The sequence below is a fragment of the Vulpes vulpes genome, chromosome 2, assembly GCF_048418805.1.
Source record: "Vulpes vulpes isolate BD-2025 chromosome 2, VulVul3, whole genome shotgun sequence".
In the NCBI taxonomy this organism is placed as follows: Eukaryota; Metazoa; Chordata; class Mammalia; order Carnivora; family Canidae; genus Vulpes; species Vulpes vulpes.
This window is the reverse complement of record NC_132781.1, coordinates 127,422,659-127,711,016: the sequence shown is the minus strand read 5'-3', so window position 1 is coordinate 127,711,016 and position 288,358 is coordinate 127,422,659. Positions and strand designations below refer to the sequence as shown.

Sequence of the window (288,358 nt, the reverse complement as noted above, 5' to 3'; positions counted from 1 at the left end):
CAGCAAGTGTTTCCCAGGTTATCAAGTTAGTGGAGGGCATTACAGCCAGAAAGAACCAACCTCATGTGCAATATAGAACATGGAGTGTTTGAGACCTCTAAATAGGTCAGTATTCTTAGGGGACTAGAGTTTGGCATGGGGGACATGATGGCAAGAAGTGATGCAAGATTAGGCTGGAGGTGGATGGGAGAGATGATGGAGGACTTTGTATGGGCTATGGAGGAGTATGATTTATCCTTTAGACAATAGGGAGGCAGTGGAGCTATCACTCTGGCAGTAGGATTAACAAGTGTTTATAAGGGAGTGAGACTGGAGGCAAGTGCAGGAATCCAGCAAACAAGCAGTACAGCCGGAGCCAAGGTAGGGTTGGCATAGAAAGGAAGGAATGCAGAGCTGGTAGTTTGTATGGGGTAAAAGATAAGGAGACAATCCAGAATGACCAACATACTGCACGTACCTCTGCATTAATAGCTAGGTAATATTTTTGGCATAGAGATTACACCAAGAGACAGTAACTGGTCTTTTTATGGACTATATTACAGTATGACTGGTTTTGATATAAGCCTTGGAGATTATGTCTGCTTAGCAGGTGATTCCACGTCGCTAGCTTTGTGGAAACCAGAGGGTAGCCCTAATATCTAATCCAGGCTGTGCTTGCCTCCTTCCATGTGGCTTTGTGTTCAGTACACCATTTGAATGTCTTTTATATTCTCAACATCACTGCATAGGTAATAATACTAACAATGGCCGTAGTTGGGAATTAGCATATGACAAACATATTACATATACTCTTTTAAATTTTGTAATAGCACTGCAAATAAAGTATAACTAACTTGAGGCCCAGAGAGGTCAAATGACTACCCTAAGGCTACATAGCCAGTGAGGCTGAGCCAATTTACATCCTGGACCACCTGACAAAGCCTATATGCTGTTTTTGACGTGTTGCAAGGTAATCCACTTCATTATAACCCATTGTCCAGTCATATTCCAGGGTTCTGCATTTTGTCCACAGTCATAGAGCAGAAAAAAGTATGACATTTATAAAATACTTTCATATACACTAAAGACAAATTCTTCCAACCATGTTTTACCTGATTTCCATGAAGGAAATTGAGTCCCTTAGGATTCCAAAGTTTCCAAAGGACTAAAAAGTATATATTGACAAAACAAATTTAAGGATCATATTACTTATTTTTTTTAAGATTTTATTTATTTATTCATGAGAGACAGAGAGAGAAAGAGAGAGGCAGAGACACAGGGAGAGGGAGAAGCAGGCTCCATGCAGGGAGCCTGACCTGGGACTCCATCCCAGATCTCCAGAATCACACCTTGGGATGAAGGCTGCGCTAAACCACTGAGCCACCAGGGCTGCCCAGGAGCATATTACTTATCTCATGAAAAAATACTTTACAATATAAATAATCCAGTTGATTAATAAAAACCACATAGTTCCTTCACAGAGAATGGAATCAGGAAGGGGTATGTCAGTTCCTTAACCATAAGAAGTACTGAGCTTCTTAGGACATGAACATTCAAGAAGTTAAATGTGATCAAGGCATAAAAATGATTATTTCACATCTGTCATGAGCACTTCATTCAATGGTAGTGCCCTATTACTCTGTAATTAATTTAGTAAGTATCTACTGTATTTGGAGTGCTGCTTTTGTTGCTGGGAGGATGAGAAGGATGGAGACACGAGAAAAAAACAGTCATGGGTCTCATTTCTCTAGGTCTTTCAAATAGTTTTTGTCTAAAAGGTTAAAGCAACATAAGATATCTCAATGACACTACTCAGGACTATAGAGTTTAATAGCCGCGCCTAAGAGATCACATTGTTTAACCCTTGAAGTTCACAAATAATGAAATTAATCCCAAAAGAGTTTGTCGCTTGCTGGAGGTCACCAAGATAGCTGATGTGAAAGCTACCTCTCCCATGAATCTGTTTATATGGCTGTAACTTTATTCAAAAATTGATTTTAGAGTAAATAGTACATTCACTTGAAAGGGGAAAAATCCTCTTCTATTTAATTTAGGAAAACAACAACAATAAAGCAAAGAAATGCCAGTTTGTCATTTGGAAGGGACCTGATCATGAAGGACTGTTTCCCATCTTCCAGGATCTGCACTGTGGCTTTTAAAAAATAACAGAAAAATTTAGGAAACAACCTCAATTTCTGTCATTAGAGAACTATATATATTAGAGTCCATCCATACAGTGGAATATAATACAGCCATTAACAAAATGAAACAGATTTATGTGTAATTGATATAGGTGTATTTTAAGTGAGAAAATCAAGATTTAGATCAATGTTATATATTCCTTTAACCAGTTTTTTTACAGTCTCAGCTCCATGTGAATTAATATAAAAGCATTTTTTCCAATAATAGCTATAGTGGTAGATACTCTCATTTGCATTGCTCTATATCTATTAAAATTTTTTTTACATTTTAATATTTTCCCACAATTTAAATGTTTTCCATGTAGAATAATAAACAGTACTGTATTGCAATTTCCATATCCCAAGTGAGAGGTCATATAATATAGTGTCCATAAGTATTTTGATTTTGATTTAGATTTTGATTTAGAACTGTTATTTAAAAAGGCGAGACATAGAGCATCCATTTGTCCCCTCTCAGCAGAAGTAGAACTCTAATTTCTTTCATTTTCTTTCCTCACCAGCTGTTTTGTATAGACTGGGAAGAGCGGAGCTAGGATGATGGTTGCAGCAGAAGATCCAGTATTTTAGCCTCTTGAAAAATCCCAAGAGAGGTATCTAGAAATCTTCCTTAAATGCAGAGGACCCTTTGTTCTCAAGTCTGGATTTTTTTGACCAGAGGTATGGTATCAGGAAAAGCTTAGCTCATTTTCCTAATGATTTCCAGATCCAAATTTTTTATGGGAGAAATAGCCTACTTTTTTTTTATCATAGAAACTGAACACTTAAGCCAGTTACTGTCCCAATTACTTTTGCAGCTAGGATAGAGATATATGGTCCTGCCAATCAGATTCATAAGCCATGTACTTTGAGAAGGGAGTTAGTGATACTAGAAAGTAAGAAAAAAGATTAAGAAACAAACAAACAAACAAACAAAAAAGATTAAGAAACATTCTTTGTTATGGGTGGCAGCAGCTGGAATGATAAGAACCAATTTCCAGAGCCATTAGACACTTTTGGGCAGCCTGGGATGTGGCCTTCAGCTGATGCAGTGGCACTCTTGAAGGACAAGAGGGAGATGTGACATTGGCTCTGAGCCTAGTTACAAGCTTCATCCTTTGTTTTTGCATGTCATGATTCTGTTTCTTCAGTCTTCCTTTCTATTTCTGGGTTTCCCAACCTCCCAAGACACAAGAGTCCAGGGCCAGATGGCTTCCCAGGGGAATTCTATCAAACGTTCAAAGAAGAAATCATACCTATTCTACTAAAGCTGTTTGGAAAGATAGAAAGAGATGGAGTACTTCCAAATTCGTTCTATGAGGCCTTTCTAATATAAGCATTTAATGCTATACATTTCCCCCTAAGCACTGCTTTAGCTATATTTATGAATTTTGGTCTATTGTTTTTTTCATTTTCTTTCCATTCAAGATACTTTCCAATTTTCTCTGTAACTCCCTCTTTGACTCATGAGTTATTTAAAAAATATTGCTTAATTGTCAAATATTTGAGGATCTTAAAGATATTTTATTATTGACTTCTTCTTTAATATTATTATGAACAGAAATCTTAACATTTTTGAGATACTGTTGTTGGGCCAAGTGTTCTATAAATGTCAATTAGGTTAAGTTGGTTGATAGTGCTGTTTAGGTCACCTACATCCTTACTAATTCTCTATTTGTTCAGTGACCAATGTCACTGAGAAAAAATTCTAAAGACTCTAACTGTAATTGTGAATTTGCCTCTTTGTCCTTTCAGTTGTCAATTTTTGCTTCATGTATTTTGAAGCTGTCTTGTTAATTGCATATACATCTGGGATTATTATGTCTTTTTTATGAATCTACCTCTTTATCATAATGTAATGTCCATTCATCGTTGGTAATAATTCTTTGTTCTTAAGTTTATTTTGATATTAATATAGGCACTTTGGCTTTCTTTTTATTGTTTGATTGGTGTTTATTTCTCTCTACTTTTAATTTACCTGTCTCTTTAAACTTAAAGTGGATTTCTTCTAGGTAGCATATAGTTGAATCTTGCTTTGTTCTTTTAATCCAAACTGACACTGTTTTTTAATTGGTATGTTTAGAGCATTCATCTACAATGTGATTATTGATATGATCAAATTAAAAATCCATCATATTTTTTTTCGTGCCTGCTTTTGGATTTATGATGCCACTTTATCCTGGCTTTGATTTTCTTTTTTAACCATAGGCCTTATTACCTATTTAGATAGATAGATATAGGTAGGTAGGTAGATTGATAGATAATAGAATGGATACTTGTGCCCTGCCCATTCATATGTTGAAGATTTAACCCCCAATATTTTGGTATTTGGAGGTGGCATCTTTGGGGAGGTAATTAGGTTAGATGAGTCATGAGAGTAGAGCCTCCATGGTGGAATTAATGTCCTTGTAAAAAGAGGAGGAGAGTCCAGAGCTTACTCTCTCTCTATTATGTAAGGACACAGTGAGAAGGTGACAATCAGCAAGCCAGAAAGAGGACTCTCAGCAGGAACTGAATCTTATCAGCACCTTGATTTTGGAGTTTCCAGCCCCCAGAACTGTGAGAAATAAATGTCTGCTGTTTAAAACACTCAGTATAGTATTTGTTATGGTAGATAGATGGATAGATAGATAGATAGATAGATAGATAGATAGATAGATAGATTTGATTATTGCTTTAAAGGAGCAACTATTACCCTTAAGCCTCCAAATTTCACTTCACAGACCTATGCTGGACAAAACATTAGCACAGATGGTCAAAAAAGTATTACAAAGAGGATTCATCATAGCATTATTTGTAATGCTGAAAAAAATTTAAATAATCTACATTTCCATTTTTTAGAAATAATCAAGTAAACTCTACTATATATCAGTTCTGTAGAAGACTATGCTTCCATTAAAAAGAATGAGACCAACAAATGTGTACTAATATAAAAATATGTCCAACTTAAGAAAAACTAGTTGTAGTATACTGTACAGAATATGGCACAATTTAAGCATTAAACAGAAATTCTTACCAAACTGTATGCTTTTTCATCTTTTAATATATATGTGAATGTGGTTAGAAAAATTCTAAAAGGATACACAGTGAATGGATGATAAGTATACACAATTGAGGAACAATGTAGGTGAGTAGGCACAGAGAAGTTTTGTTTTGCCTGTATTGTTTTAATTTTATCAATGAGAATCTACTATGTAATTAAAAATTCATTATTATGATGAGTGGTGACTAAGATTGTGTAGCTTGGAAAAGAGAGAAAAAAGAGATACACATGAATCAGGGAATTTTTTCCCTTTAAGTCTGATGTTTTATTCATTTCATTGGAGTAGGAGATTTGGAAGTGGGGAAGCAAAAATTGTCTGCTGCCTTTTGTCATACAACAGCAACACCAAAAAAGCACAGTGAGTGTTCCGGGAGTGCATACTGTGTCTGGGGTGTGTCCCAGTGTATTTAGTTATGCTCATTCATGCTGAGACATTACTTTTGCCCTTAAAAGGAGGAATTACAACATCAAACCTGGATTATTCTCATTTCCAAACAGCCCCAAAATGTCAACGCAAGGCTGTCAATCTTTTGTTCTGTTCCTCTTACATAAACACTTCCTGGAACCCATGCCAGTAGTAGAAAACAGAAGTAGGCAGGCACTGTTTTGACAACACTGAAAACGCCTGTGATTAGGAGTCAGGAGAGAGTAAAAGTGATTAATATGCTCCTAAAAGAACAGGGAGTACATCTCTAGAAGAGATTGTTAGATGGGTGTCCCTACTTGTAGACATTCTTATACCTAAACAAGGGGACGTGTTCTCACACAGGTTTCTCCTAAGCAACCTCTTGCTAAGTGTTTCCCGTAGCAGTTGCATAATGGTAAGGTTAGGTGTGTGGAAGGTTCTTGGAGGATGGCAAAGGGAGTGAAAAAGACTCTCTTGGACCATAACATATTCTTCAAGAATAAAGTGAGTTTTGGTATCTTTTTTAAACCAACAGACAAGGATCTTCTGAATTTAGCAGCAAGCCATGGGATATGGCACTTGACAATACAATTACTGGTTTTTAATTTATGAGACAGAAAATCTTTGTTTAGCTCATTGCTCATAAAGTAAGGTTGCCCTTGAGTAACTTTAATTACATACCCATCTTTTTACCAAGTGGTTGTCTTTCTCCTGTAAATATCCTCAGTGGTGTATAGTTTGAACTCCAAAGGGCTTGTGAAAAAATGAACCAGGAAAAAAAAAAAAATCACACTGACCAGCACAGGGAAGCTTCTCTGTGTCTGCCAGAGGTATATGTGGAAACAAAAGTTTTCCTGAAAATTTATATTCACAAACCTCCACCTTTTGAGGTTAACTATTTTTATATCCTATAGTCTTAGAAACTCTAAGTGAAAGATTATGTTAAATATTGGTCTTAGGCCTATGGTACACCGATGTTACCTTACAGAGGTACAGGCATACTTTGGAGATATTGAGAGTTTGGTTCAGACCACTACAATAAAGCACGATAAAGCAAGTCAAATGAATTTTTTGGTTTCCCAGTGCAAGTAAAAGTTATGTTTACTGTACTGTAGTTGATTAAGTGTGCAATAGCATTGTCTTTAAAAAACAATATACAAAAAAAAAACAAAAAAAATACAAAAACAAAACAAAACAAAACAAAAACAATATACATATCCTAATTTAAAAATACTTTATTGCTAAAAAAAAAAAGGCTAACCATCACCTCAGTTTTCAGCAAGTCATAATCTTTTTTTGCTGTGCAAGGTCTTTGCTGGTGGAAGGACTGATCAGGGTGGTGGCTGCTGAAGGTAGGGTGGCTGAGGTAATTTCTTAAAATAAGAGAACAATAAAGTTTGTTGCATCAGGTGACTCTTTTCATGATTGATTTCTCTAGCATAAAATGCTGCTTGTTAGCATTTTACCCACAGTAGGACTTCTTTCGAAATTGGAGTCAGTCCTCTCAAACACTGCCACTGCTTTATCAACTAAGTTTATATAAGATTCTAAATCCTTTGTAACCATTTCAACAATCTTCACTAGGAGTAAATTCTATCTCAAGAAACCACTTTCTCTTGTTTATCCATAAGAAACAACTCCTCATCCATTCAAGTTTTATCATAACATTGCAGCAATTCAATCACATTTTCAAGCTCTGCTTCTAATTCTCGTTCTCTGGGGGTTTCTTATTACATCTGCAATTACTTCCTCAACTAAAGTCCTAAACCCCTCGAAGTCATCCATGAAAGCTGGAATCACCTTCTTCCAAAGTCTGTTAAAGTTATTTTCACCTCTTCCCATGAATTGGAAATGTTCCTTAATGGTATCTAGAATGATGAATCCTTTCCAGAGGTGTTTAATTTACTTTGCACAGATAATCAAATGTACTTGTGGAAAATATACTTGTGGAATGTATTTATATAATAATAATTCTTGAAAGCAGAAATTACTCCTTGATCTGCAAGCTTCAGAATAAATCTTATGTTAGCACACATGGAAACAATATTCATCTCATTGCACATCTTCATCAGATGTCTTAGGTAACAAGGCATATTATCAATGAGCAATAATATTTTAAAGGGATTTTTTTTTCTGAGCAGTAGGTCTTCACAATGGCCTTAAAATATTCTGTAAGCTGTTTTAAACAGATGTAGTGCCATCCAGGTTTTGTTGTCCCAGTTATAGAATGCAGAGTAGGCTTAACATAGTTGGTTAATGGCCTTCGAATTTTCAGAATGATAGATGAGCACTGGTTTTAACTTAAAAGTTATCAGCCACATTAGCCCCGAAGAGAGTCAGCCTGTTCTTTCAAGCTTTGAAGCCAGGCATTGACCTTTCTTCTCTAGGTATGGAAGTTCTAGATGGCATCTTCTTCCAATAGAAAGCTGTTTCATTTACACTGAAAATCTGCCGTTTAATGTAATCACTTTCATGGATTATCTTAGCCAGATCTTCTAGATAACTTGCTGCAGTTTCTACATGAGTACTTACTGCTTCACCTTGTACTTTTTTTTGTTGTAGAGATGGCTTCTTTCTTTAAACTTCATGAACCAATCTCTGCTAGCTTCAAAGTTTTCTTCTGTAGCGTCCTCACTTCTCTTAGCCTTCATAGAATTATAAAGAGTCAGATCCTTCTCTGGATTAGACTTTGGTTTAAGGGAAAGTTGTGCCTGCCTTGATTTTCTATCCAGACCACTAAAACTTTATTCATCTCAGCAATAGGGCTGTTTTGGTTTCTTATCATTTATGTATGTACTGGAGTAGCACTTTTAATTATCTTCAAGAACTTTTTGCATTCACACTTTGGCTAACTGGAGCAAGAGGTCTAGCTTTCAGCTTTTCTGGGCTTTTGTCATGCCTTCCTCACTAAGCATAATCATTTCTAGCTTTTGACTTAGAGTGAGAAACATGCAACTTTTCCTTTCACTCAAACACTTAGAGGCCATTGTAGGGTTATTAATTGGCCTGATTTCGATATTGTGGTGTCTCAGGGGAGGAATTGTTGGTCAGTGGAGATATCAGAACATACACAGTATTTATTAAGTTTGGCACTGCAAAAAAAAAAAGTTACAATAGTAACCTCAAAGGTCAGTGATCACAGATCACCATAATAAATGTAATACTAATGAAAAAGTTTGAAATATTAGAATTACCAAAATGTGACACAGAGACACAAAGTGAGCAAATACTATTGAAAAAAATTGGTGCCAATAAGATTTGTTCAACATAGGATAACTGTAAGCCTTCAATTTATAAGGAAACACACTTTATCTGTAAAGTATAGTAAAATGAAGCACAATAAAACAAGATACACCTTCAAAGTCCTTCTGAAGATGAGTTCACATTCTAAAATTACAAGTTGTCAGGCGACAGTCCTCCAAGGGATAGAATTAGGCACAAAACATACAGTAGGATTAGAAAATAAAAACTTTATATAACCTAATAATTTGATTAATAACTGGATTAACCTGAATCATTTTGTGATTAAGGACTGACAAAGAAAAAACCCCAAACTATTAGAAAAGAAATGACACTTACAAAAAGAAAGAGTGAACAGAATGGAAAAGACAAAATTAGATCCCTACCTCACTCTGTATACAAAATAAATTCCAGATATATTGGGATTTAAGTGTGAAAAGCAAACTTTAAAACTTTTAGAAGAAAACATAGGGGAATTTTCACCATGGGGGTAGATTTTCAAGTAAAGGACACAAAAATAAAAAACCATAGAAGAAAGATGGATAAATTCAAGCTTTATTAAAATGAAAAAAATTCTGTGGAAAAAAAATACCACAAACAACAAAGGAAGAAAAAAATAGTCTGAGGAGGATACTTGCACCCTATATAAAAAGGAATCTCATAATTTAATAAGAAAATGATAGTCAATACAATTAGAAAGGATATTAACAGTTCACATAGGAGGCAATATAAGTGGTTGATAAACATGTGCAAAGATGGTCCACTTCACAAGTAATCGTGAAGTTGCAAATAACAAAAATTGGCAAAGATGTCAGGAAACAGAAAGACTTATGCATGTGGGTGGGGCATACATTGGAGAGAAATCCATTGTGGAGAGAAATCTGGTAGTATCTAATAAAGCTGAAGATGTACATACCATCTCTTTCACCTATCTGCAGAAGGGAGGTAGTTGGTGAATACCAACTGACCAACTGACTTAATCTGAGAAATTTTTGGTTTTATTTTTTTTAAGATATTTACACTGAGACAAGTGGAGAGGATTGCTTTTCTGAATAACTTTTTAAGTACCTGCTATGCCTGTCAACAAGAAGAGAAAGGCAACTAATTAAAATGATGTGTTTCAGAATAAATGGGCATGAGAAAAACTTCTTTGGAAGTGAAGGCACTGCTATGTAGTCCTTTGCATTTAACAACTAAAGATGACAAAATTTAGAGGTAAAAGAAAGGAACTAAGTAACTTATGAACTCACTCTGAAAGGCAAGATAAATCCACTCCAAATGGTCTTACTCAGCATAAAATTTATTCAAAAGTACATTGAAGTCAGATTCTGCAGTGCAGACTAATCATATGGTTCTTGAGCTTTTAGCTATAAGATGAAACTCTAAAATGCTTAAGTACATTTGCAGCTATTGAATTTCCCTGATTAAAAAAAACCACAACTTTCATTCCTATTATAGGTTTTTAAAGTAATTAACTCCTAAGCATCTTATTTTTCTTGAATTGGCCCTTGTACAAAAATTTGTTCATTGCTGCCCTGAGTGTAACCATGTGTAATAGGAACAAAAATTTAAAAGGAGGAGATTCACCTAACTGAGCAGTGTTGGAGACAGTGGGAAATATTTTTAAAAGCAGTGGCCTTTTCCCCACTGGAAGGCATCCACCCATTACTATCCTGCAGGCTGCAATTGATTTGCCCCTTTATAAGACCAATCATAATAGGCGCGTAGAAAATAACTTCCCCCAGTGATTTTGAGAAATGACCAAACGGAAACTACTTATTCCACCATTCCCAAACTTGTGCATATGTATACCTTTGAATGAATATATCTTTGGCCTATGTGGCTTGCTGGAGATTTTTCAGGAGGTTTCACATTCAGGGAACAAACACACAGTCCCAGGAGTAAGGCAAACACCTTCTGTACCCCAAACATTGAGACTTGGCCCTAAGCTAAGCAGATTTAATAATTGAATAAGGAAATAATGAGTGAGGTGGGTTTATAATGAAGGTTAACCAGGATTTATGATTTAATTTATCTACTTGTACTGCTTCTTTAGCAACTGGTTTGGGGTGTGGTGAGACTCAGCCTGGTGACTGATGAAAATGATTGCCCTATTCCAGTCTAAATTAAACTGGGTTGAGATTTTGGAGTGACAGCTACCCTTTCAGACCTAGGCTTTCAGTGTTTCCTTGGTTTTCAGAGAGGACAAGAGGAGATAATTAGGAAAAGAGAGGCTTGTTATTAGAATAATGTCAGACTTGGGCAGAGAGGTAGATGTTCATGGGCTTTTGAAAAGAAAGCATTTGTCAAGTCAGGCTCTTCAGGCTGATAGAAAACAGCGGCACGTTTTCAAGATACTAAAGGAGCCCCAGTGTTATGTACAGCACCTTTGATGATCACTTCATCAAGGGTAGCTGCTTTGGACACTGGTGGGCCTTAGTGCAAAAGAACACCTGGTGGGCATTCTAAGGGAGGAGAGTAATGTGCCTCTTAAGCCTTCCCCATCTGGTAATACTTTACAAATCCTTCATCGCCTTATCAGCTCTTGCTGCCTCCAAGTGCCTTTCCATCATAAATGCCACATGCTCTGAGCCCTGTGAACACACTCTAGGTGGAAGGATATTGACTGTTCCTTTGTACCAGTAGCTCTAGAATTTGCCTCCAAGTCATGATATCAGAGTATGTTAGAGCTGCATTCTTTGGTCAGAGGAATAATTTTGCAAATGAGAAAGTAAGGCCCAGATAGGAAAAATGACTTGCTAAACTAGTCACTGGAAGAGCCAGCTTCCAAACTAGCTGCAGACTCAGTCTTGTGCTGGATGCCTTGTCCTTGTGTCCAGAGAGAGAGTATCTGGGAACTGGGAGAAATCCTTCAGGAGAATGGCATATTCCTGTCCTCCCTGTCAGATCCTCATATCCTCCCACTGTCCTCACCCCCTTGCAGTGGCCCAAGCCACTTCCATCTCATTAGAGAATACCACTGACTTTAAACCCCAATACCAAGAGGTCTAGAAAATCCCTGGTCCACAAAGAAGTCATGGGCAGGGACAAAACCAAGTGCCAGCCAACCTAGTACTCCAGGTGGTGAACTTACATCTCTGTGTAATTTAATCATAAAATTCTCTTTGCGACTAGAACATTGGGAGAGGGTATTCCTTTTTTTAAAGAGCCAGATTTCCCCTCTTGCTTGGTACCTCTCAGGCATGTCAACTCATGAACAGCTGCAGGTGAAATGGACCTGAAGTGTATGGCAGGAAAATGCACATGGACTTCACAAACTTTTCCACTGGCAAAGCTAGGAATTCTTAGAAAGGCAGCCTAGCACTGGGTTTGAGCAGATTTTCTTACAGGAAGTTCTGGTTCTCATCATGTTTTTCTCAGTTTTTGTAAAATTTGCAGATTTTATATGTTTTCAGCTCTTTAAAAATGCATTAACGCTTCAGTAGCGTTTTCTTGTGTTCCTTTAAGAGGCATATCCCTGAAAGATGGTTTTGCTAATTAAAGACAGGTTTTTGCTAATTAAAGCCAGAGAGTAGGCTGGAGGGAGTGGCTGCAGGACTCCATGCAAGAGGTGAGGAATTGGTCTTTTATTCCTGGGATCCTCCATCTCCCTTTCCCTCTACTGTCCAGATGAGTAAGGAGAGGTGGGAGATTATTTACCTATTCACCTAGTGAAGAGGTACACATGGCATATGGGGATGAAATCATCCATAGGTACCTGTAGTCATCATAAGTAAAAAGCTAATGCTCCTATATCCGACATTTGAGACATTGTGGTTAGAAGAAAGATAGACTTTTTATAGGTAATTGAATTAGAAACACTTTTTTACAGGTTGTACTTGCCCACGCCACTTTCTTTCCCACTGCTCCCTCTTGTTGGCCCCGGGGTTCTCTTGGGCAGGCCCGGTTGCTATCCATTGCTGCAATGTGCTTGTTCTTCTCTCTGCCTTCCTTCAGGCCTCTCTCTCCTGCCTGGAATGAGCACCCCATCTCTTCTTTGCCTCTGGCCCAGCCAAGCCTTGCCTTGGCTCCAACCTGCTTCCCAGCTCATTTCCCCCACTGGATGCTCTCTTAGCTAAGTCAGTCCATGCATATATCTGAGCCCCTGATTAAGGTAAACAGCTACTGGCTGCTGTTTTATTTGTCTGATGTCTCTTTCCCTCCTCTCCTGATGACATCACCTGCTGCTCCTTTGAGAAAACTATGCATCTCCATTCTGTATGGTTTCCCTGATATACATTCCAAGAATCCTAATTTCTAACACTTATTACACTTTTCTCAGGGGCTTCTCTGGAGAGTGAAAACTTCTCAAGAGAGGAGACTGCCTACAGAGCTTACCTGCATGCCTACCTTGCTCCCTAACTCATAGTAGGAGCCCAAAAAATGCTTAGAGAAGGAAATGAATAGTGAAGAATCAGTGCATCTTGACTAACAGAAGAAGGAAAATGCCTTATTTAGATAATTCAGGGAAAACTTGCATTTAACCTAGACAAGTCAGTACTATTCGTATCTGCACAGGACATTTTTTCTACTCTATGCTTCAGTTTGACTGCAATGATTAGATCAGAAGCTGAATCCCTTTACAGACCTGACCATCTAGGAGGAAACCACCATACAGACACTGGGCAGAGATTCATTGGGAAACATAGGGAAATGCAAGGATGTTAGGGTTGCAGACAAGGGGAGAAAGGTCAGGGTGAGGAAGTGTAGATAGGGGGATAGTATTGTAATGCTCTGCAAGTGAAGTCTTGAGACAGTTAGAAATGTCTAACCTGAACCTTCAAGCCACAGTAAAACCACTCTCTGGCCTCCCTCTCAGTTGAGTAATTTTTTGTTTACGTTTATTGCATAATTTTGTATTTCCAGTTAAGGTGCTGGAATGCCAAGGGCTTCTCTTCTCCTATTGTTTCCCTGGGGGTTTATTTGGAAGAGCTATGAATAGCAGGATAGGCTTCTCTCCCCTGACCTTCCTCTACTTGATTTCCACACCAGAGTGGCCAATTCAATCTTAATCTGAAAACATCTATATTCTTTGGGATGAAGTCTTAATTTAGCAAAAACCCAAGAAAAGCCAAGCCACAAAAGGAATAGTCAGAAAAATTACAGATCACGTGCCCTTTTAGGGACTACTGACCCTAAGCTAAAATGTGAATCACCTCAGTATCCCCCCAAACTCCTATGGGTCCCCAGTTCTTCTTCCATTTCTACCCACCTTTATTCAGGTCCTCAGAACCTTCATGATAGCACTAATTTTCCTCTTAACTGATGGGGGAAAAATAATGTATTGCTTTTCAGCGGTACTTGGAATTTAGCAAGGGACAAATCCATAAGCCATAGGAATGATTCTCAAGAAGTAGGGTTTACGTATCAGGGGGGATTTTTCTGGTGTAAAAAAATTTTTAGAGCTTCCAAAGTAATGCCATTTAGGTGCCTGCCAGTCAGCTTATTTTACGGCCAATCCTTCCTTATAGGTATTGTTATGGGATCTTTATTTTTTATGGCTTCTCAAGCATCCTTCCCAACCCTAGCACATTAAATCTAGCAGTTTGGGGCAGAGCAATCCTATTTCTCCAACAAAATACAATAACTTCTGAAGTTTCAGGCCTTGAATGGAAGTGACTCTAGACATCCCCTTCAGGGGCTCCCAACATTCTCAATGTTTTTGGCCCAGGGGAGCCAAAAACATTGAGAATGTTGGGAGCCCCTGAAGAGCTCTTCCCTGACCACTTTGACCCCAGTACCTGAGCCCAGTGGACAGAGGGGGAATGCTTTCCTGGTTAAACAACCAAAAGTGTCAGCCCAGACTCAATCATAGCAATATTCCTCTCAGGCTTTTTTCTGCTGATAGAAATCCGAATTGGCTACCTCTCAAGGTAGATAGCCAGTTAATAGAGAAGAAGGAGACTTTAAGAGACCCAAGACTGTATTATTATTTTTAATCAATACCTTTATAGAATTTACAGGAAGACTTGAACTATCTTGCCACAAACCAATTTTAAGGGAAATTGTATAAAATGTTTTCATAAGGTTAAATATCCCACTCAAATTTACTTTTCCTCTTAAAAGAGAAGCATCACAAACTTTACCAGGAAGTATACTTAATCCATTTGCATGGGAATCCTTGACATTTTGACTGATAACAGACCTTTAATATTTGAGCTTATTGTTTTTTACAGTGTAATTTTTTTATCCCATTCTAAATTTGATAGGTGGGTATGAATGGGAAAAACATTCACTATTTTGGTTTGCTTGGGTTGGGAGGGGGAAGCAAAGGAATCCAAGTTTCAAAGCCTGATTTAGAATTTAACTTGAGGCATGCTTGGTGGCTCAGTAGTTGAGTCTCTGCCTTTGGCTCAGGGCATGATCCCAGAGTTCTGGGATTGAGTCCCACATGGGCTCCCCATGGGGAGTCTGCTTCTCCCTCTGCCTATGTCTCTGCATCTCTCATGAATACATAAATAAAATCTTTAGAATTTAACTAGAGACCTATGAGGCCATTGAGAAAACCATAGTCTCTATTACCTCTATGTGTTGCTAAAGTTGTGGAAGGAAAGGAACATGGTTCTGTGCATGTGTGTAACAATGGAATCTGACCTAGACACTGAGGACCGGAAGGCTTCCTTCAGAAGTGATACCTGAGGTGAGATCTAAAGAAGTAAGGAAGTTGAACAAGCAATGGGTAGAGTGGGGAGGAAAGAGGCATTGCTGACAGAATGAACAGCATGTGTGAAAGTCCTGTGGTAGGAGAGGGCAGAGTGCTTCTTCAGGGATTACCTAAAGCCTGGGTATCTGTAGTGTTGGACTGAGAAGAGAGAAGTAGGGGATGAGGCTGCAGGGATCAGATCATGTGGAGTACTTTCTGGTGTCTCTTAAGGACACTAATCCTATCAGATCAGGACTCCACCCATATGATCTCATTTAAATTTAATTACCTCCTTATATGCCCTATCTCCAAATATAGTCATATTTGGGGTTAGGGCTTCAACATGTGAATTTGAGGTGGTGGTATACAAGTCAGTCCATAATAGCCAATAAAGAAATCCATATTAAAATATTTGGTCAGTGGATTCTCAGGGTGGTTCTAGGCCTAAAATCCAATTTTGAATTGTTTCCTATGTGCTGGGCATGAATTTCCCTTGGGATGTCCAAGTGAGTAAGGCTGTGTTATTAACTACAACATATAAGGTTACCTTGAGTAAGGCCAGAGTTGAATGGGACAACAAGTTATGAAATGGCTGGGATGACCCAAGTATCCAGACAAGGAGCTGCAGAAATGTCAGGTAATTATCAGAATCTCTTTCCCAGTGGATCTCAGATATAAATGGGAGGTGACTGAATTCCACCAGTCAGTGTAGAATGGGGGCCAGAATTGGTTCATTCGGTTATTGAAAAAAAGAGGTAATAAAAGAAGGCCAGAAGACCAAAAGAGAGTTGAATGACAATAGTTTAGTTTCTTTGATTCTGTGACTGACTGTTTTTGGTATTTGCTGAAATATACAGTTTATAGGAGTTATTTCCTCTTGGCAGGGCAGTGGTGTACATTTGGCCTTCCTTCTCTTTTAAGCATAAGATATATATCTGGAGGCCTGGGTGGCCCAGTTGTTGAGCACCTGCCTTTGGCTCAGGGCATGATCCTGGGATTCCAGGATCGAGTCCCACATGGAGCTCCTCACAGGGAGCCTGCTTCTCTCTCTGCCTATGTCTTTGCCTCTCTCTCTATGTCTCTCAGGAATAAATAAATAAAATATTTTTTTTAAGGTATGTTCATGGAAAGGAGCTCCTGGTGTAAGAAAATGATTTGAATGTTGTGGAGTAATTATTCTGAGCCAGAAGAGGAGGCTAAATAACCTTCTAAGAGTGACCTCTCTTAGTTACAAGAGTAATAGCTATTAGTTGTAAAATGTGTTCAGGGACAGCCACAGATTGATGTCCCCAGAGGTAAAAGCTGCCATGCAGAATCAGAGCTGGTCCTGGATGGAACCTTGAGACCATGGAGGGCAGCCTTCTCCTCTGGCAGCTGAGGACTATAAACTTAAGAAGGATTTGTGTTTGAGCTGAAGTCACAGTCAGTCACTGGCAGAACAGAGACAAGAGCCCTGGTCCCCTAGATCAGAGTCTCTGCTCTTTATTTCATACTCTTTTTACCCATATCAGGTAACTGTACAGGGTCTAGGAAATCCCCGTGTACATAGACTTCTTTCTTCCAGGACCCTTTTAAAATGTGGAGCTTTGGAGGTTTTCATTCCCTCTTCCAAATAACATAATGATAAAACCAAAAGATTGAACAGCGTTGTGAAACCTAGAAAGAGAGAAACTACAAATGGATAAAAGATCAGGGTGAGCTGACATTGCTATAAACTAGCTTGGGCTTCAAATGAAATCAGTCACAATTTTTGTTTTTCTCTTGGCTTCTTTTTCTTACCTCTTTTAGTAATATTATATTTTGCTTGGTTAATTGCATTTATATAAGACATTCCCAATGTTTTGTTGAGATTGAATGAAATAGGAGAAAAGAAAATACATTTGTGGACAAGGAGTAAGAAGAAATCTAGAGCAGAGAAGGAAGCCCCTTTCTGAATGCAAGCTGGATATAGACACCATAGACATCACCCTTGGGGTCAAAGATAGATATAGGAATCCTGGTTTATTTTTGGTTTCCCATTTTCTTGCCATTTATGTGGCATACAGAGTTGCTTCTCAAATCCCACACTTTCCAGCTTGGTCCAGTTAAATCAGCCTTTAGGATAATGCTTCATTATAAATATACAGTGGAGAGAGAGAGAGAGAGAGAGTAGACATACTTTATATACTGTTAAAAATATGGAACTGATTCAAGATTCTAAGGTAAATAGACAAATGGAATGGAATGGAGACGTCAGAGAGATTACAGACCCTATATTGGGGAACTTGACCTATGAAAATCATGCTAATCCAAATCAATAAAAAGGACAGATTGTTTAGTGATGGTGTTAGGAAATCTAGTCACTACATTAAAAAATAAAACAGGATCAATACTTCATGCCAATATCAAAGAAGACTTCAGCTGTATCAAATATCTAAATATGGACTCAAAACTATACAGCTAGTAAAATAAACCATAGAATATTTTTGTGGCTCAGAATGAAGGGGTTCTAAAAAGACCCAAAACCTTCAACCACAGTGGGTAGATATGGATAGCAGATCGGGGGAAGGATTATCATCATCAACAAAATATTTATAATGACTTAATCAACAATGGGTTTATATGGAGAGTATACAAAGGTTCCTGCAAGTCAATAAGAAGACAAAAAATTCAATAGAAAAATAGGCAAGGTATAAAAAGGTATGTCATATAAGAAGAAACTCAAAAGGCTAGCACATATGTGAAGACATGATTAAATGAATAGTAATCAGGGTAATGCATATTAAAGCAGCCGTGATATACTACTGTATTTCCATCAAATCATAAATCATAAATTAGAAATTTGATTGTAGGGGAAAGTAGAATATGGTGACACGAACTTTTGTATAATGCTGGTGGGAATATAGCCCAGTTCAGACATTCTGGAGAAGAATGTGGCTTTGCTTAGTCAGTTAATGTGTAGTATGTATCTTACTCTTTGCTCTTGAAAAATTCTCACACAAGTCCTTAAGCATATAGATAACATGTGTTGGGGCACGGGGAGTTGAGGGGCAAATTAGGAGTCTGTAACATAACAGGGAAATGATAAAAGAGTAGTGAATTATGGAATACATTATGTATTTAGAAGCAACAAACTAGAGACACAAATAAATGATGAAAACATGATGAAGGTTGCAAAATTTAAAAAAAAAGAAAGTTTTATTTATATAATTTAACTAAAACAAAAATACACACATGCAAAAAATACTGGACAGTTTACATGGAAAAAATTTCAAAGTTAGGTGTCAAACCCATTGAAGATATAGGTTAATGTAGGAATGGGGATTGAGGTAGTTAAGGACTACCTAGAATGCATTTTAAAATGAAAGAAGAGTGGAACGTGGCATGAGTAATGGGATTAATATGTCATGAAATGAGGCTGATTCAACCAGCCCTCCATATCTAAGATCAAATACAAGTGTGTAAAATTAAAAAATATAATAAAAATAACCAATGAAAGATCTCAAATATTCACTTTAAGGAGTATAGAAAAGGTAAATATTTGATGACAGATTTATTAAATGCTCCCTCTCCTTAGTTATTTGCTTATTAGTAATAATTTGAAAAAAATTCTAACATGGGAGACAGCACTTTAGCTCTCTTCTAGTATGATTTATTTCTTCTTCTATAGTAAAAGTGCCCTTTATTATAGCATTATTATAGAACATGTGGCTACCTGAAATAAAGATGACATTCAAAAGCCCCCTTGCAGTTAAGTGGCCATGGGATTCAGTTCTGGTCTGTGAGATGTGAGTAGAAAAATATCTCTCTCATCAGCTATTCATGAGGATTTTTTTTAAAGTCTCCATAACCCATTCACTATATCCAGCATTACCCATCTGTCTGGTTTTTTCAAGTCCTGAAATGTACAGATCCTGACACAGACCAGTTCCTTAGTTTTAATCACCAATAAACCTTTGTCAGCATCATAAATAGCACATATAAGCTTCACAACATCAAAAATACCATATATATGACAAAACCAAAATTCACAGATTAGAATGAGCCCTTAGTGTAGGTTACCTCCACAGAGATAGGGCAAGGGGAGAAAATAGGCGTAACAGACTTGTCCTAGGTAGTCAATGCATGGGATTGGTCTAAAGGCACCAAAGTTGTAATTCCAGTTTAGATGTTAATTCCCACTGGACCCGAAGCAGGTCAGTTCACTCCAGTCAGCAAAGCAAAGAGACTAATAATGGCCTCTCCTTGGGGCAATGGGAAGTAAAGTCTGTGAAGCATGTGGAAAGGAACACTGCTGTTACAGTTCGTAGAGAGGGAAGCAATCAGAAACAGAGGCCTTAGGCTTAGCAGGGACAGAAAAGGTCAGCATATCCAGCCTATGCACTGATCTAATTAATCACTGGGCAACTCTCCCACCGGCCAAATTCAGATATCTGTCTCTCTGCATAATGTCTAGAAAGTACAAGTGAATATGAAAGAGTCTAAATTTCTACTGAGAGATTAAGTGGCTGCTTTGAGTGTGTGTGTGTATGTGTGTGTGTGCACATGTGTATGTATACATGTGCATGTATGAACACTGTAATAAAGTTGTAATATAGATCAGTATGCACCTCATTAAGGAAATCTGGATTTTTGCCTACCCTTGAAACATGCTCAGGGCAGCAGGTAGCATTGTGTTAGGCCACAATAACAATAAGCACTAATAAAACAACGATTTTAACTTATGCATAATCTCCTGCCAGAGGCATCAGTCTCTTCAAACTTATGTGGGAGTCCAGTGCTTTCTGAAAAATGTACATTCCTTTTTTTCTTACTGTAGAGTTCCACAGCCTTGCCTTATTATTTTGTTTTGTCTGGTCCAGAAATATTTAATGGACTACTGGAAACTTCCTCTTTTCATTTTCACTTAAAAAAATCGTAACTGTTAAATTCTGGGTTTCCTGCAATTCTAGTTGTCTGTTCTTTGCAGGACAGACTTCCAGGGTTTTCTTCTCCAGGTGAAAAGCCTATCTTCCTTTCACCTTTGCACATAGAGAGATTTGCCAAAGCTGTTCTCTGGACAGAAGGAATTTAAGTCATGTGCAATCTGTTCCAAGGGGCATATTCTATATCACGCTAGTAGAATGACTTGTCTTTTTTTCTACAGGAAAAACAAACTAAGACATTCTGGCTTTATTCAAAGAATTTGCAAAAGGGAGACATTTATTATAGTTGCTATAGTTCTGCACTATTGAGCAAAGTGCTTTAGTGTTCATATGCTTGTGGGTGTAGTCCCATGAGCTTCCAAAGGAAACTAAATATGAAAGTGCATTATAACATTAGCTGTCCCTAAAGTAAGGTTAAATTTGCAAAGTATGCCAGTGAGTATGGCTATCACCTGGTTATGGAAGACAGCTAATTTGTGATAAAATGAGTGTTCTAAATATGATTTTTCCCTATATTTTAAAAATTCTTTTACTTTTTTAAGATTTTCTTTATTTATTCATGAAAGATACAAAAAGAGAGAGAGGCAGAGACACAGGCAGAGGGAGAAGCAAGCTCCATGCAGGGAGCCCAATGCAGGACTTGATCCTGGGACTCCAGGATCATGCCCTGAGCCAAAGGCAGACACTCAACCAGTAAGCCACCCAGGCATCCCAAAAATACTTTTATTTTTTTTAAAGATTTACTTATTTATTTATTTATTTATTTATTTATTTATTTATTTATTTATGATAGACACACAGAGAGAGAGAGAGAGAGAGAGAGAGAGGCAGAGACACAGGCAGAGGGGAAAGCAGGCTCCGTGCCGGGAGCCCGATGTGGGACTCAGTCCTGGGACTCAAGGATCGTGCCCTGGGCCAAAGGCAGGCGCCAAACCACTGAGCCACCCAGGGATCCCCAAATACTTTTCTTATTGACAGAGTGAACAAAACTAGTTCATTCACATAGCAAACATTTTTTAGAAAACTACTTTTTGTGAGATGGGGAACTTTGGCATAGAAATAAAAACTCTATGAAAGAATCAAGTAGAAATTATAGAGCTGTAAACTACAATATCAGAAATGAAGAAGGAGTTCAATGTGTTTAACTATATGCCTGGACACAGATGAAGAAAGACTCCATGAATTTGAAGACAGGCCAATTGAATGATCCAAACTGAACCACAAAGAAAAAGAATGAAAAAAATAATACCACCACTGACTAGAATGTTCTAGATATGTGAGACACTAACAAATTGTGTCACAGAAGGATTGGAAAGAGATAAGGGGCAGAAGAAACACTTATAGATATAATGGCTAAAAGTTGTCTGAAGTTGCTGAAAGACATTGACCCACAAATAAAAGAGTATTTCAAAATCCACTAAGTGTTTTCTTATTACCCCGGGGAATAAACCCTGAGTTCAGAGAGTAAAAAACTACATATGATCTGGTTCCTGCTACTTCATTATATTATTTCTTACACTAGAATGTAAGCATTCTGAAAGCAGTAAATATTTATGCTGAGTATTTCTCATCCAACAGCATAATCTCATTGTTTTGAGAGTTATCTGGAACATCGTGGGTGTTCAACATATATATACACATTGTATTTAAAATGTGCATGTGTGTGCATGTATGTAAAAGAAATACTGAAGTTTCAAGAATTACTGGCCTCTGCCAAGACTGAAAAACTCAGTTCACATTTACTGAAGCAATTCATTCTTTACATATTTTCACAATATTATTACCAAGGAAGACACATAAATTTACCCCATCCACAAAGATACTCATCAAAATCAAACAGAAAAGGGAATAGGAAGCTGAGGTTATGTGGTTAATTTGTTTTAAACTTACTGCCTGACTGATGACAGATTCAGACTTCTCTTAGATTTGGAGCTAACTTTTCTAGATTTGACTCGTTCAGTCTTGTCTTTTTTCTTTCCTTTTCTTCTTTTTACTTTACCTTTTTTTTAAAAAAATATTTTATTCATTTATTCATAACAGACACAGAGAGAGGCAGAGACTTAGGCAGAGGGAGAAGCAGGATTCCTGTCTGGAGCCTAATGTGAGACTTGATCCCTGGACACCAGGATCATGACCTGAGCCAAAGGCAGATCCTCAACTGCTAAGCCACGCAGGTGCCCCTCGGTCTTTTCTTAATGGCCACTTTTTCTACTTAGAGCTGACTTTGGACCAAAAAAGGAAAAATAAACCATTTAAATAAAATGGTAGACATTTGAATAGGTCTCTTAATTTTTGCAAGTATTTTATCTACATTAGCTCTATTCCTATAACGTTCATATAACAATTTTAAAATATTTCTATCAAAGTTTGAAAACTTAGGTTTAGAGAGGTTAGGTGACTTTTCCAAGATCAGTAGGAAAATATATAAGTTTTAGGTATTTAAAATTATCTCAACATTTTTTTTTTGCCAATATTCATCTTATTGACAAAATATACTTTTTTTTTTTTAAGAGAGAGAAAGTAAGCACATGGTAAGCATAGGGAGGAGAAGGGCAGAGAGAGAGAATCCCAGTCAGGCTTTATGTTCACCAGGGAGCCAACTCAGGGCTCAGTCTCACACCCTGAGATCATTACCTGAGCTGAAATCATGAGTCAAACTCTCCACCAACCAACTGAGCCACCCAAGTACTGCTACATTTTCAACCTCTTAGTCTTGGGTTATCTCCTATTAATGTTTTGTTTTCATATATAGGGCCTTTAAAAATCAGGCTATTTAAGATGTCTGATGGGGAAAGATGGAAATAGCAAGAAATTATCTTACTACAAGGTCAGAACTAAGACCTTAACACTCTTGAAATTCATATCTGTCCTTTGCTTCTAATATGGGTAACTTACAGCCTTGTTATCTTGCTTTCTTCCAGAAACCAAAATGCTAGATAGTTATTCCTGTTGTATCTTACGTTATGCTCATTAGATGGATTAGTGTTTTTAACCAGCAGCCATGCATTTGGCATGTAGATGAGAAAATAATTCCTAAGTCCCCTACGAAAGGGCACAGTCCAAGAAGTCATGTTGACTAAGTGCTTGCTGTAGGTGCCATCTTAGGGTTTCTGTTTAAATATGTTTTAATATTTCTGAAACCCTCATCATAGTCATTATGAAACTGCCACCCCCAACATGAAACTTAGTTCTCCAATTTGCCCCACCTAGCAGGAAGCCTCCTGGGTTATGGCTTCAAGGAATAATGATGTGGCTACATAACATGGCATTGTCCCAGTTCATGCTTTAATCCATCCTGACTTTTTTTCCTTGGTGAGATTCAGCCAAGTGCCTTGTCTAATGAGAACAGTGCTGGGCACATGAAAAGGGAATAGTAGAAACAGCCTCCAATTACAGACCAGTAGGGGAAATAATTTAATATATGCAATGTGAAGACATTCATTAAAAAATCACTTACTGATTGCCAATGCCATACCTAGCCCTGAGCCAGATTCTAGAGATATAAATATTAATAAAACTGTCTCCCCCCCCCCCCCAAAAAAAAAAACTGTCTCCACTCAAGGAGTTCATTATGAGGAAGACCTTCTCATAGTGAGGAAGACCTTTATAAACTTACCCAAACTCTGTAAGTAGATCTTTAACTATAGAGTGCTTAATGAAAGTCCTTTCAAGCCTATAAAAATGCTAGGCACATATTAAGGCATTTTAAATTCCAGAATGAATGGAAAATAACCATGAAACACTTTTAAAAATCTCTTTATTAATCAAAAGGTTATTTTGTGGTCTTTTATCCTTAATCCCTTTCCCCCTTAATCCTTTTTAAAGAGGTTTCAGATTCCTAAGATCCTGTGTGATTCTACCCAGTGGAAGGATGGCCATCTTGCATTATTAGAGTAATACCACAGACTAGCATATAGTTTCTGGATCATAATACACATGTATTTTTTGTTGAATGACTAAAAGAAGGCATGATTGAGTAAGAAACAGATGGGATGGATTAAAGGAAGGCAGAAATGGCCATGGAGTTTTGTTGAGTGTAAATATGCATGGCAGAGCTTTTCCTGCTCTCTTGGGCCCATAATCTGATGAGAAGAAGTGAAGCTCCATTATGATTACTCCAAATGTTTTATGTATCAAGCAGAGACTTTATGGTAGGTATGGTAAATTACCTTCAGAACTGATAAAAGAAGAAAAAAAAAAAGAACTGATAAAAGACAACTTTTTCATCTGATCTTTTTGGGGAAATACTTCTGATATTTTATTTCTTCTTGTTGTTTTTGTGTCTTAGGTATCTAATTCAATGTGTTTTCCATTCACTGTGCATAGAGATATTTGATTAGTTCAATAAATAAATCTAGAGGAATATCATCTTATTTTGGCAAAAGAAGAAAGATGAGAATGACAGTGATACTTAGGGATGATGATATGAAGAAAAGCCTCAAGAAAGGTTGGATTTGCCAAGTGATAGCCATATATGAGGAAGTTAGATATGAAGACAGAGATCCCTTTTTGGACACAGTTGCTGGAATCTCCACTAGAATAGTTATAGTCATTACTGGGTATCAGTCCCCCAAATTGTAGAGATATATAGAAAGATTAGGTGATTTCAGAAAATTACCACTAAAGCAATGAAGTCCTAGGAAGGATAAGGATTGGGGCTGGGAAAACATTTCTAGTTGTACAAGTTTAGATGATCAAGGACAAAGAAAGAACAAAACTATTTTAAAGGTCTGAAAAAATTAAATGCTCTGGAAAAAGGGTTAAGATATATCTTAAGATTTTAAAGTCCCCCAAAGCTAGTAGATTATAAAGAAAATAGTGAATTGACAGTGACAATCAGGCAAAGTTCAGCCTTGATTTGTGGTCTCTAGGTCCCAGGAGTAGGCATCACAGAAACTCCATTGCTTTCTCGTTGTGAAATGTTGAAAGCAGTGGTATAGAAAGACATTCCTGAGAAGTAGATGATAACTGGCTGTCAGATAAGAAGTAGGACCAAAGGCCCAGGCCAGTGTTCTAGTTGCACAATCTACTTCTCTGTAGAAGTGAATTGGAGGTGGGAAGGTTAGAGATAGCAGTTGGAAGATCTCTCTGTTTACAGAGAGGTAGTTTGCCCAGATTTTCCCATCAGAATGCCATGGCCTAATTGCTGCTTCCTTCTGTAAGACTATGGGCACATTTCATCAGTCTTAGAGCCTTGCTTTTGTCCTTGATAAATGTGGATAATGGTTATAGTCTTGTCTCTGTCTTGTTGGGTGATTATGCCCTGTCAGCAACCTAGGATACAGTGAGTGCTTAGTAAACAGTAGTTATTTAATATTGATGTAGCTGGGGATCCCTGGGTGGTGCAGTGGTTTGGCGCTTGCCTTTGGCCCAGGGCGCGATCCTGGAGACCCGGGATCGAATCCCACATCGGGCTCCCGGTGCGTGGAGCCTGCTTCTCCCTCTGCCTGTGTCTCTGCCTCTCTCTCTCTCTGTGACTATCATAAATAAATAAAAAAAATTAAAAAAAATATTGATGTAGCTGCTGCCACAATTCAATAATATATAGGTAATCAACATATAATTACTATCAGGTTGAGGAGATTCAGCCTTAAAAGCAGGAGAATATATCAGAGTGGCGCAGTGACTGAAGAGCATCAGAGGTTCTCCAATAGCACTGCAGACAAAGGTCCACAGTGACCAACCATGAGCAAAAGGCAATTCACCTTCATTACTGAAGAACCACTTCTGATCAGGGAGCCTAGTAAAGACTTACACTAGAAGTGAAGTCTCTCATCTGCTAGAGACATTGAATGATGATTGACACCCATATCTTTTATAGTCAAAACATTAGCAGCAATTTTCTTGGAAGAGTGAATGGTAGATCCCTTGTGAGCAGAGTAGGCTAAAGCTGGAACTCCTTAGGGCCAAAGGTGATTCTAAGGGAACACAGAAACCACAGGATTCTAAACAAGATTTTTCCCAAAAAACCTAATACAACCAACATACTGAGATTTCTTATAGGGATGCTTAAAGAAACTCAATATACAATACAAACTTTTTCTCTGTTAGAAATAGAAAACTATTACATAGAGATAGAAAATGATCTTGAGTAATGTTTCTTTGTCTTCAGTTCTGGGTTCAAACTCTTTGTATGGTATTAGGAGCTATCAATATTTGAACTTGCTATACATTTTCAAGCTTTTTTTTTTTCCATTCTTTTAATACCCAAAGTGAGCTTCCCTATTCAAGTTCCACATTGTTTTACCTCTGAGCCTCGGCTCATGTTCTTCTTCTACCTACAGAGTCCCTCCCTTCGTCACTGTATATCAACATCCAACCCCTCCTTCCGTGTCCAACTCACATATCTCTTTGTCCCCAAAGTGTAGCCTGATGTACCAACTAGAAGCAACATTGGTTCTCCCAGTATCCACCAAGTTCTCTATCTGTATCTCTTTCATGGAATCCACTTTCTTCTTTGTATTACAATTATTTGACTAAATGCAGCCTCTCTCATAGATTATAAACTCTCTGAAGGCAAGGCTTATTTTTGGATGAAACTCAAAAAATGAATCTTTAACTCAATTTAGTGAATGTTTATTGAATACCTGTTATGTACTAGGCACTTAGTTGGTGCTCTGCCTCTTTTATAAGACCCATCAGTTTGTGGAATATGGTTACTAAATGAATGAACAAGTGAGATATGTGACCAATCTCAGCCTATTCCCTTTGGCCATTTTTCAGTCTGTCTTTCAAATGGTCCCTATGAAAAATCAATCCTAGCGTAGGAATCCTAACCTCACGCCCCCAAACACTCAGAAGCTATGCCTTATCCTAGGTAAGAGAAGCCATACCATATTTTATCTGGCTATAGCCCAAAGATGACCAAGATCTGCTAAAACAGAAACTATATTCTAAACACACCAAAAATGTACCCTTATGTCCTTTATACAGGGATTTTATTTGGTTATTTCCTCTCCAACTAAATTGTTAATTCCTTTTGGGTAGTCTTTTTATCAGGACTCTTGTATATGGTGGGAACTCAATAATCTTTTTTTGTAGGTGTGACAAATTCAAAATTGCTTTATGTAGTGATTTCAAACCATAAAACATGTTTTCAAACCATAAAACATGCACCATAAAGAAAGACTAATTGGATATAGGAAAAGTTTGGAAGACTTAATTCAATATTGTCAAAGATCTTTTAAAGTAATCAGTTCATTGGCTAACTTCAGGTAATTTTAAGAAAAAAATTAATTCAGATGTTTCAAGATTCCCACAAAATATTGGTGACTAATAAAATCTTGTTTATCTTACACTGAAGGTTCATTAGACCTCACCAAAGGAAAGTTACTTTTGCCTCTACAGTTGATGCCTTTCCCTAAGATCTCAGTTTTTCTTTACTTTTTTATTTGATGATGCCATGAAAATACAGAGCAGCTGAAATGAATTATGTGTCCTTTCGGAGCAGGGGGAGGGAAAAAAACTTTCCCCAGGGATACATTTTTTTTAAGTTCCTCTTTCTATTTGAAATGCTTCCTGACTTGACGGCTTGCAAGAATTTCACAATCCCATGGGTAAAGAAAGACTAGTTCTGCAGAATAGTGGAACAACATTTCTTGCAAATTAGAAAATTATTTGTTTCTGTTGCTAACCCTATTCAAAATTCAACGGTTTACAAATGTCACTTCTTTCTGGTTATCTTTTCCAAGGTTACTGTGTATCAAGATAGATAAAATACCCTATGTAAAATTATTGATGATAATTACAAGATTCAGGAGTTCTTAATATTACCAGAGATAAATCACTACCCACGTGTTTGTTAATGAGTACATTAAACCTGTAATACCAAGTCAGACTTCTAAGAGTTGTCAATCAGTTTCAAAAAGTTGAAAACATACCTTGGCTCATCTTTGTTTTTATAAGCCTGTGCTAAAGAACATGCATTCAAGTCGCCGACATAGAGACTGTTTAAGCCCAGGAGGTACTCACAGAACTACAAGTAATCAACAACCACTGGGGCGGGCTTTCCTGGGGTGGGTAGCTTTTCACATTCATCCAGACTGTCTCTGCTCTCTTTTATAACCACCTGAGTCTTGGTCTCAAGACTTAAATCTCAGTTCCTTAAAAAAACTTCCAGTGGTTTTTCATCCCACAAACTCCTGTAGCTTTCATTGCATGGGTCAGCCAACTGGTACTATGCACTGTGCACTGTGATATGTTGTCTAAATTCCCTCCATGAATCATAGCTCCTGGTCGCATCTTATACTTCTTCTTATACACTAGACATCACATAAGTTTCTGAATAGAAAGAAACACAATTCAAGCATTTGAAAAATACATTGGAGAAGATTAGTTTGAAAGTAGGATGTGCATGAGTGAATGGATATATGTATCTCTTGTTGGATGACTGTAAGCCTTGCTGTAAAAATATCTAAGAAGCAAAGTTTATTGTAATCAAATTCTCCATTAAAGGCCAGTATATTATTAGAAATACATTATTGTATAAAAATAAATGAAACCAACACTAAACAAATTAAAAAACAAACCTATCATTTTATTTCCAAAACCAACACTCCAGAGATTGTACTTTGTTTCTGATATTCTGTCTTACATTTGGGGAGGGAACACTCTTCCTGCAAGGAAACCAGTGAACTTCATGTGGGTTACCACATATAAACTAGAGGGAGCTCTGCATTCCTCAAGATTCCTACTCTTAGGTATAAGATTAGGAGCTCAATACAAATTATTTATTTGAGGCTAGGGCTGGGAAAAGAAGTGTGAAGTCTGGAAAAATGAACTGAAAATAATGAAGCAAAGGCAGAGAGGTAGAGTACGTAGAGGAGGTTAGGAGCAACTGAGTGGAGTGTTGAGAAAAGGACCGCATCCAAGGAGAGAGAGAGTCAGCTGTAGTGGAAGGGATGGAAGGGTAGCTTGAAAGGGATCACATGAGATTAGGAGAAATATTAAGCTTAACTTGAGCATACACTGGTACTGTGTTAATGAGGCCTTAGTGGTGTTTAGTGAAGAAGCAAATGAGTGAGTGAATGAATGAATGAATGAATGAGTAAAAAATATTTTAATCTAGTCTTCCCCCAAGCTCACTAGATTTCCACCCTGAGATTAAACATTATGTCTATCGCCTCTCTTTCTCCTTTCTCCCCTGCTCCTCCCACCCGTTGGCTTTAATTCATTTCAGTCTTGCTTTAGATGATGTTATAATCTATTTCTAAAATGTCATGAAAGTTTTAGTTTAGCATAATAAACAAACAAATTTCACCATATAAAATTGCATTAGCATATGGTTTTAACTCATAGATTGATTGCTTGTCTTTTGGTCTAATATGTAATGTGTGTACAGAGTTCTTAGAAAATACTCTCTGGATCCCTCAAACTATAAAGCTGGCTGCCCAGAGTTGGCTGACCTAAAATGGCAATCTGATTAATTACGTTGCCTTAGAGAAAAGACGCGGCCAAAACATTGTTTAGTTCTCTTTATTCCAAAGCTTAATTTAAAATAAAAAAATAAGTTAGAAAATGTTCTGAATATTATGAGGAAAAGATGTCTAAGAAAATCTGTAAGTTTTTATTTTTAATATAAGAATGTGATAAACTTTTTCTTTTTTTTTTCTAGTTTTACTCTAAGACTCATATATCTAAACTTCTTGGACAAGATCTGTACTTTCAGGAAAGGTCCCCAAATCTCTTAAAGTGGGAGTTAAACTACATAAAAATGGGCAAGTGTGAAAATGCTCATGTGATTGTCTGAAAATACAATTCAAAATTTGTGATTCATGGCGTGGTGATTTTTTAAAATGGCACAGATGAAGCACATTATTCAGTCAATTAAGGATGTAAAGAGGCCTGCTCCAGATCCTTTGAGCTCCTTTCTATAAAGTTTACGTTTTAATTGGTCAGAGTCAGCCTTGTGCACACTTCCAGGCAGCCTAACTGATGAATTGTCTTTGACGAAACGTATCCCTAGACACCTGGAACAATGCAGACAAGGTAGGACACCCTCGATAAACATCTTGGGAAAACTGAATACTTATGATTCAAACATGGAGAAGTAGTAGAAAGAAGATTCCCAAACACTGCATGTGGAGTTGTATGCCAATTCTATGCCTTTGCTATGCTGGTGCCTTCTATGTATATGCATTCATACTCTGCCATGAATAGCAGCATTTCACATGTGCAAACCATTTCCTGTCTCCTCAGTCTTCACCGCCACCCCCTTTTGCAGGATCTTTGAAGTGGGGCTCCTCTCATTTCTGGCCATGCCCAGCATGCCTGGACCAGAACTGGTAAACCTGGCATATCAAGTTTGGTTCTGCCCCCTGCCAAGCCATTGGCCACCCATCCCCAAAGTCTCTCCATGGTTGTGTGATGGAGGCTAAAAGGAGGAAAGAGTCCAGGAAATTTTTTAAAAAGGGGAAGTAGTAAAGGCAGGGTGTGGTATAAATTGAGAGAAAGCAAACAGGTTAGGAGAGGTGGTCTCAGGAGGAAAAAGTTACCTGGACCATTAAGACATAGCAAAATGAAAGTCTTTATTTTTTTCAATAGTTAAGAAAACATATTTTGGGAACAACTGTTCTTCTTCCAGAGGTGAGAAGGGAAAGTCACACCAGAGGAATCTTTCTTAGGATGAAATTGTGTGTCCTTTTTAAACAAATTGGGCCAACATGTGTTGGCATGTGTAACCATGCAGCTAGAAAACAACGGACAGCCACAATAACACCCCTCCACCCCCCCAAAAATGAAACCTAGCAATGTTGATACATTTCCATCCACTCATCCTTTTAGCCAGCCCCCTTGCATGACAGAGTATGGGCTGCCTGGGAGAGAACACTTGAGGGAGTGGTTAAGGTTTCTCCTTTATCGCTGAGGACATCAAATGGGATGGGGCAGGAGGTGAAGGCGCTTGCTTTATTTTCAAGCTCTGCACTCCTCATCTGGGTCCAGCTTTTTGGCAAAGGGAAGGACACCAGCCGGGACCTTGCAGTCCCTCCACTCAGCACAAAGCTTCCTTAGATTAGTGCCCAAACTAATTTTTATGACATGTCATTCCAGTAAGGGCACTGCTGCATTTCACAGATGGGCTTCCCCCAGATAGCGACTGTTGATTGGCCGAGTTGGGATCTGGCTGGATTAGGGAAATTTAAACTGACAGCTGGTCTTTTTGCATGGAGCATAAAGCGCTTGTTGTTGAAGGAAGCCGATGGGGGCTGGTCAGATCCCCTGGCCAAACAGGAGGGTTGCTCTTAGCTGTCGCCAACACTTCCCAAGCTAAGATGACTTCTTAAAAAACAAGAGTTGTGCAAATACAGTTGCACTGTACATGCCCAAATGATCTCAGGCCCTGCCTAAAAGATCAGAGCAGACAAGAAAGCAGCCCAGTGGAAAGTGATGTGGGAACACAGAAACAACTTTTTAAAGAAGCCCACTTCTAGATGGAAATCCCAGAAGTCCTAATCACTGGGAACCTGGCTTCCTTGGAGCAAAGAGTCATATCTAAGTCTCTACTGGAAGTTAGTTTAGTTTACATTATCAGTATGGAGCAGGGATTTAAAAAGTTTACTTGCCTGAAGAAAGACCTGAAAGTATTAGAAATAAAACCACTAATAAAAGCATGTGTGTAAACATGTGCCAGGCATTGTGCTAAGCTCTTAATGTGCATTAACTCATCCAATCCTCACAGCTACCCCATGAGAGGGTACCATTATTATCCTCGTTTTATAGAGGAGGAAACCGAAGCATAGAGAAATTAGGTAGCCTCTGGGCTAGTCTGAGACCCTAACCTACATTAATAACAGTGTTTTCTAAACTACAAGTGACAGTCCATTAAAGATTATAAAATCCATTGAGTGGGTAGCAACTAGGTTTTCGAAAAAAAAATCAGCGTATACTACATAAAGTAGGAATAGGAATTCTTTATCCTTTCAATTCATTTATATATGTTACTTGTTGATTGCAGTATTGTAGCCTGATATGTGACAGAGTAGTTGCCTCTTTTGAACTTTGTGTAAATGAAATGATGTCATATGTGTTCTGTTGTGTCTTTGGTGTCTACCTTCTTTTGCTCAGCACTATTTTTGAGATATATAACCATATAATATATAACATAGCTGTGATTTGTTCATCCTCAGTAGTGAATTGTATACAATATACATATTGCATAGTGTATGACCACACATAATTGTTCAAACCAGTTTCTTGTGGGTGATCTTTGGGTCGTGTCCACTTTTTTTTTTTTTTTTTTTTTTTTTTACTATTACAGAGTACTACTATGAACTTACTACGATGTGTCTTTTGGTAGACATATGTCCATGTCTCTGTTGGCCAGGGGATCTAGTGAGGAATGAAATTGCTGGGTCATTGGGTTTGTGAAGCTTCAGCATTAGTAGACACTGTCTAACAGTTTCTTCAAAATTGTTGTACCAATTTAAATGTTGCTTACAGTGAATTATAATCAAAGAAGTTTGAAAATACTTTTCCAGATACAAATACGGAAATAATACATTTACCTACCCCGATCATCTTTTCCTTCCTGTTGTATCCTCCATGTACAGCTGTGAGCAGGGCTGAGAAGGTCAGGGTAGGGGCAGAAACCACAGTTTCTGAAACAGCTTCAGAGCATAACAGAACGAGTGTGCATCTGTTAGGTGTAAAAGAGCTGGCGATCCAGTAACAGGTTCTGCTCTCTCTGACTGGAAGGAACACTCTTGACACTTCTTTGACCCTCCCCTACTAGTTAACCATCAGCCACCTAGGACACTTCGGGAGACTACCCTGATCCCCTGACCACTGCCTAGTGTCCTATCCTCAAAAGCCCACCTGGTCCATCAGAGCACTCACTTCCCTGCAGCCCTCTCCTTCCAGGAGTAAGACATCCAGTTATAGAGACTACCACCTGAAGGCAAACCAATGAGTCCCAGAGAAGACTATCTTCAGAAAAAGAGGAGAAACAGAGAGAAAAATATAACTCATACCACCCAGGGAACTAAGGACTAGAGACTGCCTCTCTGCCTTTTTTATGCTAGCAGTGATGAGCACATGGAACATCATTCTCTGTCCAGAACAGTCTCCGGCTGGCACAGGACCACCCAGGACACACCTCCTGAAGGTCCTGTTCTCACTTCCCTTCTGACAGAAACACCAGGCTGAGCCCACCTGACCTTGCCAAGTGCACACAACCAAGAACTGCGTGTAGGGGCAGTCTCTCCTGTGTGCCCTATGTTCCCAGGGAGCCCACAGAGAGTTTGAGAAGGAAATGCAGGGCCATCATGTGTGGGTATGGAATTTGTGGCCTGAGGGGTGAGTGGAAACTGCTTCTATCAACCAGAGGGGCTTTGTCATCCTAGAGCCAGGCCTTCTTCTAACATCCATAGAGACTCCAAATAGATAGAAGGGGTCTGATTCTTCCAGTTCTCCCAGAAACCACACATTTAGAAGCTGCCTCCAACTAAAGAGAAGAGTAATACTGCAGGGCAACATACATTACTTGCAGTAAAATGAGGATATTTAGAAAGTTGATTCAAGATCCATGGACGCTAGCCACATGTGGCATCAAGCACTTGAAACATGGCTAGTTTAAACTGAGATGTGCTGTAAGTGTAAAATACACAAGGAATTAGTTTAAAAATATAAAATATCTCATTAATAATTTTTCTGTTGTTACATGTTGAAATGATAATATTTGGGATACCCGGAACTAAAGAAAACATATTATTAAAATTAATTTCATCGATGTCAGTTTACTTTTTTTTTTAATGTGCCCAAGATCATTTAAAATGACATATGTGCCTCACATGTACCTTTTGAATAATGCTGCTCTAAAGTCAGACCACCTGGGCTCTCGCTAATCTCTTGCTTTTGGGAAGTAGTCTAACTTCTTTGTGTCTCCATTCCCTTGTCCATAAAATAGGAATATTCATGTGCCTCCTAACACATTGGTAGGAATAAGTGTGTTCATATCCATAAAGTGTTGAAAGCAGTGCCTGCCATGAAATAAATTTTCCCTAAATGTTAGATATTATTATTTTTAACATCATCCCTGGTCCTCTGTGAGAACAAAACTTGACAGCTTCAGTAGTTCTACCCTTGTCTCCAGGGAGGCCCAGGGTAGCCACTTCAATCAACACAGATGGAATCAATCATTTGCACTCCTGAGATGCCTACAAGATTAATGATTGTATGTCTGGGAATGCCTGTCCTTTGATATAGAGGCCATACACACACAGAATTCATGCTGTAGTCTATGATAAGCTAGATCCTGATCCTTTGATGAAAGCAGATTAAGTCCTGTTCTCCCCAACCCAGAGAATGCTGGGAAGAATGTTCCCTATGGTGCCAGTTGGGCCACAAACGAATAGCTGTTGTGGATGTATGCCCTTATTTCTCCTTAAATGATTACTACCAATGTTTTTAATTTATCAGAATACCAACGTCTTAAAAAAAAAAAAAAAGTCATGATTAAATTTGGAAATAGATATACCCTGAAGAAAGAAATTGGAGTCTATCTGGAACCTAAGAATATTTAATCTAAATCTTGAAGCTTACACATAATAGTTTGTTATGGATTTCCCCCCCCTGAATTGAATATGGGACCCTTGCTTTGGGCTACAATGGTGCCTGTTGTTCCCAACTCATTGAAAAACAAGTTCTGATCTTTTCCTTTTAAAGTATTCTGTTTCCAAATGCTTGTCTTCTTAAAAAAAAAAGCTGGGAGGGGGGTGTGGAAGAAAGAGAAGGAAAAAAAGCATATCCTGGTGCCTTGAATTGGAGGCCACATTTTTTCCCCCAGTTAATGGCACATTATTTATTTTCTAGATGTGTAAATGAGTAATGAGTCCCTCAAGGGAAAGATAGTATTGAAGAGCAAATAAATTCCATGGATGAGGTCCACAGAATTTTAAAAAATGATTATAAACTCATGCTTTCAGCTAATAATAGTCAGGGTTTTGTTGAAGGATAAGGACACTAAATTGAATTACACAACTGGGGAAAGAGAAATACATTTCCATAATTCATTCTGAATTACAGAGGTTTGATTTCTGTATTCTGCTGTTCTGGTTTTTAAAAAATTCTAAATTTTAAGAAGAATGATTCTGTAGAGAAGGCAAAGTTCTTTTCTATGAGATTCATAAAGCCAGGATATTTCTCCCTCCCACTCGGGGCATCATAAATTGCTTCTGTGATCCTGTAAAATATCCCCAGACACTTATTAGCAACAGGCATGGCTAATTAACACAGCCAGGGAATGTGGCGCCTTCCCTGGATTCCTGAGCCCTTTAATCCAGAGCAGGACCCACACTTCTTTGCATGTCCCCAAAGCCATTAAGTATTTATCAGAGATCCAGTTACTTTAGATCCAGGTCAAAAGGCAAAGCCAGACAAGGAGTATTGAATTGGACACTATTCTTAAAACTTTAAAAATTAGGATGTCTGTGACCACTCTGAAAATGTGTCATTTACACAGAATTTGGAAGGAGATAGAAAAATAAATACCTAAGGGAGATGAAGACAGACTTGGGGTTTGACTTAATCAGGGGCACAGGGATGATGAAATGACCTGTTTAAGTCCCATCCAGCTCTACACCATGAGTGGTGTAGTGCCATTATCTATACTGATCCATTCTTTGGCATCACATAAATTTTAATTCATCATCCTAGACTCAGACATCTTGTCTCTATAAAGAAATGTAATAATGAGTCAGTACCTATGAGTTCTGGATCATGTAATGTTAAAATTATGTGATGTAGAACACTAACTGCAGATCAAAACTACAGAAGCAATATTCCTGCTTGGATAGTTTTTGAAAGTCAGAATGTTGTTATTTCAGTCAAGCATTAAAGAAATAATTTTTGGTATCTCCATTGCCAAAATAGAGAATTTTATCATTGTTCAATTTTGTAGCTGACAGTACAAGCTAACCACAGGGACTGACATAATTTTTGGGTGATCCCTAAGGTATAGTCCCTTATTCTATACTCAATCATCTCTGTCTTCTCCAGCACAGAAGGCAAGTTTACCAGATTTAAGCTGGCACAAAGTTGAGAGGGAGAATAACTATGCCAGATAACAAAATCAAGGTTTGTTTTTTTGAGGGGAGGGGGAATTAGCAAGCATAAATGCAAAAACCTTTAGAAAGCCACCTTCACAAATACCTGTTGAGGATAATCTGCCTGGCACCACTGATGTGAAAAGGACCTGGGAGCTGTTGTGTTTCAGTTGTGGACAAACCCAGTATTCATGCAAAACACCCTGTGGCTGAATTAATATAAGAATAAAACTTGAGTGAGGTGGCAAGACTCCCACATACTTTGTACTTGTTTTTACCACATCTGGAGTGTGGTGCCCTACAAGCTGGGGTATGATCAAGAGGAAGTAACCAGAATGATATTATATAAGGAACAGAAAGAAGGAAAAAGAAAGGCCTTTTGGGTTGGCATGACAGTTGTCTTCAAATATTCCAAAGGATATCACGTTGTACAGACAATACTAGGACCTCAAGTAGAATACATCTTTTGTATTTCCCTTTACTAGTGCACTAGCCATGTCTGTCCACCTGGGATTAAAAACGTCTGAGTGGCAGAGGCCTCCTATTTTGACACCCCTGAAGCTCGCCTGGGCTCTCACTGGGCTTCTTTAAAGCCTTTAGCAACTTTTACCAAATTGAGCATTTTGATACCTATACATCTCACAGTAACTATAATTTAAACAATTTTTTGGAAATAGTTTTAAAAATAAAATAAATATGCTTATAAAATTATTCGGCCATGAAAAATTAATTTTCTTTACAAGTAGAATATTTGGGAATCTTTGAAGAGTGAGAAAAATCTAGGAGTGCCTGGGTGGCTCAGTCAGTTAAGTGTACAACTCTTGATTGTGGCTCAGTTCCTGATCTCAGGGTCATAAAATCAAATCCCAACATAGGGCTCTGAGCTCAGTGCAGAGTCTGCTTGTCCCTCTCCCTCTGTTCCTCCCCCTGCTCGAACTCCCTCCTTGCCTCCCTCTCTTTCTCTCTCTCTCAAATAAATAAAATCTTAAAAAAAAGAAAAGTGAGAAAAAATATCTATAAACTGAAATCTACCTATAAACTGCTTTTGAATGTAATGGGATTTTTTAATGTTTTAGGTTGATGTTACACCATTAAGTAAATGGTGGACATTTACTTAAATGTTTTATTAATTTTGTCATATATATGTATATAAGTAATTGCTATATACATTATAATATAAATATACTAGGTTTAGTATTTTCATAATCTTTTGCAAAGCTCAGAAGTCCCAGGCACAGTACCCCTGAGGACAAGTGAATAAAAGATCACTGCCTGCCACAGTGTTACATAGTAAGCACTCAGTAGGTATTTGCCAAATCAGTTAAAATACACTGATTTATCAAATAGAATACAAAAATTTCTGGTTCACTTCTCTGCTAAGAGCTTGAGAGAGGGCACTAAAAGGAGAGTAGGAATGGGAGGGAGAGCAGCTGCTGTCCTCAAATTTCTGGTGGATCCCTTTGCCAAGAAAAGATACATCCTAATTTGGTTGTTAATTGCAGGTGTGATGGTCCCCAGTGCTGCACCAGAGCCATTTCATGTTAATAGCAGGAAGTGTACTGTGATCAGAGAAGCAAACTCTTATTTGGTTCAGGAGTTGAGTCACTGCTCTTCTAAAAAGGGAGGATTCTAAATATACTGAAAGAGGGAGCTAGTCACTGGATATCAGAAAGGGTGTCTTTTTGCAGGTCTTTTTGAAAAAAAGGCAACAGATTAAGCAGTGGATCAAAATATAAGTGAAAGACTTGCCCACCAAGTTAAAAAGCAGAAAAGAACCGAAGTAAAATAAAAATAGCTCCAACCCAGAGATCAAGAGGACTATTTTGTCCAAAGAAAGAATAGAAGTAGTCCGCTTACACTCTGCCAAGCCACTAGCTTCAAGTGCATCTTTGTGCGGATAGTCGAGGGTCTGAAAGGCTTTATTATTAAGAAGTTAATGCTTGACAGCAGCCGACTCCACCACAGCAAAATTGCCCGCCTTCGAAAGACGGCCTCCTATGAGTCTTGGGTTAATTACTCAAACCTCCAAATTATCCTTCAGGGAACAAAATGAAGCATGCAAAATCAAAAGCAGATCTGTAGCTGAGATTATGAAAAGGGAGTGGGTTCCTTTCCATTTTAAAAAATGATTATTTCTATTGTAGGAACCACAAGAAGGGAAAGGGAAAGAAAAAAAAAACCTGCCCATGGACCAGGAGGCAATAATAAATGGCTGGCAGCTGTACAGCCCAAGGGGATAACAAAATCTGCTCATGTAAATACTTACAAGGCAGTTTTCTCTAAATTTCCAAAACAAGTCGCCACAAATCAAATTTTTTGAGAAGAATGGAGGTGCTGAGATGGAGACACCCCAAGTTTTGTTGCTAAAGAATATTTTCAGTGGTACCATTTTTGTAAAATAGCTGAATGTGCTAAATCAAGCCACCTACTATCTACTGAAAATAAAATAACCACTTAAAAATTATTTCACCCTCTATATATACACATATCTATTTCCTCACCCTACTTCCCATTTCAGGACATAAATTCATTTTAAAAATAATGTGTTTTGGTTGAGAATCATCATCACTACCAAAACCTTTAATTCTTTTCTCTGCTTTTTTCCCCCCATCAATCATGGCTGTCAGATACTCCCAAAACTTTTTAAAAGTATCTCTTAAACAGTGGTAGGTCCCTAAACATGTTCTTGAGCAGAGTTGGAGTGGGTTGTCCATGAATTATAAATTTTTTTGAATTAAATTTTGTATTTTCATTACAATGGTAATTTAAAATTTTATCTTTATCAGATGAAACGTCCTTTCTGCAGTGGTAATTTGCAATTGCACAGCAGTTTCATGAAAGAAGGATTCAGTTGTTTAAATTAGTGTTCATCAAACTAGGGTCTATGGATTTATTCTCAGGGGTAGGAGAAAAATTTTATTCTTTTAAAAAAATCCTTACACTTCAAAATTTGAGAAAGTGACCTACACTTTTAATTACCTTTTTCACAACCAGCTGACCCAAAATCTCACCAACACATATCTGCTACTCCTGAAGCATGTTAATCAAGTTGATTGCAAGGGTTTCAGGTATTACATGTGAATTCTTCTTAAAATCAGACTAGTAGGTATCTGCATAAATAAAATGGTAGTATGAGGCCTGGCACAGAATATTAATACTAATTTCATATTTAGTTTTACTGATCTTTTGATCTCCCAATCTTCCCTTCTCCCCCCTCAAACAGATATAGATCCTTTATATTTATAGTGGCTGAGAGAATCTGGGTGATGCCCTAGGGAAGTGTATGAGGTTTACCAGATGCTACAACCAATATTGACCTATAAATTTCTCCAAACAAATTTGGGCCAACAGCTAATAAACTCACTCATCATGGTTTTTTTATTTTCATTTTAAAAAAATTATAGTAAAACCTACATAATATAAAGTTTACCTTTTTAACTATTTTGAAGCATACAGTTCAGTGGCATTAGGTATATTTGCATTGGTGTACATCTACCACCCTCATCCATCTCCAGAACTTTTCTCATCTTCCCAAACTAAAAGTTCATCCCCATTAAATAATTGCTCCTCATTTCCTTTTCTCTGAGGCCTTGGCACCCACGATTCTACTTCCTGTCTCTATGAATTTGGCTATTCTACCATAGTTCTTTTTGAATGCTGCTCTGATTCTTAAATCAAGGTGAACCAGGAACTCTCTGTGTTCCTTTCCTATTATCTTGTATGGACATAGGAATCACTTGAACCCCAGTTCTTAGATGCAGTTCATTAACACATTTGAAATATCCCTGCCACTAAACTCCTCATGCCTTCTAAATTCTTCTATCAGCCCAGCTGGAAGGACTGATCTGTCTGCCAGGCTGCCCTGCCTGTAAATGACCCACAAAGAAGGTGCACTCTATGCTAAGACAAAAATGGAGCTGCTTTCCCTCAAATTTCTGGAGGAGCTATTTACAGTTTTTCTGCCCTGGAAGCCCTCCTTATGTCAAAGGTGCAATTTGATATGGGTGGATTAGAGATCAGAATAGGCTCTTCTTGCAGCCTAGGTTTCAAAGGATTCCTCTTGGCTCATGCAGAGCTGAGAACTAGTAAGGATGGCTCTGCCATGTTCTTTGCTTTGGAAATGGGCTATCAGCTGGAGTGCTTTTTGCTAATGGACAGGCAGAGAGCATCTGGAATAGCAGCAAGGATGGAATAAATGTCACTATTATTCATACTTTGCCATTGAATGTATTTTTGGATACATGAAACCTGATATAACTTGTCACAGTATACCTGCACTATAATATATATATATATAGAGAGAGAGAGCTTGCTCTCATCATCTTAAAATGATATATTCCTGGATATAAAATGCTAGGTTGACAGGTTTTGTTTTATTTTTTCTTTTTTCTTTTCTTTTTTCTTTTCAATACTTTAAAGATGTTATTTCTTTGTATTGTATTCTAAATTGCATTATTTATAATGAGACATTGTCATTTACGTTGCTATTACCCTGTATGTAATGTGTCTTTTTTTTCTTTTCTTAATGCTTTCTAAATTTTCTCTGTGGTTTTCAGAAGTTTGACTATAATATACCTAGATATAGTTTCCTTTGCATCATTCCTTTAGAGACTTTTTGAGTTTCTTGGACCACATTCTTAAATCTGTGGGTTGATAATTTTCAAAAATTTAAAAGTTTTCAGCCATATTTCCTCAAATATTTTTTTCTGCTTAATTCTTTTTCTCCACTCTTGCAAGGACTCTAATTGCTTATAGATCTCTTGGTGTTATCCCACAAATTATTGACATCCTCTTTTTTTCCTTAAAATTTTCCTCTTTCATTTTTACTTTGAATAATTTCTTTTGACCAGTTTTTAAGTTTACTGATCCTTTCTTGGGCAGTTTCCCATTTAGTGTTAATTTTACCCAGTGATTTTTAACCTTTAAAGATTCTAGATTTTTAGCTTAGCTGGTTAACCCTAGAATTCCACTTGATTCTTTTTTTAGAATTTTAATTTTTATCCTTTTTTTGTATTTTAAAAGTATTTTTATCCATTTTTTATTCAACATAATCACCTTTAAGTTAATGATTTAATATATTTATAATAGTTGTTTTAAAGTCCTTCTCTGCCTTTTCCAATAACTGTCATCTGCAAATCTGTTTCTAATGGCTGTTTTTTCTTAAATGTAGTTTGGTTTTTTTTTATTTTGTTTTGCTTTCTTGCATGAATATAATTCTGATTTTGGGACACTGTATATGAATGTTCTTATGCTGGCTCACAGCTTTAACTGTATCAAGTTCACCTGTATTTAACTCCACCTTCCTCTTCCCAAATTGCTATTTGATATTGTTGGTAGTTAAGGTGGGTGAGGATTGGCTGAAGTTTCAGATATTTTTAGTTTGTTTACCTTTGGACGAAACTTTGGCAGGGCTCCAGAATGTGCAGTTGTACAATTTCTCTCTGCTTAACAGTCACTCCCCCAATTGCTATTTTTCTCAGCAAACCTTATGGTGGATTGTGGTGGTATCGGAAGAAGAATTTTTGATCCAAGTGTTCTGTTCTTGCCTTTGGGATTCTTCAGATTCCAGACCCTCTAGCCAGAACACATTGTTTTATAATGCTTGGCCAATTTCCCTCCATCCCTGGAAGATCTCTCCATCTGTACCCAGTTTCTGTCTATACTTAGACCAGGTATCCGTAGATATAGAAGCTGTCACAGCTTTCTACTTACCTATGAAAAGCTTATTTCCCTTGGAATTAACTTCATCAAGCCTTCATTGAATGCATCCTCCTTCCCCTGCCCCATAGAAAAGTATAATTTTTATTTTTTCTGGGACTTGTTTGTTGTTACTAAAGGAGGGATACTCTTTAGCGTCCTTCTACATCCTAACCAGAAGCAGAAATCTCAAAGGAGATTGTTATTAACCCAAGTGTCTGAGAGACACTCGTTTTGGAAGACCACCTACTTTTAGCAGGAAGCTATTGAGTCTGTGTACAAATCATAGTACTACTGTCAGCTTTTTCTTGTATTGTTTGCATCTCTGGCCAAAGCGACTCCTTATATCTTTTCACATTTTTCCTTCATCTAGACATTCTCTGACTCTTAAAGTAAGATGATTTGTAGTAAATACATAGGTTTGTCTTAGCTATAAAAACCCATAGGAAATCTGTAGATTTGTGTTCTGCTATCAGGGGGGTGCCTGGGTGACTCAGCTGGTTAACCCTCTGACTCATGATTTTGGGTCAGGTCGTGATCTCTAGGTCATGAGATCCAGTCCGCATTGGGCTCCCCACATAGCAGGGAGTCTGTTTGGGATTCTCTCTCTCCCTCTTGCTCTGTCCCCCTACTCTTGCTCTCTCTTTCAAATAAATAAATAAATAAATAAATAAATTTATTTTAGGAAACGTGTTTATTGTTATAGTGGAAAAACACATGGAATGTCTACTTTTCAAAGATACTGTACTTTAGTCCAGAAGCTACCCTTAGGACATCTCACAAACTTTCTAGGTCACCGTCTCCTAGTTTCTAATATGGGAGTTTGCACTAAATTATCTCTAAATATCTTCCAGTTCTAAATTTCAGATATAGGTAGCTCTCAGTCCTCTTAAAGGAGGATAACTGAGTTGATAAAATTGACCAAAGTATGCACGCCATTGTCCTTTAAGTTGCCAGTTCTAATTCAGCTAACCTGTGGCTAGAATTGGCCTGACCTGGTTAGACTGGTGAGTTGTCCCACCTTTCTATTACTTTTTTTTTTCTCTTCCAGCCCTGTGGGTGCAGAAGAGGAAGCACCTCTAAGTCTTGCCTCCTGGAGTCTATCAGGAGGCATCCTGATCCATTATTCTCTTCTAATTTGAACTTCTTTATCTCAGAAAACATTAACCACAATAATTTGGTATCTCTTCAAGATTAATAATATCATTTTAATTCAAATAAGCAAAATAATTTTTTACCATTATAGTATTAACGCTGTAGTATCCCTGAGATGTGGTATAAAAACTTAGGTAAATGCCTGGGTGACATATTCATAAGGGGCTCTTTAGGGAAGCCAGGAAATAAGAGTTCCATTCTTAATATTTCAAGGAATTTGTCACTATGATAACTGCTTTGCTTTCCCATAGACTCCTCTTTCTCCCCTGAATCTTCAGTTTTGCTGCGGCTTAAAGCTTTTAGTAATCAAATAACAAGTTTTCTGAGGTTTTTTATGAGCTTTAGATTTTAACAAGCTCATGTGTGCACCTTATCTCCTAGCCTGACGACAGCCTTGTGTGTAATAGGATACTAGAACTAGCTATGAATCTGGTCCGTATTGACATCAGTCATGGAATTCAACCAACTAACCAAAAGCAAGGTTCTGATTTGTGCTAGAGTGAGTATGTGTGACTGAAATGAGATTTCTATTAAAATTTGACTGGCTTGATTCCTTGAGAGATATCTGAATAAAGAAAAGTCTTCCAAGGTTAAATATTTTTAGAAGATAATCAACTACTCTTGAAGAGTCACAGTGGATACTAGCGTATTTATTAATGGCTCTTCAATAAAGAAAATTATTTGCCATTTTGTTCAGTCCAGTGGTTCCCCAAATTATTTGATTATAAACATTTTTTCCTACCTTGAACACACTGGAATCCTCTGAGGTTAAGTTAACCTGACAAACATTGAGCCGGAAATCTGTGTGAGAGTAAAGCCAAGTGTGTTCTTATGATTCTATCCCACATACGAAGGTATTCTTCCTTTAAGTACAAGAGTAGGGTTGGAATAGCACAGTGGCTCTGTCAGATGGAAATATGGCCAAGAGAGACTATGATCCCTAAGCTTGCCCCCATCTCTCTTCTCTACAGTGAACCTTGGTGCCATAAGCTTGGGGCTGCATTTTTCTCAGATGTATGAATTCATAGAGCCAAAATAAACAAAACTCCAAATGTAAACAAAAAAGGTCATGAGTCATGAGTCCACTGCTGCCCTGTGCCTACAGCAAGTTTTACACTTAGTCACTCCTGTAAGTTGCTATTCCTAACTGGGTTGCCTATGGGAATACAAAGTCATTTTGTTAACTATTGTACTCTATAATTCTGAAGATATAATTTATGAACTATTCCAGAGGCCAAGAACAGAATTGTCCCCATCAGAAGCCATAGCACTTTAAGAGCAATGAAATCCCCTCTCTGTAGCAAAAGGAAAAAACAGACATTAAGAGTTTTAGAATCTATTTACAAAATATACTAAGTGCACATGTACTGAGGTGATGGCTAACTTTAATGTTGGTCTAAGATGCCTGTTGATATTTTAACGTTTGACTGGTTGGTTCTTTCCCATGTCAGTCTCCCACAGTTAACCTTGACTCTGTTGTTGACCTAACCTGAGCCTTGCATACTTTTCTGCTACATCAGGAAAAGGTTAGGAATTTATAAAGCAAAGCAAACAAGCCTCTGAGGTTGGTTACTGTAATGGTTACTTTCCTGTTGGGAATTTTGAATCTAAAACAAAATGAGGAGATCAGGCTTATATATGGCAGGCAGCTTGTGAGTCTGTAACACAGTTTATGCACAAGGCACTGCAAGGAAAGATTTGCAGAAATGGGGCCCGTTTACAGTATTCAAAGGACTAGTCTGCTTCTAACACACACATTTCTGGACATATTTTGAAATGAAACATACATTGACAGGGCATTAAGTTGCTTAGATACAAGCAATTTGAAGAGATAGGAAATGTATCCATAAACATGGAACATTGAAAATGTATCCATAATACTATAAACAGTATTCTAAAAAGTACCAGTAGAAATGTTGTATCATTATATTGTAAACCTGAAACTAACATAATTGTATGTTAGTTGGTATTGGCATAACTGACTTAGCTTAAGTTCTTGGCAAGGTGTTGTAAGATTTGCCAGGTGAAATTCGTTGATACATTAGGGATTGTCTATTTTGATGACAGGCATCTATCTCCTTGCTTAGTTATAGGTATTCTTGATATGTACCATGACTGCAGTACTACTAAATGATTAATTACTGGGCCTTAAGTAAAAAGCAGTGAAGTAAGCAGTCTAATTCTGCTAGAAAGTATTTTTCGTTTATAAAATTACCTCTTTCCATCAAACTGATGTTTTTAATTCTACATTAGAAATATATTGGGTTAAAAAAAAGAAATATATTGGGTTAAGGCCTTAATCTCTATAGAAAGTAAAGAGCTATTACAGTATGTTAAAAATAGATTAATGTTTCACAGTAAACTCAGTTACTGAAACTCAGGGAAAATGAAGTTGTCAAATCTTTTTCTGAAATTAGACTTTGACAGGAAAGATTAATCTTCAGAACAATAAATGCTGAGGAACTCCCAGCGGGTGATGAGAACATCCAAGACCATTTTTCCTAACTCATAGTGTTTTCTCAAACAGAGCTTCTTATAAATACCCTTTTTCTTCCATTTAAAAAATTTTTTTAATAAATTAATTTTTTTTGGTGTTCAATTTACCAACATACAGAATAACACCCAGTGCTCATCCTGTCAAGTGCCCCCCTCAGTGCCCATCACCCATTCACCCCCAACCCCCGCCCTCCTCCCCTTCCACCACCCCTAGTTCATTTCCCAGAGTTAGGAGTCTTTATGTTCTGTCTCCCTTTCTGGTATTTCCCACACATTTCTTCTCCCTTCCCTTATAATCCCTTTCACTATTATTTATATTCCCCAAATGAATGAGAATATACAATGTTTGTCCTCCGATTGACTTACTTCACTCAGCATAATACCCTCCAGTTCCATCCACGTCGAAGCAAATGGTGGGTATTTGTCGTTTCTAATGGCTGAGTAATATTCCATTGTATACATAAACCACATCTTCTTTATCCATTCATCTTTCGATGGACACCGAGGCTCCTTCCACAGTTTGGCTATTGTGGATATTGCTGCTAGAAACATCGGGGTGCAGGTGTCCCGGTGTTTCATTGCATCTGAATCTTTGGGGTAAATCCCCAACAGTGCAATTGCTGGGTCGTAGGGCAGGTCTATTTCTAACTTTTTGAGGAACCTCCACACAGTTTTCCAGAGTGGCTGCACCAGTTCACATTCCCACCAACAGTGCAAGAGGGTTCCCTTTTCTCCACATCCTCTCCAACATTTGTGGTTTCCTGCCTTGTTAATTTTCCCCATTCTCACTGGTGTGAGGTGGTATCTCATTGTGGTTTTGATTTGTATTTCCCTGATGGCAAGTGATGCAGAACATTTTCTCATGTGCGTGTTGGCCATGTCTATGTCTTCCCTTGTGAGATTTCTCTTCATGTCTTTTGCCCATTTCATGATTGGATTGTTTGTTTCCTTGGTGTTGAGTTTAATGAGTTCTTTATAGATTTTGGAAACTAGCCCTTTATCTGATAGGTCATTTGCAAATATCTTCTCCCATTCTGTAGGTTGTCTTTTAGTTTTGTTGACTGTATCCTTTGCTGTGCAAAAGCTTCTTATCTTGATGAAGTCCCAATAGTTCATTTTTGCTTTTGTTTTGTTTGCCTTTGTGGATGTATCTTGCAAGAAGTTACTGTGGCCAAGTTCAAAAAGGGTGTTGCCTGTGTTCTCCTCTAGGATTTTGATAGAATCTTTTCTCACATTTAGATCTTTCATCCATTTTGAGTTTATCTTTGTGTATGGTGAAAGAGAGTGGTGTAGCTTCATTCTTCTGCATGTGGATGTCCAATTTTCCCAGCACCATTTATTGAAGAGACTGTCTTTCTTCCAATGGATAGTCTTTCCTCCTTTATCGAATATTAGTTGACCATAAAGTTCAGGGTCCACTTCTGGGTTCTCTATTCTGTTCCATTGATCTATGTGTCTGTTTTTGTGCCAGTACCACACTGTGTTGATGACCACAGCTTTGTAGTACAACCTGAAATCTGGCATTGTGATGCCCCCAGCTATGGTTTTCTTTTTTAAAATTCCCCTGGCTATTCGGGGTCTTTTCTGATTCCACACAAATCTTAAAATAATTTGTTCTAACTCTCTGAAGAAAGTCCATGGTATTTTGATAGGGATTGCATTAAACATATAAATTGCCCTGGGTAACATTGACATTTTCACAATATTAATTCTGTCAATCCATGAGCATGGAATATTTTTCCATCTCTTTGTGTCTTCCTCAATTTCTTTCAGAAGTGTTCTATAGTTTTTAGGATATAGATCTTTTACCTCTTTGGTTAGGTTTATTCCTAGGTATCTTATGCTTTTGGGTGCAATTGTAAATGGGATTGACTCCTTAATTTCTCTTTCTTCAGTCTCATTGTTAGTGTATAGAAATGCCATTGATTTCTGGGCATTGATTTTGTATCCTGCCATGCTACCAAATTGCTGTATGAGTTCTAGCAATCTTGGGGTGGAGGCTTTTGGGTTTTCTATGTAGAGTATCATGTCATCAGCGAAGAGGGAGAGTTTGACTTCTTCTTTGCCAATTTGAATGCCTTTAATGTCTTTTTGTTGTCTGATTGCTGAGGCGAGGACTTCCAGAACTATGTTGAACAGCAGTGGTGAGAGTGGACATCCCTGTCTTGTTCCTGATCTTAGGGGAAAGGCTCCCAGTGCTTCCCCATTGAGAATGATATTTGCTGTGGGCTTTTCGTAAATGGCTTTTAAGATGTCGAGGAAAGTTCCCTCTATCCCAACACTCTGAAGGGTTTTGATCAGGAATGGATGCTGTATTTTGTCAAATGCTTTCTCTGCATCTAATGAGAGGATCATATGGTTCCTGGTTTTTCTCTTGCTGATATGATGAATCACATTGATGGTTTTACAAGTGTTGAACCAGCCTTGTGTCCCAGGGATAAATCCTACTTGGTCATGGTGAATAATTTTCTTAATGTGTTGTTGGATCCTATTGGCTAGTATCTTGTTGAGAATTTTTGCATCCATGTTCATCAGGGATATTGGTCTGTAATTCTCCTTTTTGGTGGGGTCTTTATCTGGTTTCGGAATTAAGGTGATGCTGGCCTCATAGAACGAATTGGGAAGTACTCCATCTCTTTCTATCTTTCCAAACAGCTTTAGTAGAAGAGGTATGATTTCTTCTTTAAACGTTTGATAGATTTCCCCTGGGAAGCCATCTGGCCCTGGACTCTTGTGTCTTGGGAGGTTTTTGATGACTGCTTCAATTTCCTCCCTGGTTATTGGCCTGTTCAGGTTTTCTATTTCTTCCTGCTCCAGTTTTGGTAGTTTGTGGCTTTCCAGGAATGCGTCCATTTCTTCTAGATTTCCTAATTTATTGGCGTACAGCTGTTCATAATATGTTTTTAAAATCGTTTGTATTTCCTTGGTGTTGGTAGCGATCTCTCCTTTCTCATTCATGATTTTATTAATTTGAGTCTTCTCTATCTTCTTTTTAATAAGGTTGGCTAATGGTTTAGCTATATTATTAATTCTTTCAAAGAACCAACTCCTGGTTCTGTTGATCTGTTCCACAGTTCTTCTGGTCTTGATTTCGTTGAGTTCTGCTCGAATTTTAATTAACTCTCTTCTTCTGCTGGGTGTAGGGTCCATCTGCTGTTTTTTCTCTAGCTCCTTTATGCATAAGGTTAGCTTTTGTATTTGAGTTCTTTCCAGTTTTTGAATGAATGTTTGTATTGCAATGTATTTCCCCCTTAGGACTGCTTTAGCTGCGTCCCAAAGAGTTTGAATGGTTGTATCTTCATTCTCATTAGTTTCCATGAATCTTTTTAATTCTTCCTTAATTTCCTGGTTGACCCTTTCATCTTTTAGCAGTATGGTCCTTAACCTCCACGTGTTTGAGGTCCTTCCAAACTTCTTGTTGTGATTTAGTTCTAATTTCAAGGCATTATGGTCTGAGAATATGCAGGGGATGATCCCAATCTTTTGGTATCGGTTCAGACCCGATTTGTGACCCAGTATGTGGTCTACTCTGGAGAAGGTTCCATGTGCACTTGAGAAGAATGTGTATTCAGTTGAGTTTGGATGTAAAGTTCTGTAAATATCTGTGAAATCCATCTGGTCCAGTGTATCATTTAAAGCTCTCGTTTCTTTGGAGATGTTGTGCTTAGAAGACCTATCGAGGGTAGAAAGAGCTAGATTGAAGTCACCAAGTATAAGTGTATTATTATCTAAGTATTTCTTCACTTTGGTTATTAATTGGTTTAAATATTTGGCAATTCCCACATTCGGGGCATATATATTGAGGATTGTTAAGTCCTCTTGTTGGATAGATCCTTTAAGTATGAGATAGTATCCCTCTTCATCTCTCACTACAGTCTTTGGGGTAAATTTTAGTTTATCTGATATAAGGATGGCTACCCCTGCTTTCTTTTGAGGACCATTTGAATGGTAAATGGTTCTCCAACCTTTTATTTTCAGGCTGTAGGTGTCCTTCTGTCTAAAATGAGTCTCTTGTAGACAGCAAATAGATGGGTCCTGCTTTTTTATCCAGTCTGAAACCCTGCACCTTTTGATGGGGTCATTAAGCCCATTCACGTTCAGAGTTATTATTGACAGATATGAGTTTAGTGTCATCATGATATCTATTCAGTCCTCGTTTTTGTGGATTGTTCCACTGGACTTCTTCTTAAAGGGGAATTTTATGAGTCCCCCTTAAAATTTCTTGCAGAGCTGGTTTGGAGGTCACATATTCTTTCAGTTCCTGCCTGTCTTGGAAGCTCTTTATCTCTCCTTCCATTTTGAATGAGAGCCTTGCTGGATAAAGTATTCTTGGTTGCATGTTCTTCTCATTTAAGACCCTAAATATATCCTGCCAGCCCTTTCTGGCCTGCCAGGTCTCTGTGGAGAGGTATGCTGTTACCCTAATATTCCTCCCCATAAAAGTCAGGGATTTCTTGTCTCTTGCTGCTTTAAGGATCTTCTCTTTATCTTTGGAATTTGCAAGCTTAACTATTAGATGTCGAGGTGTTGAACGGTTTTTATTGATTTTAGGGAGGGATCTCTCTATTTCCTGGATCTGAATGCCTGTTTCCCTTCCCAGATTAGGAAAGTTCTCAGCTAGGATTTGTTCAAATACATATTCTGGCCCTCTATCCCTTTCGGCGCCCTCGGGAACCCCAATTAAACGTAGGTTTTTCTTCCTCAGGCTGTCGTTTATTTCCCTTAATCTGTCTTCATGGTCTTTTAATTGTCTGTCTCTTTTTTCCTCAGTTTCCCTCTTTGCCATCAACTTGTCTTCTATGTCACTCACTCGTTCTTGCACCTTGTTAACCCTCGTCGTTAGGACTTCTAGTTTGGATTGCATGTCATTCAATTGATTTTTAATTTCTGCCTGATTGGATCTAAATTCTGCAGTCATGAAGTCTCTTGAGTCCTTTACGCTTTTTTCTAGAGCCACCAGTAGCTGTATAATAGTGCTTCTGAATTGGCTTTCTGACATTGAATTGTAATCCAGATTTTGTAACTATGTGGGAGAGAGGACTGTTTCTGATTCTTTCTTTTGAGGTGAGGTTTTCCTTCTAGTCATTTTGCTCAGTGCAGAGTGGCCAAAAACAAATTGTATTGGGAAAAGGAGAAAAAGAGAGAAAGAAGGAAAGAAAAGAGAAAAAGAAAAAAGAATAAAGGAAGAAAAAAAGGAAAAAGGAGAAGAAAAAGAGAAAGAAAAAGAAAGGGGAAAAAAGGGTGAGGGAAGCAATCAGAAATCAAAAAAAAAAAAAAAAAAACAAAAAAAACCACGGGGGAGTATCTTCTGATTCTGTATACTTTAAGTCCCTTGACTTCCCCTGGAACTGGTCCGTCTCGCTGGTCTTCTGGGGGAGGGGCCTGTTGTGCTGATTTTCAGGTGTTAGCACTTGGGGGAGCTGCTCTGCCCCCTGCCTGGTGCAGGGCTCAGTGGGGGTTGTTTACCCCGTGAGGCCCCAGGAGGAACAACCGCAGTGGCGGGGCCAGCTCTGGAAACCTGGAGTCACCTCCCACAGTAACTCCGGAGCTCTGGGTCTGCAGGGCCTGGAGGCTCCGGGGCGGGGCCGCTGATCTGCTCAGCTCCGGGCAGGAGCGTCCTCGCTGTCCTGGGCCCTCCCGGCCTCTGCCTGTCCCGGGGGAGGCCGGATCCTGGGCTGTGTCCCGGCGCTCAGTGCTCTGGGGCCTGCGCTGTTGGATTCGCGCTCCCGCCCCGCAGCCCCCTCCGCGGAGCCGCCGCCCGAGCCCCTCCGAGCTGCTCCGGGTCCCGCCGTGCGCGCTGCAGCCCTTAGGGAGCTCGGCGCATCTCCCCGGGGGCGCAGGTGCCTGTTAGTGTCCCAGGGAGCCCAAGGGCATCCCCGCCCTCCTGGGTCCTGCTCTAACTCCCTGCGAGCCCCTTTCCCTCCGGCAAGGTTGGTGCAGCTCCTGCCTCTCCGGGACGGGGCTCTCCTGTCCTGGGGACACTCGCCCCGGCCTCAGCCCGGCTCCTCGCGGGGCCCCTCCCCCTTGGAGGCCTTTTGTTTCTTTATTTCTTTTTCCCCGTCTTCCTACCTTGATAGAAGCACGAACTCTTCTCACTGTAGCATTCCAGCTGGTCTCTCTTTAAATCTCAGGCCGAATTCGTAGAATTTCAGGATGATTTGCAGGTTACCTAGGTAACCTGTGGGGACAGGTGATTTGGGGACCCTACTCTTCCGCTGTCTTGCCCCGCCTCCCATTTAAAAAGTTAACTCTGAAAAGTCTCTGGGGCTGTGTTTACATTTTTTAAAACCCTCATATTCTCAAATCTTCCCAAATCGCAGCAGTTTTCTCACCTAAGAAACTCTGTAGGTTTCCTTAGCATCCCTCAGTGCCTAAGGAGTTCTGTACTGCCAGACATTGCCATTCATTCAACAAATGGCATGGGAAGACTAGGAAAGACAAAGTCGTAAGCAATGTATCACTGTCTTTATGCATTCCATATCTAGTCCTCTCTGAAATCATCACATATAACCCTTTAGATGTTTTATTTAGCTTTATTTGTTTTGCTTTCAAAGTACATAGTTTTAAATTAATTAGACTTTTTGTGGCTAAATGCAAAGAAAAATGCGAAGGTTTTCCTAGGATCTCTTGAACTTTCTTACTGACCATCAAATCAACAATGAGCAAATAAACGTGATTCTAAGGAAGGTATTTTGAGATTTCATTGAGAGTCAAGATTAATTTACACTAATGTAACTTCACAATGAGTTGTCCTGTATGTATTGTCTGAAAAAGTTTTGTAAAGACCTGAAGAATTTTCTTGCCGGGATCCCTGGGTGGCGCAGCGGTTTGGCGCCTGCCTTGGGCCCAGGGCGTGATCCTGGAGACCGGGGATCGAATCCCATGTCGGGCTCCCGGTGCATGGAGCCTGCTTCTCCCTCTGCCTGTGTCTCTGCCTCTCTCTCTCTCTGTGTAACTATCATAAATAAATTTAAAAAAAAAAAAGAATTTTCTTGCCTTTTGGCTGGACATAGCCTTCTCTGGGAGGAAGCTATAGCTTTGCATTATTTGTGTGTGATGTTAGGTAGGCTGGATACAGGGGACACCTAGGAGTGTTCTTGCTAGGTTTCCTGGTTTAGAGCTCATTTGACAAGTGCAATTCCCATTTTTGGAAATAATTCACAACTATCCTATATTTTTTATTTTTGTAAATGTCAAAAGTCACAGAATTGAGAAGGAAGAATAAATTTGAAGCCTATTTCATTGATGAGAAAACTAGAATTCAGGTAATTGTAGAGCCAGAATCATGTACTGGGCCCAGAACTAAAAAGAGTTGCCACAACTTTAACGGAAAGGGGTGCATGTGCCCCTTCAAATCACTATGTTTGTATCCTTTGGATAAATACCTAGTAGTGCAATTGCTGGGTTGTAAGGTAGCTCTATTTCTAACTTTTTTTAAAATTTAAATTCAGTTAACCAACATACAGTAGTACACCATTAGTTTCAGATGCAAAGCTCAATAATTCCTCAGTTGTGTATAATACCATATGACCTCCTTAATGCACATCACCCAATTACCCATCCCACCACCTACCTCCCCTTCAGTGACTCTTAGTCTGTTTCCCATAGTTAAGAGTCTCTCATGGTTTGTCTTCCTCTCTGATTATTTCCCATTAAGTTTCCCCCCCTTCCCCTCTACGCTGTTTCTTATATCCCACAAATGAGTGACCATATGATAATTGTCTTTCTCTGATTTATTTTTCTCAGCATAATACCACTAGTTCCATCCACATTGATGCAAATGGTAACAAAGAGTTTCCCTTTCTCTGCATCCTTGCCAGCATTTGTTGTTCCTGAGTTACTAATTTTAGCCATTTGGACAGGCGTGAGGTTATATCTCTTTGTGGTTTTGATTTATATTTCCCTGATATCAAGTGATGTAGAGTCTTTTCATATGTTTATTTGCCATTTGTATGTCTTCTTTGGAAAAATGTCTGTTCGTGTCTTCAGCTCAGTTCTTGCCTGGATTTTTTGTTTTTTTGGGTGTTGAGTTTGATAAGTTCTTTATAGATTTTGGATACTAGCCCTTTATCTGATAAGGCATTTGCAAATATTTTCTCCCATTCAGTAGGTTGCTTTTTATTTTTGTTGATTGTTTCTTTTGCTGTGCAGAAGCTTTTCATCTTGATGAAGTCTCACTGGTTCATTTTTGCTTTTGTTTTGCCTGCATTTGGAGATATGTCTAGAAAGAAGTTGCTGCAGCTGAGGTCAAAGAGATTGGTGCCTGTGTTCTTCTCTAGGATTTTGATGGATTCCTGTCTCATATTTATGTCTTTCATCCATTTTAAGTTTATTTTTGTGTGTGGTATAAGAAAGTGGTCCAGTTTCTTTCTTCTGCATGTGACTGTCCAATTTTCCCAGTACCATTTATTGAGAACAATGTCTTCAACAAAGAAAGTTTTAATACAAGGCCTCACTAATTCCTATAGCATTAGTAATGTGTCTCAATTTTCAAAATGAACTTATTTTTAAAAGCTTAAACTTAACCTGAAAGATTTTTTTCTTAAGATTTTATTTATTTATTCATGAGAGACACACAGAGAGGCAGAGACATAGGGGAAGAAGCAGGCTCCTCGCAGGGAGCCCGATGCAGATCCCTGGACCAGGATCACACCATTAGCTGGAAGCAGACACTCAACCACTGTGCTGCCCAAGCATCCTAACCTGAAAGATTTTAAATGAAAATAAACTAGAATGAACAAACATAAGAAATGATCCTCTTTGAATTAGGGATCTAGGACCTTGAGTTTAAAAAAAAAAAACAAAACACACATCTCCCCAATGTATTATGGTGATGTGGTGTAAAAGATCCATTTAATGTATTTAAAACTACCTTGACTCAGATAACATCTCTCTGAAGTACACTACCAAAATATTAATTGAGAAAAGCTGAAAATGGTTTTAGTTTACTCAATGTCATATGTTAGAAGAATGTTTGCATGAGAAAACACTGAAGATGTAATTTTTAAATACAGATTTCACAAACTCATGGTGCAAATGGGTCCCACAGCTTCCTCTAGAGTAATAATTGTTTTTCATTGCTTGTTAGCTGCCTGTGGAAATTTTATTGCAATAACTCTACAAAACTAGTCATATCCACCCATGCTGTTCTGACCACCATAGCCAGCCCTGTAACAGTGACTCACAAACTGGCTCTCCAGGCCACTGTAAGTGGACTGGGCTGACACCCCCATGCCTTGCATCATCTGGCTGCGTATTCCCTGCTTCTGGCCCCATTTGTGGATTTCAGGAAAAGTTCTATGTATCTGTGTTGCTTGTTGGCTAGGTCTTTGGTTATAGCTGGCACAGCTTCTTTATGAATGGCAAACTCAACATTGGCTTCGCCTGTCACTCTTCCATCAGGGCTAATCTCACTCAAGATAGACTGTCACAGGGTTGAGTGGAGAGAAGTTGTAAGTGTTGTTTTCTGTGGCTTTTTGTGGCAGCTCTCTTATGTGGACATAGTATCCAGTGGTACTCTGGACAGTAAAGTCTCTGTCTCCATATCTGTGATTATATATGTCTGAGAGACAGTAACTGAAGTCTTTCCCAAACAGATGAGTGGTGGCTGCTGTACTCCTCGTACCCCCATACCCTGTACTATAAACACCCTACCTCCTCCTTTCTAGGCCCACTTGCTTGACAGTACCAATATACCTCCTGGCTGTACCAGGGTGGTAATAAAGCCTAGTCACTATACAGACATGAACTTCAGAGGATCTGAGTATGGCCTAACTTCTTCCTGACTGCTTTTGAACACTTCAGTATACCTGTGCCCTTTTCTTCCCTTCTGCTTCCCTAGGGCCTTCTCACGTAATTCCTGTGAGGCAAACTGCACAAAGACTTTCCCTGTAATCTTGCCCTTGGGGTCCACAGGCAGTGTGATCCTGCTTGGCACAATTTCCAACCTCAGGAAAAACTGAAGAATTTCTTCCTTGATGCATCCAAATGGGAGTCGTCAAAGCCACACAAAGCCAACATTAGCTGTGTAGACACTATTTGGAACACTGTGCTTCAACACCAATCCATCTTGGTTCTGTGAAACTTGAATACCTCAATGTACCGGTATCCCATGCTTTCCTTGTCTTTCTTAAGGGCCATTTTTACATCATCTCTTCTGATTCAAGTTCAACAAAAGCTTTACCACTCCTGTCTGCCTTCTCAAGTGTTGATGAAATGGATGCCTGCATCCCCATCATGAATTGTCCAGTCAGAAAGGAAAATCAACAGAGCAGGACCAGGGCAGGCTACAGAGCTTGGCCACAAAACCTACACCTCCCTTGAGACCCAGCATCATGAACATTTGAGAGGACAGATGTCAAACAAGCTTGGGTGCAACTTTTTGTGGATTAAAGACAACCCAGGGAAGGGGGGAGGAGGATGTACACAGTCAGAGACACTTCTGGTAGCTAACAAATTGTACACTGAAGGGAGCCGGACCAATTTATAATTTCATGAGACAAGCACAATTTATGGCCAAAGGACCCCCAGTTCCATCTGACACTTAAAAACACAGAGAACTCTGTGGAAAGTCCCGGGGCATCTCCTTTTGTTACTAACTTTGGGCTCCAAGTCTCCATGCTCCCGCTCTTTTTCACATCTCGCACCTCAGTTATCCCTCTGAGCCCCTTCTTTTCCAGGAAGACATGGTGCACTCCAAGATATCTCAATTGACTTGAGGGGGAAGTTTTCCCAACATAGTTAAACATTTAAACCAATATTTGCACACCATTTTTTTCAACTTCCATCAAATTAAGCTTGTACTCTCAACTTTAAATTGATCCTGCTGCTATTCAAAATGTCTTTATGGCAGAAGTGGACTAAAGTACTGGGCTGTTTTGGGGGAAAAATAATTTTATCTCAAATGGAGAATTTGCAGCATCCTCTTCCAACATCCTTCATCCTGTCTTCACAGCCTGAATCATTCATCTCACAAATATGTTGAGAACTTAACATTTGCTGCCTGGAAATTCATGCTTTCTTAACATATAAAGATGACAGTTATTAGTCTGTCATCAAGATCTAAAACTTTCTTTCTTCTAGCCTCAATGGTAAACCGATGTGGTATTGTTTTCAAGATGGCAGTTTGAGGCCGTGAAAGAGAGAAAAGAGTGATCCATACAGCCACCTGACCTGACCTTTCTTGACTGATTCATCATGATCCAGCCAATCAGTTTTCATGTAAAAAAACACAACTTTTTATGCAGTGCCTTTAACTGTGGTTTATCGGTAGAGATTAAATTATGGAACCACTAGCTGCATTACCAAATTTAGTCAAAGCATTTGCAATGAACTTTCTTTCTGATTCAGCAGTACTGAATTTTATTTTGTTTTTCCCAATTAAACAAAATGTCTCAACCATGACTAGAAAAGGAAAGAGAGGGGGAAATCAACCACTGAACCTTTCCAATATCTGGACAAACCTCATCTTTTCGGGTTATAACTATATATACTCCTATATATAGTTGAATTCTGTGGAAGTAGTGTGTGTGTATACATTAATGCCTGAAAACTTGGAGGAAGTGATGACAGAAAAGAAAGCATTTGTTTCAGGGATGGTCAACAATGCTTTCTCTGTTTATCCTGTATTGAGGTCTGTTCCTGGCACTTATCTCAACTATGACAAATTCTGATGGCTCAGGCTTTGATTTTACTTCAGAACTTTCACGTTTCTTGTGTTGGAAATCTGTTTCCCTTGCCCATCTTCCCTCAATCTGGTTCTTTTTTTAAATTTATTATATATATATTTTTTTATTGGAGTTCCATTTGCCAACATATTGTATAACACCCAGTGCTCATACCATCAAGTGCCCCCCTCAGTGCCCATCACCCAGTCACCCCATTCCCCCGACCACCTCCCCTTCCACTTCAATCTGGTTCTAATTCCTATGTTGCAGCTTGACAGTCAGTACAGAAGATAGAATAAAAAGAGTTACACTTTTGAAGCGCTGCTGCTTAACTAGGCTTTGCAGAAGCTGGGCTGGTGGGGTGTTCTCTAGACATCACTCATAACACAGGATTGTCTCGCTGTGAATGGTCACTTGCAAAGATGGAGTCTGCCTAGAATTAGCCAAAAGGATTATGGAGTTTCTATGTAGCTTATTTATTTTTTATTTGGGTAAAATTCATATTCATAAAATTCACCATCTGAATTTTAACCATCTGAAAGTGTGCAATTCAGTGGTTTTTAGTACATTCATTATATTGTGCAATCATCACCACTGTCTAGTTCTAGAATATTTTCATCACTCCATAAGGAAACTCCAAGCCCCTTAGGCTGTAACTTCCCCTTCCCCTAACCCCTAGCAACCACTAATCTCCTTTCTGTTTTTTCTGACTTGCCTATTCTAGATATTTCAGATAAATTCAATTACATAAAATGTGGCCTTTTGTCTGGCTTTTTTTTACTTGCCATAATGTTTTCAAGGTGAATTCATATTGTAACATATAGTGGTACTTCATTCCTTTTCATGGCTGTATTATATTGCATTATATGGATATACTAGTCTTGTTTATCCGTTCATTAGTTGATGGACATTTGGGCTGTTTAGCTCTTTTGAATACTGTGGTGCTGCTGTGAATATTCACATGCCAGCTTTTGTTTGAACATCTGTTTTCATTTCTTTTGTGTCTATACCTAGGAGTAGAATTGTTGTGTCATATGGTAATTCTGTTTAACTCTCTGAGGAACCTCCAAACTTTTTTCAGCAGCAGGTGCACTATTTTACAGTCCTACTAGCAATGTATGAGGGTGCCATTTTCTCTGTATGCTTACCAAAACTTTGTTAATTTCCAATTTTTTTAATTATAGACATCCTAGTGGATGTAAAGTATTTTGTTGTGCTTTTGACTTGCATTTCTTAATGATTAACAATGTTAATTTTTTTTCATGTGCTTATTGACTTTGTGTGTATCTTCTTGGAGAAATGTCTCTTCAAGCCCTTTTACACATTTTAATTTTTTTTAAAGATTTTATATACTTATTTGACAGAGAGAGAGCATGCACAAGCAGGGGGAGCTGCAGAGGGAGAGGGAGAAGCAGGCTCCTGGGATTCCTCCCAGAACCCTGGGATCATGACCTGAGCTGAAGGCAGACACTTAAGTGACTGAGTCACCTAGGTGCGCCCACTTTTATCATATTTTTAAATGCACCCAGGCCAAATGTCCATTGTTTTTTTACCCATTTTTATTTTTATTTTTATTTATTTTTTAAAGATTTATTTATTTATTTATTTGTGATATATATATATATATATATATATATATAGAGAGAGAGAGAGAGAGAGAGAGAGAGGCAGAGACACAGGAAGAGGGAGAAGCAGGCTCCATGCCAGAAGCCCGACGTGGGACTCAATCCCGGGACTCCAGGATTGTGCTGGCGCCAAACTCCTGAGCTACCCAGGGATCCCCTTTACCCATTTTTAGATGGAGTTTTTGTTCTTCTGTTGTTGAGTTGTAAATGTTCTTTATATATTCCAGATACTAGGCCCTTATCATATACATGATTTGCAAACATTTTCTCCCTTTCTGTGTGTTGTCTTTTCACTTTATGGACAGTGTCCTTTGATACATCTGTGTGAGTTTTAAAGTTTTACAAAGTTGCCCCATGTGAAATTTGAAGGAATATCTTTAGTCAATCAGTGTTTCTCTCTTCTGTCTTGCCCCTTTTCATTTTTCTTCACTCTCTTCTATTGTGTTCCTTTCTCTTATCTATACTTTCTGAGGACCAGAAAAAAAAGAAAGAGCTTACACCCCAATGTAAATGACTAATTAGGCCTAATGACTTACTCTCCCACCAAAGGTGTTAGCATCTCAGTAGTTGAAAAGAAAGCAAAGGAATTCATGAAATGTCAGCGTTGCTCCTGAAATTACACTAAGTTAACAACTGCAGTTTTACCTAAAATAAGGATTCTAGTCCTAGGTCTGAGGTTTTACAAAGCCAATTATGCCCTCTGTGAAACTCTCTGCTAAGTCTGGGGGCTTCTGTGGGCAGCCACTTTGCCCAGCACATTAGTAATTAAGCCTCAATGTGTTCTGTTCTTAGACAGTCAGATGCTTTTAGAAAATAGACCCTTTCCTTGAGTCTCGCCTGCAGGACTCCTAAGATCACCTCTGAGTGTTCATCCTTGTATATCTTCAGAGCACCACAAACTCCACTGAACATGGTTGCATTTTCTTATTCCCAAACCGTATTGTCCTGAGGTCGAAATGAATCTGTACCCTCTTAGCCTTCCATGCCTGCTTGTGCACCCATTGCATCTTCTCTGTCAGTCTGTGGACATGATTCTTCCTTTTAGTATCAAAGAGGCTGTTGACAGCTCTAATGATTATACTTGAAGACAAAACCTAAATTACCCTAATCAGCCTGCTCTGGGGCTGGCAGGTATGTGGTGCTGTCACAGCGAGTTGGTGATATACAATCTGCCATGAATAGAGCTTTTTTTTCAGCTGCGCTGGCAGGGCCACCTGCCGTCTGTGCCCCACTTCCTGCCAGGAAGCTCTGTGACCTTCAGTGGCCAATGCCAAGTGATTAGAAAACTGGTAGCATTTGTGCCAGGACCTTGGTCTCTGTGGGTTTTGTTCACTGTGACAGAGAATCAGGAAGTTCCAGAAAAGAACTACAGAGAAGTTTTCTCCTCATCCAAAGATACAGAGTAAGGATTCTGACTATACAAAGGTAATGAGAAGCAGCTCAGGGCAAATCATTCCTTTCTCAGACCTATGCAAGTAAGATTTGGTCAACAAATCTCTCAACATACACAAGCAACTTTGAGCAGCTCACCCATTCAGCAATGAGAAAAGAGACTGGAGAATCTGATAAGATAAATGTTAAAGGTAAAAACCAGACCAGCTTAACAATGAATAATTGGAAAGTGAAATTTTTAAAAAATACCCTCCAAAAATATGAAAAAATAGGGATAAGTCTGGCAAAAGATGTGTAAGATCTGTGCAAAAACAAAAAAAAAGCTAAGTAAAATTAAAAACTGAGAGATATTAAAGAAGACCAGAATAAATGGAAACATACATCATATTCATGAATCAGATGATTCAATTTGTAAACATACCAATTCTCTGTAAAATGATCTATAGACTCAGAGCAGTCCTAATCAAAATACCAGCAGATATCTTTGGAAAATTTAATGCATTGATCCTAAAATTCAAAGACCTAAAATAACTGATCAACTTTGAAAAAGAAGAAGAAAGTTGGAGAAGTTGGAGGGCTAATGCTACCTTATTTCAAGACTTAGAAAGCTACTATATGAAGATATTGTGGCAGTGGTATAAAGATAGATCAGTAGAATAGAATAGAGAACCTTGAAATAGACCCACTCACATATGGGCAGCTGACTTTCAACAAAGTTACAAAGCTAGTTCAGTAGATAGTAAAGACTGCTGGAATATTTGGATATCCAGATGCAAAAATATGAATCTTGATCCACATTTTACACAATATGCAAAAGTTAACTCAAATGGATCATAGACTTAAAGTTTAAACCTACAAAAGAGTACAAAACATCTAGAGTAAAACACAGGAGAAAATGTTTGTGATCTTAGGTTAGGCAAAAATTTTGATCAATAAAAGAAAACACTGCCAAGTTAAACTTCGTAAAAATTAAAGCCTATGCTCTTTAAAGATATCATTAACAGAATGATCAGATCAGATACAAATTGGGAGAAAATGTTTAAAATACATTACTCTTAAAGGATTTGCATTAGAAACATGTCAAAAACACTTAGACTCAATAATAAGAAAATAAATAATTGCAAAATGCACAGAAGATTTGAATAGATGAAGTCCAAAACATTTAAAAAGAAGACCATTATCACAATCAGTGTCAAGAGAAAACACGCCCACACTCAGCCCTTTAGTACTATTGTCTAGAACAGCTGCAGCAGGAATAGTAATGACGAGCAGCTCTGATTTGGGGAGAGTTTCCACCCAATCCATTGTTTTACCTAAAGGTTCTCAACCTTTCCAAAGAAGATACAAAGATAGAAATAAGCACATGGAAAAATATCAACATCATTAGTCATTAAGAAAGTGCAAATTAAAACTACAGTGAAATACCACTACATATCTAAAAGAATGGCTAAAATTAATAAGACTGACCATAACAAATGTTGATGAGAATGTAGAAGAATGGAAACTGTCATGCACTGTTCCTTGGGATGTAATTTGGGACAATCATTCTAGGAAATATTTTGGCAGTTACTTAAAAAGCTAAAAAATACTTGGAGATATTTTCATACCCATGTTCATAACACTATTCACAGTGGCCAAAAGTGGTAGCAACACACAAGTCCTCGGCAGGTAAATAGATAAACAAAGTGCAGTCTATGCACACAGTGGAATATTACTCAACCTTAAAAAGGAAGGGAATCCTGTCACATGCTACAACATGAAAGAAACTTGAGAATATTGTGCTGAGTGAGATAAGCTAGTCACACAAGGACAAATACTTAAGATTTTGCTTATCTAAAAATAGTCAAATTCATAGAAACAGAAAGTGGAATGGTGGTTACCAGGGATTGAGGCAAGGGGGAAAAGGGAGTTGTCTAGTGAATACAGAATTTGAGATTTGCGAGATAAATGTGTGACTATACTTAGCACTGCTAAACTCTGCACTCAAAAGTGGTTAAGATGGCAAATTTTATGTTGTGTATTCTTAACCATAAAAATGAAGAAAAAATTAAACATACTTACTATGTGATATAGTCATTCCACTCCTAGGTATTTACTCATGAGAAATGACAGGACTTGTCCATACAAAGACTTATATAAAAATGTTCATAGCAGCCTTGTTTGTAACATCCAGACACCAGAAACCAACCAAATATCATGAACAAATGGATGGATGTACGAATTGTGCTATAAACGTAACAGTTTCTGGGCTCTCAGTTCTATTCTATTGGTTTATATGTCTGTCCTTACGCTGGTACCACATGGTCTTGATTACTGTAGCTTTGTAGTAAGTTTTAAAATTGGGAAATGTGAATCCTCTAACTTTGTTCTTTTTCAAGATAGTTGGGATTGCATTAAATCTATATATCAGTATATCACTAAAGATATAAATCCAGAAGTCTCTCCTAGAAACTTCTATAAATACTAAACATACCCTTTCATATTTGTTCATTTTACTAATTCAAGCCATTCTCTTTTTACTTTGTTCTTAAACTCTGGGTAATCCCTTTAATGAATTTAAAAAATACTAAAAACAGACTTACATCTTTTTCATTTGACATTATTTATCTTAGTTACTTACATACTTCATTAAAAACCTAGCCTTTCAAGGGCAACTGGATGGCTCAGTCAGTTAATGTCCAGCTCTTGATTTTGGCTCAGGTTGTGATGTCATGGCTCATGAAATCAAGCCCAGAGTTGGGCTCTGCACTCAGCAGTGATTCTGCTTGAGATTTTCTCCATCTGCCCCTCCCCACACACGCATGCACTCTCTCTCTCAAATACATAAATCTTTAAAAACAGAACAAAACAATAAACCTAGCCTTTCATTTTTTCAGTCCCTTTGAGTTTCCCTTGGAATCTGCCACAATCAATTCAAAAAGAAGATGGTAATATATGGTTCTGAAGCCCAACACCAGCATTTCTTCTTTGTTGCTGTGTTGCCTTCATTTGAGACCCTTGAAGATAAGAATACTATGGGATGAGGTATCAAATCCAGCTCAGATCCTGTTGTGTTACTGAAGAACATCCCAAGAATGCCAAATCTGTGTGTGCTCTTCCTGAGCTTGCACAGGCTTGCTTTGGCTTCCTGGAGAAGCCTCTTGATGGCTTTGGACCTTGAAAGTCATTGAGCTGCAAAAGAGAATGGTGACACGAGGAGGCATGGACACAGGGAGACACTCTATTAATAAAGCATTCACCTTCCCTCATCCATAAGGCCTCAGTGTCCTTACCGTTTGTCCTGTGTCAGCAAAGAACCCCAGACAAAGCAGTGTGCCTAACCAGGAAGCTGGAGTGGCAGAGAGGCAAGACCATGGGGGAGGACTGAAGGGAGCTTCAAGGACAGAAGATTAGCCTTGTGAAGCAGGTCTCTTCCCTGCCTCTGCTATGCTGGATTCCAACCCAAGCCAGGAAGCAACTGTGCAAAAATGGGAGGGCTTAGGTTGGCTAGAGGTCACCAAAAATAGAAGATTCAAAATGCTTATGTGCAAGGAATGATGAAGCAGTCCAAAACATTTAAAAAGAGGACCATTTTCATTGTCAATATCAAGAAAGAACACACCCACACTCAGCTCTTTAGTACCGTTGTCTAAAACAACTGCAACAGGAACAGGAACAACAAGCAGTTCTGACTTTCAGGAAGATTCCACCCAATCCATTGTTTCACCTAAAGGTCTTCAACCTCTTCCCCCTACCCAGAATCTCACCATCACGCACTCATTCTTATTCTCAGCCTTAAGGAGGGGAACTGTAGCCCAGGACATGCTGACAGCTTCACTTGGAGAAGACTTACTCAGAGCCCCCTAAAATATGTGGTTTCTGCTTTCCCTGAAGTGGTTTGCCTGCCAGGCTTCTGTGGTCCCACCACAATAGCATCTGCTAACCCTGTATTCACCTAAGGGGGCATGCTGTCTCTACTCTAGACCAACTGTCCCTGAGCAAAACTCACAAGACATTTGATTTCAGTGCCTATCATGCTACCCAGCTACCTCCCGCTATTTAGGACCTCAGTTCCCTCAGTGAAGAGGTTGGCCTAAATTGGCTGAGAAGTTCTTTGCACATCATGTGTCCCATGACATTCAGAAAGTACTCAGCTTCGGATCTAGTACCAGCTCCTACCAGAGCTTTCCCCACTTTAGCTGCTCAGGCCACAGACATTGAAGCCTCCTTGATACCTCTCTCTTTCTCTCTCTCTCAGACACACACCCCCAACACACACACACACCCTTTGTCTAATCCAGCTGCTGATGCTGTCAGCTCCACCTTTAAAGTGTATCCCATATCTAAACACTTCTGACCACCTTCATCCCCCTAATCTTCATCTCTCACCTGCAATATTGTACCAGCCTCGCCATTTGGTCTTTTTACTCCTATCCCCATCACTCAGTTCTCAACTTTGCAGTCAGAGCGATCCCAATAAAGTGTGAGTCAGATCAGATCACTCACCCACCAAAGCCCCCTATTTCACTCAGAGTAGAAACCAAACACCTACCTTCTAGAGCTTTTAAGATTCCGACCTCAAAACCTTTGCACTTGGCTGTTTTCTCTGCTCCTACATTTTATGCCAAATGTCCACATAACTTACTTCCTTACCTCCCTGGGAATTTACTCTACTGTCACCTTCTCATTTGGGCCTATCCTGGCAACCCAACTTGAAATGGCAGTGCCTCCTACGTTCTCTATCCCTTGTCCCTACTGTACTTCCTCCATAATTCTTCCATCACACCATGTGCTGCATTTGTTTTCCTCCTGCCCCAATTAGAATGTTTGATCAATGAGAATAAGGTAAGGAATTTTGTTTGTTTGTTTGTTTTTGCTATGATGTCCCCAATGCTTAGAACATAGTCTGACATTTGGAAGGCCCTGAGAACTATTTAACTGGATTAATGAAACAAGGAATAGCAAGTTCTTTCTTGCAGGAAGTACAGAGGTATAGAGCAGTATACGCTTTCCTTCCTTCATTCCTCAGTCTCATTCCCTTCTTAGCTTACATTTGCTACTTATTTCTTATACCTGATATTTCTTGGAAGTGGCAGAAGGAGGGACCACATTCCAGTGGCAGTCTGCAAGGGTAGTCCTTGGATTAGAAGTATACCTCATATTACATAACACTACATTTCTCTAGTGGCAAATCCACTCTTCTGTGTCTTAAGCTTATTTGTCTGTCTGCCATTCTTAGCTCATGTTAGAACTTGCCTATTTGAGAAGCCAAAATTGAGATTTGGGATTCAGTATTTTGAAAGTCCATAACAAATACCCAAATAAATCCATCTAAAACTGAGCTTCCAATCCTCCTTAGTTTTGAACTTCAAGTCTAAAACATCTTTTAAACTTCCAAGGGGAGAGGTTCAATATGCAGTTAGATACATGTGCCAATGTCTGTGAGGAATGAAAAAAAAAAAAAAAGGTCTGTTAAAAGAGTCTTAAGGAGGGCCGCCTGGGTGGCTCAGTTGGTTAAGCATCTGCCTTTGGCTCAGGTGATGATCTCAGGGTCCTGGGATCAAGTCCTGCATCAGGCTCCCTGCTTAGTGGTGAATTTGCTTTTTGCTCTGCCCCTCCCTTCACTCTTCACTCTTGCTCTCTCCCTCTCTTGCTCAAATAAATAAATAAAATCTTTTAAAAAATGTATTAATGATGAGAGCCTATATGTGGAAACTTGAGGTTGAATCAGATGTAAAAAGTATTTTTTTCTCAATTACTCCCTCCTCCCTCACTTATTCACTCATTTATTGACTCAATATCCATGTTATACAGTCTCTTCATGGAGTAATCTTCAAACAAACACAGTTAGCAACTCAAACTAAACTTAAAAATGATCTTTGCTTTTTTTAAAAAAAATTCAGTTTGATTAACATATAGTGTATAATTAGTTTCAGAGGTAGAATTTAGTGATTCATCAGTTGCATATAGTACCCAGTGCTCATTCCATCAAGTGCCCTTCTTAATGCTGATCACTCAGTTACCCCATCCTCCCACCATCCTCCTCTCCAGCAACTTCAGTTTGTTTCCTAGAGTTAATAGTCTCTTGTGGTTTGATTAGAGAAGACCCAGAAGATCCATGAAGCATCTCACCACCTAGTTTCCCCCTCCTGCTCCTAGAGAGGGGACCACACACCTGGAAAATGAGTCCTTTCTCTCACATTGGGATTTCCTGGTGAGCAAAATTCCCCATTTTATTATATGATATAGTGACAAAGATAGTGAACCAATATTTGCAAATAGTTCAGAACTCCTATGGAGATATGAAGAGAGTTATGCTCTAAGACAGAAGTTCTCAGCATGAGCTACATAATACCACCAGGGCTATTTTTTAAAGTACTACTATCCATGCCCCTCTTAGATAATCAAATTTAATTGATCCAGGGTGGGCCTGGTAATAAGTAGTTTTTAGAAGCTCCCCCAGGTTGTTTTTATGTGTAGCCGAGGTTAACAATGAATGGTCTAAACAAAAACTGTAACCTAGTTTATCTTTTAGGCCAACAAAATGCAGTGATTTTAAGTTGAGATTGAAGTGATAATGAACTAGATGAAGTGAGAAACAGAAGGATGTGAGGGAACATTCTGGGCAATGAGAATAGCCATGAAAAACAAGTTAATATGGAAATCCTGGTTTTAGAAAGCTAAGAGCAGCCTCTACAACCATTTTAGTTGTTCTTTAGAGTGAAGGAATTATGCCCAAAAGAAGAACATTCCTAATTTCCCACAAAGCCGTATAGGAAATGACCTAAAGAAAACACATCTTCATACAAAGCTGGTACTGCCCTGTGACTGATTGGGTATGTACATAACAACCTTTCACTTCCCTGAGTATATACAGATTTAATTTGCGATTCTTGCACATGTAACTACTGTGTTTGGGACTGATACCTCAGGAGCCCTCAAAAGGAGTACTAATGAATATAATTCCACCTTGACTATGAGTTTTCAGAGACAAAGGTGCTATGGAGAGGATACTGAAACTATCCATAAAAAGGTGCTCATCCTGAATTGTGAAATGCTAACAAAAAAAATGCAGGATTTGACTCTAATATTACTAAAAGCTACAGGGAAAAAAATGACCTTTATTACATTTTCCCCTATCTTCTGAAGGCCATATCTCAGTAATCATTTTAACCCTCACAGCCTCTGAAGAAAGTTTTGTTCATACTATAATCATGTCTGGGGCCTAATTTGATTGGTGTGCAAATCTCCACTCCCCTAGTTCTAAACATTTTTTGTTTATTTTCCATTTTGTTCTTGTTTTCCAATTGCTAATGGTTTGGGAGAATTAATGGCCCAAGGGATAAACAGGTTTTGTTTCTAAGCATAAAGGCTTTATGGTCTTGCTAAAGAATTTTTTTATACACTATATAATTCCCTCTTCTGCTGATGACAAAAATGGTGCTTGCAGGAAATATTTGTCTTCCCATATGCCTTGTGCTAGTCATGAGGGAAACAGAAATTAGAATGACCTTAAATCCTTGCACCATATTGTGTCTTTACTTCAAGCTTTCATGGTATTGGGGGACAGGGGAGAGGGAGAGGGAGAGGGAGAGGAAAGTTGTTAAAATAACGTGAACTTGGGGTAGACTTTCCAATGTAAATATCTTTTGAATTTCTTCTTTACTCTGAAATGAATTATTTGAAACACAGCACTCTGTTATAACAAATTTTTTGTTTTATCAGGTCAAAGACAAGAGATTTATTTTCAAACTGGAGCAGAAGTTTGGGGTCATAAACAAAACTTACAAGTGTTTAGTGCCTTTCAGAACATTTGATGCCATCTCTTTAAACTCATATAGTCAATAAAAAAAATATATATATATCCAACTCATAGAGTGAATATATTTTAAAGAAGCTCACCTTTGTATATACCTATATGTAAGCATTAACTTCTAAGTTGCCTTGAGGGGGGATGGGATACTGATGGAGTTGTTTTCACTAGACAACATTTTCAAGGTAACTTTGCTTTGGAAGTAGTAGAAAGAAAAAGTAATTTTATTTTGCAAATATTTGGGTACCTATTATGAAACAAATACAGTACTAGAGATTGAAGATATGTATAAGTCATGATATATGGCTTTGAAGATCTTTTACCTGAGCTGGCCCTTGGAGCATGGGCAGGAGCTAGCCAGTAGGAAAGGAAAAAAGGTAGGCCAGGTGGGCGAAATATATTCAATGACACAGAAATATGAAAAGCTCTAGAAAGTTCCAACAGGAAGGAGATCTTCAGGGTAATTGGAACACTTGATTCATGTAGGAAAAAATGGAAGACAAGTCTAAGATGATGAATCAGAAGGCAGCAGAGTGTAGTAGTTGACAGCAGAGTCTGTCTGAGATCAACCCCTGGTCTCTTAACCAGGTAGCTTTACTCTCTACCTTTTCCCATCATCTGCAAAATGAAGATGATAACAATATCTCATGGATGCTGAGAATAGTGCCTGGCATGATTTGCAAATTAAGGCAACAGTTTATCCTGAGATGGTAAGAACTAATGTTAAAATTATGTCAATGGGAAGGAAAGGCCAATTGCAAGAGATGTTTCTCAGGTGTATTTAAAAGGCTTACCAAATGATTGGAATGGAGTGAGTGAAGAATAGAACAGGAAGAAAAAGTTCAAGAATGGCAATCATGTTTTTAACTTGAGAAACCCTAGATGGTAGGGCCTGTGGTTGAGATCAGAATATAGAAGGTGGAGATCTGTTTTTGACATGTTGTGTTTAAGGTTCCCACATAATAACCAGGTAAAGTTTCTCAATTAGAAAATAAGTAACAGAGATCCCTGGGTGGCTTGATGGTTCAGCGCCTGCCTTCAGCCCAGGGTGTAATCCTGGGGACCCAGGATCGAGTCCCGCGTTGGGCTCCCTGCATGAAGCCTGCTTCTCCCTCTGCCTCTGTCTCTGCCTCTCTCTCTCTCTCATAAATGAATGAATAAAATCTTAAAAATAATAGGAATATTAAGTTTGAAAAATAATAAAAATAATGAATTTGACAGTTGTCAGTACAGAAATGGTCATTGAAGTCAAAAAAGGAATTATAAGATGAGAATACGTAGAGAGAGTTTTCTCAGTTTTGGTGCTATTAACATTTTGGGGTGGCTAATTCTTTATAATTCGGGGAGGGGGGCTAGCCTGTACATTCTAGGATGTTGAGCAATATCCCTGGCCTCCACCCACTAGATGCCAATGGCTCTTTTTCCCTTCATCAACAAAAAAGGATGTCTCCAGATATCACCAAAGCTCTCCCCTAGCCCCAGGGCAGGGAGGGTGGTGGAGAAGGGTCCCTCATTGAGAACCTCAGGTTATAGAGTAATGATGATGGAGGGGGACACTTGGGAAAATTATACTCAGTTTCTGAATATATTAATTGCAAAAAATCATCGCAGTAACAGATATTGTTTTAAGAGCCATTCTGAAGCAGTCAAATGCTGAGCAAATGGTATTTCTTATGATTAGCCAAGTTAAAAAGTCCTTGTGTATTATAGGTGAAATTGTGGGATTTTTTAGAGCCTTTCTTGTTATAGAAGTGGTTTGGATCATTAACAAAGGATATTCATCCATCTTCACTAGGGTCGGCAGGTCTTCCTCACCTCACACACAAATGCTCAATTTCAGTTGGTGAAGCCAAGCTCCAAATCCTAGACTACTTTTACCCAAGGTTGCTCTGGCTGTTGAACTAGATGAAGTATTTCAGATCCCTCTTGTATTCTCAGCTTCTCAATTCTTTCTGCTCCTCCTCTATCCCCAATAGGGGAAGCTAATGCTAATGTCAGACAACATGACTGCGGCTGTTCATAATCTTGGCTGTCATAGTTGCTGAACAAGAGATTTGTGATAGCATATATCTTGGTGTTACTAGGAAACATTTTTAAAAAGGCAAACAAAAACAAAGTCAGACCCTGGGTCCTGGTTTTCAACAGCAGTAAATAATTCCCTCTATTCTCTTTCACACGAGGCCCTTTTCCACATATAGTTGAGCTATATCTCAAAGGATGTGCCTCAGGACCAAGTGGCTCCTGTAAATCAAGGAACTTGCTGTAGAAAATGGCATAATCTCTATCTAGAAACTATTCCCCACACCCTTTTGCCTTGGGGAATAATCATTAGTGAAACTGGCATTGCTCTAATTTTAAGTCCGTTTCTCCTCTTGGATGTACCTGAAAGTTGTTGGTCTTTGTGTGTTTTTTGTTTGACTCTTTATTTTTCTCTCCCCACCCCCAGCCAGATAATCTCAAAAAGCAAAGATTTACTGCCTGGAACTGAGAGCCACTGTTCATTCAGCCAACAAAATCTGGTCTCCAGCTAATGTTGAAGGCAACTGACTGTGAGTGCCTCAACCTGTTGAACCTGCAAAGGCCCCACCTCCCATACCACCGGCCGTGGCATGGAAAATTCCTGGGCACAGAAGGGTCAGCCTACAGACAAGGAATCAGCCAGCCATGCTCCTCTGGGCACAAGGACCTTGGCATCTAGCCAACCACTGTCATTAAAAGTGGGGGCTTTTATGTTAGTTTTTCTTAAGTTCATGTTTCGGGCAGCTTTTTATTATGATGTGATTTTTTTTTTCCAAGGCCAGGCCTCCACCCTCACATCTTTGGTGGAATGTGTTAATAATTTGCTCTAGGGAGATGAAAGCCTCTTTGATACAAGTAGAATAAACACATGGAACACTGCTTAAAGGTCTAATTTCCACAATAGGAGCCCAGTTTGGGGACTGAGAGTTGGATGGAGAGAACAGTCTCATTTCTGAATCACTTTTCTCCCACAGTGTCCCTCCTTTGCCTCTGCAGCTCTTTCCTGACTTGTCCAACTTAGGACAATGCCAGCATGTGCTCTAGGATTCTCCAGACATTTGGCAGCCAACAAAGGCCATCACTAACTGTTGTAAATCCCTCCACAAGTCCTGAAACAGACTGTAAAGGCAATTTCCTTCTGGATGGGGTTACTTTGTGTGAGCCGAAGATCTTTCTAAGTGCTAAATTAAGACTTAACACATTAAAGTGGAAAAGACATCATTGAGTCCAATTTCTTCTTTTTATAATGAAGCTGTGAATGCCCAGGAAGATCATATGCCTTGTCTAGAATTACACAGGTCTTCCAAATCCCAGCATGGATTGTCCTCAAGACCTATGCTATTACAGTCCCATGGTTCCCAAGGACTGGCAGAAGTCAAAACAAAAACCCTCTTCAGCGTTTCTCTAACTGCCTCTTTCTGTGCCCATCCCCATTTTGAGGTGCTTCTCTCCACCAAACTCTAAGCACTACCTCAGGAGTCCATGAGCTCTCTAGAATCTCACTCAGTTGCTTGGTCTCAGTAGTCTGACATGTTCGAGGTGTCTTACCCATGGTTCCCCAAAGCTTTCATCCTATACCCTAAAGGCCCTGCTTTCTGAAGTCGAATGACTTCTCAAAAAGACATCCCAGCAGACAGTGAGTCAATGAGTTACCTGTCTCAGACCCCAGGTAGTTCATAGAAATTCCTCTCCATTCATAGAAATTCATTCGAACATCCTGAAGACAGCCTGGAGAAGACTTGAACGTGGCTGTAGTTAGTATTTCTTGGTGACCTTTGTACTTGAGGCCCTTTCAAGTTTTGTTTTGATATTCATTCATCAGTAGGTTTGAGCACTTCAAAGGAATTGGTTTGGGGGCAACTTATAGTCTGGTGGAGAGTCCCAGTTAAGGGGTCCAGAGACCAAGGTCTGGGAAATGCTATCAACTATACTTGACCTTATGAAGCTACATAATCTCCCTGTGCCCTGACTTCCCAACTATAAAATGGGGATAAAACCTGATCTAACCCATGTCTCAGGATTGATGTGAATCTAATTAGACAATAAATATTAAAGTAGTTCCTTAAGTAACTAGATGGGAAAGAGTCTTATTATTTAAGGTGGGATTTTTTTTTTTTTTTAAGGTGGGATTTTTTTAAATCTAATAATCTTATGGATTTATAAACAATGGATAAATAATCCTACTTATAGTAGCTATTTCATTAATGGCAGACTCCTGCTTTAAGCTTCATTCCATGGAGCATGAATTCATGTGTTTTTCAACATTCTTATGATGAATTTTCTATGTGAATGTTTGCAAGATTTTTTTTTTCAGGCACCAAATATCCACTTTTCAGCCACTCTGATCCAAAGGTTATCCTACATTTCTTTTCCAAAATGTGAAACATGACAGTAATCAATCCTCTTTTCATCCAAATTTTGTAGCTTTGATCTTCATTATCTTAACATTCAAAATATATAGATTTTTTTTATCATCAAAGTCATAAAATGTGTTTTGGCCCAGACACCTCAAGAGATTAAAGTTCACTTCTTCAGTTTCTGTCAGATTTTTCCTTTGTAGCAATTTTCTTGAATGTCCTGAGGCCACATTCCTCAGACGTATCCTCCTCCTCAACTGCTGTCCTCCTTATCCTTCTCCCTCTCTGCTGTACACGTAGTCCTTTCTAGAACAGACAGTTCAACAATTATTTGAAAAAATCCCACTTATTGACCAATTGTTTAGTTCCTTATGGCTTCATTTCATCTCAAAAACAGCATTTTAATTTGCATTTTTAAATTGATACCCTTTCCAAAGTTGAAATGTTCCTAAGAAAAATTAGCAGTGTTTTTGGTCCACTGATAATTAGTGACATCTTGCCCCGTAATACTTGGCAGCCATGACAGTTTGAAACTTCTGCCTGGAATTTCTTACTGAAATTAGCTCCTTGACCATTTATGTTCAACAAAATAGTAATATTTTTTATTCTTTCCCAAATCACACCCTTGCTGCATGTACTTTGAGAATAAGCTTCCTTCCTTCCTCAGTTACCCCCATGGAGAAATGACCCATGATATGCTGCTCTTCAGAACCTTGGAAATCTTGGTGCCAAGGTGCCAAATAGGCAGGGAGAACAAAAACAAATCACCAAAAGGGCACCAGAAAGAGAGATGGGTAGCTTCTCTTGACCCAGCTGTGGGGTTGCCTTTCAGGCACTGGGCAAACCATTTTTATGTGTGTGCCACCTCTACCTAAGCTGTCTCCTCCAAGCTACTAAGCAAAATGGTGTGTGGTTTCTAAATCCAACTTGGTGAACCTCAAGCTACAAATTAGTTTGTCATTAATTAGTGATCTCCCACAGAAACAGAGAAATCTCACTGACCTCCAAAGAAGTTGTGTGAATTTATTCTTGCTTTGTAGTTTGCTTAAAAGAGACAAAGCATTCTGTAAAATGTTAACAAGGTCCAGCCTTGGGGATTTACAACTGTTTACCTAGCACTGTTGCTCCCACTGCTAGTCTGTCTTGTCACTTGCCCAAGTCCTGCCCTTGTTTCATCCTCCCCTGACCTGAAACAATACGAGAACATCAATATGATGACCCTAATAATGGTTCCTTTGTGTTTGTACCATTGCTTTTCACCCAAAAATCCTTCAGCACATAAACTCACAAAGCCAGGAGCCCTGTATCAACCTGCTCTGTTTCTGGAAGGTGGAACACAGGCTTGTTAATTCATATGAGACTGAGGACAGAGTACATTTTCCATGTGTGGCATTACAGGAGTTAAGTGATTAGTCCTCAGACTAATCACCAGAGAGGGGAATAAATTGTGGCAGAATTTAGCCTGTTTCACAATAGGCTCTGTCTGTGGAGTTATCTTCAGAAGTCACCCTCTGTTAAACACTAGATTAATTGTGTTGATACTCACTATTAATTGATAACTGGCTGGGACTTTCCACTCCAAGAAAATGGCAAAACAAGAAGCATTCCTTTGACCTGTACTTTTCTTTTGAATCAAATTAACTCTGGGGCCATCCCTTTGAGGCAGTCAAGTGCCTTCATTTGTTCAATATGAATTTATTAAATATCTGCTTCCTTTGAAGTCTTATATGTGAGAAAACAAAAGTACTTTCATGCCAGAAACTGGGTATCTTGCTGAAAAGAGAAAAGATCCAAACGTGGAAATAGTAGTCCAGGTGGCACACGATTAAATGCCAAAACTAGTTGCTCACTCAGTGGGTGTTGTGGGGTCCCCAAGAGAGAAGAATGAATGGGAGTCAAAGAGGTCTAGGAAAATTCACAGAGAGTGGACACATTTCTGGAGAGCAGACCAGTGTTCTAGGCAGCAAGCACTGCTGAACGTAACATGTCTTTACAACAGCCTAAACAAAATTTGGGTAAGGTGGAAAAGAAGAGACAGGGCTTAGTGGTGGGGGTCACTTGGCTGCTCTGGTCTAAGGAGCAGGTGATCTGGTGATCTGGTCTCTCTCTCAAGTTGATCAGGGCCTGGTGTGCTCCAAGGCTGGCCCAGACTCTCCTCAGCAAGCACTGTCTGCCACCCCAGAGCCCTCTGAGCCTCTTTAGCACCTTCCATCCAAACCTAGCCACTGCTTCATCACCTTCATGGCACCAGAGAGGGCCCCAGGAGGCTCACAGTCTTTCCACACAGAAACCGAGGCACAAAACCTCAGGGCCTCCACTGTCTGATCCTTTATGCTATAGCCTGGTTTCGTGGCAGATGGAAATTTAGTTTCTTTCTGGGATCCTAAGAAAGTGAAAGCCAGCTTTCTTTGCCATCATTGCTCCCTGTACCTATTCAAATACCACCAAGGCTACAGAGGTCTTTTTATCTGACTCTTCCCTGGGCCCCACCCCCTATACGGAATAGGACTCTCACATATGCCCTCTGCATCCTATCACTCCTCCACCATAAAACAGCAAATTCATGGCCTCGATGTCCTGGAAGAATGATTCTTTTCTACCCCATGGGAAGACAAGTCTCCAAATCTTGGCTTTTAAAGGGAGAAATATAAATTTTTATTCTTGAAAATCTACTCTCAATCTACTCTTAAGAATCTACTCTCAATCTACTTTTAAGAATAGGTTCTGTTTTGAGTACCAGAAGCTATTATCTGGATTTTCATAATTGGAAAAGTCTGGGTTTTTTTTTTTAATCCAACCCATCCCATTTCCCCACTACCCCACTGAGACTCGTGCACAAAGATACCACCATTTTTGAGCATGCCTGGTCAAAAGGAGAAAATAAGTCTAAAGGCAAGAAAATAGCCCATTTGTATCTTCTGGAGTTTAAAATGACATGTGAAAGGAAAGTTAACAAGACTTCTTAAACTAATCTCGCCCCAGTGAGATTTCAGAGACATGGAAACTTGGTCTATATAGTCATCCAAAACACCTGTTTGTTTTCTGTAACATGAAAGCTACATAGGAAATTATGCAAACCATTTGGAAAGAACATGTTCCTTCTGCAGAATGGGCCCTTTCCTTTCCAGATCTAACTTTTGCTTTTAGGTAACTTGTTTATATTCCAAAAAAACCCTCAGTGTTAGGAGCACAATAGCCATCAAGACTTATTTTTAGAAAGAACACCACCACCCTATATTCTGAGACTCTTTTCACTCTGCTTTACTAAGAGATCTTATCTATTATTACGTTTAATCTGTCCATGTACTACACAAACACCTGATTCACAGCCCTTTGACCATTACTGGTCTAGTGGTGACCACAATCTATAGAAAATTTTAATGAGTCATGAATGAGTCTCTGAAATATGTAGGCCTCTACACAAAATTCAGATTAGACTAACCAACTGCCATGGGCTAAATTGTGTCCCCCATCAAATTCCTATGTGGAAATCCTAACTCCCAATGTGACTGTAATTGGAGATAGGGCTTTTAGGAGGTGATTAAGGTTAAATGAGGCCATAAGGATAGGGGTCCTAATCTGATAAGATTTATATAGCCTTATAAGGCTCTCTTCATCTCTTCCACATGTGTCAAGGAAAGGCCCTGTGAGAACATGGTGAGAAGGCAGCCATCTACAAGCCAGGAAGAAAGCCTTCACCAGAAACCAAACCCTGCTAGAACCTTGATCTTGAACTTTCCAGCCTCTAGAACTGTGAGTAAGTAAGTAAATTTCTGTTCCTCAAGCCAATCCAGCCTGTGGTGTTTTATGGCAGCCAGACTAATACACCGATTAACATGCAGGATAAGAAAGTTTTATTCAGCATCATCTTCAAAGACAGTCTTGAACACCATATTAGAGGGGTGTGTGTGTGTGTGTGTGTGTGTGTGTGTGTGTGTAGAGAAGACATTTTATTTTGCTCTGACGTATGCTCCTGGATTTGTAAACATGTTTACTAAGAGTAAATTTCCGGTGTTTTCTGCATGTTTATTTTGATTGATTGGAAGAACACAGTGGTTTCTTGAATAAAGCTGGGAAGTAAGTACTAGCCTAGTATCAAATGTTGCTCACAGCTTTTTTTTTTTGCAAATAATCTACATCAACTTATAGATAATTTGGGTTCCAATATAAGGAATACTGTGTTACTCTTACATAGGATGTTGATAGTAAAGAGGCTCATTCATTTATTTTAAAAAGAAAGAGGTAACAATTGGGGCATTTAGAAAGGGAGTTCTCCTTTCCTTGTTTTTAGTTTTTCTTTTTTAAAGATTTTATTTATTTATTCATGAGAGACAGAAAGAGAGAGAGAGGCAGAGGGAGAAGCAGTCTCCATGCAGGGAGCCCGATATGGGACTCGATCCCAGGACCCCAGGATCACACCCTGAGCCGAAGGCAGACACTCAACCTCTGAGCCACCCAGGCGTCCCTGTTTTTGGTTTTTAAAAAGCATGTATATTGTTGTTGTTTAGTTAGAACTAATACCTTTAGCTGCTTTACCTCTAGTAAGCCTCACAACAACCCAAGGAAGCAGATATGTTGCCTTTGCCACTTTCTATTCTCATGACCTTGGGCAAGTTCTTTAAACTGGTTTTGCTTCAGTTTCCGCATTTGGAAAATGGGGATAATATTAATACCTTTCTGTAAGGTTGTTGTAAAAATTACATGAGATAATATATGTAAAGTCTGTAGAAGAATACCTGCTCAATACAAGTTCCATCAGTGATAGACATGTTAGTGTTATCATTACTATTGTTTTTAGTATAACGGTTATGTTATAGATCTGAAAGCTAAGTAAGTCTCAGAGTTGTCAAGGATCATGCCTGAGATCACATAGCTAGTAAATGACAGATCCAAGATTCAAATCCAGATCCATCTGATGTCCATGTCCATGCTCTACATGCCTTACCACCTTACCCTGTCTCCAGCTAACTAGATGTGGGCATCGTGCTCTTACAAACACAGAGCTGAAGAATACTCAGTTGACTAGAATTCCTATCTTGCTCAGAAAAGGAATCCTTTTTTATTGAAAAAGAGCTGGACCTTTCTTTTCAAGGGTCAGCAGCTTGGTCACTGCCTCAGAGCAGCAGTGCAGAGTTGCCTTAATCTTTCTCTGTCTTAGAACTTCCCTTCTCACCCTGCCTCCTGGATGCTCATAAATCAAAGAAATAGCAACAACATGGAAAGACTAAATAAACATTTCTTTAAGGATCATATGAGAGGGGATTTTTCTTTTTCATTAAACGTTTGATAACAACATGTTAGGCTTTTTGATGTTACTTTCCTGTATTTTGGACTGGATAAAAGTATGTGACTCATAGAAATGACCATGGAAGGAAAAGCAAATGAGTCACCTTGCCCAGCCCATCTGGATCTTCCCATGGCCATGCCCCTGGGAGCAGCATCCCTGAGGGTCAATCCAGCCAGCACTCCTCATGCAGCAGCGGGGGCTGCATAGGACAGGAGTTTCTTCAGGAGACATTGGAATCTCAGAAAAGGAGTGAGTCAGGGAAAGTTAAACATCAGAGCCTGAAGGAGTTACCCTGTAACTTTTCCAAAAAACATTTACTGCTATCAGCTTAGAGGTTTCTTGTCCATGTTTCGTCTCTTCCAACCCCCAAGTACACCCCCACAGCAGAACACTCTCTCCTTAGTACTATGCACACTTCAAAGGGTTGCCATCCATAGTACTCTCCTGCCCTTTTGAGCAAGCTTGAGGCACTTAGATTTGTGTATTTTTCCAACAGATAAATCTCTGTTCCCATTATTGTTTTTATTGCTCTATTGGAATTTGTCCAGCATGTATCCTTCTGGTACCAAAGTGCCCTGGTTAAGGCTTCAGTCTTTGGTCTCTGGGAGTTGGAGAGAGAATTACTATATCTCTCAGCCCACTTAGCCTCAAGTCTTTTGAAACTTCTTCCTTTTAGTCATCTAGTCGGCAAACCACATTTAAAACCTAAGCTGCTGTCCATTTTTGTGCAATCTGAGTCTCTCTCTTGGTGTGCTATTCTCTATATTCATGTCTACTTTTCTCAATTCAGATTTTGGTGTTTGGAGACCTTGAACTTGAATTCCTACAGCCCTAATTATTTAGCTTATGGACTTTGGGCAAGTCGATCAACCTGTTTGAACCTTAGTTTCCTGATCTGGGACAAGAGGATAATTCCCATTTCCTAGCATTGGGTGGGAATTTGTAGCTGGGTGAGTGAGGACAATGCTGATCCTCTCCAGTGGGCTTCTTGCAGCCCACATCATTCAATAACTTATTTTTCTCCAGGGACAGCTTCCCTTGATAGTCCTTCAGGGTGATTAAAAAAAATTCCTCTCATATTTTATCTCAGGAGAGAGATTTTTTTCTGTCTTCACTAGGATTTGTAATTATGCTACTGTTTATTTCCTGATACCAAGAACTGACTTAAGCCTAAAATTGAGCAAGTAGCTTATAGCTTATTCCTCTCATCCAAATCAATAATAAAAATTAAAAATGATGTCAGTACTTCTGTTGGTGTTTTTATAAATCCACTTAAAACTTCTCTTGCACAGGATTTATGTAAATTCTATATAAATGCAGACATGTAAACTGAAAAGCAATAGAAAGGCTGCCATTACATACATAAGTAAATTTCCTAGGAGCATTAAAACCTTCAGGTGACTCTAAAAAATAATACTTTAATCTCTGCTCCATTAAGAAAAAAGCAAACAAAAAAGATAAAGCTCTCAATATAATGTACTTTTATTTTGTGAGTGTTAATTGGCCTTAGGTATGTTTATATTTATTTTTTTCACCTGTTCAGGGTGTTAAGAGATAATTTCTTGTAGACAGTTTGATCCATTTTAAGTTTGATAACTTATTTCCTTCTTTTTAGAATGATATACAGACTTCTGATAGTCAACCCTTAGATATTTGTGCAGAGTTCTCCAAAGAAACAATTCATTTATAATTGTCATTTAAAATTCACCCAACAATCTCCTCCTTCAAAGTAGTTAATATTCCAAACATCAATTGTGGAACAATTTTATGTTCATCTTAAAAGAAGCACAAAGGAGCTCTATTGAGATCAATCTTCTATTTAAGGTAGGTTTGTTGTTTTCTTTTTTCATAGCTACACACCAAATCTACCTTACTTCACTCCTCTCCCCCAAATAGCAAATGATCAACAACCGTAAAGTAGGTTATATTTCTGTAAACTGTTCTGCTATCAACCCAAGGCTTGTTGTGTTGCCTGAGACCTGTGTGTCTATAAAGTGCTCTTAATCCATAAAAAGGAATTGGAAATCACAAGCCCAACAAGCGTTGAACCAGAAGAAATAGGAAAGCAAAGTGTTCACATTCAACAAACTGTGTTCGTGATAGATTATCATCCTATTCAGAATATGAATTATGACTAAACAAATGATTAAGCTAAAAATAAAATATGTATCTCAATTCTTTCTTAATTGGACCATTACTTCTGTGGAGAAAGGGGGTTTCAGATAGAGTTGACTAGTAGTTTTCACCACAATTAAAGCACAGTCTAGGGCAGCCCAGGTAGCTCAGTGGTTTAGCACTGCCTTCACCCTAGGGCCTGATCCTGGAGACGAGGGATCGAGTCCCACATCAGGCTCCCTGCATGGAGCCTGCTTCTCCCTCTGCCTTTGTCTCTGCCTCTCTCTCTCTCTGTGTCTCTCATGAATAAATAAATAAAATCTTTTAAAAAAATAAAACACAGTCTAACAATTGCTCACCCAAATCAATCTATTGAAGTAAATTGTTGTTATTAATGTATTAATGACAAGATATAAAATATCAACAAGATGAAATCATTATGCAGACCAGACAAAGCAAGGAGGCCAGGCAGCTGAGTGAGTGAAGCAGGCTGAAGGATAAACTGGAGAGCTGGCCTCTGGCTAAGGGGGCAGCTGCTACTTCATTCCAGCCATTTCATGTCAAGTAGAAGTGTAGGTTCAGAAGTCTGTTCAATCTTTTGATTTTTCAAGAGAACCCCAAAATAATAGTTTTTTTTTAAAGTGTGAACTCTACTCATATTCAAATCTTTAAACTCATTCGATTTTTTAAAGGATTGGCTACAAGCCTGAAGGAACTTCAGAACTGGGGGCAACATTCAGCTTCCGTGCTGTTAATATGTGAACTTTAATTTAAATTTATATCGCAGACACTTGCTGAATGCTGACCAAACTTGTTTCTTCTCCTTTCTGAGCACACAGCTAAATTATATTTCTCAGTCTCCCTTATAGTCTGCCCAAAAGAATGTGGGTGGAAGCAATGGCTATTACTATTAGGCTTTGTCCTCCACTCCCTCCCTCTCTTCTCTGCCAGCCCATGCCTGAGGATCCAGGGTGATCCCAGGGTCCCAGAAGATGGCATAACTTCCAGATGTAAGGACCCAAACACCCACATGGAGGAGACTTTCCTGCTCCATTCCTCCACTTCAAAGAACCTTGCATTGAACTGTGAGAGGAAGAAATAAACCTTTTTAAAAGCCCTTGAAATATTGGGGGTTTTACAACATTTAGCTGATTTTGATAAATATAGTTTAAGAATTTCTCCATTATGTGTCAATAAGGGGGGACTGTTAGCCCAATTTGTTCTTTAAGCAGCAAAACCTCAAAAGTAATGAAATATTTTTGTGTGTGTGCTGACATAGTACATGAAGAAATAATGCTAATATTTTAAGTCTACTTTGGTGTTTTTTGAGATCACAAATGGGAGTATGTCTTCATAACCAAACTGCTTTCATTAAGAAGCTTCACTGGTAGATATAATAAGCCCTCTCTCTGTATAAAATGCTCTGGAGCAAAGACAGGGTGAGTTAGAGATGACTGCATTCTACAACCATATCCGTAAGCCCTTTTCTTCTTCAGGTTATCTTTTGCATTTTTGGCTGACCTAAAATCTCATCACTTCTTGAATAGCCTGAATAGCCATGTGTCGAGTAGAAATTATAGTCCTTCCTCCCTCTCCCTCCTACATTTGGTTTTTCTGTCTCCACCTACATAACTCTTATTTTTAACATTCATCCCAGAGAGAAATACTAATGCATCAGAATGTTTTAACGATTCCTATTTAAAATCATTCCTTCTTTTGGAAACTTGAGTAATTTCTAAATCAGTAAAGAATGCACACATAGCAAATAGGGAAAATATTGCAGAATGAAGTTTTATGACCCATCTCTGCTTCATTGTCAGAATGAAGAATTCCATTATCCACTGGAACATAGTGGGAGAAAAAAACCCAGCAAAGTAGCTTTTAAATAATGATAGACATTTTCTTTTTCTTTTTTTTAAAGATTTATTTATTTAATTTTGTGTGTGGTGTGTGTGCACAACCAAGGCGAGGGGTAGAGGGAATGAGAGCGAGAGAGAGGATCTCATGCAGCTTCCCTGCTGAGTGCAGAGCCCAATGTGGGATTCAGTCTCAGGGCTCTGAGGTCATGACTTGAACCAAAATCAAGAGTCAGAGACTCAACCAACTGAGTCACCCAGGCATCCCAATGATAGACATTTTCAAATGAATTAGTATACTGGGCATGTATCTAAATAAAATACTTGTAGACTCAGAAAGTAGTGATGTAGTCTTGTGATTATATTGGGCACCAAATGGGGTAGTAAGAGAGCACCATAGAACAGTGCTAATCTTTTTATAATCACCATAAGTCAGACCTTGGTAGAATGTCATATCCAGTTGTGGTTCATAGTGCAGAAGAAAATGCAGTACTTGGTGAAAGTTTAGAGGAGACTCACAAATCTGATTAAGAGAATGATAACAAGATCTACCTGAAGAAATAAAACTTAAGCCACAGTTTCCACCTGTATGAAGGGCTTTGCTTCCTTTCTTTGGAAAGGGAAAAACATACAAGAAAAAAAAATGGACACCAGGAGATACACAGATGGGCAATAGGCATCAGAAAAGATGCTTACCATCACTAATCATCAGAGAAATGCAAATCAAAACCACAATGAGATGTCACCTCACACCCATCAGAATGGCTAAAATCAAAAAGACTAGAAATTTTAAGTGTTGGTGAGGATGTAGAGATAAAAGAACCATCATATGCTATTGGTGGGAAATGTAAATTTCATTTACAGCCACTATGGAAAACAGTACGGAGGAAAGAAAGAAAGAAAGAAAGAAAGAAAGAAAGAAAGAAAGAAGAAAGAAAGAAAGAAAAAGAAAAAGAAAGAAATACAAGAAAAAAATACCATATGATCCAATAATTTCACTATGGGGTATTTACCCCTCAAAAAACAAAAACACTAAATTGAAAAGATACATGCACTGCTATGTTTATTACAGTATTATTTATGGTAGCTAAAATATGGAAGCAACCTAAGTATCCATTAATAAACAAATGAATAGAGCACTGGGTGTTATGCTATATGTTGGCAAATTGAACTCCAATAAAGAAGAAATAAAAAAATAAAAATAAAAAAGACCAAAAAAAAGGATAAATTGTGGTACACACACACACACACACACACACACACACACCATGTGCCATAAAAAAAGGATGAGATCTTGTTATTTGTAACAATATGGATGGACTTAGTGGGTATTATACCAAGTGAAATAAATCAGAGAAAGACAAATACATATGATTTCACTTATATGTAGAATTTAAAAAAAAAAGAAGAAATGAATAAGCAGACAATAAAAAATCAGGATCAGGGATGCTTGGGTGACTCAGTGGTTGAGAGGCTGCCTTTGACTCAGGGCATAATCCCAGGCTGGGGATCAAGTCCCACATCAGGCTCCCTGCATGGAGCCTGCTCCTCCCTCTGCCTGTGTCTCTGCCTCTCTCTCTGTGTCTCTCATGAATAAATAAATAAAATCTTTAAAAAACAAAACAAAAACATCAGAATCAGACCTATAAATACAGAGAACAAATTGATGACTGTCAGAGGGAAAGGGGATTAAAGGATGAGCAAAATAGGTGAAGTGGAGTGGGAGATCTAAGCTTTTGGTTATAGAATGAATAAGTCATTGATATAAAAGGCACAGCATAGGGAATATAGTCAATGATGTTGTATGATGACAGATAGTAGCTATCCTTTTGGTAAGTGTAGTATAACATGTAGAGAAGAGAAACACTAAATTGTATGCCTGAAACCAATGTAACATTGAGTGTCAACTATACTCAAATTAAAAATATTTTTAAAATTTTAAGTAGGCTCCATTCCCAATGGAGAGCTTGATCTCACAACCCTGAGATCAAATCCTGAGCTGAGATCAAGAGTTGGACACTTAACTGACTGAGCCATTCAGGTATCCCCCAATAAGAATTTTAAAAAGAAAGAAAGAAATGAGCTTAATTTTCACTTTGTGGAAACTTGAGTTAGGCTGTGGGCTGGCCAGTGCTAGGGGGGCATTCCTGTAGCATTCTTGCTCACATCTGAAGAGTATATCTCTACTAATATCACTCTACTGCTCTGCTCATCACACTGTCTACCACCTAATTTAGATTATTGTCTATTTCTTTTAGGGATATGCACCCTCCCTATATCTGTGGGCATCATGAAAAATGAGTTGCCTCCTCACCTATTCAATGTTAACTCAGAGGTGAGCAAAACTGATACCTGAGGCCTGGAAAAAATTAGTGATAGAGACAAATAGTTGTGATTCCTTAGTCTATTTTGTTTATCATCCCAATGTATACCCAACATAGCCTTACAAAATAGGGCTTCTAGGTAAGCACTATCATCCTCACTTTACTGATGAGGAAATGGAAGCATGGAGAAGTTAAGTGACCTGCCCAAAGTTATAGAGCTAGCAAAAGTGGAAATAGGAGTTAAAACCAGACAGTGTGATTTTAAAATCTTTTGTCTTAACTATGAGACCATATTGACAATGCTACATAATTATTGGGAATGGAAAGCATCAACCACCACCGCATTTTAAGTCACTTTTGAACTAGGCTCATATCTCCAAGCAGACTTTGAATTAGAGACCCCTAGAAAATACAGGTGGCAGAAACATGAAAAAAATTGTTTTAAGGCATTGGTTGCCAGTCTTTAGACTGAGCAAAATATGAAGGATTGTCCAAGAAGATCTAGATCAGTTTCTGAATATTAGGAAATGACCTGAGGATGACAAAGTTCTGAGACAAAGCATGAAACCAAACCAAAATTGAGTTTCCTAAACATAATTTTAGTCCTATCAGACCGACAAGCCAAGCTTTGTAAATCGGACAGGTGTGGGATTCATTATTTTCTTGATTATTCTGCTTTTGGTTTTCATAGCTTTTAGAAGTCTTTTGCCAATTAAAAATAAGAACATCATTTAACTGGCTTGTTTTGAGGCTAAGGGGTAGAGGACCCCAGATGATGCATGAGGTAAAAGGAATAAGAAAAAGAATAGGATTTTGGTTTTGCCCACACTTGAACTCTAGAGGGAGAAATAGTGGATTCAGGGCAGCCCAGGTGGCTCAGCGGTTTTAGCGCCGCCTTCAGCCCAGGGCCTGATCCTGGAGACTCGGGATTGAGTCCCACATCAGGCTCCCTGCATGGAGCCTGCTCCTCCCTCTGCCTCTGTCTCTGTCTCTGTCTCTGTCTCTGTCTCTGTGTCTCTCATAAATAAATAAACAAAATCTTAAAAAAAATAGTGGATTCATAAGCGGTTATAGCAGAAAAGGTCAAAGTAGAATCCCACGGAGTGGGAGACACTCAAGTCAAGGGACTGCTTGACTCAGAAATCATTCCATGAAAAGACTTTTCCCTTGGAGTGGCACTCATGTGTACCAGCCGTGAAGCGCATTGAGTTTAGTAGGTGAAGTTGTTTTCTTTTACCTTCATACACACTCAGCCTTTCATCAGAACTGCATATGTCATACAAGCTGTGGAATGAAGATCATCTCTTTCCCTGTATAAACCCATCAAGGAAATGGGTCCTTTCAAGAAAAGACTTCCTTAAAAGTCAGAATCAAGAAAGAGGAGGTCCAAAGTTTAGGAAAAATGCCAACCAGGTGGCAGAGCCCTAAGCAGTCCAAATTGACTTTAAAATCAGTTGCTGTCAGTCTTCTAATATTGTCATTTTTCAAGATTGTCAATTTAGGTCTTTTGCATTTCCATGCAAATTTTAGAATTAGCTTTTCAGTTTTTACATACCAAAAATGTCTGATAGATTTTAGTTGAGATTATGCTAAATCTACAATTCAGGAGTTAGCAAACTTTTTCTCTAAAGGGTTAGATGGTAAATATTTTAAATTTGGCAAGGTGGGAGAGCAAAACAGCCATACAATAGATAAATGAATAGGCATGGCCATGTTCCAATAAAACTGCTTACAAAAGCAGGCAGCTTTGAACCATGGACCATAGGTTTTTGACCCTGTAGCAGAGAAAAAAAATTTTCCTTCTACTCTTCTGGGTTCTACATCTGTGACCATGAAAAGTAACTGATAAGACTAAGATAGACTAACAACAGAAAAACAAACAAGTTTATTAACAAACAAGTAGTGCATATACATGTGGGAGAAACTTAGTGATGAATAAATGGAAGGAGTGGTTAGACCATGGGGTTTAGATAGAATTTTAACAAAAGAAAATAAATTTGTAGAGAAGTGACAAGACAGGAAAAGAAGTTTAGGCATTTAGGGGTGACATACTGTGGGAAGGTAAATATAGAGAGAAGCTAATGGATGATGAGGGCTAGTTAGTAAGTTTTGTTTGTTATAGACTTCTAGTGGCATCTCATCTCAAAATATAAGGTTGTTCTCCCATCCTGGTAAGGAAATGAGAGGAGGACACCTCCACAATGGGAATTTATGTTTTGCTTTCACACAATAGGATGGGGGCAGAGAGCTCATCCTGTGTCTACTTTTTTTTTTTTTTTCTACTTTTTCTTAATTGCATTTAGCTCAAAATAATCTTTATTCCAGAGTGGCATATTTTGGAGTGGCATACTCTGAACCTCTTTCTTCACTATAGATCAGTTGATATTGAACAATGTTAAGTTTTCTAATCTGTAGACATAGTATATCTCTCCTATTGAATTAGATCTTCTGTATTTTAATTCAGCAATGTTTTATTGTTCTCAGTGTACAAGTTCTGTACATTTTTGTCAAATATATGCAAACCTCATGAATTTTTTTGTAAATGGATTCAAATTAACTTCATATCAGTGAAATTTCTTTCTGTAAAGTCTCTTTTAGGGAATATGGGAATTTATAATTTATGCCTTGTCAAGAAAAATATTACTACTATTTTGCTTACTAAGTGATGTTCAAATATGGAAATGGAATAAAATTAAAAATCAGCATAAACCAATCTGCCCTTAAAATCACATTAATTTTTCCCTCTGATTTTGTCCTTCTTAAAAAGACTTTTTAGAAAAGGAACCGAGGAACAGAAAATATAGAATTAAAATTATAAAGAATCAACTTTCCACAAGTCACCATTAGAGAGCATGAGAACTGCTGCATACTTTATTTTGAATAGCTACTTTAAAAAAATTACTTACCACAATGTAATTTGTAATTATATTTTGCTTAGAACAACCTTAAGATGAGTTTGTAGGATATGTATATGCTTTTGGGTGGCTATAAAGTTAGGACTGGGATTAAGATGTTGCCACAAAAAATTCCCAAAGTAAAAAGCCATAAACAATGAAGAGTACTTTGTGCTGTGTGCATACATATGGTACAGTGGTAAAGAACATGAGTTTGGAATCAGAGAGCCCTGATTTCAGTCCTGGCTCTGCTACTCTCACTCTCTGAGACGTTGGGCAAGTCATTTAAAAATTCTGAGTTCGAACTTCCTCATGTATAAAATGAAAATAATATCATTACCTACTCCATGAAGTAGTGGTGAATATTGTATGAGATAATGTGTGAAACATTCTTAGACATTTCCAAGAATGTAGTAAATGATCAATAAGAGATAGAGACTATTATAATGTTCTTATTTATGAAGATATTGGAATCCATGATGATGATGATGATGATGATGATGACAATTATTATAAAACTTACATATATGACAAATTTGTTCTGATTTCCCCCACCAAAAACCTTAATACAAGCAAGAAAAATCTCTGATAAATGTCTTCAGATTTCAGTAGTCAGCTGGAGAGGGGTGGGGATGTGAAAAGATGAGAGAGATTGATGGTATAGAAGCAAACAAACAATAATTCCTCCTCACTGGACTTCAACCTGAGAAAGGAAGGCCTAGAAAGGAGCAAAGGCCAGTCCTGACACTTTTTATTCCATAACAATAGGAAGAAACAGAATCTCTTAAGAGTCTTCACTTCTGGTCTTTTGGCTCCCAAATCCACTTTTCTGTTTTATGTCAAAGCTGAAAATGAATACTAAGAGTTAAAAAAAAAATGCAGCTAGTGGGCTTCTCAGGAATTAGGATTTCCCCAGAGAGAAGTGGTTCACCTTCAGGTAAGACCAACAATAAGCTAACTGTTGATATCCAGTGCTCAACATACAAAGACTAGAGGTTAAATCTGGAAGAGTTTGGAGAAGGCAGTCCATTTTCAGTAAGTCTTTACAGGAAAAAGCAGTGAACATGATCATGATTTATGTAGATAAATTTAGCCACTTTTAGTATGAAAAATGGTCTGCCACGCAACATAAACAGTCTTTTGTATAACTACTTTTTAAATACATCCATTCATCTTTCATCATATTTTATTACTGCTGCATTTTATTATAAACATCATGAGCAGGATCATTTACAGGGAAAAGAGTCAAGAAAGTAGCACTTACTCATGAGAGGCAGTGATGAAATGCTGATACAAATGTGTGTGTGTATATATGCAGATTTTCATATCTCTTTTTGTCTGCCTTTCCATGTCCTAATTTCCTCATGTAGAATTTCTATCAGAAATGTTTGTTATTGGGCAGCCCAGGTGGCTCAGTGGTTTAGCGCCGCCTTCAGCCCAGGGTGGGATCCTGGAGACCCGGGATCGAGTCCAATGTCAGGTTCCCTGCACAGAGCCTACTTTTCCCTCTGCCTGTATCTCTGCCTCTCTCTCTCTGTGTGTGTATGTCTCTCATGAATAAATAAATAAAATCTTAAAAAAAAAAGAAATGTTTGTTGTTCTCTTCAGGATCCTCAGAGTTCTTTCTTGAGTGAAGTAGTATGCCAAAAACAGTGCCAGACACATCCTACACATTTATTTCAATTTCCTTTCATTTAATTATGTTCACTTGAGTGTCTCTCTAGGAACCTTGGGAAAATATCTTTTTGGTATCCACATCGTTTCATCTCACAATACTCAAGTTCAACTGAACAAAAATCTTGATAATGCCTATGAATGCTAGCTTTTTCCATACTTCCCTCTCCAACTCAAACTTCCAGGGAACCTGAAAAAAAAGGGGGGGGGTAATTTCAAGGTCCACACGGCAGAAAAAATCCTTCAGGTTTCAAAGATGATCCTTCTAAGCATGCTATGCCCATGTTGTCTATGAATAGATCTACCTTCTCCTGTTTTCTGCTATCAGTTTAATTTCTCCTAATTCCTGGCTGCTGTATACCTTCCAGAGGTCTTTTACTCTTCTCCAAAAACTTGGGAATTTCCCAAAAGAATCTTGGGTGTGGGCTTTTAATCTATTCTTTACTCTTACCACGTGCCATTGGCAGTTGTTTACTGAATGCCTACTATGTTGGAGGCATTATGCTAAGCATAAAGGATATTATAAGACATATTTGGGGGTGGGGGAGGCACACATGAAATCAACAATATATCATAATTTCAACAACTATAATGTGACAAGGTTTTATATAGGAGTATGCATCTAAATATGGCTGGGAAAGAGGAGGTTAGAGGAATGTATCTCAGAGAAGGTGATGTTGGAGAGACAGTGTTGTGAAAGATAATTAGGAATTACCCAGGTAGAGAAGAAGGAGGAGGGACAGAGGACATTATAGGCTGGGAGACCAGCATGTGCAAAATTCTGGAGGCATCAACCAGTGGGTTGATTTGAGGAACTGTAGTGACTCAACAACTGAATGAAGAGAGGTTTTGTTTTGTTTTGTTTTGTTTTGTTTTTTGTTTTTTGTTTTTTTTGAAGAGAGGTTTAAGGAGTGGGTGGATGGAGATGAGAATAACATGTAGCTAAGGGGTTGACTGCATGACTTAGGAGAGGTGATTGGATACAACTTTATTTTTCCCTATCAATGACCCTTCCAATTTATTTAATGGGATAATTTTCACCTGCCTACAAAGGACATAAGATCTGAAATCCTGATTTCATTGCCTGCATATTTCTAGAATGTCCAGTCCAGTACAGGGGCTTTCAGATTCATTGAGAGGTAGGACTTCTTCCCACTCACTGTGCTAAGACCTAGTTAATGGTTGCCTGCCTCTGGCAATATGGGTGTGATTGATTCAGTTCTCTCTGCGTCCCCACTTGCTCCCCCATTTACTAGCTCTTCTTTCTGACCCAGCCAGGATTGAAAAGGATGTGAGAGAGAGAAGTAAAAGAAGAAGGCAATTCTTAGTTTACCAGGTAACATCGCACTTTTGGGTTCAGTAGATGCTCAAAATGGATCTCTCTCCATGGGAACTTATCATGAGTTCCTTTAGAGCGTACATCTTTCCTGTGTTCTCTTGACTCAGGCAGATGTATCTCTATTCTGGAGGTCATATACAGCTCCTTCCTGAGCCCTTAGGAATCCAACAGTGACACTGGCATTGATATAGGCATATAGATCTGCAGGTTGGGACACTAGACACCCAGAAATGACAGGTTATGTGATTTTTATGTGATCAAGGTGGTATTACAAACCAGTGGGAAAATGGTGCAAGTGACTTTTATAAAGGAAAAAAATGAAATTATATTACTGCTAAACTATTCTTTACTGCTTAAACTATTCTTAAAAACTATTCTTAAACTATTCTTAAAACTATTCTTAAAAATGGGTTCCTATTTGGTTGAACATCAAATGTGGAAAACTAAACTTTAAGACAAATGTAAAAAAAAAAATGGATAGGAGAGCCTTTGACTTGAAAGTAGAGAAAGATTTCTTAGGCAAGACACAAAAAATATGACTCATAAAGAACAAATCTGCTAAGTCTTTAAATTGTAAAGCTCCTCTCCTTCAGAATATATCATTGTTAAGAGATACAAGGACTTATGGAAAATATTTGAACCATAGGTAACAGACTGAGGATTAGTATTCAGAAATGTAAAGGACTACTGAAATAATAAGAAAAATATAAACAAACCAATGAACGTGTATGAAGATTATGAATAGGAAACTCACTGAGGTGGAAATTCAAGTGACCAAGAATCATACAAACATTTTCTCAACCTCACAAGTAATCAGGGAGGTGCAAATGAAATAATAATAAATACCCTTTTATAGCTTTTGGACTAACCAAGATTTTGAACTTCAACAATATCAGCAACTGGCAAGGATGTGGGAAATGGAAAATATTATGTATTGCTGTGGAGAAAATAAATTAGAATCCTCTCGGGATCCCTGGGTGGCGCAGCGGTTTGGCGCCTGCCTTTGGCCCAGGGCGCGATCCTGGAGACCCGGGATCGAATCCCACGTCGGGCTCCCGGTGCATGGAGCCTGCTTCTCCCTCTGCCTGTGTCTCTGCCTCTCTCTCTATCTCTCTGTGACTATCATAAATAAATAAAAATTAAAAAAAAAAAAATTTAAAAGAATCCTCTCCAAACTCCTAAATAAGGTATAAAATATACATATTCTATGACTCCTAAGTGTAAATGCTAGAAAATGATTATACATAGTACGTTATTAGTTTCCCATAGCAGCTATAACAAATTACCACAAACTTGATGACTTAAAATGACCGAAGTTTGTTCTCTCACAGTTCTGAAGGCCAGAATTTGGAAATCAAGGTGGAGGCACCATTGTGCTCCCTTCAGAGGCCCAGGGAGAATTTCTTCCTTGCCTCTTCCAGGTTCTGGTGGCTGTTGCTCTTCCTTGGCTTGTGGCTGTGTGTGTTTATGTTTCTTTCTGCTCTGTCTTCACATCGCCCCCACCTCTATGTGTGCTGTTGAATTTCCCTCTGCCTCTCTGTTACAAGGATACATATAATTGAATTTAGAGCCCACCTGGATAATCCAGGATAAGAGCTTCCTCTCAAGTCATTAACTTAAACGCATATTTTGCCATATAATGTAATGTTCACAGATTCAAGGGATTAGGACATGAACAAATATTTGGGAATATCATTCATCCCACTACAGGGACATAGGCAATGATGTTTATTAGGAATTGCTGTTAATAGCAAAAAAAAAAGAAAAAAGGGAAGAAACATAAATGCCGTACCAATAAGATAATGGATAAAGTGTGATTTGTTAATATGATAGGATATTATATAACAATATATGGTCCATTTCCTCTTTATATCAAAACACATAGATCTCAAAGACTTGTAATAAAGCACATTGCAGGTACCATTTATTTAATTTTTAACATAAGAATACAGATATTTAGTAAGACTATAAAAGCATGACTAAATAGATCCATACAGATATATGACAGTGTTAAAAACGGGAAAGCATCAGTGGGGTAGAAGATAGGGGGAAAACAAACATGATTTCATAGTAAGTTTTCTTTTTAAAAAATATACCAAGTAGAAAGTCCAAAATGTGAACAGTTCTTAATTCTGAGTGATAGACTCATAGGTGTTTATAATTTCATGTGTTAAAATCATTTTTTAAATGTTTCATATTTTATGTTTTCAATATAAAAAGAGAAAACATTTAATAGTTACTCTGATAAAAGTACAGAGGATAGATTAGAACAGGCAGGAAACAGAGATAAAGAGATCAGTTGGAGACTACTAAAAATAGATAAGATGTTTGAAGATTTAGCCTAAGAGAGGGACCACGAGAATAGCAAGGAAAGAGTGATTATGAATAACTCTAAAAGGTGGAACCTGGGGGCGCCTGGGTGGCTCAGTCCATTAAATGTCTGCCTTCAGCTCAGGCCATGATCCCAGGGTCCTGGAATCAAACCCCATGTCAGGCTTTCTGCTCACTGGGGAACCTGCTTCTCCTTTTCCCTCTGCCTTCCCCCCTACTCATTCTCTCTCTCTCTCTCTCTCTCTCTCTCTCAAATAAATACATAAAATCTTAAAGAAAAAAACAAGGTGCAATCTATGGGACCTGTAACTGAGTTGATTGCTTGGGGTTCAAGGGTGATGCCAAGTCACTTACTAGAGGAAACAGATGAATGGTGGTCCTCCAGTCACAAGCAACTTCTGATCTGCTTCCTATCACAAAAGATTAATTTTTACTTTTAATTTTTTTTAATTTATGATAGTCACACACAGAGAGAGAGAGAGAGAGGCAGAGACATAGGCAGAGGGAGAAGGAGGCTCCATGCACCGGGAGCCCGACGTGGGATTCGATCCCGGGTCTCCAGGATCGCGCCCTGGGCCAAAGGCTGGCGCCAAACCGCTGCACCACCCAGGGATCCCTAATTTTTACTCTTAGATATGGAGAACTGTATGTAAATGGAATACAGTATGTAGTCTTTTTGCCTGACTTCTTTGTCTCTATATAATTATTTTGATATTCATCCCTGTTATATATAAAAGTAGTTCTTTTTTATAGCTTTGTAGATATAAAGTTTTATTGATTGCCAGTTGCCCTAGACTGTCCCTTCCTTGCTGATTGGCTCCCTGGATTGTCACCACACAAGATTTATCCCCCTTTCCCTCACCTACCCACTGCCCTACCATATCAAAATCTGCAGCTTTCTGAAATCTTCTTGTCACCGTTTGATGGGCAATGATAATTGTAGAGGGATTTCTTGGTAGATTGCAAAATGTTGCATTAATGTAATATTAAATGAATAATATTCTCAAGGGGGTTGGATGAGGTAATCCTCAAAAGTCCCATTCTGAAAAATTCTCTAATTTTGCTACATTTCTGCCTTAGTACATGATCCTACAAATGAACCATCATTTCTAATATGGATTTGCTAAGGACACAAAGCCAGTGCTGGTGAGATAAGACTAAGTGAACACTCCAGTTACCATGTTTGGAGTTGCCCCCCACATTCATCTTTTGGTTGGCCCATGCAGAAAATAAACAACAAACAAACTAGTAAGTAAATAGCAGGAGACTAAGTTCCACATAATCATCATTTTGTGATTCTCAGGGCTACCATATGGAGCAAATTCAATTGGTATCCCAAGGATTCCAGTGCTGTCTTGGAAAAATAATTAGTCTGGCATACCAACATCTAGGCAGTCAGCTGAAGCCTAATTCCAGGAAATAGGCACTTTGACAGAGTAACAAGCATGGATGCCCAAGGGAAGGAGAAGCCCTGAAAGAGTTGTTTTAAGTAGCTGTTTAATGATTGAGCACCTTGAAATGCTTTCACTTGGCAGGGTGAAATTATACTACCTAGAGACGTCTGGGGGGCATTTAAAGCTAACAGGCAGTAATGAGTGCTGGTTAAAAAAAAATGTATTTTATTGCTCTAGTAATTGGTAGACCTCCTGAAACATCTCTATTATTTACACCTGTATTAAGAAAAAAGAACAAAGCAAAGAAGAAGGAAGGAAGAAAAGGTATTTCTACCTTGCATGCCTTTTCCCAAAGATTCCTATAACACTTTAAAAGCTAACAGTAATTGATCTCTTAAAACTCGCCAGGCTTTGTGCTCAGTGCTTTACAAATACTAGCTTATTTAACCTTCACAATGGTGCGTGAAGCATGATTTCTCCTTTTTTTAAGTGCTAAAACCAGAGAAATTCAAGGCAAAGGTACAAAAGTTACTTTGCAAGAATGAAGAAGGAGAAGAAGAAGAAGAAGGAGGAGGAGGAGGAGGAGGAGGAAGAAGAAGAAGAAGAAAAAGAAAAAGAAGAAAGAAAGAAAGAAAGAAGAAAGAAAGAAAGAAAGAAAGAAAGAAAGAAAGAAAGAAAGAAAGAAAGAAAGAAAGAAAAAGAATCTTTCTCTTCTCTTTCAGAAAGCTTCTCCAAGTTAGGTGAAGGAACATTATAGTGTATAAAGAGACAAAGCGGGCAGCCCAGGTAGCTCTGCAGTTTAGCACTGCCTTCCGCCCAGGGCATGATCCTGGAGACCCCGGATCGAGTCCCATGTCAGGCTCCCTGCATGGAGCCTGCTTCTCCCTCTGCCTGTGTCTCTGCCTTTCTCTCTCTCGCTCTGTGTCTCTCATGAATAAATAAATAAAATCTTTAAAAAAAAAAGAGAAAGAGAGACAAAGCACTCCACTGAGTCCTCAGTTCCACTGCTAATAGCAGCCAAAAGACCTTGGACAAGTCACATGACCTCTCTGGGCTTCAGTTCCTTCCTTCTTAAAAGGATGTGTAAACAGTCCCCACCTTAGCTGCACACTAGAATTACCTGATGAACTTTGAAAAACTGCCAGTCCCAACCCTGTCTCTGCCCTAATTCCTGACTAACTGAATCTCAGAATATCAGCAGTTGGGGTAAAGTATCTGGCTTTATTGCTGGGAACAAAGTATATATGTCCCTACCTCTTTGAGCTAACAATTTAGTGGGAGAGCAAAAAGGCAAACAGAAGTCATATGCATTTATATATAAAAAATGTATATGAACACTTATATTTCATATATATATATATATATATATATATATATATCTCACACTTGTGGTAAGTGAAAAGGAGAAAGAATAGTGTTATTTCAAGACAGAGTAACAGACAGAACATGATTAAAATAGAGGAGGAGGGGTCTGGGAAGATCTTACTGTGTCGGAAGAACAGGAAGTGGGTGTTGGTCATGCGCAGGGCAAGGGAAAGAGCTCCCTAGGCAAAGAGAATATATCTCACTTGGTTAGATACATATTACACTTGGTTGTCTGTTTCCATTACATATGCATAAATATACATAGACACACAGACATATTCCTATATGTACAAAAAAATAACCTATTTGAAGACCCTGAGCCAGAAAAGAAAAGTGCAAAGGACAGGACAAAGTGACAGGGAGTGCTGCACAAGGTTGGCCTTGGGGAGGTCAGCAGCAACTGGAACATATGGTGGGTTGTACTGAGGATCTTAGATTTTATTTAAGTATGCAATAGCAATAGCAAGCCAGTGATGATTTTAGGCAGGAAAGTTATGCATTGAAATTTGTCTTTTAAAGAAGGTATGGAAGTATGGAGGTATGGAGGAAGGTTTGGTTGGAGCTAAAGAGAAAAGAGGAGAAAGTTAGAAGATACCGTAATAACCTGAGTGAAGCTTTTGTTCCTTAATGATGCCAAGTTTAAGTAGAATTCTAGGTACCTGCAGAGACTGAATAAAGAGTGGAAGAAACAGAGGCAAGAAGTTTGACATAATGCAAGTGACAGAATTTATTAAAAATCATGAATTTGCTTTGTACTGAATTTAGAGTAGTGCCTTTGATTTTCATGCTCTTCTCTCCCATCTGGGCTTATTCTGTTCCCATACAAGCACACCGAGTTGCCCTGCCCCCATTCCTATTCTCTCCCCCATTGTGTTTCTTCTTCCTTGTCATTGTTTATATTTCTATTCCAAGGCTTAGGGTGCCATTCAACCTTGTAGCTCCCATTTTCCATCCTTGCAAGGGTTTCCATTGTGCAGTAGAGCATGGTTGGGGGAAGACACTTAATTGTGCAGGGTTTGGCCACACATTGATTATTTAGCTTTTTGTGCCCTGCTTGAGTGGCTGGTCCCCTGGCTGTAGCACATTTCCTAATGGAGAGGTGTTAGCTTCACAAAAACATCACCTCGATTGGTACTAATTACCACCTTTCAGAGCCATCATCACCCAAAGGCTCAGAAATGAAAGGTCAGCAGGAAAATGAACCTCCACTCACACCTTCTGTGGTGGCCCCTGGCTTCTGATCATGCAGAGAGCATGGGCTTTGGGGGAACAGGGTCTCTGCCTTTCTGCTCTTATAGCAAATGTCTCTTGAGAAGCCAGCCAGCCTTATGACACTAATCTTCAGCTCACGCAATGACTGAACTCACAGCAGAGCTCTGTCTTGCTGCATTTCTGGCCCTGTCCTAGTTTCCCCATGATTTCCATTTTCTCCCCTCCCTGCCTTGAGAGGATTCAAACTGCTGATGGTCCTGGAGAACGAAGTGGCAGTAGCATGCCCATGCCCAGCAGGTATATGTTCACAGCGCCCACATCCTTATCCAGGCAGTGATTGAGCTGTCACATGAAGACTTCTTAAGTAAAAATAGCTCCGAGTCAAAGAGAACGTCTCAGTATAGAAAGTATAATCACATGAGTTCTTTCCTTTTGATCCTTGTAACACCTTGTGAAGGGCACAGGGTAGGCATTGTTATTAGACCCATTTTACAAATAAAGGGATAGAGGACAGAGGCTAGTGACTTGCACGAGGTCCTACAGTCATTTGCTGGTGGAGCTGGCTCACCAAACTCAACCATTATGAAGTGTAGGGGCATGTGGATTAAATGAGATCACATATACCAAAGCACTTAAAGCTGGAAAGCACTATATATTTGTATTCATTTCTGGAGGCCGCAGTAATAAATTACCACAAAATGAGTGATTTAAAATAACAAACTTCTTCTCTCACAGCTCTGAAGGCTAAAAGTCTGAAATCCAGCAGGACCTCTCCTCCCCTGGGAAGCTTTAGGGGAAATCTGTTCTTTGCTGCTTTCAGCTTCTGGTGGTTGTCACCATTTCTTTACTTGAGGCCACTTTGCTCCAACCTCTACCTGCGTGGCTGTGTTCCCTCTTTCAGGTCTCTTTGTGTTCTCCTTGTCTCAAATCTTCCTCTGCCTTTCTCTTAGAAGGATACTTGTTATTGAATTTAGACTCTACTCTCTAATCCAGGGTGCTCTCCTCATCTCAAGATCCCTCATTTAATTCCATTTGCAAAGACCTTTTTTTCCAAACAGAGTAACATTCATAGTTCAGCAATTAGGACATGGATATGTATACAGTGTTTAGGACTGTTGCGGGTGGTGGCGGTGGTGGTAGCTGCTGGGGATGTGTCAGAGCCCTGGCACTGTCCAGTAGTCCAGATATCCCCTTTTCCATCTTTGACAATCAAGTCGAGGCAACATAACCTAGTAGTTAAGAACACAGACTCTAGAGCCAGCCTGCCTAAGGTTCAAATCCTAGTTCTATCACTTGATGATTTTGTGACATTGAACAGCTTCCTCAATCTCTCTGGGTCTCCTTTTCTTCCCCTGTAACAGGAAGGCAACAAAGTCTTTTCTCACAAGGTTGTTGCAAAGACCAGATGATTTAATTATGTGTAAAGTGCTTAGACTAGTGTCTACACTACAGAAATGTTACCTATAATTATTCCTGAGGTGGCACTATGACTCATGGTAACTACTCTCACCTCACCTGTTTATCATTTAGTAATGATTTGGGTAAATAATGAACTTGCTCCTCTAGAGAAGCGTTTTTTAATCAGTCACTGATTCTGAGCATTTCTGGGTATGTTTTCTAAATAGGAACATTCTAGATTAAGTGTAGAAAAAAAACCTAAATGCAATGAGAAGGGATCATTGTTGTATGTATGTATGTATTTATTTATTTAAGATTTTATTTATTCATGAGAGACACAGAGAGGCAGAGACACAGGCAGAAGGAGAAGCAGGGAGCCTGATGTGGCACTCAGTTGTGGAACCAGGATCATACCTGAGCCAAAGGCAGATGCTCAACTGCTGAGCCACCCAGGCATCCTGGGATCATTGTTTTAAAGTCTTACATTAGCTTCTCATTTGATCCAGAAGGTTCTGATGTCTTTTGAGCTCATTATTCAATCAAAAACTTCAGTTTGTCTTACTGGGATTTGGAAGAGTTCTGCAGGCTGACATGTCCTTAAAATATTAGATAGAGACATTTAATAAAATGCAGTTTGTTTTTAGGAAGGATTAAATGTTTGAGCAAAATGTTACAAACTGGGATGATGTTAGATTGACTCACTTGTGTAGCTTCAACCCAAACAAATAATGTTACGTTTCCTGGACTAGAGCTGAGTACTATTGTGCTTCTTTTGGCTTTTTTTTTTTAATTTTTTATTTATTTATGATAGTCACAGAGAGAGAGAGAGAGGCAGAGACACAGGCAGAGGGAGAAGCGGGCTCCATGCACCGGGAGCCCGATGTGGGATTCGATCCCGGGTCTCCAGGATCGCGCCCTGGGCCAAAGGCAGGCGCCAAACCGCTGCGCCACCCAGGGATCCCCTCTTTTGGCTTTTATTTATAATAAACTCTATTGTTTTTCCTAGAATTTGCCCAGTTTCTCCTACTTTAGTCTCAGCCAGAGGCATAATGTCAGAAGAGAAGTAAAGAATGATATTTTGCTCCTGAAACTAGGCTTACCAAGACAAGCATTAAGTTTGGCATCTCATTAGTGTATCCAAAAGAAAATGAACCTAAGCACTGTCATAAAAATAAATGTTCACAGAGATAGACAAGCTGGAAGGAACTTTGGGTATCAATTTATACAATTCTCATAAATTTATTTTTTAAAACTCTTTCATTGTGCAAGTATATTCATCGAAAATTTTGGAAACTGTAGAGAAGTGCCCCCCAAAACTAAATAAAACTATTTGCAGTAGTTTTACGATCCAGAGATAAGTACTACTAATATTTTTATTTATTTTCTTCCTATATAAGATACAGTTTTCTTTCCACGGTTGGAACCATGCTACTGAAATTAAAAATGCTCCTCCTCTCTAGAAAGACAGTATTTTGATCCTTTTTTATTATAACAAGGTGATAACTTGTATTATAAAGATAGGGATGGATCAAAAGAGTCTCCTTCTCCTTTGAATCCTATCTCATTATAGTGACAAGGAGTACCCAGTTGTCCACACTAATTCTGTCTTCTGCCCCAAAACAGGACTGTGCAACTGTCCTCAGTTCCACATAACCCCTTGAGTGGATAGTTCAAGGGGCTATGTGGATTGTCTTCTGCCAACTGAACAGCAGTCCTAGAAGGGAGTCATAGATGCATCTCTTTTTCTAGGACAGGTGAAAACATTATTAATAATAATACTTACAATTAACTGAGATCTTTCAATCTAAATACTTTGAATCTAGTTACTTATTTAATCCTGAAAATATTCCACTTAGAAGATTAACCACCTTAGAAGAACTGTAGAGATGCTGACAGTGTGATAGTGATACCAAAGCTGCAGAACATTCTAGTGATGAAGAGAAACTGGAGGAGATTCCAAATTGAAAATCTGCGAGTGAGTGGGAAATTCAGAAGCCATTAAACTGTGAGACATTATCCTACTTAGAGAAATTGAGTTGAATTAATGACACTGGGAAATGTTTCATTTTGTTTTAAAATTAGTCATCCACTGAAGTGACATTGTAATATTATATAATACTTAGGTTTACTCTCTTTTATATTTTATGATTGAAAAACAGTCCACTAGAGAAGTCTAGCCTGATTTTGACTCAGTGAACTCCCCCAAGGGAAGGCCATAGCTCAGATGAGAGGCTCCCACCTACTAGGGAGAGTCAAGCAGTGGGAAGACTGTGGGACTTCAGATTCTAATTCCTGCTACACTATTAGCTAGCTAGCTAAGGTCTTTACTAGGTGCTCCTTATTTATCTTTAAAAAAAATTTATTAAAAATTTTTTTTTGTTTTTATTTTAATTCCAGTATAGTTAACCTACAGTGTTACATTAGTTTTAGGTGTACAGTATAGTGATTCAACAATTTCATACATCACCCAGGGTTATCATGACTAGTGCCCTCTTTCATCCCCATCACCTATTTCCCCCATTTCCCCACCCACCTCCCCTCTGGTGATTGTCACTTGTTTCTCTGTAGTTAAGAGTCTGTATCTTAAGAAAGAGTTTTAAAAGTCTGTTTGTCTCTTTTTATTTTCCTTTGCTCTTTTATTTCTTAAATTCTACATATGAGTGAAATTACATGGTATTTGTCTTTCTCTGGCTTGTTTCACTTAGCATTTTACTCTCTAGCTCCATCCATGCCGTTGGAAATGGCAAGATTTCATTCTTTTTATGGCTGAATAATATTCCATTGTATATGTACCACATCTTCTTTATCCATTCATCTATCTTTGGACACTGGGGCTGTTTCCTTAATTTGGCTATTGTAAATAATGCTGCTATACACATAGGGGTGCATGTATCCCTTTGAATTCATGTTTTTGTATTCTTTGGGTAACTATCCATAAGTGCAGTTACTGGATCGTAGGGTAGTTCTATTTTAACTTCTTGAGGAATCTCCATGCTGTTTTCCAGAGTGGCTGTACCAGTTTGCATTCCCACCAACAGTGTACAAAGGTTCCTTTTTCTCCACATCCTTGCCAACACCTGCTGTTTCTGTGGTTTTTTATTTTAGCCATTCTGAAAGGTATGAGGTGATATCTCATTGTGATTTTGATTTGCATTTCCCTGATGATGAATGATGTTAAGCATCTTTCATGTGTCTGTTTGTCATTTGTATGTCTTCTTTGGAGAAATGTCTGTTCATGTCTTCTGCTCATTTTTAATTGGATTATTTGAATGTTGAATTGTATCAATTCTTTATATATTTTGGATACTAACCCTTTTTGGTTATGCCATTTGCAAATATCTTCTTCCATTCAGTAGGTTGCCTTTCAGTTTCATTGATTGTTTCCTTCACTCTGCAGAAGCTTTTCATTTTGATGTGGTCTCAGTATTTTTGGTTTCATTTCCCTTGCTTCAGGATACATATCTAGAAAAATTTGCTGCAGCCTATGCTAGACATCCTTGCTCATCCTTAATTTCCTAGAGAAATGGAATAAAATCTCCTTTGCAGTGTTTTTATAAGGATTAAATAAGACCCTGTATGTAAAGTGCCTGGCAACAGAAGTTAGTTAAGAAATAAGTAATTTTTATTACCTGTGCTTTCTCCTGACAGTTCATTGTTTTCAAAACATAGTATAACCAAAGGGGAAAGTACATCTGGATACATTCTAGCCTTGGCAATGCAAAGCCTACCACCGGTGGATATGGTAATCAGGCAGGATGGATGCAGAGGTAAGAGAGAAATAGTATATACCCCTCCCCTATACAATGCCCCTACTTATCCAAATGGGGGCAACAGCTGGGCCAGGAGGCTGGGAGCTGGCTGGCCTTCTGAGGCCAACTGGGATCAGATGAAAAGAAAAGCAAAGAGGGGAAGAGAATCTCTCCCAAATGCTATGCAACTTTTAAAGCCCCTGAACCTTCCCAGGCTCATCCTGAGTCTTTACTCTGTGCTCCCTATACCCCTTGGGGATGCAGATGAAGATAAAATTGTTAGAAATATGACTCAGCTATATTATAATATTACATACGAAAGGATGGTTGAGAATAAAATAATTACCCCCACAGGATCCTGCCTTTGACATATCTTCTTTGAAGAGTCCAAACAGCCTTGCCAATAATAAACTCATCCTTGCTCCCAACATTGCTAAGAAAAGGAAAAGGGACAAAAGGAACAGAACGACTGTTCCAGGGCCCTAGTCAGTGAATACCAGTTTATTGGGCTCTGAGGAGTACTAACAGCCATGGAGAGCCTCACAAACTTCAAGTTGTTTGTGGGGCCAAAATTAGTCTAAGAGCTAAGTGGCAGAAGCGAAGGAACAGTGAAGTAGTTCCCCCTGAGAATCGAGTTTTGATTGTAGCAGGGTGAGGTGAAGTTTGATTTTTTAAAAAAGACCATTGTGAAGTGAGAGTGGTGGGAGCAAATTTGCCTGAGAAGTCCAGGGATCTTCTGTGGGGGAAGAAACTAAAGCCCCAACCCCTCTTCCATGTGATTCAAAGTGACTGAAATATCTTGAGGTGAACTAAGGGTCAGTCGGTGAGCATGGCCACCACTTGGGAACAAGAAAGGAAAGGAAATCCCTGAAATAAAACTACTTTGAGGGAAGAATGAGATGAGAAGGAGGGGCTGGGTCCTGCCATGAGCCAGCTGGTTGAAAGGAGAGCAGCGGAGGAACCTGTTCTCCATGGGGCAGACTGGAGCCTCAGGACATGACTGGGAGTGAATCTGAGCCAGTTTCAAACTTCAAGTCAGGCCAGGGTTGGTGTGGAAACCTCTTGACCGAGAGTAGCACCAAAGGGTGGGGATGAGGAATTATCTTCTTTTCCTCCTGAAGAACTGTTGCAGCTGATCTCTGAAGAAGACTGCATTGAATTATGGGGGATGGGAAGCAGAGCCCAGCCACACCACCACCAGGAAGCACTCTTGGCTGTGTTCAGGGGAGACTCTGCAGACCCACAGCTCACTGGGCTTCATTCAGCTGCCTCCAGCTTCCATAGAAGCAGCTGGAAAGGTGTTTGTTCTGCATGAGGGGCTCAGCTAAGAAAAGAGGTTGGTTTTCCTGCTGATCCGAATGGCAGTGGGCTTGAGAGTTGTATTTTCCAAGGCAAACTGGGTGGCGATCATTTCTGTCCCCAAATTGCAAAATAGTTTAAACTTAAACTCATTAAACATTAAACTCAATCAGCAAAGGAGGAGATGGTGAGAATGCCATAGCTCTGAGCTGAGGCTCTGAGGTCACACACACCTGAGTTAGAGGGCTGCTTCTGTCACTCAGTCCTCAAGCCTTTGGCTTAAATTTCCTCAGCTCATTTCCCGTGTATTCTTATTTTCAAATGGGGACACTAATGATGCCTAGAGTTGTTATGAAAATTAAATGAGATAACGCATGTAACATGCTTGGCACCTATGAACCTCAATAAATGTTCAATTAAACAAAGACCAAATAGGCCCCAGGCCCATTCCATGGGAAAAGAACTGCATTTGGCAAGCATCTCGGATGGATATAGCAAGTTGTGTGTGAACAACGGCGAGCAGTATACTTTGCTAAGATGGAGAGATTGTGCTGAGAAATCACGAGCAATTTGATAAGAAAAGGGCAAGTTAGTTTGGGACAGGCTCAGAGCAGGCAGAAGAAGGGCTTGGATGATGAGTGGACTCAGACAAGAATCAAGGCATCCTGAATCGAAAACAACTGCGGCATTTCTGGTATAATTTTTTTTCTCCCTAAAGATTTTCAGTTTTTTACAAGGACGTTCTCTATTTTAGTATTTCCTCCACTTGTTTCTCCCTTCCCCCAAATCTCTCGAGGATTCTACTTCCATCATTTTGTTACATGTTTGGATTTCAATTCTTGTTTGAAAATAATACGTGTGCTATTATTCATTTGGTGTTTTGGTCAAACATGCTCTACGGAGGACGTGAGAATGCACTCCCCTGAAACATTTGGAGGTGATGAACAAATGGTGCCTCTCAGGACGGTGGTGGAAGAGTCATAAAACTTCATACGTCAGGAATCTTCTTGACAGGCCTTCCTAGGCCTGAGTCCAAGATGAAGCTGAGAAAAATGAAAAGGGATTTGGCTGACAAAGCAGATGACAGGCAGGGAGAGCCAGTGAAAGGGAATTGGCCAATGGCAAAAGGGGAATTGGCAAGGCTTTGTGAAACCCCTTGCTGGAAAACCATAAACCTCAGATTGTCCGTCTGGCGCATCAGTCCTCAGAGGCAAATCATTTTTGCCTGTGGAAGGTGCCTGCCAGGAAGCTGCACCTCAGGGGGTGCCTTTGGAAAAGGGGATCGTGTCTGGATCACTGCCCAACATTAAGTGGATGGGGATGAGAAGAAACAGCTCACAATGAGATCTCTGAGGGCTGGGAAATGGGGAGCCGCTCCAGTGGCTGACACTTGTGAGTCACAACGATGGGAAAAGAGGTTGAGAAACAGAGGAAGAGGACAGGATGCTGGGGAGGGAGGAGGTGGGAAGCAGCTTTGTTTCGTCAGTTGGAGGTTGTCAGGGCCTGTCTTCTTCTGTGACGGGTCTCCACTGGAAATTACTCATCGACCCTTTCAAAACTCAAGTCTGCCTTCCTCCAGGTGAATAAGTCACTTCTACGGGTCTCCCAAATGAGTGCTTCCAATGTGAAAAATCTCTCTTAGAAGTAAAATATGTGTGTGTGTGTACATGATCCCACAGGCCGGGAGCAGGGCAGATCCTTGACAGGAGGGAGAGCTGGGCTTTCATTCAGAGCCCTCTTCATTCCTCAGAGTGTCCTTTTCTCATGTCTTTATGTCATACCTTTGGCTTTCAGGCCATCCGGATTCTTGTTTCTGGTCTTCTCTTATGGCCTCCCACTCAATTCTTTCCTTCCTAAGAGTGTGGTTTATGACCCATATTTCCCTCATTTTCCCTACCAAGATTTCCTTTACTTTGAGAATTGGGGGAGGGGGGGAGTTCACACTTAAAGGATTAATAGCCAGTAGTATTTAGTATGACAACCTCCATCAGAGCACACTGTTCTAGCCTAGTTCTCCCCAACCTATTTTCATATCTGGCACATAGAGCAAAGTTTTCCATACACTGTAATACATGAGAGAGAGAGGCAATAGGCCACAGAGGGCTCAAAGGGATCAATATTTCTCGACTTGTAGAATCCTTCTGTGCACATCAGTTGGAAACTTTGTCTTAACCCAGCGCTTTTGCAAATGAGCTTCAGTGAGCTGTAGCAGTCTGTAGATGTGTCTCAGAAAGTGAGTAGGCATGATTCAAAAGGTCTTCTACTTCAACTACAGCATCTCTACTTTTATGTTTTATTTATGAGCCCTCTGAATACAATTTTATGGAAAGGAAGAGGGTTGACAATGTAAAGGGATTAGAAAATCACTATTTTAAATCCAACAAATAAAATCTTTCATGGTAGAAGCTCAAGCAACCGTAACAGAGGAAGGTATTCTGAAGACAGGGGTTTTCTGGGGGCTGGTATGATAGAAATCATATCATTCAGGCAATAAAGTTTACTCCACATAGACCTCCATGTAGGCAGGCCCTGCACATGATCTGTGCATATCTTGCCCCTCCGGGTACAGAGGTTTTGTTTCTTTAAAAACTGTGATGCAAGGGGTGTCTGGGTGGCTTAGGCAGTTGAGCATCCAACTCTTGGTTTTGGCTCATGCTATGATCTCAGGGTGTGGGATCAAGCCCCACACTGGACTCTGAATTCAGCAGAGTCTGCTTAGGCTTCTTTCTCTCATTCTGTCCCTCCTGCTTGTGTGTGCTGCACTCTCCCTCTCTCTCAAATGAATAAATAAATCTTAAGAAAAAAATTTAAAAATTAGAAACTCTGATGCTTGAAAAGGTTATCCCAGCACCAGCAGGTAGATTAATGCCAGAGCATACTAGTGTCTTAATTCAGTGAAATCAAAAACACAATCACTGTTCTTGTCTTTGGTACCTTTTGTATTGTATTTTCATTTATTTCTGCCACTTTTCAGAAGCCATACAGCATCTAGGAGATCAAAGCTGCTGAAAGAAAGCCGAGCAAGACAAAGTGTTTGTAGGTTGGCTGAGCTATTTCCTAAGCCTGAGGCATTGATCTATTTACTATTATTTTATAGTTTTCATAGTATCTATTTCCACCCCACTTTGTTCCAAAAAGGACTCAAATTGGGAAAGATTCATTGAATTGTGTTCTGGTAGAAGAGATTTCATCTCAAATTTCAGGTACTTGGCACTTAATGGTACATAATTTCAAAACTATGATGGTTTAATGTGAAATTATTGTAAACTTTCATTGCCTGATTTTCATCTTAGACCTTATATTAAAATAGCATATCAGTGACAGTTACAAGAATATGTGTGTGCATGTGACCATGTGTGTTTTTCATTTATATTCCATGTTCCATAAGGATTTGAATTATCATACAAAGGATTTGAGGCAGCAAGAACACTAGTTTTACAGATTAAGGTAAATGTCTTAAAATACTGGCAAAGTGTTACCTTTCAGCCAGGATTCACTAGTAACATTTTTCTATTTATCAGTGGAATTTTGATAACACAGTTGAAACTTGCTACTTCATCTTGAGATGTCTTTCTACTAGAGTTTTTAAAAATTGCTTTTCAGAAGCAACAGGGGAGAGTAGTGATGCCCAATTGGTTAGAACAGACTCATTTCCGTGACCTTTGTCTCACATTCTCTTTCTAAACTTCTGAAAGTTCTAAATATAGTTATCTGATTTATTCTGAATAGTGCTGGGCCAGTGGAATTCTCATCTTCAAAATAAAAAAATTCAGGCCAATTAAGGTCTATTTCTTATCAAATAAATCAAACTTCAGCAAAGAAAACCCTGTGCTTACATGAGACTCATCATCTACTGAAACAGATTCATGCTCTTAAAAACAAAGGAGAGAGTCAGCTAGTCAAGAATGTTTCTCTTGCTTCCAATTCTAGCCTACTGTCCGTTGCCCTGTTACTATTCTCACGTGTTATACTGTCTGTGTGGCATTTTATTTTAAAATATTCAGGGCAGCCCAGGTGGCTCAGTGGTTTAGCGCCGCCTTCAGCCCAGGGCGTGATCCTGGAGACCTGGGATTAAGTCCCACGTCGGGCTCCCTGCATGGAGCCTGCTTCTCCCTCTGCCTGTGTGTCTGCCTCTCTCTCTCTCTCTCTCTCTCTCTCTCTGTCTGTCTCTCATGAATAAATAAATACAATCTTTTAAAAAAATAAATAATAAATAAATAAATAAAATAAAATATTTCAATATGTACATGGTGAGGTAGTAGTACTTACAGGTTAACTCTAGCCTATCTTCCAAGTGCAGTTAGCCAGCCTTTATAGAACCTATCAGAGAGCTACCCTGTGGAAGTGGTTAACCAACAGACGAAGTACCCTAGCTAAAACGCACATCTTCTAAGATGGTCACTTAGCATTGTAAATATAATTAGGCAAACCTATGCTTGAAGGCTTACCAATTAGCATAAGGGATGTTTAAAATAGTTTTTAATTGGTGAAAAAAGTAGTATTCAAAAAGGGTGGTTGGATAGTAGCGTCATGAAGTAACCACCGCCCTTACGTGAATGTATACAAATGGTTGAGACTTGAGGTCTAGACCTCTGAATTGGCCCTGCATTCCTCCCCTTCCCAGAGCACCTTGTGCCTGACACAGCACAAAGCTGGCCAAACCTGCCATAAGAATATGCTTGCCTCAAATTCAGTTAAGCCTTTTTATGGGAAAGGCTAAATAGAAGGCCCAGGTAAGAGAGGGCCCGAGGGTAAAGGGTGGGACTTCTCAGCTACACAGAAGGCTTCAGAGTATTTTTGAGCCCATTTAGGTATTGTCAGAATAATGTCTAAAACTTGTTTTCATTAAATTACAACTCCTGGTAGCACGACTGTGGGGAAAAGAACATATAAGCTCCCCCAGTCTTCCACCCTTCTAAATGGCTGGAGGCTATTGACAATAACTAGGAAAACTTTATATTTCCCAGAAAGCCAGTTTGGCTTGGGTGATTTGCTGTGGCATGCAAATTTCAAATCTATATTCCAAAGTCCAGAAAGGACTCACTTAAAGATATGAAAGGTTTATTTAGATAAAGATGTTTAGCGTAAGGTTATATTTTTTCCTTGGAATTTTGGGACTCTGATTGTATTCCGTAAATATCCCTTTCTCAATTGTTAGAACTGCTTGGGGGCCTTTATACTTGTTGCTAATCACTATGTTTCTGTGATTTCTGGGATACTTTCTGAACTCCTTTAAATTCTGGGGCCCTGCCAGTTTGCTTCTTGAGCAGTAATTATGCTCCTTTACTGTGGCATTTCCTTATAAAACACTGGATCCTGAACAGGTTGCAAATCCAAAGCCACTAAGGAAAGGGTACAAGCTTGGTAGAATGTTCCTTCATCCTGTGCTGGCTGTGATAGGCAAGCACTGCCCAGCAATCAGGGAGACACCCGCTGAGGACCCTAGGCTTCATGCCTACAGGATTTCCTTTGAGATTTAATGCCTATCAAGTTCACCTTCAAAGAACACAATGCCCATCTGATTTTTTTAAAAATATTATTTGAATGAGAGTCAACCACTGACTAATTGTGTCTGGAATATGTCAGGCCAGAGCCCGTCTTAATGGAAGAGGTTAGACAAGATGATTGGGACCATGAGGGGGAATTGAGAGACACACCCCCCACCACCACCACCATGGAAGCATCAGGGTAGAAAAAGATAGCAAAATTTGGTATTAGCAATGGATTTTCTTTTATTCTGCTCTCTGAACTATTTGAACCTCTGGGAGCCGTGGAGGCAACCGGTTGGCCTAGAGTGGGTCAGCACACTCCAGAGGGCTGCAGGGCTATGCAGCAGGGAGCCCCTGGGGGGCAGCACTCGGTACAGATCTTAGTGAGACTCCCAGCTGCAACCCTGGGCAGGCATCCAGGGGCCACTCTGTCCTGCCTCTCACGGAAAGTGCACAGGCAAAAGATAAGGAACATTTTCCAAGCAGTAATAATATTTTTGTCTTGAATACAAGAAAGCAGTGAGCCAGAGCACATCAGCATGAAACAAGAACAGACTGGTGTGTCCAAAGGAATACAAGCCAGGTTTCACCAAATTTTTATTGAGAACAAACTGGATGTTTATATGAGAATCCTAAGGTATAATAATCATAACTAGATAATTATGCTTAACATTTGGTCCTCATTTCATATGGGGATTCAGTAATTCTCTGTGATTTTATTACTTTCACGTCATCTGGAGTTCTATAACCATCTTGTTTTTATTACAGATCATGACCTGGAATGGTTGGCTTCTCCCTGCTTATGGAAGTGACAGTTCTAGGGCCACTAGCTGAATATAGCTATAAGCCATTTATTTCTGGGTCTCCGTCACATCCCACACTGACCAGTTTTAACTGTATTCAAAGAATGACTGTCACGGTCCTGACTAGACTGAGAAATAAATCATCAGTCACTTAAAATATTGTGTGAATTTTAAATAAGAAGATGAATCTTTAGATTGCCTTTGATAAAGCTTCAAGTTGGGTTATTTCTAACAAACTGGTTCTCCTCCCTGCAGTACCTGAAAACTATTCTAGAACCTAGCAATGTTTCTGCCATCACTTGAGCTGCCAATATTTCAGATGTGAACTGGCGCTCCCATGGTATCAGTTGTCTGTGTAAATTCACCAGTTCTACATCTGTGAAGAACCTACACCCGGTCCTAGATTTCTGCTGATTCTTGAAGGAGCTTACACTCTCGTGGGCCTTCCTATCTCTGACTTCTGGGACCATGTTTGCTATCCCTGCATTAGCCTCTGTCAATCCAGTTGCAATTGCCATACACACACACACACACACACACACACACACACACACACACACAAATCACTCTGTGTTTCATGAATAATACATTGTACTGAAGGCTTGCAACCCAAGGGTCAGAGTATTTGGATGGGTCTTATCACATAACAAGGACGCACAAGGTCCTATTGCCTCTCTATCCTGTTCCCCAGCCTCCCTTATTGTCCTTGGGAGCTCCATGATCCTTTCCCTCTGTTAAGCAAATGAACGAAGTTCCCTTGATTCCTACCTGTACCCTTCTATCAGTGACCTTACAGAACTAAGTGTCCTCTATATAATGAGATCCATGCTCCTGAGAAAATAGCTAGAAATATGAATTACAACAGAAATTCAGTTGCATGTATCTATTAGTTGATTGAAATCAAGGCTGAGTCTCTGCTTTCATTAAAAGGCAGCATGATATTTTAGAAAAGGAGCTGAATTTAGAGTCAGCCCATTGGGGTTTCGAGCCAGTAGCTCCCCTCACTAGTCACATGAAAAAGCCAGCAATCCATTTGGACTCTCAGTTCATCATCTAAAGAGCGAAGATGGTGCTAATTAATATTTTACATCCTTATACTGATCCAAGAAAATGATTTTGCAATGCACTCTGAAATATTAGAGCAGTGGTTCTCAGGACATTTTTAACTTGACACAACTGAGCAGTGCTGTTGGCATTTAGGAATGCTGGCCTTCCTGCAGTGTGGGGACATTCTGCATAACACAGGACTGTCACATTAGCAGTAGCAGCCCTATGGAGAAACACTGTTTTTTGAGCACAGCATAAGCAAAGCTATGTTACCTCTGATCTGCCTTTCACACAAAATACAGATGGATGTATACATGGCGTAGATAATTCTTTTAAAAAGCTTTTCCTCATTCTGGATTATTTTACCATAATCTTTGTTCCAAGGTGATAGGTTCTCTGGGAGTTCCAACATCTGTAGAGCAGGCTCCTAATGTGCTGCTCTGGCCATGGTGACCCATCTGTACTCTCCCTTTTTCTTCACTTGGCGACTTGGGGGCAGAACACAAGAGCAGGGAGAGAATTGGCATGTGTCATCCTTGGACCAGGAGCTAGATGAGTATTTGCATTCGTCTCACTGACTCTGCATCTGTTGGTTTGATGAGCTGCTTTGGAGGATGTTTGATGAACTGATACTTCTTCATGGATATTTTGTCATTTATGTAAGCAGAAGGCATAACCTTGTTTTTAAGGGCTTAAAAGGAATGTGCTTCAGATGAAGTTGAGAGGGCCTAACTGGCTGGGAAGTTCAGAACCTGTAAGCTAGTTGTAATTCCACTTCCAGTCAATGGGCTCAACCTTTAGTTTTTGTTCTTAGATCACATGTCTGATTAGTTTGACCATGTCACTTCTCCCTCTGAAGCTTTCGATGGTTTTGTGTGCTGATAGGAATCTTAGTTTTCTTAACCTTTCATCCATAATCTATAATGTATCCATAATCTAAGTGCAACCTACTTTTCAAGTCCTCTCTTTTATAACTCCCTTCACAAATCTTACACCTTCGGGTCCCTTCGGGGGGAAAAATGCTTGTTCTTCCCTGAAAACAGGTTCTCCAGCTGGTTCAACTGCTAAAATTAATGAGCAGTGTGACCCTGGTTAATCATTAACATCTCCAAGCCCTGGGAGCCTGGCTTGTAAAATCCAGGGGTGAGGCCTAAACTGATGAATTGTTCACAGGCTACCCAGGTGGATCCAACACACATCAAAGTTTGTGAACATCTGGACCTAAAACTCCCTCCAACTCTGATTTTCCCACACATTCCCCATGCACTGCAATTCTGTGTCTCCATGTGTTTTAACATATCTTTTCCTGGAATGTTTCACTTTTCTTCTAGTTTACCCCTGTAAACCTGTGTGTACATGCACACATGCACATGCAAACATACAAGTCAAGGTCCTGCAAGATCACCTCCAACACCACGTCCTCCAGAAAAGCTTGCCTGAGGGCTGAGCTTGCCTTTCTAGACTTTCTTTCTTCAAACACCTCTACCACAACACTTAACCACAACCAGTCTTATTTCTTGGAGGTTTTTGTTTAGCTCACCATATAGACTATAAAATTCCTGAGCATAAATATTCCTTCTTGTTCATCTTTTGTAATCCACATTATTCATGGGTGTAGCTCGTGAGAGTTGGTAGAGTTGGGTTAAATTGACTTGACATGAATTAACGAGAGACATCTTGGTGAAGGTGACAAGTTAGAGGGTCTTGGAAAGATTCTGATAGGATGGAGGGCTTGTATCACTCTTACTATTATGGAACATTTCCTATCTATCTCTATCCACAAATGATTGTAGACTGAATAAGAAAAGCTGTGGCTGTTTTTTGTCAAAATCAGATGATTTTATATCTGTAATCTTGCAGGCAGAGCAGTTGAGCTGATATATTTAATGACTCACTCTAGACAGACGAAAGTCTGTTCTTGAGAAGTGAGGAGGGGGAGCCATTAATCTTTTCTAAAATAAACAGACTTATGACTCTTTAATCTGAAGAGTAGAGATCCTGAGCTGGAAAACAACACCCAAATACCCGCCAATTTCCCTGACTAGTGCAGAGCACCCAGATGATAATTGATTGTGGGGCCATTTTCCCTGTGGTCTCTGAGGGACATTCACAGTACCACTAGCATTTAAAGGGGCCTTATCAACATAGCTGCTCCAACTTCATGAGAAAAAACAGCTTGTCATCATCTGTGGCCTTTGGGGCACTTGCTTTTCAAGCCTGCTTCACAGCTTTGGGGTGCTCACTCAGTCAGCATTTTGCTTTTAGTTGCCTACCCCTGTGTCCTATCCAGGCCCTTCTCTTCCCATCCACAGGAGCTCCTGCTTCTGCCAGAGCCATGGGGAAGTGAGATTCTCTCTTCTACTTTACCATAACTCACTTATTCCCTAATCTCTGAAATTGGGCCAATGCCCCCCTCAAGGTCATTGAACATTACCTTTCTTTGCTGCCAGCCAGCCTCAGCAGTCTGTCTCTCATGTATTCTGCTCAGCTTCTCAAGAGCTTGTCAAACTGCTGGATTCTCTGTGCTGCCTTGCCTTCCAACCTGATTCACCTCTGTGCTCCTCTAATTTTCTCACATGCCTCTTCCTTGCCTGTCATTTAACTATTGGCATCCTCAAACTCCGTTCTCCAATCAGACGCTTTTTTCCTTTTGTATCATCTTCCCTGACAATGTCATTTATTTCCACAGAATTTGATGCCAAGGGCTCTAAAGCCCACAGCCCTCTCCCAGGCTATAAACACATTTCTTAAATGCCCTGATGGACATCATTTGGACTTTTTATTGGTATTCATTTGCCATTTCCAAATCTAATAGACTATATATCTTGTCTCCAGCTCCTCTTCAAATAAACTCCAGTGCTAATTTTCCATTTTCCCATTTCCTACAGTAACCCCAGAATCATCCCGACCACCTTGTTTTTAAATCCTGGAATGTGACTCCTAACCTCTTTTCCATTCCTCTCTGTGGCTTGTCACTATTTACCAAATTCTTAGAGTTCATTCTTATAGATTCTTTGTCTGAATTGTTTCTAGTAAGTCTCTTCTTTCCACATCCACAACCATAGTTTAGGCTCTCACTAATTTTTGTCTCATAACAGCTTTGTTGCTGGAGATCCTACTTCAAACATCATTCATACCTAGATACCAAGGCTTGGGGAGCTTCCCTGCTGGCAGCACTTTGTGTTCTCACACATCATTGCTAGAAAATGAAGCACACGTCCATGTGACTCCACTGGGAGGGGACGTCTGGCAGCTTGTACCTGGTTTCGCCTTGCCTTTACTCTATGCTTCTTTCCCTTTGCTGATTTTAATCTGTGTCCTTTCACTTTAATAAACCATAACTGTGAGCATAACAGTTTTTGAGCTTTGTGAGTCCTAACAGACTTCATGAAGCCTTGGAGTAATCTTGGGGACCCCTCACACAACACATCATTCACATACTTCAGAACTTTAATTTTGAAGTTATCAATTGCTAGTGATGACTTCATAACTGATTACAACCCACCACCAAATCCTAACACAAGGATTGTACTTTGTGAGGGGAAGGAATGTGTCTTCCTCATTGTTTCATCCCCTGTTATGCTTTGCACAAGTGCAAGCTTACAGCAGGCACTCAGATAACATTGAATTGTAAACGTTAAGAGCAAGATGTTGAGCAAATATTAGAAAGTATCTCCCTAGTTTGTATGTCATTCACAAGCCCAAGAAGCCTATATAAGACTAAACTGCGTAACAAAGGGACTCAAATATACAGTGGCTTAAGTAAGTCACACTGTTTGTTTTCCTCATAAACCAGGCTTGAGGTAAACAGTCCAGGTTGTGGTTTTTCCCCATGTGGTCATTCAAGTTCCTTTTCTGTGTTACTTAGCCATCTCCTAAGGCAGAGGTCAGCAACTTACAGCCCTTAGGTCAACCCTGTCCTGCCACCTACTTTAGTAAACAGAGTCTTATTGGAATACAGCCATGTTCACTTCTTTATGTGTTGTCTACCACTGCTTTTGTGCTCCAAGAGCAGAGCTGAGTAGTGGCAACAGAGACTTGATGGCCCACAAATTCTAAAGTATTTACACTCTGGCCCTTCGCTGAAAAAGTTTGTTAAGCTGACAGGAAGAGGAAAGAGTATTGGAAGAATACACAGTTGATATTTTAAAGCCAAGCATAACAGTGGTATGTGTCACTTTCACTCATAGCTCCTTGGATGACATGATCTTACCTAGCTACAAGAGAGGCCAGAAAATACCATCTTCCACTCAGGAGTCTGCAAGATTTTTCTATAAAGAGCCAAGTAGGAAATCTTTTCAGCTTTGAGAGCTGCATAGTTTCTGGCGCAATTACCTGTCAGTGGAGTGTGAAAGTGGCCCTAGACAATATGAAAATAAGTGAGAGTGGCTATGTTGCAATAGAACTGCATTTACATAATGAGGCAGTGTCTGGTTTGGCCCATTGGCTATCATTTGCCAACTCCTTCACTAGCTGGATGGCCATGTGTCTGTTTACATATTTATGTTTAACGATAGGTGTTCCTATTATTAAAAAGAAGGAAAAAAGAGGATGGATGGGAAGGGGGTAGGGTGTCAGTCTCTGACACAAATACTTTTTGTGCCCAGGCAAGTCTTGAAAATAGTTATCTTTGATTTATGTGTTGATGTGTATTGCATGCCTACTCTTGTTGCAAACGTTATGTGTGTTGGAAAAAGTGACCCATTTACCCTTTTTAAAAAATAGTCTCCCCTTGGCCTGAGTTCAGCTCCATACTAAAGAAACATGACAATCTTCTCTGCTCAGAGTTTCCAGTGGTCTTCAGCTGATTCATTCTCCTGGTTAAGATCCATAAAACCCAAGGCATAATGGTGCTAGATATGGTTTATTGGCACTTTGAATTGATTCCACCTCTTTCTATGTGCCTTCCTGTACTGGACAGTTGGAACACTAAAAGCTATATTTTCCAGACTCTTGCATCTAGGGTTCTAGATGCAAACTAGTTTTCACCAGCTGGACACATGTGGACAAAATCTGAACCACAGAGGTGAGAGAGAAGCTATCTCCCTGCTGCTAATCCTGTTGGGAAGTAGGTTCTGGGGATGTGTCAGAATAGTTGAGGCACTGGATTCAGCATTCTGTGATTTTGTCACCAACTCTCTTAAGTCTTAAGAAGCAGTGTGGCTGTCAACCTGGAAGCCAAGCTCGGGAAATTGCTGCTGGCCCTGGAGCAAGCAGAGAGCATCTCAAAAGACAGCCACATCAGTATTAGAAATGAATATATCAGATGGATGCTCCAGGATTCAAGGAAAGAAGTCACCAGAGGTGAATGACCAATTGGCAGGACCATAAGTAAGCCTTCTTCCATGAGTGTATTTTCTGGCCAACAAGACAGACAGTGTGTTTTATTCTGATTTTATAAATAAGAATATGTATGCAAAGTCAGTTCTGACAAACTTCTGACTATATGCCTCACCCTTGGGTTATTTATTATGTTGTCTCATAATTATACAGATTTGGGGATGTCATATCACAACTTGGGCCTCAGTTTCTTAATCTGTCAAATGATAGCATAACATGAACTTCCAAAGGACCTTTTCTATTCTAAAATACTGTGTGCTATTTGTGTAATTAAATCTTGTGACCTACATCCTTTTTTTCTTTTTTTAGCCCTACAGCACCGAGCCAGCCACAGATTCATCTTAGTTGTATTGGTGACTGTTATGGGCTGACATGTGTCCCCCTACTCCCAAATTCATATGTGGAGGCCCTAACCCCCAATACCTCTGAATATGACTATATTTAGAGGTAAAGCCTTTAAAGATGTACTTAAGATAAAATTAGGCCATATGGGTGGGCCTCAATCCACTATGACGGGTTTCCTTAGAGAAGGAGAGGAGATTAGGAAACATACATAGACTGGGGCAAGAGCATGTATGGACCCAATGAGAAGATGGTCATCTGCAAGCCAAGGACACAGGCCTCAGAAGAAACCAACCCTCGTCAACACCTTGGTCACAGATATCTAGCCTCCAGAATTATGAGAAAGTAAATAAATCTCTGTTGTTTAAGCCACCCAGTATATGATACATTATTGTGGCAGCTCTAGCAAACCAATATAGTTATATTAAAATAAAACTTTCTAGAAAGTTTTTGACAGAAATATAGGATAGCACTGAGGAAGCCACCCACATTGTAATCCCACAGGCCTTGGCTTGTGCCTCTGTAGTCAGCAGGCCCACAGCTGGAACCACTTAGCTTCAACCTACAGGCTCAGCACTGCCCTCACTCAACGGTGAAGCCTTTTTCAGGCTCAGGTGCTCTGGTCTGAATTCTTGTGGTCTCCAACAAATCCTTATGTCGAAACCTAATGCCCAATGTGATGTTATTAGGAGGTGGAGTCTTTGGAGGGTAGAGCCTTCATGAATGGAATTAGTGCTTTTTTTTTTTTTTAAGATTTTATTTATTCATGAAAGACACAGAGAGAGAAAGGCAGAGACATAGGCAGAGGGAGAAGCAGGCTCCAGGCAGGGAGCCTGATATGGGACTCGATCCTGAGACTGGGGACTGCCAGGGGCAGGTGCTCAACCGCTGAGCCACCCAGGCATCCCTGGAATTAGTGCTCTTATAAAAAGACCCTACAGATCACCTTAATTCCCTTCTCCTTTGTGAAGTTATAGTGAAAAGATGACTGTGTATAAACCAAGAACCAGAACCTAGATCTATCAGCAACCTCGATCTTGGACTTCCCAGCTTCAAAAACTGTAAGAAACAAGCTTCTGATGTTCAGAAGTCACTCAGTTTATGGTATTTTTGTTACAATAGCCTGAACAGACTAAGACACCAAGTGAGTGTAAGTAACCTTGTTAGTTTAGCATCAAGTAAATTTTTAGTCAGATATTAGGCTACTGAGAGAGATTAGGAAGTAGTGGGTAGTGACCTGCCTGGGGCTACTCACACGGCTAGTGGTGCCCTGATTTCAGGACCATTACACTGCACTATGGGTTCCCAGCCTTTTTTATATTTTGACACATATGAAAATTATGATAGTTTATAATACAGTGCTATGGGAAGGGAACAACCCAACGGCTCCAGGCACCCAGGACATGCCTGTATTCTCAAGAGTTTTGACAGTAAATTACTTGGGCACACATGTAACTCATTCCTGTGGAGACACACAAGTTGAGGACTGTGATGCTGTATCCCACTACACCCATTAATGGCAGTAGGTAGAACTGCAACTATACCTTGTTGTCTATACCATGCTAGTACTTAACAGATGACCATGAGATGCCTGCTAAGAATTGAGCAATACGTGAAATGATATTGCCTTCTGCACATTAAATGTTAAGATAAATTCGTATTAGGCCAGAAGAAAGATATACAATCATTTGAAAAAAATAGCATGTTGCCCAGGTACGTTGTTGATTATAACTTGACTAAGAACAGGAGATATAAAGAAATAATCATCAGCAAAGAAATCTGAAAAATGGTGGAATGGATATCAGCAAAGACTAGTTAGGGATGGAAGGACTTTGTTTTTAGCCTTCCATTCCTCCTTTCTCAGGACTCTGCCTGTAGTAGGATGGATATGCCCAGCTATCTCAGCCTGATGCTGTTAGTATACATTTATCTAAATTTTCTAAGCATCCTTCTCATTTTAATTGTGTCTGCCATGTTTTTTAGGGGGCAAAATGAACTTATTTTAGGGACTTTCAAGTGTTTTGGTTCCTGAAATAGGGAGGTCTCCTGATAAATCAGTGACATGACTTCTGATTATGACTTGGGTTCCCAGGAAGCTTCTTACAAGGAAGAATTTCTCTGGACCATGCCAATGAGAGCTTTCTTGTCCATTTGATATCTATACATTATTTCATGTAAATAAATTTTTTGACATCCTTGAGTCTCATGCAAACTAATGTTTATTTTTACTGGCATGGATAACGCTTTTAAATTTTTTTAAAGATTTTATTTATTTGACAGAGAAAGAGAGCACAAGCAGGGGGAGCAGCAGGCAGAGGGCAAGGGAGAAGCAGGCTCCCTGATAAGCAAGGAGCCTGATATGGGTCTCTATCCCAGGACCCTGGGATCATAACCTGAGCTAAAGGCAAACACTTGACTGACTAAGCCACCCAAGTGCTCCTGGTATGGATAACTCTTAAAGCTTGATTACCAGGCACTGTCAATAATGATTCTGAGTCTTCAGGGAAATGGATGGACCCTCGCATGAAGTGACCTAATTGAAGGCCTGTAATGTGAGGAGGTATCTAACTGCAGTGGACCCTTCCTTAGACCATACCACTATCTCTGTATAACTCATGTCTCTTATAGAAATAAGATATAGAAGCTATAGTCTTAGGACGTCTGGCTGGCTCAGTCCCTAGGGCATGTGACTCTTGATCTCAGGGTCATGAGTTCGAGCCTCACATAGGGTGTAAAGTTTACTAAAAAAGAAAAAATAGTATAATCTTGAAACATGTGAGGTGAGTTGTGCTGAATAGTTCTGGTCTCTGTTTTCAGATGACTCTGAAAGAATATATTTATTTATTCAATAAATCTAGTCTACTCCAAATCTCTGTCAGATAAAATGACAATATGAGAAGTTTTTCTTATAACATTATACCTTGCTTTGTCATCTAATAGGAGAAAATTGAGCTTTTTTTCTAACTCTAGCAATTCCGTGTCCTCTGGAGCCCTGCTTCTCAAACCTGAATGTGCTTATGAATCATTTGGAGATCTTTGTTAAGATAAAGGTTCTGATTGAGTAGATATAGGCCAGGGCATGAGATTTTTGCATTTTTCCAAGTCTACAAGTGCTACTAGTCCTGCTGGTAGGCCACATTTTGAGTTAAAAGCTCTGGGAAACATGCCTAAGTAGACCAGGTGACCACTTATACCCTGGGCTTGAAGGGGCAGAAATCAGGGCTCCCCGTCCTTTGCAAAGTATCAGTCCCACAGCCTGTCATTCTACCATCATGGTTTTATGCTTTTTTTCGGGAAATTTTTCTCATCCCAGGAATTCTTTGTTAAAATGCAAATATCTTTGATGAAATCATGCCATGCCCAGCTAATACCATGATCTTCAGGAATTAGCAGGGTTCCTTAGAAGCCATTTAGAAACAAAAATGGCAGTTGGGCTATAAGGAGGGTTGCAGTATGACCCTTCAGAAAGGAATGCTGTTCAAAATAAAGGAATATTAAATAAGAATGCTTCTAGTTGCAAGCATCAGAAAACTCAAAGTGATTTAAGCAATAAAAATATTTATTCATCTCTCCTAATAAGAAGTTTAGCAGTTCACAGCTCTATAATATCATGGAGAACCCAGATTCTTTCTGTCTTCTTTCTGTCCTATCCCTGCAATCTCCATCTTTGGTTATTGGCTTTTTATTCTTGTGCTTATTGCCTCATGGCCCCGAGCTGGCTGCTGCAATTTCAGGCATCATTCCCACTTTGAAAATGGAGGGAAAATGAATGAGCTTCACAAGCCTTATCTGTGCCTTTTACTAGGAAAGTGAAATTCTTAGCAGAAGCTGCAAAAAGACCTCTCCTTGCATCTTATTGTCAGAACTGGATAATTTCCCTTCCCTTAAGCCAATCACTGACAGAGGGGAATAAGGTTACCCTATGTTTAGAGTAACCATGACTCATTATTCTGAGGTTAGAGGAGGCCTACCCTTCATAATAACAAAGCAAATTCACCTACTACAAAAATCAGGTAGTGAAATGTGGAGTGAATGGCACTGAATAGACTATGAATACCTTCCCTGGGAAGAAAGAAGATCATATTTATAAGGGAGACAGCAGAATGCCAAAGACCATTTCCAGTTGTACATCGCTTTGAGCCAAGTACAGTCCTAGCACCCACCCCTTGATATCTCCCCCCAACTCCAGAAACATTGGTTTGTTTTCCTTGAGTTCAGGAAGGCTGGGGGGCTACAGAATGTATCATGGGTTCTTAGTCAATATTTGCTTGTTGGTCAAAAAGGAAATGGTAGAAGAATAATTTGAGGTGTTGAGAGAGACCTGGAAAAAGATGCTCAAAAGAAATGGGTCTAGTTCTTTGAATGAAACAAAACTTCTAATAAAAACATTATTTTATTTACATCTCAAAACAATCCTGTGAAGTAAGGATTATTTTCCACATTTTAAAGATCAGAACTGAGAGAAACTAAGAATCTTGCCCAAATCCACATAGTTTGTCATTGGAAGATTTGGGATTCCAAGGGGCTGATTCCAAAGCTCTGAACCCTCGCACCACAGCTTAGACATTCACGTGAGGGTCTCACCCAGAGTGGTTTTATCATCTTGTTTAAAGGCTCTGCTTTGCTGCAAAAGCCTTTATACCCCTGCCACATGTACCAACACACACGGAGAAAAAACTGTATTACTTTCATGTAATTATATCTCAAAACTATGAAGTTCCAAATCTAAGGTATTAAATATACAGCTCTAACTCAGAACACATCTTACTTCTCCTCTCTGCCTCTGTCTCTGCTCCACCAGTCATTGTTATTGTCTTTCTGTTACAAAATCATTACAGACTTATTGCAGGAAACACAGAATTTTGGAACAGAAACAAAAATATTCACTCGAGGACTACATTAAAATTTCAGCATTTTATTTGCCTTCCTTGATTTTCTAGTAATTTTCCTGCACTGGATTTCTATTCAGTCCAGATATAAAAAGCTTTCCACTATCTTACTAAATATCTGTTCTGATGGAAATCCAACTCAGGCAACTAGAGAATTCTAGTGGAGGGCATTTCCGTTGAGCCAGCTTGTCTACTGATTTGTTTCTGCCTCTACTGACTGAATTTCTTTTGAGTTGCCTCCAGCAATGAGGCATTCAGATCCTTGAAGCAAAGATCAGCGCTGTGGCCCCAAGAGAAACGGATGTCTAGGAAACATCCTGCTCTTTTAACTTGGGACCTCTTGGTTCTACCTGGTGAGGAAATCCTGAGGCTTCTGCTAGTGTCTTTTGTCTTCCTTGGCCTGCATTTCGCTGGGCCAAGCTGTCTATCTCCTTTTCTGGTAAACAAGTGTTTGGATAGGAAGAGCTGTCCTATTCCTTGGTATGGTTCTCATAAGCATTTATCTCCTAAGCATCATCAACTTGAGATGCTAAATTTACACAGCCTTTTCAGGAGAAATAAAAAGCAGATAATGCCTTTTGTTTCTTTGTTGGGTTTTTTTTTCACAGTGCTAATTTGAACTATAACAAAAGGGAAAAAGAAGGAATGAGTACGCAGAGGACAGAGAAGGGGAAGGAAACCAACTCTCACACTGCTAGGAACAAACCGAGGCATTTTGGCACACATTCTATCATTTCAGCCTCACAAGCCTGGGAAGGAGGCATTATTTTTCACATTTTACAAGATAAGGATGTTGAGGCTCACAGAGGCTGTGAAATTTGGCCAAGGACAAATTGTAAATGGAAAATAGGGGATTTGAATAATCTCTCTGAGTCCTAAGCCTCTTGCCATAACAATTTGATGTTTTGGCCACAGAGGACACTTTTAGAAAAGGCATGAAAACGAGAGACTCCATCCTGCTATTTCTGCTACAGATTTCAAATTGTCTATGTCTCCCCAGCAATAACACATAGATGATGGTCACTGGGATAAAACCACTGCCCAAACATGCTGTAGAAAGCCAAGACATAGCATTTCAATCCTTTGGCCACAAAGATTAGAGCATAGGAATATAATATCCAGGAACACATAGGACTAAGATGAATGAAGATAGCCATGGAGATACCTATGGTATGCTAAAGTCCATCTAAATCAACTTCCCAGGCTTGAAACTCTAAAAATCCCTTTTCCTTAGCATTTGAGAGATGCAGTCTCTAATCTGGCCAGACCTCTGGCCCAGCTTCAGGGTCCTTCCTCCTGCATAAAGGCCAAAAGCTGGAGCTCTACTGGGCTGGGAGTTACAAAACTGGGAACTGACAGGCCTTTGTCCTCTAGCAGCCTCTCACATACTTGGGACCATCCTTCTCCTTTCTTATGTTACCTCCCTTTCAATTCCATCTTCTGACTCTATGTGGACATAACCCCGATAAAGCTTTCAAAAACAGAAACAATGCAGCTTTGCCTTTGGGTCCTATGGTAGGTACCCAGTTTACCTTTGAGAGAGCAAAGCAATATCTGCATAGCTGTCTAAGTCTGGTACAGGAGATACTTGATCAAGAGTGGATGGGAAGGAGGGATCTCCTAGGGATTCAAAACTGTTCACTGGTAATGCTATCAGAAAGCATTTTTTCCTGTCCCAACCATATCGTTCCACTAGATGGCCTGAAAGGTGAGGTACAGTTCTGTGGTCAAGAAACAAAGGGACTTGGACTAGGAACTGAGCTTAAAGCACCCTCTACACTTTTCCAGCCCAGCACTAGCAGTCTCCTTGGTGATGGGGAGAGAAGGTTCCACAGAATCCACACCCATGGCAAAGAAAGGAGAGAGGCTGCTGGCACAGATACAGAGGATCTTGTGGAGGTGTCAGACCTTACCAGGGTGTGCCCCACTTCCGGCCACTTTTAGGGACTCTGAATTCAATATCAAAAAGCAGCTCTAGAACATCTGGCCAGAAAATACACAGCTCCTCCATGGTTCACTCACACTAGCCATATGTAGCTATCAGGACCAAGACAAGCCAGTTAGGCTAGGACAGAGTTTACACCAAAGACCAAAGGACACATGCAGACACAGCACTGCTGGCTGAAACAGGATCCTGTGCCTTCTGTTCCCACATTGTGGTAAGTATGGAAAGCTCCAAATTTCCAGGTGGGAGAGGCTAGGCTTTGTTTCAAGGAATTTAATGTCTGGTGCCTACCTCCTGTCTTTTCCATACTGCAGTTGAACACATATCTGCTGTTCTCTGAATTGAAAAAAAAGAGAGTCTCAAGAACAAGACAAAGAATAATGCTTCAGATGCATCCTTAGAACCCCACAGAAACCCCTGAAAATAAACTTTAGTCTTAATCTATTTAGGGAGATAAAAATTATAAGACATAGGGATCCCTGGGTGGCGCAGCGGTTTGGCGCCTGCCTTTGGCCCAGGGCGCGATCCTGGAGACCCGGGATCGAGTCCCACGTCGGGCTCCCGGTGCATGGAGCCTGCTTCTCCCTCTGCCTGTGTCTCTGCCTCTCTCTCTCTCTCTCTCTGTGTGACTATCATAAATAAATAAAAATTTAAAAAAAAATTAAAAAAAAAAAAAAACAAAATACCAGTAGCATTAAAAAAAAAAAAAAAAAATTATAAGACATAAATGCCCGTCTGAGGACAGACATTTCCAAAGTAAAATAATGAGTAGGGAATGCACAGAAAATAAAAATAATTGGGCAAATCAAACTGAGAGTCATTTTGCCCAACAATTAGCCAAAACACTTAAAAAATTTCAGTGTCATGAAAGACAGCTGAAGAATATCCTAGATTAGAAGAACCAAAGAACATGATGACTAAATGCCATACTTGGTTCTGTACTTGCTCCTGGATTAAAAAAAAAGAAGAAGCTACAGTATTTTTTTTAGATTTTATTTATTTATTCATGAGAGACACAGAGAGAGAGAGAGAGAGAGAGAGAGAGAGGCAGAGACACAGGCAGAGGGAGAAGCAGGCCCCATGCAGGGAGCCCGACGTGGGACTCGATCCTGGGTCTCTAGGATCATGCCCTTGGCCAAAGGCGGTGCTAAACTGCTGGGCCACTGAGGTTGCCCGGAGCTACAGTATTTTTTAAAAAGATTTTATTTATTTGAGAGAGAGAGAGAAAGTGAGAGAATGAGCAGGGGGTGGTAAGTAGAAGGAGAGGGAGAAGCAGGGAACCTGCTGAGCAGGGAGCCCGACATAGGGCTCAATCCCAGGACCACAGGATCATGACCTGAGTTGAAGGCAGATGCTTAACTGACTGAGCCACCCAGGTGCCCCAAGAAGCTACATTATTTTTTTTTTAATTTTTTTTTAAGAAGCTACATTATTATTAGGACACTATTAGCACAGTACTAGGACAAGTGGAGAAATCTGAATATAGAATGAATAATAGATAATACTGTATTAGTGTCAAATTTCTTCCATGTGACATTTATAATGTAACTTTGTAGGAGAATGCCTTTATTCTTATGGAAATGCATTGAAATATTTAAAGGTAAAGTATCATGATGTCTGCACCTAACTCAGTAATGGTTCAGCACAAAAAACAAACAAACAAACAAACAAAAAACCTAAGACATACACATAAAAGAAAGAGAGAATTAAGCAAATATATCAAACATAAAGGTGAATGAATGTTCATTGCTTTTTGTTTCGCAACTTCTCTGTTTCATTTCCAGATAAAATAAGGAGGGAGATGACAAGGAAATTGTTATAGATTAAAACATGCTTAAGAGACATAAATGTAATGTCTGTGCAGTGTCTTAATCCTAATTGGAACAAACCAGCTATAAAAAAGGATATTTTAAAGATAATCTGGAGCATTGAAAATGGATTGGGTATTAGATAATGTTAAGGAATTGTTAATTCTGTTGGAGATAATGCTGCAGAATGGTTATCGGGGACAAAAAGCCTTTTTTTGTTGAAGAAAGTAAACCTTCATCTTTTACAAGTGAAATGATATGTTGCCTGGGATTTTCTCTAACATAATCCAGAAAAGGGAAAAAAAAAAAAAATAGAGCTAAGTGAGATGAAAGAATACTGACAGAACGTGGATAAGAGTCAAAGCTGGATAATATATATGTGAGTATTCTTTACATTAGTAGCATCTCCGCTTTGTGTCTCAAAATCTTCATAATAAGAAGTTATTTTTAAAAATTAAAATACATACAAAGGGGTGCTTGAAAATAAAATAATTCTAAAGGGACAAATCATCGTTTATATAGATTTGTAAACTGTAGCTTTTATGTCTTAGTTTTAAGAAATTGAAGGGTTACATGTACACACACGTACACATACACATACACATACTTTTTTTAAATACCCAAGACACTGTTGCCCACATTTCATGCCCAGAGGTGATACTGTGATAAGTAGTCACTTCCCATTTGTCAGTGGATTACTTAGCAGGTCAACAAAGCCTTCCAAGTTCAATATTTTCTTAAATCTACTTTATGTCAGAATCTCTCTCTCTCTCTCTCTCTCAGTCCCAAATCTTCTATCTCACCCACTCCTCTAAAAACAAAATATATAGGGCAGCCCAGGTGGCTCAGCGGTTTAACGCCACCTTCAGTCCAGGTCGAGATCCTGGAGACCCGGGATCAAATCCCACATTGGGCTCCCTACATGGAGACTGCTTCTCCCTCTGCCTGTGTCTCTGCCTCTCTCTCTGTGTGTCTCTCATGAATAAATAAATAAAATCTTAAAAAAAAAAAAAAATATATATATATATATATATCAGTCCTCAGTTCCAGCAAAGATATTTTTCACTCCTGCTTAGTTAGGCAAGATTGTAGCACAGAGCCTAAGTGAGACAGGCTCACAGTGAGTATGTGGTTGGGCTAAGATTAGGACCTTGGACCTTAGACCTCTGCTCTAACCATTAGTCAACATGTCCTCTCTTGACCATCCATAATTAAGGTGGCTCTAGTCTCTATAGTAACCAATCTGCCTAAAATAGGAATTATGTGAGGAACAAAACATTTGAAGCCAATTGGATCCATTCATACTCAAACAATGTCGATTTAAGGGCTGTTACCCAAGTTTGTTGGCTTTTTGAATGTTCTCCCACCATGGGCTCAACGAAAGGAAGTGGAGGGGGCTCCATATCGTCCATTCCATAAAGAAACTCACATGCTGTTATCCCTTTTCCTTCTTCAAACATTTCTTTATGTCCTCAAGTCATAAGCCCTTAAAACAAACTTTTCGTCAAGGCAGTTTTATGACCGCAAGACTGAAACAAAAGTGGAAGTCTGAGAATCCTTTATAGGCAAAGAAAGCTTCCCAAAGAAGAAATGGGACTGAGTCCAAATCCCTCACAGAAACCTGGCAACTTCATGCATTATTTTCCGTTTATAAGGTGGGGCTTTGAACACTTCTCCTACTGAATCAGTTCCCCTGGGTGTCTTTGGGAAGGAAGTGAAACAGTGTTTGGTACCAGAGCTAACGGGGCATTAAACTTGAGAGCAAAAGGGTCCAGCCCCTCACAGTGACCACCTGCCTCATAGGATCTGTGAGAATTCATTGGTGATGCCCAGGATGTATATTGGCATGTGTTCCATATAACTAACATTATTTAGTCATCATTATTATTTTTACTTCTGTACATTAGGCATAACTTCTGGCTTCCACACTAGAAATTATCTATCCACCCTGTCCCTATTTTTTTTCATGCCTCATTTTGGAACAGTTTTTGACTTCTGAAACACTGCTAAGTACAAGGAACCCTATGATCTGTACTAATCAAGTCGCCTAAAGGTGGTGGTGGTGGTGGTTGTTGTTGTTGTTTTTAATTTTCCCAAGTGGGAAAAAACAAGCAGTGACATTTCTTTTTTGACCTTTCTTTTTCTTCTTTATTCAAGAAACATTTATTGAATAGGAGCTTGGTGCCAGGCCTGGAGTCTAGCTTCTCACTTAGATACAAATGCCTCAAAGGAGCTCACGGGGCAGAATAAGGAAAGAAACTTGTACACAGTTGAATTACAGCACAGCTAGGCTTTCCAGACTCGGCAAACAAACATCAAGATGCAGAGTTCAATTTGAAATTCAGTAAGTAACAAATAACTGTTATAGAATATTGTATGGGACCTATGAATTCTTCATTATTTATCTGAAAGTCAAATGTAACTGGGCGTCCTGTCTTGTATTTGATAGCCCCAGCATCCACAACACAATAGCTGCTGTCGATGAATGTAAGCAGGAAGGGCTGTGGAAGCCCAAAGGCCTGAACAAACATCTAAACCGTTTATAGAGCAGGTGACATAAAGGAGACCTTCAAATAAGGAAAAACGTTCGCCAGGTAACAAAACCAGGGAGGACCTGCATCTACCAGTGGCTTAAAGAATAAGTCAGGTCAAATGCATGGGAAATTGTGAAAAGTTTATGAAAGCTGGACCACAGGGGTCCATGTGGGTAGTGGCTTGAGGTCTTCTAGGTAGGTTGGATATTACACAATAAGCTGTGTGGGTCCTCAGAAGGTTTTATGCTGGGGAGTGACAAGGTCAGACTTGTTTTTAGGGTGAGAAAGGATGAACCATAGGGAGAGAAAAAGCTTAAAATGAGTCGTTGGATGGCTGTTAAAGTCGTTCAAGGAGAGTTCCCGATAAGGACTGAAACTAAGCCAGTGTCTCTGCAGATAACAGAAGGAGGCAAATTGGAGAGATGATTAATCAGTTAGGCTTGTCAGAATCTGTTGATGGGCAAGGCAGTTGGGCATGACACGCATGCCTCTGTGGTGTCTAGGTTGGGAGGTGGGGAGAATAGCGATGCTGTATTTGGCTGTAAATAGTGTGATGTATATATATTTAAGTTTAGCAATTTAGCAGCATCTGGTTAACATTCAAGTAACTAATGAGCACTATACCCTTTAGAGGTAGTTAAAACATTTGAGGACCCCAGCTGGGAATCAATACCTTTCAGAACTATTACTTAGCAGTTCATATAATTTGTCTTAATCTACCCCAGTGGGTTTCTTACTTAGCATTAAAAGATAGGGGATCAGTTAGGAGTAAGAGTCTGACATGCCCAGTGTCACATCTCAAATCAAAAAGATTTAAGATGCATCTTTTAACTTCATAAAGAGCATGACCCTCTTACAAGGCTGGCCCATTCTGCCTTTGAAATATCTCTGCATTTGTTTTTCAGACTTGTGAATTAAATAGTAATGTATCTCCCAGAATTGGTTCAAGACTCACTATCATTTTAACATACCATACTCACTGGTAGTGGGGTTGTCAGTAAGGGATTATATACTTCTCCCTATACTTCCGTCTTACACTGGATGCTATAATAACATGAATGTATATCAAAAGAGCATTAGATAATTTGCTGATGATCAAACTGGTTTATGTCTGTTCAAAATAGGTGCCATTGGAAAATGACTATAAGTGAGGATATTTCTTTAAAAATCATGGATCTCAACTTACATCCCAGCCTGTAGGTTTTAGATCCATCCAGTATATGCTGTTAATGCCTCGTGTGGGGATGCCCCATCCCACCCTCATTGAGTCAGATTTAATCGATGGAGTTCAGCTGAAGAAACATGATTATACATGATTACTTTCTTAAAAGTCTGGAAAGACTTAAAAAATAAAATAAAATGTACTCAGGCATCCCATCACAAATGTGGGCTCCAAATAGAAGATTTTATTGTAAACCTTCCAGACGTTCAGACTCCACTGTTATTTTTGAAAAGACATTCCAATAACAGATGCCCCTTCAGTTGGGGCATGGTTTGATACAAAGCAGCAGGCATTATTTAAAAGAAAAAAATAGGTCTCTTGAGACACGTCAAAACAAATTAGCTGTTATGCTAAAATTATTTCCTGTTGGGTTTAATAAAGTTAACAAGATAAGTAAAATGAAAAACAGCATTAGGAAGCAGGGAATAATTTCCTCCCAAGCATGGAGCTCTTGCAGACATTGATAACAATAGATAAGAAATTTAATTTGTCTATTTTTATTTACCACAATGCCCTCATTCCATTTCTGTTTTTCAAAATTTCCTTCAAGATTTCTTTGGAGATGAAGTTATTTATGTGATTCTATGCCTCTATTCTGAAACTCAGAAACCCGTGATTCAAGCTGGTTTTCATGTTCTGTTTCCACATTTAATGTAGTACCTCCAATGAATTGATAGACAGTAATTGAGGAAAAAGCTAAAGCTGTTATTTAAATGGTCTTTGACACTATGAGTTCCTTCCATTTAACCAAGTTTCCTTGGTCCCAACTAGCATACATAATTAAGATTCGACAGCAAGCAAAAGAGACATAGTGCCTTCCCCCAGTAATGATGTAAAAATAGGCTTCTCCAAAGACAGTTTTCTTACTGTTTCTATTACTTCCTTAGCTTATGTATAAAGAGCCTTAAGTTCATGAAAATACACAGGTCTTAAAGTTATCAGACTGGTTCCTAGTTCCAACTCTTTCAAGTATTATTTAATCACTTTTACCTTTCTGGTCCTTAGTTTCACCATCTGAAAAATAAAGAGGTGGAATTCTTGATAATAATTACCATTCACTGAGCATTTAATAAGTGCTAAGTCCTTGACTAACAACATTACACCCATCATCTAAGTGATGCTAATAATAACTTTTGAAGGTAACCAAGGCAAAGAGGAGTTAAGTAACTCCTCAAAGGTCACTCAGCAAGCAAAAGACTAAGCCAGTATTCAAATACAGATCCATTCCAGTCCAAAGACCATACCTGCTCTTAGCCACAGTGCCTCTCACTATGAGATTGCACCTCTGGATCCTTTCCCAGTCAAATGCCCAAGGTCCTATGATTCTTTTAGAGTAACTGTTACTTAAAAGGAAGAGAAAATGCATTTAGCAGGAGAGAGTCTAGTGGTCCAGTGGACAGAAATACAGAACACGATAGCATAAAAAGGAAAATTCTGTGTTCTGTTTTGTTTGGTTTTTCAAATATTTATTTAAATTCTAGTTAGTTAACATGCAGTGTAATATTGGTTTCAGGAATCAAATTTAGCCTCGAGTTTGATGAGTTCTTTTTAGATTCCACATACCAACCCTTTATCAGATATGTCATTTGCAAATATCCTCTTTCATTCCATGTGCTGCCTTTTAGTTTTGTTCATAACTTACATATAACCAATGCTCAACACGAGTACCCTCCTTAATACCCATCACCCATTTAGCCCACCCCCTGCCCACCTCCCCTCCATCAGCCCTCAGTTTGTTTCCAATAGCTAAGAGTCTCTTATGATTTGCGTCCCTCTCTTTTTTTCTTCCCCTGTGTTTATCTGGGTTTTTTTTTTTTTTTAAGATTTTATTCATTTATTCATGAGAGACACAGGCAGAGGGAGAAGCAGGCTCCATGCAGGGAGCCCGATGTGGGATTCAGTCCTGGGACTCCAGGATCATGCCCCGAGCCGAAGGCACACGTTTAAACGCTGAGCCATCCAAGCGGCCCTATCTGTTTTGTTTCCAAAATTCCACATATGAGTGAAATCATGTGGTATTTCTCTTTTTTTGACTGACTTGTTTCACTTAGCATAATACTCTCTTGCTCCATCCATATCATTGCAAATGGCAAGATTTCATTCTTTTTGATGGCTGAGTAGTAGTCTTTCTTTATCCATTCATTAGTCATGGACATTTGGGCCCTTTCCATAATTTGCCTATTGTTGATAATTACTGCTATAAACATTGGGTGCATGTGCCCCCTTTGAATCAGTATTTTTGTATCTTTTGGGTAAATACCTAGTAGGGCAATTTCTGGGTTATAAGATATTTTGATTTTTAACTTTTTGAGGAGCCTTCATACTGTTTTCCAGAGTGACTGCACCAGTTTGCATTCCTACCAACAGTGTAAATGGTTCCCCTTTCTCCACATCCTCGCCAACATCTGTTGTTTCCTATGTTATTAGTTTCAGACATTCTGACAGGTGTGAGGTGGCATCTTATCCTGGTTTTGATTTGTATTTCCCTGATGATGAGCGATGTTGAGCATCTTTTCATTTGTGGGTTGGCCATCTGGATGTCTTTTTTGGAAAAATGCCTATTGTGTTGTCTGCCCATTTCTTATCTTGAATGTTGTTTTTTAGGTGTTGAGTTTGATGAGTTCTTTTTAGATTCAACATACCAACCCTTTATCAAATATGTCATTTGCAAATATCTTCTTTAATTCTATGTGCTGCCTTTTAGTTTTGTTGATTGTTTCCTTTACTGTGCAGAGCTTTTTATCTTGATGAAGTCCCAGTAGTTCATCTTTGCTTTTGTTTCCCTTGCCTCCAGAGACATGTCTAGTAAGAAGTTGCTAATAGCTGAGGTCAAAGAGGTTTCTGCCTGTGTTTTCTTCTAGGATTGATGGTTTCCTGTCTCGCATTATGTCTTTTATCCATTTTGAATTAATTTGTGTGTATGCTGTAAGGAAGTGGTACAATTTCAGTCTTCTCCATGTTAGCATTCCATTTTGATGTGAACTTGATATGTTGGTAGGTATGTCCACAGGTATTTGGAAAGTTAGGCTAAAGCAAGGGACAAAAGTCAAAGCTAAAGATAAAGAACTAAATCCCCTGATTGAAACTATGCAAAGGAAAGAGAATGCCAAGAGACAAAGTGTGGAAAGAGGAAGGGGAGGCCGCTAAGTGTAGATCCTTATGGTAGGGGATCCAGAGAAGGACATAGAGAGGAGAAGTAGAGCAATCTCAAAAGTGGTGTTGCTGAAGGCAAAATCTGGGGAGGGGATGGCCCACAGTGCCAGATGCCATTCTTCCCAAAGTCAAGAAGATTAAGAACAGTTAATAAGTCCACTCTATCACCGTTTAGTGATCCATTTGGTAATGGGGAATCTAGAATCAAGAAATATATGATTACCTTAATTTGGGGCCCAGAGTTTTTTCTTTCTTACCATACTATTTCCATATAAGTAAAACTTTTTTCAACTTTCTTTCAAATAAATAATCCATTAGGTTTTGTGATATGTGTAGAGGAAGGGAGGATTTGATTTGTCTAACTTTATGAGATTAATATTTCCATTTTCCTCATTTATGTTATGCTCATCATATTTTGCTTCACTGTCACCTTGCTAAGGCCGAAAAGCTGCTTGAAGCAAAAGCTTACTTGAAGAAGCTTATTCAGGAAACAACTTGCTAAATTAATACAAGACTAGTTGAATCATTGATCTTGCAACCCCTGGATCTCCTTAAAGCCAGAACTCTAGTGATCTTCAGCTGCTCACTCACATGGCAGTACTTTAGGCTCAGTCATTACCTAGAACTTCCCTCATGAACCTCTGATCTTGACCACTCCCAACCTTATTCTGACATACCTGTTCTTCCACTTCATGGGGACCATAAATCCTTCATCTTCTGCCTTTTATTCACATCCATCAGTCTGTTCCAATCTGAACTCTTCTCTCATAGACTCCTCAGCTCCCTGGCTCTGTAGTATTTCCATTGCACTTGCCTAGCAAAACCCAAGAGCTGACCAGAAACACAACGCCTGCCTTGGGGGCTCTTTTTACCCTGACTGCTAATGCCACTGCAGCATCATGGTTTCCAGTGCTCCTTTACCCACAGTCCTTGGATTTATCTGGGACTATGCTCCTTCACAATCTCTAAGCCCCAGCTCAGTCTACAGATGTCTTCTTTCTCCTTCCCTTATGTCCTAACTGGCCTCCTACTGGACAGAGAGAAATCAAGGTAATCAGGAATGATCTCCTTCAACTTCCTGCCCCCTTCACTATCAATATATTAGTATCTGCATTCATCCTTTTTTCCTTTTCTCTAACTTGTAAGGCTGAGATCTCCCTCTTCTTGTTCAAAGTTTGACTTCTGCCATGAATGACATACTATTCTTCCCACCTCTCTCTGCTATACCCTTAACCTCTCCCTCTCTCTGGGCTACTTCCCCTCAGCTTCTGACTATGAAAACACTTCTCCAATCCTGAAAGACCCATTCCTTGAGCAGGGGCTCCTCTAGCTTCTGTTTAATCTATTTCTTTCCCTTATTACCTAAACTTCTAAAAAATGTAGCCTACCTCTTTCTTCACTCCCAGTTCCTTAGCCCACTGCAATATGCCTTCTGTCCTTCTTCCACAACTTAAACAGATCTCCCAGGCCATCAGTGACCTCCTGCCTGCCAACCCAGTGGATACTTGCTCCTCCCTACCCAGCCAATCCCTCTGCTTTGGCTACATGGATGATTACTCACTCCTCAAAACTCTCTTGACTTCTGTGATTCTAAACTTCCATGATTCTTTTCCTAACTTTCACTAATCCATGTATTCATTCCAAAAAAAAAAACATTTATTTGGTACATGCCATAGTGGGATTAATCCAGGGGATTGCAAGAATCAAGAAATGAGGAAAACATAATGCCTACCTTCATGGAGAATACTGTCCAGTGAGAGAGACAATATAAATAGGCAAAAACAAAAAACAAAAAAACGAAAAACAAAACAAAACAAAAAAAACCCATACAGTCAGTTCTCATGATTCATGATCATTATGTTCTATAAAGTCACTACAAACGCTGAATCAGCAAGTATTAAGCTATGGCTCCTAGAGGAAATTCAGGGTCAGATTCCTACAAGCCTCTGTTCACATTTTTGTCAACTGATCAATACATAGTCTTGTTTTATGTGTGTTTTGTTTAAAGACCCCTTATTCAATAATTCTTACTAATAATAAATTCTATACAGTATTTCTTTACAATAAAATATGAAATGAGAAAAGTTTAGGGCTTTCCTGATTCTGGGTATTCCTTTGAGGCCAGAGTCTCTGTTTATTAAAATCATTCCCTGAGCTGCTCTCTCACTGTGCTCCAGCATTTGGGACCACTCGCCCTACACTGATGCTTTTATTAATGTGCTGAGCTTGTTTATTTCTCTCTCTCATACACTCACACAGACTTAACATCTTTCAACTCAGGTCAAATTATCAGAGCTTATGTCTCATCCTATAAATCATCTTGACACATTTATTTCTGCTTCTCTAACTATAATTTATAGGATGTTGTGATTAAATTTGAACCTGACACATCAGATTTCCCTGAGCATCAAGATGACATTGCATCAGCCAGAGGTGGATGTGAAGATTACTGTGGAGTCAGTAAGATGCCAAAGTGTGGAAACAAGAGTGAGCTCCAGATTCAGAGAAATGTGGGGAAGGTTATGACTGTCATTTGCTAACTGAGACTTTAGCTTAGGTACTTAACTTCTCTGAGCCATAATTTGCTCACCAGTACAATAGGAGTAAAAGGATCTCATAAGAGTACTGTGAGGACTACATATACATTGCATATAAATTCCCTGGCCTGCAGTCAGGGCTCAATTGATGCCATTCTTTCTTTCTTGAGACTTGTTCAGTTTTTCTCGATATCCACTCACCTGGGGTGATTCGCTGTGCCCACCGGAGTACAATCTGGTATTCAGAGCATCCTATGGCACCACAGAGGAGGAAATCCTCATGGCTTACCTACAGAGGAAAGACTTAGAAGAGAAGGCAAGGATCTTGGGAAAGGAGGATAGGTGCAAAGGAACAACAAGGCTGTCTTTAGGATCTTAAAAGGGGGAAGAAGAGATGATGAAGAGTCAAGCAACGGGAAGAAAGGGCTAGAAAGAATAAAAGGAGTAGGTCTAGCAAGACCATCAGTCAAAGTGGAGTAAGCAAATGGACTGTCACTGTGAGTCACTGTCCCTTGATACCCAGAGAAGCCAAGTACCGCTTCAGATTCAGCTCCAAGAGGATTAACATTGAGGGGGAAGGCCCAGGCAGGCCGTATCTGCCTACTGCTGGTAGGCCCCAGGCAGAGGGGAGGAAGCTGCTCTGTGGTTTGTTCCCACAGCTAGGCTGCTGAATTCCAAGTGTGGAGAGAGATGGGGCATCTCTCCAGAGATGGAGAGATGGAGAGAGATGTCTGGAGAAATGGAGACTCAGCGATTAGGCCTGGCTGCAGTGGGTCTGAATCCAACTGATTTGAATACAAGCACCCAGATAGTAAGTCAAAAGGGTGCCTCCTCTTTGAAAGCACTTGAACTTAAAGTTCCATAGTACACAAATACTGCTGAGTAGAAATGTAGATTTTGAGGGCCCCTTTCAATGATGTCAGCAGCCTGCCCAAGGATTCAGAGGCCCTGGTTCAGCATAAGGTCCAACTCTGAAAGAGAGAAGAAGAACCCCACACATCTTTTATAGTCATCTCTTCTTTAGTTTTCCAAAGGGAGAACTGGGGTCGCTTCAGCTCTTCTAAGGGAAAGGACCATCTCCTCCCCTCTTCCTCTGTGCTCCAGAATGGTGGAATCTGACCCTCATAATTACATTCTGGCCTCACTCAGTTTCATCTCATTCATTCCCCACACCAATCCTGCTTTTGCCAATTCCTCTTCCTGATGAGTCAGGGATTAAAAATGCTTGGCATCCTTGCTGAGTAAATAGTATTTGTCCACAGTGATACTGGTCAGTGGCAAACTGCCTTTGCTCTGTGATGAGAAGGTATAAGCACACAATTAGCAAGTTGACTCTTTAGAACTGACAGGGCAAAGACAAGGAGCAGGAATGTGGCCCTATATAAGCATCACACTTATCATGCCCTTGGCCTTGTTTTGTACTCTGCTCTAACTAGGCTGACTTGCACAGAAGAGAAGGAGAGAAGGAAGGAGGGAGAGAGGACAGGTTGGGAGGGGAAATAAATATGCTGATTTAATAAATCAACTATTTGATCATTCCGATTTTACAGATCCAGAGAAATCAAGTCACTTGTCAAGTTTGTAAGTGTCAGGAAAGCTAGAATTTGAACTCCTGTATTCTTAGTGGGAGCCTGTTTTCCTTCCCACCACATTAGGCTACTGATGGAAGTAAGCAGGCAATTGACTAAAATTGAATCTGCCTGCCTGGGGGCCTTTAGGAGATGGTCTGCCCCAGATATAATGGAGGTTCCAGTGGGCATCAGAAAGCATTTGCTCTTACCCCTTGACCTGGCATCAGACTGCTCCAAAGGGGATTTTTTGTGTGTGTTTCGGGGGATCTGTTGTGTTTGAGCGAGCTGTGGAAGAGGCACTTCTCCTGGAGTGGTGAACGCTGCAGTCTCCTGCTGCCCCTGCAGACTCCCCTGGAGTGGGTGGGGGTGGGGGTGAGAGGAGCAGCCCTGGCAGGAATTGTTTACTTCCTTTAGCAGGTTCTGACCATCTCAGGTGGTCAAGCTAGCTCAGGAAGCTGCAGTGTTCTCTGACATGTAGGTTTTTTGTATTTTTCTCCTTTTCACAGCTTCACAAACCTCTTTCAGGGCTCTTTAAAACTCAGGAACTGATGGGCCATTCACTCCCAAAGATTCCATTTGTATTCAAACCCAACATTTTATTCACTGGATGACCAAAGTTCAGAGAAGGGAGTTCCTCAAGGTCAGACAGCCAGTGAATGACAGAACCAGGGCCAGAAACAAGACAACTGACTATGATTTAGTGTCATTCAACAGAAATTCCTTGAGTGCTAATTATCCACTAGTATTAGGCCCTGAGCTAGGTGCTGGGTGCCCAATGTTTTAGTAAAAACATGCTGTGGTGTTACTGTCACTGGTGCTTCCCTGCTCCTCCCTTCTGGATGTTTTCCATTCCCAGCCCCAGTCTAACCCCAAGACTCCCAGGGCCACTCACCACAGCATTCCTAAAGTCTTAGAAGAGGTGCCTTTGTGTGTGCCTTTTCCTCCAAGACCCTGGAATGCACGTTACGGGACTTGCTGATTTATAGCCATGTTGCCTTTCAAAGAATTCCCTGGTCTGCGTTAAGTCAACAGATATGAGAAAAGGCTTGTTAAAAGTTCTGTCACGGGAGCCAGTTGCTCCTTGTGTTAGCAGGATGCTTTCTTTAACCCTGGGCCCCTCAGGCCTTCAACAGCACACCCTGGTCCTACAATAACTGCTCAGAATCTACATGGAAGATTTGGAAACTCCCTGAAATATAAATGTCTTCAATGCCATATCCAACCTTACCATTCTTTCCAGAAGCCCTATGCATCTCTTCTCCCATTTGCTGGTTTTGTTTTATACTGATTGTCTTAAAGGTTTCTCTGTTCACATTGGCCTATTTTCTCTTTTTACACTGTTGTCATTCTGCTTGTCAACTGAGACTAGTGGCCACATCCTGTCTGTGCATGCTGACCTTTTGGGTAAGGAATTCATTCATTCATTTGTTCATTCATTCATGTACTCACCCATCCGGTCAACAATTCTGGCCCTCTTCTGGGAGCTGGGGATACAGTAATAGACAAAGATCCTGCTGTAGTAGCTACTGTTAGGGTGCACTGCCCAGATTCCCCATTCAGGATCACACTGCTCATTTCCTAGGTTCCAGGAGTGCTTCCGGCTGCTAATCCATGACTGACTCCTCCTGGGAATTGCCCTTGGCCAAAGGGAACTGTGTTATCCAAGGTAATTCCCCTTCGCTGATGCACCCTGCTTCCAATGACTGATTGCTATGGGGGTACAAAGGCCCAGCCCCTTTTGTTTCAGTTCAGGATAGCCAGAAGCCCTACCCCAGCTTCAGAGCTCCCCTGGGGATCTGCTGAGAACTGTATTCTCTACCCAGCCCTGCTTCCTCAGTCCATTATGGCTGCTCTTCCTGGGAGCACCACCCACCCCCATAAGCATCCTGCACACAAATCTCCAGAGGTTTTTCCCAAGGAACTTGTCCTACACCTGCTTATATACTAGAAAAGGGTGATAGGAAATAAACACAATAAATAGTAGCACAGTGTGTGGAAAGTGACATTGCTATGGAAGAAAGTACAGTGGGGTCAAGAATATGGAATGAAAAAAAAAGAATATGGAATGCAGAGATAATTAATTTTCATTTTCAATACAGTGATCAGAATAGACCTCTATGAGAATGTGACATTTGAGCAGAAACTTAAAATAAGCAAACTGAATGATCAAAAGCTTCTGAATCCAAACTTGTTACTGTTATCAGGAAGGATTTTCCAGAGAAACAGAACTAATACTGTGTGTGCATGTGTGTGTGTGTGTGTGTGTGTGTGTGTACATGTGCACCCTCTTAAGGAGATTTATTTCAAGAAATGGCTCAATTTGGATTTGTTTTATACTTCCTCATGATTAAATTAAAGTGAAATTTATGCATTCTGGACAGGAATACCACAGATGTAGTGTTTTCATGGCATCCCATAACATAACATATGATGTTGGTTTTATCCCATTACTGGTGATGTAGACTTTGAGCTCTTGAAATAGCATCATATCTAGCAGGGCTCTCTATTGTACAGTTACTCTTTTTCTCTTTTGAAATTAATAAAGGTTTTATGGGCAGTTATTTTGAGGTCATGTAAATACTCCAACTTTTATCCACTAGTTTTAGAATCTATTGATACTTTTTGCCTAAAATAATGATCACTATGGATCTCAAACTATGCTTTTCTAATTCCATAAGTTCTTGAACATTTGTTAGCTGGCATTATACTATAGGGAAGATTATTATTTTTCCCTTACATACTCATTTACTTATTAATATCAGGAAAATCTAATGGATGCCCATTTCAGTCAGTGATATTTAATCTGACGCTATGATTTCATTCATATTAAATCATCCCAAACTGGACCACTTGGCACCACTTTGAGCAATCTTCTGTGTCCTTTGGATATGTCTCCATCACTCTTTGATTACTTGCTTATTCTGGAATTATGAGATGTTCTACACATGTCTTATTTTTTTCCTGTTTCTGCCCTGAAATCAATACTGTTCCCTTTTAATGGAGGCTGATGTTGAGAAACCAAGGTCTGGGCTCTAGGTAGACTCTTCATTATTGGGGTTTCATTACTCCCAAGCTCTCTCAGGGATAGAGCTAGGAAATAAATGTATTTATGTGTGATGTACATGTGTATGCATATGCATACATATGGAGATACAGATGTGTTTGCATGCATACACAGAAATGTAGATCAGTATTGTTCCTATATCTAATTCTGCATATTGAGAACTCTACTTTACAGAACTTCCAATTGTAATTCTAAGCCACATGGTTCATTCCAGCTCTCTCCCTTTATTTATTACCCCCTTCTCTAGTGAGAAACCTAGTTCTCATCACCTTATTATATTGACTTATTTTCTAAAATCCTCTTTATCCCCTGTTTTTAATCTGTCTCCCAAACCCAATGAGCTGCTACCCCTGTTTGGGCATCCTCTTTGGGTTGCCAGAGTTCTAGCAGACCACTACTCTCATTTAAACATTCGATTACAATGATAATAATATAGGCTGTGCACTAATAGCCTGAACACATTTCCTTTGTAGAAAATGCTACAAAAATTATGGTACAACAGAGACTGAATATGTTTGTTTCTTCAGGCAATTTTGATTGATGGGCAAAGGTGAAAGCCTTGTGGCTCTGAAAAGTGTTTTCTTTAAGAAAAGCTGACTACTTTGTGGGTTGTTTTTTTTTTTAAGATTTTATTTATTTATTCATGACAGACACACAGAGAGAGAGAGAGGCAGAGACACAGGCAGAGGGAGAAGCAGGCTCCATGCAGGGAGCCTGATGCGGGACTCGATCCTGGATCCCGGGATCACACCCTGGCTGAAGGCAGGCACCCCAACCACTGAGTCACTCAGGCGTCCCTACTTTGTGGGTTTAAATCTGTGAGTTGTGGAACGCTGGGTGGCTCCGCGGATAAGCATCTGCCTTCGGCTCAGGGCGTGATCCCGGGGTTCCAGATCAAGTTCCACATCGGACACCCTGCATGGAGCCTGCTTCTCCCTCTGCCTGTGTCTCTCATGAATAAATAAATAAAATCTTTAAAAAAATTTAAAAATAAAACTGTGATTTGTACAGCGCATGTATAATACGACCCATGGTTCAGTGGCTCCTGGTGTGCCACAAAAGAGAAACAGTTTTCTTCCAGATTTTCAGTTTGTAGAAACAAAGTTGGATATTACCGACTTTCTAACGAGGCTCACATTTTCCCCAAAGCCCAAATTCAGAAAGGGAAAAAGCATACATGGGGTCATGGGTGCACTCTTGGCATTGCAATTCAATAGTTAAAAACTATTTAGGAATATGTTATTTAATTTCTTGCTAGCCCTTGATAGGAAAGATATCTTCATTAGAATTGTTGACCATAGTTTCAGGAATGGCTCATACTGGAAGATCGTCTAGCTAATCAGATATTGTTCCTTTTTCTCTTTACTACATGCATTCTGGTCTGAGCATGATAGATTAGATAGTGCTAAATGATTTACTCTTAAACCTGCCCTGGAATCATTGATGTGCTTACATGTTTAACAAAGTCACCTTTCCAGGAGAAAGAGCCCTGATTTGCAGTATTTGCTCTTTTCTGTGGTATAAATACTCTCACCATGGCCACTATGAAGCTACCAACATGACATCATTAAGTAAGTGGTAAGAAGAGATGTACACAGTTGGCTTTCATGAGTAAGCACCTCCAGTCTGGTGTCTGTGTAACCTATAAACCAGTTAGATCTACCCATCCACTTAAGCAGTCTTCAAACTGCTGTAGAAAGAAAAGTTCTTAGAAGGAAAGTTCTGTGCTCTGAAAAGATACGGGTTAGGGATGTAGACTAGAGGCAATGCTTCAGTGTGTTTACATGCTTGACTCTGAGAGATGACTGCCCTTTGTCCGTGTCCAGCAGAAGAAGCTGGAAGAAGCAGGGTAGGAAGAGAACAAATGCAAAAAAAAAAAACAAAATAAGCAAATTGCTTTGAGGTCAAAATTAATCTGTATGGTGAAGCATCTGAAATCAGCTGCCTCCTATGTTTTCATGGTTCTGTTCCTCCTGAAGACAAGTGTGAACTCAGAGGGAGTTCCAGCCAGGTTCCTGTTAGCAGGATTTGTAGGTCTTGAGGTTAAAGGTGCCACACTGTAGACTCAGCCTGGACTCTGTCTTAGACATAGAGCACCTCTGACCCCCACTGGCTGCTGGCAAGTGTTGCATCTTGGGGATGGCCAGGTCTCTTGAGAATACTGCTGGTTCCCTAACTACACATGCAGATGCAGGAGTACTAGCATGAGTTCTCCTCATGTTGCCAAACTGATTTATTTTTGGCTCTATTGTCAGTATTTCTTACATGGTGCTATCTTTTTCTCATCGGTTTTCTTTAAATTTTTTAAACTCTTCATCTGTATCTCCTCTGGAGCGGTAGATAATGTCTGCTATCATTATATTGTATATAGATTTCATTCCACATGATCATAAAATGAGCCAAGAGAAGGTTTGAGGTTGTTACATTTGGTTTTGGGTTTTCTTGTTTTGGTCCTGTGGGTGACAGACACCAGGTATTGCTTCTTTGTGAGAAGCCCTTTGGCTGGGTCAGCCCTGAGCCCATTGCTCTCTTGTGCTCCCTGTGGGAGAGTGAAAGCACTGGCCACAGACACAAAACACTTGCTAAATCTCTGTAGAGAGCCAGTGCAAGGGTGGTTAACAAAAGCTGGGGTCAGAGGGCCACAGAGCCCAGTCTGTAATCAGGGTGCCTCACCTACTGAGCATATTTGAGTGTCTGATTCCATCTATTCATTTTGGTATTTCTATGGCATCTGTCACCGTGATACCTTGGTAATCTAATGCATGCGTTAAAGCAAGCCCAGGGAAAGGCAGAGTGTTGGTGGGTAAGGAGCATACTTTCCAGTGGATTTACTCAAACCAATTTAGCAAACTCTACTGATTTCTGACTCTGCACTAAAAACAAAACAATTGTACATTACATGTATCCCCAATAGGATATTTTTTATTACTAAATTAAATTAATTTAATTTAAATTAAATTAATTTTGATTTTTGAATTGACACCTGAATCTGGTTGTTAATCCTCTTTCTAGAAGGAGATTTTTACTGCTATTTCTAGCTTAGTCTTCTCTCACTGTTTTATATCATAATCCAAGTGTGACTATTCCTGCTGAACAGCAATATTCTGGTCTCTGTGTGTATTACTCTCAAAGACAAAATTAATGGCTTTTTATCCTAAGAACTGCTTTCTGTCTTGTTTCTCATGGCTAGCCAGCAGAGGGCCCCAGGGTAAGTGTGTGAGATTAGGCTACTCTGAAGTGGTGAAAGATCCCCTACCTCTCCAGAGAACTGACATTTCACCAGAGGGTTTCCCAGCATACAACAAAAGGCTTGAGAAATAGAGCCGCATCTCCTGGGACCATGGGTAAAGTATTCTTGATTTGGGGCCGAGAAGAGCTTTGCAACCATATCCACCCCTGGCAAGGTGAGAGAAAGAAGCAGGTTAGTGCTTCTTTTGAGAATCGTAAAAATGAAAAGAGAAAATAGCAGAACCCTGGACCTGGGCCATTATTTATCATCATCATCATCACAAAATTCAGGGCTGGGGTGTGGGGAGCAGAGATATTCAGGATATCAGGGACCAACTCAAGCTCATGGTGGTTGATAAACTTTATATGGATGTTATTTTGTCACCTGTCACATTTTTCGCTGTTCTGTTTCTTCCTATCCTGTAGATAATCCCCAAATTGTATAAAAGTATTCTCTTCAACTTAATAAAATGTGTATTATAGTCATACAAACTACTCTGTGAGTTTTGAATGGCCAGCATCCAATGATCAGAAAACTATAAAGTTTCCTGTCATGTTGCAGTGGTGTCTTCCACCAGTGTCTTATGTAGCTTGCTAAAAATTAACTTGTGGGTCAGTTTTGGTTCTTAATACTGGGTAAGACTGAGCAATAAAAAGCTGTAATATACATACCATGTTCAGGGAGTGCACAAGGCAATGGCAAGGGCTATAAATAAACACAAAATATGGTCCTTGAACACAACAGGCTACTTGGAAGAGGCAAAAACCAACAAAGAAGTATCAAATAATCTAATGATAATGATGGTAGTAATACTAACCACTGTATATTGAGTGCTTACTCTTCCAATCATTTTGCTAAATGCTTTATATGTTTTCTAATTAAATCCTCAAAACATCTTTATGAGGTAGGTATTATTATTATTTTCATTTTAAGGATAAAGTAACTGAGGCACACAAAGTTTAAGTAACTTGCCAAGATTTGATTCCAGCCTGTCTGACATCCAATACCATGCCTTTAGCTATCCAGCGATCTATACTGCCTCATGAGAGCAATGGGAGTTCTAAGGTAGGAGATCAGTATGGGCGAGAGGAGGCTTTTTGGAGGAAGGGTCAGCAAGAGTGACGAGTGTGGTTTGGGAGGACATCGTGGAGAAGGAGAGGGAGTGAGAGTATACACAGGCAGAGAACTGAAGATGCTCATGGCAGGTCGGGTTTCCAGGAGTAAACCTGCCACCTGCTATAGATGCTTTGTGCAGGTACATGAGTGGCAAATGGTCCCTTGGAAAAAAACAGATTGAAGGCAGGTAATGGAAGGACTTCTTTGAATAACACTTTTAGAAACGGGTTGAAAAAGGTAGAATTGGAGCCAAGACAGACAATAAATAGATAACTTCAGTGATTCTCCATGTGAGGTTATGAAGGTAAGTTCTTGAGCTGTGGGCAGGAAATGACAACCAGAGATGAGACGTCCCCAGTGGGACCTGGCTAAATTCTGGCCCAGGCACTTTATATTCTAATCCTATCAGGAAGTATCAACCACTAGTATATTTTACAACCTTGGCACATTCACCTAAAAAACTAAAGTATCTCTGACAGGTACTTTATTAGGTCTTTTTCATATACCTGTCACTGTCAAACAAATGAGCTTAGGAATTATCATCATCATCATCATCATCATCATCATCATCTCATCGTCGTCCTCCTCCTCCTCATCATCATCACCACCATGTTACTGATGGGGGAAATGAGGCTCAGAGAGCACATGACTGAGAATCTCCCAAATAGGAAATAACCAAGACGAAGCTCAAACCCAGATCACCCCACTCCAGGACATTCACGAACACACACTGCAAATATTGACTGAGTAGTCACAGGACACCGTGTGCCTCATGTAGGTTGTCCAGAGATAAGTCACTCTATCCACCACGTTAGGGACCTCACAGCATTTAAGTAAATAAAGCAATACAATTGATAATGATAGTGAGAAAGTCTGTTCTAAGCATCTCAACATTCATAATTGGCAAGAATGTATATATAAAAATGAGAGTACTTTTTAAAAGTAAAATGGTTAATTCACATGCAGTTTATTTCATCTCTCACTTCATGCCTGGAAATAGCTGAGAAAGGCCAGCTGCCCTTCCTACAGAGTAGGATCAAAAAGTGATGAGTCTGATTTGTACAGTTCGCCAAGAAAGTCATTCTCACCGCTTCAGTCTCTTCCAACTGGAGGAGGCAAGTGCTGATACCACCCCGCCACCTGCTGGAGCCAAGCAGAACTAACCTGAAGTTCCAGGGAAGCAGCTGGAGTGGGCAGTCTTAACAAGATTGTTCTCTTCTTTGGACCTTAGAGTGTGAGTTGACACGCCATAGTTGATCCCAGCCACCCCTCGTTAATAGGTTAAGCTTGGTGACATGAGACTCTGAGGAGGCTTATGGGAAAGGAAGTCATAGAGGTTTTTCAAACTGTGGAGTCAGACAGACCTAACACGTATCTAACTTGGCCACTTGCTGTGTCATTTTTAAAGATACTAGTCAGCTTCTCTAAACCGGTTGCATTGTCTGTAAGATGAGATTCTTGGCAATCACATATGTGTTGAATGAATGAATAAAGAGAATGCATGAATACATATTTGGTGACTGGATTAGAAAAATATATATATAAAGCACCTAGTGTAGCATCTGACACCAAGACAAAAATTAATGGTAGCTAGGAAATATTACAGATAGAGCAGAATTGTAACCAAACCCAAGTTAATATGCCTGACATGCGGCAAAGCTAATCGCTGAGACATCAAGTATGCAGCAAGGCAAGGGTTATCTCAAGAGACAAGCCAGATGAGAAGATGGAAGGCCAAGCCTCAAATCCTCCCCTGACTGAGACTAGAACAAGTTTTACAATCATAAGGGTTGGGATTATATACATATTAAAGAAAAGGGTAAGGGAAATTTAATACTATTCATGAGGAAAGAAAACATACCTCCCATGTTCACTTTGAGGTAGAGATTTAACATTAAAATGAGGCAAAATTTGGCTCCTGACATCAGGAGGTGATCTGTAAGACAAGGAGAGGGCTGTGTACATGCCTCCACAAGTTAGTATAAACTGAATGGGACCTAGGGCTCCTTATTTCTGGGAAGGAATGCAGAGCCTAGCTTGTTCATAGGCTAGAACTGTATCAGTGACCTTCATTTGTGGCAGACCAGGCCTCTGTGGAGACAGCTAGTAGATTTGTTAGTGGGATCTGAAAAGAAACAGTAGCTGATTAAGAAGAAACAAATCTCTGAAAAACAAGCCTTAAATTTTGTTAGTCTCGACCTCCTTAAAACTCTATGGGGCATGGTTTCAGAAATTATATAGGATATATATACTATATTCCCACAAGTCTAGTAGGAATTTTTGGAGCAATAACCCATGGGTTCTTATATTTACTTACTTACTTACTTGTTTATTTATTTATTTATTTATTTATTATTTTATTTATTATTTTATTCATTTATTCATGAGAGAGAGAGAAAGAGGCAGAGACAGAGGGAGAAGACAGGCAGAGGGAGAAGCAGGCTCCATGCAGGGAGCCCAACACGGGACTTGATCCCGGGACTCCAGGATCACGCCCTGGGCCGAAGGCATTGCTAAACCGCTGAGCCACTCGGGCTGCCCGGGTTCTTACATTTAATCTTTATAACAGTCCTAAAGGCCAAATACTATTATCTCTTCATGTTGCAGATAAAGTAAATAAGGCTCAGCAAATTCAAGTATAGTGGACACCAGTGGTTATCTACCTAATACCCTCCTTCCTTGTGGGTAGAGTTCACTTTTATTCAAATGCCCATCTCTCCCCAGGTGGCTTTGGCTTGTGTACAGATTCTGGAGGCCAGTCACAGGAATCACATTCTTCTTCTAGAGATTGGCTTAGGCAGGAACAAGAGACCTAGTTATGTTCAATAAATCATGAAATGATGTCTGCCGGGGGGGATCCTGGGAAATGATCACTAGCTAATAAAAAGAGATTCACAGGAAGGAAATTTACCATTTTTTTCCTTCAGTTATTGTGCCTGGATGTAACTCAGGAAACCAAATAGCTAAAGGCAATACCAATACATAAGATGGCTGAGTAGAAAGATGGACAGAACCTGGGTTCTTCCTGACATTTTCAAGCTATTAAATCAACCAATCCTAAAGGAGTTCTATCCCAGACTTCTTAATATATGAGATAGCGAGTTACTCTTCTTTCTAAGCCCTTGAGGCTTAGATTCCTATTTGCAGTAAAAAGCTTCTTAACAGATTGATTAAATAACTTGGTGAACTTCACACATCCAGCAAATAGCAGATCTACCTCTTAATTTCCCCACCTCCTACCCCATCCTCATCCCCAGTTCAGGTCCTCTGGACAGGCCTGGGGACACAGGAGTGGGAACCCTGGGCGACATCAGGACCCTGATACCTCTGAAGAGTCACTGACTAGAAGAGGAGGAGACACAGAAAACTGAATTGGATCATTCCTGGGATAACTCTTGTAGCCATGCCTATTCCTTATACCAGTGCTCTTCCAGATCTGAGAAGCCCACCTCCTTAAGAATTTTCTATCTACTCTTGGGGTACCTAGGAGTGGCTCAGTTGGTTAAGTGTCCACCTTCAGCTCAGGTCATGATCTTGGGGTCCTGGGATCGAGCTCCAGAGCCCCTCATCGGGCTCTCTACTCTCCCTCTGCCCTTCTCCACTGCTCATGCTCTCATTTGCTCATGCTCTCTCTCTCTCTCTCTCTCTCTCTCTCTCTCAAATAAAGAAATAAAGTCTTTAAAATAATTTTTTAAAAGAATTTCTTATCTGCTTTTTTCCTCTCTGATTCACCCTCCCTGCTTATAAAACCATCTTGCCATGAATTCTTAAGAGTTGACTGTTGTGAATTACTTTTATCACAAAATTCTAAGACAATTATGGTTATAAATGCTTTCACTTTTGACCAACACTGAACACTGTGGATATGCCCAACTAAGAAATAAAAACATGACAACTTATTTCTAAAAACAATTTTCAGAGGAAAGTTCTGGAGCCATATATGGCCTCATCATTTTTTCCTTTGAAAACGAGTATGAAGAAGCATGAGTTTTGATTCATTAAAGTCATCAGGGTTAATCCTTTAAATATAATTTACGACACATTTTCAAAAGTTAGGAAGCTATTTATGCATTATCTAATCTCCATTTTCCAGCACAGTTCATCCTGAATGAATAACAATTGATCTTTTTTATTTCTCCCTACATCCCACCCCAACCTCCAATCTTAGATGAGTTGGTACCATCTGAGAAAGGGAATTAGCACAAGTTTTGTTTTGTTCTCCTGCAAAAATAGCTGGCATCATACTAATAGGGTCTTCAAAATCAACTTAAATATTGCACAAAATATTTAAAGCAATTGTCTGAAGGCACTGGATACAACAAATACAGACCAGACTTGAAGGAAAGCCCATGATGTGAGGTCCACATTCCTCCCAGGTATTTTTCTAAAGACATTTACAAATTGCAGAACAAGTGCATACAACAGTTGTCCCATTGGACTGAAGAGGTAGATGTCAGAGTCTGAAGTAGCTTGGATTTTGTTACTTAGGGAGCAAAGTCTGGAGGAAGGAGGTCAGTAGAGAAGGACACTGAAATTCTGCATACACATTACCCTAAGCTGGGGACCTAAAAGGCTGATCAGAGATTTCAGTACAACTAGGGAGCCAAAAGTCATAATTAAAGCCTACGAAGGTGGAGATAGCTTGGTACAAATCCCAGGCTTTGAACTAATACCCTAGAAAAGTCATGTCCTAAGAATAAGAGCCATACTTATAGGAATAAGGACCAATCCATTAGTAGGAAAAAAATCCCTTAAATCTAGTCTACTAGCCCCAAAAAGCATAAAAATCAAGTTTTCTCAAGATCTTAACTATCTACTGCCAGAAGAAAACTTAACTTTGGAAGAGGATAACTTGATAATCATCTCAAGTCTTTATGAGTTTTCATTGATGACATCTGACATTTAACCAAAAATTATTATGCTCGTGAAAATATAAGAAATAAAAGGGATCAAACTACTGAAACCAAGTAAAAAATATAGATAATAGGAAAAGAACTATAGGTGATTCAGATATTGACATTAGCCCACAGGTAGTTTAAAATAATCATGATTATTAATATGTTCGAGAAAATGTAGGAAATGGCAGCCAGAAGAGAAATTGAAGAATTTCAACAGAGAAATAAATCTATTTTTATAAAGAAGCAAAGGGGGGATCCCTGGGTGGCTCAGCGGTTTGGCACCTGCCTTTGGCCCAGGGCATTATCCTGGAGTCCCAGGATCGAATCCCGCCTCGGGCTCCCGGCATGGAGCCCGCTTCTCCCTCCTCCTGTGTCTCTGCCTCAATCTCTCTCACTATGTCTATCATAAAATAAATAAATAAATCTTTTATAAATAAATAAATAAATAAATAAATAAATAAATAAATAAAAGAAGCAAACAGGCATGCCTGGTGGCTCAGTGCTTGAGCAGCTGCTGTTGACTGAGGACATGATCCCAGGGTCTGGGATTGAGTCCCACATAGGCTCTTCACAGGGAGCCTGCTTCTCCCTCTGCCTATGTCTCTACCTCTCTCTCTGTGTCTCTCATGAATAAATAAATAAATAAAATCTTTTAAAAATATATAAATAAATAAATAAATAGAAGCAAACAATTAGACAATAAAATTTTTAAAGCACCAAAAACATCAATTATAGAATAGCTCTAATGAAAGATATACAATACTTCTACACTTAAAACTACAAAAAAAGTACTGAGAAAAGTAAAAGAAAAGAAGATAAGTAAAAGAAAACCTAAATCGATGAAGGAATATAACATTAACATATGACTCAAGGATGTAACATTGTTAAGATATTCTCTCTCATATTCATCTCTGGAGTCAGTGCAATCCCAGTAAAAACCTTAGCAGCTTTTTTAAATTGGTGAACATTGACAAGCTACTTGTAATCTGTATTTGGAAATACAAAGGATCTAGAAGAACTGAGGCAATCTTGAAGGAGAAAAACAAAACCAGATATCAAAGTTAGAGTTAGAGTGATTAAAAGTGTGGTATTAATATAAGAATAGACAGTAGACAGTGGAATAGAATAGAGTTTAATAGATCCACACCCATATGATTAGTCATTTCATTCATGATACCACCACAGCAATTCAGTGGAAGAAAGATGGATGGTCTTTTCAATAAACAGTGCTGGCTCAAGTGGAAAAAAAAGAAGCTTGGCCCTTATCTCAAACCATACACAAAAATTAATATAAGATGGTTCATCCTAAAGGTGAAAAGTAGAACAACAAAACTTGTAAAATAAAACATAAAAAATAGTTTCAGGACCTCAGGGGAGGCCACAGCTTCTTAAATAGGACATAGGCAATGCTGATAAATTTGATTTAATTAAATTAAGAAATCCCATTCAATAAATGATGCTGTTAAGAAAATGGAAAATGAAACCTTAGATTGGCGTGTACACACACACACACACACACACACTCACTCACTCACATACATCTAACAAAGGATTTATATCAAGAATATCTTGTTAGGGGTGCCTGGGTGGTTTAGTCAGTTAAGCGTCTGCCTTCAGCTCAGTTTATGATCCCAGGGTCCTGGAATCAAGCCCTGCATCAGGCTCCCTGCTCAAGTGGAGAGCCTGCTTCTCCCTCTCCTGCTGCAGCTCCCCCTGCTTGTGCTCTCTCTTTCTCATTCTCTCTATCTCAAATAAATAAATAAAACCTTAAAAAATAAATATCTTTTTAAACATTCTATAAATCCATAAGAAAACAATAGCACAGTTTTAAAAATTGGACAAGAATCCTGACCAGGCACTATGCAAAAGAGGGTATCAAAATGGTCAAATAGCAAATGAAAAGGTGCTCGGCATCATGACTCATGAGGGAAATGCAAAATAAAACCACATCTTGATACCATATGTTGCTCATAGTCCAGAAACACCAGTATTTCTCCTTGAAAAAACAATTGCAAAACCATCGCTCTAAATACCAGAAAGTGAATTAGAATAAGCGTTAACAGTTATAAACAGCCTAGTTTAATTCAAAGAGTGAGGTTTCTCTAAAAGGTTTTCATGTTGCAGTGAAATGAATTTTAATTCCCCATTGTAATTACATAAACTTTTGCCAGCCTAGTACAAAAAGTGAAAACCTGTAACAGAAACCTCACTCTTGGAATTAAATGTGGCTGTTTGCAATTACTGAAATCTTTCCAAGTTCATTTCTTGATATTTAAAACTGTGGTTTTAAAATTGCTTTTTGATGAAGAAAACATTGGAGAAACCTGGCTACACCATCTTTTAAAAGACTTTAGCGTCAATAGATGTGATAACAGGGCAAGAATGTGTCTACTTAGTGAGCTGTGAGAAAATCTGTTATAGACTGGTGAGAAAAGCACATGGACATGCATAGCAAAATGAAAATACATACAGTTTACAATCTCTGGGAATGAAGCATAGGGTTAGGTGAGCTGTTAGAGATATGAGAAGCAGTTTGGACCCACATCCACTTGGTTTCCTCTAGCTCTGGCCCCTCCATGTCACTGGTTCTCAAAATGATGATGTTTGTGATGTATTAGTATAGAAGCTTATAACCATTACATGACAACATTTTAATACTTTCTGTGCTATGTTGTTACATAACTGGTGTCCTTTGCAAATTTGTCCTTTTTATTTTATGCATTTCTCCTGATAAGGAGTCCATAGGTTTTACCAGACTGCCAAAGAGGTCCCTGGCACACACACACTGAAAACAAAGATTAAGCTCCCATCCTAGCTTATTATTGGCTTATTACTTATTATGTATTATCACATAATATGTTGCTAAACATGTTTTCATATGTCCAGACCACCTCATCTAGGCTAGAAGCCTCATCCTTCATAGACCCTTGCTGAATGGTTTGCATATAGTCAATGTTCAAAGTATTGAGTTGGTTTATTAATAGTATGAGTCAGTGCTTAGGCCTGAAGTTAGACTACCTCTATTCAAAATTTAGCTCTTCGACTTTGGGCAAGTGACTTAACCTCTCCGAACCTGAATTTTCTCATCTGCAAGTGAAGCTATCAATACTACCTACCTCATTGGGCTCCTGCGAGAATTAAAATAAGAAAATACACATAAAGAGCTTGCCATAGCATCTGCCCCATAATGAACTGTTAATGCAGATTATCTGTTCATTGTGAACATATTATTATCCATGAAAGTTTTGAGTGAAACACTGTGGCCAGATAGCAACTAGGGATCATGGGAGTTAAAGGGAATTGAAAAGGTGGTGGGAGAGTCAAAGGGTCAGTTTAGCTCCTTCAGGGCAAATTCAGACTTAGGGGCCCAATGAGATAATCAGGGCTGACCCAGACCTATAGTGACCTATCTTTGTGTTGAAAAGTATGATAAATTATCCTTGTCCCTCACATTGCCCATTCAAGTTGCAAGTCCTTGGCTAGGAAATCATCCCCAGAAGCCACCTGTGATAGTAAATCAATGTTGATTTCACAAAGCAAGAGGCAGCATGGAGCAGTGGAGAAAGTGCTGGCCTGGGTCAACACAGCTCTGTGGCCTTGGTTTTCTCTTTTGTAAAATCAGGATGTTGGACTGGATGTCTTCCTGGTGTCAGGCTATCTGAAAGAATCTGTTTATTTGGGAGGGTGAATATATTGTAACCATAGAGCTGGGTCTTAGAATAGCTAATCCTGGCACCTGACTCGCAGAGGCTGGCCTTGAAGAGTAAGTATAACCAACCAAGGGGCAAGAGAGGTTTTGAACACACAGAACTTGCTCTGGAAAGTGGTCTAAAGGGGTCATAATGTGAGACTCATGAGCCAGCAGAAGGGACAAAATGTATACTTAGTTTATACCTATCCATGCAGAGAAAATTGGACTTAAAAATACTTCTTTCTGATTGTTAGGAGTTTATTTATTTATTTATTTTGATTGTTAGGAGTTTAGGGGTATAGTAGGTCTGAGAATAGGCAGCTCATTGATGAAGTATGTTGAGATAGTAATGGCACCAAACATCAGGCCAGGCACTCAGTGAGTATCCAGTACATACTTCTTGATCAGTAGTCAATGAATGATTTTTTCTAGTACATCATTCTAATTCAGCTGTTTGGTTTTTAACTCAAAAAACTTAAGAATTCTGATTTGGATCTCTATTTGTGCATAGTAAGCATAGCATTTAACACCCAGAAGTATGTTTCCATGCAAACAGAAAATTACATGAATAGCACTTAAACAGGCTGATTTCCTCTTGTGGAGCCCATCATTGCCAGAGGAGGATTCAGAGATCATCATAGCCACCTCTTATTCCCATCAATTATTAGTTGCCTGATGATGAAAATCACTTTTCTCACATCTCAGTCTATCAAGCAGAAAGCTAGAGTCTCTCCCTATATGTTCTTTGTATCTTAAGTTATAACAAAGAGAGTATATAATCAAATGACAATTGTATTCCTATGCCCGTAGAATTTCAGTTTGTTTGCTTAACTGGATGAAAGAAAGGTTAAGTCTGTTGTCTGATTGGAGATTCAGAGATTAATTCAGATTTAGCTCTTAAAAATTATTGTTTTGCTTCCTTAAACCTGATCGTGCCTAAAATCCCATGCTGCAAATTAAGATCTTTTTTTCCTCCTATTTCTCTATTTGGATTTCAATAGAATTTCTTTCCCTGAGGGAAGGAAGGGGAAATGTCAGAATATAAGCTCTGCAAGCTTAAATATTGCAAGCAGATGAAATGTTCCACCAAGCAAAAGTTGCCTAAAGGCTCATATATTGCTGCCTGTATAACTTCAACAGCACGTCTCTCACTGACAAATAGGACAAATAAGGCCAATAAGGACTCAGGCATTGTTTCAAGCAGAAACATGCAGCCTAGATCTATACAATACCAAAAAGATGGTTACTTTAGGGACTCAAAGCCTATCAAACTAGTTACTTAGCATAATTTAGACCAAATAAAATACATGATGGTTTGGCTGAAGTTTTAATTTTCTGCTTTATAAGCTTAATATAAATCTATTTGCTCCAATGCCACTTTCAGTGGAGAAGAAAACAGATGTGTCTTACAAAAATATTGTGAAATCAAAAAAAAGGATTGCTGGATATCAGCTCAGCATTTCAAAACTGTTATCTGGCACAAGCTCATGTGAAAACATCCTTTTGGACTATGTGTAAAGGAAACCCCCAAATCCTTGATGTCATTAAATTGTTGAAGCTGTATTCATGCAATGGGAGTGTCGCCTCAACTGGCTGAGCAATAACCCAAACTTCCTTTCCTACAAATGCAAGAAAATTATTTTCTCGATGATTATTGGTTTAGTTATCAATTCTCTGAGTCTGCTTGTAAAATGAGGACGGTTAAGATAACATTTTGCTCTACTGTATTTTCTGATTCTCTGAACATTCAGAATTTTTTTCAAGACATGTGACAGAAGGAATTCTAGGGTTAAGATTCTCCTGAGAGGAAAAAAGAGATTAGAGGCAGAGCTAGAAAGAAAGAAGGTACATTAGAGATGATATACCAGAGAAAGACCAGACTGGCTTCAAGCAGGAGAGGATTTCATCCGAGCCCCATTTCTTTATTTAAAGGGTCAGATCTGGGTCCTGTGACCAATTTCATCTTCCTGCCTTAATCTTCCTTCAGAGAGAAAATCCTTTCAAAGCCCCTGGGTTTATTCACTCTTGCGCATAGAAGCCTGACTTATAGGCTCAGACACACAGCCTCCGTTCAGGCTCTGTCAGAGTCAGACCCAACCTGGATAACTGATACATTAGCATAAAAATAGGAAGGCAAGAGTCCTGAGTGATTCGCTGGGAAATAATTCACTGCAGCAGCCATGATGATTTACAATGTGTAGAATAGAAGGAGAACTTGAGCCCAGGTCTTGTGATAACAAAGTTCATCCTTCTTTCCACCATACCACATTGCCTAGGCTAAACTGCCAAGAGCCTGCCTCTACCCCCAAAATAATCCTGGATACTTAAGTGGTAGAAGCCTAGAGATGTGTGGAAAATATTATTTAAGCCTGTTTTTCATAGCAGGCATTACCGATCACCTCCATCAGTCATAGGTGCAGCCCTAGGTAAAGCGAATCCTCACAGTTCCATCAGAACCCCTTATCCAGTCAACAGAGTACCTGCACATTAGGGCCTATGCTGAGCAGCTATGGAACTGAAATTTAAACAGACCAAGGAAAGATTGGGTGGTCAGGAAGGAAAAAGCAAATATAGGCTTTATCCAACCCCCCCCCCCCCAGGGTACAGTGGGAAAGTAAAAGTAAACCTGTTGGAAGAAACATCACAGTTCTGTTTCATATTGTTGCAATTTGTTTTTTAAGGATGGAAAGATGTGAGCCTACATGTAAGGCTAAGGACAAGGATCTTGAGGGAAAAGAATGAAGTTGCAAAAGGGATGGAATAATGGATGGAAATAATAGTAAATGTATATAAGAATTGCTTATATATATTCATAATGTATATTGCTTATATACATTATAAGAATTGCATATTTAAATTATTTTAATTCACTCAGAAACCTTATGGGAAGTAACTATTATGATTCTGACTTTGTAGATGAGGAAAATAAGGCATAGCTTAAACAGCATCATGTTGCAAGACTTGAACCCAGCTAGTCAGGCTCCAGTCAAGCTCTTAATGGTTGTGCACATCTGCCTCTCTAGGCAAAGTTTTTACATAAGATGAGATACACTAACGATGGCCTCACATTCTCACAGAGAAAAGACACTTCTTTCTTTATAGCAGAAGGAATTGACAAGAGGCTAGAGGGAAGAATAGAGAAATTTGGAGGAATAAGAGAGGATAGCTGAGGGCATTCACATTAGATAACTTGGCTGATTCTTAAGACCTCTTATGTTCAGATCTATGTTGTTGGCACAAATACACAGAGGGACATTACCTCTCTATTTACTATGGCAGGTTCCATTTCCCAATTAGTCTACCAGCTATGATTATCTTAACAAATGTGTGAAAACTTGTGACTGGGACACAGACCTATTTTATAGCACTCTGTTTCTCCCTGTTTTAACTTTCACATCAATTATTGTTGGATGAACTTTGAAGAAACATTAATATTCTTGGGATCTATCCTGACACCATACAGCTTGGACTCTGATTTTTCCTGTGAAAGGAATCAAAGCTGTTGGAGTAATGAACTCCAAAAATTCTGAACTTATGCTCAGTAGTTTCCTTGGAGAAGTCAAAAAGCAAGGCACTGACCAATCATGGCATATGGCAGAGTATTGTCATACCTCTGAAGCCTCCAGTTTCAAAAGACCCAGTCTTAGAAGAACCCAATTATAGAGTTTGCTGAAAAGGAAACTGTTATAAAATATCCAGTGCTAAATGATGTGTTTCAAACCACAAGTGCTAGAATTCAGATAAGGTAGCTAAGATAGTATTCATATTTATCAAGCTCTTTAGGCACTAGGTAATTTACACAAAGTGATATGTTGGTAAAGCAGCTCTCAAAAAAACAAAAAATAGCCTCTACTAGTAGCATGTGCCAGTTTCCATGGTGTAAATATTCCCACCATTGCTAATTTCAAGGTACCAAGCCCCTTACAAAATTCCTTGGTACCTAATGGTTAGCTCTAGAGAGCCAGTATGTGCTGACTTCAGCACACCACTGTGTTTGGTTACCCCATTTCATCCAACAGCCTTTTAAGGTGAGGACCACTATTATCTCCTGTGTACATATTAGGAGAAATATAATTTGCCTAAGAGCACAGAACTAGAATGGGGACAGAACTCTGAAGGAATCTGAGGCCCTAATAACATGACCCTATATGACCCTAATAACATCTAGCTATAGGCCTGTATACCTCTTTAACCTAAAAAACAGCCACAGATATTCAAGGTGGTAACCATTCCCCACCTCTGGCTCATTTCTGATACATCAAAATGTATTTTCTACATCCAATCCCTGCCTCTGGCTGGCTTCTTTTACAAATGCATTTTTCTGCTGCCCCTTGGGTCTTAGTTACTGTTTCTAGGTCTTTACTGTCCAGTAGAGAACCTTGGTGTAAAAGTCCACTAAGTGTATATTTTACTTAGTCTTTGAAATATGTTCTGGCCCCTTGCCATGTAAGGAATGGACCAGCTAGCAGCACCATCTGGGAACTTGGTAGAAATCTAGATTCTTTTTTTTTTTTGCCCGGATCTACTAAGTCAAAATCTGCTCCATAAGATGATCCCCAGGTGATATATATGCTCATTAAAATTCAAGAAGCTTTGCCTTAGCCTACAACGATGATATTGGGGCTTTCATGTACCAAGAGTGTGTCACATTATATGTTGTTTTTGCAGTTGGCAGTGACTGGCACTGATATAACACACTCTGTCATGTCTCATCCCCTTTGTGGTTGTTAAGGGTAAAGTCTGTGGTCACAAAACAGAGTGACTCTACAGAGTGAGACTTGTCCCATTAGCAACTATTCTGAGCAAACAGCGACAGGGTTCTCTTCCATTAACCTGCTTAGTAACCTCAAATTTTGTTTTTCTAATTCTACAAGAAACTTTGGAGAGCCAAGTTCAACTAGATTCCTCACAAGGATTTCCTCTCAGAAAAATTAATGCAAAGAAAAATAACTTCTAAACACTTGAGAGTTTGTCAGGAAGTGGTGGGGAGGAGTGAGCTTGCTGGAGCCAGACCTCTTTGACATGCTAACTTAATTCAAACCACAGGACTTCATTTGAACTTGGCCAATCATTCATGAGTTGAAAATAGAAGGGAAGGATATGTGGCCAAAGTTAGAACTTTTAAAAACATTTTTGAGATGTTCAGTAAATTCACCATCTGTACAGACTTTTAGAAAGCATCATGGTTTGGGTTCCTGTTATGTTTTGTTTTCTGTATTTTCCCAAACCATCAAGTTGCTGAGGAAATGGTCACAACCCAGATGTAATTGAAGGTAAATCCCTACCGTTTCCAGCTGAGATGGAAATCTAAATGAAACAAATGCAGTTCAGAGGGAAAAAAAAATTAAAAACATCTATTTGGGATTTTAAAATAAAGGCCAAGATTATTCTAATCTGTGGACATCCATGGTAATATGAGTGCTTATCATCGAGTACTAGGCTAAATATATCCAACTGGAATAGTAAGGTGAAAAATCCTTTAGCATTTTTCATCTGGCCAAAGAACAGTAGCAAACATGCTTTCTAGAGGCCAGAAGAGTGGCATTATTCAACAGAAGGATAGAAGGAAAAGCATTCTGTCTGCTGTGGGGAGGGTTACTGTGTTTTTCAGAAGGTGGTCATTCAGAGATATTTCTTCAGGCTTCTAGTGACCAAGAATAGCATCCATGGACTCTGAGGTGCCAGGAAGCCATGAAAGGTAGCCTCCTAAATCATCCCTAAACTGAAAGCTTTTTATGAATGTGAACCACATGCCTATTTTGGTCACCACCATGCCCCTGGCACCAGCACCATTGCCTGGCACATAATTAGTGTTCATTAAATATTTATCATATGATGGGTGAATGAATAAAGCTGTTTCTCCAGATTAACCTCCAGGTAATGCTAGAAATGACAGGTAAATACTCAGCAACTTCCCATCATGATATGTATGAAGGTAAAATGTTAGGTAACCTGCAACACCTGGGTGACTCAGTTGGTTAAGTATCCGATTCTTGATTTCAGTTCAGGTCATGATCTCAGGGTCCTGGGATCAAGCCTGCCATTAGCCCCCCACCCCCTTGCTCAGGCTCAGCAGGGAGTCTGCTTCTACCTTTACCTCTGCCCCTCCCCCTGCTTGTGCTTTCTCTGTCTCTCTCTCAAATGAATAAATAAAAATCTTTTTTTAAAAAAAGTTTGTGGTAGCCTGGAAACTAAAGATAAAAGGAAAACACAGGCAAAGTCAGAAATTGGGATGTCTGCACTAAGTCGTAATGCGATTGTACAGACTGGGAAGGGAGAAGAGGGGCACTCACTGTGGGGTCAGAAGGCTCCATCACCTAACTCATCATTTTGCCCAAAGTTGGATTTGTCCATTTGGGCATTTAGCATTTGGCATTTAACAAACCAGAATCTATTACTGGCTACTATGGTAGCACTCTTTGGGCACGGTGAGAGACGAAAGACCTATCACTCAGCTCAGACCTTCTGGGAACTTAGAATTTAGTTGTGAAAGTAAGTCTAACATGATTATATAACAAATTTTCTAATGCAGTGCAAAATATCAGTCTTTTATGATTAAGTGCGAGTTAGGGTAATGAATGTTAAATGATCAAAGAAGTCTTTGCAAGGGAGATGTAATTTAAGCTCTAAGAGTCCCAGGCACTTAGTAAGTGCTAAATATTTATTTGTATGGATGAATAAGTAGATGAGTATTAAAAGGTACAAGTTAGGGATCCCTGGGTGGCACAGTGGCTTGGCGCCTGCCTTTGGCCCAGGGCGCAATCCTGGAGACCTGGGATGGAATCCCACTTCGGGCTCCCGGTGCATGGAGCCTGCTTCTCCCTCTGCCTGTGTCTCTGCCTCTCTCTCTCTCTCTGTGTGTGTGTGTGACTATCATAAATAAAGAAAAATTAAAAAAAATAAAAGGTACAAGTTATAAGATCAAAGTAACATGAAAATTGTTTTAAGAATAATGTATATATATATAAAGTATATATATATATAAAGTATACTGCATATTTTATAAGGACAAAGTTCATATTACAGCTTCATGAAATGAGTAGGTAGAGTATAAATAAATAGTTGGAGATCCAAAGTGATAGAAAGCATCAATTTTCAGTTCTTCCAGTATTTCAGACAAGAATATAGTTCTGAGTAAAACACTGGGAACTCTTAAGTGTATGGTTATCCTTAGGAAAGGTTAGATAAGCTTCTAGATACTAAGATAGTATCTACTGATTTCAGAAGTAGTGTAAGAAACCCCTTGACTCCAGGGATAGCAGCAAAGACTCTTTTGCCCTATGGTCCACAGTTCTTTCCACAGCTGATAATATTCTTGAGCAGCCACTGCTTCTTCATCCCCAACTGTGCTGGATCACAGAAGCATCTAATCAAGGATCCAGCAGCGGAGTGGTATCAGGGAGAGAAGTGGTGCAGGATGGAAGTGGTGGGGGTGGGAAGGGAGCATCTGGGAGTGGTAAAGAGAAACACCAAGAAGCAACCCCAATTCCACAGGGACATAAACTAAAGCAGCCTGTAGACCGATACCATAGGAAGGTAACGCTCATGTTATATAACTATAATGGCACTAATGAAAATGATGATGGCTTCTTGGGGTTCTTCAGTGCTCCGTGTTCTTCAGTGTAGTTCTATTTCTTCTCCTCCTATACCCTCTTCCAAACTGTGCCCCTTCAGTCCTGCTGGAAATCAGTGATATAGCTGAGCCAGTCGGTTAAACAGCTTTTCCTTAAGATTATATGGAGCCCTATAAAATAGCAATGTCTGGTAGAAATAAAATGCAAACCACATGTGTAATATTAATTTTCTGGTAGGCATATTCAAATATAAGTAAACAGAAACAGGTGAAATTAAGTTAATGATATACTATGTCTAATCCAGTGTGTCTAAAATATTATCATAATGTAAATTTTTATAAAAATTATTGGCTCACCTGGGTGGCTCAGTTGGTTAAGTGTCTCCCTTTGGCTTAGGTCATGATCCCGAGGTCCTGGGATCCAGTCCCACATCAGACTCCCTGTTAGGTAGGGAGCTTCCTTCTCCCTCTCCCTCTGCCTGCCACACCGCCTGCTTGTGCGCACTTTCTCTCTCTCTCTCTCTCTCTCTCTCTCTCTCTGTCAAATAAATAAAATCTTTTACAAAATTATTAAGGAGACATTTTAGATTATCTTTTTCAGATAAGGCTTCAAAATTGTAGACTTCCAATACATCTCACTTTGGACTAGCCATATTTCAAATGCTAAATAGCCAGATGTATTAGCTGATAGCTACTGTATTGGACACTGAAGCTCTAGAAGCTCTGAAATGATTGCTTATAAGGATCCAATAAAATCTCAAAAAAAAAGAAAGTCATTATAAGAACACTAGTCCTACTCCTGACACCTCCACTCTCATGACCTAATCATGTCCCAAAAGCCCCCTACCTCCAAATGCCATCATACTGGGGACTAGATTTCAATACATGAATTTGGGGGAAAAAAAAAACCCACATTCATCTACAATGAGTACTGTGGAAAAAATTATGAAAGAAATTTGAATTATTTAAGTCAGTATTAATTAAAATTATAATTGAAACTACATACCACGAGTCTTAATGGAAAGTTTTAAAGTTGTTGACCTGAGTACTTTAAGAATGCAAGTGCCATGGGACGCCTGGGTGGCTTAGTGGTTGGGCATCTGCCTTCAGCCCAGGGCGTGATCCTGGAGTCCCAGGGTCGAGTCCTACATTGGGCTCCCTGCATGGAGCCTGCTTCTCCCTCTGCCTGTGTCTCTGCCTTTCTCTTCTGTATCTCTCATGAATAAATAAATAAAATCTTAAAAAAAAAAAAAGAATGCAAGTGCTAGTTAGTTTTCACCTCTAAGTAGATTTTAAAATAACAAGGTCAAAAAAATTATGTGCCAATTTTCATAAAATTTAAGTTTAATCTACACTTAGGTGTCATATTGGCATTATAAAGTTGAATTTGCTTACTAAGGGGAGAAAGAGATGCATTATTGAAAGTTTTATTTAAAAGATCCAAGGATTTTTGACTTCATAACATTTTATTTGTTACAAGAAACTGCAGGATTTAGCAAGTTTATGGTGGAGAACTGTAATTGCTCATTTAAAGTTAAAGCCATGTTCGTTTTGAAAGGTTAATTTTTCATCAAACTTAGGAATAATTAACCTACTAATGGATTTCTTTGGCCTAGTTTTAATTAACCCAACCAGGAAAAAAAGATTATGTGTATTCTTCTAAAATCAGAAACAAACCTAAAGGCATTTTTTAGTAATATAGGTAAGTGACTTCAACAAATTTCTTTACAACCAGTGCATGATTTCTATTTCCCATAATATTATTTTACATACATTATTGGGTCCTAATTCTTACAACACTGGGTATTTTTTTAATCCTCATTAGTTAAATGATTTGCTCAGTATCACAAATGAGCTAGAAATGTGCTTGAACTGGGACCTAAACTCGAGGCTGGCTGACGCCCAAGCCCTAAAGCCTGCCTGTGCTGCTACCCTTACAGCTCTCACTTCCCAAACCTGAGCACGTTGCAGGGGAAGCTCTGGTTTTGCCTGGATAAGATGTAGAACTATCTAATATTTTTCTGAGAGTTCACCTTTGGTTTACAACACAATCAGAAATCATTAAAATCTGAAGTTCTCAAATACATGATTTCTCATTTATATGGGAAATTTTCATCATAAGTTCTTACCAGAAAGTACTTATTATGGAATTTCCCCCAATGAGTGATGGTTAATTGGGTTTTATTATAACATTATCAGCTTTGGCAGGGAGAGTCATTTGATGATGTTCTTCATTCTCAAAGTGTATTCAGTGAAGTCCTTCATTCACTAAATGTTTATTGAGCACCTCCTCTGTGTCCTGCTCTGTGTTAGACTATAGGAACACAAAATGGACAAAGCAGACAAGGGTCCTGCCCTTATGAAGTTTACCCTCTAGTGGTGAAATGTCTTATTTTGGGTGTCCCTAGGAGCAGACCCAAAGACAATGATTCCAATGCAAGTGGCTTACTAAAAAGCATAGGAAATACCAGTAGGAAAATGAGGAAGTCATATGGGGAGGGACCAGGAGCCCATAAAAAGTGTGTTGTTAAACCAATTAACACAGGAAGCAACGGAGCTTAGTCCTAAAAGGGAAACTCAGGAAAATGGCATAAAACAGCCGGCCTCAGGATCACTATATCCAAAGGCAACACAGCTGGTAGGTGTACACAAGCTCCCAAGAGTCATTGGTCAAGGGCCACTATTGGTTGGGGGAGGGCATGATTAAGGCCCTGGAACTTCTGACTTACCCTGAGAGCTGGCAGGGCGGTCTTCTGAATCCCAGAAAATGCCCTCAGACCAAAAATACAGAAATGAGCATTTGAAATTTGAAACTGAAGTACATTGAAAAGTCTGGGGACTGACAGGATCAGCTCCAGGGAGATAGATAATGAAGACATACTGAAGTATAAGTTAATTACAGGTAGTGATAATTATAAAAGGGAAAATGAGCTCGTTGTATTAATTGTAACTGGGATGGTGCAGGGATGTGGCTGCTACTTTGGGTAAAATATGGAAGTCAGTAAGGCCTCTGAGCTAAGACCTTAGGATAAGAAGAAGCCCGCTATGGAAGGGTCGGGGGAAGAGAAATTAGACCAGCCCTAGGCAAAATATGGGGCATGGCTAGTGCCAGTCCAGGAACTGCTTGTCATCAGTTGGAGACAAGGTAAGTACAAAAATTGAGAGCACTTTTAAATGTAACCATTTAGAATTGGATATAGCAGTTCGATGTTGCCACAACTTCTAAGCCTAAGATGATGGATTTGTCTCATTGAACATTGTGTAGACTTGTTTGGGCGTTGTCAAGCTTGCATGGAAAGTTATGCACCGTTGGATAATGTTACACATGTGGCATTTTAAGGTTAGTTCATCAACTATAATCTAAAAGTGTACAAATATCTAATAGAAACGCTTATTTATAAAACTTGCTATTTTCAGTTTAATTTTTGACAAATATGTTTCAAAATTTAGGATGACATTATTAAACTATAGAGGTAAATTTGTATTGTTAACTCTTTCAGTTTTATTGAGGTAGGATATACATAATCACCCCTTTGAGGTGTTAGGTTATAGGAATTTGACAAGGGAATATAGAGCAGGTAACCATTACCATGATCAAGATGTAGAGTATTTCTATCACCACGGAAGTTCTCTCCATTCCCTTGATAGTCCATTCCCTGCCTCCTGGAAAGCATTCCCTTGATTTCTATCTCTGTATTTTTTGCAAGAATGCCTTGTCAGTGGAGCCATGCAGCGTGTAGGGTTTTGTGCCCGGCTTCTTTCCCTCCGCCTAATGCCATGAAGATTCATCCACATGCTCCAGGCAGCAGTATGTCTGTCTTTCCTTTGTATTGCTGAGTAGTGTTCCATCATCATGTGTACCACGGTCTGTTCCTTCACCAGCTGATGAACATGCAGACTGTTGCCAGTTTTGAGTGATAATGAGGCTGCTATAAACATTATAAACATTCTTTCGTATTATGAAAACAGATGTTTCCATTTTTCTTCAGTGAATGCCAGGCAGTTGGATCACTGGGCCATATTTATGTTGAACTGTCTAAGGAATGGGTGACCTGTTTTCCAAGGTGGCCATCTGCAGTCCTCCAGACTCCCCACCCTTGTCTATTGTTAGCTTTCTTAAAGCTATTCCAATAGGTATGTGGTGGTATTTCTTTGTGATTTTAATTTACACTTTTCTAATAATTGATAATGTTGAGCAGCTTCCCGTGTATTTATTTGCCATCCGTGTCTCTTCTTTGGTGACATGCTTTTCAAATTTTTGCCCTTTTTAAAATCGGATTGTTTATCTTTTATTACTAAGTTTTGAGACTTCTTTGTGTATTCTTGATACAAGTCCTTTATCAGGTATATTTTACAAATATTTTCTCCCTCTCTATGGTTTGTCTTTTCATTTTCTTACAGGCATTTCTCAAAGAGCAGAAGTTTTTAATTATGGCAATATACAATCACAGTGGCCATAGTGATTGAGGAAATAGATTTTTCATTTTAATTGTTATTAAATTTATGTAGCCACATATCGCTAGGGGCTACCATAATTAATGGACAGTGCAGTGTATTAATACCTAAATGTACTTTCAGTGAACAGTGGGTACACTTTTTATAATTCTTTTTTTATTCTATGTTTGTTTTGATTAATTTTTTAAAGATTTATTTATTTATATATTTATTTGACAGAGAATGAGAGAACGTGTGGGAGGGTGCAGAGGGAGGAGCAAACTCCCCACTGATCAGGGAGCCCAATGTGGGGCTCGATCCCAGGACCCTGTGATCATGACCTGAGCCAAAGGCAGACACTTAACCGACTGAGCCACCCAGGCGTCCCTGTTTCAATGATCTCTTGTTGACATATAATCTTATACCTGCTGAATCTAATAATAAAAATTTGGGCTGGCATTCTGTAAACTTTTCTTTTTATTTTTCTGTTATTAACTATCATATTTTACTAATGTATCAACCCATGATGCTTTGGAAATTTAAAAACTTGGCCCTTTGGCACAGGTAGTCTGAGAAACACTGTGGCCCAATCTCCCTAACAGGGGTATTTCTCATCATAAATCCACTGAATAGCATTCTGGAGAAGGAAGTAACTGGTAGGGTGAAGGACTAGAGGACTATTTTAGATAATGTGTTCAGGCAAAGTCTCTCTGAAATGGTGACATTTGAGCTAGAGAAAGCCATTCCAAATGGAGGGGCACAATGGCAGTTTTGCAAGTTGGGGGAAGACCTGGCATGTTCAGGGACCAGAAAGGAGAATGGTGTGAGAACTGGATGTGAGAACTGAGAAAAGTGGAGAGAGATGAGCTGCAGGGGAAGCCAGCAGCTAGGTTTTGCAATCATAGAGACCTCTTCTCTCTTCCCCTCCTACATTATAGATAATAGTTAATGAACCACAGGCACCCCATATGTCTGAATAAGGGCCTTATTCGAAATGTACTTGAAGAAAGAACCAACTATTATCTTACACTTGGCTTTAGTTGGATAGCAAGAATTTTCTCTATATTTGAAGCCCGGGAAGCAGACTTAACTATAATAGGTTTCATAAGAAGCTAGGGGGTGGAGTTTTCTTGCCACAGATTAAGACACTGAGGCTCAGAAAGTTCTATAACTTGCTTAAATTACAGCTCAGGAGAAGCAAGCTCAAAGTCATATCCTTTCACTCTATTTGACTGCCCTTCTTCAAAATGAGCCCCAAATAGCCCTTTTACCCACATGAAATTGTTTATATTTGAATTTGGTTTTTGGTAATGTTATAAATGGGTGCAAGAATGTAACAATTATAGAGATTTTGCATTTATTTTGAGAGTTCCTCCTCTGTGTTCATTTCTTGAAGCTGCTGTGACAAATTAGCACAAACTTGCCTGAAAACATAGAAATTATTCTCCCACACTTCTGGAGGCCAGAAGTTCAAAATCATCAGTGAATGTATTGAACTCCCTTTGAAGTCCCAGGGGACAATCTGTTTCTTGCCTCTTGCAATTTCTAGCGGCTCCAAGTATACCTGGTTTATGGCTGCATCATTCCAATCTCTAGTCATATGACTTCTCTTTGTGTGGCTCTACTAAGGACACTTATTGTTGGATTTAGGGCTCACTCAGTAGGATGATTTCTACTTGAGATCCTTAACTTAATTACATATGCAGAAACCCCTTTTCCAAATAAGGTCACTTTCACGAGTTCTGAGGAATAAGATGTGGATGTGTCTTTGGGGGCCCACCATTGAGCCTACTATACCCTCCCTGCATTTAGCCTTAGAACTCTAGGCAGTCTGCTGGGGACTTACCAGACTCTGCTTATTTGTGGACTACCAGGGATCTTTAACTGATATCTGAAAACCATTGTTTCAGATATTTTGCCCAGTTTTCTAGTTGTTTACATAGGAGGTGAATTCAGTTCCTATGACTCCAGCATGGCCAGAAGCAGATGCTGCACCCAAGAGTGTCAAGTTCATTGAGTGTGGAGACCTTGCTCATATCTGCATCATCAGAGCCTATAGGAATGACTGGAGTGTGGTAATCCTTCCATAGCAATTGATGAATCAATGAGCAAATGAATGAGAAGGAAGTTAATCTAAATCCTTTTGCCTCATTTGGGCAAGCTTGAGCCATCTTTCTCTAGCTGAGTATTTGCTAACATGAGTCACTTTATTTGCCAATCCACTGAGCCTTCTCGTTTCAGCTTTTATGGCTAATGCAAAAAAAATAAAAACAAAAACAAAAAAAAAACCAGCATCAGGAAATATAAGAGATTTACCTATGGAGCACATTTTGCATAACGATTTATAGGAAGTAGGTTCTGCCCATGTTTTAAATAAAAAGAATGTAGGACATTTTGGAGAGAGGGACTAAAGTGGGGAAGGTAAATGAGTAGCAGTATTGCCACAGGGAATTGAGGCCAGATGATGCATTTAATGGAAAAATAAATGGTAAGGCAGTAAGAAAATATGCGAAGCAAAAAATAAGAAAGAAACTTGCTTATCGAAGAACACATGTCCTAAATTATATCAGTCCATTAACAAAACAAATTATGGTCATATATATGAAGGAAAACGGTTTCTGCTTTCATTTCCAGATGCACACACAAGGTTAAAAAAAAATACTACCATTATTAAGTGCATTTATGTGAGCATCTGCTATATGGCTGTGTGACTTACCCAAAAATCTGATTGAATATAGAGTTCTCTTAGTTTGCTTTGAATTTATTACATCATATTTTTAATGACAAAAATAAAATAATAGGTGTTTGTTATAATAAGACTAAAACTACAAAGGTGGATGGAGTTAGAAATCTACTACTTTAACCCCTTGAGGTAACCAATATTAACAGTTTAGTGGGTATCTTTCTACATCTTCCTTGATGTTCCTTAGAACATATATAAACATATTTACATATAGAGTGGGTGGTTTTCGGTTTTATAAAAATGTGAACAAATGAAGTATATAACTGTTTTTTCATTTAACAATAGATGAGAGTCATCCCACCAGGTGAATATAGAGATTTACCTCACATTTTTAAAATCTTGAGTATGAATGGACTATCTTTTATTCAGCTGTACCTCAAATGATATACATTCTGCTCTTTTCTGGTTTTATCGTCCACCACATAAAATACTGCACTGAACGCCCTTGTGATTGCAGACTGTTTGAATTTCATTGTCTTCGATATCTGAACCTTGAAATCTAACCTTTCAAATGCTACTTGCTTCCCCTTATCCTCCCTGTCATTTGGAGAATGAAGCTGAAGGGGGAGACTGCAGATGAGCTAGGAGAGCCGATAATTACTCCATACAGCACATGGCCAGCAGCTTCCTGCTACACTATTTACATCCTATTCCATTGAGATGGCACTCTCTGCTCACATGACCCAAATGCAGCTCTCACTCCACCAAGAACAGCTGAATCTAACTGCATTGGCAGCTTTGCACATGCTCCGTCTGGCCCTGTGAATCCTCACTCACCCATTGAGATTTCTGTAGGTTTAAAGCAACATTCCAGCTGCTGAAGCTCCGTGACCTCCAGTGTTTTCCTGGCTCAAATCCAAGGCAGGTGGCCCCCTGCAAATGGTGCTTATTTTAGAATTTGAGCTTTTTTGTTTATTTGTTGGGGATCGGAAGGTATATAATAATTACCCACAAGCATAGCTGATGAATGGAGCCACAAGGAGTAACTCTTTTTCTGGCAGGTATAGGAATAACGTTTACCTATTGCCATCATTTGCCTTGACAACAACCTGCAGCTCTCATGCATGTTTCATTCTCAAACAGAGGTCTTGGCAAGTGATGCTGTATCTGACTGATGTGTTGACTGTAGCATGTGAGATGGTGTTTTTTTCCTCTCTAGAAACCTGGATGCTTTTTGCCATTCTGATGGTAAATGATGAGACAGGCAACCATGGATTTCAGCACTCCATCTGTGTTTGATCAGCAGAAAGGTAAAAATGCTGCTTTAATTCAACCTTTGGTTCTTCGCATCTTCATCTCAGTAGTAGAGATTTTGCAATTCTAAGGGAAAAGAGAGATGTGTGTGTTTGGGTGTGTGTGTAATATGGAAAGAAAATTTCACATAGAAAACAAACCTGTTCTAAACGTTCACTTCAAAAAAAAAAAAAACGTTCACTTCTCATTTGATAAGCATTTGGAAGGGAAAAATAAGCTTATGGTTTGTTTGTCTTGTTAAAATATTTCAATCTACAAATTTTAAGAACTGGGTTCCGAGCACACCAGCTATTTCAAATACAATCATCTTTATTCTCATTTGATTTTTTTCAGATCTTCTAAAATAATGTTATAGAAAGTAAGATAAAAAGAACAAATCACATGTCTCTTTTCAATCTATTAACCCAATATCTCATTGCTACAGTTTTATAAATACTTCTCGATTCCCTTTTAAGAATAGATGTTACCTAGATTTACACTCTAGTAGATTATTATCTCATCTGGGGTTGTATGATTTATCACTACGTTATTATTTGTAATGACAGGATATAGATTTCCTACTCATAATTTGCAGAGTGGAGGTCATTTTCCACGTGAAAAGATTGCTGTGAAATCAACTCATCCTCATAAAAAGCATGTATTTAGCCAGATAGTTTACATGTAGACATTTTGCCTGTGAAGTGTTTACATATTCATAATACTTTTGTGCAACTGTGCATCTTTTCTATGGACGTACAGGAAATTTCCACTCTGTAAATGTCATAAATATTTTTTAGAATATTTTTAAAAATACCTGCCATCTAAACCACTTTCTGTCATCTGTGAGTATTCTTCAGGATCTTCAAGTCCTCTGGTCATTTACTTGTTTTGGCTACAGCATGAAAATGGTGATTTGTGAAAGCCTCATTAAGAAAATTCACTGCTTCTCTCTTTTTCCCTTTTCCTGCTCTAGGCCATACTGTGTTTACTATCCTTCAAGCTACATCTGGTTTCATGGGTGAATTATTTTAGTTCCGTGCTTTCTCAAATATTAGATCTACATTTACATCTCTGAGTAACTGTATGTACAGGGACACACACACACACACACACACAGGTAGATTGATCGCCACATCTTAACTCACTTTGAAATGTGTGTGTATGTGTGTGTGTGTGTGTGTGTGTGTGCACCTTCAGAATGTGTTGGTTCAAACTGCATTTGAAGATGAACACCATAGAGAAAGTGATTGTTACGCTATGCCTACCGCCATCCAAAAGTGAAAATATGCCTAAATCCAAGAACTAATACTGTCTAAAAAATGACATTGTTGAGTTATGCAAAATAAGACTGAGCCCAAAACATAGTTAAGTAGTTAACATATTAATTTGTAATATTTATTTTCTTATAGCACCTTTCATGTGAACAATTCACAGCATTTCCTCCATCCCAGTCCTAACTCTCCCTTATCGTAGTTAACCTTCTCCCTACCATCTCTATCTCTAGTTCTCAATCCTTTCTTTAAGAGATGCTGTGGTATGGTGGAAATAGCATAGGTTGGAATGGCAGATCGACTTCTTAGCTAAGTGACCTTAGAACATTACCTAACCTCTCTGGGCCTTACTTTCCTCAGCAATAAAATGGAGGAAATGATGCTGGCTTAGCAAGGTTGCTTTGAGAATATAAAATAATATACAAAAAGCACCAGTCACACTGCCTAACGTGCCATAAGTACTTCAAAATTGTGGCTGCTTTTGTTACTATTATTGCTATTATAATTATTACTATGGAGACTATGAGTTCTTAGAATGTGAAAGGCTCTTCACTTTTCTATCTCCAGCTTGAATTTAGCAGTCCTTAGTTAATACTAGTTGACTAGAAAACTTTTTTTTTTTCAGAATTCCAGTGTACTATTCAGAGCATCCCCTAGAATAGTAATTAATTAAATGATACCTGAATAGTTCTATTATCACATTAACCCTTCCATCCTCTTAAAAGCATGAAAGGCCGTAATGGTTTAGACCATTATATAGATTTTAAATACCAATATGGTGGTGTTGGGCAAACCATGACAAACTGACTTTCTCTCTAAAAATTAAATGTGGGCTTTATTTAAAGGCTTTCCATGAATCCTGAATATTTAGAAAATCAAAATTCTAGTAGATGCAGATGTTTAGGAAAGACATGATATCTGGAAGGATCTTAGAAGTCATGTAACCCATTGGTTCTCAAGCTTAGCTGCACATGAGAATCACATGGATGGGTTTTGAAAATGCTTATGCTTAGATCTCCAGTTTAATTGGTATGGGGTGTGGCCTAACAGAATCTCCCCAGGAAGATCCCATGTACAACAAAAACTGAGTAGCATGCATCCAACCCATCTCCCTAACGTCTCAGATGGGAAGAGTAAAGCACAGAGAGGTTAAAAGATGGGCCCTGTTTGTACTAATACACCCAGCTAACAAGTCATAGAGGGGAGTGAGGCCCAGGTGTTCTCTATCTAGACAACAGAACAATGAGAAACTTCTTTTCATGGGTGGTCTCTGGCCTCCATAGCTACAGTGGAGTGGTGGTAGGACTCAAGCAACTCTGGTTTATGAGTTCCCAGAGAATGGTTAGCATTATGCACTTGAAAAATATGACACAGAATGACCATCAGGGCTCAAATGATGTAGATGTGCTAAGTCTGAATCCCTCCACTGGCATTTTTCTTTATTTCTCTTTGGTATGGGTAATGAGGCATCCTTATGCTAGGGGAGTATGGAAGGATGGCATTTGCTCATATTCTGTCTCAGTTTTCTTGCCATTTGTATGCACCTGGGCAAACTGATCTCTGTCTGTAAAATGTGCGGGGTTGCTGGGAGCCTTAAAGATCTGGTTATCTGACTGGCCAAAGGCATTAGAGCTGTGTTTCTGGCTTGCTTTGTGAAATTGTGACGCAGGAAGCCTGGGTCTGCAGAGCTCTCCACTCCTGCTTTGTGCTCTTTGCTTTCACCATAGCAACATTGCTTCTGGTCCCACGTGCTCTTCCTGGCTGTCTTCCCTCTCAAAGCCCACATGCAGGAAGGGACCTGTAGTAAACTCACTTACTATAGAACACAAAGGTTCCTACTGCAGTGGAGATGTTATGTAACTGAAGATATTTGCATTTTAAGCTTTGTCTCTAATTGTGGGAAGAAAAGCTTTGCTGTGTGCCTGAAGGAGGAACCCAAGACCTCAGAGAGAGAATGGGAGCTAGACAAGTGGTCCCAAGGATGTTGCCCACATCTGGCCCTGCCTGGGGTCTGGGAGGCAACATGTTTGATGAGCAGTGTGTTTGTGGGCACCTGAGGGGGCTGGGGCCCACCTCACAGGCTTTTTTACTGGTAGAGTTGCTGAGACAGTAAGTGGAGGGCCGGGCCTTTCAGTGCAGATTAAATCACTGCAGTAGTGTCGTAGGGCTGCATAACAAAGTACCATAGGTTGGGTGGCTTAAAACAACAGAAATGCATTGTTTCACAGTTCTGGAGGGCAGAAGTATGAAATCAAAATGTTGGCACCTGCTCATTCTGGACTCTCTAGGGGAAAAATCCTTCCTTAGTTTTTCCAGCTTCTGGCTGCTTGTGCCTCCACTCTGGTCTGTGCCCCATCTTCACATGGCCTTGTCCTCTGCCTGTGTCTCTCTTGTGTGCATCTGTCTTAGAATTCTCTCTGCCTCTCTCTCATGGTAACAATGCATATATCACATCTAGGGCCACCTACATAATCTAGGAACAAACTTCTATTCTCAACATCCTTAACCTGATCACATCTTTTGATGTATAAGGCGATATCTACCTTTTTGGCCATATACAGTAAAATTCACAGGTTCCAGAGATTAGGACATGGATGTATCCTCAGGGCCACCATTCAGCCTGCAACATGGCATGAAAAGGTATGGAATCTCAAGTCCCTTGTCAGAAAGTATAGTGACTGGGGTTTGGGTAAAATCCATTCTTATTTAAGGTAGAGGGATATTTAGTCTTTGGGAGGGAAAGATGGGAAGGACATCTATTTGATACAGACTCTGCAGGTACTTTACATAGATTACATTTGATAGGAATAAATGTTTTTTGAGCATTTAACAGAGCCAGGCTCTGTGCCCAGGACTGGATACAGACTAGTTTATTTATGTATTTATTTATTTATTTATTTATTTTATTTTATTTTTATTTATGATAGTCACAGAGAGAGAGAGAGGCAGAGACATAGGCAGAGGGAGAAGCAGGCTCCATGCACCTGGAGCCCGATGTGGGATTTGATCCCCGGTCTCCAGGATCGCGCCCTGGGCCAAAGGCAGGCGCCAAACTGCTGCGCCACCCAGGGATCCCCCATCAATCATATATTTTAATGAAGAAGTAGAGATTAATGAAATTCAAATTAATGAAGTGGCATTTTCACAATCCAGCTGTTCTTCTATTGTGTTGTGAATTTTTAAAGGTCATACACACAGATGTGATGGTTTTAATTTCTAACTTTTCATCTAAAATGGGAACATGAAACAAAAAGAATTAAGCATGTGCATATTTGCACTTTGCTGAAAAAGCAAAAGTGAAAATTCTGTGTGACAACCAGATGCCTCCAAAGGAAGAATAAGCAAATTTTCGAAGAGGTTTGGGAAGAGAACAGAGAAAAGTCAGGCAAAGGAGAGACAAATTGGAGAGGGAATAATTTGGGCTCATTTGATGATTTTAGGTTGAAAAACCTTGAAGGGGTACCTAGAATGAAACTCAGGAACACTGAGGAGAATACTGTAATTAGTTCTCAGATTGATGGTCCAGATAAAGGAAGATTAGCTGGTAAATCACCAATCTGCGGGTTTAGAAGCAGAATATCTGTTGCCTCTGAGAAATGCTTAGCCTTTCTCTCACTTTTGGTAAAGAAAGAGAAGCGGAGGGAAAAATGAGAGATGAGAGAATTTTTTTCCAGTGCCCTCTCAAGACCAAGTTTAGTCAAACAAGTTTTCTGGAAGCCTACCCCTCACCCTTACTTGCTTCCTTGTTGTCTCTTTGGCACAGGAAAGTCCTTCCCATCAACCAAACTCCTGGGACTGTGACAAAGCAGTCCACTCCTGGCTCCTCTTGTGAGCCTAGCTGGAACAATTACCATTCACAGTTTTAGCCATAAAAATGCAAGTGATTCAGTGGGTTGGGGATTAGGAGAGTGGTGTCATTATCACTATTCTCCACCTTAGAACAGCCCTACTGCCCTTGGGAATGGGGTCTCTTGCCCTCGTATATATTCCAAGGAGTATCCAGGAGTGGTAGCCAGAGGGAATGGAGGTACACATGGTCCCATAGGTCTCCTGAGTCAACCCTGATGTTATGTCCCGCAACTTAGCCAGATCAATTTCAGGAGGCAAACCCTCTGTTCAACCCCTTATTCAGAAATTGTCTGGGTCACCACACTGAGCTTTTCTTGCCACCTCTATTGATTAACTCCACATTTCTTTAACAATTATTAAGCAACTGTGTTGAGTAATTGATATTCATGTATCTTCTCTTTGATCCAACCATTTGGATGCAAGGATATTTTAACGGAATCTGAAAGAAAAATTACTACCTGTGTAGCTATGTTTATTACCAGACACATATGAAACAAACATTTCACCTGTCCCCAAGACAGAGAAGACAAGATGAGAAGATGAGGGTCTAGCTTCACATACATGCAAGGTTGGTGTAAAAGATGTATATAGTTATATACCATCTTGCAGAAAGACCACATCCAACCAGGAGTCATATTTAGTACTTGTAACTATCAGGAAGCCCGTCAAGCAGTCAGTGCAAAGTGTTAGATGATTCTGAGAATCCACTTACATCAAGAATGACCCACATCTTAGCTTTTCTGATTTATCTCTTAAAACCATAATGGTTTTACTTCAGACTTATTAGCTTTCAACTAATAAATAGATTGTATGTTTAGTAAGGGCCCTTAGTTTTCTCTTTTTAAAACTTAAAAATGTCACTTGCTCATCAGTGATCTTGTTTTATCGCATCTGTTGGGGAGGAAAAAACAGGAAGGCTGCCCTTTTACATAGAAATATTTCTATTTCTAAATGTTCCTCAGAATTTAAAAATACACGTGTACAATATTTAATAGCATTCTAATCCTTTTTAAACTTTTTGTTTGAAAATAATTTCAAATTTAATGAAATGTTGTAAAAATGGTATAAAGAACACTTGACTGTCTTTTTACTCAGATTCACCTAATGTTAACGTTTTGCCCCATTTACTTTATTGTTAGCTTTCTTCTCTGTTTCTCTCTGTCCCGTGTCTCCCTATCTCTGCCTCTCTCTGTATGTGTATGTGTGTGTGTGTGTGTGTGTGTGTATTTTTATCTAATCTGTCTGCATTCCGATTTTGTCTAGTGAGCCAGTAGCATCTTTCATAGCATTTCCTCCAGTACTTGATCCAGTCTAAGTTAGGTATTACATTTAGTTGTCATGTGTCTTTAGTCTCCTTTCTTCTGGAACATTTCTGCACACTTTCTTTGTCTTTTATGACGTTGACATTTTGAAATTACAGTCTCTCTCTATCTCTCTTTTAATACTGAGTTCCTCTTTCTGAGTTTGTCTGATGCTCCCTCATGATTAGATTTAGACAATACATTCCCAGCCAAAGTACCATAGGGTGATGTCTCCATCTCAGGTTATCATAATATCATTTAAATCTTTTTAAATGGTAATTTGAAGTGACAGGTGTTATACTATTACATATCAACCAGTTCTTACAATGTTTTTTTTTAATATATTGGGATTTTTTTCCTATTGTAAAATTAATATCACCTTCTTCAAAATAGTCAAGCAATACAAAAAGGATTTCAGCATAAAACTGTCGTATTCTAGCAAAATGAGCGTTGTATAGCTAGCAAATGGCCTGTTCTTCAGTCTGTGAGCCTAGCCTGTCCTCAGCTTGTCAGCCACCAAGATGGATTTATAATAAAATCACTCTCCATGTGGAGTCTGAGAAGTAGCTTCCAAAAGGAAATAAAGGAGATCAAGCCAAGAGTATTAACCAGTATCATTAATCAGAAGAGCAATAACTGCTTTATTAAGCAGCTCCCATGTGAAGGCACTGTGTTAAACTTTTTACTCCTGTTATGTCACTTGAACCTCAACAGAGCCTATGAGATATGTTGCATCTTTAGTTGTCTGAGGTTACACGACTTGCCCAGGGCCACATAGGACAAGAGCAGCAGCCATTTTAACTCTAGCTTCTGAAACCCAAGCCCTTCTCATACTCTTCTTCCCCACAGTTATACTTTGTGGGTTCTGATAGCCTACCCCATCTACCACTCATGAATCCTAGCACAAGAAGGAAAAGAGAGGTAGTGACACCTCAAGTGGGACTGGCAGGAACTGATAACCCTGAAGTGGCTACCCCACACTGAACTTTCAGTTGCAATGAGCTCTGCCCAGTGAGTCTACTCATGGTGACAGCCTGACCTCTTCCTGGGTAGTGATGGATCCAGTCTCAAATGCAGGCTGCCTTTGGAGCAGAGAAGGGCACCAGGATCCTAGGAGAGGAGTCAGTGGCTAACAGGTTGGGGTTACATTGAAATGTGACCCGCGGAGCTGATATGATAGACGCTGGGTATTCATTTGCAAGTTCCAGGCTTGGGTTTCATCACAGAAGCTTCAGAAGCCAGGTTCTTTATTATACTCCTACTGAACACATTTGTTCTGTGCAGCAACCTGTGAATGTTTTCTCCAAAAGACCATTTAGGGAGCTCAGCCCAATAAACAAGGCCACTCATAAACAGCATTTGATAAAAACAAAAAAAGAATTATTTTGACATCGATACCCTATGGTTTGATTGTGAGTAACCTTGAGACCATTTCTCTGTTCTGTAACTCACCATAGTAAATCAGAGCACAGTCTGCTGTTTTGTTTTGTTGTTTTTTTTAGAAAAAACAAACAAACAAATCTTATTTTTAAGAACTGTGAGAGGGACACCTGAAATTCATCTGAATTGACACTTTTGTCCTTCTGATTACTTAGTGCTATTTAAAAATAGTGTTCTAGAGTTTTGGCCACAACTTGGCCAACGCATGACCACTGATCTAAGGAAGAGTCAAACAGGTTCACAAGCCTCTGATTTCAGGTAGTCAGAGCAGAAAACAATTTCAGGATAGATCCTGCAAGTGTTTTGACTTAGAATAGCAGTATTTGGGAATTAGAAGGCACCTCACTGAGTGTGTAATCCAATTCCCTCACTTTTTACATGTGAAGACTGAAACACAGAGGTATTGATGAGGATAGAGGGTAATGCTGTAATGGCCATTGGAGCCAAACTGAAGAGTTCAATGCCAGTTCCACCACTTACTGTGTGACCCAGCTGTTTAACATCTCTACACCTTACTTTCCTACCTTGTAAACTAAGATGAAGCTACTCTAAAGGATTGCTTATATAGATGGAATTAATGAATACTTACAAAGCTCCTGCAACCATGCCTGGCTCATAGTAATTCAGTGAGTGCTAATTGTGGTTATAGGATTGTTATAAAGATAGTTATAACAAGGATTATTATAAAGATTTAATGAAGTAATACATACAAAGCAGTTGGAACTATGCATGGCCCAGAGTAATCACTCAGTGAATACCAATGATTCTTAACATGATTCACATAATGTCACATGAACAACTGGTCTTCCCAGGTCAAGAAAACATCTACCCTTTAAGTTGGGTCCTCCTTGGTAATGAGTACATGGCATATCACCACTGGTTTTTTTGTGGAAATTGGAAGGGGCAGGAAAACCACGTCAGAAGGAAATGAATTCTCCAGGAAAGCTCACACAACCTGGAGTACTTCTACTTTGCCTGTCCTCTGTTTCTGGTGTTCTGTCCTTTAAGACTTGCCTTCCAGATAAAACTCTTCCCTTTGCTCAAAAGCCCAGTCTACCTTTTAGCTTTCAGTGTCCATGCTGGTGCAAGGCAGGCTTCTAGGCTCTCTACAAGGTTCTGGGAATCTATCTGGTTTTGAGACAGAATCTCATTTTTAAAAATTTAATAGTTTTATCATATTTTACTATTTGATAGAGGAAAATTGCCTCAGTACTTTTTTTCCCCAATTTTATTGGATCTCCTTAGTCATTTTTCTGTTTCCTTTTTTTAATTTTTGCTTTTGAAAGACAATACATTAATACGTGTTCAAGATGTAAAACAATATCCAATAAATAATCTCCCACCCTGCCATACTCTCTAGCCATCCAATTCCCGAAGCAAAACAATGTAAGCAGTTTCTTATGTACTCTTCCAGAGAGATTCTATGTATAGATAAGCAAATAGTTTAATATTTTTTTCTTCTTTAAAGTATAAAGTTATCCATTTGTTTTTACAAATAAAAAGTTGAATCATTTGTAAAAATCCCACCTCCCAGAAAACTATTGAAATGTTTATTAAAATCACATTAAACATACAAAAGAATCTGTGTAATAATTAAAATGTATTATTCTATTTAGTTGTTCTTTCTAGGACTATGGCATATATCTCCATCAATTCAACTCTTCTGTTATATTGCTCAACAAAAATCTGGGGGCAGCCCGGGTAGCTCAACAGTTTAGCGCCATCTTCAGCCCAGGGCATGATCCTGGAGACCCAGGATCAAGTCCCACGTCAGGCGCCCTGCATGGAGCCTGCTTCTCCCTCTTTCTCTGTCTCTCTCTCTCTGTCTCTCTCTCTCTGTCTCTAATAAATAAATAAATAAAGTCTTTTAAAAAAATCTGTAGTTTTCCTCAGATTTTAAATATTTATTCCTGAGCATTTTATATTTTCATTGTAATGAGTTATTTTCTGTTTATATTATTTATTACAGAGAATTATCTAGTTTTATATTTCTTTTAAAATCTAACTTAATCAAATCTTACTACTTCTAATGAGTTTGTCATTAATTCTTTTATGCCATCATTGTGCACAGGATGAAACCAGATGGAGTGTTTTCAAATCCTGTTCTGCTACTTAATAGCTGTGCAACTATGGGGAAATAATTAAACTTCTCTATGTTTCAATTTCCTCTTCTATAAATTGGAATAAAGATATGACTTCATAAAATTGTCGAAGCAAATAAATAGCCTAATTCAAATGATACTGTTAGGACAGTACATGGAACATGAATCATCTGTAAAAGTTAGCTATTATTAAAATTATGATAATTTTGCTCTCCCTTCGTGATTATTATCTCTATCTCTCTCTCTGTCTTTTGCTTCATACTTATTGCATTAGGTAAAGTTTGTCCTCTTTCATCCTCTACTGTTTTACTATTAAATATGATATTTGGAATTGATTAGAAATAAAGTGCTTAACCATACTTGGAATGTAAACCTTTAGCTGTTAAGCATGTTTTTACATTCTTTACTCACATTATCATGTATTTCTCCTTTGTACTAGTGGTGTGATATATTTTATTAATAGATGTCAAGAAATCAAAACATCTTTAAAATGATAAACTATTTGATCATGATGCATTATTCTTTCAATATCCAACTGAAGTTGATCTGGTAAAATTTAATTTAAAACTTAGAACTCTGTATTCACAAATTGAATTCTTCTGTAGGTGCCTCTGTGTGTGTGTGTGTGTGTGTGTGTGTGTTATTGGTTTTGCTGGCATTAGAAAATAAATTAGAGGGGGTGCCTGACTGGCTCAATTGGTAGAGCATCCAATTCTTGATCTTGAGGTTGTGAGTTCAAGTCCCATGTTGGGTGTAGAGATTATTTAAAAATAAAATATTTTAAAAAGAAAGAAATTAGCAAAATTTCATGCTTTTTCTGTGTTTCAGTTTAAGAATTATTTTTCCTTGATCATTTGATATTTATCTTAACATGATAAAAGAATTCAGTCAACATCACTTTAGAATCTTTATGCTATTACCACAAACTTTTTTTTTAATTTTTTTAAATTTTTATTTATTTATGATAGTCACAGAGAGAGAGAGAGAGAGGCAGAGACACAGGCAGAGGGAGAAGCAGGCTCCATGCACCGGGAGCCCAACGTGGGATTCGATCCTGGGTCTCCAGGATCGCGCCCTGGGCCAAAGGCAGGCGCCAAACCGCTGCGCCACCCAGGGTTCCCTATTACCACAAACTTTAGTTCTCTCCCTGGTGTACAGCCAACTAGATACATTTCCAATTTTCAGTTAATGTGTGAATTTTATTTTTGCTACAAATGAATTTAAACTCCAGGACAGTGGTGTCTGTTAGAATGCTGAGCCATGCAGCTTGTGCAGCAGAGTGGAGAGCCAGGCATAGGCTCTGTTAGAGAGAATGGAACATAGAATGACCATCTAGCGCCAAAGAAAGGTCACAAGTTCGCTGGAATACGTGAGAGCTTTGCCTTCTGAGTCAAAGGGCAGTTATATACAATAGTGCACATGGGTCAGACAGTGGAATCTGAGGCCTGACAGCCTGCAGCCTTTTCTGAGTTTCACCAGTTACTACTTGCATGACTTTGGGTAAATCACTTTCCTGCCCTATGTCTCAGTTTCCCCATCTGTAAAATGGGGATAATTTGTAGTACCTACTTCATAAGGTGAAAGTTAAATTAATTGATTTCTAGAAAGGGTTTAGTACATTGCCTGATACATAATAAAAATGATGTAAATAGTTATTAGTTAATAAGTTAATAGTTATTAACCATCATTATGATTGTTCTTCAGACAGTGACAGAGACATGAAGAGTACATTGACAGTGGATGCTACCATAGGGACTGGGAGACATTGTTGTCCTGTAGAAGTGATTGTAGCATAGGTTTTGCTAACTCTAGGGTTGCTCTAAGTTTTTTAATTCCTTCAAAAGTTCTAGAATTCAAAACTCTGCTGGAAACACAAAAAAGCTCAGAACTTTGACTGTGGACTAACCACAAGACTCTGTGGAATGTGTCTGAGGTGCACTTTGGCTATATCCCCAAGTTCATGTGTACACCACTTGCAGAGAGGGCAGTTCTGGATTCCTGCTTTCCAAGCCACCATTTCAGTGAATAGGAGGTAGGAAGAGCCTCCTGTAGGGAGTTAGTAATGATTTAGTGTATGATAAGGTTACCATTACAAATTAGCAAAGAAAGAGAAAATTATTCAATAATTGACTATTGGGGGGAAAACCTGTAGCATATAAAAATAAAGTTTAGAAATTCCTTATTAGGGCAGCCCCTGTGGCTCAGCAGTTTAGCGCTGCCTGCAGCCTGGGGTGTGATCCTGAAGACCCGGAATCGAGTCCCACATCAGGCTCCCTGTATGGAGCCTGCTTCTCCCTCTGTCTGTGTCTCTGCCTCTCTCTCTCTGTGTGTCTCTCATGAATAAATAAATAAAATTAAATTTTAAAAAAATGAAAACCCATGCTTTAAAAGAAAAAGAAATTTCTTATTAGTTATACTTAAGTGTTAAATATAATTTAAATATATATAAGCCAAAGGTCCCACAAATTCTGACCTCTCTAATCATAAAAGTAATGAAATAAATTTTGTAAAAGCAATATCTATAAATTTTGAAGATGTGGTTTTCAAAAACCAACAAAATACCTGAAAACTTAAGTGGCAAACAGGGAAAATAACTGAAATATAGATAACAGGTGGAAAATTGGTGTACTTACTGTATATAAAGGTATTTCAAATCAATCAGAAAAAGATAAATGCCTTGAAATAAGAAGATAGAAGGAGACCAATAAGTAATTCATAAAATGGCCATAATCAGATGAAAAAAACTTTTAGGAAGAATAAAAGAAATAGCCATTAAAAAGTATATACTATTTTCTTGCTTTCACATCAACATTAATTAAAAAAAATTATGTATGGTATCATTAAGAAAGTTGAAGTATATGCTCACAAGGCCTGCCTGGGGAGATTATGATGGTTTAAACTTTCTGGAGGCCAACTTGACAAAGAGTCAAATGCATTGACTCCCATATTCACTTCTAGGAATACATCCATAGGAAACAGCCAAAAATGTGGAAAAATATATGCAATATTATAGCATTATTTGGAATAGCCACAAAACTTGTGATTCTCCAAAAAAAAAAAAAAAAAAAGAGAGAAAACATGTAAATGTCTGGTAATAAGAAAATGATCAAATCAGTTGTGCTAATAAGTTCAGTCAATGGAATTTTATGCCACCTTTTATAAATAACATTTTAAAAATCTTACCTTACGGCTTGGGAAGACATTTATGATCAAATATTAAATGAAAAAGGGCAAAAATAAAAATTATATGTACAACATGATCTTATTTTTGTAAAGAATAAATAGATATGTATAATTCCAGCACTATACTCAGAACTGTTAATCATTTATTGTTACAATATTAAAACATTTCTATATCTTCAGATCAATAGAGACCACCCATCTTCCTGTATCAGTCATTCCCCAGGAACACATGCATATTATGAACAATTTAGTAGCTAAAAAGTTACAGATACCACTCCAGTTGTGAGGCATGCCTCCACTGATGGAAGCTCTGATAAACCAGTTGTTAGATCTTCTTAATATCACCCTTGACCTGGTCCCTTATCATGGAAGGGGACTTTGGGGTGGGGAGAGATACAGAGATTCACTTAGTAAAAAGCAACAAAATGCCCTTACTATTAACCAAACTCATGCTGGATCTTCGAAAAGTTGAGTCATTTTTTTTTCAAGTTCTATCATTGTATTCTAATCCATGGAAAGATCACAGTGTGAGAGATTTAAGATTTGCATCAGTAGCTTGGTCAGCTAGTATTGCTGCACCAGCAGCCCCAGGCACAAAGCCACTGGCCTTATCCCTGAGGCTCAGCACCTCAGGGTGCTGTTGCACCTTCCAGAACTTTTTCCCTCCTGATTTTTGCCTCCGCACAGCTTTTTGGATCTTTTATCCCCTCTGCTTGCTCCTCAGAAACTTGCCTTCTCATTTATACAGCCTGTGAGTTACCACTCATTTTCAGTCACGTCCATTTTGAGTACAGAATGGAGGGCAGGAGACAGTTCAGATTTTGAAGGATAAGGTGGAAAGGGCATAGGTTCACAACTGCTCATTCTGAAGCAACCAGATCCTTCAGGCTTCCAGGTTTCAACTGCTAGCATTTTTTCCATGCTCCCTTATTACTTTACATAGGCAGGTAGAGGAACAGATGTTCCAGGAAGCAGGTAGGGAGGAAGCCCATGGTGCCACATAAGTTAAGTACATACAACACACCAACATCTTAACAGTGATTATCTTTGAGGATATATGTTCCTCTTTTTATCTCTATTTTTGTAATTTTTATAAAGCAAGAAAGTATTATAAATAAAATAACATATAAAATGACAAATCCAATGACTTAAAATATCTGGGGATAGTATTTGGGCATCCGTGTGTGTGTGTGTGTGTGTGTGTGTGTGTGTGTGTGTGTGTTTTAATGTATAGCCAGTGTTGAGATCCAGGGATATAGTCAACCTCTCATTTTACAAAATACACAGCTGAACCCAAAGTGGTTCACCTTAACATACTTGGCTAATATGCTCATTGTTCAAAAAGAGGATTCTTTATGAGATTCAGATTTAACTGAGAAGTCAGATCTCTTAATTACTGAGAAGTCATTTCTGCTGTCAGTCTTTTAGACCTCATAGTATTACATGCTGCAAAGTTCTAATAATATAGTTTAAACACTCTTACTTTAACCATATATCCATAATATATGACAGTTGATGGAAGCTGTTCATTTACCTCAACTCTACTTAAAATCTTAGTGATATGTCTTATAAAATTGTTTAAAGGAGTGGAAGACTCCTTCTTCTACCATTTTTCCTAACTCTGTTCCCAGGGATTATGAAAAATGAGACTTCAGTTTGTATATCTACTCTCTTCAATTTGCCAATTGGAAAAGAATATGCTGATTAAATCAGTAAGCATGTATTTATCAAGTATCTACAATATATCCAATGCTACTCTAGCTTCTACTATATAATGTGAGAGATTCTTTTTCCTATAATGAAGACAAAGCTATACAGCCAAAATTCTAATGCAATCTCATGAAGAGTGATTATTCACTAGGTTTGGTCTTATTCTCTGCCTTTTATAAAGTAGTAATGAAACTATGGCGGGAACTCTGCCACTATTCCATTTCCATTCCTTCAAATATCTTTAGAAACAAATGAGGCAGCTATTGAGGAACTTATTGTCCATCTGTGACTGTGGACAGAAAGCAAGTATGGACATTTTCAGGGACAGTGCAATTTTTTAAAAGATTTTATTTATTTATTCATGAGAGACACACAGAGAGAGAGAGAGAGGCAGAGACACAGGCAGAAGGAGAAGCAGGCTCCACGCAGGGTGCCTGATGTGGGACTCGATCCTGGGGCTCCAGGATCATGCCCTGGGCTGAAGGCAGGTGCTAAACCGCTGAGCCACCCAGCCGTCCCGGGACAATGCAATTTTAAAGAAAATTTAAAGAAGTAAGGAATCATATCCAATCTGGGAATTATTGATAAAGGGGGAGAAAACAGAATCAAGACAACAAGAACATCCGTGGTAGGCCAGCTGACAGAATGTGTCTGCAGCAGGGCTTCAGGAGAAATACATAGCAAAGGGAATGATTGACTTGTTTGATCTTTGACAATGGACCAGCCACTCAAACTATATTTGTTTTCTTAAACTTTTCTCAGTGGATCAAGGCACTAGGAGCATTTTTATAAGTGGCCACAGTAGAGGGCCATTCAAAGGATGCCTTTAGAGGACCCAAGGAAAATCCCCTTCTCCAGATCCCTTCTAGCCCAATAGTCATTATTCATCAACAAAAGGTTATTTGGTTCTCCACAGATGTGAGAAAGACACCTAGAATATCAGTCATGAAAGGAATCTTAGAGGTCAACCTACTCAACACAGTTGTTTAATCAACAACATCCCAAGCTATGTTTGGTCAGAACCCATTCAGATCAATAGAGGATCCAGGATCCAGGATCAAACATCAGCAGTGATAAGAAGCACACTTAGTTCACAAGATAATCTCTTCAAGTTCTAAATAGCTCTAGTCATTTAAAGTCTTAATTAATTCAATTTCTACCCATCAGGACTAGTTTTCCCTGTGCATCTACAGAAAACAAGTCCAAACCCTCTTCCAGTTTTTCCAGTATTTGAAAACAGTTTTCATGTCTTCTCCTAGATAACAAATCCTATCTCCTCACCTGTTCCTCAGCTTCTAGAGTCCCCAGTTAAAATAGCAAATACTTGATGTGGAAATCTGTCATTTCTGGGAAGTGTAAGATGAAGGTGGAGTGATATATTTGATCCAGAAGAAAGTTAGGAAGATTGGAAGAAGGGTGGTTGAAATAACAGCATTTGGCTTCCTCTGCAATTTCCAAAGACCAACTAGGCTAGTACAGCCCTTCATAAAATTCATTTAAAATTTATACCTGCCTAATTGCCAAAGAACTTATTGACACAGTATTTTAACATCAAGAGATTTCCACAAGATTCCAGTGGATGAGAAAGCCCATTGAACATGCATGCTAAATCAATCAATCCATTCATTGTACATATACTCAAAGCCCTATGCATTAAATATTGAGATCTCAGGGATCCCCAGGTGGCTCAGTGGTTTAGCACCTGCCTTCGGCCCAGGGCGTGATCCTGGGTCCCAGGATGGAGTCCTACATCAGGCTCCCAGCATGGAGCCTGCTTCTCCCTCTGCCTGTGCCTCTGCCTCTCTCTCTCTCTCTCTGTGTCTCACATGAAGAAATAAATAAAATCTTAAAAAAAGAATTAGTATTATTAAAATGAAGTTCATTTTATGAAAATACATTCTAGAGTGGCATCATTACTGAAGTTCAACACAGACATGCTTCTTAAAATGGCAAATTCCATTTCCCAGCACCCTCACCCCCCACCCCACTACCACCTGATGTCCAGTAGAGATGCCAACTGTGGAATGGCATTCACAAATCAGAAGAAGCCCCCTGAGGAACACAGTGATGCTGAGATTCAAAGAAATACAACATGTGCTACATCACAAATCCAGTTATTAAGAAAGGTCTGATTGTGGCCAGATATTTACCCAGAGATAATATTGTTGCAAGACTTCTTCCCCGGAGAATGAAATCCCCTTTTCCACTCCCAGGGCATGAAAGTTCCTTTGAGTACTTGTTCTCTCAGCTGGTATAGGCAGAAAGCTTGGAGCTATTTTTCTCTTTAAAATGTTAGAAAGAAACTCTTTTTTCCTCCTCACATATGACTGGCACTTTATAAAATACTCTTAAAGCCTCGGCCAATATACCCTGAGGGACTGGAGGAGAAAACAGGAGAAATAGCAAAATGTTTCAGCTCACAAGATCTCTGTAGCCTGCTCAGCAATGCAAAGGGGGTCTCATTAAGGACAAAGAAGACAGAGAGCCCTATCTATGTCAAAGAAGTAATATTCATAATAATTGGCTTGGTTTGAATACTTACTCTGTACAGGCATTTCTCTAAGCACTTTTCATGGATTAACTCATTTAGCTCTCAAAACAGCCCTAGGTAGTTACTGTTCTTATCCTATTTGACAAGTGATGAAAAGGAATAGAGAAGTTAAATAACTCACCCAGGGTCACACAGCTAACCAGGTAAGTGGCAGTGCCAGGATTCAAACGCTGGAGGTTGCTTCTAGGCTCTTAGCATTTTTCTACATGGCCTCCAAGTATGTATGCAATGTGTCACATGATGGATCATATGAAATGACTTTTGTTTCAATGCCAGCCAACTATATCAATGACCTTAAACTTGTTTCTGCACTGCCAGAGACTTCCAGACTGGCTTTTAATCCTAACCAGCAGAACTGGTACCATCCTGGTCTGGGGACCAAGTCAAGGCCCACAGGGACTCTTCATCACCAGCGGGTGGCAATATTGTCACATGGTGCCATCAAGGTACAGTGTAGGCTTGGTATCCTCCCTAAAAGTAGAAGGCCTCGCTACCTTATGGAGAGGTCATTCCAAGCAACCCCTGAAATGGAATTTCTCTACTGTCTCTGAGACACCTAGGATAATCCTGGAGGAGGAGAGAGAGATCAGAATTAAGAGAATACCCAGGGAACTATTCATTTAAATGATTCTTCCTCTGCCCTGCCATATCCCTGGTATATTTCAATTGTCAGTACACATTTTGTCTTCCCACTAGGATATGTCTTTCTTAAAGACAGAGACTCTGCAACTTTTGCCCTCACAATTTCACTAGCATACGGTAGATGTTGAGTAAATGGATGAATCGTTAAACTTCAGCTCTTCACAGGCAATCGGTTCCACTGCAAGAAACAGTCTAAGAAAGATCCACAAAGTCCTCTGTTTCCTATATCTTAATGGCCCCATTGTTTAGTATAATAGCTAAGGACTAGTAGGAACTCTGAAGTAGATTTTGTTCTGCCTCACTCATCTTCCGGTCCCGCTATGCTCTGCCCTGTGCTGTGTGAATTCCTTCTATAATACATTACATTCCATAAATGTAAATCAACTGATTTTCAACAAGAGTGCTATGACCATTCAACGGGGAAGAATACTGATGGAACAATTAGATAGCCATGTGCAAAAGAATAAAAATCAGACCCTTACCTTAACACCATATATAAAAATTAACTCAAGATGGATCAAAGATCTAAGCCAAAGACCTAAAACTATAAAACTCCTAGAAGAAACCTAGGAGAGAAGCTTTGTGACATTAAATTTGACAATGATTTCTTGGACATGAAGACAAAAGGACAGACAACAAAAGGAAAAATAGGCAAATTGAGCTACATCAGAGTTAAAATCTTTTGTGTATCAAAGGGCATGATCAGCAGAATGAAAAGGCAGCCCACAGAATGGGAGAAAATATAGGTAAATCATATATCTATCTAATAGAGGGCTAATATCCAGAGTTTATAAGAATTTCTATAACTTTACACCAAAAATCAAACCACCTGTTTAAAAATGGTTAAAGGACTTAAGGAGATATTTCTCTTAAGATGATATATAACTAGCCAGTAAGTACATGAAAAGATACTCAACATGCCTAATCATTGAGCCATGAGAATCAAAACCATGAGATATCACTACACATCTATTAAACTACCTATTATTAGAACAAACACATGAAACAATAACAGGAAATAACAAGTTTCTGTAAGGATATGGAAATATTGGAACCCTCATGTGCTGTTGGCAGGAATATAAAATGGTGCAACTGCTATGGGAAACATTTTGGTGGCTCTTAAACAATTAAAAATAGAATTATTGTATGATCCAGGAATTCCACTTTTAAGTTTATAGCAAAAAGAATTAAAAGCAGGGTATCAAAGCAGTTTTTTTTTTTTAATTTATTTATTCATGAGAGACAGAAAGAGAGAGAGAGAGGCAGAGACATAGGCTGAGGCTCCCTACAAGGAGGCTGATGTGGGACTCAATCCAGGATCCCGGGATCACACCCTGGGCCAAAGGCAGATGCTCAATCACTGAGCCATCCAGGCATTCCTCCAAGCTCAAAGCAGTTTTTGAGTACCATGTTCATGATAGCATTATTCAAAATTGACAAAAGGTAGAAACAGCCCAAGTATCTATCACTGGATGAGTAGATAAACCACATGTGGTCTAAACATACAATAGGATATTATTCGACCTTAAAAAGGAATGAAATTGTGACACATGCCACAACATGAATGAACCTTAGGACATTATGCTAAGTAAAATAAGACCAAAGCACACTGTTAATTCCACTTACATAACATTCCTTAAAGTAGTCAAATTCATAGAGGCTGAAAGTGGTAGTGATTTCTAGGGACTGTAGGAGGGAATAATGGACAGTTACTATCTAGTAGGTACAGAGTTTGAGCTCTAGAAGATAAAGAGTTCTGGAAATGATTGATGGTGATGATTGCACAACAAGGTGACTGTATAAAATGCCCCTGAACTATATACTTAAAAAGGGTTGAAATGGTAAAGTTTATGTTGTATACATTTCACTACAAGTTTTTAATTAAAAAAAAAAAAAAAAGGATCTTCAAATATCTGAAGGCTGCTGCTATCATGGTCCCACAGAATAATCTCTGTAGTTAACACATCTGTTTCTTCAGTTGTTCCTCAGGTAACACAAATGGGATCTATCCTGGTCTCTCTGAGTGTTCTCCAGCCACTGAGAGCCCATTAAATCTGCAGGCCATAGACCTCAACATGACACTGACCAGTTAAGAACAGGAAAGGCCTATCACCTCTTTCAGTCTGTTTACTAAACAAATAATGCAGCCAAAGTTCCTACTGGTGCACAGCAGGAGGGAATAGGGTGGAGAATACATCAGGAGAACAGAAAATAATGCAATATCTCTATCAGAGTTAAGTAAACTGAGTCACTGAGAGGAAAAGTTTAATATATTTCAGACCAAAGAGGGAAATCTAAAACCAACATAAGGGTCCCATTTTCCTCTCTGGTCTCACCAATTTTGAGTAGCCTGAAAGCCTACACAGAATCATAAAATCTCAGAGGACATCTAGTCCTTCCGATTTCTTCGTAATAAATGGTGATGTTACAACATGGCCCACAGGGGTCCACCTTTCTTAAGAAGCATTTAGGGTGCTTGTGAGGAGGATGACTCAGCCTCCTGCCCAGATTCATCAGAGAAGTATCATGAATCACTTGTATGGGTGATGTTATGGGTGTTATTCTTTCAGTGAATTTGGTACACACACTAAGAGTATCTCTGTTTGATTCATGAAGGTGACTCATCTGAGGAAGTTGACCTGACTATGGTTTATCAAGCAGCTTCTAATGGAGATGTCAATGCTCTGACTTCAGTAATTCGGGAAGACCCTTCCATCCTGGAATGCTGTGACAGTGAAGGTGAGCTATTTATGCATTTTGAATCCTGCAGGTTCCTGAAGGGTCTGCTCTATTCTTTTAGAGATGGCCTTCAGAGGTGAGCAATGTTAATAAAATTGCATATGACAAATCATTTTGATACTAGAGGGCCAAGGAGTATCCTGCCTGAGGCTGAAGGTCCCTTAGTAGGTTTTTTTTTTTTTAAGATTTATTTATTCATGAGAGACAGAGAGAGAGAGAGGAGCAGAGACACAGGCAGAGGGAGAAGCAGGCTCCGTGCAGGGAGCCCGATGTGGGACTCGATCCCAGGACTCCAGGATCACACCCTGGGCCAAAGGCAGGTGCTAAACCACTGAGCCACCCAGGGATCCCCTCTTAGTAGTTTTTTAAATGATGGTCTTGGACACAAATCTTCTAATTCTTCTATATCACCTGTATAATGAAGCCAGTTGGTTTGGTTTTCTTTCAACTTCTTTGTATGAATGACTAAAGTAGATAGGCCAAGTAGTTAAAAAAAGAAGTATGGAAAGAGGGCTATTTTTGGTAGCATTGGATGTTGGGAAAGTGTTACTATTAAAGCCAGAAAGCAAAGATTTGCTTCTCAGAAGATGGAGTAGATGTACTTTTTTTCTGTTCCTACTGCTAAATATAACTAAAAATCTTGGATGTTGTATATAATATAAACATAAGAACACACTGGAAAGTGGAAAGAAAATGACAGACTGGCTAGGACCATGGGACCTAAGGAATGACATGTTGGTAAGTTTCCTCGGTTTTCTTTATTGCTTTTTATATATCGTACTCGGAGTTAAAGAATCTAACAGCCCAGAAAGGCCAATAGTCACACACACACACACACACACACACACACACACAAAGCCCCCAACAAAAGCCTGCTCTCTAGCCAAAGAACCAGGAATGGGACCACATAGCAAGACCGAAAACTTTCAGACAATAATGAGTCCACTCCAACCAAACATCACACAAATACAAACAAGCAAATAAAAACTTGTGGCCCTAGCCCTACCATTCCAACAAAGACCAAGTAGAGATCTTGGACCTCCACTCCAACTACTGAGCCTCCATCCCCATACCTGTCGAGGTAGTGTCAGAGGAAGCCTTTTTACAAATTAGTATTTTTACCACCACCCAGTAATGAAGAGTCTTCTCCCTTAGATGTCAATAGTAGCCAAATAGGGACCTGAACTTCTGATCCCACCTAGCAATAATAAGGTGACACATGCACCCCTACTTCCCCTTTGGAGGAGTGTCAGAGAAAGTCAGATAAAATAGAAGGTTTAAGTAAGATTAGGCAACTCAACGCAATACCCCCAAATGTCCAAGTTTCAATAGCAAATCATTTGTCATATCAAGGAGCACTGGGTGTTATTCTGTATGTTGGCAAATTGAACACCAATAAAAAATAAATTTATTATTTAAAAAAAAAAACAGGAATGAATGAAAAAAGACAATACCTACCAATACTGAAATAACAGATGTTAGAATTATCTGAAAGATTTTGAAGATGCCATGAAAAAAGAAATGCTTCGATGAGCAATTAAAAATGTGCTTGAACCAAATGAAAAAAAAAAAGGAATCCTCAACAAAGAAATAACAGACATAAAGAAGAACAAATTGGAGAATTTTGAAACTAAGAAATACAATAATTATAATTAAAAATTCAATAGATAAGCTCAGCAGCAGAATGAGGAAGCAGAGGAAAGGATCAAGAAACTTGAAAATAGAATGACAGGAATCAGCCAGTCTGAATGAACAATTGAAAGAAAATGGGCTTAAAAAAAAAAAAAAAAGAATATCAAGAACCCGTGGGACTGTAACAAAAGTTCTCTCTTTGTTTTTTCTGTCCTAGTACTTTTGGAAAGTCATTAACGATTTTTAACCAGTGTATTTGTACCAATAAGAGCTGGGAGTCCCTTATCATGACAGCAAAATGTTTCATAAATGTATATAAATGTTTTATAAAGTGAGTAGTTGCCCCTAATCATCCATAGTAGTTTTATTTGTTTGTTTGTTTTTAAATCAGACTTACTTGACATATGTTTTGGGGCTAGAAATGGAAAATGAGGAGAAATGAATATTACCACTTGTATGATAATGCAAGATCCAGACTCTTTGGGTTCAATCCTAGCTTGCACGGCCCTTGAGTAGAAATGAATGTATGAAATCTTAAAATTTGTGGAGCACAGCTAAAGCAGTGTATGGCACTGAATACATTCATTAGAAAAAAGGAAAAGTATCAGTCAATAATCTAAGTTCTTATCCCAAGAATTTAGAAAAACAACAAAATAAACCAAAGAAAGAAAGAATAAAGAAAGAAGAGAAATCAATGGAATTAAAAACAGAAAACAATAAAGAAAATCAATGAAGCAAGGAACTGATTCTTTGAAAAAAACCGATAAAATTGACAAAATTCTAGCAGTACTGACACAAAATGAAAGAAGTCACAAACTACCACTATCAAGAGTGAAACCAAAGATATCACTATAGAACCTATGGACATCTAACCAATAAAAAGGAACTACAACAACAACAAAAAAAACTCTACGCACATAAATTTGACTATTTAGATGAATGGCTCGATTCCTCAAAAAAGGTAAACAACCACAATTCATCCTGTAGGAAATAGACTATTTGAATGTCCCTATAACTATTAAGGAAAGTATATTCATAATTTTTAAATTCCCAGAAAAAGAAAGTTTTAGGCCTAGATGTTTTCTCTGAAAACTTCAAACTTTTAAATAATAATTAATATTGATTCTAAATAACCTCTTCCAGAAAAAATGAGAAGGAAACTCTTCTCAGTTACATTTATGAAGCTAATTATTACCCTGACATTGAAAACAGGTGATATAAAAAGATGATATAAAAAAATGAACCTAAAGACCAATACTCCTCATGAATGTAGATATAAAAAACCTTAGCAAAATGTTAGCAAATTTAAGTCAGTAATTTAGAACTAGAATTATATACCATGACCAAGTGGGATTTGTTATATGAATGTGTGATTTGGTATTTCAAAATCAATCGATGTAACCCATCATATTAACTAGCTAAAGAAGAAAAATCATATGATCATATCAATGAATGCAGAAAAGCATTTGAAAAAATTTTACACACATTGATGATCAAAAACTCAGAAAAATGGGAATAAAGGGGCACTTCCCCCATTTGATCTACAAAAGAAGAAATAAAACCCTAGAATTAACATTTTATTTAGTGGTAAAAAAGACTGAATACTTTGCCTCTAAAATCAGGAACAAAGCAAAGATGTCCACTCTTAATTATATTCAGCATAATAATGGAAGTTCTAGCCAGTGCAAAAAAAAGGCAAGAAAAGGAAATAAAAAGCATATCTATTGAAAATGAAAAAAACAAAACTTTCCCCTTTTGCACAGCTTGATTTTCCACGTAGAAAATCCTGAGAAGCTACCAAAAAAACGTCTACAACTCAATGAGTTCAGCAAGGTCACAGTGTGTAAGATCAATCCATAAAAACAAATTATATTCCTGTATAATAGAAGTGAATACATGAATATCACAATTAAAACTATAATACCGTTTGGGATGCCTGGGTGGCTCAATTGGTTAAGCGTCCAATTCTTGATTTCAGCTTAGGTCATTATCTTAGGGTCACAGGATCAAGCTCTGCATCTGGGTTCACACTCAGTGTGGAGCCTACTTAAGTTTCTCTCTTTCTCTCCCTCTGCCCCCCCTAAAACAAAACAAAAAAACTACAATACCATTTAAAATTGCTCAACCAAAGAATACTTAGGTGTGAATATAACAAAATATGTACCAGATTTTATACCAAAAACTATAAAATGCTGATGACAGAAATCAAAAGAGATCTAAATAAATGGAGAGACATATCATGCTCATGGATTAGAAGGCTCAAGGTAGTAAATATTCAGTGCTTTTCAAATTCATATACAGGTTTAATTCAATTTCTATCAAACCCCAGCAAGATTTTTGTGTAGATATACACAAAATTATCTAAAATGTATATAGAAAGGCCAAAGATTTAGTAGAGTTAAATCAATTTTGAAAAAGAATAAAGTGGAAAGGAGAACTTAGGAAGATGGAAGAGTAGAGGAACCTTAGTTCACGCATCGCATGTTTACAACTAGATATCATCCACATCCAAGTCAATAAACTGGAGAGTGATCCAAAGGCTGGCATAACAAACTCCACAACTAAATATAGAGAAACTGCATCTGAAAGGTTAGGAAGGTCAGAAAGGCAGATGGAGCCTACCTGCAGGAGGGAGGGAGCTGCACATGGAGAGGACAGAGAAACAGGCCCTTACACGGGGAGCCACTCATGGAAGTCTGATCCCCATAACATTTTTTCCTTAAAAACCAGAGGGACTGGATTCTGCGAGTTTCTAAAACCAGTGGGACTTGGAGCCTAAAGCTTTAAAAGTCAGCTGACTCATCTCTGGGTGAGCCAGGAGGGTGAGTGATAGCTGGGTTGCCACCCTTAAAGAATCAGCAGATTATATGGAGAAGCAACAACAACAACAACAACAACAACAACATATGGCACTTTACATAACAGCAGGGGCAAGTGAAAGATCAGTTCATAGTGATTTCTGAAAATGAGAAAACTGGCAGCACCATTACCCCCACCCCGCCCCGCCCCTCAGTATAAACACAGAGCCACCTGTGGGAGGTGGGGCTACATAGACACTTGGAGCCTTGGCCCGAGCTCAAGGCAAATTTTGTTAAAGTTGTGCACATGCCCTGCCCAGTGGCCAGGTACACAACTGCCACCGTGTGCCCCCACACAGCCACAGCACTACACCCAGCCAACCACTTGCCTCCTGGTGCCAGGGCACAGCTTCCAGCCATCACAGCACTTCAGGACATCCAGATATGACTAATGGCCCAACACAAATTTTGCTAACACTGTCACCCCACTCCCAAGTTCCCCAGTGGGCATGCCCCCTCAGGGCTACCCTGCCTGGGTCCCACTAATACCACAGAGAGTAATTGAAGACAACGATACTGAAAGGAAAATTAACTCAGACACAATACTCAAGTATGAAGAGCACACACAGGATAGGGGTAACAGGGGACACTACACTGCAGGGCACTCCAGGATCACCTTTTCATAAAGTTACTAGTTTCTTTTTTTTTTTTAAGATTTTTTTATTTTATTATTTACTCATGAGACACACACACACACACACACACACACACACACACACACACAGAGGCAGAGATACAGGCAGAGGGAGAAGCAGGGAACCCAACGTGGGATTCGATCCCTGGTCTCCAGGATCAGGCCCTGGGCTGAAGGCGGCGCTAAACCACTGAGCCACCCAGGCTGCCCAAAGTTAACTACTTTTAAAAACAAAAAACATAGCTGACTTTCTTAACACAGAGAGACAGACACAGAGAGGCAGACAAAACAAAGACAGAAATTTATCCTAACTGAAAGAATAGGAAAAAGCTATGGCCAGAGATCTAAGTGAAACAAATTTAAGTAACATGCCTGATAGTTTAAAGCAATGATCATAAGGAGACTCACTGAACTTGAGAAAAGAGTGTAAGACATGAGTGAGACCCTTAATACAAAGATAAGGAATAAATCACAGACATAAAGGACTCATTAAATGAAATGAGAAATGCTCTTAATGGAATGAATAGCAGACTGGAAAAAACAGAGGAAGTAATTAGTGACCTAGAAGACAGTAATTAAAAGTAATCAAGCTGAACAAAAGAGAGAAAAAAGAATTGAACAAAACATAAATAGGCATAGGAACTCAGTGACTCCATTAAACATAGTAACATTTGTACTACAGGAGTCCCAGAAGAAGAGAGAGAAAAGGGGGCAGAAATTTTATTTGAAGAAATAATAGCTGAAAACTTCTCTAATTTGAGGAACAGATATCCAGATCCAGGACAGACAGAGAACTCCCATCAAAATAAACAAAAGCAGACCCACACCTAAACATATTGTAAATAAACTTGCAAGATATAGTGATAAAGAAAAAATCTTAAAAGCAGTAAGACAAAAGAAGCCAGTAACTTACAAGTGAAAGCCTATAAGGCTATCAGGAATTTTTTCAACAGCAACTTCCAAAAGGGAGTGGCATGATATATTCAGTATTGAATGCAAAAAATCTGCAGCCAAGAATGCTCTATCTAGCAAAGTTATCAATCAGAATAGAAGGAGAGATAAAGATTTTTCCCCTGTAAGAAATATTAAAGGAAAAAAAAAGAAATATTAAAGGGGACTCTGTATGAAAAGGAGAGACCAAAAGTGACACTATAATGACAGGAAACACAAAAGCAGTAAAAATGAAGAATATTTCTGTAAAGAAAATCAGTCAACAAACTCATAAAAAAAGATGTAAAACATAATAAAATGTGGGGAGAAGAAGAGAAAGGAATAGGTTCAAACTGAAATGACCATCAACTTAATATATACTGCTATATGCAGAAGAAGTTATATACAAACCTAGATGTCAAGCCATATGTCAAAAACCACTAATAAACATGGAAAGAATAAAGAGAAAGAAATCCAAATATAGTATAAAGAAAATCAGCAAAACATGAAAGACAAGAAAGGATCAGAGAAAATCCTCAGAAACAACCACAAAACAAGTAATGAAATGGCAATAAATGCATATCTATCAATAATAACTTTGAATGTAAATGGACTAAACACTCCAATCAAAAGGCATAAGGTGACAGATGGATAAAAAAATAAGACCCCGGGAATCCCTGGGTGGCTCAGTGGTTTGGCACCTGCCTTCGGCCCAGGGTGTGATCCTGGAGTCCCAGGATCGAGTCCCGTGTTAGGCTCCCAGCATGGAGCCTGCTTCTCCCTCCTCCTGTGTCTCTGCCTCTCTCTCTCTCTCACACACACACATAAATAAATAAATAAATAAATAAATAAATAAATAAATAAATAAATCTTTTAAAAAAAATAAGACCCATCTATATGCTTCCTCTGAGAGACTCATTTCAGACCTAAAGAAACCTGAAGTTTGAAAGTGAGGGGATGGAGAAACATCTATCATGCAAACTGACATCAAAAGAAAGCCAGAGGAGCATCTGGGTACCTCAGTTGGTTAAGCATCTGCCTTTGGCTCAGGTCATGATCTCAGGGTCCTGGGATAGAGCCCTGCATCAGACTCTGCTCAGTAGGCAGTCTGCTTCTCCCTCTCACTCTCCTTCTTTGCTCTCCCTTTCTCTCAGATAAATAAAATCTTTTTCAAAAAAGGCCAAAATAGCTATATATATATATATCAGACAAATGAGACTTTGAAACAAAGACTGTTAACAACAAAGAAGGAAACTATATAATAATAAAGGGGACAGTCCAGCAAGAAGATTCAACAATTATAAATATTTATGCACCCACCATAGAAGCACCTATTAATAACAAACTGAAAGGAAACGATCAATAATATAATAATAGGAAGGGACTTTAACACCCTACCTACATCAGTGGTTAGATTATTTAAACAGAAAATCAACAATGGCTTTGAATGACATACTGGACCAGAAGGATTTAACAGATATATTTAGAACATTCCATCCTAAAACAGCAGAATACCCATTCTTCTTCAAGTGCACATGGAACATTCTCTGTACTATGCATCTTTTCTGACCACAATGCCATGAAACTAGAAGAACACATCTGGAAAGACCACAAATAATTGGAAGTTAAGTAACACAGTATTAAACAACAAATGTGCCAACCAGGAAATAAGTGAAAAATTAAGAAGGACATGGAAACAAATAAAAATGAAAACACAATGGGCTGAAACCTTTGTGATGCAACAAAAGTGGCTCAAAGAGGGAAGCTTAGAGCAATGTAGGCCTACCTCAAGAAGCAAGAAAAATCTCAAATAAACAACCTAACCTTACACCTGAAGGAGCTAGAAAAAGAACAAAAAACAAAACCTAAAGTCAGCAGAAAGAAGGAAATAATAAATATTAGAGCAGAAATAAATGATATAGAAACTAAAAAAAAAAAAACAGAACAGATCAATGAAACTAGGAGCTGGTTCTTTGGGGGAAAAAATCAATAAAATTGACAAACCTCTAGCCAGACTTATCAAGAAGAAAAGAAAAAGGACTCAAATAAATAAAATCACAAATGAGAGAGGAGAAATAACAGCCAACACCGCAGAAATACAAACAACTATAAAAGAATATTATGAAAAACTATATGTCAACAAATTGGACAACTTGGAAGAAGTGGATAGATTCCTAGAAACATATAAACTACAAAAACTGAAACAAGAAGAAATAGAAAATTTGAACAGACCAATAAACCAGAAAAGAAATTGAATCAGTATTCAAAAAATACCCGAGAAACAAAAATCCAGGACCAGATGGCTTCACAAGTGAATTCTACCAAACATTTAAACAAGAGTTAATACCTATTCTCCTAAAAATGAGTGGGAAATATCAGAAAGGGAGACAGAACATGAGAGACTCCTAACTCTGGGAAACGAACTAGGGGTGGTGGAAGGGGAGGTGGGCGAGGGGTGGGGGTGACTGGGTGACGGGCACTGAGGGGGGCACATAATGAGATGAACACTGGGTATTATTCTATATGTTGGCAAATTGAACACCAATAAAAAATAAATTTATAACAAAATAAAATTTAAAAATACCTATTCTCCTCAAACTATTCCAAAAACTAGAAAAGGAAGGAAAACTTCCAGATTCATTCTATGAAGCCAGCATTATCCTGATACCAAAACCTGATAAAGACACCACTAAAAAAGAGAACTACAGGCCAAAATCCCTGATAAACATAGATGCAAAAATCCTCAATAAAATACTAGTAAACCAAGGGTACCTGGGTGGCTCAGTGGTTGAGTGTTTCTGCCTTCAGCTCAGTGCGTGATCCTGGAGTCCTGGGATTGAGTCCCAGATGGGCTCCCTGTGGGGAGCCTGTTCCTCCCTCTGCCTGTGTCTCTGCCTCTCTCTGTGTGTCTCTCATGGATAAGTAAAATCTTTAAAAAAAATACTAGTAAACCAAATTCAACAATATTTTTAAAAATCATCCACAATTAAGTGGATTTACTCCTGGGTTGCAAGGGTGGTTCAATATTCACAAATCAATCAATGTGATACATCATGTCACTAAGAGGAAGTATAAGAACCATATGATCATTTCATTAGATGCAGAAAAAGCATTTGACAAAGTACCATTCATGATAAAAAATCCTCAAAAAAGTAGGTTTAGAGGGAACATACCTCAACATAATAAAGGCCATCTATGGGAAATCCTAAACATCATCCTCAATGGGGAAAAGCTGAGTTTTTCCTCTAAGGTCAGAAATAAGACAAGTATGTCCATTCTCACCACTTCTTTTGCACACAGTACTAAAAGTCTCAGCTACAGCAATCATATGAGAAAAAGGAATGTAGGTTAACCAAATCAGTAAGGAAGAAGTAAAAATGTTCCCTACTTGCAGATGACATCATAGTATATATAGAAAGCTCTACCAAAGACTCCACCAAAAAAACTGTTAAAACTGTTACATGAATTTAGTAAAGTTGCAGAGTACAAGATCAATGGACAGAAATCTGGTGCATTTCTCTACACCAATAATGAAACACCCAGAAAGATAAATTAAGGTAGCAGTCCCATTTACAATTGTACCAAAAACAATGAGATACCTAGGAATAAACCTAACCAAAGAAGTAAAAGACCTGAGGTCTGAAAACCATTAAACACTGATGAAAGAAATTGAAGATGACACATAGAAATGGAAAGCCATTCCATGCTCATGGATGGGAAGAAAAAATATTGTTTAAATGTTCACACTACCCAAAACAGTCTACACATTTAATGCAATCCTTATCAAAATAGCAACAGCATTTTTCACAGAACTAGAACAAATAATTCTAAAATTTATATGGAACCACAAAAGACCCTGAATAGCCAAAGCAATCTGGAAAACGAAAAAACAAAGCTGGAGGCATCATAATTCTTGACTTCAAGTTATATTACAAAGCTATAGTCATCAAAATAGTCTAGTACTGGCACAAAAATAGACATATATCTCAACAGAACAGAATAGAAAATCCAGAAATGGACCCACAACTATGTGGTCAGTTAATCTTCGACAAAGCAGGAAAGAATATCCAATGGGAAAGGGATAGTCTCTTTTAACAAATGGTATTGGAGGAACGCCTGGATGGCTCAGCGGTTGAGCGTCTGCCTTTGGCTCAGGGCATGATCCTGGGGTCCCGGGATAGAGTCCCACATCAGGTTTCCTGCATGGAGCCTGCTTCTCCTCTCTCTTCCTATGTTTCTGCCTCTCTCTGTGTGTCTCTCATGAATAAATAAATAAATTCTTTTAAAAACAAAAAGCCAAATGGTGTTGGAAACACTAGATAGCAACATGCAAAAGAAAGAAGCTGGATCACTTTCTTATACCATATACAAAAATATATTCAAAATGGATTAAAAACCAAAATGTAAATTGTTGAAGATAGGCAATAACCTTTTTGACATTGGCTGTAGCAACTTTTTCCTAGGTAGGTCTCCTTTGACAAGGGAAACAAAAGCAAAAATAAACTATTAGGACCATATCAAAATAAAAACTTTTGCACAGTGAATCAACAAAGCTGAAAGGAAGCCTATGAATGGGAAAGATATTTGCAAATGACATATCTGATAAAGGGTTAGTATACAAAATATATAAAGAACTTATAAAACTCAGCACCTAAAAAACAAATAATCCAATTTAAAAACGAAAAGAAGACATGAACAGACATTTCTCCAAAGAAGATTTAGACATGGCCAACTGACACATGAAAAGCTGTTCATCTTCGCTTATCATCAGGGAAATACAAACCAAAACTACAATGCAGTATCACCTCACACCTTTCAGAATGGCTAAAATCAACAACAGAAGATACAACAGATATTGGTGAGGATGTGGAGAAAAAGGACTCTCATGTACTGTTGGTAGAAATGCAAAGTGATGCAGCCACTATGAAGCAAAGTATGGAGGTTGGTTCATTCTAGGCCTTTTTCGGTTCATTTGTCCCTCAAAAAAGTTAAAATTAGAACTACCCTATGATCTGCAAAAATGCAAAAACACTAATTCAAAGGAATACATGCCCCTATGTTTATAGCAACATTATTACAGTAGCCAAGATATGGAAGCAAGATATGTATATATATACATATATATTTTTTATTATTGAATTTTGATTTGCTAACATATAACACCCAGTGCTCATCCCATCAAGTGCCCTCTTCAGTGCCCATTACCCAGTTACCCCATCCCCCTACCCGCCTCCCCTTCCACTACCCTTTGTTCATTTCCCAGAGTTAGGAATCTCTCATGTTTTGCCACCCTCTCTAATTTTTCCCAATCATTTTCCCTCCTTTCCCTTATAATACCTTTCACTATTTCTTATATTCCCCGAATGAGTGAAACCATATGATGATTGTCCTTCTCCAATTGACTTACTTCACTCAGCCTAATACTATATATATATATCACATCTTCTCTACCCATTCATCTGTCTATATATAATATGTATATATATATGAATATTATTCAGCTGTAAAAAAGAATGAAATCTTGCCATTTGTAACAACATGGACAGAGCTAGAGAATATAATGCTAAGTGAAATAAGTCAGTTAGAGAAAGACAAATACCATATGATTTCACTCATATGTGGAATTTAAGAAACAAAAGAAATGATCAAAGGGGGGGAAAAGAGAGACAAATCAAGAAACAGACTCTTAAATACAGAGAATACACTGATGGTTATCAGAGGAGAGCTGGGTGGGAGGATGGGTTCAAAAGGTGATGATGATTAAGGATGCACTGATTGTGACGGGCACCAAGTGAAGTGTTGAATCACTATACTATACACCTGCGTCTAATATCACACTGTATCTTAACTAGCTGGAATTAAAATAAAAAAAAATTTTAAATAATAACGCAGGAGAAATCAGTCTGCCAAATTCCAAGACTTATTGTATAGCTAAGGAATCAAGACTATGTGGTAATGGCTGAGGGATACACACATAGATTAATGGAAAAGAAGAAAAAATCAGAAATAAACTCATACAAATATACTCAACTGATTACTGACAACAGTGCAGATGTAATTCAGAGTGGAAGAAAGCCTCTTCAACAAATGGTACTAGAGCAATTCAACACTGGCAAACAAAAAAAGAGAGAGAGAGAGAGAGAGAGAGAGAGGGAAGGAGGGAGGGTGGTAGAGAGGGAGGAAAGGGGGAAAAAGGAGAGAGGAAGAAATAAAGAAGGAACTGTCACAACTTTTTAAGACAAAAGCTTCACTGCTGCTTTTACTCAAAGAGCATTAGAAGGGGGCGATTTGCAGATAAACTGGATTATCAGCGCAGTCTTTCGGGGAAAACAGCAGTCCTGCCATTTGTCCATTTTCAGGGATCTCCTAGGGTCCTAGCTTGCAGTTCACTGGAAGAAGGTGGAACCACCAATGATAAGACACGTAAACAAGTCTCAGCTTGGCAAGGGACTGTTTGTGAGATTTGGTTTCTTCACCTAAAGGAGTGGGAAGCCCCTGGATCCTGTCTCATCAGGCAGGCCTACGAGTTAATCAGAATGTGTGATTTCAGCTCCGTTTTTATTCATAAAGAAAACACATGAGGAGCCAAATGCTTTGGCCTATATTAATAACCAAAACAGAAGTATTTCAACAAAGGTAGACCCTTTTCTCAAGAATGTGTACAAGCCAAAGCTAGACTGCCATCACTGCCCTGTATCATCCACCACCTCTAATAAAAGTCTGTTGGACCTGTCTGCCTGGCTGGAGTTGCTTTCTAGACACTTCCAGATTCTACATTGTTCAGGCCAAGCCAGGATAAAACTGCCTGTTATGTCCCAGATTGTGCTGATTCTCGAGGTAGTAAAGAGGCATTTTTTTAATCATTGGTACAAAATATTTTAATCAACCAATTACTGCAAAATTATGGAAGATTTAATAGAGCCAGAAAAAAATACATAGTTTTTATAAATGTAGCAACAATGATTTTCATTTCTCTTGAGTCCCGTGTAGCTCAACAGCTGGGTTTGTGTTGAGGACAGCTCCTTTATCTATGAAGAGCATAATAAGTGAACAGGTAAATAAAGTTTGCCCATAAATTTCACAAATCAAATATTAAAAGCTGATGAAATATCTCATTCCAGGATGCACACCCTTGATGCATGCAGTTTCTGGACGTCAAGTGGACACAGTGAAGCTGTTGTTGAAGATGGGTGCCAATATTAACATGCAGGATGCTTATGGCCGCACGAGTCTATGCCTGGCAACCTATCTGGTACCCACAATGTTTCTGTGGTGGTCAAGGAGTGGGGAGGGCAGAATGTGTTGTTATGGGGTCCCCCTTTGCAGAAAAGTATTCTTGGATTTATGCACCTAGCCAGCGGAAGTAGAAGCTGAAGCTTTGCTCCAATCATTTCTGACAATTACAGCACTACAAAGATTTGGTTTTGTGGATCTCAGTCATTTTGGATCATCCTAACAATCCTTCAAGATAGAGGTGACATTGCCATTATGGATATATTATTATTTTCCATCTTGATTGCATCAGAATTTGCCTTGGGGCATTTCTGGAATACTTGGTACTACTTCTAAGAATGCAGTCTGCTAATACGCAGTGAGTGGTGGCCCTTGAAGCTGAAGTAACATTGCAGAGTAAGATGAGTTGAGTGGTAGCTGGAGAATATGGGGATATTGAGAGCTGGGAAAAGTGAGGGGTGGCAGTAGGGGAGAAATATCAGACTATTAAGGGGCAATACCAAGCATAGGACTCAATCTACAATCAGTACTCACTATGAAAATTGTATAGAGAGAAATCAAGAGATTTCAGTTCAGCATTCCCCAACATTAGAACAAGCTTGGTAATCCTTGCTGGAAATCTTCAAGCCCCTCTCTTTTCAGATCCTCCATGCAATCCTTCTAGGGAACTCCATGGCTACATTAAATCTAGGGCAAGCAAGTTCTTAGCACCACACATGGATCATCATTCTCCTTCACCTCCAGTGAGGCTCCTGGAAACCCTTGCTATAACTATTGTTGCTACCAAAGCAGATTCTTGGATTTGCTATTGCTTCCCATTGACAGTGGTGGGTTTGCCCTGGGCAAGCCCCACTGTGTCCTGCAGCTGCCCTGCTGAAGTAGGCACATGTCCTTTCCCCACATGCCACACCTTCCTGCCATGAAGTAGCATAGATTACATTGAGGCATTGCCTAATTCTTACAGAGACTTTCTTTAGAAACTACTTTTTCTTTTTCTATTTGCATGTCCCCTTTCTCCAGGACTTAGACATGAAAGTGGGAAGAATTTTTCAAAGTATTGCAATACTTGTTTCAAATACACTTTCCAGGAGTACACCCTAGACTTCCTGAGTCAGACACCGTGAGCAGACATGGGTAGAGGGTGGGAAGGAGGTGTCTGCATGTTAAACAAACCTCCCTGGGTATTTTTATACCCAATCAAGTTTGAAAACCACTGGCCTATGAGTATTAGATGGAGTCTCATATCTCAGAGAGACACAGGAATGCCCTCTCAGCCCCTTTCCCAATAGCCCAGCATGTCCTAATAACTGCTCCTGCTATGGATTTTATTTGTTTGTTGTTTTCCTGGTATCCGAGCTGAGGAAAGACAAATTTTGGATCAAGCATGGAGGAAGAGAATAGTGATGGTTTCTAAAGTTGACTGCTACTTGTGTAGGGAATAGACTGAAACCAAGCTGCACTTCATTCAAAATTCTGAAGTTTAAGGACTGAGAAGAGGTATCCTGTAGATCGCCTAGATCTGTAGTGAGCCTAAAGAGAGAGGTGCCACCTTTGCAGACAACTCTTTCTAAGGAGCTACCTGAGGGAAGTATGCCTGCACGACAGGATGTAGTATCACTCTCTTAATGATGCCCCCTCTTCTTTGTGGTAACCCAAGGAAGGACCCCACCCTGTTTCTTCTGTGGCTCCCTGGGAAGGGTGAGGGTTGGTCCTGAGGATTGCACCATGGAGCCCACCACTCCCTTCTAGCAGCGTTTGAATTCAAATATTAAAGAGAAACTTGGCAAAAAGGGCACTTAGAAATTGTCTGTCACAGCTCCAAACTTAGTATACAAATATACTTACCGTGGATGTGTAAGCTTAGGCAAATCACTTGACTTCTTTGTACCTCCTTCCTCATTTGTAAAATGTAGTAAAAATAATATCCCACATTTATCACAAGAGAAAAAGAAACACATGTGGAACTACGCAGCACACAGTGAGTAAAAAATGTACTTGTTGGTTCTAAACAGTGACCATTGGTTTCAATTGTATTCAGTGATTTTTCTGATTTCTGAAGAAAAAAAGAAAACCACATACACATAGTTCCAGGAAATGTTGCAAAATGATTAAAATGTTTCAAACCCTCCCCCATCAGAAGATCTGTTTTTCAAAAACTGTAAAACTTAGGCAACTCTCAAATTTGTCCAGCATGCCTTTCTTGTGGGTCTCCGGGTCATATTTTTTCCTTTTAATCAGAGATTTTGATGACTTGGACCTTAGAAACTAAAACCAGATTTAATACATTAGTGAACTGTAACTCAAGGCTGAAAAACATTTGCTTCTATTTAAGACTTAGATATTATTAGCCAATTTAAAACAATATTCAATATTAGAACCTATGAGAATGTGCTTTTACTGAAAGATTTGTTTTCCAGACTTTCCAGAACCATAAGTTTCTTTTCTTATTATCTCTCTTCTCCATTAATTTAGTAACACTTTCATTGTTTCCGGTATTGTGAGGGAAAATCAGTAATTTTTTTCATCTGACTGCGTAGTCTTGATGCTTAACTATATAGGAATGGAGAATGGCAGGAGAGAGAGATAATATATTATTCTTCATAATAATAGCCTCATCTACTTAATATGCCTACTTACAATTGAATAAGTAACTCCAATGGCTCTAGATGAATGTAGGAGGCATACTTCTTGGCCAAGTTGGTTATCAGTAGGGTTGAGTCCATTAAGGTAGTATAGAACAGAAAGAGAATGAGAACTAGCCTGCCATTTTATCTGCTCTTTGAAATGAGACAAGCATGAGGTGCAGTAATACTATTCTCAATCTGGAGAATTAGTGGACAGAAGAGAGTTCACATAAAGTTTCTTGAGAAATTCATAGTGAGTGAAACACAGCAATCCTGGTGATACCCCCATATTCAGCATCAGAAAAATTGGTCAACAAGATGGCAGGGTCCGAGCCATTGAACTAGGGCTCAGGTTAGGATTCTAGACATTGGGAAAAGACATACTATAATAAGCAAAATATTATCCTTGTGGTTAATAGAAAGGGAACTTGGAAAAGTGGACCAAAGCTTGTTTATCAGATATAGATAAACTGAGACATAGAGTAAAGGCTAGAACTCAAGAATGACATAGGAGCCCAATTTTTGGAATTGGATCATGGCACCTGTGTCAGACCATTGACAAGCATGATTTGGAGCTAAGCCCATAGAATGAGAAGGCTAGAGGTACCATGTGCCACATTTAGTCCCAGAAACTCAGTATAAAAGTGAAAAACAGCAAGTAAGAAATGGGGAATGGGAGACAGATAAGGGAATCTAGGAAACTCAGGAATCCACACCTCAAGACCGTTAGTCCTCTGTTGAAGTGCCTAAATTGGAGTTGTGATCCTGAGCCACTTCAAATAAAATAAAATATGTTTTTAGCCATACCAAAGAAGAAAGAGAAAGAAAATTAGAGAAAGCTTCTTGGTCTATGTTATACCAAGCTGTGTTATATAATGACACAGTTGCTCTTGTATTTCAGGGTTGGCTGGAAGGCTGTGTGAGTCTGCTTAGAAATGGTGCCAAGCACAATATCCCAGATAAAAATGGCCGTCTGCCACTGCACGCTGCCACTGCTGAGCCTGATGTGAGGTAAGTAGCCAGGTTCACACAATGTTCACATTGGAAGGGACTTAACTTGGATTAAAATGTCACTCAATCAACCCTCTTCAGTGAATAAAAACAAAACCCATCCAGTTTTATTGACATTGTAGTGGACAGGACCACATCTCGGTAAATCAAAATACCCTCGAAGATTCTTAAGCTCTACTCTCATTCCCCTCTTATTGAATAAAACCCTTTTCTTCTAATCTCTGATTTAAGAAATCCTATTTTTCGTCAACTGAATTCTTATATTCATTCATTTAATCAGGCATTTATTGATTCAATTAATGTTGAGTGCTTATCATGGACCAACTGCTATTGTATGCCCTAGGGGTTCCCAGTAAGCATTACAGCATCTCTGACCTCACAGAGCTTACATTCTAGTGAAGGAGCTAAGTGGCACACTAGCAAACAAATAAATAGGATAATCTCAAAATGAATAGGATAATTTCAAATAGTGAGAAGGGGAGTGGAAGAACACTGACTGGACTCTGAAGTCAGAGTCATGCCAACATTCATTTTTAATATTCATTTATTTATTTTAGAGAGAGTGAGCAGAGGAAGAGGCAGAGAGAGAAGGAGAGAACCCCCAAGGAGACTCTCCACTGAGTATGGAGCCTGATGTAGGGCTTATGCCAGGACCCTGAGATCATGACCTCAAAATCAAGAGTTGGATGCTTAACCAACTGAGGCACCCAGATGCCCCCAAAGTCATGCCAATATTTGTTGGTTGGAAGGAGGCAAGGGACCCAGCAAAGTAGAGTGATACAGGGAAATGAGTGAGTTAGAAAGAAAACCAGGTCAGTGAGTTGCAGGGAGCTGTATGAAGAAATATATTCAAGTAAGTTAGATGATCAAGAGGGTCACATTTTTGTAAGACAATTGAGCAATATAGGAAAAAGTTTTGTCCAGACTAAGTGTAGCTTCCCCAATTCTGTATCTAAAAGGCCTCAGTCTACAATCTTTCAAAAGCCCCTTGGAGCACCTAATAACAGCATTTCCCACTGTGGCATCAGCAACATTCTGGGCACTTCCTTAACCTCTGTAGCACAGAACATGCCTCTGATAGGAATTTAGGATTCCCCAGAGCTAAGCGCAGGCCAGCACCACAGGGGTGCATTCTGGGAGCCTCATCCTCTAGACCCTGTGTCCAAAACTAAACCTAAGGCTCTGTGGGGGTTCATGAGACCAAGGTTGAGAGGTAACTTGATTTCTTCATTTCACTCTGTTTTACACTAAAAGGCTCTGGGAAATTCCAGAACTATTCCCAACTAAGCATTGCCTCTTATTATCATTGGATTATATCCAGGAATAATAAAAAAAAAAAAACTAGGATTTACTCAAAGCCAACAAAACAAGGAAGTTTAGAGAAGAAATATCAAGCTCAGAGCTAACAATCAATAGACATCATAAAGGGATGACTCTCTTTTGATGAACTGGGAAAAAGAAAGAATGAATTTTCTGGACAACCCACAAAAATAGTCACAAAATCACACTGTTTTCCCAAGAATAATCTTTTAAAAATATATTTAAAATGTACCTTTAAGGGATCCCTGGATGGCGCAGCAGTTTGGCACCTGCCTTTGGCCCAGGGCGTGATCCTGGAGACTCGGGATCGAATCCCACGTCGGGCTCCTGGTGCATGGAGCCTGCTTCTCCCTCTGCCTATGTCCCTGCCTCTCTCTCTCTCTGTGTATGACTATCATAGATAAATAAAATAAAATAAAATAAAATAAAATAAAATAAAATAAAATAAAATGTACCTTTAAGACTGTTCTGCCTTGATTGGCTCTATTTGGTCTTACCTGCCTCACTGAGCAGTCATTTCAAAATTTGCCTGATTCTAGAAGATAAATGCCTTTCTTGTGGTGATTATTGCATTTGTAACAAATTAAACCCAAAGCTTCCATATTTTAACACAAGAAATTCTTTGTCCAATGTAGGTGTTCCTAGTTTGGGGGTGGCTCCCCTCCACATGGTAACTCAGGGATCTAAGTTTCTTCCATCTTATGGCTCCACCATCCTCTAGGATCACAGAATCCTCTTTGTTCAGCCTGGAAACGTGGAAATAGTAGTGTGGAGAAGCCCTCCTTGTTTCTTTAAAATCTCAGCCTTTGATATAATTCACTTTAGATCATATTCTTTTAATAAGGACTAGTCATTTACCACACTGGTCCTATGCCACACCTGGGTATAAGGAACACTTGGAAATATAGAATCCATCTCCTGGCAATGGCTCTAATACAAGAAATGGGGTAATGAATTTTGGTGGAAAGCTGACTCTGTCATGCCATTGCACCGGATGGGTAAACTAAGCTTTGTCAGTCAAAATCACACTCAAGGTCAATTTGGTCAGTTGATGAGGCTCATCATCTCTAATCACTGCAGTAATAAATTGAAAACCAATCCAATTGTACTTCCTCTTTTGTGGACATATTAATCTATTGCTTATTACGCCCAGCAGTTGCCCTAGACTCTCTAGGATCTACATTACATCACTATAACAGAGATAACACAGAGTTGCAGTTTCCCCTTCTCTTGAAATTATACCTAGTGACCCAGCCACCACCTTCGGAAGAGCTGAAGCCAGAAAAATAAACATCCTTCTATGTGCTGATGATATAGTTTTATTGTCCTAAATGGACACTTAGCTGATTCTGGAAGATAATATTCTGCTTGAGTTATGATAATACTAACTGTGGTAACTAGGAAAACCCAAAGGTTAATGTTAAGTATTCCAAAATCAAAATCATCATTTCTGATAAATGTTCTCCAGAAATGAATTGGGTTAAACCTCAACAACCCATATAGCAAAGCAATTGGCTTTGTTACCTAGAGAACATTTAGAAACTAACTTGCCTTAAAGAATTCCCTATGGAATTATATTGCTTAAAATTAGATATTTTATCATTGTTTTATGAGAAATGTTATAGCCATGGCAGTGTTTGATAGTATCTGCATTCAGTGTTTTAAGCAGAAAGTAGTTAAGCCATGCTCTCTGGCACAAACGTTGGCCTTCTTTATTCCACTTGTTTGTGGAATTGTAATTGTAATAGTTTTCTAAAAAAAAAAAAAAAAAAAAAAAATATATATATATATATATATATATATACATATATATATATATTTGGTCTCACTTGTGGGTACTCTTAACCTGATAGGCATAATGCAGAGGGAGTGACCTTCCATGAAAACTTGTCTGCTTAATTTTCCTAAATGGATACAACTTTAGGCTGGTTTGGCTAACCACAAAGTATATAAGCAGCATTTGCAATGATGAGGAAAAGGAGAACATACAGCACATAATTTACCATGTTCTACACAGAGTTCTGAGTGCTTTCCATGTATTATCTAATCTTGACCACATGTTTATGTGATAGGTATTTCTATCCCCATTTTACAGATAAGGAAGCTGAGGTACCAAAAAGATAACTTATTGCCCTGGTGCATGTGTGAGGATAAGTAACCTGCCCTGTGGGCCTGGTATGCTCCTAGGATCCACTGTTGTGGACCCTATAGGATGTACTATAATGGCCACATTCTGTCATTAAGCCCTACCTTTACAAAACTCCTTACTGTCTCGTCAGAAAATACTTCGTCACAGCATCTAAAAAATGAGAAACAGCAAAAAAATATTTCTTCTAAAGGAGGAATTGCTGTGCTGCTCCTGATAATTATTTATTTGTACTATGTGAACACTATGACTTAGGATTATGTTTTTCTCTCTGTATAAAACTCAAAGCCCAACTTATGTCCCACCTTTGGTACACATGTAGGAAGGATCATAACCACATCTTTGTCCTGCCCTTGTTTTCTTTGCCTGGTTTCTTCACTTGTAACCTTGTTTTACTATATGTACCTGAAAACTAATGAAACTTCTTTTTGGATTGAGGTAAAGGGTGGCCAGGAGTGCCAGCTCTGGAGTCAGACCAACTGGATTTGAGTCTGGTCTTCCTCTTAATGACCATATTAACTTGTCAAGGCTCAGCTAGCTTTCGTTCTCTACAAAGTATGAATAATACAGTATTTATCTCAGAATAAATAGGCAGAAGTAAATGAGAAAACATGTGAAAAGCATGGAACACTGCTAATCATCAGTGTTCAATAAATGTTGGTGATAATGATGGCAGTAGTAGTGATTATGATGGAAGGTAGATAGAAATAAAAAAAAATACCACAGATCAGTGCTAAATAATGAATCCCTGCTCCTACCACCACACCAACTCTCACCCCAGCTTTCCTCACCTTAGCATACACAAGTCTAGAAAAAATATGTCACCCATACAGATGTGTTGGGGAGGAGGAGTTTCCTCTACGCTTCAAGATTCTTCTGGATGGTCTAAGCAGCAAATTGACATGAGACAGGAGACAATTCACAGGAAAAAATTAAATTTAGTAGCATATGTACTGGGAACCCACATAGACATGGAAATTCCAGACATAGTAAGGCAACATGAGGCTTATCTGGGCTAAGGAGAAGGGTTGGGGTCTGAGAATACCAAGGGGAGGAAGGCCATTAGAAGGAAGGTGAGAGGAGATGTTTGGAAAACAAAGATTACCCTATTCGGCAGGTAAGTTTCTTAGGTAAAAGGGAATCTCTGTTAATAGTTCTCTTCCTGGTAGAGGCAGGCAGTTGAGGGGGAGATAAAAAGATTTTCTGAATCTACTAAGTTTTGACTGCTTTTAACTCAAAATAATTCTATACCAAAGCAGCCCATCTTGGGGTGGCCTGCCATTGGCCCCTACAAGACTGTTGCTAGACTTTAGAATCCAATGAACATCAAACTCGACCATTCAGTTCCCCTGAAACTTCCTTCCCTACCTTGCTAGTGCAAAAAAATCTCTACTTGTCCCCTAATTATAATTATAAGGCCACATTGTATCCTTGTACTTGGGTATTCATACTCATTTTAAAATCTACTAACTCTTATATTTCTGAATAGTATGCTCCTTCTACTCAGGGCTCAACTGGAGGGTTTTAAGAGTGAAGCCCCAAACTGTAGCTGCTTAAAAACAAGCCAAGGGGACACCTCAATTAGCCCTTTGCACCCAGCAAGATTCTGTGATGGAAACAACTCACAGACAAACTAGCCAGTTCCAATACACAGCCTAAGCTAAGCTGCAGCTCAGTGGGGACTTAAGCTGATACAAGAATAAAGGATTTCTTATTATGAACAGGAAAGCAAGTTGTATGTACAAAAGGAAAGTGCACAGGTTTCCCTTTCTGCTTTGAACCCTCAGCTTCTCAGCAGGTCTAGGTTGTCTCCCTTTCAGTTCCTCATGGCATTTCTTGCTTCCTTGGCTTGGACATTCAGGAGGCACCAGTGTGAAAGAGGGGACATGATCATTACGATGAAGCTCCAAAGAGAAAGGAGTCGTGTTTGTACAATGCTTCACATGCTAGCATTGGAAGGCAAGCAGTGGTTTCCTCCGAAAGCAGCCACGAGGCTCTCTGCAGATCTTTTTCATAGTCTCCATAGTTACTGGCAGATTCTCTTTTTTCCCCCTGCCAGAGTGCCAGTGGATCTGCCTCTTTTCATGGCTTTTAATGACAGAGTGGGGAAGGAAATTTTATTTCTTTGAGGTTCTGCTCTCTAGTTACCAGGTGATGTATTCTAACCTGTGTATGGATGTTATATTACAGTATTACAGGATACTCTCACATCAGCAGCTTCAGGAATAGAAGGGCAGACAACTAGCTTAGGGACCCTTTTCCCCCAACCATCACTGTGCTGGCCAGATCCAAGGCTGTGAGCCCAAGGAGCCAGCAAAACTGAGAAGCCAACAGAAACAAACTCCCCTCCACCCTACCCCCCAGCACACATCTAGCTGATCTCTCTCTCTCTCTCTCTGGCCTACCAATCACCTTATGGAGATCAGGGAATCTCCAAATATAAAGAGTAAGAGCTTTTAAAAAAATATTAAATTAGGGATGCCTGGGCAGCTCAGTTGGTTAAGAGTCTGACTCTTGGGGCACCTGGGTGGCTCAGCAGTTGAGCATCTGCCTGTGGCTCAGATCATGATCCCAGGGTCCTGGAATCAAGTTTCACATCAGGCTCCCCTCGGGGAGCCTGCCTCTCCCTTTGCCTATGTCTCTGCCTGTCTGTGTGTCTCTCATGAATAAATAAATAGAATCTTAAAAATTAAAAAAAAAAGAATCCTACTCTGGTTTTGGTGCAGGTCATGATCTCAGGGTCATGAGATTGAGCCCCATATTGGGCTTTGCATTGGGTGTGGAGCCTGCTTGAGATTTTCTGTCTCCTCCTCCCCCTCCCTACCTCTGCCCCCATGCTCTCTGTCTAAAAGAAAAATTATCAAATCATACAGAACTTACTGTGACATGTAAATGTCATTCTAGTTGCTTTGTATGTATTAACACATTTAAAATCACAACAGATCTTTAAGAAATAGCTGCTATTATTATTTCTATTTCAAAGATAAGAAAATAGGGGCACTGAGTTTCCTAGCTTGCCTAAGCTTACTGGCTGGTTGGTAATGAAGCAGGGATTCTAATGGAGGTAGTCGGGCCCCAGCATCTGTTGTCTTACCACTCACCATGCTGCCTGTCTGCGAATGCTCCTGCTGGGCATCTGTGCCTGCTGTCCTGCTACTTGGGATAAAGTAGGCTTTTGCTGCTTCCTAGAGAGCTGAGAACAGGACAGAGCTGATGCTAAAAAGAGACTAAGCTGGAGGTTGTGGAAGAAATACTACTGAGCCACCTCAGCACAGAACAAGGACTGTGAAAAAACAAAACTAAGAGGTTTGCAAGTCCCTTGGTAATTAAGACAGATGGGGAACAAGCCTCTGGCAGGTTAGTCATGTACCATGGAACAGCATGGAAGTCCCAGCCTAGAATCCAAACACCTGCTTTCTAGTCCAGTCTGGATCACCACCAAGGCAATACATGATGGCCCTGCAAGCAAGATAGTGGTTCACGTCATTTGCTGACGTGAAGAAAGAGAATAAAGAGAAAAAGAGAGAGATAATATTTATCTGTAAATTTGTGTCTATCTTTGGAGACTGACAAATCTGAGACACAAGAATCAAAGGGAATCAAGGAGTATCGATTGGCATATATCAATCAGGGTCATAACAGGGAACTAATGGAAGAATAGAAGATAACTGTAGAAAGCTTAATGGAAGACTATTGAAAATTAACAAGAGATGGTGAAATAATTTCCCATATCCACTCCCCCCCTTAAAAAGAAAAAACAAAACAGGAAAATGTTCCACCCGTAGGCTGGAGGGGCAAGGAAGGGAGCTATTATTGGAACTTGTTGAGAGCTCTGGCTGTAGAAGAGGATCCACCTGCAGGAGCCATGGCCTTTGGTAAAGGAAAAAAGTCATAGTCAGAAAAAGAAGTGGCTTCCCTCCTTTCTCCTGCCAGTCCTCCTGGCCAAACCCAGAAAGAAGTCAGAGGGCAAGGGAGCCTGCATGATAAAGACATTGTGGGTCAACCTCAAAGCAGAACATTGCAGGGCAGTGAATGGATTTGAGAAGAAAATAAATATCCAGATACAGGATTCATCCCATGACCGTTTGAAGGCATCCCCAGGATGTGACAAGAGTCTTGCTCTTCCTCCCTCATTCCCATCTGGTCAGAGCCCGACTTCCCTCAATGTGATCACTGCCCTGGAGCAGCCCCCAGAAGATGCTGTCTGGCTACATATGATCTCAGTCTACTCAGGGTTAGCCGAGGATAACCAGATTGGACCACAACTGACCTCTTGCCTTTGCCTCCCACTCTCCCTCCATGTCTCAGACCAAATGAGCCTTAGAGATTAAACAGTGGCCAGTAAAGAGATAGAGAGAAGAAAGTCAGTTGCCAGTTGCGCTCCAGCCTTATAAAACAACTCTAAGGGCAAATATATCCAGTAGCGAAATATAATTACAAAGATAAAAACAGTGTTATCCAAAAGTGCAATTATTTTTATAGCCTCCTCCCTCTAGATGGAGGAATTTTAGAATTCAGAAAGCTTGCATTCAGAGCCACTGTTCTTTTCAAGTTTGTGTGCTAGGAGCTTTATGCCTGCTATGGTATTCCGTTCTTACCACCTGTTACCCCATGCTGTTATACCCATGAGAAATGTGAGGATACAGAAGCTCAGAGAGGTCACACAGCAGTGAGGGCAGAATGAAATCCGAGCATTATCCTAGCTCCCCAAAGGACAGTGATAAAACTAGATTTAAACCTTTGGCTTCCTGGTTATTTCACCTCCACAGCAAATAACCAAAGTGCTTCCTTAGTTAAGCTCTCTTTGTGTTACATTTACCACTAATGCCACATGACCACTTTCTTTTCTTCTATTGTCCCACTTTCTTTTCTTCTATCGTAGGTAGCAGTTTAACACTCAGGACTACAGGTCATCTAAGCTGAGAGACAATGATCTGTCTGGGGGAAAGGCTAAGCCATTTCATTTTTTTCAAATAATTCTTCCCAAAAATAATTTCCTTCACTGTCGCCCCATAGACAATCCTTTATCATCTTGATGAGTATATTAGTTTGTGAGGGCTGCCATAACAAAATAGCACAGACTGGATGGCTTAAGCAACAACAATTTATTTTTTCAAATTTCTGGAGGCTAGAAGTTCACAAGCAAGGTGTCAGTAGGATTGGTTTCCTCTGAGTCTTCAGTCCTGGGCTTGCAGATGGTCACCTTCTTGCTGCCTTTTCACATGGTCTTTCCTCTGGAAGCCTGCGCCTGTGGTATGTTCATGTGTGCCCTAATTTCTTCTGAGAACATCAGTCAAATTGGGTTAGGGCTCACCCTAATGGCTCATTTTAACTTAATTACCTCTTTAAAGGTTCAGTCTCCAAATATAGTCACATTCTAAAGCTCTGGAGACCAGAGTCATATGAATTTGGAGGTTGGAGGGGGTGGATACAAGTTAGTTCATAGCAATGAGTATCCACTAGTTAATTTATTCAATACCTTTCTCAGTGGTTTTCAGACCTGTTTTCCAGAATTTCCTGAACAGCCCTTTTAAACTGTGAAAGCTGAGCTTCTCTCCAGACCTACTGAGTCAGAAACACTGAATATAGGATCCAGGTATTTGTGGTTTAAAAAAAAAATTCCCCTGGACATTCTGGGATGGAGCCAGGGTTAAAACTTCTAGGGTTAAGTGTTCTAGAAATAACACTTGCTGTGTTACGCTTTAATCCTCATACTGAGCTATAAGGTGAGCACTTTTTACTACCCCCATTTTACAGATGAGAAGATGTAGGCACAGAGAGATTAAGGTACTTGCCTTCCGTCACAAAGCTGCTTAGCAGCAAGGCTGGGATGTGAACCCATGCAGTCTCGCTTCCTAACCACTACACTCAACCACTTCTCTCCCACAGTGTTGACTTCCGTCAACCAAGTGTGGGACCCAAGTGAGATAAAGAAGTTGAATTTGAGAATCGTTGATAGTTGCTTCACACTGATGAGTGTCATTTCATGCTTAGATATTTGTATGTTTTACAAAAAAAAAAAAAAAAATAAGCCAAGTTGTAAATGCTGTCTCCTAATATAAGCTATACATTTAAAAAGTGTTACACGTGTACTGAGTGGTGAAGCAATTCGAAAGCATCGTATACATTTATGTGAAAGAATAAAGAATAACTACTAGAGGACTTCAGTTCTTCAAGTGCACGCATAGGTACACAGATCTGGTGAATCAGATGAACCTAAAGACACACTTTCTCCATTCCCTTTGTGCTCACCCCCAACCGAGGCACTGAGATGGAGAGGAGGTGGAAGGAGAAGAGATAGAGCAACCCTGCCAGGTGACTTCTCATGGATCACACTGTCTTCTTTTCTATGACTCTTTCCCCTAGATAAACAGAAAGGGCCCATCTTCATTTGGAGGCCTTCAAGATACTATCTTTCTAATGTTATTTTTTCATACGGATTCTGTTCCTTTGAGCCTCTTCTCCTATTTTTCTTCACAGGCTTCTAACAGTCTTGGTGCAACAGTCAAACCTCAGCGAGATTAATCACCAGGACAATGAGGTGAGCCTGCCCTTTCAATGAATGGTTGGCCATTGCACCTGTTAGGGTAGCAGGAAGGGCTTTTCTCAACCAGCGCTTCCTATCATAAAGGTTCAGAAAGGGATGGAGCACATTTGGGGGCTCCTATCCTGACAGGGGAGCTGTGTCTTTACTATTGACCCTCAGGCAGGAATTTATCCCCACCCTGGGTATGGGTAGCTTCAACTAGGGTATAATTTCTTGCATTAAGTACTTAAGTGTCTATCATACCACTGAAATTTTGTAATTTCCCTCTGGATATTGAGAAACAAATTGTTGCTCTTTCCTGTCTTCTTGAGTCCCAGAAACTTCAAGGGCAAGCTGTTACTGCCACTGCTCTCCTTTTGAGGGAAAGATGATAGGTGATAATTCCAGGCTCCATGCTCCCGAGGCCACATTATTAACACCAGTGATCCCAATTGCTGTTTCTTCCATGCTGCAGGGACAACATAAGGCCTCCAAGAAGACAATACAGCACTCTCAAACAAAATTCCTGCAGGAGTGTTACCAGAAATCAGGCAGAGCTGCCCCAGAGTAGCGTAGGATCTTATTCTAGCTATTTAACTCTTTTAAAAAGCAGGACTGATTTTCATTACCTAGCCTGTTTTCTTTAGCAAGCTTCTTTAAACTGATTTAAATACCTGGTTTTTTAGCTTTTTTTTTTTTTAATATATAATTATGTGCTTGGTTTGGCTGCACTTTACTAAGAATGTCTGGTCACTTTGACAAAGTGTGATAGCATTGAAAATGCATATGCACCCAAATCCCAGATTACAGTGTTTTCAAGGAAGCCAGGTAGCCATAGACAACAGTGTGGGAGGAAGTCCCCTAACAAGGGCTGGGCCCCTTGTGTTTCTTGAGCTTTCTGGTTCCTCCCAGCTGGCTTGGCATTAATGACCACACTGAAAAAGCCCCTTCTTCACAACCTCAATCTGAGGTTGGACACCACCCTGACTCAGTGGTCACACGCTGCTTTCACTCTCCATGTCTTCAGGGGTTTAAAGCAAAGAGAGGAAAGAGAGAATTGCGCTGTTTTAAACTTCTGCTTTAAAAATGAGAACCAGTGATGAGAGCGCACACTCTGACCACTCTGCCCATAGTGTGAAAAAAAGGAGCTTTAGTGGTGCAGTTTATGTCAACTGATCACAAACTCCTTAGAGTTTGGCAAAGTTGACAATTGCTTCATCCACCTCCAGTTCCTACCCTCACCCAGAAAGGGCACAAATTTAGTCATTTATACCCGAAAGCTTGACTCCTCTTATAGACCTCTCTGTTCAGCCTTCAGCTGAAAGAATATGCTCCAAAGTGATAGTTCCTTGTTCTTCCTCACCCTGGGAGGCCCCTGGCTGCTGGGGACAGTGAAAGTAGACCCAGATCTAACAGTGCTGATTGTTACACTTTTCAGATAATATGTACTAAATATTAGAAATGTTTCCAGTTCCTTCGCATGCAAAGTAGCCTCTCAGAGGAGATTGTTCCCACTCTTACACCAGCGTTGTGGCCCAGTGACTTTTGTGTGCAGAGAGCAGGACCTCAAATAGGACACTTACATACAATGTTGCAGCTTCCTCTTGGGGACATGTCACAGCTCGTCTGAAACCCACCTAAGCCTACTGCTAATACTTGCCTGTGTTTTTAAAATACACACACACACACACACACACACACACAACAATGATGTAGATATTATTGCTAGTATGAGTCAATCAGTATAAATGTATAGGAGCTAGAAGCCCTTTACCCCTGGGAAATAAGGATAATTCAGACATGGAAAGAACACAGCCAAGGCGTTTTTTTCATTCACCACCTTGGTAGATTTCCTGCCTACGACTTCTGAGTGTTCTGAGCAAGCGATGGCCTGCTCTCCCCCTTTCTCAATCACTTTGCCAATAAGCTTCAGGCACAATGCAGTTTCCATTATGTATGATGGAATAACAAAGTGTAGGCATAGGCACACACCCTGTGTCTGCTAAAAACAGGAAAGAGAAAAGATCAAAGGCAAAAGAAATGAGGGAAAAGGTAAGTTAATGCTGCTAGTGAAGCATTAGGGTTTTCTAATACAAGAGGAAAGAGCAAGGCATACCTCTACATAGTCTGAATAAATTATATTCCCAGAATAACTGAAGGACTCCCAAGCTTATCACAATATTGATTAAAGATTAGAGGATCAATGAGTAGAAATCTAACTTTGTTAAGAGATAGATTAGATTATAATTAAAACTACAGAATAGAGAAAGAAGAAAGAAAGCCTGTCTCCTATAACTATTCAAGTAAAATAAAACATGATGTAGTACTTTGTATCAGGGAAGTGATTATCACTTTAGCACCTGTCCTGATCTGAGCTCAGGGACTTAAAACAATGTTTTTACATTATTAGTTTTTACTTGTATGAGTAATATGTGAACACATTTGCTTTTAAAAAATGTAAATATTACAAGTAATGATAGTAAGTCCTTGATTACTTCCACCCTCCCACCTTAGCCCCCAGCTAATTACTGATGTGTCTCCTTCCCAATGTCTTGTATATATTCACAGACACTGTGGACTGTACTGTAGAAGGTATCACACTCCATATGTTGCTCTACAACTTTGTTTTTTCACCTAACAGTATGTCTTAGAGCTCTATTCATGTCGATACATATAGATTTGGCTTATTTCTTTTAATGGGTTCATGATGTTTCACACAATGGAAATATCTCCCTTTAGTTTGCTGTTCTCCTGTGAATGTATATTTAGGTTGTCTCCAGTTTTTCATCATCACAAACACTCCTCTAAAGAGTGTTCTTACACAAGCCTCCTTGAGTATTTTATACAATCATTTCTCTAGAAAACCAATGTTGGGCACCAGGGTGTACATTTTAATTTTTAATACACATGCCTGGTGCTTCTCTAAGATGGCTATATCAATTTATAGCTCTACCTGCAGTTGAATAGTATGCTGGTCATGTTTTCTTGTTTTAATTTGCATTTCCCTGATAGCTAATGAGATTGAGCACCATTTCACAGGCATAATGGCCATTTTTATATCTTCCTTTTGTGATTTGCCTATATAGATCTTTTGTCCATTCATCTATGGGTTTACTTTGTCATTTTTGTATGGATTCATAGTTTATTTTCCATTCTGAACATTAATCCTTTGTCTGCTGTTGGGTTACAAATAGTTTTTCACAGTCCATTGCTCATTTTAGAGCTGCTTGTGATGTCTTTTCTAGTACAGAAATTTTAAAATATGATATAATCAAAGTGATCATTCTTGTTCCTTACTGCTTTTGCCTTTGATGTCTTTTTAAAGAAGGCCCTCCCTAACCCCACAAGACATAACTACATTATGCTAAGTTTTCTTTTAATTGTTCTGTTCTAACGATCTGTTTATTTTTCCTGTTTCATTGACTACAGAGCTTAATTGTAAAGTGACTTATTTACAAGCTATCCACACTACAGAGTTTAATACTGTGGGAAAGGCAAAATGGGTCAGATTGTCCTTTGTGCCTTTGTTCTTCCGGACCTCAGAGGAATCACTGACATAGAGAGAAGCAGTCTATTACAGTTACAGGGAGTTAAGAAGTTGCTAAACTCCTAGAATCTAACCTCTCTTGCTGGCATTTTAGCTTTGACAGAAAGAGTGTCCCATCAAAAGGGGCTATAAACTAATGGCATCTGGGTTAGAACTTTGAACACATTTACCCAGAGAAGCACTGTTTTTTATTGTATTTAGGATATATTGTTGATCCTATATTTTTTTTTTGTTGATCCTATATTGAATGCAAATTCTGATATAAGTAGATTTATGTGAGTGACCTGACAACTAAACTTTCATTATTACAGTACTGTGAGAAAATAAATCCAAGTTGTGAAAACAGATATGAACCTTTGGATATAATTCTTAACACTAAATTCTCTTACAGCATCCCTAAGATAACCGTAAGTAGAGACAGTGCACTGTAAAGGCAAAATCAATAGAAACAGTGCCTGACTCTAGAAATCATTTTACCTTATAGTTAGCAAAAGGTAAAATTATGAAGTAAAAATTTTTTAATGCTCTAGAATTTTTATCCTAAAAACGAACACCTTAAAAAAAATGGAGTAGAGTCACTGCTACTTAGGGAACCTTCACTTTCCCCTTTCCCTGTGAATGTCTAGAGGCAGACCATATCTTTTTTATCTTTGGATCCCTATACTCCAGCTCAGTAACTTGCACATAGTAGGGGCCTCACTCCAAATATAGACTTGTGTATATGTGTATATATTATAGTTAGAGAATTACTAAATTTCAGGAAAAGTCATATTTTATTTTTTTGCCCTTTCTCTTTGTTTTGTTGATCCAACTCAGTTACCCATTTTATTTATCAGACTTGGCTCTGCAGGTGACTTTTAATTATTGCCAAAATCTACTCTCAAAAAAAAAAGATTTTATATTATTTGGGGTCTTCAAAAAATGTACTCTAGATTCTAGGCCAGGATCCCTCATTCATTTTTATGACATGGACACCTCTGATGTGCTGGCGAAGCCAATGGATCCCTCTGCAGAAAAATGTTTGAAACAAAATAAAATACGTAGGATTACAAAAGAAACCAGTATTTTGACAATTACCAAAATATTATAAAGATCAAGTTTGTAAAGGTAATGTGCAAGCTTGCTTGCTAACGCATTAAATAAGATTTAGTGGTAGGACCAGTAACTACTGTGCTAGTGACACATACAAACAATATTTTGAGGTATCTGCACTAATTAATGCAATACAAGAATATTTGTGATTTATATCATTGGCAAAGTCACAGGTATTGTTAACAGTACTGTGTGTTGTTGCCTAAATTCATATTTAAAGAAGACGCTAAATTTCACTTTGAAGTTAGTGACAGTAAAGATGTAATTTATTTCTCTGATCTAAGCTCACACAAAGCTTGTTTTCTGTCAGTGGCTAGAACCCCTGCTGTAGTGGTAATTTGAAAAAAGGATCTTCCAAAACCTTTTCATCAACAAATGAAATAATTATAGGTCTCCCAAGGTGATCTACTTGGAATGGGAAAATAGTCATTTTATTCATTAAAAAATATTTAAGTACCTACCTTGTCTCATATAGGCTGGATTCTTGCTCAAATAGTTCACAATTTAATGCAGAATGTAGATGTTCTGTTTAGTTGAAAAATAAATACAACTTAGGTCTCTATTCCAAAGGCTTTGTTTAGAAGTTTGTTCTTGTTAAAATTTGCTCTTCTACTTCCATGGCCTAAGTTAATCTATATTGCTTTTCTTGTGTTAGTATCTCATTTAAATTATAAAAATCTCCACCCTAAAGATTTTTGTTTTTGTTAGATACATTGTTTTTATCTTTATTACAGGAAGAGAGTGAGCATTTTTAAAGTATTTCATCATTAGTGGCCATTCTTACCATCCTAAAATCCAACATCTAATTATTTTTAGTCTTCAGTTATAATCTTTGGCTGTTACTATGTGCACAACTTGTCTGGATTGGAAAACTCTAAAACAAAGACAATGAAATAATTTGTTAATCTTTTTGATCTATGATTGTAAAATATTTCCAAAATAAAAATGAAAGAAAATAGCTTTCATTCCTGCACTTCTAACCATCTATTTTTAAAAAATCTTTTAAAACACATCGTGTATTCCTATTTTTTGTCTAGAGGAGACAACTTTTGTGGAAGTAGTCATATGTGATTGGGAGATTAATAGTAGTATGTGAATTCTAAAATGTCAATGAGAGCCAAGCTGGACTTCTCTGAAATTCTAAATCCTTTAGAAGATCAAGATTTTCTTGCTGACACCTCAGCACTTGCTATAATTTTATCCTCCAGGGCACCAAATTGAGGGATGCAGCAAGCACCTGGCCATATCACACATTTCTCTCTGCCTTTCAGCGTCTGCTGGAGCCAATCTAAAGTTCCCATTCTGAGCACTTAGCCAAATTTCTGGTTCATAAAACACATAAGTTACAGTGGTTTGGCTGGGGTGGGGCGGGAAGTTCTGAGACATTGATGGGACTTGTATGCCCTTAAACAAAATTTCGGCGACACAGACTCAAGGCACAGAATTACTCATCTGAATAAGACCGCTGTTTCAAAGCAACCCTGATAGGCACCCAACAGTTATGACATACACTTAGTCCCATCAGCAATCTTGAAATGGATTCTAAGCCAGCTAAAACTGAACATTTCCCTTCAAAACATTCTGGAGAGCTGTGGTCTTAACTGAATGTGGGTTACTTTTCAGTCTTGAACCAGTATTTTTTGTTTTCCAAAAAGGTGGAGTTCTGTCACTAGGGCCATCTGAGTGTTTGTTGCAACATGTCTGCAAATGACTCTAGGGTTTCAGCCCCTCGATGCTTCAAAGACCCAATTGAGTCCTAAATGAAATTTCAGGGAGTAAGCTGGTAGAAAAGATCTCCACAGTTTGGACACAGAGGGCTGCCCTGCATTGGACAGACTCTGGTAGTTTATATTCTCCATGAGTCCAGGGGAGCCCTGATAACCTGTAATTCACGAATTCTTCCTGTGAGTTTTTCTTGAACACTTACTGTGCGCTCCCTGCTGTGGACATACCACGTCAAATAAGTCACAGTGTCTACCTTTAAGTGCATCACAGCTGAACACCTGCCACCACTCAGTGTAGATACCAGTCTCAGAGCCCGAAGTCAGCCCCTTAAATGGCCACTGGTCTTAACATAACACAACTAGGATGCCTTCTGGCTCCACAGAAGCTGGAGGAAAGAGAAGGAGACACTTGAAAAAAAAAGTCTACTTTCCTAAACAAAGTATGTTGTGCAATACCAGCGGCTGCACTGAAGCTGATTTTGAAAGTTTTGGTTTTCATATTACTAACCCTAAGGGGATTTATTTTTATTTCTCACTAGCCCAATTGAAAAAACAGCAACATTAAAGTTCCCTTAACTTGACTGATGGTTTGAAACCTGCTCTAGTGTAATATAAACAATGTGTGTGTGTGTTTATAATTATTATTTCAAGAAAGAATGAATGATTCAAGTCTTGATTTAGGAACACATAATCACCCAAATTCTAGGGTGCGGGGTGGGAGGAAATATATAGTTCAATACCTTACAAAAATAAATACTTGCCAGCTGTGTTTTTAGTGAAAGCCTAGAGGCAATGCCAAATAAAACAAATAATAATATAGGATGGCAACCCTTACACTAATAAAAACTACCATTCCATGAGAGTTAGAGGACCTGAATCTAGTTAAAATCACAAAGAATTCTCCAGCATTTGAGCTCATTTCCAAAATGAAAGCCTACCAGCATGATGTCTGGGAAGAATGTTATTCTCCAGTGCTGGAGAGACCTGGACTTGAATCTCAACTATGGCATGTATCCTTGGCCTTAGGCAAATTACTTAACCTGTGTTTCAGTTTCCCTATCTGTATGGGCCTAAAAATGGGCCTAAAAATGCCTGCTACTTAGGATTGTGTAGGTATATAAATATTCAATGAGATGATATATATATATATATATATATATATATATATATATATATAAATTTATTGACAGGAAGTAGGTATACAAAAAATGATAGTGCTCCTCCCCCACCCCACCACTTCACCAAAGCATCTAGAAGTTGGATTTGGCAGGGGGTGGGGTTGTTTTAAGGAAATAGCTCTTGAAGCTTAGTGGTTGTGTTTAGGAGATAAGGATTAGCAGTGCATAATCATAATTTAATTCATAAACATATTTTCACACTGAGTTCTCATATCAGTAAATCATACCTAGGCATATAGTATTGCCATATACCTATTTGGAGAACTCATCAAAATTTCTTTCAGGTTTCAGTTGAAGAGTTGCTAGTAATGACCATATCTGACAAATTGATTTTCTATAAAGGAGAAGTCATGTTTTGCCTTTTTTAAAATTTATGTGGTTTTTTAAAAAGTGAAGCTAGATTTTACAAAAGCAAAAAGTTCAAGGATAGTTAAGAAGTTATTCATTTTTAGTAACTACTTACTTAGCACCTATAGTGTTCCTGGCACTGTTCTAAGCTCCACTTCAGACAGCAAACAAGAACCTACCTTCATGAAGTTTACACAGCGGTGACTTCAGATTTTCTTTGATGTCTTTAACCCTGGATACTGGTAGCACTTCATGATGAAGCCAGTGAGTCTGAAGCAAATGGGACTCAGCACTGGGAAGGGGAAATCCATACATAATTAAAAGAATCTGATTCCCTTGAGTCCAGATTTCTAGTTCCAATGGGCCAAATTTGTAATGAAGAGGACTTATTGAAATACATTGAGTTATTCAGAATCCCCAGTAAATATTCAGCTGTCAGAATAAGATGTTGTATCAGCATTATTTTCCATATGGAACCAATTTCTTAAAATATCCCCAAGAGTATATCTCACTTATATGACACTTCCAACTTGAAAGCAGACCATAATATAATGATTTAGAATTTTCGAACTAGTCAAAGGAATTAACATTCTAATCCCAGTGCCTCATAAACCTCAAACCCTAGATTCAGTTCTGTGCTCACTCAGACTTGGGAGTTTCTCTAGAGCTCAGCTTCCTCTTCTATAAAACGAAGGACAGCAGCACCTGTCAGAATTGGCCAACTGTTATAGCAATCAACTCAAAATCTCAGTGGCCTGACACAGTAAAAGCTTATATCTTGCTAGAGTCATAGTCCAATACTGGTTGATGGAGTAGCCTTATCTTCATCAGTCAGAGTCCCAGGCTTCATAATTACATGGTTCCAGCATCTTCTTCAGTCTTGTTCTCTGCATTCATTTGTTGGATGAGGAAAGAGAGAAGGTGTGAAAGACCATGTGGGTTTTGTTTTCTAGGCAGGCCTGCTAGGGGCTTCCACCCCTCATGTCTACAATGTGGTCAGTCTCCTGACCACATCTCTCTGCTGGGAGGCTAGGAAATGTACCCTGTATGCCCTGGAGGAAGAGGAAATAGAGTTTGGTGAACTCATAGTGGACTTCAGCACAGCACCTTGTTCAGAAGACTGTTTGGAGGATTCCGTCAAATAATCTACATAACAACTCATAACTCAACTCATTGGATTGATCAATATTAGACCCTTACCTTTATGTTATCTGCAGAGAGGACTATGAAAACAACTTTAAAGCTGCCCATACTCTCTACCCCCTTTACCCAACATCTTAATCTAGAGTCATTTTAGAGATATTTTGTGTAATTGAGAGGTGTGAGCAAGAAGAGGCCACCTTTTCATAGTACACTCCCAAATAATACTGGGTCTTCGTGGTTACTGTTTCCCAGCATAAGCTCATTTTATTATTGAATGATGTCTAAAGCTGTGGCGGCTTGAATGAGTCCGTCTGGTGAAATCCAACTTCTTTCAGAGCTTAAGGTCACACACTTTAGATCGTGTCAATCTACTTAAAACCCTTCACTCTCTTTCCATTGACTTTAGAATAAAATCTAAATGCTTTATTCAGAGTTTGTATCCCTCCATCCCACATTCTCAGGATCAGCGCTGCTTTCCTCTCCAGACTCATCTCACATGGCACTCTCTCCCTCTGCATTCATTCTTTCTTTCAACAGCTATTTATCTAGTCTCTGTTGTAGTCGCTGGGGATACTGCGGACAATGCACCTCCCCTCGTGGTGGGATATGGCAGCTTAGCGTGACCCCAGTCACAAGTGGTTGCCTCTGTGGCTTGGCACTTGCTGCCCTGTTCCCCCAGCCGGCTCAGGGAGGCCCATGTAGAATAGTGATTAAACCCACAATTTCTCTCTCACAGCACCCCGAATGCATTCTTTATAGCATCGCACAATCTGGAAAATCCTTTTGCTCATTTGCATTTGTTATCTGTCTTCCTCTACCACACTGCAGTTCCCATGAGGGCAAGGATCTTGTTTATCTAATTCTCTACAGTATTCTCCATACCTATTTTCCTGGCACAAAGCAGAACCTCAGTGGATGTCTGTTAATTGAATGGCTTAAGGAATAAATGAATTGACAGGCAGCGACCAACATATCTGGTGATGACCCTCGGGTCTGGGGGAGAGTGAGCTCCATTTTCCTTCCTGATAGCCTGTGTTCACCTCTCCCCTTTCCTACTGGTTTTGTAGGGAATGACACCACTCCACTGGGCAGCATTCCACAACCGGCCTCAACACACTCAAATGCTGCTGAAGAAGGGAGCAGACCCCACCCTTGTGGATAAAGACTTTAAAACAGCTCTCCACTGGGCAGTCCAGGTGAGAAATTGGTCAGTAAACTTGTCTCAAGTGTAGATGGCATAAAGCAATGTTACAAGTTCTCTGAGTGTATCAGACCTGAAAGATGGAATTATCAAAGGTGTAGCCACTTGCACTGATATGGAGATACTATGTGTGCTAGAGCAAATAAGATTCACACTGCCCTCCTCTGGTCCCTTCACATCCAAAGGGCAACAGCAAATCTGTCACTTTGGAGGTTTTGGGTACATCAGTTGTGGAGAAGGAAACCCTGCCAAGATACAGAGGGGGAAGAGAGCCTGCTTTGGCTGTCATACACGCATGCACACATGCATGCACCCGGGAGCACGCACACACACATAACACTTCTCTCGATTGCTCTCTTTCTCTCTCTGTCCCCATGCTTGCCAAGTAGCTCATGGTGCACCAGGATAAACCTTCAAAGTTTTACTATGAAAATCCCTTTAAAGTCTTTGGACCATACTTCTCTTCTTCCAAATCCTGCAAAACAGAGTTCTTCCGGGTGACCATGAGTTCTGTGCTGAACACTGAAAATCATGCCTCATAGCACTATCCCATGATCACAGACGGGAGTCTCTGTCTGTACACATGACCAAGGAAGTAAGAATAGGCCCAAGAAATCTCTAGCCCCAAGAGAAGGAAAGTGAGGACAAGGTGAAAGAATGCCCATAGCTAACGTCGATTGACAGGCTTTCTATTTTCGGGAGGAATGATTAATTAAGAGTCATCTACTACATCCTTCAGAGGAGAGTGCTACTATGCATCAGGCTTGCTAGCCCATTCTGTCTTTTGAGAGCCAAGCACAGACACCTCCACTGTTGATCTTTATCACCCCAATAAAGGCATCCTTGCTGAACTGCTGCCAGGATCCTTGTAAGAGGTTCCTGCCTGCCCTGCTGGCGGTTTCGCCCACTTGTTTCACGTGCAGAGTATGCCAGAGACGGGCACCTGGCACTTTCAGGCCTGAGGTAAAATTGAAACAGAAGTGATTTGGAAACTGCTCTGGTTTTGTGCCTCTTTGACTTCAGTTACTCTGTACCAGAACTAGCCCTGAGCAAAACCATGAAGTGAGAAAAACTTGTTTTGTCTTCCCCACCTGCCTGTAGTATCCTCCTATGTACTTTCAGTATCTAATCTCTGCCTCTGCCTCCCTGATGCCAGTCCCTGCCCAGTCCTCTGGCTGGACAATCATGTGTGCTGGTGCTCAGTGGAGGTGGGAGTGGAATCCAAATCAGGCATTTCTTGTTTTCACCCTCATCACCCTTGCATTCTGTTTGCACAGATCTGGGATGGGGCTCACGTCTCTGCTCACACGTCCTCCACCCCACCCCCAGTTTTGAGCTGCTGCTCTAATCCTGACTTTGCAATGAAATCAGCCACAGTGCTTATAAAGTGCTAGGTTCCCAGACCCCACTCCAGATCTATCAATTTGGACTCTTCAGGGGTGGGAACCCCTGCCCTTATCCTCCAAGAGGTCATTTGGCAAAATGAAAAGAACACTCAGTACTCAACTCAGAATATCTGTTTGCATTGACAGACCTGGTTTTGATCTGAGAAAAATCACCAATCTCTCCTTGGCTTAACTACCAATGTATCTTTGGCGGATGAATGAAGTGTGCATATGACAGCAATATGTCATGTGCTAGGTAATTAGCATAGATAACCATTTTTATTATGGTTCCTGATTTCCTCCACAACAGCTGAGTTATCATACCCACATCTTCTTATTCTTTCTCTCCACTAAATAGGGCTTTTAACCTGCGACATTGATTTCAGTCCTGTCTGCACTTTAAAATCATCTGAAGAGCTTTTAAATAGTACTGATACGCAGGCCCCACACCCTTAGATTTCAGCCATCTATTCTGGGGTAGAGCCCAGGCATCCATATTTTTTAAAGCTTCCTTCACCCCAGGAGATTGTAATGTGCGGCAAGAGTTGAAAACTGCTATGATAAATGAATTCATATCAATGGGTGCTAAAACCTTATCTACTCTTACCTAAACATATGTGCATTTTGACCATGATTTGGCATAAGCCTACTATGTCAGTCATTTATTTACTCAACTGCTTAATATACATTTCTTGAGTATCTGGCATTGGGGGTAAAGAGGATTAACAAGACAGGTCCCTTCTAAAACCCCTACAATTGTATGAAATATGCTATATGTGAGTGTGTGAATATGTTAGCATACATTTTTCTGAAAAAGTCATCCATGACTTTCTTCAATTCCTCAGTGAGGATCGGTAACAACCTCTAAAAAATGGAAGAACCATGCACCCTCTCTGTCCTTGTGGTTAGCAATAAACTTCAGAAGTGGTGTGTCCTGCCCTTCACTTTGCAAAGAAGACTAGGTAATTCCAAATGTCAGCTGAAACCATGATTATGCTTGCCGCCTTTAGCCTTCGTGTTCATTTATGGCATAGCACCAGCATTGTGCTTCCTTTACAGTTTTTCCACATGAATGAGTCTATTTCCTGGTGTCATTTATTCCTTTTCCCAAACTTCCTGCTTTTCTCTGGGACCGTATGAGACCATGTTTAAAGCTATAGCACTTTAAAATAATAAAGCCTCTGTATTTGACCCAGATAACTAAGGCAGGAAAGATTGGAAACATTTGGCTCTTGAAGTGATTTGGAACTGGGCTTCTCCCCATCTCTCAGCTGCCTTGGTAGCTAGCTGGTGGTAGCCTCCCTTGGACCCATTGCCTTCATTCACCTCCCTCATCTGTCCATGAGACCCTGCAGAAGTTCAGTCCCCAGGCTTTTTCTCCCTCTCTGCCTCAGAAAGTCCATTACTTCAACTATCATTCTATCGAGAAGATTCTCAGATCTGATCTCTGGAGTTCTAGACTCATATTTCTGGCCTTTCTGGGCATCTCCACATCATTTCCCAGACACTTCAAACTGGACATGTCCAAACTCAGCCCATGGCCTTCCCTTCCCATCACATTCCTGTCCTCCTCATAGCCCAAGCCAAAAGCCTCTGCATGGTAACACTCCTTCCTTATCACCTTTCATGTCTAGTTGGTTATTGAGATCCCTCAATTCTATCTGCTTAGCTTTCACATCTCTGTCACCTCCTCTCTATCCCCACCGTACAGGTCAGGGTCACAGCAGGAAACATAGCCCATTCATGATGTGATAAATTGGGCAGAGATTTATGAAAAGGCTATTAACACACCATAGCAGGTTGCCACTAGGGCATCGGGGCCTAAGAGGGCATGGGAAGGGGGAGTTACAAAGACAGCAAAAGCTGGAGCTGTAGGAGAGGGCCCACGACAGTAGGTGTCGCCTTTGGTGGAATGACCAAACCATAGCTAGCATGGAAAAGACTGAACTATAAACACTCTTATCTCTGTCCTCCCACACCCATCTCCTGTCAGCGCCACTCAGAAGCCAAAGAGCAAGGGAGCCCATTTGATGCAATTTATACAGGCTAACACATGAAGAGCAGGATGGAAAAAGATGAGAGAGTAAACCTGGAAGAGCAAATGGAGACAATTTGGCACACCTGCCGTCACTTCCTTAGCTTAAGCTTCTGTCTCTCACCTGAACAGTTTCAGTATCTGTATTCCTACTCTCAGCCCTTTCCTTGTCCTTTCTCTTCTCACATTGCCATCAAGTGCTCTTTCTCCAAATTCCAAAGGAATGTATGAACACCACTGTTGTTCCACCAAAACAGTTATGGTCACTCTTGATCAAAAACCTTTAGTGAGTTCCATTTTCTGGTACAGAACAAACTCCATGGGCTAACACCTACTGTCTTAAAGAACCACTCCCTACCCCCTACCCGCTCCCTGATCTCTCCTCTTCAGCACATATAGGCTTTACTCTAATCACACCGAAACATGAATGATCCCTCCAGTACATCACAGAGATTCATTCTGTGTCCACCTTAATCATGTTTTTCTCTTTTGGTGAAACCCTTCTCGCCCTCTCCACATCATCCCTTTCACCTGAAGAATTTCTGCTTATTATCTCTTAGTTCTGAAGGCCCAACCAAATGCCACCTTCTTTGTTGAGCTCCCATTCAGAATTGTTCCGAGTTGCCCATCCAGTACTTTCTTATGTCCAGGACTGGTGTTGCAAGCAATGGAATGCCTGATTCTTCCCTTCTAGACTGTGTGCTTAAGGGCTATGTGCCTTATCCATGTAGATGTCTTTCAAGATCCAGAATGGGTATTTGTGAGTCTTGGGTCCTCAAACAGATGTTCACTGAACTCAATCCAATAAATTTACCCATCTCAGATCAACGAGATTAATGGCTTATTGGGTTCTCTTTGTAGAACACCATTTTTAGCTTAACTGAGACTTGCAGGAGAGTAATGCCTTAATACCAGGGAAGTATTTCTAATGATAGAAAATCCTAGTTCTAGGATAGATACTATGGCAGGTCAGTGAGGGGGACAGGAATCTATTGCCCCTCAAATTTCACCTGTAGCTCCTTCCTCTGCTTACTAGACAATGTGTTTATTTGGAGTCTTCCTCAGAAGCACTTTTCTTTCAGTGCATCTTTCAAGGGAGGATAGAAAGAAAAGAACTGCACTAATATAAAACAACTATTTCATGTTTGTTTATTCAGTATGTAGTTGTGTGGTTAAGGAAATTAAACATGCGCGTAATTGCGCGTGTGCGCGCACGCGCGCGCGCGCGCACACACACACACACACACACACAGACACCTTTGGAACGCTTTAATATAACCTTAAAGCTTCTAGTTAGTGCTTGAGACTGGTTTGGTCCACTATGGAATCCTCCTTCCTGGAGTAAAGATCTGTGGTCAACCTTTTGGATTATGTCAAAATCTTATAAATATATTTTTACCCTGATATATTCAGAATGACAACAGATAAATCTCATAGGCCAGTGAGTCCAGTTCATAAGGTGAAAGAATCTTAGGACTGGAAGGGACCATTTAGTCCCACCATCTAGTTCACAGGTAAAGAAACTAATGCACCGGGGGGGTTATCATTTGATCAAGTACACCCAGAGCCTCTGCAGGCACCCAGGCCACATGACTCCCAGTGCTTGCTAAGAGGAAGAGTACAAAACCACTGAGCCTAAAGTGAACAAAGAGAAAACTGAGTTTGCGAAATCCATACCCTGGGAGCAAAGGCCGACCCGACCCACTTAGGACACAGCAGTCTTGAAGGGCAACCTAAGTTTCAGGGCCACATGGGTCAGCTCCCCTAGGTTGGTTATTGAGAGAGAAAGGGGCAGTAAAAGGAGAAAATAACAAAGACTCACCTAGGAGTGAATATAATTTTAAAACGAGGTGAAAAGAGTAACAGGGGGGAACATAATGAGGAAAAGAGAGAGAAGCTAAAAAGGATGGGTATTCTGTTTGGCTTTGCTCATAGTTCAGAAGGCTTGTTTTACTCATTTATTTATTTATTGTTCAGCAAATATTTATTGAGAGTTGCTCTCTGCTAGGCTTCATTTCAGCAGAAAGACTCCCAGTCAGACATTTGGCAAGGACAAGATAGAGGCATCTCCGAGATCTTCATCTTATCAGACAGCCAGAAGCAGAATTCAGCCCCTTTCTGTACACTAACACAGCAACTAAGGAGAGTTTTTTTTTTTTCTAGAGTATTAGAGAACCTATGAAATGAAGTAACTCAGCAGCTGAGGGTCAGCACGCCTCGTTCCCCATCCCCCCTCCCCATTAGTTTTGCACTAGTTCTCCAAAGCTGTCAGCCCCAGGCTTTGGGGTGCAGTGGCCTCTAGGGTCAGGCGAAGCAGTAAAGCTTGTATCCAAAGGGGCTAACCACGAAGATGGTTCAGACTTTAAGCTAGACTGTTAGGCACCTTTTGTTACCTGTTAGCCCTAGGCTCTCAACTCCCAGATGTTCACCTTTATAGGTCCATCTAGGACCTATAGGATGTTCCTATCTAGGAACATCTAGTCCATGTTCCCTGCAGCTTCATTCCCAGCCTGATTGATGCATCTGGCTCTGGCTTATGGCCTAAAACTCTAATCTCCCATTTATCTAGTCACATTCACGGGACAAGTGAGGTAAGTAGGCCACTGCTTCCAAGAGAAAGAAGGAGATTGGATTTCCCTCCAAGAAGCTACCATAGCACTAACTTCCCAGACATATGTTAACAAATAATCAACTAGGCTTAAATCTCCACCAAGACCCTTTGGAAGGTGTCCTAGAATAAAAAGCATCAGAGTTTTGGAATCTTGGTTTTTAGCAGTCTGCCTGCAGCAAAATTATCATACATTAATTCAGCTTTCTTTGTGGCAAGGTCTTTAAAGGGTGTTTTAGAATTAAAGTCAATTCCGACACTCTCTGGAGATAGCATCAGATTCCTATAAGGCTGCATCACACACACTCCCCACTTCAGACACCAGTGTCAAGCTCCAGGCTGTTACCTGTGCTTCTGACTGACCAGCTCCAGATTAGAAGTTCCTATGACCTCCTCCTTAACTTGATTAATTTGCTAGAGCAACCACAGAACTCAGGGAAACACTAACACTTAACATTTTATGAGAGGATATAACAAAGCATAGGAATCAACAGCCAGTTAAAGGGATACATAGGGTGAGGTCCCAAAAAAAGGAGCTTCTGTCCTCATGGATCTTGGGGGCTGGCTTGGTAGCACATGGAAACCTTCTGGTTCCCCAAACTTGGAAGCTCTCTGAGAAAAGATGAAAAATTGCCCTCTTGGGCTTTTATGGAGGCTTCACTACATTGTCATGATTAATTAAGTCATGGGCCGAAGGCTGGTTCAACCTCTAGCCCCTCTCCTCTCCCTGGATGTTTTGGGTGGGTATATTGACAGCTCCAATCTTCTAATCATATGGTTGGTCCTCCTGGCAACCAGTCTCACCCTTGGATGGGGTCCAAAAGTCACCTTCTTTAATTACAAAACACTGATTTTCACCTTTATGGCTCTGAAGCATCTTCAGGATTCTGAATGACTATATATATATATATATATGTATGTATGTATAAATATGTCTTAGAAATGCTTATATCACACAAGACTACTTGTGAATCCTCCATCATGAGGTGTAAAGTGACAATGACTAGCACTCAGTAGCTCCCAGAAGTTTTCAGAGTACATGAAGGCAACTCTATGAATTATCCATGGACAGAAACAAAATAAATACGGTGGAAGACAAAGAAACAAATCGACAATCCTCATCTAGTCATCCAGTGCAGAATTCCAGAGCTTCATAAGAATAAGATCTGTAGAATATTGTTACTTCCTCTGTTTAATGACATTTCTCCCAAATGGAAACTCACTCTCCACTCTTCCTGAGGGCTCTTCCGGACTCCATCCCATTCCTTCTAACCTGGTGCTTCTTGGTCTCTGTGACCCTTTCTGGCCTCCCAGGCCTGGAGCCTACCTTTGCCTGACACAGCCAGCTTGCCAAGAAGGAAATGCTATTACCGGAAAATCACTGAACCAAGGCCCCAGCTCACAGACTCCTGTTCTCTCGGGCCCCTCAAATTCCTCTGAGAGTGCACCATGGCAACCCTTGGAGCAGAGGCTTTTAAAGACCTCGAGTTTCACTCTGAAAAAGGTCTCATTTGGCCAGACACACATCATTGCTACTGGTGTTGCACCCTAAACAGGAGTTTTTACTTTTGTTTCCCCAGTAGGAACAATGAAGAATCAAATAAACAGACAGTTCCTTTTATCAGAGGCAGAATGGTGTAGCGGTGAAGTGCAAGGGATATGCACACAGGCTGTCTGTCCTGCACTGTCACTTCTGGGCAAGTGACTTAACCCCTGTGTGCCTGCATATTCTGCTGTACAATATGGGGATCATAGGAGTATCTACCCCCACAGGGTTGTTGTCAAGATTAAATGAACTGGTAAGTGAAAATGCTTGGAACAGTGCCAGGCGCACGATGTTCACTCAGGGAAGGTAGCTGTCCCCATTATTCCTTGGAGTATCTTCTTATCAGAGAAAAAGACATACAGTGACAATGTTGTATAAGTGAGAGCTGGGTATGGAGACAAGTTGCCTGGAAAACTCAATACAGAGGGCATTTGGGAGGAAAAGGATAAGGGGAGTGTGTGACACTTCAGCCCCCAGGCGAAACTGCTGAGTGGGCCTGGCAGGTGCAGAGGTCCCGGGAAGCCACCCGGGTTTCTGTGTGCCACTTCTACATGGCTGCTCCGAGGGTCAGGCGGAGAGGGAAGAGGACATGGAATGAGGAGATGGGTTTTGTTTCTTCTATCTGTCCTTAATGCTAGCTCTTCCACTCAAAGGGAGAATCGTCACAGGGCATTTTGTCCTTTGAATCACCTTGGCAACCCGAATTCCTTTGCTTTTCCAGGAAATTGTAAACAGAATAAATTCATTGAACTGACAACTCTTTGCTTCTGTTTTCCTTCTCATATGGTTGGTAGCTTTTTAAGAGGTGTGTGTGTTGGCGATGCAGGTGGACGGCTCTTGATTGTTTCAAGTGTACTTTAGACTCCTTCGAAATGTTTAGGTATCAGCAGCTGAAAGAATTTTAGAAAAGTTGATAGAGCAAGCACAAAAGCTTGGATGTGTTCAGTGTAGCAGACTTATGGTAAAAGGCATGCCAAAGAACTTCACCAATTGATCCAAATAATTTAAAAGTCATTAGGCAAAGGAAGGATGGAGGGTGGAAGCAGAAAGAGGGGCTGCGAGTGGAAGAGAAGGGAGAAGCTTGTGGGTAGGAACCACTTAATGGGTATGGGACCAGTGAGCCCCATGCCCAAAGGGAGACCTGTACATGGGGTATAATGCTCTGTGGTGGCCATCTGGAAATTCTCATTAATTTTATCTTTGAATTTTTATTTCGTGAGTAAAGTCGGATAGGATGATGGCACCATGGCCCACACAGTCCTGCCTCCCTGCCTCCTTAGGAAAATTCTCGGCCCACCGGCAAGGGATCTGGGCACAAACCTGGCGAGGGCCAGCATCAAGCATGTGCCTGGTTGCAAGAGGGGCCCCAGGGACCCGTGAGGGTTTCGCTAGTGGTGAGACTCTCCAGCCCAAAGGAGCACAGCACTAAATAACAAATAAAAATCACCGTGATGTGTCAAGAAAAACAAGGAAGGATCTTGTTTAAGCTTGTTTCCTGGCATGTAAATAAGGGGCTCCAGAGGCACCTGGGTGGCCAAGTGGGTGAGTATTTCTGCCTTTGGCTCGGGTCATGATCCCAGGGTCCAGGATCGAGTTCCACATCAGGCTCCCCACAGGGAGCCTGCTTCTCCCTCTGCCTGTGTCTCTGCCTCTCTCTGTGTGTCTCTCATGAATAAATAGAATGTTTAAAAAAAAAAAATAGGGGGCCTCACATTTTCATTTTGCCCTGAGCCTCAGACATTTTATATCTGGCCCTGGTTGTAATGTTTAACACCCACTTGGCAGTCTTCCTACACCTCAAAGTTGAGAGCTGTGAGGGCTCCTGGCCCTTGGTCCTGCAAGAGGTTTCAGAACTGGTGTCAGCTGCTGTCCCCTCATGCCCTGGAAGCACACCCCAGGGTTCACTGTGCAATGGCTCATTGTGAAGCCAGCAGCAAGCTGAGTAATGGGAAATCCGGAAAGCCAGAGAGCCAAGGGTACAAACAGAGGCAAGGGAGGGAAAGGAAGAAGAAAAGTGAAATACATGAGTGTTGTTCCATGGAATTGTGTAAAACTGACTCAAGTCCTAGAACACAACCCTGGGGTCACATAAACAGGGTAACACAGTGGGAAGAAGACCAACAGGAAATTTTACATGGAAAAATGTATCAGGAGGTAGCTGTTGAATAGCATTTGAAGCATGTCAGAATTGCAGCTTTGTAAAAATCCAACTATCTTGCCCAGGTCTCTGACCCTAGCACGTGGCCCAACACTCAGCTTCCAGAACAACAACCTGCTTCTCCTATTTCCTTAACTTGCTCTGCATGCCTCTGAGGGACCTCCATTCCACCCATGAGTCCTAGTGCATAGAGTTACAGGGTCTCTCTGTGGATTCACTGAGAAAATTAAAATGTTAGTGGATTATTTGGATTGTTTTATGATCTTCCCAGAGATATCAGGAGAATCTGAAAGATAAGACTACCTGTTGTGTGTTATAAAATGAGAATTTCTTTTACTCCTAAAGATTTATTGCCATCTTACATTGCAAATGTTCATGCAATGGTTTTGGGGGGTTTGTTGGGTTTTTCTTCAGGTCAACAAAAGATATTCCACACCAGTAATACACACAGATTTTACTCACCTATTTGGGCAAGTTGAAGAGATATAGGACATTCAGGGAAGAATTGGTGGCTTTTAAGGCTGGGACAGAGTGTAGATAGAAAAGCCTCCCTTCAAAGATAAGATGAAAAGTTTGTTACAGATCTACACAGAGAGATAGACCCAGTTTACGTGGTTGTCTGAAGTTCTTTCTTTCACATATTTGTTGATTTTTTTATTGATTAGCTACTAAATTATGATCCATCTCCTGTCACCAAAGATTTTTGAAGGTTACATTTCATGTAATTTGTAGCCATTTGACCATTACCAGGTCATCTTGTTCATCATTATGCCACCAGTGAGTACTTATCATGGTAACAAACATCAAAATTCAGTCTTCAGCTTCTCAGTGGTCAGCCTCTGGAGCAATCAGGGAAGGAAAGTACAAAGATGTGATCAGCAAGCTAACTGTGTAGGTAACCTCTGCGTGTGCCAGCTCCAATGTTATCAACTATACCTGTATTTAACTTAAGTCCTCCTTAGTTGGTTAATCATAGAAGACAATTTAGCTCTTCTGGGAAACAAAGATCCCTGCAGGGACAAGAGACAAATGGGAATTTGTCAGAGTGTTTGATAAAATGTAGTTACTTCCTTTTTCTTTTTTGGATTTTTTTCCCCCTTGTATTTTATCTCAACCTGCATAGACAGGGAGGAGTCCTGGGCTGTACATAATGAGCTTCCTTTGACCCCTCTTCTCCAGAGTGGAAATAGAATTCTGTGTTCGATCATCCTGAGCCACCACCAGGGTCCGTCCATAATCAACTATGATGACGAGAGTGGGAAGACGTGCGTGCACATCGCCGCAGCAGCGGGCTTCAGTGACATTATTAATGAGTTAGCAAGAGTGCCTGAATGTAACCTGCAGGCTCTGGATGTGGATGACAGGTACTCATGGCGACTCTAAAAGTGTTGGGGACTACCAGACCTCTTCTCCGGAAGTTAGTCTTAAGATAAAGAACATGGTTCAGGGGTTATCCTATATGACTATATCCTTACTGCTAGTAATGTTTACACATGTACTTGTGACAATAAAAACTACTCTATTTTAGTCAGGGCAGGAAAAATCATTGTTATGGAGAGACACGCTGTGACTGTACAGTATTGTCAGATTTTCCACTTTTTGCTAAACATTCTCAGAAGGCTTTCTGTATGTCAACTTCCTGCTATACACACTTTTTATTCTTAACAGTAAGTCTTATTTTTTTCTTCATTCCTGGATTATATCATAAAGTCAACAATTTCTTGTTATCCAGACAAGAGTATAATAGAGGTTTTGTATTCAGAACTAGATATGACTTTATCAAGGTTTTTTACCCAATCATTAAAAATATATCAGCATAGAAAAGGAGGGTGGATTCAGAAAGGGGAGAGAGTTATCTCAGAGGTAGTTAGCAATTAGAGGAAGACTTGTACCCTTGTCTTCCAAACATAGAACTTTTCATCTAAATTGCTTTTCACCCATAATCAACTTTTGGAGTTTTTCAATTATACTGTATATCTAATCTTAGTTTAGGTTAGGCATTGATTCAATGGAAATACAAGAATAATATAACAACAAACAAGACTATTGAAAATAAGTAAAAGGCTTACACACTACGTATGTTTTTTTTAAAAACTCTCTTCTGTTGAGGTGCAAAATTAGCCACCTATTATTCCTAACTTTAGATAAACTCCAAGAAGCACCTCCTACTCCCTGATACCTGAAATCCTAATAACACAGGGGGAGAATCTTGTGTTGCTCATTAGTCTCAGGAGCTGGAGATGGTTAACCTGATGACTGTAATTAAAATTAAAGTATATATCCTTGAAAGTAGACCTTTTCCTAACAGCAGATGTTGATCCTTAGCAGGTAAGACAGTAGCAAGACTAAAGTTACATGAAGAGAAAAGGTGAATGATCCAAAAAGAGGAAGAAAAAAAAGAAAAACAACACATTTTTAAAAAGGAGGCCAGGTGAAAAGTTTGCCTAATTCAAAATACTTTTAGAACCAACTCTGAATGGGCTGTTTCCCATTCTGCATGATCACACACTTAGCAAAGAAAATCCCGTTCCACAAGCCTCAGGGAAGGAAGTAAGATCAAGGGGAGCAAAAAGAAAATAAAAATACAGAAGATAAGGTCCTAGGAGAGTTCAAAGTGAAGTAAAATCAAGAAGAATCTAGTTCCTACTCCAAAGCTCAGCTCACCAGTTGCCTGCACTGACAAATTCTGTCCTCCGTTTTGTTTCACGTTTCCTGCTTCATGCACCTGTGCCTTTACACTGAAACTGTGAGCTCATCTTAGTAGTAGAATTCTTCAAAATTTTCATAGGTGTAAGTGCTTTGAGAATTTGTAGTAACTGATTTCCTGTTACTACAAATGTCTTTTCTTTCTTAGTGGAGAGAAAGCACTTAAAGCAAAGGGAAGAAAAATAAGGCAATGGTAAAAAAGAGAGAGAGAGAGGAGTAGAGGGACAATGTGGGGGCCCTAGTCCTCCTAGGTATTAAAGTACTTTGTAGATCTATGATGTTCAAAACATGGTGTAAATTAGCCTAAGATCGATGGCATAGCACACGAAACCCAGAAGTAGTGTAAATATCCCAAGTTTCATCAGCCCGTGAAGTCAGACTTGACTTTAATATCCAACCCATTCATCTTCAGGAAATACAGTCTTTTATCAAGTTCTCCTCCCTACATAGTTCTGGGAATTCTCTAGGGAATGTTTACATGTCCTATAAATCATTTCTTAGCTATGGATACTTCAACCATGGCCACATGCTTATACTCATCATTTTCTGCCATTCAGAGACTACCTCCTCAGCCATCTCTAATGAATTTCTCTGAATCATAAACTCCTACCCCTGAACCCTGCACTGTGATAGCTGAAACCAATCTGCTGTGTTTGCTGTGGTTCTTTATCTTTTAAGATAAAGAAAGGAATTATAGCCAAGATAACTTGAGATTGGATACTACAGATTGTCCACAAAGGCTCTATGTATACTAGTTAGGAATTACTCATATATTCCCCTTGTTTCTCTGCAAAACAATTTAAGTTTCCCTCCTGTTCTTCTGGACCTCTTTTTTCCACGTTGGTAGTCAGAAGAATTAAAACAGTCTTCACAATTGTTGTGAAGAAATATTTCACACTGCTCCAAAGTGGGTTGTCATGTGTTAGTAAACCTGACGAAATTGATGTCCAGCCCTTCATCTACTGAATCTATTGGCAATATATCCTCTCAACAGGATGGCATAATCTGACTGGTGCCTCGTCCTTTTTCATAATAAATATAGTCTGGAGACCTCTCTCAAGGAGAGTGGAATGAATCACATCTGACACATATTCAAATAAGCACCGTGATTGATCACTATATTGAAAAAAAAAAGATATGGTCCTAGTAAGTGTTCTCAAATTGCTGCCCATGGTGTAACCTGAGGAGAAGAATGCTTGATTGACCAGAGACACAATCCATACATCGGGGTGCTGGCCACAATGGGGACAAGGCTACTCTGCAAATATTAATTAAGGCAGATAACCCCAACTGAGCCCTCATCTGTGCAGCCCCTTAGCTGCCTCCTGAGAGACTACTTGGCTGCCCTTGTTTCTGCCCAAGGTTGAAGCCCCAGCATAAAGCCAAGAAGGAGCTTTCCGTGCCCTCCTTTCCTGCCTCAGGATCAAGCCTTTCCCAGGACAATTTACAAATTACAGTATTTTCTCCCAGTCTCTTGCTTTCTTTTCCTGAGAAAATCCTGGTTTTACAATTTAATAAAGGCTTAGGTACTGATGAATATGTATCTACCTTCTGGCTGATGAAGGACTTTCTACGCATAAAATTATGAAAGAAAAGTGAGGAGATAATTAAATGTGGTAATTTTTGAAAAACTTTTATGGAAAATCACTAAAACATTAAAAGTCAAGTAACAAATTAGAGAAAATATTTGCAAAAAGATCAATACCTTTAATTTCTAAAGAGCCTATATAAATTAGTAAGAAACACTAACAATCTAAAAGAAAAATAGCCAGACGGCATTAAGAGTCATTTCAGTGAGGAGACTCCAATGGCAAAAATATATTTCAAAAGTTCAGCCTTGCTATTAAAGAAATGCAAAAGAAAACAACACTGGAGTATCATTTTGCCTACCAGATTGGCAGAGATTTTTAAAGGTGATAATAACACTCAGTTGAGGGAAGGAATAGGGACACAGCTGGTAGGTGGCTAAATTGAGTCAGTGTTCTTAGAAGACAGTTTGGCACTAAGAATAAAGAGCCTTAAAATTATCCATAGCCTTTGCCCCACTACTTCCTCTTCTAGGACATTCTCAGGAAGTCCAGAGAAGGCAAAAAGTCAAGGAATGCTTAGAGCTTAGAGGACAGGCTCCAATGAGGCTCCACCATCACCCCAAAGCCCCGTCTAATACTTACCACCTTCACAGTGTAAATAGCAACGTGTTTTGCAGGCCAGGCCCAGACTTTGAGTGGGAGCTGTCACTGGCTAAGCAACCTGGGCCATTTCTGTGCTCTGACCCTTGTGTTGTTCCCCTGTGGTGCCCCAGGACCCCTCTGCACTGGGCTGCAGCTGCAGGGAAGGCGGACTGTGTGCAGTCACTGCTGGAGCTGGGCATAGACAGCAACCTGCGAGACACCAAGGAGAGCACACCCCTGGCCTACGCCCTGTACTGCGGCCACGCGGCCTGTGTCAGACTCCTCTCCCAAGAGAGCAGGTGAGTGCACCAGGAGACACTCATTGTTTTCTTCCTCTCAGGGAATTTATAAAATCAGTTGACATTCTTTAACATACTGATACACAAAGCCAGCACTAACTTAATATTGTGTTTGCCGTTGTCTAGTGTATCTAACGGGACATGTTCTCTCTACCTCGTGGAGCAAAATGGTAGTAGTGAGCCCAAATCCATCAGCCTAACGTCCACTGGACTTTCATTTCTGCTTTCCGTTTTCTTCTTCTTTTCTTCTTCCCTTTATGCCATGTTCTCTTAATCTTTTTTCCTTTTTTCCATAATCAACAATTCTCAAACTTTTTATGCTCAGTGCTGTTTTACACTTTCAGAACTCACGAAACCCAAAGTGCTTCTGTGTATGTGAGCTACCCCTATCAATATTTATGGCATTAGAAGTTAAAACAAAATTTTAATAAAATATTTTTTTAGTTATTCCTTTAAAGCAACAATAACCCATGACATTTACATGTTGACACAAGTACCATAGTTTTAGTTAAGAATAACCTATTCTCTGAAACCAAAAAAGTTGTAATGAGAAGAACAGCATAGCTCTACATTGTTTTTGCAAATCTCTTTGATATCTTCATTGGAACCTACTACAATAAATACAGCTGAATTCTCACACCTGCTCTTGCATTCAGTCTGTTGCAATACATTATTTTGATGGAAGTGTTTGAAAAAAATCTGGCTTTGCATAAACATGTAGTTGGAGAAGGGAATATTTCAGTAACATTTTCAGATTATTATGAATACTTTCCTTTGATATTACACCAAAACTTGACAAGTGTTAATTTCCTAAAGGTTAGTTGCAATGTGGACTATCAGCATATCAATGAACTTTTTTTACCCTGTTGTATTAAAATCAATTGGTCTATTTCACTTTATTTCTTTTAAGATTTTATTTATTTATTCATGAGAGACACAGAAAGGAGGCAGAGACATAGGCAGAGGGAGAAGCAGGCTCCATGTACGGAGCCCAATGTGGGACTTGATCCTGGGACTCCAGGATCATGCCCTGAGTCAAAGGCAGACACTCAACCACTGAGCCACCCAGGCATCCCAGTCTATTGCACTTTAAATGAGTTTCATACCCGTGCATAATTCGGAAAATACTGGTTCATTCAGTTATGAATATTTTCCAAATGACACATCTCATTATACAATTTCTTAAAATTGCATTTGTTAATATCACCACTGATCCTATCAGAAAAGCCTTTATGTATCAGGAAGTAGTCAAGCTTATGGTATACAGGTTTTTCAAAATTTTAATTTTGCTTGAGAACTGGACTTTTGTCATTGGCAGCAGTTACTGTCAGTTGTTTACCTTGAAATCACAGGTTTATTTTATTCATTTTCGTGAAAATTTCTGCAAATATCTAACTTTAACCAAATTACCATAGTTTGTCTGTGAGTCATAAAAATTGTGTTCTGTGGGAAAAAAAAAAATGTCTGAGTTAGCTGGCAACTCAAACAATTACACAAGTGTTTTGCCTGAAGACAACTGTCAACCCTCATTATATAGTGGAAGTGCTTATGAGTATTTCCTGTTTTGTCAAAAAATGTATACTCAAAGGTTAATATTTAATAAAATTAATAACATTTATTGGGCATTAATAAGTCAGATGATAATTTTTTAAATGTAAGTCCATTGATGCTGCTATCGTGATTTGTACCAAGGGGCCCATATCCACCCCACTATCTCTATTGTACCCTTAGAGCAAAAAGCAGCACAGTGAAAAAGACATCTTGATATTATTGTTATTAATATAGTTTTAACCTCATGGAACCCCTGAACACCATTAGGGGCCCCACCTGCAGGTTTCAATGGGCCACACTCTGAGAACCCACTGGCCTAAATCACAATGTGTAACAGAAGGATGAGAGATTGTAGAAGTACTCAAGTAGGATTAAATCACACCAGGGCATATTCTATACAGGTCAACTTGAAAGAATGTTAGAGATTCCCCTGGGGCTCTCTGGTAGTATCAGGGATTCAGAAGTTGTGTTCAATAGTTCAGAAAGCCTATTAAAAGGTGAAAGAAGGAAGATAAAAATACATCACGGAAATACATCACTGAATCTTATTCAGTTACACACTGTGTGGCCTGTGAAGAACAACATTAATTATAGGCCGTCAAGTGGTGATGTTTTTCAAATTACAGATGACAATATCTCACTCCGAAGAGGAATGTTGCAATCTGGCTTTTAGGACACGCACATGGGTCAGGTTTCATCAGGTTTCATCATTAACTCGTTACCACAGAAAGCAAAGTCAATTTTGGCCTCAAAAGGGAATAACAGAATTTTCCAAGGAACAAAAACAGAATGGTGCCTCAGGGAAACTCTCCACACAAGAGGAGCCAGCCGGACAACTGCTGACCTTTATTTCTTTAGAATTTGCCTGCCCATTGGGCACTGCTCGCTTTTCTTGCGCTGCCACACCCGATCTCTGGCATATACACTTCCTCTTATGCAGCTGAAGCCCAGACTGAAGCTTCTTCCCTTGGTTTCCTTTAGTACACTTTTTTTAAAAGCATTTTTTTCAATGGGAGATTTAGTAAAAATTAAAAGGGAAGTGAAGAACATTCAAGTAGCAAAAAATAGGCTGGCTTCCCAACGTAGATAATGTCCGAGCTCTGCCAGGATCTGCTGGGATCTCTTTCAGAGAAAGCCTGAAACCACACATCCCCCACCTCTACAAGCACCACCCTACTTCTAGTTGAAGCCTCACCTCACTCTTGGCCTTCATCTCTGTGACGTAATAAAACTTACAGGCCTACTGACTGTCCTTGAGAAGTGAGAACAGTATTTTAAGCTATTTTAGTTTAGTTTACTAAACCCTTGGTGAAAATAGATTATCTAGAGGTAAATTTTGAAAGGACAGCTCCTGTGGGGCCAAGAGGGATCTAAGAAATAGTCTACCTGGACAAAGAGTTGACCATGGCAAGGAAGGGAGTCACAAGGGTGTTGGAAGTTCCTCTACATCCTTTGACTTGAGACAGCTTTGGGGTGTATTTGGATGACCTCAGACAACCTTCTCAAGCAGATAGAACACAAGGAAGTCTTTTTTTAGGGGAGGGAGAGGTTGGGGATCGTCTCCATTTCCTATCCTCTCATAGCATCCTTGTTATTTTATATTCCCATAGGACAGAGCCTACTCGACCCCTTCCTTCCCAGAACAGCAGGCCCCAGAAGAAGGAGGGACGATTCAGCATGCTCAACCAAATCTTCTGCAAAAACAAAAAGGAAGAGCAGGGGGCCTATCACAAGGATCCCAGCAGGGACCGACCTAGAGGAGAGCGCACCTCGGAAGTCGATGACATCATCACCACCTTTGACAGCATCGTGGATACCAACTGCCAAGGAGAGCCTGGTGATCAGGTGGCTATGATTGACTTTAAGAAGCGGACCTCAGACAATTCAAAATATCTCTTGCCAGAAAAGAAGCCTGTGGCCCATAAGGGGCTTCCACCAATCAGAACGCAGAGCCTCCCACCCATCACCCTGGGCAATAACTTCCTGACGGCTTCCCAGGGGGCCACTTCCCATGCCGGCCTGAGCTCCGGTACCCATCATATGGCCCAGCGATCTCAGAAAAGCCGAAGTGAGCAGGACTTACTGCATAACAGAACTGGCTGCCAAGCATTACTAGATAACCCCTGGAGAGGTGATTCCAACCAGGTGTTCTGCAAGGCTTGGACTGTGTCTTCTTCTGATAAGCTGCTGGACAGATTGCTCACCAGCAGGTCTGGGCACCAGGAGGGCTTGGGGCTGCCCCATCTTCCTCATCTACACAATCCTTCATCAGGTATTGTCCTTGCTTCCTTCTCTCATTCTGGGCATGCTCTATATGAGAAACGTTTCATAGGGTTTTGGATGAGGAACTGGAGTGGCAGTAGCCCAGAGGGCAGGGCCAGAACAAAATGGATGATTAAGGCCCATTATTTCCCTTGAATCCAGTGGATTCAAGATCTCCAGCCTGTGGAAACATTCGGCTTTTCCACCCTGAAAGCAATCATCAAGTTAAAGTATGTGCCTTCTCATCTACCTAGCAAATATGTGCGGTGACTGGCAGATTAGAGCAGGAACATTGGTATTTCCAGTAGCAAAGATTCTTAACCGGGGTAGGTGGCAATATGAGAAAGGGTCAAATTGTTTATGTGATGGCTTGTTTTTAAAATCAGGTGTTCAATCCCTACTCCAAACGTACCGAAACAAAATCTTGATGAGGGAGACAGGAGAATGGCAATGCCTTCTATGTATATGCGTAGGAAGGAAATATATTCACACATTAATGGTTCGAGTTACCACACATTCCAAAGGCTTACACTACATTTCTCCCTCCTGTCTCTTCTCCCAGATACACAACGCCGCCGCTCATCCAAATCTACTCATGTTATTTTTTATTTATTCTTCCAGTGATGTTTTATACACATGTATGTACACACACACACACACACACACACTCACATGAAATATATATACACCAACAAATATCCCCCATTTAAAATAAATGTATCTCACTAAAGAATTTGTTTTTATACACATACAAGCAATATATATGTATCTGATTCCCCTTTTTAAATAAATGTATCACACTAATACTTGTTTTTTAATTTTTTAAATGTCCCACAGGTAGTTCTGATGCACCCCAGAGAATGGGAACTATTGTTCTAAAGCAGAGGTTACAAAACAGCTTCCAGAATCAGTTCATTACCATAGTATCTTGTTTTGTCTTCAAGCGAGTTAATTGCTAATATTTAAAAATCATGAAGTTTTACATAAAAATGGAAGATTCAGCTTCTCTTGAGAAATTAAAAAGCCTGGCAGCACTGAACCCAAATTCTGCTTGGTAATAATGGGCTGGTTAGGAATAACCACAGCCCCCTTGACGCCAGTTGGACATCACGGTCCCCAGGTCAACGCCATCCACAACACTTTCCAGTGTCTCTCTGTGTCATGTCAGTTGTTTGTGATCAATGTGTTTCTGTTGTTTTTCTTATGGTAGGGTTAAGGGGGGGGGGATGATGTATCTTGAACCCCTATTTCTGTCAAACACAGAAGAATGAGAGACCAAGAGAGCTATGTGTATGGTAAGAAGTGGAGGAGGAATATATGTATTTGAAAAGGTAGAGTATTCCTTCCTGTTTAAAGCAGCATGAATCTGGCTTTCTTCCCCCATTTCTGTTTGCCTGGTGTCTGAAACAAGTGAGTATGGCTCCCTGCATATAAATTTATATGTATTTAAGCACAGGATAAATATGGATAAGCACAGGAAGGCTATTTCCCGGTGTCTGAGAATAACTCCACCCAACATTTACTTCCCCCGCAAAGCACTAAAATGTGTGGTCAGTGGCATAGGTAGTGTTTTTGCTTTTATTCAACAGAAGGATAAAGGAAGGAAAGATATTAATCTTCTTTTTTTTTTTTTTTTTTTTACATTTTAGTGGCCTCCAGGGCCTCAAAGCAGTCTTCTTTCTGGATTTGGTCCTGCCTAATACCTTCTCTTCTGAAAATCTTTTGAAATTTGTGAAAATCTCCTTCTTTTTCTTTTCCCAAGACAGTCTTAGTCTGTCTCTTCTCCATCAGTTACGATTGGGTTCAGCTGCCTATGACAGAAAGCAAAGCAACAATGGCTCAAACAACATTGAAATTCAGTGCTGCTGTAGGAAAGAAGTCTGAAGTAGGTAGTTCCCAGGTGCTTGGTAGCTCCAGCATCACCAAAGACTTAGGTTCCTTCCATTTGTGTGCTCCACAGCTCACCATATGATAACATTGTTCAGCTTAGTTCACAGTGCATTATGGCTAACAGACAAGGAGGAAAGGAGCACAGAGAGGCCAAAAAAATGGATATGGCCCAGCTGAGTCAGCTCCCATTAAGATGTCATCTCCACTAAGTACCCATGTCTCTCTTACATCTCATTGGTCAGAACTCTAGTCACATGGTCATGCCTCACTACAAGGGAGACTGTGAATTGTAGTATTTTAAATCTCAGCACATAGCTGTCCCTCAAAAATTGAATTTTTGTTTCTAAGAGAGAAGAATTTTTGTTTCTAAGAGATTAGATATTGGATGAAGAACTAGTACACTCTGTCACTGGAACCATCTAAACTTGCTATATTACTGGAAATAAAAGGAAACTCAATAAACTTGCTTCATTTGAAATTTTGCTTCATTTGCCAGTGAAATAATTTGAATAGTCAGTCCTGGGGTGGCAGAAAAGAAGAAGCAAAATTCTCCAAGAAAACCTTGAATAATTAGCTGTGGCACATCAAAGCATTTCTTTTTCCAACCAATGTTTTTAAGCGCTGATAATAACTAGGAGCCATCCTAGGCAACTGAGTTGTGATAAGATAAATCTCCCAAGAATCTTCAGCCTATAAATGAACTTTTTAAAGATATAGATTTGCTCGAATGATTCTGCAACTGGCTTTAAAGCAACTTTCTTCTCATGTTTAGATACAAGATTATAGGGTCTTTAAATGGAGAGGACTTTAGCAATCCAGTCATTCATTAAATGGTTAGAGGGTCTTTGGAATCTGTCAAGATGCAGAATCATCCAGCGGTTAAAACAGTTAAAACACCGGGACTCAGATTTTGGCTCTCCACTTACTTGCTGTTGCTTAATCTCTCTGGGTTTTTGTTTCTTCACCTGAAAAAAAAACTGAGAGGAAATATCTAATTCATAGGATCATGAGTTGCCGTTAAGATTTAAAGAGGTGATACATGCAGAGTACTTAGAACAGTGGTTCGAACACAATGTTATACACATACAAAAGTTTTTTCTTTTTTAAAGAACCATGTGCCAGGCTGTATGCTCTAGACAGAAACTAGAAGTGACCTTGCTTTAAAGACGAAATTTAAGTACCTGTTGCTAGTCAACTGCTTGCTTGCTCTCACATCTCGTCTTTTCCCCCCAGTTCCCTTCTGTCTCTAAGGAAACAACACTTCTTAGGCTCCCTTGCAGCTGCTTCCAGGTACTTTAGGCCAAGTACCAGGAGGCACTTGGCAGAAGAGGAAGAGTAGGAGAACGAAGGAAAGCAATGTAGTTGTACACAGTGTCCCTCTGCTTCTTCTGGAAGCCCCAACAGTGGTTCTACCTCCTCCCACTTCTCCACACAGCTGCTCACTGTGGCTCTGGCTTCCACTAGCTTGTAGGCCTTCATAACACCATCTCTTCCTCTCATCTCTCCAGGCTAGGGGTGGTTGCCTTTTTTTTTTTTTTTTTTTTTTTGCAACAGCTAATCTCTGGATTGTCCTACTCTCTCTTAGTTTGGCTTCTTAGCTTTTCTATCACAAATATATGTAGGGAATTCCCTCTGTTTGAAAGACCAAGAGAGGTCTCTTTTTTTCTTGGATGAGCCCTGATTGATAAAGCAAGACATGTCGTCTCTCTGAGCCAGTTTCTTACTCATGCAGAGGCTGAGGCCATTATGTCTCATGAGGCCCTTTTCAGTTATAATTCACATGGCCTAGAATAGTTAAAATGGTTTACTCAAAGTCTTACAACTAATTAGTGACATTCTCAGCACTCCAACCCACATCCCCTAAATAGCAAGGTATCACTGTGGCAATGTGTTTCTCTCCTTAAATCTCAAAGTCAAGTTTGTTAGTATACTTACCAATTACCCACACTGCAATTTTCTTAGAAATGACATTGTCCTTCCCAAAACAAAAAGATTTCCCTGCCTTATACATTTTATTTTTGTGGACATTTTTAACCCAGTTTGAAATGTTTTTAGAACTACTGAGGCTTCTGGACTACAATTAGGAGGGTTCACTTAAGTGGTTTAAGTTGTTAGTCTAGCAGATTTCTAGATTGAGCACCCATGGTTTGATATGGAAGTCTAATACGGTAAAGCAATTAGATACTGCAAATCATACCACAGCACTGCTGGTCTGAACTTGGATAGTCCCTTTAGCAGTGGATTTTCTCTTTTCCTGCCCTGGGTTTAGTAGAAATAATAGGGCTAGCAGTACTACTGTTTGAATTCCTGGCAGCCAATATCCTGTGCTTACATCAGCAACCCTGAACATTTAGCCGTAATGATTATTGCTTAACATTCATTGAGACCTGTCAGTGGGCTAGATGGAGAGAGATGCGGGATGAGGCACTTAACCTAATGAGGAAATTTGGAGCACATCAGCTTAATTCATTGCGAGCAGCTTTCAGAGAAAATGGAACAGAAAGCTCTGTGGTGTTTGCAACCAGCCTGGTTATTTTCAAGCCATCACAAAAGTAAGAAAGTGCTCGCTTCCCTTCTTCCTCAAGAGAGAACTCCCTTCTCCCCAGTTTGCTAGGCTATCCCAGCAGCAATGTGCTCTCCTTCCTGTGTAGGTCTGATCCTGTGACCCCTCTGATTAAACTCATCAGAGGTGCTACATCTTTTCCAGGACAAAGACCAGACTCCTGAGCTGATAAACAAAATGCTCCCACATGGCTGGGCCTCAAAATGCTCCCAGCATGGCTGGGCTCCATTCTCAGCATCTGGGCCTTACATCTCCAATCCTTTCCCCCATCCCCTTAAACACTTCCTTGAATATGTCTCAGGGCCCCAACACCCCATACCTTTCGCTCTATGGCGTCAGTGCCCATGTTATTTTTACCTTCTGTCCACTGTGTGCTTGGCAGATTTGTACAATCTTTTAAGAACCAGCTCAAAAGCCACCTTGCCTTGAAGTCCCCCTGACTTCTTTAGGAGCTGAGGCTCTTTCTTACTGTGAACCATAGAATGAATCCACCTTGCTGAGCCTCCTGTGAGGCAGATAGCAAAGTGTGTACTTCCCCTTTGCCAGCACTGCTGGAGAGGAGTTTTTAATCCCTATTCTGGAAATGAGGAAATTGAGGCATAGAGAGATTATACCACCTGCTTAAGGTCACAGAGCTAGGCAGGAAGTGATGAAGCAAAAGTTCAAGTGAGTGCTGTGGGATTCAAGACACACCTCTCCACATCCCTTTCCTATGTGATACCCTCACACCACTGCTCTTAGGCTTCAAAAGTAGAAGTTAACCTGTTTTTCCTCCAACATACACTGTTATCCCTTCCTGAGCACCTTGCCTTGTCCTCTTTGCGCTCTAGGCTCAGGAATACGGTGATACACAATAGATGAATGCTGAATTTATTTAATCGCTTGACTGAATTCTATTGTTGAACTGTGAAAACCCTTCTGCCTTTGAATCTAGGACAGTGATCCTATCCTGATGGGCTGACGCTCCCTGAGATGCCTGCAGCACACATAACAGAGCTTTGGGCTGCACACAGATCCACCTTGTCCTTCAAAACTGAGCCCAATGCCAGTGCAGAATGAAGTTGGGCTCTCCTCCCATCTCCCAAATCACCGCCCACCCCCTTTCTGCCCATCTCACATCTTGTCAAAATTGCCTTGACTGCTAGGGAGGCAGGACGAGTTTTATGTCAGACAGACCAAAGTTGGAGCCCAAGCTCTGTCACTTTCCATTATGTAACCTTGAGCACATTTGAGAAATCTTCCAAGCCAGTGTCTTCATTTGTATAATGTGGATGATAATGGCATCTATGTCACAAGGAAAAGTGATTGTTAAGATTAAATGAAATTATGCCCATAGCATCCAGCCCAGTCCCTACAATAGTAAGTTCTCAGTAAACTTTAGCCATAATTATCATTATCTCATTTCTTGGTTTTGCAAATTTCTGCTCAAATGTTCATGGATAAATAAGGTATGAGTTGATATGGGTACTTACTGTAATTACTTACTGTTATTCTACTCAGGGATGTTTTCTTTTTAAATAGTAGCTTATGAGGTTATTTGACCTTTAGAATACAAAGGAATAAAAACATAATATCCACCATAGAGACTGTAAATTTTGCTCAATTTTCATCAAATGGCAGTGCTCAGAGGGCTGCCCTTATAATGCCCCTATGCAGATAGACAGTGGATCTTGGCTAATCTTTTTTTCTCTGTTATTCTAAGGACTGTCTGGCCCAAGCAGAAGAATTAAGCCTATCAGCAGTTCCTATAGTTGTTCTGATTCTTACAAAATTATGAGGCAAAAGATCAAATGAATACTTTCCCTACTCTCCGGGAGATTGTGTTAAACACTCCACAGAATAAAACTGTCATAATAACTAATGTTTATTAGGTGTTAACCTTGTAAGCTAAATGCTTTACATTTGTTCTCTTATTTAATTTTTATGACAAGTGAAAAGGACAGATACAATTACTTTCACCACTTTGTATTTCAGGAAATTGAGGTTTAGAGAGGGAGCATCTCTTACCCAAGCTGGCAGACAAGTCTACTCCTGTCCCAGGAGTTGACCAAATGGTCAACTATTTAAAGGGACCTAAATAACTTGGGTATTCCTTTCTATTTTCAGACATTTAGGTCTATCTCTTGTAATCGGTGGTATATTGATAAATATTTAACAGCTGACTCAGTGCTTGCTGATTTCCATGGTGTAAATACTTCTATGACCGACGCCAAGCCACCACTGTGATGTCAACAGCTCACTAAATTCCTGAAATTTTAACCATTAGTTCCCAAGAGCCAGTACACATGGCTCCAGCATAGCACTGCTTATAGCCTAAATTAGAGAATAGCCACATGCCAGGTGACTTCACCCAGATCCCATCTTCTAGGTCAATGATACTCAATCCTACAGCACATTAGAATACCTTGGAAAGTGATAAAAATCTGATGCCCTATTCCAGCCCCAGAGATTCTCTTTTAATTGATCTGGGGTTTGGCTGGACTACAGTGTTTTTTTTAAACGACTGAGATAATTCAATTCCTATGTGCAACCAGCATTGAAAAACACTGATCGAGAAGAATATATCCTACTTATGTGTCATTCACCACAGATTTGACTGATATATTTTATTGTATACCCTATTTTACTTTTTCAAACTTTTAAGTTGGTTTTTTTAAAGATTTTATTTATTCATGAGAGACACAGAGAGAAGATAGAGACACAGGCAGAGGGAGAAGCAGGCTCCTTGCAGGGAGCCTGATGTGGGACTCGATTCTAAACTCTGGGATCATGCCCTGAGCCAAAGGCAGATGCTCAACCCCTGAGCCATCCAGGCATCCCTCAAACTTTTAAGTTTTATAGAGTGAGTGGCCAACTGTGCTTGTTTATAAAATTTTATTTCAACTCATTTATTCAAGAAATGACTTCCGATATCTTTTTATTTCATTAAAACAGTGACTGGTATATAATAGAAACTCAACGAAGTGTAGCTATTATGATTTTTGTTGTTGTTAGCATCTTAAACTGAGCAATCTCTAACAACTTTATGATTCTCTTATCCACTGGATTTTATAATTTGCACTTGGTTATGCTCAGATAACTGACACAATTTTGTTTGTCCCTAGGACAAAATTTTCAGCATGTCTCCCCAAATAGACCCCAGATCAGGGATCTTCCTTTCACCCGGAACAACCTAGCTCCCCTACCAGACCAAAAATGTAAGTATTATGAATCTTCTTCAGCTTCCTTTGCAAGTGTTAACATGTCTAGACACAACTAACTGTTATTTCAGTTTACTTTCATTTTTCAAGGGAACATAAGGCGCCAAAACTTGTAAATTACAGGAAAATAGAATAGAGACAGTCTTTAAAGTTTTGTCCAACTTGGTAATGCTTGTTTAGGGTAAAAAAAAAAAAAAAAAAAAAAAGATACTCCCTCCCTTGAGGAATTTTTGTGTTTGGATTATAAAAACAATAACCAATGTTTATTTTGTTATGTTCTATTTAATGTGTGTAAGAAAGTGCTTTAAAATTTTTTCTCTTAAGATTGGTCTTTTGACATTGGTTTCCTGACTATGATGAACAGGTACAAATATGTGTCATCCCCCTACTCAGAGGCTATGCATCCCTAAACAGAAAGGAATAATCATGTAGATGCTGTTCACCCGTGTTACTTTTGACATTATTGATTTATTAAATAATATTTTGTACAAAAATTTCTCACAACGTAAAATATTAAATATATTCTATTAGTCAGTGATCTTTAAGTTTGAGTGTACTTCAAGTATTACCTGGGGTGATTGTTATAAAGTAGATTTCTGGGCTCCACACCCAGAAATTCCGAGTTTGCATATCCTCATATCTGTGCTAGGAGGCAGATTCTATTATTATTCCCATTGTACAGATGAGAAAACTGATCTCACAGAGGTTGCATGATTTGCCCAGCATTACTTGGGTAGTAAGTAGCAGAGCCAGGAGCAAAACTATAAGACACTGAGTCAGCTGCCTCATGGAAACAAGCAATTCTTACTGGATTCTAATTTCCTTCCTTCCTTCTCTTTCTATCCCAGCCCTGTCATTTATAACATGTATGCAAGCATGCACATACTCTCTCATTCTCTCTCTCTCTCTCTCTCTCTCTCTCTCTCTCTCTCTCTCCATACCCCCTTAATTGCAGAGGTTGAATGATTTAGGAGCTGCCTGGTTTCAGACAAGTTTCCTCCCTTAGCCTATAAGAACAGTGCCAGCCTAAAAAGGTTGTTTGAAGGATTACATGGTAATATATGGAAATATATTTATACATCCAATATAGGTAATATATGGAAAACACTGGCAACTGTTTGCACAGAATAAATACCCAGTATGTCTTTTCAGCCCCAGGCTGTAGTGTGGAAGGGACCAATCAAGAGTTCTAGGATTTCTTAGGTAAAAACAGTGAATCACAGGGTCTTAGTATAACCCTGTCATTTTGCACATAAGGAAAGGGAGAGATGGAGATTTATTTCCAAACTCACACAAGGAATTAGTAGCAAAAAACAAAATCTCTTCCTTAACAGATCCAATCCTCTGCTTTTACTGATTTGTATAAAGCAAGAGTTTGGGATGGTGTGAATTCAATCACTGGATGAAATTCAAGCCCGACCCTGTCTTTAAGCAGAAATGACTCACAAAGTTATCTAATTAAGTAGTTGCTCAGCCTTGAATCCTGGTGGGGTTTGGAGAAGCCAGAGAGGGAATTTTCATAGGCAGAGCCCAGGAGCTTTGCTCTTCACAATTAAATTTAAGGAGAAAAGGGAAGATAAAGATCTTTGATCAACTTTAGCTCTATGAAAAAGAAATGCGAAGGTACACAGGGCTTTTCCTAAAAGAAACTCAAGAGCCTTTTGAGGATCGCATAAAAGGGCAGTACAGATGTCTTGGGGCTCATTTAGAGCACTGTGCTGACTTGGCCATCAACAGCTACTCCACCCCAGGAAAAGAGAGCTGTGCCAGGCAAGCATAGTCCAATCATGTTTTGATCAAACTTGGCCCCGTCTTGTATTTGTGCGTATTTGACATCCTGATGACATATGATAAGCCTGAGTAGATACAGACACAACTTTTTCCTGCAGCTGAGCTCTCACCAAGACAAGCTCCGTAGAAATGCCTCCACTCCTTTAGAGATAACATCATTCTCCCAACACCATTCCTCCTGAGACTCTGAGAGCAGCAAACCTTGAAAGGCTTTCATTCTGTTCTTTCTCCCCAGTTCTATCTGGAGGACCTCTGCGGACAAACCGAGTGCTTCCTGCTATTCCAAGCCAACGGGGGCAGAGCGTGCCAGCTGAAGACAGTGAAAACTTTGCCAGTCCCACCAATGAAGAAAATTAACTGTGGGTCGCTGACTGTAAAAGTATAGATTATATATATTTTCAACTGTCAAAGGATGAGAGTACTCTAGTTTGTGAGAACCAAGACTGATTTAGTAAATTGCATTATAGAAGCCATTCATGGTTTTATAACTCCTTATTCCAATGATATTTCCCAAATAAGCACTTGGAATCTTTGATTGTATATATATTTTAAGTCTGTGAGTTTCTGTAACGTCTCCATGCCAAAATAAAAAGTCAGGATTTGTTATCAGCAGGGAAACTCTGCTATGTTTGGTTTGCGTTGTGACATCAACAGAGGTTTTTGTCTTTGTTTTGTTTTGTTTTTCCTGAATGATTTTGTCTTAAAAATGTATGCTTTGCTGAATAAAAAAACAACAGAAAAGCATATTCCATACTTTTTCTTCACATTTATTGTAATTCTACCTTAGGTTGATGAAACTTAATTAAAATTAAAGTAGCAAATTCCTTTAATCAGTCACAGTTAATAGCTTTTAAATGTATAAGCTTCTGTAAAGTATTTTCCAACATCTTCTGATTCTGGCTACAGCCCAAATTATTTGCCAATGTTTATGTATCTTCTTTGTTATTTGATTATTTCCACTTATTGTCATTTACAGATGTGGTTGTTCTAATAGTGAGAAGATCATGTAAGTTGGAAGCATCTACATCCTGGCCTAACAGAATGAGACAGGCATTTCTCATACATTCCTCAAATACTCTGTGTGTTTAATCATTCTTTTTTCTGTTTGAAATAATGGTCTCTGCCTACTCAAGACATTCCCAAACTTATGATGTAGTAAAGTTCAAAAGACTACTACTAACTGTAGATCTCACTAAGATGTTTATGTGTTATTTGGACTGATTTAAATTTCAAGGCCTAGATGTATAAGATCATAGTCATTCTGTGTTATTTCTAAGCCTATATGTCATTCTGTAATTATCTCAAGTACAACACTTAGCATTTTGTATTAGCATTATTTGTTGAGAGAGATCAGACTGTGCCATTAACTAAATAGAAGCTCCTCTGAGGCCAAATCATAGTTCTTTGGCTTTGCACTTCCAGAAATGTGTACAGTGCCTGGCACATAACAGGCACTCAGTCTTTTTTTTTTTTTTTTTCCAGGAAAGAAGGAAGGGAAGAAAGTAGGGATGTAGAGAGGAAGGTGGCAAGGTAGAGAGACATAGGAAGTGATAGTAAAGAGGTCCACGGTCTCATTTTGACAATGATAGTAGTCTGAATTAGAGATTATAGAAGAGAAAGCCCGTGGCCAGTCATCCAAGCTAGACAGTAGCTGGTAGGGAGGACAAATCCTGGTGCAAATGGGAGAGCTCTCAGGACATAGATTCTGAGGGGTTTTCTGTTATGTTTTGTTTTGTTCTCTTTTCTTTTGTTTGTGCACTGCATCTTTGAAAAATCATTCCCTGTGAGAATGATTTAGGTGAATCATTCATAATCATATTAATTAGGTGGTTCTATTATGTCACCTGATTACTTCTGAATCTCTGTTCACCTGTAGGAGATACCTGGCCATCTACTGTTTGGCTTAATAAGGATAGGACAGCCTCTACTTCAATAATAAACAACCCCAAAAATCTCACCGGCTGACAGTTCTCATTCACAATACATGTCCCACACCAGCTGGCAGAGTTGGCTGATGTAGATTCTACTTCAGCATCCACCTCCTTGGTGACGAGAACAGAGGAAGTGCAAGGTGAGTCTCACACTACCTTTCACATTTCATTTGCCAAATCAAGTCGTATGGACATGCCTAACTCCAAATGAGGTAAGTAAATGCAATCCTTCCACGGGCAGGAAAGGGGAAAATTGGAATATTTATGAATTATCCAAAAGATTACCACACTAACCAAAGCTCAGTCCCTAAGTGATCATTTAAGGTCCCTTTACCAAGTAGATAGCTAAGAGGCCAAAGCAATTAAAAAGACAAATAAGCAAACCATACCTGTATATAGCTAGGGAAAAAAACCACCATCCCCCAGCACTTGTACTTCTTTTTTTTTAAGATTTATTTATTTTATTTTAGAGAGTGGGAGAGAGAGCACAGGGAGGAGGGACAGAGAGGGGGAGAGAGAGAGAGAGAGAGAGAGAGAGAGAGAGAGAGAGAAAATCATGAGCAGACTCTGCTGAGCAGGGAGCCTGATGTGGGGCTCAATCCCATGACCCTAAGATCATGACCTGAGCTGAAACCGAGTTGGACACTCAACCAACTAAGCCACCCAGGTGCCCCCACACATAGCGTTTTCTAGTGTTAGGCCTTCCCCCTGAAGTGGATTTAAGGATCTTTTGCTAGATATGAAGAAGTAATTTCTACCCATCACCACCTTTTAAAAATATAGTTACCCTTTTACCACCAAGAAAAGTTGCTTGTTTGGGGTGGATTTATCCTCAAGCCAATATTTTACTGATGAAATCAGAAATCAGGTAATCACTGATTTGTGCCCAACTTAAAAAAATGTCAAGCGAGTTTTTCTTCTAAAATGACAGTTCTCTTATTTGACCTCTTATATTCCCCTTCCCTGCTAAGGACATATCATTTATTTACACACGAATCATAACTTTTCATTCATTATTTCATCGGGACCATTACATCAACTTATATTCTCCAAGTACAGACAAGGAATCCAAGGCAAAGAAAGAAGTTAACTAATTTGCCTGAAGTCACACAGCTAATGGCAGTCTTTCTAGTCGCATAGTCCACATACATAATTCCCATATCTTGTTTTCCTGTTCCACAAGTTTCAATGGTGTGATACACCTTTGGCAAAGTGTCACTTTCTGAATTTATTCATTCAGCCTAAAAGCTGTAGAGGCATAATGGAGCTAATATTAATATTTGTGGCAAGAGTCCACCAGTTCAGTAATTTGTGCTAACCAATTAGATTTGTTGGAAGGTAGGGTTTTCCCCCCCATTTTTCTTACTTCCTTTTGGTGATCACCTGGTGTAACACAGGTGTTCTTTCTCCCCATAAACACTAAACGCTAATGTTCTCATTTCATAGATTCAGCCAACATAAATAGCTTTCTGTGGCTCTAGCTTATTATCCTTTCCAACTCTATTAAATCACAGCTTGATACAAAATTTTAGAAAGCCTCACCAAGTGACCGATTAGAAACAGTGCCTCCCAGAAAGACAAACATAACTAGTGATTTTGCTTTTGCCCCTACTCTTTGAAGTTTACCAATGCATGTCTCTAAGCAAGGGCATCCTGGCATTTTAAAGGTAGTCTTTTGAAAACAACCCCTTGGAATCTACCATAGGGCTCAAATGGGGGTAATTAAGAAGGAACATATTTGACCTTACCATAAAATACAACACTCAAGTTAAAAATCAAATTAATAATAAATAAAAAAACATGAAAGCAGCTATCACATGTAGTAGTTAGCCTCTCTTACTGCCTTCAGGGAAAATGATCTTTCTCCTTAGGGGCACCTGGGTGGCTCAGCTGGGATAAGCAACCAACTTGATTTCTGCTCAGGTTATGATCTCAGGGTCCTGGGACTGAGTCCCGCATTGGGCTCCACACTCAGCATGGAGTCTGCTTGTCTCTCTCCCTCTACTCTTCCCTTAGTGCACACTTGCCTGTGCTCTCTCTCAAATCAATAAAATCTTTTTTTAAAAAAATAAAATAAAATCAGGAAATTCTATCAGATTCACATGTTTCCTAGATATTGGCATAGAAATATTAATACTGATAGGTGAAGACTGTCAACAAACGTTTCCATCAAAACTATCCTTTTCAAAGAAAATGCTTTCCCATTCCAACCTCGATTTTAATCCATCCAATCTTGGTCTTTTAGGCAGCTGAGCTCCAAGAAATCCCCAAAGTCCAAATATGAAAAGTCAATGAAGAAATAATATCAAAAGCTCAGGAGCATCACTATTGAGCCAAACACTAACCATGTTTGAAAGTATAACTTATTCAAGCTGCAGAACTAGACAAGAAAAAGTTTCTTGAAAGTATGTAAGAGAATAACAAATAGATGGTGAGGATAATCAGCATTGTGGTTTACAGCGAAACAGAGGCTACCAGAGGAGTTTTCTCAAGTATCTATGACAAAGCCAAGCAAGCCTTTGAATTCCAGAGAAGTTAATGTTCTCCTGTGTCAAAATAGCTCGCTCTAAGATATCTACCCCCATGTTCTCTGAATAAGTGACTTTGAGGAGGAAAAAATAGAAATGCAAAGAAAACGGAAAAGATTTAAAGAATCTCCCTTCCACTGAATGTCGAGTTCCTTAGTTTCTGAGAGCCAAGCCATTCAGTCTCCATTAGTGGAGTTGCCACACTGCACCAGTGAAGGATGAAGAGTCAAATTTCCATAAAGCCCTTTGTACTGTTCTAACAAAGGCTTATGTAATAAATAAGATTTTGCTTCCTTGGATATGCTGGAGCCAGCTCTTACCAGCCTGTAAGAGTTGATTGTTAAATCCAGAATTCAAGAATTCTGTGAACTGGTTGTTCAACCGTTGATGGCTTGATATTGGCCCTGGTAGGAACATTTCCACCATGGAAACTGGAAAACACTGCAAATCAGGGCTTTTATTTGAGATCTGGTTTACAAGCATACCACTGGGTGTAACATTCTGGGGGGTAATCTTCCAGATTTAAGAGCACTTCAATTTTGCTTTCTGCAAAAGCTTCACTGTTTCCATTTGGCCTGTGGCCTGGGAGGGGGCTCCGGGGAGGCCAGGGAAGGGGCTCAGGCCGGAGCCCCGAGGGGCCTGAGGGGGCCGAGGAGACGCCGTCCCGCCCCGCCTGGGCCGCCCGCGGGGTCGCCAGGCCACCGGCTCCTCCGGGCGGCACCTGCGCCGAGGGGAGCTCCGGGCGCCCCGGGGGTCGGCGTGGGCGGGGGCCGGGCCTGCACCCCGCTCCCCCTGGCGACCGCCCGCTCGGTGGGCACCTTCAGGGCGCCGGGGACCCGGGGCTTCTCCGCGGCGGCGGAGCACGTGCTCCCGGGGAAGGGCGGCCCCGAGACTGGGGGGGGAGGGGGGGAGGCCAGGTGGAGAGCGGGGGTGGGGAGGGGGGGCAGGTGGCAGTGGGGGGGAGGGGATGGGCCAGGTGGGGCAGAGGGGGGGTGAGGGGCCGGCGGCAGGGCATGGGTCCCCAGGGCCAGGTGGGCCGGGCGTGGGGCGGGGGAGGGGCTGGGCGGCTGTGGCGGGGGGGAGGCGCGGGGCCAGGTGGGCCGGGAGGGGTGAGGGGCCAGAGGGGCCAGGGGAGGCAGAGGGGGGTGAGGGGCCAGGTGGCAGGGGGTGGGGCGAGGGGTCCCCGGGGCCAGGTGGGCCGGGTGGGGAAGAGGGGGGGAGGGGCCAGATGGACGGGGGGCGGGGTGTGAGGGGCTGGGCGGCCGTGGGGGGGCGGGGGGGTGTGGTGAGGGGCTGGGCGGCCATGGGGGTGTGCAGGGGCGCGGGGCCAGGTGGGCCTGGCGAGGGGCCCGCAGGGCGGGGGCTGCGGCCGAGAGGGGGGCGCGGCCTGCCCCCGGGGGGAGTAACCGCGGGCCACGGGAGCCCCGCTCTGCGGGCCGCCCCGGGTTAGTGCTGGGGACACAGGGTGATGCTCCGGGAGGCGGAGCACCCCGAGAAGGTTGCCACGGAAAGGGAGGTTGCAGGGTGTGGGAAGCCGGAGGAAGGGGCGTCCTCGGGCCTGTTGCTTCCAAACTGTTGAAGCGAGAGACATACCTGGACCTGTGCAGCAGACTGCGATATTTTTAAAATATATCCCTTTGCAAACACTGATGCTGAGGCACGGGAATCATGCCTAGGTTTTACTGTATTAAATTGTAATATTTTATGGGATAGGATATAATCCAGGGGCTAATGAAACCCGTGTAATACGTACGTGTATGCATGACTCAACACTGCACTCAAAATGGGATTTCCCCTGAGAGCTCCTCCTGAGCCCGAGCACACCTTTAGGAGTATTCATGGGCGAATGCTGTTTCTCCGCCCTACCTTGTGAGCCTATTAACAGCTCACAGCTCAATTTAGTACATTTTTCTGTTCAAGGTGCGTAGCCTGTGGTAATGTAGGCAGCAACTCTCTATAACTTCGTGTCTGATCTTATAGTTACCCCCACACCCTATAATCCTCGAGAAATGCATAGTTTCCCCCTTAACTGCCCTCCTAGCTCAGAGATCAATACTAGCCGAGGTAAAGGGTGAAAGGCAGGTAGGAAATGAATGTGACAGTGCCTTTCCTTAGGCCACCTCTCCTAGAATCAAGGGAATAAACAAGGTTCTCCTTATATTTGTGCGCCAGGCAAATTATCTATCTTTTGTGAAGAAATGGATATACATGGATCTGAATTGTTTGGCTGGTTGCATAACCGTCACTTTTGTTGGTAAAGAGAAAGGTTAGTTTGAACCATGTGACCTGAGAACTCAGACATCACTCAGAGGCAGGAAGGCTTCTTCTGTATTCAGTTCTAATATCAAGATCTGGAAATTATCTCCATTTCCAGCATCTATTCTCTGTTCTTGCCTTAGCTTGTTTTGGATCAGAAGCAGATGCTTGTAACGCGTTTATGCTGTCATTCATTCTCTCAGTGAGCATTTATGGACTGTTTGCCCTGTGGTAGATGCTGTAGGAAAAAAAATGTATAAAGTATACAGGCTAAAGCAGATTTATATGAGGTTAAGTTATGAGGATTTTCCTGCATTTGTTAGAAGAAAAAAGCCATTTAAACTGTGCACTCTCTGTTTTGCTCATTTTAAAACTTTGGAGCCAATACATTCTCTCTTAATATGTGAACCTTAAAAAAAAACCTATCCAGTTTAGCAGTAAAAAGAGTTTATTTGGGAATAGAAGAATTGCAGTTCTGAACATAAAAACTATGGCAAACATAGGCAAGTCCAGGGAACTAAGGAGAGGAGTGTTCTTTTGTAGGAATGGGTAGGGTGTTGGGAAGACCTGTCAGGAATAAAAGTCCATTAGAAGGCAAGAGTTCCCGGTTGGGGCAGCTTCTCATTGGCTAAATTGCTATAGTTGTCACTGGCTGGACTGTTCTGGGCCAGGAGAAAACTTCCTTCTTCCTACAGGGTGGTAAAGTAAGCTTCAGCCATGCTTGCTTCTAGTGGGGTCTGCAAACAGGGGCAAGTGGTAGTGTGTGACAGCTCCCCCTTCAGGGTTTCCCAACTCCAGTTTAAATGAGGTGTCCTTTATTCATTTTCACAAGTAAAACCAAATGTTATCTCTTAAATTGCTTTTCTACTTTTATTTTTTAATTAATATATAGCATGTTATTTATTTATTTATCTACCTATTTATTATTTTTTTAAAGATTTTATTTATTTATTCATGAGAGACACAGAGATAGAGAGGCAGAGACACAGAAGCAGGCTCCATGTGGGGAGCCCGATGCAGGACTTGATCCTGGAGTCCCACGATCCTGCCCTGAACCGAAGGCAGACACTTAACTGCTGAGCCACCCAGGCGCCCCCTTATTCATTTATTTTAAAGATTTTATTATTAAGTAAGCTCTACACCCAACATGGGGCTCGAACTCACAGCTCCCAGATCGAGAGTCGCACACTCCACTGTCAGAGCCAGCTGGGTTCCTCTATAGCATTTTAGTTTTTTAAGAAAATGTTTATGTTCATAGAATACATTTTCATGTTAAAGATTCCCACAATGGGAAAGTAACAATTTAATGAAATGATAATCCAGAGTATTAATGCTGTGCCTCTTCAAGATCCCAAAGATGAAAGCCAGAGTCTTTTTGTAAAGCTGGTACAAAGTCAGAGTATAGGAAATCTGAACTGGTTCTTATAAAATGGTAACCTTACTGGCTAGGAAAAAAAAAAAAGAAAGAAAAAAAAAACTGACATACTTGATAAAGCTGTGCTACTCTGAAAAGTGTTGGCATTGCCAAGTATTTCTCAAAATGATACTTCGTGCTAATTTGACCTCATTTCCTCATCAGTAGATCTATTCAGGAAAGGATAGCCAACTGCTGAGACTCTGTAGGAAGTGAGAAAAGGATGGTGGAGGGGGTGGGGGTGGACTTTGAAGCTAATGCTTTCACCATCCCAAGTCTCTGCCATGCCCAGCCTAACCCAAGGGCCAAGATGAGAGATTCTCCAGGTGAGGGATAGGAGAAGCAATGGTAGTTACCCCAGCAAAGAGTAGGGAGGTGTTTCTGATACTCCTGAGGCCCACTTTTTTAATGGTTTATCCATTATCTTCTCTCTCTTGAAGCAAACTGTTTTAACACAGCTGCTCTCTCAAGAGGCAAACAACTGATTTCTGTGATCCCATTTATCTTAACCTCTTAGCCATTCTGTGGGTGCATTCATAAACTATGGGAAAGAGAAGGAAAGAGGCCTGCAAGACCTGTCAATGTCCAAAGCAGTCCCCCGATGATAGAGAACTGGCTCTGAGTAGCATAGACCCAAGTATGTGCACATATAGACATCAAGCATAAAGTTAAAAATCATCTGCCTCTTCTGTGTTTTCAATGTGATGCTGGTTCTTTTGAGAAAAGAAACTTAGAACAAAAGAAACTTAAAACTCAGGAAGCTTCTCAAGTGTGTTTTATCATCAACATTTGAAAGCTAACTGTACAAACCATTTTAAAATCAGGATTAACTTAACAGAACATAATGCTTTGCTCTGAGGGTTTTTTTCTTTTCTTTTTTTTTCTTTTTTTTTTTTTTTTACTTTACAATCTTCCTGGTAAGAACATATGGGTTATTGCCTTTTTTCAATTAAAGTGAATCTGGAGTAGGTGTCTTTTTGACAGCTTTTAAGAGAAAATGAATAATGTGATGAAGAAGAATGGCCATTTAGATCCTAAGACATACATTTTTATAAAATGTGCTAGCCCTTCTAACACTACTAATATATTTTTTGATACAAAGAAGAATACTTCTTAGTAATGACTTTGGTCTTGTAATTAAGAATTCCATAAAAAGTTGTGGCAGAGAATATCAGAAGAAACTATGCAGTCTTTTATAAATGCCTCCTTGTTTTCATTTACCAGTTACCTTCTGTTGCTAACTCTCCCTTCTCCAGACAAAGATTGATTATTTCAGCAAAAAACGTTGTGCACACCCATTATGCACATCATTCTAGGGTGAGGAAGCTACAGTTGTGAATAAAACAAAATGCCTGCTTTTTGTAAAGCTCATTGTCAATGAGGATGCCAACCAAAATTCCCCAGATTGCATTTATATTGGCAAGACGGTGACAAAGACTGTTAATTATCTCAGGTTCTGTTTTCTGACTTTGTCCCATCAGTGTCCAAGGAAATCCACCAAATCTGATTGCCAAATACTGGCATAGCTGCTGCCAATAGCCCTGTTCCTTCTGGGGTATATTGCCTGTGCAAATTGACAAAATATACAGGGAGAAAAGTAGAAAACCAGAGGGGACTACACCACTTAATGTAGAAAGCTTCTCTTTCTCTAAAACATTGCATTTTTTTAAACAGGCAATAAAGACAAAGTTCCATTAAGAGGAGGTTTTCAGGAGGTATTTGATAGTGGGGAGGGAACTGGAGGCCAGAGGATGGAGTTGAAGCAAAGGGGGCTTTTGCAGCCGAAGGGTGCCTGATGGAGGAGATAAGAATCCCGAACAGAAACAGCCATCCAAAGCAGTAGCAAAGAAGAAAAGAGGAAAGAAAAGGAGAAGTAGACGGAGGTCAGTGAAGGATCTCAAAGATTAGAAAAGAATATTTTTAGGGGAGCCCAGGTAGCTCAGTGGGCTAAGCACCTCACTCTTGATCTCTGCTCTTCTGTTAAGCCTGGTTTAAGTGCTTCCCATTCATAAATAGCTACTACCCATCAGTCCCTACTATGGTATAGCCACTGTCCTAAGTCCAGGACTCATGGGAAGCCTCTTGGGTAACCCCCTCAACAATCCCAGTAGACAAGGACCATTACTCTGCCTTACAGTTGTCAACTGCAAAACTACCTGTCCCGTGCCCTTGCAGCAGGGTGAGGCATGGGGTAGTTCTGAAAGTGAGTGGCTGTGATGTGTTCAAACTCCCTAAAACCTCTCATGGGTCCATTCATGTTCTTGCTGAGACTAAGATGCGGAGGACCCAGTGGAGAACTCTGAGGCCAGAGAAGATGGCGAAACCACTCCCTGGAAGTGGTCTGAGTCCAAATGCCAAAGACCCAAAGGGACTTCAGTGTTTTCAAGAAATAACTTGTCTAGTCTTAAATCACTGAGATTTAGGAGTTGCTACAATGTGGCTTTTTGCTGTGAAGACTCCTTTTATTTCACGGAAAAGCTCTTTGTCATCTTGAATAGGGAATCTCAACAAACTAGCGGACTGGCTGTTGGCTTTGCTTGTAGAGCTAACACTTCAGAATTCTTGGTGACCAACAACCCGGGCAAATATACTCTGGAAACCTGTTCACTCTGGGAGGCCAAGGAGGCTTGTTAGCCAGAGCTGGTACCTGCATCTTTTAAGAGAGTCAACCTGAACTGGTGCCAGAGGATCCCCAAGGCCAAAAGAAAAGTCTTGCTGTTCAGGCCTCCTCCTCTTTCAGTCTGCCGGGTCATTGAGACACCGTTGGGTTCTATCTGTGCATTGCCCAAGGGGTTTCTCAGAGAAAGTTCCACACATTCCTCACTGCCCTCAGTATTTTTCTGAATATCCAAGGCCCTGACACACAGCTACTGACAATTGCCTCTTTCCTCTGATATTTTAACCACTCAATCACTGCATCTACTTCTAGACCTTCCAGACCTAAGAAGGAAAGTGGGATTGGGTATTTTTGGTGCTTTGTCAACCACAGAATGCTTGCCAAGCTACAAAAGAAGGTACTCGTATCTTCCCAATCCCGCCAATCACCATAGTACACATGGTAAGTGGTGGTTCATGAGTGGTAAAGGAGAGAATTTGGTGATATTAAATGGACAACTCAGAAGGAATGAGATTAATGAACTATGGTCATTGTCTGCTCTTCTGTTTTCCTAAAGATCTTTGAAATATCTTTCCACCTTTGCCTCTGCAATTGGAGTGGGGAGAAAACCTCAGGGATGCAGAACCAACATTCTGTGGAAAGACTGCCATCAAGCCTAAATCTCTAAGCAGGCAGGACCCAAACGCTCTCTGAATATTTGGGTCAACTGATCTTATCTAAAACAAGGGCAATTTTGGACTCTGTTTTTGGATGCCCAGGCTTGGCTGTTGGTCAGATATTGCAGTTATTAATAGGCTGACAGATCCCTAGTCTATTAAAAGAAAAAGAAAAAGAAAAAGCAAGCATCCTTGCATCTCCTGCAGAAGCAGTCAACCAGCTGGTGTCTGGAGTGCCTCTCCAACACCAGAGATTACTTCACTCTGTTTTAAGATAGTCTATCCATATCCACAAGAAAAAAGTTTGGTTTATTTCAATATCTTCTGTAACTGGCTGTCAATATTATAAAATCACAGAACCTTGGAACTGAAAGAGATCTTAATGAAATTTAATTTTCCTGATTTATGAAATGAGCATGTTAGACAAGAACACACTTAAATATGCTTCCAACTGTAGAAGTCTATGATTATGTATGTATGATATGTATATACATACATACCCACATCCACATAAAAAGAAGCCATTAAGTATCAAATTGATTTTTTTTTTTTTTAGCAAAGATTCCCAAATGCCTTTGAGACCCATTTCTTTTAAGAAGTCTCAGGGTACCTGGGTGGGCTCAGTCAGTTAAGCATCTGCCTTCAACTCAGGTCATGATTCCCAGGGTCCTGGTGCTTCTCCCTCTCCCTCTGCCATGCCCCTTGCTTGTGCTCTCTCACTCTCTCTCTCTGTCAAAGAAATAAAATTTAAAAAAAAAGTAAGTCTCAACCAACGGTGAATATGAAATCAATTTTAATGTTGCCCATCACTCCCTAGTAGACAGAGACCATTTTTCTAGGCTCTAGATAAAATCTCTGGCAGGTCCCATAGGTTTTCAGGCCTAAGAACAGTCTGTCATATTCAAAGATAAGAGCAGTTTAACATCTTAACTCCAACCTAATCCTAATCTGAAGTTCTAGTGCAAGTTGGCTTTAGGTTTGGAAGCCTGCTGTGGAGAAGTAGATGCCGTTAGCTTCTTCCCTCCTCCTTTATCTATCTCTTCTCCAACGTCCTGGCACACGTATTGGACCACTCAGGGTCACCTTATGGAGAGAGGAGGGAGCAAAGATCCTAACTGCCCACCTTTCTTTTGGGGTCCCCTCTCTACTCTAAGAAGTTCCCTTGGGCAAGATTCATTTGTCTTAGTCTGTTCAGACCAAGAAAGGTGTAAGAAATAGATTTCTGTTGTTCTAACAGTCTCTGGGACTTGGTATAAGACAACACCTCTCCTCCCAGTCTGAATAGCAGTGTAAGGAAGCATGAAATACAACAATTTCTCCTCTCTGAAGATGAAATGGAATAATTTCATCCAGGAATGGCCTGGCTTTCCCTGTTAGGGCTTTGCAACTGTTTTATAACAAATGTGGGTGAAGACTCTGGAGATGGCAATCGCCAGCCAGGAGCCGATGTGTAAGTTACAATACTATTTATGGTTTCTGCCAGATATGCTCAAAGCCTCAGATGTAGGAATGTCTCTTTGCTCTAGGAGATCATCAGAAATTCCACTAACTCATAAATAGTGACCTCATAGTGCTTCACAATGACCTCCTTTTTCCCATATTAGCCATTAATATTAGCATATCATGTTAGCAACTGCATTTCTACAAGCAAACCAACAGATGGCTTTGGTTTATTAATTATTTATGAGAATGAGAGATGGGAAACATGTGGTCCAGGTCAAACAGTTGAAAAACAAGCCCTAAACAAGTATATTTTTAAGAGGTGATGATTTGGCCTTAGCATTTCTCGGCTTCTCCTAAATAATTAGATGTACATGGTCAAAATATCATGGATAGCTAGGAAATCTATCCCCCTGAGGTTAGTGTTGCTTAAGGTCAGTGATTAGTTCTTTGGGCTTCCATACACTGGCCCCTACAAGGATGATCTCAGTTGTAATCACCACTGAAATAAAAAATGAAAGTGACTATTTAAATACCATTTCAATGGAATAAATAAGGAAGTGGTCTGGCTTTTTCCCCTGCCCTTGGAAAACAGCATGACCCGTATTTAGCGTTCAGTGAATATTATTTTTGATGACGAAAGGAGCATGAGGACAATAATGTTAGTGTTCTCAGGACAGGCCATCTCACTGAATCACTCTTGCCCACAAGCATTGGTTGGAATCACAGTCATTTATTAAGCAAGCATTTTTGTCAGCACTGTGCAAGGTGTTAGAAATGGTACAGTCAGCCAGAGATGGGCTTGCCCTCAAGGTGCTTACCACTATCAGACACTGACAGGAATGTGGTAATACTTTTGATCTTTGAGGTACTCTGTTGGCTCTGGAGCCACCTAAAAATCAGAAAAGGCTTTAAGAGGTGGGATTCATATCTCTAAACTGGGATCTGATAATGAGCTAGAGTGGTCCAGGAACAGGAGAAGGAAAGAGAATCCATGGAACTGCACAGACAAAGGCTAAGAGATGAGAAAGGGCATTTAAGACACTGCCAACAGTTCCATATGATGGGGTAACAGCAGGGATGATAGGAAATGAGACAAGAGAAGCACTGCTCTTGAGAAGAACTCAAGAAGAAAGTCCTTGGCGGTCATGTGGAGAAATGTGGCCTTTATCCCAAGGGTAATGAGGCACCATCAAAGGGGTACAAAGTCTCCACAAAGCGGTTGTGTATTCTGATGCACATGTGTAGAGAGAGCGCTGGCTGCAATGTGAAAAATGGAAGAAAGGGACAAAACTGGAGTCAGAGAAACTATTAGAGACCATGGAGATAGAAATAAATAGATTGGAAAAATTGAAGAAGTAAAACTGATAGGCCTCAGTGACTAACTAGATGTGGGGAATGTGGCAGAGGGAGGAGCCAGGGATGCCATCGAGACTCTGTCTGGAACAACAGGGAGGACAGTGCCCTTCACTGAGAACGGGAGTACAGTGGGGAGGGGGCGTGGGGTGGAGCTCTGATCTCAGTTTAGGATGTCCCCATTCTAAAATGCAGTAGATATCCACGTGGAGATGATAAGTATACTATTGAATTCTCTATGGATTCTGCAGTAAACAGATAAACAGAAATGGAACCCACAAAAGATTCTAAGAAACTGTGGTAAAAAAGATAAATATCGCTAAAGCCAAAGGAAAGCAGTTTCAAGAGCACAGTGATTACCCGTATCAGATGCTGCTTAGAGCTTAAATCAAACAATGCCAGAAAAGTTACCTTACATTTTAGCAACACGATTATTCGTGATCTTAACAAGAGCAGTATTAGAGGAGTGCTGGAAGAGAGCTAAACTTCAGGAGATTTTCAGAGCAGAGGGTAAGGAGGTGGTGAAGGTGAGTATAGACACTTATTTCAATATACTTGACAGAAACCAAAAATAAACAGATAAGGAAGCAGGCTGATATTTTAAAATTAGAAAATGAGGTTTCATTATTATTCCAGTAATGGGGAGTTAGCAGATCAGGAGATAGAAACATGGAAAACATAGTTTGTTACAGTTCCCAAGAGGAGGGGCACACCGGGCCACACAGGGCCACTTGGGGGGAGCACCAGGAGGCAGGGCGGGGGGCGGGAAACATGGACAGAAGACTTGATTGTGGATTTTACAGGGACCAAAGGCAGGGTGGGGTGAACAGGCTTAGGATTGGCTAGTGGGGGATCCCTGGGTGGCGCAGCGGTTTAGCGCCTGCCTTTGGCCCAGGGCGCGATCCTGGAAACCCAGGATCGAATCCCACATCGGGCTCCCGGTGCATGGACCCTGCTTCTCCTTCTGCCTGTGTCTCTGCCTCTCTCTCTCTCTTTGTGTGACTATCATAAATAAATAAAAATTAAAAAAAAAAAAAAAAGGATTGGCTAGTGGGAATGATTCCAGCAGGCTCTGGGCAGAGGGGCTGTCTGTAGTTGTCTGATACCTGGCCCTGGGATTGTTAGGGTAGGAAGAGGTGGGCCAAGTACAACGGAGAGGTTCTGTGAGAGCTACACAGAACCCAGTCAGGGTATGGGTTCCTAACTGGCTAGTTTGCACAGGACAGACACACTCTCAGGTGAGTTGTTTTATGTCTCTAGGAGTTAGCTAAGCTGAAGGGAGGCAACCCCCGCCCCCCTGGTCAACAAGGCCTCAGATCCTAGAGCATCAAGAATGCAGAATTACAAAAATATAGTTAATACACTGGAAAGGAATGTGGCCACAAAGGAGGGCATTGTTTGGGGGCTGGGAGAAACTTAAGCTGGTTTAAATGCTGATGAAATGAAGCAGTAGCAAGAGGCAGCAGGAAGGGGAAGGGACTAGAATGGAGCCAAGTCCATCAGGCTACCAGGGAAACTGACCATGGCAATGAGCAATCTCTTCAGCTGCGGTGGAGGGAGCAGACGAAGGGATGGGCGGAAGAAAGGTGTGTGGCAAGAACCTGAGGGAGTTTCTCTCCAATGGCTTTTATTTTCTCTTAAAAAGTAGAGAGAAAATCCCCCAACAGGCCACTGACTAAAAAAACCCAGATACATAGATGCCAACTTTACGGTCACAAATTTTCTCCGAACGTGGTTTCACTTATAAGTAGAAAACATGACAAAACAGACGTTGTCATCCAGTCATCCTCTTTCCTTCCTTTAAAATGTGGGTCTTAACTCCCAGCCACCCACTGGAGGGCCGGGCCAGCCTCCCGCCTGGGGCCCCGGGGACCAGTCCTGGCGCCGCCTCAGGTCCTGGAGCTCCTCAGGTCCTGGAGCTGGGGAAGCAGAGGCTAAGGGGAAGGAACAAAGAACCTAGTGGTAGAAGTCCAGCAGGGGTGCAGTCCACTCTCAGACCAGCACAGTCAAGCGGTGCGGTGCGTCCAGATTTTGAAGATGCATGCTTGCTTTTCTCTCTCCCTCCTCCTCCCTCAGCTTTCTGTTTGTTTTAGGATCCTTGAGACCATTTTCTGCGCTTAGTGGCTTCAATCAAGCGCCAATCTGCTGTACAGCTCAAGTGATTATTTCATGTCATTTAGTTGCTTTCATAATATGGTCTCAGAAAGCCGGAGCCACCTGAGATCCACCCCCCCCCCACCGTTCCCCCACCAGTGCAGCTTTCCACAAGAAGGGGACTGTCTACCCCACACAGCTGATCCCAGAAGACCAGGTACCCCTGCAGGCACAGGTGCCAGAGACCCCATCCAAGAGTGTCGTCAGGACACCTAAAAGCTGTTTTCAAGGCTCTGCCTGCCTTTGACACTCTGCAATCTGCTTTCCAGATCAGCCACATAATAAAGTGGTGGTGATGAGCCACCATTATTTGCCTAAATGACCAGGCCTCCTGCTGGCTCCTGAGGAGGAAGCAGAGGAGCTTTTCCCATGTCCATGCTCTGCTCCTACTCTGGGGATCAGGTTTTTTTCTCTACCACAAGGAGGGGAGTCCTTGAGAGGTCCCCTGGTCTGTCTCCAGCACCAACCCCTCCCCCAACACACATAGGCTCCACAAACTGTTGCCAAAAAAAAGAGAGGCTCCCACCCACTTTGGTAAAACCTGTGGATAAAGAGATTTCATAAATTTCCACAGTGACGTTTTCAAAACTAAATAACGTTCTGATTTTGCCAGCCACTGAAATGTAAGTAGAGAAAGGGAGTGGAGGGGAGTGGGAAGCAGAAGGGCAAAAGGAAGAGCACCACTGCCAACAGGGAAAACAGGAAACAGAATTTTTTAGAGGAAGAACCAAATAATAAAATGGTTTAACCGACCCCTACATTAAGAATTTTGGATGGAAGTATAAAGTCGTCTCTTTTCTCCCCTTTGTTGCCTATCAACCATGTTCAGGAAGGATGAAATGGGACCTACTGCAGCACTAGAAATGTAGCTGTTGGAGAGACTTTTCCTTGTTAAAAAAACAAAACAAAGCCCGAAACCCTAAAACACAAATGGAGCCAAAGCCAACAGATGTTCATATCAGAGTGGAGAAGACTGTCCCCTCAGGATTTCCAGCTCACACGCCCTGCTTTCATGACTCCTTGTCCAATTCCCTCTTTGCCTAAAGAGGGGTCAACAGTCTTAGGATTCCTCTCTGTTGAAAGCCTGAAATGTTCACGTTCTCTGGCTGCCTTTGGCCCAGGGACTCTTAAACACCCAGCTGTCCCAAAACTTCCCACCAACTCAAATCTCTCCCTGCCCCAAGCAGCCCACCTCTTCCTCTTCCTCTGAAATGAAAAGTAGACCCTGTTCTTCCTGGATGTTTTGCTGGAGTGTCTCAGCCAAGACAATTCCCTGCAGACATTATGGCGGAGACTATGGACAAAACCCCTCCTATTTCTCAGTTGAATCAATGGAAATGTCTTTTTTCTTTTCTTCTACTTTTTCTTTTCTGCCAGGAGCAGCCAGTGTGAATGATTTACTGCCTGGAGACAGACCATCTGTCTGGAGCAAGAGGGTGGGGAGTGGCGCTGCTGGACCTTACATCACTTAGGAAACAGGGATGGGGGTGCCTGGATGGCTCAGTGGTTGAGCGTCTGCCTTTGGCTCAGGGCGTGATCCCGGGGTACTGGGATCGATTCCCACATCAGGTTCCTGATGGAGCCTGCTTCTCCCTCTGTCTATGTCTCTGCCTCTCTCTCTGTGTCTCTTGTGAATAAATAAATACAATCTTTAAAAAAAGAAAAGGTAACGAGGGATGGATTTGAGAGGCCATTGAGTTCATGGAAGTTAGGAGGAGAGAATTTAATTTCATTTAAAAATGGTGGCCCCTGAGTCCTGCTACCCATAATGAAGACTCAGAGCCCCAAGGTCAAGGACTCTGTCCTCAGCATGTTTTATGGACTCTGGGTCTTCATGTGGCTGTGCTGGCAGCTATAGAGAGAGCTATGCAGGTTCCCTGCCTGATTGGAAGGTGCACACCCCCCGGGGCATGCCCACATGGAGGCCGGGGTGCCAGGAGAACAGTGGTGGGTCGAATCACCCCACTGTTCAGTCGCCCCTTCTCTCTCACTTTTTTCTAGTGCACAAATCAAATATTTGATTTTTGAGAAGTTAAAAATGCTGATGACATAATTCCAGGCAGAGGTTTAAAGAGTTTGATTTGCATTAGTCCAATTTCTTGTTCTACTACAAGAAATTGTAGGATTGTAGGATCCCTACAACCATTCGCATGGAGCTAAAACTTTTTTTTAAATAATAAACCAATTGTTTATTGCACACTTAATGTTTGCCAAGCATTATGACCAAGCATTAAAAATAGCGTCTTTGCTCTCTGCCAGTGACAGCAACATTGGAAGAGAAGATTCTAGAATAGTTGCAGGCAGATACCTCTTGGTTCATGATGAGAAGTGTTAAGGCCGTCCCCAGAGGAGTGAAATCACTACAAGCTGGGGATATAGGAGGGCTTTGCGGTGTGCGTGTGTCCCAGCAGGGAGGCAAGGGCCTCAGATGAGGGTGTCCTGGCTGAGCGCTGCCTCTGCCACTTGCTGTGTGACTTTCGAAGTCTCAGTTTCACTTCTGTTAACGAGGACAATGATAGTGCATACCTCGTAGAACTTTCATGAGGATTAGAGAAGATGGAGTATGTGAGAGCCTGGCACACAGTAAGCACTCAATAAATGCTTGTAGGGTTATCTTGAGCAGGGCCCTGAAGGATGGCTAGGATTTGGACAAGCAGATGGGGGAGAGGGGAAAGTTCAGGCTTTGAGGCCATCTGCAGTGAGGATAATGGGAAGGAAGTACAGCCGTGATAAAACGGATGTGAGTTCTCATCCCGGTTCTCCTATTTTCTTGTGATCTGGGGCAAGTACGCTCTGTGCCACAGCTTCCTCATCAATTAACGAAGAGAGTAATCCTAGTCACCGTGTAAGGTTGTAGTGAGGATTAACTGTGGTGATGCTCTTTAAATGCTCAGCACACCACCTTGGAAGGCAAACAAACACTGGGGACTGGTGAGCTGCTGTGACTCTGGGCAGAATGTTTCGGGAACACAAATGGAAGACTTACCTTATGGACATCTCACTCTGTGCACTCCAGTTTCCTTTCAGTGTTCAGTGTTTTAGTGGATGGAGACTGCCAATTTTTAAGAAAACCTCAAAAAGCAGATGCAAAAAGAGATCATCAATAAGGAGCCCGGTCTATAGTAAGTACAAAACGGGAACCAGCATTATGCGATTACTGCTGCAATACTAACATACTCCACATGGGACAAAACCACATTCTTCCTCACCTGCGAAAAAGAAAAAGTGCAGAAAAAGCTCAAGAGATAGACTCCATCAAAGCAATATTTTGAAAAACAAGATTTGCAAAACAAATGCTAAAATCATGTTTAGCCCCCTAAAGGAAACAAACTCTGCTCAAGTACTTAAAGTGATTTTAACATCTATTTTATAACACTTAATTGACCCAATTGCATCCCCCCCCCCCCCCGCCCCCAGCAGATAAACACTCCCTGGAGGATTTCTACTTGCTTCCTCAGCTCTTTAACTCCTAAAAAATATGCCTTAAAATAATAACTTTATGTTTATTTTAAAAATTAACACATAATTTATGTTTTTATCCACATCAGACTTCTTCGACGCTATTCTGAGTTACTGAGAGCTCACTGTATGCTCCAGAGCTGTCCATCAGTATTTCTTCTCCAGCTTTGGCTTGAACTTCTATTTGCTTCCTTTTCCTGCCTCTTTTTCCTTCTTATGCCTCATTTCCCATTCTTTTCCCCGTGCACAGTGATCCTGTGGATCAGCTTGGTAGGTTCTCCTTGGCAGCTCTACAGCCTTTTAAGCAAAGACGTCAATTCTAAAAGGCTTCCCTAATTTCTCCAAAGCCCCCTGGGCCAGGAGGTTGACTAATGAGCTCTGAGAACCCCAGGCTTTGCTTTCCAGGCTTGGCTCAGAGCCCGACCTCCCCCTGGGCACTCACACTCACCCAGTTTCCCATCACACACACCTGCAGAGGACCTGTAGGGAATCACTGACATTCAGTGACAGCCAGGAGCCCAGTTGCTCAAAGGCGCCATACATGCATGTAAGAGAATCTTCCTGTGTTAAACCATTTGTTGACTTTCTAAAAATCTGACCACTTTACATTTTGTGTTAATCATTAGAGGGCCTGTGTCTTCCTTCAGTTAAACTCAACCTATGACTCTTTCCTCTTACTACCGGAAATCTATTGTGTAGCAAATATGCTAACAGTGCTTAAATTCCAGATTAAAAGTACAAGAAACAAAGAGGAAACAATCTCAGCAAAACCTGTGTCCTTGAGGTTTCATTTTTGAATTCTAATTTTTCTGAGTCATAGGCAATATTTGTCTCGAAATAGATTTTACATTTTAGATTGGAGATTGTTTTTCCATCTGGCTTTTCCACTTAGAAAATTCATCAGGAACAAAGATGAAGTCAAAATTCTCACAGCTCTGCAGTGGCAGCTTGATTATAGCTCTTCATCCAAGAAAAAAAAGTAAAATTGATTTGAACAGAGGACAAGACGTACAGAAGATACGCTTGGAAATATCAGACTTTCCCAACTTCCTGCTGTTTGCCTCACAGAGGAGAACAGATCTCACATTCCTCCTCTTTGGCCCCAAACACTTCTCTGGAAATTCTGCTGCATGAGAGCCAAGGATACCCCATATTTAGAGCCTGACATGTGATTAAGGGCAAATGATCAGTTTAAAAAGAGCAAGACTAGAGCTATTATTTCTTCCAGATGGATAGGGAGTCATTTTTAAAGAAATAAAGGCATTGATTTCTTTGGGGTCTTGTCAATAACAGTTCACAGTTTGCATTATCAGAGGAAGAGAGAAGCTTCCTCTTCTAGGAAAAGCTGGTAGACTTAGTGACGGGAACTCAGAAGACTTTTCTATAAAGCCATGAATTAATGAAGGTTAAGCTGCAGGGCCCCTCACTTGCCCAGGCCCCTGCAAGTGCTGGGAGTTCATTGCTGGTGGGAAGGGGAGGGCAGTTTGCAATCAGGAAGCTTTTCTTTGTAAGCATTTCTGGTAAATTACCTAATCTCAGAAGAAAAGGACTCAAATCTCCATGGCGCCAGTAATTTGTTGTGATTTATTTTCATTTTACGTATATTTATTTTCACACAATTTTATATTCATAATTTTGTATTATTTTCCTTAAAGAGAGCTCCCCGACATTGTATAAGCTCCAGGACCCAAAAAATCTGATTTACTATTATATAAGAGTGAATCACTTTTCACTATAATTTATTGCCTGGTTTCCTTAATTGGTGGCTTCTTTTTAATTTTAAAAAGAGTTATTATAGTATTACCTTTCCTTCATCCAGCCAAGCCATGGAATGAGAATTTAGAGAAGTCTGTGTGTGTGTATGTGTTTGTGTGTGTGTTGATGGAGGAGGGGAACAGTGAGAGGATGGCTTCTGAAGACAGGACTTTCTTTTTCTTCTAGAAGGTAGACTCTTAGGTTTTGTTCTCACTGAAACATCGAAATTTCTTAACTTGCCAATATGTTTCTGGCTTTCCAAAGTTATGAACACACAATGACGTTTCAAAGAAACAACCACCACCACCCACCCTTCCCCTCAGTAGAATTCGCTATAAAGAAAGAAAGAAAGATGCTATTAGAAAGAACTTATCACTGGATCTCCTGTAAAGATATGGTTGACCACAGTGTTCAGCATTTCACTGTCCTGTTACAGGGGACTCTCTAAAGCATTTGTCTAGTCTTAGTACCAAGAATGATTTACTTGTTTGGGGCCACTGACCTGTTTATCTTATCAGCTACATGAACTGTATGTATAACCAGCAGTACTCTCCACTTTGAGTTGGTTGCTGGGAAGCCTAGAGTTCACTTTGCAGCTGAATCATGCCTAGTGCTTATGACATGCTTTTATAATCATGTTCTTGTCTCTGTTTTATGTTGTCTTTCCCCCCTTTATTTCCAATAATTATTCATGCTATACAATTGGATTTTCTATCTCCTTTCTCTAGAGAATAGGGATATGAATTAATAAAAGATTCTCTCCAAAGCATTCTGGTTACAGTTTTGGTATAGGTATATGAATTTGAAGCAAAAATTCTTTACTAACCACACCAGAAAATACAAGGATTTCGAAGGGAAAGTAGTTGAGATATGAAGCATTCTTCTTGTTTGTTCCCACTTCCACCTCTGCTCATTCATACTTCTGCTTGCTCACCAAGAGTGGCAGGTGTACTTTTTGCATCATCCCAGTGTTCTGTTATTGAACATCCAGGGGCACTAATGGTGGCACTTTTTCTGATCCCTCCTTGCCACACTCAGAATTTATTCCTGCCCCCCCCCACACACCATCCCATTCCTGGAAGCTCCTTGATGCTTTGAGAGTAGTTACCAAGATCCAAATTGTACCCACGATATCAATCAAATGCACTCAGAGCAGATGAATACAAAAGAAGTTTCAGGGAAAGTTCTCCAAAGTCTGAAACAGTGTGTGAGGGCATTCTGGCTCTAGGAAGAACATCACAAATAAACCAGACAGGAAAGAGATCTGACTGAGGGACCGGTAGGCCCAACCTCCTGCAACCCCCTGCAAGACTTTAGCTACTGCTGAAGACACGCTGGCCCTCCTGGAAGATGCAGGCAAAGATTGATACACCCTGGTGACCTGAAGGTGGAGAGAGCTGCTGCTTGACAAGGACAGGAGTTAAGTCTGCTAGGGTTAACCCAGGCCAGGACAGTCTTCCTCTGGACCAGTCTGAAGAATTTAGTAGTCTCCATCTTTTTCTTTTCTATTTCTTTTTCTTTTTCTTTTTTTTACTTTTAATTTTTTTTTTTTGAGAGAAAGAGAGAGCAGGTGGGGAGGGGCAGAAAGAGTATCAGCAGGCTCCATACCCAGCCCAGAGCCCAACCCAACATGGATCTTGAGCTCATGACTCTGAGATCATGACCTGAACCGAAATCACGAGTCGGAAGCTTAACCAGCTGAGCCACCCAGGCACCCCCAATAGCTTCCATCTTAAACTTCTAATCACTCAGGATTTCAGATTCAGCTGAGAGTGTCCACCGAATCTAAAGGAGAGGCATAACCATTACTCCAGATTTCCTGTTCTGATGGCCTTTGCCCCAAATGTACCCACCGTATAGGTATTCAGCTTTCAGATTCCCCTCCTGCAGTATCCCCCACCCATCTCATTGATAACGCTGACCTCTTTCCTCTGTTTCAATCAGACATACCTTTCTCAGACTTTTACTCCTATTCCTAAAAAGGGGGTGGGTTGACTGTGGGTAAATTTGAAAGTCTTCATGAATCAGGATGATGTAAGTGTTTTATTTCCACCCACAAATTGAGATGACTAGTAGTGAGTTATGTCACCTAAGAAAGGAAGTCACCATTCAAAAGTACTCTAAGACTGAGATGGTGAGCAATGTTGAATGATGTCTTGGTCACTTTGGGCTGCTATAACAAAGTCCCATAGATGCAGTGGCTTATAAACAACAGGAATTCATTTCTCATAGTTCTGGAGACTGGGAAGTCCGAGATCAAGGTGTTGATCAAGGTTGATGTCTGGTGAAATCCCACTTCTTGGTTCATCCACTCCACAATGAAGGTTGTAGACACCCGAACTAAATGACAGACATATCTGTTACCTCCCAGTATTCACACTCCCACACTCCCACACTCCCTTTGCTGATGAAGTCCCCTTTGGTCCACATATTAGATGACCACATGTTTCAGAAACACAGGACTCTTCCCCATCCCAGGGATGAATTCTGATTAGTCTAGGCTAAGTCGTGGTATTCTCTTCTTACCAAGGCTAGTGTAGGATTATGAAGCAACTGAGGAAGGGAGTCAGGGGATTTCTGCAAGAGTTTACATCATCCTTACAATGGCACATGGAAGGGACATGCCTCTTCCCCTCTTCCAACCTTAGGACACAGTGAGCTATGGCAGCCATGTTGAGAACATGAGGGGGTGTGCCTGAGAATAAACTGAGGATGGCAGAACAGAAAAGTGGAAAGAACCTGGCTCCTTGATTACATCTTAAAGCCTTTGAACTAGTCAACTCTGGAGTCCCTTTGTTTCTCACATTTTAATGAAAGGTAATACAATTTTCCTATTATTTAAACTACATTCAGTTCTGTTTTCTGTTACTTAAATCAAAAGCATATTCATTGGTATAATGACAAAAAATAGAAGAACCAATTAAAAAAAAAAATACCAGTAGTCAACACTCACCCTGGTGAGAAGAGCTAAGAGTATGTACGTTGGGAACAATTAAGATTCCCAGCAAGGCCAAATAACACCAACTTACATTTTATAATACAACCTTGACAATTTATCATTTTCATTATGATTCATTTGCCTAAAGTTATGCATATTATTCAGTGGCTTTCTCCCAAGTTATTTTATACTCACTGCTTTTTTTTTTTTTTTTTTTTTTTTGGAGGTGGGGGCAGCTAATTACACTCTAGAACAGGAGTCAGTAAGTTTTTCTGTGAAGGACCAGGTAGTAAATATTTTATGCTTTGTGGGCCATATGTCTCTGTCCCAACTCCTTAACTCTGCCACCGTAGCTATAAAAGTAGATAGAGACATTATGCAAATCCATGAGTGTGGCTGTGTTCCAATCAAACTGTATTTATGGATGCTGAAATTTGAATTATGTCTACTTTTCACTTGTCACACATTATTATTCTTTTGATAGTTTTCAAACATTTAAAAAACGTAAAAACTGCACAAATGAGTACATGGAAAACAGGGCAAATCTGAGCAAAATCAGTGGATTATACCAATGTCAATTTCCTGGTTATATGATGTATAGTTTGTTTTTGTTTTTTTTTTTTTGATGTATAGTTTTTAAGATGATACCACAGTTAACTCCAGAAGAAACTGGAGTATACATGGGATCTCTTTGTATTCCTTTTTTTCAAATCTTGGTAAAATATACATAACATAAAATGTATCATTTTAACCATTTTTAAGTTTATTATTTAATGGCGTTTAGTGGCATTATAGAGTTATATAGCTATCACCACTACCCATCTCCAGAACGTTATCATTCCAAAATGAAACAGTAGCCGCTTAAAAACAATTCCTCATTCTTCTTTTCCTGCAACTCCCTTTCAGTCTTTATGAATGTGACTATTCTAGATACCTTAGAATAAGTGGTATCACACAGTATTTGTCCTTCAGTGTCCAGTTAATTTTGCTTAGCATATTTTTTTAGGTTCATCTGTGTTTTAGCATGTATGAAAATTTCATTCCCTTTAAAAGATTTTATTTATTTATTTATTTATTTATTTATTTATTTATTTATTTATTTATGAGAGAGAGAGAGTGCATGAGTGGGGAAAGGAGCAGAGCAGAGGAAGAAGCAGAGAATCCCAAGCATACTCTGTGTTATACACAGAGCTAACACAGAGCTTGATCCCATGACCCTGAGATCATGACCTGAGCTGAAACTAAGAGTCCGATCCCTAACCAATTGAGCTACCCAGGTACTCCCAGAATTTCATTCCTTTTTAAAGCCGAATAATGGTCCATGGTATGTATATACCACATTTTGCTTATCTTTTTATCCATTTAATGGACATTTGAGCTGTCTTGGCTATTGTGAATAATACTGCTGTGATCCTAAGTGTATATATGGTTAAGTCCTTGCTTCTCATCCTTTTGTATATATAACTAAAAGTGCAATTGCTGGATCATATGGTAGCTCTGGTTTTTTGTTTGTTTGTTTGTTTGTTTGTTTTTAAGATTTTATTTATTCATGAGAGATGGAGAGAGAGAGAGAGGCAGAAACATAGGCAGGGGGAAAAGCAGGCTCTCTGCAGGAGCCTGTTGTGGGACTCCATCCCAGACCCTGGGATCATGCCCTGAGCCAAAGGCAGACACTTAATTGCTGAACCACCCAGGAGTCCCTGTTTTTAATTTTTAGAACAGCCACCATAATGTTTTCCATGGCAGCTGCACTATCCTACATTGTTACCGGCAGTGTGTAAGAGTTTCAGTTTCTCCACATTCTTGCCAGCATTTGCTATCTTCTGAGGTTTTTTTTTTTCCCTGATTTCTCATAGCCATCCTAATGATTGTAGGTGGTCTCTTGCTGGTTTTTTTTTTTCTTGGTGTGGTTTTGATTTGCATTTCCCTAATGATTATTGATGTTGGCCATCTTTTCAAGTGCTTATTAGCCATTTTATATCTTCTTTGGAGAAATGTTTATTGAATTCCTTGCCCCCCCCCTTTTTTAGAGAGAAGGAGTGGGAGAGGGGTAGAAGGAGAGAGAGAATCCCAAGCAGGCTCAACCCCCAGCACGGAGCTGGATGGGGGGAGGTGTTCAATCTTCCTACCCTGAAATCATAACCTAAGCTGAAATCAAGAGTTGAATACTCAACTGACCAAGCCACCCAGATGCCCCATCTTTTGCCCATGTTTTTAATAGGATTGTCTGGGGATTTTTGTTGTTGAGTAAGAACGTATATTTTAGATATTAATCACTTATCAAGTATGATTTGCAAGTATTTTCCCCATTTCTGTGAGTTGCCTTTTCACACTTTTGATAGTCCTTTAATGCACAAAATTTTTAAATTTAAATAAATCCAGTTTATCAACTTTTTTCTATATTCTTATAACTGTGTGCAAATCTACAACTATCTCAAATTTGAAAGTTGAGTCGGTCAGACAAAAGGTACACACCAGGGGATCCCTGGGTGGCTCAGTATTTTGGTGCCTGCCTTTGGCCCAGGGCATGATCTTGGAGTCCTGGGATTGAGTCCCGCATGGGGCTCCCTGCCTGGAGCTTGCTTCTCCCTCTGCCTGTGTCTCTGCCTCTCTCTCTCTGTCTCTCATGAATAAATAAATTAAATCTTTTAAAAAACAAAACAAAACACAAAATGTACAAGCCATCCTTAGCTCATGGAACAAAAACAATCATCATTTGGCCCAAAAGCAGTCATGTGCCAATCCATGCTACAGAATAGGAATTGGAGTTATTGCTACTGTTTCTTTGAATTCAAAAACACTAACCCCTCATTCTGCTCCTAACCCACTACTTCAAGGGCTCAAGAACTCAAAATACCTCAGCCACATAAATTGCTATGCATTTGAATTTATGTATGCACATGTTTCCATCTCATTTCAAATATCAAGGAAGTATCCAAAAAGCAGCTGTACTTCCACATTTACTCTAAGAAGCCACATCCAAGGTTTTTAAATGCTCCCTTGAAAGCTTTGCTCTTAATATATTTATTCTATTCATTGGCATTGAAATTATTAGGATTTTTAGAATTTGAATACTTTAGGATTGGCACCTTTGCCAAGTCACTACCAGCTTTCCTCCCCTCGCTGGACACTTTCCCCCACACCCTGACACAGGCTGCCCCTTGGCCTCCCTGGGCCTCCCATGGCCTCCCAAGGCAGCCTCTCCAATTGTGTAAAAGCTCTGATTGTTAGAAAATCCTGATATCACTGCATTCCAAGGAAAGTTTGAATCCCCTTTTAAAATTGAGCACACAGTTATTTTGTTAAATTAACTAGAGTTGTGGCCCTTGTTTAAAGAGGGTTTTCATAATGATAATGTTCTAGTCCTGAAATAAGGAGATGCCTGTGGATTTTTCCTTGTGTGCTATAATTTATCTTAATGTTACATGAATTCTTTTTTATCTATTGAGTATTTTTATAACAACAAATTTTAAGAGGAACCATTCATCATTCTCGTTTTTATTAGAAATATTGTTATATAAAAGGCATCAGTGCAAACTATCTCGGGATAAAAGAGAATATCTTCAGGACACCTGGGTGGCTCAGTGGTTGAGCGTCTGCCTTTGGCTCAGGCGTGATCCTGGGTCTGGGGATAGAATCATGCATCAGGCCCCCTGCAAGGAGCCTGTTTCTCCCTCTGTCTATGTCTCTCTGCCTCTCTCTTTTTGTGTCTCTCATGAATAAATAAATAAAATCTTAAAAAAAAAAAAAAGAAAAGAGAATATCTTCAAGCCTACAGACCAGCCCATGGCAATCCAACAGGCTTCCCACAGTCATACATGCCTCCCTCTGGTGCCTTCTCCACCCTGCAGCCAGACTTCTCTTTAAAGGTCCTATCTGAGTATGCCCCTCTCCTGCATAAAACATTTTAATAGTCTTTCATCAGTCTCAGAAGAGTAAAATGCCTACCATGGCCCACAAAGCCCAGCACTGAATATGCCTCTAGCCTCATCTCGTTGCCTTCTCCTGCCCTCGCTGCTCCACATCCTCAGTCTTCCAACCTATCATGCTCTTGAAGGTGCCATTTCATCTGCCTGAATGCTCTGTTTCCACCACAGGTACCACTCCCCACCAGGGGTATGTGTTTTCATTTCCCTTAGGTAAATACCTAAGAGTGAGATTGTTATTTTCTATGCTAAGTGTGTGTTTAACTTTGTAAGAAACCACCCAGTTGTTTTCCAAAGTAGCTGTACCAAGAATGTAGAGCAATGTATGAAGGTTCCAGTTGCTTCAAGTCCTTGCTAGCACTTGGCATTGGTAGCCTTTGTTATATGCTATATTTTTAATAAAGCATAGAATGATACCTGATGATGAGGTTCCATGGAAATGCACACAAGATGAGTAACTCCTTTGAATTCGCTTCAGCGAGAGCACTCGGTCTCCCCCTCCGAGCCTTCATAGTAATAACCTTTAGCCAAGCTGCTGTGAAAGCACAAGGGGATTTAACATGCTTAACCACAGAGATTGTTTTTCAGACTGAATTGATGATGTACAGCAGCTTCAAAGTCTTACCTTACCATCTCTATAAAACCCTGACCACGACTTGTCTGTTGGAATCAACGTGGTGAGTGTGAAGGTCACATGTGTGGAAATGTCACAAAAGGCATAGTCACAAAGGGTGTGAAGACTTCCGGGAACGGAAATACTTTTGAAGACTGGTTAACATATTTTCCAGATCTACTTCTGGTTTAACTCCTCAGAAGATTACCAGTGAATTCTTTTTTTCTTTTTTCTTTAACACAAAATCTAAATGTTGGTAAACGCTGGGAGACGCAGGTGCCTTTGACAACTGTAGTTTACAATACTGAGTGTAAGTGTGGCTAATATTACACCAACTTAAAAAGGCTGACGCGCAAATTGCTTGGGGCTTTTTACAGACAATTTGCTTTTTATGTCATCAGAATATTCCAGTGAGAATGTTTTTGACTCAGAGGTAATAGAAGCCTGGCTCTGGAGCTAGCCTTTGCTAAGGTAACATATTAATGAGTCATCAGAAGCTATAAATAGAACTCAGCGTGAACTTCTGTCCACAAGTACACCACTGTTCCCACAAAAAGAGCTTTTACTAATGACAGAACATGGTCTGCTCACCACCGTTACAACCAAGGGGGGGTGTGGACCCAGATAACCACAACCTTGTGGGAAATGTTCCTTGAGGTATGATTTGCCAAGATGTCATTATGTACTCTCTTGGTCTCCCTTATAGGCAGTGAAGCACTTGTATTGTTTTCCTTAGGGATCATCATTGTGTGCACTAGAAAAGATGTTCAATCTCTCTCACATGAATCCCAGATGTTAATACCTTAAGGCAGTTATTTATCTCCCTTCTTTTTGTCTCTTCCTCCTCTCCTTTCCAGCATATGGTATAGTAATCATCTAGAACAATAGTGTGTGCATAGGAAGGCTCCATAAATATTTATTGAATGCATAGACAGATGTATAAGCATGTTAACTTTATGCTTCCATATAAATACTCAGAATTTTGACCTTTCATGTATACAAGTCGATAGAGTCAAGTCAGTTTCCTATGTAATACACATTATGTTCCCGCATCCAAAAATATATCTCCACCAAAATCACTGCCATGTTTCCTCACACTTCTGCCCTGCTCGTTTCTTCGGGTAACAGTGAGGGTAGAAAAAAATATCACGTGGAAACAGAGAGAGAGTGAACATCTTAAGATTGTGCCATTTGCCACACCTTCAAGCCCAATTTCATACCAGTTCTAAAGGGAAGAGATGATACAAGAAAAATAAGATTGAGGAAAGAAGAGTGGTCAGAAATGGTCAAGTACCTAAAGTCTTGCTGAGGTAGACAGCCCCAGAGCTCTCCATCCTAGGAGTCTCTAAAGACACTGAGTTCTGGGGGAAGAAGTCCAGGAAGGAAGATAAAAAGTCAGCCAAACAAATGGTCTTGCCTACAAGTTTGCCTGATTGTCCCTCATCCCCATGACCAATCTGTAGTAACCGCTCCCAGGCAGGAAAGTCAAGGTATGTGTGTGGAGAGGGCTGTAAATTCCTTTTTTCTCATGGTCAGATGCAGTCTAGGTAGACAGGAAGCTGAGTCAGTGATCTCTTCCTCACCGGTTCCAGACTGAACTTTGACCTCCTTGTGATACTACCCCTCCTTCCAATCTCTCTTTTTCCCTCCCTCACATCATACAAAGCACCCTTTCTCCAGGCCATCCTTCCACCTCTGCTTTATCTCAAGTACAGTCTTATCTGCCTTTCTCCCTTTCATGTTTCAGCTCATGAAACCTAATAGGGAAAAGGCAATGATGGCCAGACGAGTAAAAGACAAGTGTCAAAAATTCTGCAGTATTGAGACCAATCTATCTATCCATTCTATCCAATCTATCTTTCTATTCCAGGGAGAAAGGAAAAGGTAGAGAAAAGACTCCCCTGACATACTAGGCAGGGTTCTTTGGAGCTAGTAGGAAAAAGGCCAAAATGTGTCTTTTTCAGATTCTAAGACTCAGTCCTCCCAGAGATGCATGGAGCTTGGGATGACGCCTGCCTTTCGGAAGGACTTTCCACAGTTCACTGGGGCAGTGGCTTAGGGAAACCCTGAGGGACTGAGTTCGACTCTGAGCAACAGTTCCCAACTATCTTCTCTCTCTGCTTGTCCCCTCATTGACAAAGCAGCTGGGAACACACAAATCCCAGAAGAAGGTGTTCATGTAGGATGATCCTCTGGTTTCAAAGGTGGCTAGAAACACAAGTGATACAGAAAAACAAAAACAGAAAGCATAAGGATATAGGGATTTTGAGGGAAACAGAGACTGTAGACTCTGGATTTGAATAGGAAATGGAGGACCCAAGAGACCCAGAGAATCTATTCTTTGTCCCTCCACTTCAGTCTTTCCAGCAAAAGAAAAATCCAGAACTAAGGTCACTCATTTCATTGTCCTATGCTTTTTTTTTTTTTTTTTTTTTTAATCTCACACCCTGTCTGACTGGTTTGGCTCATATCTGCAAGGCTATCTACTCAGGCACAGTCAGGGTTATGAATGTAAGGTTATCTTGTGCCAGTGTAATGAGGTGTGATCTATTCAACTGTTGCAGTAAGCAGCTCTATCTCTGCTGATGAAAAGTAAAAACCCCAGAAGGGTGGGAGTTGATAGGCAGCCAATCGCAAGCATCCACAGTTATTCTGTAAAATGTCTCAACAGACTCTAGAGCTGGCATGTCCCTGGTAACCTTCCGTGAGGAGAATGCCAGCCACACAGCTCTGCTCCAGGAGAAGCTGGACCCGGGCTTAATGCCAATTCCTTAGAGCTCTGCTTACACCAAAGCAGAATTGTGGTGGCCTAGAATTCTAGATCTGTTCCAACCAGGAGCACCCTCCAAGAGCACTTAAACTACAGGTTTACCTTCTAACCACCAAAAGTTATTAAGACTCCCCAAACTTTCTAAAGAAAATTCCGTTTGTTACAGATCCATGAGTTGAAGATAGGGCCCACTTCCGAGGCTGTTATCCTGAGGCCAGCGTCTAACAAATACAGACACCTTGAATATGAAAGCCTCCTAAGATCAGGACTTCCCAACATCAGAATCACCTGGGAAGCATCGTTTTTAGTTGAGGTAAAATTTATATACTATAATAGTTGAGGTAAAATTTATATACTATAATATTAACTATTAATCATTTTAAAGCGTACAGTTCAGTGGCATTTCATACACTCACAGTGCTGTGTATCCATAACCTATATCTCTTTCTAAGACCTTTTCATCACCCTGAAAGGACACTCTGCACCCATTAAGAATTCATACCTGCGGAGCATTTTAAAAATACATATTCCAAGGCCTCACACCCATGTGATTGTAATTCAGTGAGTATAGAAATGTTTTCTACAAGTTTCTAGGTATCCCATTCCTAGATATTCTGTTCCCAGGAGAAATGATAATGTGTGTCCACCAGTGATCTATATATGAATGATTATAGCAGCTTTACTCATAATCATCCAAACTTGGGAATAACTGAAGTATCTCTCAGTTGGAGATATAAAACAAACTGTGATAAATCCCTATAATGGAATGGTACTCAGCAATTAAAATGGGATAAGTTTTTGAACAAAAATGAGGATGAGGGGCTCCTGGGTGGCTCAGGGCATTAAGTACCCAATTCTTGATTTCGGCTCATGTCAGAATCTCATAGTCATGAGATCAAGTCCCATGTTGGGCTGCATGCTGAGCATGGGGTTTGCTCAAGCTTCTCTCTCTCCCTCTGCCCTTCCCCCTGCTCACACATGTTTTCTCAAAAACAAAAACAAAAAAAACAAGGATGAACCTTTAGTGGAGGAATCCACTTTCCATACTGTATTCCACTTATATGACATTCTGGAAAATGCAGATTCATTGTTTTTTAGAGTGTAAGGGCGGAGGGTAGGTAGTTTTGGGTAAAAAGAGATAGCATAGGGTGCTGGAGTGGCTTAGTTATTGAGCGTCTGCCTTTGGCTCAGGGCATGAGCCCTGGGTCTTGGGATCAAGTCTCGCTTCAGGTTCCCCATAGAGAGCCTGCTTCTCCCTCTGCCTATGTCTCTGTGTCTCTCATGAATTAAAAAATAAAATCTTCTTTTAAAAAAAAGAGGGGGGGAGATAGCACAAGGGAATTTGGGGAGGCATGATGAAACAGTTTTGGATCTTGACTGTGATGACAGTAACGAGCCTTTGTCCCAATTCATAGAACTTGACACTGAAAAGTGACTTTTACTCTACTTAAAGATTTTTATTTATTTATTTATTTTTGAGAGAGAGAGAGAACTCTGTGCAGGAGCATACACATGAGCAGGGGGAGGGACAGTGCAGATGGAGAGAGAAAATCCCAAGCAGTCTCCACCGCAGAGCTCAGAATCCCATGTGAAGCTGGATCCCATGACTCTGAGATCATGACCTGAGCTGAAATCACAAGTTGTACACTTAACCGACAGAACCACCCAGGTGCCCTTTACTCCATTTAAATTTAAAAATAAACTGGGAAACATTTTATTTTATTTTATTTTATTTTCTGGGAAACATTTTAAACCTCTCTAGGTGTTTATGATGTGTAGCCTGTTTGGGAAATGAGTACATAGATAATGCTGGACAACCTAGTTATTCTATAACCCAGTTGAGTTGCACTTTGGACACCTGGGACCAGCCAACTTACCATTACTATTTCTCTGGTTATTATCACAATATTTGGATTTTGCACAGACTAAAAGTACAGGAGTAAGTCGCCATGCCCAGGAGTATGGTATATATCTGAGTATTAGCAGATCACAGGACACGGGCTATGCAGTGATTTTATAACAGTGTTTGCCAAACTAAAACCACCACAGCAAATGTGGTGACTTTAGAGCTTTCTTTAAAAATATGAGTTCTAAAAATAAAAAAAATAAAAAAAAATAAAAAAATAAAATAAAAATATGAGTTCTACTTTCTCTCTTAGATTAATTATAATCAGAGTAATATGGAAATCATTTACAGTGATGGAGATTAGAATACAACCTATGAATTTCCAAAAACATCACATGTAACAACTGAAACATCATGTTTAACAATTTATTTTTAAAATCAATCCCAAATCAGAAACCAAAACCAAGTTTTTATATGATAAACCCAATGATCCTAACCAACGCCAATGTAAGTCATTTTGGTTATTTTCCTAAAATTTGATTTTCAAATTTCACATAGAGGAAAATAAGACAATGACATATTTGACAGTAGCCTCCTCACAGAGCCCTGGATCCCTTTATTTGTGAAAATCTGTGGAAAACAAATGAAAATCATGGGCAGATGTTTATGTGGGACACCAGCCCCCCTTGGTTATGGGGCTAGACTTGTGCTCAGTCTCAGTTGAAAAAAATAAACCACCCATATCCTGCTGTGGCTGATCATCTATCTACTCAAACAAGGTGGCTAAAATACAAATAGAAACTCCCAGGTATAAGAAGAAAAAAAGCAAGAAGCAGGCAATGGTTAGATGCAAAGATAATGCTCACAGTTGAAATTGTGAGACAAAGGAAGGAAAAACATCACAAAACAAAACATGTAGTGAGGTAGATCCTATCTGATGTTTCTGTCTCTGTAGAATATATTTTCTAATTTGCCAATCTCTTTGCTTGCCCTAATCTCAAGCTATTTCTAACACTATTGCTTCCTCATCAGTTTGCAAACCCTAGCTACAGCTCTCTCTCAGGCATTCT

The 288,358-nt window shown here is 39.8% G+C and overlaps 1 protein-coding gene and 1 pseudogene across 4 annotated transcripts; one reads left to right on the top strand and one right to left on the bottom strand.

Moving 5' to 3' along the window:
• Positions 1–54,905: 54,905 nt before the first annotated feature.
• LOC112907714 (heterogeneous nuclear ribonucleoprotein F-like) lies at positions 54,906–56,116 on the bottom strand (annotated as a pseudogene).
• A 20,151-nt stretch (positions 56,117–76,267) lies between these two features.
• Positions 76,268–255,586, top strand: ANKRD55 (ankyrin repeat domain 55). Of its 4 annotated transcripts, none has more exons than XM_072749952.1 (12): positions 76,268–76,392; positions 167,456–167,546; positions 188,195–188,317; positions 201,493–201,623; positions 205,130–205,239; positions 215,186–215,246; positions 225,331–225,459; positions 236,376–236,560; positions 240,205–240,372; positions 243,534–244,195; positions 251,743–251,835; positions 253,865–255,586. In XM_072749952.1, the coding sequence occupies exons 2-12, from the start codon at positions 167,489–167,491 to the stop codon at positions 253,984–253,986; spliced, it is 1,842 nt and encodes a 613-aa protein (XP_072606053.1). In that variant the 5' UTR covers positions 76,268–76,392; positions 167,456–167,488; the 3' UTR covers positions 253,987–255,586. The 4 variants fall into 4 exon arrangements, with proteins under 4 accessions (XP_072606053.1, XP_072606051.1, XP_072606052.1 ...); XM_072749950.1 differs by having other exon boundaries at positions 76,287–76,384; XM_072749951.1 differs by lacking the exon at positions 76,268–76,392 and adding an exon at positions 166,784–167,157.
• The last annotated feature ends 32,772 nt before the right edge of the window (positions 255,587–288,358 follow it).

Coding starts and splice junctions, on each gene's coding strand:
- ANKRD55 (XM_072749952.1), top strand. CDS start 167,489: ATGATGAGACAGGCAACCATGGATTTCAGCACTCCATCTGTGTTTGAT. Junction 201,624..205,129: donor TATGCCTGGCAACCTATCTG/GTACCCACAATG, acceptor CTTGTATTTCAG/GGTTGGCTGGAAGGCTGTGT. Junction 205,240..215,185: donor ACTGCTGAGCCTGATGTGAG/GTAAGTAGCCAG, acceptor TTTTCTTCACAG/GCTTCTAACAGTCTTGGTGC.